At 40.9% G+C, this 259,649-nt stretch overlaps 4 protein-coding genes, 2 long non-coding RNA genes and 2 pseudogenes across 7 annotated transcripts; 3 read left to right on the top strand and 5 right to left on the bottom strand.

The window, feature by feature from the left end:
* Nucleotides 1-21,050: 21,050 nt before the first annotated feature.
* LOC147141681 (uncharacterized) lies at nucleotides 21,051-65,238 on the top strand. The gene is made up of 3 exons (XR_015088221.1): nucleotides 21,051-21,404; nucleotides 64,807-64,909; nucleotides 65,086-65,238. It is a non-coding gene; the product is annotated as an uncharacterized LOC147141681 (long non-coding RNA).
* klhdc8a (kelch domain containing 8A) lies at nucleotides 24,994-57,544 on the bottom strand. Its single transcript, XM_086041673.1, has 8 exons — nucleotides 56,936-57,544; nucleotides 44,113-44,505; nucleotides 43,718-43,928; nucleotides 37,444-37,608; nucleotides 37,106-37,324; nucleotides 32,182-32,283; nucleotides 29,452-29,600; nucleotides 24,994-26,479 (listed from the first exon to the last, which is right to left on the bottom strand). Exons 2-8 carry the CDS (start codon nucleotides 44,275-44,277, stop codon nucleotides 26,426-26,428), a joined length of 1,065 nt encoding a protein of 354 aa, XP_085897799.1. The 5' UTR covers nucleotides 44,278-44,505; nucleotides 56,936-57,544; the 3' UTR covers nucleotides 24,994-26,425.
* A 15,450-nt stretch (nucleotides 65,239-80,688) lies between the features above and the next one.
* Nucleotides 80,689-94,879, bottom strand: LOC147141680 (uncharacterized; annotated as a pseudogene).
* A 1,796-nt stretch (nucleotides 94,880-96,675) lies between these two features.
* On the bottom strand, nucleotides 96,676-115,337 carry LOC147141679 (uncharacterized). 2 transcript variants are annotated; one of them, XR_015088162.1, is made up of 4 exons: nucleotides 115,005-115,337; nucleotides 112,580-112,726; nucleotides 97,203-97,222; nucleotides 96,676-97,099 (listed from the first exon to the last, which is right to left on the bottom strand). It is a non-coding gene; the product is annotated as an uncharacterized LOC147141679 (long non-coding RNA). The 2 variants fall into 2 exon arrangements; XR_015088163.1 differs by lacking the exons at nucleotides 112,580-112,726; nucleotides 115,005-115,337 and having other exon boundaries at nucleotides 97,203-99,782.
* A 16,261-nt stretch (nucleotides 115,338-131,598) lies between these two features.
* On the top strand, nucleotides 131,599-219,129 carry LOC147141677 (uncharacterized). Its single transcript, XM_086039993.1, has 2 exons — nucleotides 131,599-132,957; nucleotides 219,071-219,129. The coding sequence occupies exons 1-2, from the start codon at nucleotides 131,964-131,966 to the stop codon at nucleotides 219,085-219,087; spliced, it is 1,011 nt and encodes a 336-aa protein (XP_085896119.1). The 5' UTR covers nucleotides 131,599-131,963; the 3' UTR covers nucleotides 219,088-219,129.
* On the bottom strand, nucleotides 143,635-219,124 carry LOC147141678 (dihydropyridine-sensitive L-type skeletal muscle calcium channel subunit alpha-1-like). The gene is made up of 42 exons (XM_086039992.1): nucleotides 218,937-219,124; nucleotides 218,606-218,711; nucleotides 211,953-212,092; nucleotides 211,548-211,690; nucleotides 208,118-208,270; nucleotides 207,551-207,756; nucleotides 207,385-207,488; nucleotides 207,112-207,257; nucleotides 205,163-205,244; nucleotides 203,313-203,473; nucleotides 202,438-202,663; nucleotides 201,690-201,897; nucleotides 194,091-194,211; nucleotides 193,890-194,004; nucleotides 192,128-192,230; nucleotides 191,976-192,045; nucleotides 191,755-191,887; nucleotides 187,449-187,578; nucleotides 187,283-187,342; nucleotides 187,084-187,190; nucleotides 185,356-185,443; nucleotides 183,922-184,029; nucleotides 183,752-183,804; nucleotides 179,596-179,742; nucleotides 179,056-179,257; nucleotides 178,504-178,662; nucleotides 176,681-176,791; nucleotides 175,853-175,936; nucleotides 174,330-174,377; nucleotides 174,062-174,088; nucleotides 173,848-173,973; nucleotides 171,780-171,845; nucleotides 171,560-171,651; nucleotides 164,731-164,890; nucleotides 164,372-164,499; nucleotides 161,453-161,549; nucleotides 154,916-155,018; nucleotides 152,152-152,253; nucleotides 147,853-147,983; nucleotides 147,154-147,276; nucleotides 146,696-146,818; nucleotides 143,635-144,239 (listed from the first exon to the last, which is right to left on the bottom strand). Exons 1-41 carry the CDS (start codon nucleotides 219,122-219,124, stop codon nucleotides 146,708-146,710), a joined length of 4,968 nt encoding a protein of 1,655 aa, XP_085896118.1. The 3' UTR covers nucleotides 143,635-144,239; nucleotides 146,696-146,707.
* A 216-nt stretch (nucleotides 219,130-219,345) lies between the features above and the next one.
* Nucleotides 219,346-236,304, bottom strand: optc (opticin). Its single transcript, XM_086041667.1, has 8 exons — nucleotides 236,180-236,304; nucleotides 230,576-230,745; nucleotides 230,264-230,491; nucleotides 228,954-229,083; nucleotides 227,898-228,056; nucleotides 227,601-227,803; nucleotides 226,230-226,325; nucleotides 219,346-224,693 (listed from the first exon to the last, which is right to left on the bottom strand). The coding sequence occupies exons 3-8, from the start codon at nucleotides 230,471-230,473 to the stop codon at nucleotides 224,526-224,528; spliced, it is 966 nt and encodes a 321-aa protein (XP_085897793.1). The 5' UTR covers nucleotides 230,474-230,491; nucleotides 230,576-230,745; nucleotides 236,180-236,304; the 3' UTR covers nucleotides 219,346-224,525.
* A 19,896-nt stretch (nucleotides 236,305-256,200) lies between these two features.
* On the top strand, nucleotides 256,201-258,001 carry LOC147141675 (uncharacterized; annotated as a pseudogene).
* Nucleotides 258,002-259,649: the final 1,648 nt, after the last annotated feature.

The following is a 259,649-nucleotide window of genomic DNA, read 5'->3' as shown; positions in this document are numbered from 1 at the left end:
TATCTCTCAATATTCACATAATCCTATTACTAGAAAAACTCTAGAACTCTGGAATGTAGAAAAGACAGAGGAAAAATGTGAGCTTCGGCACTCAGCAGAAATGTCATCATCACGCTGATCACTCTGACCGTGGGTAGACCTCCGTTAAAGGGGAAGTCAACCCCCTAAAAAACTCTATGCAATAATGTGTCAGTAGTCTAAAAATGGCATTCTGATTAATATTGCATTTATGGAATATGAATTAAGCAGCAAAACCTAACTGTATATAGCTATCGCAGGGGGCGGCCATTTTGTCACTTCTGTCAACTGAAAATGACATCACAGTTGCCCAGGGTTCAGGTAACCAATCACAGCTCACCTGTTTTCTGCAGCTCAACCATGATTGGTTATTACCTGAGTACTGAGCAACTGTTATGTCCTTTTCAGTTGACAGCAAATGGGAAAATGGCCTCCCTCTCAGATGGACAAAAACGGGTGGATTTTACTGCTTAACTCATATTCCACACACACACAATATAAATCAGAATGCCATGTTTCAACTACTGGTCCTGCATAGAACATATTCTTGTAAATAATTTTTTAGGGTTGACTTCCTGTCATAATTTCCTTTTTTCTTTTCAATATTTTCATCAGTGATATAGTGTATCTCTGAAATCAACTTTACTCTGTTCTGTTTTGTTTTGTTTTTCGGGCTGCAAATTTAATGGCAAATATGCCGTTCTGTATGTCTCACAAGTGTGTAAATTTGACACTAATATCAGTGCCTCACCAGGAATGAACATCTCCGCATATCAGTGTAAGGATACATGCTCAATCGGCGTCCTTGGCACCCTACTAAATTGTCTCGGCAGCAGAGATTGAAATTTTACTTCAACAATAGACCATCTTTTGTGGACTTATGGGTACACACATGCACTGAACTGAATGGCTCTTTGTCAATAATAAACCACGTCACAGACTAAATACAAACCCCTTACATAAGCATCTGTGGTACTGTGTAATGTTCTTCATGCTCTGGCCCTGAGTTCAAGTGGATTTTTTGTTTGTTGAGTGATCATATGCTGTGTAGAAATGGCACGGGAAAGTGGCAAAACACTGCAAAAAGTTGTGTTTGCCTATTAATGAATTTTCATTTCAGAACTCAAAGCATAATTGCTTTCGAGCAGGGGTGGGCAAAGTATGGCAGGACTAGCTTCGGCACACAATTTTTTTTATTCTGCCTCACCAATCATTTCCATGATCAAGAGTCCTATAATACAATATTTGTTCAGTTAATTTAGTCATGCTTCCCCCCCTAAAATTGGTTTGTTAAATGCATTTATTCATTTAAAATAATTGATCTCATCATATAATTATTTGATTTAATAAAACATATAAAAAATAAGGGCGGCACGGTAGTCGACTGGTTAGCACGTCCGCCTCACAGTTCAGAGGTCGTGGGTTCGATCCCGGCTCCGGCCTCCCTGTGTGGAGTTTGCATGTTCTCCCCGTGTCTGCGTGGGTTTTCTCCGGGTACTCCGGTTTCCTCCCACATTCCAAAAACATGCATGGTAAGTTGATTGGACACTCTAAATTGCCCCTAGGTGTGATTGTGAGTGCGGTTGTTTGTTTGTCTCTGTGTGCCCTGCGATTGGCTGGCAACCAATTCAGGGTGTCCCCCACCTACTGCCCGAAGACAGCTGGGATAGGCTCCAGCACGCCCAGCGACCATTGTGAGGATAAGCGGTATCGATAATGGAAGGATGGATATTGAAAATATTAGGAAACAGCACACATATATGTTAACATATATGAACTTTTTTAACCTTATCTACAAATCACTTGGCCTATCTATAAATTTGACAAAATGATGTGGCCAATGAGCTCAAACGGTTTGAGCTTTAAAACTATACTCTGGGTTAATTTAGAGTGAATTATAGTTCACGCAGCCTGAGAAACGAGGACTATTTTGCTTTCCGCTTCTATGACATCTATCCATCCATTTTTTTGTACCAATCCAATGTCAAGTTATGTAGGAGCAATATATGCAGGGAAACCCAGACTTCCCTCTCACTGGCTACTTCTTATTTTTATTTCCTCTTTTTTTTTTTTGTTAGACAGGGACATTGTGCATTTATGTTGAACATTTCAGTAATAACATGCACAGTAAATGCACCCAATTATAGCCATATGTCCCCCTGCCATAAGGAACTTATATCTCTTTCAGGGGGATCCTGAAGCCTTTCCACGACAACAGGGAGAGACAGACTATGTTCCCACTGCAGAGTACGATCTATCTATCCATCCATCCATCTATTAGGGCTCCACAATATATATGAAAGGACATTTAAGAATAAGAATAAGAATAAGAATAAGAATGCCTTTATTGATCCCACAGTGGGGAAATTTTCATTGTTACAGTAGCAAAGATATAGGTCACACAGGGGCGGCGGCATAATGTGGCCATTAATGTATAACATTGACGGCAAACATTTAGAATCAAACCTATGTAGATATACGCAGTAACATGTGTATATACACACGTGTATACACACCAACCTACATCTACATAAAAAATATGAGGAACCTATCGGCAAAAAAGTAGTAGTAGTAGTACAAGTAGTACTAGTAGTAGTATTAATAGTAGTAGTACTGTACATAGGTGTCAAACTCAGATCCTCGAGGGCTGCTTTCCTGCATGTTTTCCAACTTCTCCCTGCTGCAACACACCTGGTTCAAATGATTGGCTAATCAGCAAACTTTGAAGAATCCTGGTTAGGGTCCTGATTACTTGAATCAGATGTGTTGCAGCAGAGACAGATGGAAAACATGCAGGATAACAGCCCCCGAGGGCCGGAGTTTGACACCTGTGCTGTAGGTTGTACTAATGGCTAGTAATACGATTAGTACTAGTACTAGTACTAGTAGTGCTTACAGTACCATTAGTAGTCGTAGTATGAATAGTACTTTTGATAGTAGTAGTTGTAGTAGTATTTGTAGTAGTTTATAACAGTCCTGATCATTTCAATCAGGTGTGTTGTAGCTGGGAGCAATGGAAAACATGCAGGATAACAGCCCTGGAAGACCGGGATTTGACCCCTGTGTTGTCGTTAGCACAAGTGGCTAGAAATACTATAAGTACTAGTACTATATGTACAATTAGTACTTACAGTACTATTAGTTACAGTCGTAGTAGTAGTAGTAATAGAACTATTATTATTATTAGTAGTAGTAGTAGTAGTAGTAGTAGTAGTAGTTATAGTAGTATTAGTAGTAGTAGTAGGACTATAAGTAGTAGTGGTACTATTGCCACCAGTAGTAGTACTAGCAAACCAGTACTAATACAATTAGTAGTAATAGTACTACAATAGTAATAAGTACTGGTACTACTACTACTACTAGTAGTACAATTAGTATTAATACTCAGAGCTGGGCACTTGACCCTATTTTGCTGGTCCGTCCGCGACATGGGTACCCTTCCGGCCTGGTCGCTTCGTCCTTATTCATAAAAATTATTGTCCTCCGACCCGGTCCGTCCTCATACTTTTAAAGTGGTTCCATCCTTACGTCCACCCCCACCGACCAAAAAATAAAAGCGTCCGTGCATGCTAACGGCAGAGGTTTATTTAAAGCTGGCTAATTTACTAGTCAAATCCGCTTACCTTATGGGCACCCACTTCTGGGTTAATGGTTTGACGAACCGCTTGCCACAACACATGTATGTAAGGAGACGAAGTGAGTGAGTTGAGAGTTGTAAGCAAAGTTGTTGCTTTATTTAACAGTGGTCACATATGTCAATGCAGCGGACGTGAGAGCGGTCAGTCTCTGAACGGATGGGCAGACGCCCGTTTCAGGGAGCGCTTCCATTGGTCAGACCTTCGGGTTGCTGATTGGCTTGCTGGTTTCCCCTCTAGCAGTTTTGTTGATGCTGCATTTGTTCACAACTAATCCGTTGAGGGTGTTTCTAGTGGCACAATTCAATTAAAGTCAATTAGTCGTAGTTAGAGCGGGCGGGCGCGGCTCCTTGCGGGGCCGTGCGGATGATGCGTTTTGAGCTGTTGGACGCGGAGCAAAGCACTCAAAATCCGCCCATTCGTCCATTCGGACGAAAAATAAATTAACCATTTTCCCTCATCGCCTCGTGGCAGCCAATCGGCATCGGGTAGTACTTTGTCACACACAGGTCCTGTACACTCAGTGGATCTAGCTAATGTCTCTGTCCAAAATGGCGGCCGCACTGGGCAGCCATGGGGGAGAAAATCCTGGATCTATCTAATGTCCCTGTCCAAGATGGCCAAAGGGTGCCTTGGGCCTAGAATCCTCGGTGTAGGTCATTTTTTGGCATGCTGAAATACTTCCCAAAGTGAATTGAAAGAGATGAATGTTTTGAATTTGTAATTCGAACAATATAAATGTGAAATGTTGAATGTGCCATTGGGATTGAATAGTGAAATTTTGCAAAAAAAAAAAAAAACTCTTAAAAAATTATCAATTTGGAATGAAAAAAAAAAAAAAACTAACTGTGTGGGTAAAAATTTGAAACGGGTTGAATCCGACATAAAAAAAACTTAGAAATTAGGGGAGGAAAACAAAAAATATATATATTTGTTTAGTATTATGTGGGGAAAATGTGTCTCTCATTTTTTTTTTTTAAAATAGGTTTGAAACACTGATGGAAGCCCCAGGGGTGTGAGGGAAAGTTCAGTCGGACTGGCCGACGGTCGGCCATTTAAAAGTAGAGGCGGATCGGCCTATAGACGGGTACAATTGTTTTCCCCCCGAGAAAAATGACGGATGACGGACACCGGAAGAGTAACCTTGCTGCTGGCGGATGACAGATGACGGATGCTCTATTTTTAGTTCAAATGCCCAGCTCTGCACACAACAGTACATTACTCACCACCACTGTTTCTCCTGGGGCTTGGCTCTTAGAGGAAGCTGAGCTTCCCTTGCAGTCTCAGATCAATCACCACTGATACCTACCCAAAGAGATCCATACTGCCCATCTAGCATTCCTTCTCCCCAAACTCTGTGTGCAGCATTTTGCATTATTTAAAATGTATAATATTTTAAAGTCGTGTAGACTCCTGAAACGTTGATTCCCCTTTCAATTCCGCAACAACTTTTAAATGTTTTCTAGGAGTTTGTTTGTTTTCTGGCCATTAGGTGTGTTGTTTGATATGATACAATATCAATGGATTTGAATAAATTTGATTCTAAAAAGAGAGAATTAATGTGTTCCAGGTATTCTACAGAGTCCGCTGATAGTGTAGTGGTACACACGCCTGAGTTGTGTGCGGGCAGCGTGGGATCGATTCCCGCTCAGTGACCGTGTCTATGTGTGCCCTGCGACTGGCTGGCGACCAGTTCGGGGTGTAGTCTGCCTTCGCCCATTGACGGCTGGGATAGGCTCCAGCAACTCCCCGCGACCCTATATAGGATAAGCGGTTTGGAAGATGACATGACAGGTATTCTACCTTTGAATGGTCATTCTGACTTTTTTTCTGTAGGGTGATTAATGACTGTTTTGAGTTCTTGCAGTTGTTTCCCCAAACCTCAATACAATACAATATTGTACATATGAAAACTAGGGAACTGTAGAGAGTGTAGTAAGGCGTATGGTGTACTGTAGCCTGTTTGGCTTTGTTATTGATGGCAATGTTTTTTGTTACTGTGTGCATTGAATGTGTGTGAGCAAGTTATCTAACAAACAAACAAACTGCGTGCTGCCTCAACCTCAGCACATTGCTCTCAGGAGAACTCTAACAATGTCCTCAGAGGATGTGCAGCTTTTTTTTGGTGTTGCTATACAGCCAGTCAGTTCAGCATCAGTAGCTTCAGCTTGGCTCAGAGTATGGAGGTCACAGTTTTGCTCAGTAGCCGCTTCCCCAAATTCCACCTTTGTGGCGCACATAGCATAAACGTCCTATTTTGACAGGGTAATCGGAAGAGTCATTTTTATTTCCTTTTGAAAATGAACAGCAAACAAAGATATTTAGGTAACTTGTCCGACATTTGTTAACCTGTCCTGTTTGACTGCTCATTTGCATTATGATGGGTACCGTATTGACTGAAATTCAGTCAGACAGAAGAAAGTTCAAGAAGGGAGCAGCAGACAAGAAGAGAGGACAGAGAGAAAAACAGACAAGTCAAGAGGACAAACCCCGTAGGTAAAACGAATTTAAAAAAAGCATGATATGAATGCTATAATAGCTATGTTTACATGGACACATTTCTTCTGATTAAAAGCCTGATCGGAATAAAACTGCTTCATGTACACATCCCATTCGGAATATTCTGACCTGATCAAGCCCATTCTGATCAAGATTTTATTCCGAGTGAGAAGGGTGGTTTATGTCGATTGATAATCAGATGAAAACACTTATTCCGAAATTCCGTAACAAAGCGTCTGTACTGCGTATGTCTGTGACATCAGTAGCAGAACCATTAGGAAGTGTTAACTCGATTTAACAGCGCAAACGGGAAAAACAGGCGAAATGACGCTAACGTTTAAAGGACAAATGGACAGAGCGATGTTTGGTTGACATGGAAGTTGCTATGACTTCTCCTTCTTCTTACTTCCATTATATATGGTCAATCTGCGCATGTCAAAATATTTGTTCCGATTGAAAGTGTGATGTCTGAACACATCAATATTTTTAGTATCCATGAAAACAGTGCATCTGTTGATTTTACCTTCAACAAAACACTAACATAATCTCCTTTGGCTGATTGAGGCACCTCCCTAACCTTTCTATAACTGGATAGACTATAAATTGAGAGAGTTTCCACCCAGCAACAAATGCCTCTCGCAAGGTGTCTTAACAGTTACCCTTTTGCATTCCAAAAGAAAGATAGCATTCGTGGTTGGGGCCTGCCTCCCACTTGGACCTTAAAGAGACACTTACTTGGGCTGAACATTGACAGTTATACATTAGGTCTATATTGTCGCTGTCCTGTGAAAAACACTTATCTCCAATTTTGGAAACTTTTTAAATTCACACTTCAATGCGATGTCTGTAACGCAGAAACACCATTCATGTAAAAATAAGAAAATGAAAAAAAAATGAAGATACGTTTTTCACATGACAGCGACGATATGCAAAAATTATGTCTGCACTAAAAAACACCGCCCTAAAAAAATCTGGAGTGATTTAAGGTTGTTGTTTTTTTGTGATGACAGATTGGCATGCCCACATTTGGAACACAGATTGTTTTTTTGTTTGTTTTATTTTCCATCTCAGCCTGTCCAAATCATAGAAGGGAGGCAAGCATTGTACAAAGTAATAGATCACAGAAGGACATCGCCTATTTCCCATCTACATATTTAACCAATTATAGCCTAAAGCACCTGCCTCAATTTAAGGTCATCTTTGGAATTACCCTTGAAAACCTGAAGTTTTCCCAGAAATTCAGCACCTGCAAAATAATTAATATCTCAGCCCCTGTAGCAGATAGAAACAACATTCCAAAAGAAATTGAGACTTTAGAAGCGGGGCCTTCACAGGCCCGAGTTTATTAATCTTTACTGTTTCAATCGAAGATGTGTCAGTGCAAGAGAAGCACTATTTTTATTTTAAAAAATCGAGTGGTAATTATCATGTTCCATTCTGTTATAAATACGTTGATATTGTCATTGTCTCCAAACACCTGCGGCGCCCGCGCGTGACGTGAAGATTATGTTTTCGACGCCGATTGGCTGTCGCAGACTAGAGATGGAGCGGGACGACATGGTGGATTAAATATGCAGGACGGAACGCGGTGGCGGCTAGGCGATGCCCAGCTCTGTAATAGATATTGTTTCCTGGCTTTCTTTCTCATGTTGTGTTGTCATGTAGTTTCTGAAACAGTGACCAGCAAAATTCATACACACATTCCTACTCTTGTCCATTTCAACCTGTGGAATTATAAAAGCGATCTGCACAATATTATGAATTTTGGTGGCAATTGGTCGTAGTTTTTGGACATTTAGCGATGCTAAGTTTTTCTTATATCTCCATAGGCAAACGGGATGGCATGGATGTAAGATCCTGCTGGCTCCCATGGCTAATATCACTGCTAACTCCACTGCAGCGGTCAAGGCAGAATTAACTTTCGGCTGCTAAATAGACCAAGTTAGCAGAATGAAATCGGCTTCTTAACGTTCAGACATGCGGCTCCGCTTGCCACAGCTCATGCAGTCAAGTACCTCCGCTTCGCCACCGCTTAGGCACCGAAGAGCACACAACAGCACCTGGACCTCCGTGACGCAGGCTATGAGGAGCCGCAGCCCCTCCCGGATGGACACCAATTTTTGGGATGGAGGATGGGGATGACACAGTTTTAAAAATGGACAGACTAAAAAGGGGCGGAGGTGGATTTCAGTATTGTATATATAGTATATAACTGGCAAATTGTCCCGCATTGGGAACGCCCCGCATTGGGAACGCCCCGCCAGGAACGCTGTGCACTGCGCATGTTCAGCCTGCACAGAGGGAAGAAGGAGAAGAAGAACGAGATGAAGAAAAACAAGGAGAAGAAGAAGGAGCGCTGGCGTTTGATTGTGGGAAATTTGAAATCTGAATGCAGCAGTCGCTTCATTCGCGCACATCGGAGAGGGGAGGGGCTTTGCTTGGTAGTCGACGACGACTGGCAAAACAAAAAAAAAGGTTTCAATGTCGCAATCAAGTGGCCGACACTGTGGACAGGTTAATGCAAACAATATTGGAAGCACTTCCTGGACCGGGTGTCTGCGCCCCTCCGTTCAGAATGAATGACCTCTCTCATGTCTGCTACATTGACATATAAACAATGACTGCTGTTAAATAAAGCAGTTACATTACAACTCTTGACTCCTTACACACATACACGTGGTGGCAAGCAGTTCATCAAACCATTAACACAGAAGTGGGTGCCCATAAAGTAAGCAGATTTGAATAGTAAATTAGCCAGCTAATGAGCTTTAAATAAACCTCTGCTGTTAGCATCTCTCCCGCTGCATCATGCACATACTCTTTTTTAGGGGTCGGAGGGGTCGGACGTAAGGTTGGAACCGCTTAAAAAGGACGAGGACAGACAGGGTCGGAGGACGATAATTTTTATGAATAAGAACGGAGGGACGAGGTCGGAAGGGTACCCAGGTCGCGGACGGAGGACGGACCGGCAAAAAAGGGTCAAGTGCCCAGCTCTGCTAATTATGTGCAGCCAGAGATTCAGCTCGGCGTCGCAGAGGTTGCCTTGGTAAAATTTCCTGATTAAAAAAAAAAATACGTAAACTGAGCTTGTTAGTGAAAAATGAGATAAGGACTTGATAAAAATGTTCCACTCATATGTCTACATGGTCAAATGGCTGGCAAATGTTTGGTAGTAATTATGTTAGTTGCTTCTAGGAATATACTATCTTCAATGACATTTCATAATGAGTATCAAAACGTTAATGGACATGCTTCTTTTTAAAGTTGAAACCAAAAAACTTTAAAATTGGTACTTGTGAATTGAATAATCAGAAATATCAGCCATTTTGTAATATCGGGTATAAGTCTGATTTCTATGTGCCGATGTTTCCAGGCTTGAAGTCGCTAGGGCCCTGGAGCATTGCAAAGAAGGAGAATGGAAACTCACGGGTTGTTCTTAAGAGGATTCAGGAGCTAAGAGGATTTATTCTCACCCTCAGCAAATATGATGTGTACGTGATTGAATGACAAACCTTTTTTTTCTACCGCCAATTGACAAACTTAAATGCAGTGACGTACCGTACTACATCCCGCGTGACTTTAGTCATGTGATCGCGGTGACCGTGTACGTCCCCCCGCCTGCCAACAGTGATACAGCCTTTGATGTCTTGACTGCAGCTGTGAGCAGGCTACAAATTCCTTCCTCGTCTCTGCCTTCATTCACACAGTATGTCACCTGCCACACCAGAGACAATAAAATACTGGACCTCTTCTATGCCAACACCAAGGAGGCGTACACATCACTGCCCCTCCCCCCACTGGGTAAAGCTGATCACAACCTGGTGGCTCTCCAACTTGTGTACAAACCCCTGGTCCGCAGGCAGCCAGCTGTGACCCGCACAGTTCAGAGATGGTCTGGAGAGGCCGAGGAGAGCTTAAAAGACTGTTTCAGCACAACTGTGTGGGAAGTATTCAGTGATGCCCAAGGGGAAGATATTAATAGTCTAACGAACACTGTCACAGACTATATACATTTCTGCATGGAGAACACCATACACACTAGGACAGTAAGGTCTCCAACAACAAACCCTGGATCACACCAGACATTAAAGCCCTCCTGAAGGAGAAGAAGTGGGCTTTTACGTCAGGTAACAAGGAGGAGCAGAAGATTGTGCAGCGCCAACTGAGGAGGAGGTTCAGAGAGGGGAAAAGGTCCTACAGGAAGAGGATGGAGGAGCAGCTGCAGCAGAAGAATGCCAGGGGAGTCTGGAGGAGCCTGAAAAGCATCTCAGGCCACGGACAACCCAAGACCCGGACTGGGGGGGACCTGCAGTGGGCAAATGAGCTGAACCTCTTTTTCAATAGGTTCAATCAGATGCCCGCCCCCACTCAGTCTCTCCTGCTGCAGCCTCCACCTACTCCTGCTGGGTGAGTCACCCCCTCCCCTCGTTCCCCTCTTTTCCCCACAGTCTCCAGCTCCCAGCTACACCTCCCTTCTGCCCAGCCTTGGCCTTCACAACCTTTCAGGTGAAGAACCAGCTGAAGAAGATGAAGGCGAGGAAGGCAGCGGTTCCAGATGGCATCAGCCCCCAGCTCCTCAAATCCTACACAGACCCGCTGCGTGGAATTGTCCAGCACATGTTCAACCTGAGCCTGAAGCTGGGCAGAGTCTCCCAGCTGTGGAAAACATCCTGCCTGGTCCCGGTGCCAAAGACCCCCCCACCCGAAGTTGCTCAACAGTTTCAGACCAGTGGCGCTGACGTCTCACCTGATGAAGACCTTGGAGGGACTGATTCTCGTCCACCTGCGCCCCATGGTGAGCTCCTCAATGGACCCACTACAGTTCGCATACCAGCCTGGTGTCAGTGTGGATGATGCCATCTACCTCCTCCACACTTCACTCTCCCACCTGGAGAAGGCGGGGACCACTGTGTGGATCATGTTCTTTGATTTCTCCAGTGCTTTCAACACCATCCAGCCCACCCTATTGGGAGACAAGCTGGAGCCGGCGGGAGTGGCCCACCACTTCACCAAATGGATCCAGTACTACTTCACAAACCGGCCACGGTATGTGAGGACACAGGACTGTGTGTCTGACGTGCTCCTCTGCAGCACCGGGGCCCCGCAGGGAACTGTCTTGGCTCCCTTCCTGTTCACCCTCTACACCTCGGACTTCAACTACAGCACACCTACCTGTCACCTGCAGAAGTTCTCTGACGACTCTGCGATTGTCGGCTTCATCACAGACGGAGACAATCGGGAGTACAGAGAACTTACTCAGGGTTTTGTGGACTGGTGCCAGCAGAACCGCCTCCTGATCAATGCGCTAAAATCCAAAGAGATGGTGGTGGATTTCTCCAGGCGCCAACACTCTGCACCTGCACCAGTGAATATCTGGGGAACAGATGTTGAGAGAGTCTCAATTTACAAGTACCTGGGTGTTCATCTGAACAATAAACTGGACTGGAGCGACAACACAGATGCTCTCTATAGGAAGGGTCAGAGCAGACGCTTCCGACTCAGGAGACTGAGATCTTTTGGGGTTCAGAGGACACTCCTCAGGAACATTTATGACTCTGTGGTTGCATCGGTCATTTTCCAGGGAGTGGTCACCTGGGTGGGCGGCGTCTCGGCCCGGGATAAGAAGAGGCTGGACAAACCGGTCAAGAGGGCCGGCTATGTCCTGGGCTGCTCCCTGGACTCTGTGGACTCAGTGGGGACAGGAGGATGATGGCTAAACTGTCATTAATGCTGGACAACCCGGCCCACCCGCTCCAGGGCACTCTAACAGCACTCCACAGCTCCTTCAGTGACAGACTGTTATACCTTTGCTGTGCAAAGGAGAGATTCCGCCGCTCCTTCTTGCCTGTTGCTGTCAGACTGTTTAACAAGAACATTGGGTAGTCTCTACAAACTGCAGGACATTAGCGCAATCGTGCAGTCCTGCACCTGATCTTATATTGTGCAATACTCAACATTCCCTACTACTGTATTTTTATTTTTATGAAATGCTGTTCCTTATATTTCACTGCAGCACTGCCACTTAGAGTATTTTTTCCTCTGTACTATGTACAGGCTAAAATGAGTGTTTCCTCATACTTTATATGTAGATGTATGTTGGTGTGTATATACACATGTGTATATATGGTTACTATGTATATTTACATAGGTTTGATTCTGAATGTTTGCTGTTAATGTTATACAATAACGGCTACATTATGCCGCCGTGTCTGTGCGACCTATACCTTTGCTGCTGTAACGCTGAAAATTTCCTCACTGTGGGATGAATAAAGGCCTTCTTATCCTATCCTACACAGACTACACAGACTACACAGACAAAGCATATGGAATACCTTATAGAAGTGTAAATTAAAAAAAAAAATCATACACACACATGTTGAATACTCTTTTCTAGTTCGTTTTTCAGCCTCTCCTTTCTAGGCATTATGCTACAATTAGGAAACTAAATAGACCAATTAGTAACCAAACAGACCTAGGGTATGAGAATGAAAAAGGTTGTTGTCATTACAAGAAGGTAAAAGTCTATTTTCGTTTCTGTTATTCCTGGAAACTAAACAATCCTAATTCCATTGAAGTTGGGACGTTACGAAAATGTAAATAAAAACAGAATACAATGATTTGCAAATCATGTTCAACCCTTTTTCCTGTTAACATCCTTTAATTAACATTGCAACATGCACAAGACTACTTGTTCAAGTTGTCTTGCGAACTTGCATGTATGCGTGGATAGGTGTATACGTGTGTGTATCACATTGGCACACACAGACAATAAATGAGGAACAAAGGGTTTCTTGAATCCATTACTGTTGATATGAAACATTTAACTGGTTATGTGTGATGAGCATAACTGTGTAATGCCATTACATAAAAGTTTAATGCTATTACTGTTTGGTCAACAGATGGCTAACATTAGGGTTAACATATTGGCTAATATAAGACCATTCATGTAGAGTTACCGTAGTAATTACCGGCCTGACACACAAATATGGAACAGTTTTCAATTTAAAACAGTTCCCAGGTGTCTTAATCACATCTCTGAGATGCTTTAGCAAAAAAAATTTTTTTTAAATTACAGCATGCATTTCACCCTGTTTTTTTTTTCCGCTTCAATGAAATCATCTTGTCTTGAGGGGGCGATTCTGCGTCATACAAATAAACCACTGCTCCCCCTCCCAATTTCCCCATTGTGGGACAAATAAAGGTTACCTTATCTTAAATGTAGAGTTTACGATGATTGAAATTATAAATATAAATATAACATCCTGTATGTTAAAATTGTATGACCTGACAGTAGAATATTATTAACGTTGTTTTGGGGTTAAAATCATCTGGCCCCATCTTCTGCCTCACTGAATTTTTAAATATTTATTAACTTTTCACAGCATGAATAAAACTAGCCAGTCAGAGATCATAGAGATAGCAGGTGTGACCAAGAGCTGCGTCATTAATTTTCTCACGTGCACCGTCGCTCACAGAGGCTCTCGCAAAGGAGACTATTATAGTTTCTTGGACAGTAATTGAACTCCGATTAGCAATAAAAGTTCAAAAGAAATAAAGGGAAAGCTCTCTACTTTATGTCATGGGATATAAAGTGGTTGTTTGAGGTGCTGACGGCCGTATACAGTTGTAACCATCAGCGCCTACGTGGCTGTTTCCTCTCATGTTTTAATTGATTCCACATTTGAAAAATAATTACAACATCAAACCAGTAACATTTATTTTTTGGCAATACTCCACCATGAACATGTCATGTTTGTAGCTGTCTTGATGTGATAGTGAGTTGGGGGCTTTTTTTTGGGCAGAGAAGCATGGGTTGGGGGAGTAGGAGTGAAGTGAGACGAGACTACATTCAAATCTTGCTAGCGGTGCAAACTCTGACATTAAAGCCTGTTCAATGTTGAGCACAGCTTTTCTTACCATGATGACCAGGAGCTGATCTTGGGTCAGTGCTATACATTTGTAATACTGTATTTTCTGGACTATAAGTCGCTACTTTTTTCCTAGGTTTTGAACCATGCGGCTTATATAAAGGTACAGCTTATATTTGTTTTTTCCATTATTATTATCATTATTATAATTTTTTTTAATAGAGTGGGTGTGGCTTATATAAAATTTGTGTCAATTCAAAAAGGGAAAAAATAATTTAGTTTATGTCAGGACCGATAAAAGTGGTTAATTTTCACTTTTCTTATAGGACGACATATAGCACTTTGATTTGATACTCCAACGCACAAAAGGCTTTTTCTCTTCCAGTGAAGGGCATCTTTATATCTGTGAAGATAAAAACAGCAAACATCCAATCTTGACCTATTTAAAAATGTGCTCTCAAAATTAGAAGAAATTTGAACGGAAGTTCACTTACATATCAGCTTGCGAAATGATATCAAATTTTTTGAAACGCCTGTATTATTACTCATATCATGATAATGTACGGATAATTTTATGTATGAGCATGACTTGTAAACCCTTTGCAATATACACGCATATCGTCGCTGTTATGTGAAAAACACTTCTCTCCATTTTTTTCATTTTCTTACTTTTACATGAATCATGTTTCCGCATTACAGACATCGCATTAAAGTGAAAATTAAAAACGTTTCCAAAATTGGAGATAAGTGCTTTTCACAGGACAGCGACGATATACATGTTCATGCTTTATAAAGATAGATAAAAAACAATAGTAACATGACTGAAAGAACAAGATCACAGATACAAGCCACCAAAATGAGTTTTCTACGCAGGGGTTTCCTGGCTCTCCGGAACGGGCATAGAGTAGAGTCGCTGCGCCGCTCCAATGACAGGACCCAAATGAAGTGGCTTGGGGATCTGGTTAGGAAGCCTCCTGGTAAGGTATTCTGGGTATCTCCTACCGAGAGGAGGCCATAGGCCAGACCCAGAACATGCGGTAGAGACTATGTCTCCTGGCTGGCCTGGGAACAACACAGGATCACCCTATAAGACTCGGACAAAGTGGCTTGGGAGAGGAAGCCTGTGCTTCCCTGCTGAAACTGCTGCCCCCCCCAACTGGATCTCGGTTAAGCAGAAGTAAATGGGTGACTCGATTACCGTGACCAGTTTGTACAGGTTTATCCACCCAGGTGATCTAACTATTATAATGTCATGCATACTGACTTGTAGCCATTGCCCCTCTGGCAACTAGTGCGAAAAAACTAACTCAGATCAGATTTTTTCCTCAAAGTGAAAAAAGATGTACACTAACAGTAAATGAATGTTTGCCTTCAACAAAGCAAAAGTTAAGCTGTGCCACGGAGGTCATGTATGACATGGCAACAGGAAGCTGGTTATTACAAGGGGTGCTTCTGCTGGTTAATGATCACCCACAAACCAGGAAGTGAGGTGAGACTAAGGACAAAAAAGTGCTGGGCCTCACCATCTGAGAGGTGCTTGGTTCCTGGCAACACAGTGGAAGTCTGTGCCAGCTTTGGGCCACTTCTGTCCTGGGGATTCTTTGAGCCCAGAAGAATGTCGAGGGGGAGATTTGGAAACCTTCCCTCTGTTCAAGATAAATGGCTGCTACTAAAAAAAAAGAGAGAGAGAAAAAAAACCCTCCGATCCCCTCCAACCTTCCTCCTTCAGATCCTGAGAGTAAGTGTGAGCAATCTGTTCTCATCCTCCTCCTCCTCATTGCCCTGAATGTCATCATTTCATCATCCTAACCCAGTGCTTGGCAATTATTTTCTGTTACACCCCCACAGGAGGAGGAAAATATTTTGCCCCCCCCCCGCCCCAATTCTTAGTTGCTGTCATTTGTCTATTAAATGTCAAAAGTACACACCTGGATAACATTTTATCCTTATTAACATTAATGAAAGCAAAAAAGAAATATCAACTTGCAACAAATACTAAAAAAAAACAGTCTGTAACAGAAAAGATTTAAAGTGCATCAATTTGTCTGAAATTAAAAAAAAATTAAATCTATTTTTAAACTGTAAAAAATTTTTTACCGACTAATTGAACCATTTGATATTGATCATTTGTCTCATACCGAGATACCGTTTCTCGTTGCTCGTCTTTTCCCCCCTGTTAAACAACCACCAACTTCTGAAAAGCCCCAGACCTAGTGCGGCTAAACAATTACCGACTTCAGAAAAAGTTCATAAATTGAATAATAACTTCCCAAACTGAACTGTATTCACTTTAGACGAATGATGAATAACGCCGTTTAAACAACCGTCAGCCCAGAACCCTTGCATCTTACTTAGCGCTCTGTGTCCCCAGTTAGGGTGGCCAGAGCGCGCTTCCTTTACTATTTTGTGGCATTCTGAACAACCAAACGGCAATGCTCTGAGTTTCTAAACAGTGAGAGTAGCGCAGCATGGGTACCCTTCCATCGTCCGTCGTGGCCTTTCTTTCCAGGGATAAAAAAATTGCATATATATATATATATATATATATATATATATATATATATATATATATATATATATATATATATATATATATATATATATATATATATATATATATATATATACACACACACTCACACACCCCCATTCACACCCCCACATTTTTTAGCCGACAAGCACAAAAATCCCCCAAGTGCTGCTTGTCTGCCTTGCAAACACTTACATAACTATGGAAAGCTGTTTGAGTATTTAATCAATATCCTTGACATTTAACTTAAGGTCAGCGCACTAGTATGCTCTTTGTCCTCACATCACGTGTATGACAACTTTGTCATTCTAGTAGGACAACTACGTGTTACTAGTGAGGCAAAACAGTGTATTAGTTGACAACTGCATGCTCCTAGAACTACGAGTGGTATGATAACATCTAGCATGCTAGTACATGGAACTTAAGATAGGTGTAAAGCACAATGGATAAGTAGTTTCCATCAAGTCATTTCAGCATTTATTTAATTTATATTATTAAGGTTTATGAGCTAGTACGCTTTTTGTCCTCACTAGGACAACAATGTTCCGTACATATTTTAACTGCTCTGAATAAATGACTTGATTGGAGTCTCTTTCTGGCAGTCTCTCTCTCTCTCTCTCTCTCTCTCTCTCTCTCTCTCTCTACTTGCCACACTATAGCAAACTATTACAAATTATTGCATTTATCAATGAAAGCAAATGCAACTGTCTCAATTAAAACATTGCTTCCTGATACAGTTTTCATATTCATTTGTGTTCAAACTGTTTCACGAAAAAGTATTATGCCCCCCAAAACTCTTGCAATGAGTGATTTTCCACAGGCTGCTGGTCAAGACGCATCTCAGTGTGAATGGAAAAAAAAGATGTTAGTAAGTAACAAAGAGTTTTACAATTTAACTAGCTTGTCCATCGTTCATGTTTGTAATGCCGGGAGTGGATTGTTTTGCATTCGTGGGTGACTAAAGAGTAACAACTTGCAGCCTGCACATAGCTCATCCATTAAACAACAAAACACATCACGCCATGTTGTTTTCAACATGTGATGGTCATGAAATAGTTCTTGCATGTTTCATGCTGTCAACCCTTCGAGATCCTAACTTGATTTCTTTGACAGCATTTGAAAAACTGTTTGATGATCTGAAACAGATTTTGTAGAAGTTCGCTCAACTTCTCTGCCGGCAGCATGGGTTTGATTTCGACTTAGTGAGAGTGTGAATATTTGACTGTCCCCGTGACTCTCTGACTGCGTCGATTGGACACCAGTCCACAGTCTGCCTCTCGCTCGATGGCGGCTGGACGAGACTCCAGTTCCCTCGATGATCTAAAACATTTAAGTGGGACAAGTATGCATAAAATGTCTACTTTTGCATGGGGAATTAGACTGGAAAAATGAATAGGACAGGAGGAATCCAACTATTTAAAGTGTTTGAATGCTAGCAAACAAAATTATTTAACATAATGGGCTCTGTATTGTTGACGATGCAGCTGCGCTCAAGCAAAAAACTGCCGGTGCAGGCCTCGTTTTGCCTATATGGGAATTTGGCAGAAAAATCTGCGGCATGGTGGACATTTTAGAATACCGAGGCCTTTTCTTTGGACATGAGCCAGTTTCACCTGACAATTTGATGGCTGAAAGTCGACTAAACTTTGCGTCTGCTGCAACCACGTCTAACTGTTGCCGCAGGTGGTTTATTTTGGTGGATTCGATCGGGGCGCAGGCAGAAAGATGTGTGGCGGATGTCATCATTTTTCACTTATAAATATCGACCTCCTTCATGGACTCTAATCAATTTCTTACTGCGCCAAGTTAAGGACTGCACCTCTCGCGCACCAAATCTAAAGGGAATGAAAGGAGCCTCTTTAAGTGGCAGTGAATCAAGTCATCTGTGTTCACGCCCACAATAGCGCAAATGGCCCATTTTTAACTGATCCAAACTCCGTGCATTTGCCAAATGCCATAACCTAGCCTGCCCTTGCTCAGATTTAGACTGCAACCTTGGACGAGACTTGTATTGGACATGAAAATAGAGCCCAATGAGTCTTAGGATTTATGAAATGTTTGAAAAATGTGTGGACCTAGTAGTAATTTGTGAACCAGAAGTCATAGAATTTTGCCAATTATGTCAAGGAATGAACCGAGTGATGATTTGCTGCTCACTATTCCATAATGAATCATTGCAGTTGCTAAGTTCATTTGTGTTCTTTAAGAGCAGATGTTACTCACAGTCAGGTTGGTAGTTGCAAGTACAACGTGATACAAAGACAGATAAAGCACATCCTCATATTATTGAAACATATCGATAGTTTTAGACGTCAACTCCTTAGGCTGCAGGCTTTGTGGGAAGGTTGACAACAGTGATACGGTGCCTGTGGCTTGGCGGCTGCAAATGAAACAGTCAAGTTTCTAATTCTTTTTCCAATTAAAAAAGATGATCGAAAAAAAAAAAAAAAAACAATGCCCAAAAAACCCCAACAATGCCCAAGCCTGATCGATGTGCACTTGTGAAAAACTATGCATGTAACATTTGATGAGCCGAATACACGTGTTCCAGCAAGTTATGTAACAGGAGAATTGGAAACCTTTTGTCCAGATCAAATAAGACCTTTTGGCAAACATCCACAACATGTGGAAATTATTCACAGTGGAACAATGATGCAATACATTTTTTCAATCTCATTCTGTGAAAAAGACACTGAGGGGTGAACTGTACAAAAGTCTAAGCTCACCTAAACTTCCCAATGGATATTGGCATACCCAATTTGCATTTACACTCCTATTACCAACCCCTGTTGAAATGTCACTTTTTTGTGAAAAATAATTAGACAAAGTTAAACAATTATGTATATATAATTATATATATATATATATATATATATATATATATATATATATATAAATGCACCTAGATAAATATATTAAAAGAAAACCAACAGTTGAACATAAAATGCAAATGTTTGCATAAATCACTGACTTATATCCACTATACTAAGCTCTCCTCAGGCTACCAAGCAGAAACCCTCATCCAGCGTTTGCCCGTGTCGGTAAAATGTTTCACTTACAGTAACTTGTAGGACAATTCTGTTATTAATTTGCGCTTCAATGTCAATAGGAAAGCGCGTAGGGGATGGGACCTTGGATTCAATCACAGAAATGGAAATCGCAAGCCAGGAGTTCACTGTGGCAGAAAATGGCGTATGGCAAGCAAGACATTTTACCAAGATGCGAACGATGCCGAGTTGGTCCGGGTGCAAGACTAGAAAATTCAACCCGGCTTCTGGCTTTTTATTTGTCTTTTAATGAGCACAAATAAAAAGTCGCAATGTAATTTTTTTTCTCCAAAACTTACTTCACGCTGCTGTAATTAAAAACCCCATAAGAGCTGTTAATGAATCCATGTATTTATTTCATTTATTTAACTTTTACTTATCCAGGTAATGTATTTGCACTGCTGACCAGGCTGCAGACAGCAGATTAAAACGTGGCAAAATAAAAGCAAATATTCAACAATGTGATATACTCACAAGCTATGTTAATTTCAATGACAGGCTACAAATAGGTTCAGCTATTATGTGTATTAGGGGAAAACTTAAAAAAAAAAAATACATAAATCACTGCCTCAAACACTGTTTGCAGCCTGGATGACATTGCAAATGAGAATAGTTTTCAACTGCCTTATCAAGATAAAGGGGAAATAAAAAGTTACGTTTACCAAAGCATTAAGCAACAATACTTTCACTCTGATTTTCATGTTGGCACATTTGAATATTGATATCATATATTTTAAATGTATATTTTAATGTTAACCAATATGTATTAAACTTAGATTAAGATATTAGGTCACTTATTCTCTACCTGCAATGATGTTGATGTAGGGTGTCAGTAATGAGTGAGAAAAGAACACAATACCTCCCACTGATGCATGATCAGTCTCATTTGCATAATTTACCAACAACTATGTGGAAATGCAAACCACCTGAGCCACAGGAACTTGTGTTACCAGGAACTTATATTAACAGTAACTAAATGTTCCTGGTGTGGCTGTCAAGCGATTAAAAATTTTAATCAAGTTAATTACATCTTAAAAAATAATTGATCGTAATTACCGGTAATCACAATTTGAACTATCTCCAAAATATGCCATATTTTTCTGTAAATTGTTGTTGGAATCCAAAGATAAAAGACAAGACGGAAATATACATTCAACATACTGTTCGTATGTAATATATTTTTTTTATTTACAACAAATCCTCATGAGACGAAAATTAAATTTTTTAAATTAAAATTATTCTTTCTGTAATAGACAGTATTTTTATTCACTACAAAAACGCAAAACTGACTTTATTAACACAAAACAAGACAGCCCTCTTCTCTACTCAACCTCAGTCGCTGAGGCAAACCAATTTATTCACATTTCTGAGATTTAAAGATGCCCTCTTTGTACCCGCGGACGACACGCATCTGCTCTGCTGCTCACTGTGCACTTCTGAGTGGGATTATGCATCGGCGGTCATTCTGCGCATGCGTGAAATGCGTCAAACATTTTGATGCGATCAATTACAAAATGTAATTACTGTCCGTTAAAGCGGTAAATTTGACAGCACGAGTTCCTGGTCTTGTTGGTGGAATAGGGGCTCTTGTTGCAGCAGCTGCCGAATGAGGTGGGCAGCTCCCTTGGATAACCACCTGTTGCTACTTGTGATTAGCTCCCTTTAAACGGGCAGCTGAAGCCATGAAGTGTGTCGGTTTATTCACTTGCTCTCCTGTTTAGCCCAATGATAGTTTAGACTCCTTGAGCTCATTGCCACGTATGTCCATGCCCTGTCTTTTGACCTTGTCTTGCCGTCCCGACTTTGAGTAAGTGCATTCGATAGTTTTTTGTTAATCCCTGCTTCATTTTTGCTCGGACTTTTAGTCTTTAGTTTTCCACCTAGGGTTGTTCAATTTTGAATAAGAAAATCACGATTATTTTCTCTCAAACCTGATTTTACGATTACGATTTCTTTGTAAAATGAAAAATCAAGTCTTTTATTTAAACTTAATTTTTCTTTCTTTGAAATCAAAATGCCAGCCAATTTAACTTAATACACACAAAACAATCCATTGGGATTAACAGCATTTTACTTACACAGTAGAGTTCAGATCTCTTCTTAATGAAACCAATAATGAAAGAAGAAAGTGCATCTACCATCTGAAACGAAATCATCAACATGAGAGAAGGGAGACAGTCAAGTCTGTTAACACAAACAGTCTGTCAGCAAGTCATTTTGCTAGCCTTTCACCTTTCTCCCTGGTCTTAATTAAACATAAATCAATGATTAGTGCAAAACTGTCACTCAATAATACAATGCACTATCAATCTTAAGTACGGATAGATAGTCCGGCTGGACCAGAGGTCCGTTGTAGAAGAGAAAAAAGTTACTTTTGAGTTACTTGCTCACGGGTTGTATTGTACATGCGGGGCACAAACTACACTACAGATCTATTTTTGCCCGATTTATTAACTAAACGCTCACTTGCCTGAGCAAATAGCAGAATCGCCGGTAGCCATGGATGTTGTCGTTGTTTTGGACTGGGCGCTCATGGGAGGAAGCGGAAATGCAGGGGAAAATACGGTGGTTTAGATACACCAAAAATAACAAAATCGAACGTGCCGATTTGAACGTGCCGATTTGGTTTCAAAATCGCTTAATCGAGCAGTCCTACTTCGTTGTTTTTTCTTGTACTTTGTAGTGTGTGCAGTTTTTTGTATTAAACATTTTGTGTTAATCTATTATCTGTGTTTGCGGGATTACCCCCCTCCCCCACCCCAAACATAACACATTGTCTGTATGCATGTGACTGTATTAATGGTGGGTTTGCATTAATCTTTTTATTTTTTTTAATTACCCAGTCATTTACCAGCTTCAGGAACTGTTTTTCGCATTTATCAGCCAATTCCCTTGTTTCTGTTTTCACGACGATCAGTGCAAAATGAGTTGAAATTCCACCCGCCATCAATAAAGTCACCCCAAAATAACTGTGGTTGCGAGTTGACGTCCAGTGACCTGCGATAATAGCAAATTTGTCCGAATCCCCACCAAAAGATCAAGATTTCTTTTCTTTTCACCGTCATACATCTTGCACATTTTAGTCATCACTGCAGTCCTGCACGGTGGTTTGTGTGATGGCTCATTGGACGCTGTTTGAAACACCTCAATTAATCCCTTGTCTTCAACTATTTTGATCGACCTGCAGTTCATCGCTATTAACTTAGAATATTTTTCAGCGCGTCGGTCGCAGGCATGCTCATACGCGGTGTTGCTCTCGAGTTTAGTTTGGCAAAGAGCTTTGCAATGGCTCGCTACCTTAGCGTCATCGTTGCTATCATTAGCTGTGGCCTTAATCGCGGCTGGTTTCTTTGCATTCATGTGGTAGGTTTGAACTGCTTCTTTGGTAAGCAAAGTCCTTCTTACAAAGAAGGCATATCACTCAGTCTTTATCAATTGTGCCATCAGGGCATTTTTTTGAAATTTACCATTCATCGGATCAACAACTTTCACCTGCTCCTCCATTTTCATGTCTTATTTCTGCTCCTGAACTTGCCCTCCCACCTACAATAGGAGCCTATCAGGTTATGCCAAACACAATGACAGCCAATCAGTGTCCACTTCAGGGTATGACATTGACCGTTGTTTTTTACACCCCCAACAACTCAAGCACAAGCCCCAAGCCTCAAAATGGATCTCATCATACAGAAACAGTAAAGTTGGAGATAAAAAATTTGATTAGTGCAATTAAAAAAATGCTTTAACTCTGACTAATTGATCGCAATTAATGCACTAATTTGACACCCCTAATATCTCACATTAATGTGACGTCTGTAACACGGCAACACCATTCACGTAAAAATAAGAGAATTGACAAAATGGACAAGCTTCATATCTCCCGTTTTATTGCGAAAATTCTTAAATCATAGCACAACAGCTTCAAACCGACCACTCTACCGAGTCGGCCCTTGCTAAAGTGACAAATGATCTTCTCCTAGCTATGGACTCCGACACCTCACCAATACTACTTACTCCATCTTTGCGCTCATAGCATACTATTAGAACGCCTTGAAGCGTGTGTAGGTATCTCTGGCTCAGCATTTTGGTTTAATTCTTATCTCTCAGAAAGGACGCACCGTGTAATTCATGGTCATGCGACTTCTGAGTTTTAGAGTCCACAGCGATCCGTATTAGGACCCCTATTGTTTAGCATCTTCATGCTTCCGCTTGGTGATATACGTAAATATAACATTAGTTTTAACTGTTATGATGATGATATCCAATTATATATGCCGCTGGAGATAACAAACTGCGTAATCTAGAGGCATTCCCTGCTGAGATTAAACAATGGATGTCTTTCAATTGTTTCTTTTTAACTCAGATAAAACAGAAATGTTCGTTATTGGCATCGATTTAACCCTTGTATGGTGTTTGTATTTTTGTTGTGTGTCTGTGTTGATGGGTCTGGTGGACCCGCTCGAGCAGGGGTGATTAATCCCGGTCCTCAAAAGAGCCCCTATCCAGCCTGTTTTTCATCTCTCCCTACCTGAACACTCTTGGTACAAATGATCACAATCGTTATCAGGCTTGTGCAAAGCTTGGTGATGAGCCGATCATTTATATCAGAAGTGTTGCAGGCAGGGAGAGATGAAAAACAGGCTAGATAGGGGCTCTTGAGGACCGGGATTGAGCACCCCTGTGCTAGAGTTTGGGGTTTTCAAACCCACACAATCAAATTTTCTGTTAAAATACTCAACAGAGGTTTACTACATCCCAATTGCAAGTCATATGAACAAGAAACATTGTTAATATTTGCCCTTTACCTTTTGTTGGATCACATTTATGAATGAATGTGCTAGTCCTAAAAATAAAATATAATAAAAGAAAAAAGGAAATCCCATAACAGTGTTTTATCACCATGAGGAGAAGGTTTCTGATCCCTGCTGTGGTTTCTCATTTTTTCCCAGATGTTTTTTTTTTTAGTTTTTCCTTGCCCTCCTGGGGTTTAATGTCAGGGGATGTTGTTAATATGTGGTCAGCTATGGGCATGTGAAGCCCTTTGAGATTTTCTTGTGATTAATGGCTATATAAATAAATTTGACTTGGATAAAAAAGTTATTCAAAAATAATGCTTTTTTTGTCAAAATAATTGACATTGGATAATTTTTTGCGGCACAACTGATGGTCTCTCATGGCACACTGGTTGAGAATCGCTGGTCTGTAGTACATCTGATGAACACAGATACTACCATGCTAAGATAAGAGCATTTTTATGTCAAATACAATTTTTCTTACCAAATATACAGCTGAACATCAACATATATTCTCTACCTGAAACAAAAGTATGAACAAATTCATTAGTGTCTGAGAATCCATTTGCTGGGGAAATCAATAGCATGAAATAAGAGCGATTGAAAAGCTAAGCACAATTTATTTAAAACTTCCACCAAAGGTCAACAAGACACACTTGAAAATTATGAATTCTGTTCATTCTGTCAAAGAATTGCTAAAATAAAATAAGATTTAAAATAGATGACAATGGATGTGCTTTCTGTGAGAATAAGGTAGAGACAATAGACAACATATTTTTTTTAATGTAGTAAAACTCAAATGTGTCCAAAAAGAATGCATCCAATACTAAACTCATTTGCACCATTCATTCATCACTGTACCATTTGGAACCTTTCTTCAACACAATAAAGAGCTGAGTTATAATTCGATTCCATCCATTTTTTTTATTCACATAAAGACTTCTTGAATTACCTCCATTTAAAAAAAACAACTCTAATCGAATTTCTGATGCATTTAAAATCCCAAAAATGTATAAAAACTGAAAGATATGAAAGCATTTATGACCTACTGTCTGCTCTTATCAAAAGAAGTGGGTAACCCTTTGCAAAGTTGTATTTTTTTTTCTTGTGAAGCCATGCGGCTGAAAAAGCGGCCTTCAAAGGACCCGGCCTGCGAATTGTACTTTGGAGGATCCAGCCTATGAATTTAGACACAGCTGTTGAAACAGGTTTGAATGTGGACGGAGCAAGCGAATGACGGGATGAGAAACACCTGGAAAAGACAAGCAGCAAAAAGGAGCTGATTGGTCAACACAAGGGACAGGGTTGACGAGCACAGGTGGACACAATACCGTAACGAGACAGACACAGACAAAAATGGACGAAAGGAAAACTAAAATTTAACCAAAATCAGCAAGACAGATCATGAGCATAATCATTACCAATGCGTTGTAATTTACAGTGATGATATTTCAGAAACTCGAACTTAACTCAGAAATATGACTAAATATATCACTATATTACAAATTGTTATTTTGAAAACCTGATGTGCTAGAGAAAAAAAAAAAAGAAGACAGATTATTAATCAGTGCAAACAAATATAATCAAGAAGTTTACTTGCATCTCTTAAAAAAAAAAGTAAAAATATGTTCACCAGCGTAATTAATAGTAATTTAGCAATTCGTTTGAAGAGCTTCTAAATAGTGATGTATTAATCATTACATCAACCTAAAAAAAATACTGATACTTTTGGGCGGCTGGCATAAAGGGTGCCCTGGGTGGCGCTAAAATAAATGTGCCAAGCACTAGGGAATAGGCATAAGCAACAAAACGTGTGCACTACAACGTACAATGTAGAAACATTAGATACTAAGACTTCCTCAGAAAGCTCATTTTGCATATAAAAAGCATTTTTCACTACTGTCGATGGCGCCTGCCTCAACGTTGGTTGCAGTGTGATTAAAGGCCAAAAGGGGGCAATGTTGTCTGAGAGATGAGTTGACCATGTTGCACTGTGACGAAAGAGGGTGCTGATGTGCTTCAGTCCTTTTGGATCAGACTACAGATACTCCTCTTCTTTCACATACAGTATCTCATGGGCCGAGCTGGGCACCTTGGAGGAACAAATAAAGACACATGATAAGAAATAGCACATGTGGCAGTGCTGGCAAAATTATTGAGTACATATACTGTAATAAAGTAAAAGTAAAAAGAGTACAAACTCTGAAAAGTAAATGAAAGTGTTTTGAGCTCAACAAAATTTGCATGGTCAGGGGCAGCGAATACATCGGTATGCAGACAAAGAAGGCATGCTCACTTTCCGCTATTATATTGACTGTGTTTCTCATTTGAATGCTTTATTTTCATGGTCAACAAAGGCTTGTCACCAAAATATTTACGTACACTGGAGCCACTGTACACTGACTGAAATTGTGGCTTTTTGTGTAATTTCATGATAAACTACAGTTTGTTACGTTACTGCAATAGACTGACCGGACCTCAGTGGTAAACCGGCGGGAAGCCCTTGTATTTTGTTATTTCATTTTGGAGTCTTAAAGACTAAGATATTATAGTAAAATGTTTCAATTTGGAACAATTTAATTGGTTGTAATGAGGTGGGTTGGACACATTTTTACCTTAATGCCCAAAGTGTCCTTTTTTAAATAAATAAAACTTATTATTACCGTATTATTTTTTTTGCATTGTGCTTGTTTGTGAAAGTCTGTCTGTGGCCTGAAAATAGTAACATGTTAAGTAAACCCCCCAAAAAAGGTTAAGAGTACTTTAGGAATCAATGTTCTACGCACTTGACTCTGTGTGTGAATGCAGATCAAAAGTTAAGAACATAAGTCCCCTATGTGTCATGAAGTCAATTCAGGGCCCTCTCAAAACTTTCAGAATTTTCTACTCACAATTTGTGCTCACTGCTTTGCAAATACCGAATGTATGGATTTGAGGATTATTGATTGTGGTCCCATCTTCTGAGTTGTGATTTAAAGTTTTCAAACTGGGTCCCAGCAATCTTTTATACATGGGTCAAAATATTGATCATTTTTTTTAAGTTCAGTCTCTATTACTGCCTTAGTTTTGCGTTTTAAGCAAAACAATCATTTGTTTGCTTTCATGGAGGACTAAATCAGAAATATTCACATTTGAGTGAAAGTCCAATGTTCTTTAGCGTTATCCTCTACCTCCACCTTACCAATTCCATAAAAGGAGCTCTTGATTTGCTTACCCAACTGTTAAGTAGGGGGCTGCAAATTTGTGTTGAATGCACAAATTAGCATTTTGTGCACACTTTATATTTGTATGAGGGCTGTCAAATTAATCAAAATTCAATTACAATTTTGATTATCACACTCCACGATTACAAAATTGGCATAATCGTAAAAAAATCATTATTAATACTAATTTTGAGTTGCTTTGAGGCATGCACACACGAGTTACTCCGCCGCGCCGCCCTCTCCAAGCTAGCTAGCCAGCCACCCAGCCCCGCAAGTCACACTGCACACGCTCCTGCTCAACGTTTTAGCAGAGTAACAGATCTAAAAATGGCACAAGACCCGCCACAGGAACGACTTGTAAACAAGCAAGGCAAGCCGTATCCGATTATTTGGTTACATTTTGGGTTTGCTGTGGAAGACGGCGAGCAAAGACGTATAAAGTGCAAGTTGTCTCTGCATCCACCGGGCAACACAACGAATCTATTCAACCATCGTTTGGTTTACGATGATGTTGTGATACACCAAAGCAAGAAAACACGTATTGTATAGATTATGTATTAGTATGTAACAGTCAACATTTAAATTAGTTTGACCCAATCAGGATATTAAATTTATAATTTATCATGAGCAAATTACTTTAACTTTGTACACAATGTGTAAATATTACTTTAAAAACAAAACAAAAAAGGCAATGGCAAAGGTCTAAATGTATAGATGAATAGCATGTCTGTTATTTTGTCAAAATTGTCATTTTACTCCAAACAGTTTGCTACTTTGGCAATTTATAAGTGCATAGCAAGTTAATGCATTTGTTTATACAAGGAAACCATACTTTAATTTATACATTTGCAGTTTAATTTTTTAAAAATAATTAATTTAATAAATGTTGTTGGGTCCAAAACGAACTTAATTATAGCGTTTCAAAGACTTTTGTCTTAGTATTTTTTTACGTTTAAACCTGTTCTTGTTTTGTAGCAAAAAATAAACAATCGTTTGAATAATTGTGATATTTTTTTCATAATCAAGCAGCCCTAATTTGTATTGTTTCCACAAGAATAATAATAATAAAAAAAAGTCCATGTGCCCCCTTTTCAACTGAGCACCTGGCCCTCCAAAGGTCTCTGCGTGCCCTGGCACATATTAGCATACACTCTCTCTAACCACACCAGCTACGCAACCTAATGCAGGGCAGTTTTACACTACTGCAAACTATAATTAGAATATTGTTAAAAAAAAAATTAAGACATATAGTCAGTGTCAAATGAAAACAGAATAATGTATTATCAAAGCATTTTTTCTAATTCAGCGAGGCAATTGTACTTAGTGTTGTGTCAGTCATTTCTGTATGCGTGTAGCAGGGAAATGGAAATCCCAAGTACGTAGTTACCCAAAACGCAAACAAAACTATACCCACCAACAAGCCACACACCTTTGAATGATATCCACAGTGCGCCAAAATCCATTACATGCGCAAGTGTTTAGTATTAAGCGGTAAGAAGACAAAACTGTTGGTCACTTCAACAATTACGTTTACGACATTGCAAAATAATCTCAGTAGAAGATACAATTTCCAACGCTGTGCTCCCCACAGTGTTCTTATTCTTATCATTGTAAACATTGTTTTGTATGAATGAGTACCTTATCAGTTAATTCCTGCACTGAGTTGACACTTTATCAGGCAATAGGAAGAGCTGAGGATGTTTTATCTAAAATAAATGTACAACAGATTTTCTTTCATTTGAAACGCGTGCTGGCTTGCGCGTTTTGTGTTATCGAAATTCCCTATCAAGAATTTCTATCTCCATCTAAATTCTACTAGCTCCGTATTCATTTTTCATACAGCCCTGAATATTCAGCGTACCTGGTTGACTCCTCCAACTACGAGAAGTCGATCCCTGAGGACGATGGAGGAGGCCGAGCATCGGGGGAACGTCATGGAAGCCAATCGCTCCCATTTTTTCTTCAGAGGATGAAAAGCCTCCACTGTGTCCAGTGCAGAGGGCTCATGACCTGATCAGATAGCAACATAGTGAACACAAGTGACTAAACTAGAAATGGATGGCAGTAGATGATCATAATGTAAAGGCCAAGGGAGAACATAACATGTTGGGATTTGCAAACTCAGATGCACAGAGACTCGCCTGCTACAACCATAAAGGGACCGAGATGACTAGACTATGCATTTAATTTTATTGCGAAAACGATCTGCAAGGTGGCGGCTAAAGGGGAACGTGGGTGAGTAGCTTCTTTTTACACATACGCCGCTGCCAAACTAGTTTGCTTTGCAGCAGCAGCAACGAGCTGCGTGGTGCATCCTTCTCCGGTTGGTAAACTGTATGTCATCGCAACATGTGACATAATGGACCGATCAGAGCAGCAACAATTCCTGATGAGTGCGTGGCATGTCTTGCAGACCTGTCGCCAACAGCTCAATGCGTCGGTCACAGGAATCAATGCGGCAGTTGAAGCTCGCGCCGACGCGGGAGTAGAAAGAAGCCTAAAAAGAAGCCTTTCACTAAGTAGGCTGAGATTAAATTTGGCCGCCTCGCGACCATGTCAAACGCATGAGGGCCGATTAGTGGGCCGGACTAAAATCCACTTCCGGCCATGCTTAGTCCAGCCATTTAAAAAAAAAATTTGTCAGCTCCCGCCCTCGCCGCAAAAATGGGCATCCGACCGGTCCGGCCCAGGGACGGACTGCCCAGCTCTGGATATTGCTTTAAAGTTTATAAGAATGAATGGACTTGGCAACAGGTTTGTTTGACGTTTACAAAAATATTTGCAATAATAGCAATGCCTTATTTTGAAACGTGTTAGACCTGTTTCTATTTTCATTTATGTTTGAAGTGAAGACATATTTATTACTGAATAATAAATACATTCTGTTTAAAAAAGTGTTTATTTAACCTTTTGACAATTTTTTTCATTTGACTGTTTCATAGTTGTGTCGACCGCTGATTTTAAAATCATACTACCTAAATTCAGCCTTTTTTCATCAAGTCCTTATTCTGAATAGTGAAAAAGAAAAAACAAACACCCTCGATCTGTCCCAGTGTGCTGCGAACATATTTTACATACTATTTTACAGAACATATTCTCCTTTACTAACCGAAAAACTCGCAGTCACTGCTTTTGTGCTCTTTCTGAAATGTCGTAAAATGCCACAAGATGGGGCCAAAGCCCTGTCTAATAGAAAAGTGGTGCCATTTTTTCTTTTAGATAGGATTTTAGAATCATCTTGTCATCAAGGGATTTTGCACCACGTTGTAGCATCTTGGTGCCAAGGAAACAAGGCTTCTGTTAGAATAATTGTTACATAAGTTATCCCATATTTACTCTTATAAATATTAACTGAGATACAAAATTTGTATTTTGGGGAGGAGCTAAATTAAGGCTAGGAGGCAGAAAAAGTTAAAAGGAAGAGTCGCTGATGCATGCACATATGTATTGTTTCTTGAAATCAAATCATTTGTTAAAAAAATTGTTTTACGGGTAATATAAAGTGAATTTTAAATTATATTAAACTGTTTTGTAATTATAGTTTTTGGAATATGTACGATTTGGCTGGGACTGGAATATTTTTTTCTATTTATATAAAATAAATCTATACAAAATCTATTCATAACAGGCTTATTATTAGAGGCTTTGTAACTAATTAATCTCAATTAATTCGATCATCCAGCCATTTTAGGACAGTTTTAATGGTTTATTATGGCGCCCCTAAAGTGACATGGAAAAAAAAAAAAAGAAATATGTTTCTCCTCCTAACGAGAAAACGTTCTCATCCTAATGAAAAAAATTCTCATTAGGATGATAAAGTAGTATGCGTGCATGGGAGACACTATAACAACATTTCGGTTTGTGTTTCTGTGTGAAAACGACAGTGCAGGACCTATTTCGTATCGAAAGTTTTCTCGTTGGGATGAGAACGTTTCTTGTTAGGATGAGAAAGTTTCTTGTTAAGACGAGAAACATATATATATTTTTTCCCCATGTCACTTTAGGGGCTCTGTAGTTTCTGCATGACAGTTGAAAAATTGGATTAAATATAGCATTTTCTCACCCTTTATCTTTGACCACGACAGTCCGTAGCAAACCACTTTGCAAGTGAATTTGTAAGTTCGTATGATTTTGACTTTTTGAATTTTGGTCCCGAAGACAGACATTTGATCAAGTTTGGTTCGCCAACAATTCTTGTACAAACTTGTACGAGGACCGCTAGTGCTAACAGTTATGGCGGTTTCTGCGCTCGCTTGGTAGCAGCCACAGATCTGAAGAGAAGACTACATACATACACCAGCGGTAGCACCCCGGTGTCGGTACCAAATGTGATCGGACCGCAAAAATTGCATCGGGAGTCCTTTGGTGGTAATACTGTAATACTGTATATTTCTTTTCCTCTATGTTTGTGTTACTCAAAATATACAAATACAATAGCCAAAGGATGACGCATGTAAAGAGGACTTCCTGTGTTTTGAGTCTTGTCTAGTTTCACAGTACAATAGGACAGTAGGATTGTTCTGTTTGGCATTGTAGAAATGACTTTCAAATAAGTGTGATTTCATTTCCATTAGGCATTCTTTAGTCTTACCTAGTCCACCTGCTACCACCATGCGGCCACGCAGCAAAGCGGTGACAAAGTCAGCTCTCTTTGTCTTCAAGGACACTGTCTCATCTGACTTCAGCCACGTGCCTGAACCGGGGGAAGACAGGATAAACAAAGTGGGAATGCACTTAAAGTAATACAGACACTAGGACAATTATGGACAGATGGCTATCGATGAACATTTTAAAATGCAAAAATTCTAGAGGCATCGTAATATTTTGGTTTCACACGAGCAGCCAACTATGACGATGTTGGTCTTGTGGAAGAAGGTGAACCAGTAAGAAATTGTGCAATGAATCACCAATCTTCCTGTAGGAATTAGATGCTGCAATTGAAGCTGGACCTAGGTAAATCGAATCTCAAATACAGTATAGTACAGCAAACAGAAGCTTGTTGAGGGATCTGGTCAGCTATAAATTTCATTGTTATGCAATGCATTAGAAAATGCATGTTGATATTATTTTTAGTACATGAAGGTGAGAGCTATCTTCTATTGCGTAATGCTATTTCTCTCTCAAGTTAATGTGATAACATACATGCAAGCAGGGGCGAAACTAGCAACTTTCTGAGGGGTATGCAGATACATAACACATTCTTCAAAACATTAGTACATCACATTCAACATTAAGGCCCTGTCTACACGTAGCCGGGGTTTTTGAAAACGCCGGACATAAGCCTGCGGTTAGCCCTATCATCCACACGTCCCCGGAGAAAACGCAAAACTCCAGCCACAGTGGAGATTTGCGGATATCTCCGGATACGCGTTTGGCTGTGGACAGTAGGACCCGAAGATTTACGTCCTCACTATGCGACAAAAATTGTCGGTCCTCCCGAACGCGTTTGGCGCCATGTTTTTGGTTTCGTAGAAGTGACGTCAGAGGACGGAAGTTCCTTCTGAATGGACAGTATTTGGCTAACTACTGCCTTGAGGCTTGGCATGCGTTTGAAAACGCACTTCCTCGGTTTCGTGTGGATGAGTTTTATTTTGTGTATTCCAACGCAGGCGGGGGGAGGATATACGATTGTTAAAAAACTACGTGTAGACAAGGCCTCAGTCAGTGAACTTTATGTTGTGACCTGTGGCGCTGGACAGATCACCTGTCAATCACAGAGCTGTTACATTAGGCCTCTATATGAATAGATAGGTAACTTGAGCTAGGCCGTTATCTTGCTGTGACCTTTCTCTTGCTTTCACTGGGCTTCCCTTCTCTATGACAACCTTTACACACATATTAGTTGATTTCATTTGAGATCGGGAGGTCACATATTGTCACATGGGTTCGGCAGAGTCACCCGGGGGCCAAGACAGGATAAGAGAAGGAACAATTTGTTGGACAGGTTAGACCTTCTTCGCAATTCAGCAGAAAAGTCTCCACAGCTTTGTACCGGATCTTTCTGGCATACATGAAATAGTTCAACTGAGAATGTGCAGTCTTCTGGTAGCTACTATTAGCATTGCGAGCATTAAATATAAAAGAACCGGGTGAAGAGTTCTCCCCGAATTTGACAGAGCTAAAGCCCGGTGAACACAAAGCGCCATCGGCGTTGCGCCATCGGCTCGGGCAGCGGATGGCTCCCGAGAGCTGATGGCGCTGTTTTCTGCACACCAGAAGCCACTGGCATAACTGCGGAAAGTTGGGGTTTGTTTGGAATCATGTGACTGATGGCGACTGATTAACGTACCTTCTTGAGAGAGGCTAAAAGCGATCTTTTCCATCCCTTTGTCCCATTTGTTTTTGTCCTTATATTCTGGGGACCTGATATCGCAAAAGACAGGCAAAATCATGCCAAAGATCAACTTATTTATCCTCCAGGAGAGCCTCGAAAATGTACTGACAGGGTACAACCAGATTTGGTGCATGAAGAGCGCATGCGCCGTGGATAATAGCCAACTGCATATGGCTATTATCCGCGGCCTGTTGCTGTTCAAAGTTGGATACGCTCCACTTTAACGCGGTTCCAGCCAGACATCTGTGAAAAGTGTACTCGATCAACCAAGCTCATTCCAGTGTTTCACAATTGCACATCTTTTTTAGCTTAGCAATTAGTATGGCTTCTCCGTCTTATGCTTATTACTTCTTATTATCCCTTCATGAGAATACTTGTCAGAAGTGCAGCTTATTCAGAAAAATGTAAATATTTTTGATACTCAGTTTTACTTTTCAATGTGTTTATCTGCGATGCAAAACTGCTTATTTCGAGCCCAGTTTTATATTATTTATTTTTATATACCACAAGATAGATATTCTAACTAAATGTTTTTTAACCTACTTCATATTTATTCTCTTTTTCAATTCTTGTTTTGTGTTCTGTGTGTGTTATCTTGCCTAATGCACTTCAAGTAGGCCAGTAGAACACCAGTCACGTAAAACGGCCAGATGAAGGGGGTCTGATTAGTGATATGGAGGTAAAATTAAAAAAAAATTAATAAATACTGAGTGACAGCATACTGGATAACCAAATATGCTTGTATGTGGAAAGTCATTGCTGAAGATGGATAATACAGCCATCTGTTTTGTGACCTTACATTTCAGACAGCTCCTGGTTGCCCGTTTCCCATCTGCAGCTCATCTCCTATCTCATCTATTTCAAAATTGAAGAAACGGGGTATAGCACATTTCTGTGTGCAAGTAGAAATTTGATATCAACAGCACTTAACTTTGTGTGTGTCTGGCACAGGCATTTGCTTCTTTTTAATGGAAAAACAAAACAAAACATCCCATTATTATATAATATCCAGAATTACACTCCTGCTCTGCCTTTCATTCTACTAATTCCCTTGTCAAAATACATAGCACATGGTAAAAAAAAAAATAACGCAATGGTCTTTGAGCATCCATTTCCATTTTCAGGCCATATTTCATACACTTTTTTCTCTAAAGTGCATGGGCCTGACTTTCATGCAACATAATATTGATTTTGATACTGTATATTGAGGCAGACATTTCTTATACAATCTGCAAGTATAAATGAGAAGCAAAAATAGAAATGCAACTCTGTGTGCCACAAGGCATTCTCCTGTATGTTTACACAATGCTCATGATGTTAAGCATTGCACTGATATTTGACATTTTAGCTGACTCCTTTTGGCAGATTTCCCTACAGAAATGACATATTAATCAGACTCTGTTCAGCAATTACAATTTATTTTCAATGATCTGCTCAAACAAACTGAAGCTCATTCAAGGTTGTTGACAGCTGCTGTAGAAGCAATAAACACTACAATTGGTAATATCAGGTCTGCAAAAGTCCACCACTGTCCTTTTTTTGTTTGTTGTGGCTCAAGTAGCTGCACACTGTCGTGTCTGTGTGTGTGCTACGACTTCGGCGACACGTAAATCGAAGTCTTACAACGGCGGCGCACATCCGACAGGAAAGACAGACACTTTCTCTCAAACGCGCTCCGACATACGACGGCATCAGAAAATAGACCACACACATACACTGTGATTTTTTTTTTTTTTTCCCCACACGCGGACATTTTAACCATGCGAGGTGAAAAGGATCAAACAGGTTAAAAAGCTGAAAACCATTATGATTACCAAATCGCGCTCTCAAATCATGATTATATTGCAAATGCAATTCATCGTTCAACCCTATGCACGACTCAAACAACAACACTGCAACTATATTTACACATTGTACAAAAATAACTGGTTAATCACAGTCACAAGTGATACTTGTAATGGTGACAAAGCCTCCTACAACTCCCATTGCTACCTTCAAGTTAGCATCAGTCTGCTCAGTAGTGCACAGGAAGTGGTGTGTATAAGTCACAAAATAAGCAGAGCTGGGCAGTCCGTCACAGGGGCGGAACGGTCCAGCCCTCCGGCCCGGCCGGACGCTCATTGCGTGTTTGAAGAGTGTCCACAGCGGGTTCGAATATGAAATTAGCCTTAACTTTAAATAAACCTCTGCCTTTAGCATCTCTCCCGCGGCAGCTTAATGCACGGTCGCTTTTTTTTTGTGGGGAGTAGGGGCAACGGGGCCGGGGGGGTGATAAATTTTAAGAATAAGGGCGGCGGGTCGAGGCCGGAAGGGTACCCAGGTCAAGGGTGGAGAGTCGAGGGCGGACCAGCAAATAAGGGTCAAGTGCCCAACTCTGAAAATAAGAGAATTAAAAGGAAATGCAGTGTTAGCTTCCTTAATCTTGCTGGTTTAACAGCATTAAATGTGCCTTTTTAACTGTAAAATGTCTTATTCCATTCAATGTACTTGTCCCTTTTTGTTCTTTTACCCATTTTTTTTTTACTACGTTCTCTATGTTCTCATACTTGTTCAGATAAACACTGATCGTGATGTTGTGAGAGCATTCAATTGTAAATTCGATTTTTGAACAAATGCAATTGGAATATCGTTGGAGGAAATGCTAATCTATTTTACATTGATACACTAATGTAAAACTGTGTAACTTCATTAAAACGTGAACTTAAGTGGGCCGGCTTGCGCCCACTGATTGGTTTAGTCCACACTGGGATTGAATACAAACTATAATACCCAGCTCCTGATCCAAACCCCTCAGTGCTAAACAATATTCCACTGTGTTGTCCATTCGCATTGATATTTGTGTATTTAATGTGAAATTGTGCAACAAATTCACAGAGAGGTCATTGCAAGGCCATGTGGACATACAGGCACACAAGTTTGGAGCGGTTACACTACGTTTAACTGCCACATCATATAAAATAAAGTGCTTTGCAAAGAAACATGATTGTTTTCATCACTTCATACAACTGAAGAAGCTAAAGAGAACATAATGAGCTCTTTGTTTTCCCCCTCAACTTGGTGGTTCTGAAAAAGCCCCTCTGCTCTTGACTGACTGAAAGATTTGTGTTAAGATCAAAGGAATGATGTGATATATATTTGAAAAGAAATATGTATACAGTATTTTATTCTATGTCTTCCATACCTTGGTTACAGTCAAAAATGTTGACGTTCTTGGTAAACTTTGAGGTCTGATGTCCTCCTCCCTGGCGCAGACCTCCCAGCAAACACAGCCTCCCAGCACTGTCCCATAGCACACCTGCATATGAGCGCTTACATGACAGCATTGGAAGCGTTGTCCACGAGCGCAACTCCGTGTCATACATCTCAAAGGCCTTGACTGGCCGCTTACACTGGCGGCCACCTAAAACATTTTGAGAAAGAAGAAATGATATAGAAGAAATAATCTGTCATTAAAATACACATCAAAGTATTTTATGGAGCACTCTCTGCATAATCCTTATTATTAATATTAGAAAGTACCTGCTACATAGAGTTTGTTGTCCAATAAATGTGTGTTGGCATCATAGCGTGGGGTTGGCATGGGAGGAAGTAGAGCCCACACATCCTTACGAAAGTCATACTGTTGAAGGATGTTACGAGGGAGCAAGTCAGCACCCATTCCACCCACAGCAAGAGCGCGGCCATCTACATGCACACACAGACACATACAATTAAAGCTATGATTAAGGCTTAGAGTGCCATCGAAAGAGCACAAAAACAGGGAACCAGTGAGTGCCCATATTATTTTAATCAAATGGACTTGTTTTTACATTATTTCACAGTGCTCAGTATTCCCCTCTCACCTACAGCATTGAGAAACATCGAGTTGAGACTCCTGTTTATCAATACATTCATATTTTACTGTCTGTAAAGTTGAGATTTTTTTTTAGGCAAGATTTAGCCAACGTTAATTTTTTCTGGTTTGTTTAATTGCACAGTATATGCTTTCATCCAGGGGTCACCAAATCCGGTCCTCGAGGGCATCTGTCCTGCAGGTTTTCAATCCCTCCCAGCTGTAACACTCCTGATTCAAATGATCAGCTCATCAGCAAGCTCTTGAGAAGCCCGATAACGATCCTGGTCATTTTAACAGGTGTGTTACAGCAGGGAGGGATTGATAACCTCTCTCGGAGTTGGTTGTCTTTTTATCATACCATTTTAATTACTTATATAACAAAACATTTGATTTTAACCGTTTAAATTATTCATGCATTTTAATAGCTTATAGGATTTATCTTATGTTTCTTTATGTGGGTTACAATAACGTGAAATTATATATAGGTAATTGTCATGGCTTGTTAGTGCCCTCTGCAGGCGCTTTAGAGCTAAAGCGCTGTAGAACTAAAGCGCCTGCAGAGGGAGGCAAAACATCATAAATACAAGTCAGCACTAACAAGCCATGACAGTAATAATGTGTTAATAATTTCACACATAAGTCGCTCCAGAGTACAAGTCGCACCCCGGCCAAAATACGATTTACGACTTATAGTCCGAAAAATACGGTACCACTTGTTTTAACTGATGTCATTGGTGTGTATGTTGTCAATTACAGTGGCACATTTTAAATCACTGGTGGATTGGTGATTTTTGGAGAGTGACTGATTTGAAAAATGCAACTGTTATTTTGTTTTTATATGGGTTTAATATGCCAATGTTAAAATCTGAAAAAATAAGTGTGGCTTTTTTTTTTCTTAGAATCGGCTACATAAGGTTTTTAATATGCGACTGGTCGTATACCAAAGCAGATATAGGGCGCCCTATCTTCATAGACAACTACTACGGAAATGCTGACGTAGCCAGGTGCAAGGTTCACTCCACCTGTTTGCTATTTTGGCTGCGCTATGTTTTCAATTTTTTTTTCTATCGAGCGTTTTATCAAAGGCATTTTCTTTTGATATCGATCAATCGTGATACATATTGATATTGAATTATCGGTCCAGCCCTAATATTAGGTCAAGGTTTTGTAGTGGCCAAGTCAAAGTCTGGACTTGAATCAGATTGAAATGCTGTGGGATGACCTTAAGAAGGCCATTCATGCTCGAAAACCTTTAAGTGTTACCCGATTAAAGCAATTCTGCAAGGAGGAGTGGGCCAAAATATTTCCAGGGATGTGAAAGACTCATTGCCAGTTATATAAAATGCTTAATTTCAGGTTTTGCTGCGGAGCCTGGCCCAACCAGTTATTAGGTTTAGGCAGCAAGTACTTTTTACAAGCAACCAGATATAGTAGCTTTGAAATTGTTTTCTTTACTATATAAAATCACCATTTAAAAACTGCATTTTATGTTTATATTGGGTTATCTTTGTCTGATATTTTTTTTTTTCTATGATGCTGAACATTAAAATGGGGAGACTATACAAAAAGGCAACAATTTTAGAAGAGGGCGAATACAGTAAATTTTCACAGCATTATATGTGCGGGGTTTGACCAGGAGCCCGGTGAAATCATGTCTTTCATCCTGGTGTACTGATTCAAGTCTGTGACACTGCTGCCCAGGTAAGCAATCCGCTTGTCCTTTTTATCATTCTAGATGTGGGGTGTTTTCATAGCCTCGACCAACTCCAGGATCTTATTTTGCTGCAACCTAACGGCAGTGATTTCTCTGCTAAGAAATCGAATGACTTTAATGTGATCGACCGCGGTTGTCTGAGACCTTTTTGATCCCATACAGCCAACTTTTCATTGACTTGTTCTTCCGCAAAAAATTTTTCAGAAGTTCGCTGTACATGCATGTTGGACTGTGAGAGGAAGCTTTAGAAACTAAAGAATGTGCACACGCTGCACACACAGGCCAGAGACGGAATGGATGCTAACCCAGAACCCTTTTGGTTTGAGGCAAGATTTGTCAGATACCAGTTATCATGTAACCCACAAAGAAAACATTTTAAAAACAACTTGCATTCATTTTGTAGAGGCAAACCTCATTATCTGGGGATTCATTATCTGACCTCTGGAAAATAATGATTCAACAAATGTCACCATTTAGTCGATTAAGTGACTGACTACGTTGTTTTCATTTAGCACTATTGATATTTTTGTCATACCATATGTGTTTTTGCAAGAAATGGATTTAAGATTGTTAAGAAAAATGATAGTTCACACATACTTAATATAATTTACAGATTCTAAATGCATAATTATGCTGAAATTGCCAGGACTCAAGACTCAACTCCCTACAAACTTCAAATAAATTGAAATTTTAAGAAGGCTGTTGGGCTGATAATCAATAGTGAAACTATACTATGTTCTTCATCTTCCGAGGAAAACTCCTTGAGTTTCAAATATAAACTGAAAAAATAAGAATTAACGGTAATAAATCTCTTCAGTAAAACATTTCTGCAAAAAACACACAAAACAATTGCTTTATTTTCTAGAACAAGTAAAACTATCTATATGATAAGACCCACACATTATCACTATTAACATTGGTCAACCGCAAACTTTAATTAGATGTTGTTGGGTTTTTTTGGTCCCTAAGTGTATTTTAGACACTGGTTTCAAAACTGTCTTTACTTTTTTCTAGATCTAGATCAGATTTTTTGAATAATTTCCATTTTTCGTTTAAATTTGACCTATAAAAGCTTGCTCATAGGGATGTTACCATGGGTTGTAATTTATAGCAATAACATTTCAGGAAAAAAATCTGTCTGTTTACTGAACCATAAATATATTACATATCATATTATTGCTATTATTATTATTATAACATTATGTGCTAGAGAAAAAAAACAAGGGCAGAATCAGCGCAAAACATTCTTCAAGAAAAGTGTAGTTGAATCTCTGATTAAAAAATGCTGTGAAAATTTGGTGACCAGTATAATGAGCTAATTTGGTTGATACCCGCAAAAGTATTAGCACAATTAGTTGGAATCTGTTCTAAAAAATGTTTAATCCTACTGCCATCATCTTCTTTTAAATCTATTGATTAATCTTTCTTGAGAATATGTAAAAAAAAGAAAATGTTCAGGTCATCAATCAAATGCAGGTCAAACAAACACATTAGTGCATACAACAGCATAAAACAAAGTTCTGCAAATTGTTTTTTGTACATAATCTGTTCTAACAGTGCTTCCTGCCCATTCATTTCCCTTTTAATCGATACCCCATTTGTAAGGAACTTGCATTTGTGGAATGGGCACTATTGGTTTAAATAAAGGGGTTTAAGAAATTGCAAGTCAGTGTACTTTGAGTCCAATGTTGGACAAAGAGTGCCATCTAGAGGAGTCAAAAATACACAAAACTGGTTCATGAAGCAAATTTGAAGCTTCATTTCCCCATCACGATGGGCATCACACGCATGTCAGTGCATCCCTGTAAAATGCGTCTGCCTATGATAAACAGCTTTTTCGTTTTGTGTTTATTTGTTTTATTGTGACTCTTGCTTTAAGCTTCCATTGCTAAAAATGTGATCACGTTATATTCAGTGATACATCCAGATTCTAGATACAAATCACTGGGAGAATTGTGGTTGTTATCACTAAAGGAATTGTCATTGCTGAGAAATATAATTTATGAAACCAGAGGAAATCCCATCTCTACAGTCTAGGATGGTACTGAACGTTGACTTCATTCTCCGCCACAGATCAGTCTTTGTCAGATCCTACCTCCAGAATCTTCCAACACTCCTTACGGGATCAGCTCAGGAATGTTGTTCGTGCTAAAGTGAAAAACACAAGCATGTTGGTTGAATTGCAACAAATTTTGACTGAGGAGTGGAGTTCCACTTCACAGTAATGTATAAGTAAATTGGTAATGAGCACGAGGAGGAGATGCCAGGTTGGTGTTGCTGAAGTAGGGTTCTTTTACACCAATGTTTTGGCGGACATACACTTAGGAATGAAGCCTGTGTTGTGCGTCATCAAATCCTAATTATGTAAGCTGTACCCTTTAGGTTCAAGTGAGAGTGAGCAAGCACATTGTCCAAAAGTGATCATTTATTTGGTTACCTCATTCTGTACATTAAAGACTACTACAGTAATCCCTCACCACTTCGCGGTTCAAGTTTCGCAGCCTCAGTGCATCGCGGCTTTTCAAAAAGTAATCATCAAAAAATAAAAATAAAAAATACAGCCATATTGCAGAAGGACGCGTTGTTTAAAAGAGATGAGTTGACTCGGAGGCTTTGTACATACGGGCATTCCTAAAAGGTGCGTGACTGGTTCCCGGTGCGAGATCAATCAATGAGAGCACCAGTGGATTTATCCTATGAGCTGATTGGCTGCGCCTCATTGCAGCCTCTCGCTAGTCTCGTCCACACTAATAAATGAGCAGCACTTTTGAACAACATTCTGTTTGGAAACTCATAACGTTATTCAAATGTAACGTTCACTTAGCAGAGTCGAGCTGGATAAGCGGATAGTAAACAGCTGTGTTCATAAGTTGTGAGCGGAGCGCGCTCAGCCATCCAACAAGGACGACGAAACAGTGACAAAATGTTCAAGTGTTTGTAAGTTTTGTTTTAAGTTTGCCTTAAAACAGTTTACTTTAACGAGAATCCCACGCTGCATTTTCAATATATGTATATACATATATATATTAGGGATGGGAATTTCGACTAATTTGCCCGCCGACTAGTCTCAAATTTTATTTGCGACTAGTCTATAAGCAAGAAAACTTGAAATTTAATACATATTAAATTCAAAGTTTAAAATGCAAATGTTTTGTGTATTTACAGTAGGGGCTATTTCAGCCCAAACATTAAGGACAGTTTGTTAATTTAAATTCTATTGATGTAACAACAACTGACTGAATAAAAGCGAACAGTTGAAAGAGAAATACATTTCTGATACATTTGCCAATGCAATGCATGGCATTTATTATGAATAATGTAATGAGTAATGGTACCGACTCCCAGTCCAGCAGGGTCTCATTCGCCATATGTTAGGGGCATTATCGTGCACACAGGCGACCACTTCATTTTCTAGTGTCACGTACTCATCACACTCCGCAGGAGAGCAGCCAAGTTTTCAGCTGTGTGTCTTTCCTCCAAGGCGCATGACGCACACAGCTGCGGACATGTCCTTCGTCCGTATAACATACGTTATACACGTCATAGTCATGTAAGATTCGGTGGCTATGGACGAACATCCGTCTGTAGTTAAGGCATTGGCCACATAGCTGACCCGCTCAAACGCTTGTAGTATCTCCTCTTTCATTTGGTTATAGCTACTCTCGAATTGCGGCGTTATTGTTCTGCGACTTGGCACCACGTACTCAGACTCGATATACAGCATTCATTTTTCGAACCGTCTGCCCTCAACAAAAGAAAGCGGCAGCATATCGCGACATTTTACAAATTAGTTGGGTAATCTTTGCTGCGCAGTGAGCATCGCAGCGCCTGATTGGTCGTCTGACTGGCCCCGCCGCCATCGACCTGCAGATTCACATCGAGATTTACTGTGGATGTGGTTTCTCGTCGCTCCGGGAAAGTGGAGGTAAGCGAGTTTATGCTTACAAAGCCTACAGACGACCTTGTTGTCATCTGCTGCATCAAAATACTGTCGTGGTAGCTTCGACATCTTCAGAATATACTTTTCTTCCTCAAACTTAGTGTCCCCCGCCGTGTGTGTATATATATCTATATATATATATATATATATATATATATATATATATATAGATATATATACACACACACACACACATGTTCATTTCAAATGGAGCATCATTTAAAAGGGAAATAAATAGGCATTCCAAAAGTATTACATTTATTTGAAAGAAACGCTGATCCAAGACAATACCTTAAATGCATACCTTTTACAGTTATGGACATGCCCATCAGGGCCTCCCGTAGGGCGCTCCTCTTCCTCCATCTCCCTTCCTCTGTGTTATACATTTCCACCATCTTTAATGGTCTCTGGTCTTCTCCCACTCCTCCCACCACTAAAATCTGCTTCCCAAGGGCTGCCACAGCAGCTCCGGCACGTGGAGTGGGCATAGAGGGCAAGCATATCCATCGGTCCGTCTAGAAAGAGTAACAGGCATTCATTCAAGCAGTTACATAAATAATACAGTACAATTGCAAAAGTTTTAGTCTTTTGATCAGCTTTTATAAAAATAATTCAAGAAAAGATTATTGCTCTATTAATCATCAACAGCACTTATACTGTTGCTCTAACAAAGTAAACCAGGACTGTTGTGTTTTGTACCTCGGGGGAGTATAGTTCCAAGGTGGAGCATGGCCTCCCTGCAGCATCAGAGCCCCCCAGCATGTACATGTGCCCTCCCACCTCTGATAGAGTGTGGTAGACACGGCCACTGGGCAGTCGTGCAAGGCTCTGCCAGTGAAACTCATGAGCTGAAGGCACCGCCATGGCCTCAGAAGCGTACAATGGAGTTAGCAGGAAGATGGAAGTTGCTGAGTGATGGAGATTTGGAGAGGGGATTGATAAAGCCAGATGCTGATGGGAAAACAAGCAAAGGGACTGAGGGGAAGGCCCCAGTGGAGGAGCTTTATAGTAGTGATGACGGGAAGCGGTGGGAGCGTTGGATTAAGACACGACTCCCACCCCCAGGGTGATGTCACTGCTTTAGATTGGGCCCTGCAAAATATATACAGAAAAGAAAAAAACAATTTAAAATTTAAAGAGTAAAGCGTAAAAATGGAAGTGGAGTGATTTTGATCAATCTCTAGTGAATGAAGTAAAATTCACAAAGATAGATTTCAAAGTTTAGTCACATTAATGACAACAGCTGTATCTGCCTTAACATTAGAACTCACAGAGAACAGCCATTTGACAATATGTTAATGGTCACCTTTGTTCAGTCAATGTAGCAATTACTCACAAGAATATGATCTAGTCAAGGTCATAGCGGGGGAGGTGCATATATTGTGCTGCGTTGTCAGACTGAGGTTTATGACTATAAACTATAAAAAAAATAATGTTACTATACATAGCTTGCGTAAGTATTCGGTCCCCTTGAACATTTGAACCTTTTTACACATTTCAGGCTTCAAAACGTTTCACAAAGTTTTTTTTTCCTTAATGTTATATTTTTGGAAACAACTCAGGCGCTAGTACACCTGCTTTTAATTTTTTAATATTTTATAGTTTAGTTTAAAGGTGTTTATAACTCTGCTTCTGCTTCAGAGGTATTTTATTTTCTTCTATATTTTGAAATGACTCAAGGGTCTAGTGTAACTGCTCTTTTTATTTTTTTGTTTAAAATGTTTAATATTTTGCTGCTGTTTACATTAAATTGTGAAATACAATGTTAAATAATCTATTATGTTACAGAGACATGACCGCTGTGATCCCTTTTATATACAGCAATCATCATTCACAGATGAACCCCCTTAGTCTGGATTAAACACTATTATATGAATACAATGATATCATGGTGAGTTAACCAAATGATTCCCAAACAAATCTATTCAAGTCATTTGGTGAAAATTCTATTTTTAATATCGCAATATATATCGCAAACCCCCCAAAAATCGCAATGTCTTTTTTTTCCAACATCGTGCAGCCCTAGTATACACACACACACACACACACACACACGCACAGACCTTCGGTCACAGACGGAATGCCCACCTCTGCTTTTACGCCAAAAATAACATTTTGCGTTTAGCCCAAAAAGTTCCATTTTGGTCTCATCTGACGAGAGCACCTTCTCCCACATGGTTGTGTGTCTCCCAGGTGGGTTGGCAAACTTCAAACCAGACATTTTATAGTTGTCTTTGGTTTTCTTCATGCCACTCTTCCAAGGCCTGATTTTATTTTCACCGCGAAAATAGATGATTACATAGACGGGAAAAAAATGGGTTACCGTTTATGCTTATTCCAACTTTTGTTTAAAGTTTCACGTTTATCGTTTGCCTACAAAATGGGCGCGCATCATAGGCAGATAGACTGACCGGTCCCATATGCCCAGCTCTGCTGAAAACATATCCACAACTTTATCTCAGACCTACCTGGTGTGTTCCTTTGGCCTTCATGATGCTGTTTGCTCCCCAATATTCTTTTCACAGACCATCACATAGCAGGGGAATTTATACTGAGACTAGATTACAAACAGGTGGACTCTATTTATCATCAGCAATCAATTAGGTCAACACCGGTTCATTCCGAAATCATTGAGGAACTTCTGGAGTTGGCTGCAATGACAGTAAAGGGGCTGAATAATATCGCATGTTAGGGCTGGGCTATAATTCAATATGTATCGCAATAGGCAGTGGCACGTGATCAATATCAATAGAAAAGGCCTTTGATGAAAAAATTGATGGAAAAAAGTCAGAAACCAAACCCCGGCCCTGTATTATGCATTGTTGTAGGCATCGCGAAGCTGCTTCCAAACACAAAGAAAAAGCAGTTAAACCAACAAAGAAGCAGCTAAACCAACATAGGGCTGAAATGGGTCCTTCATTATTTTGGGTACATTTACGTTTTAAAAAGAAAAAAAAAAAACTTGTGGCATTTTTTTCTGCCTCCAGTACCCGCTTATTTACATTTGCATTGTCAGAAAGAAATCAAGCTAACCGACCGCAGCAACAATACTTCACGCTATGCATGACAGTAACACACTGCCAATGTGGTAAGAAGGCCAACTTCAAAATTAACCTTACCCAACCAAATAATACATGAACATCAATGCCTACACACGCTATTATTTTGGAGTTGCTCCTGACAGCGTGTCATGGCGTAACGGCTGACTTGATTCGTTTTGCCATCACAAATTATAGCAAACAACTCCAACAACACAACAGCGTCCTGGAATAATATTCAATAGCTAATTAAGGGCAGTAAAAAACAACTTCATTAAGCTGACACTGTATTGTATGGTGCCTGTTGCCAGCGTTTAGTGGCAGCTCCAATGCAAGTGGCTATAGCGCTCAAGTGCCCCATAAAGGCTGGCGAGTTATCAGATTACTTTTCAAGACAACTTAATAGACGTAAATGACTCGGCACACTTTGATGCTGACAGTCTGACACAGTTGCCGTTTCTACTGATCACTTTTTAACAGAACAGGCTTACTTGTGTGTTGTTTGGCCAGCAAAATCACTACTGTGTTTCTGACATCACTTCGTATTAACATTGAATGAAGGTTAAGGTAACTTTCAATGATACTGCTTTCGAGTAGTGTCTTCCGTAAATAAACTACTGATGGCCCAGGCGATGAGGAAGACAGAAATCTGGCTGGCTGGCAGTGGTCGGACACGATCGGGGAATTCCCATGAGTTGCTCCTCCATCCGCAAGGAGACGAGAATCGAGCCTTAAGATGTACCAACTCCTGATCACGTTTGGCTAGGCGTTTGTCCGTCCTGATGACCCAAGCAATGAGTGAGTCCAAATCGGAAGGGCGATCCCTAGAGATGAGCTGATCTTTCACTGCTCGGGAGAGTCCATCAAAAAACACATTGGCCAAAGCCGCAGGACTCCACTCACTCTCAGTAGCAAGGGAATGAAGTTCAATATCATAGTCCGAAACTGAATGCTTACCCTGCCTCAGTCTGAGCAAAGAACAAGTTTCTCTGCTGGTGGAGGTGTGCTGGAACACCTGTTTGAGGGCATGTGTGAATCCGGTGAAAGAGGAACAGACAGCGGACCGCCGACTCCACTCTGCCGTGGACCATGACTCTGCTCGCCCCCAGAGGTGGGAGATGATAAACGTCACTTTGGATCGGTCTGTGTGGGGAAAGCTGCAGATTGCAGCTCAAAATGCAGTTCGCACTCGGTCAAAAAAGGTCTCACGTCACCTGAATCACTGGAGAACTTCCCTGGGAGGGAGAATAGTGAGCATGCCGATGACACACCAATTGGAAGCTGTGAGTCTGTAGCTGAATCCTGTTGGACAGTTGGATCGGCAGATGCCACTGGATCTTGTGGGACATGAGTGAGTAGTTCATAGCCGTGAGCCCAAGGATGTCATCATTGAATCCTGGCGAGCAGCCACTTTAAATTCAGCACTCAGACTAGCAATCTGATCGTGTTGTTGAGCTAACCGCTGTCCCTGAGCACGGAGTGCTTGGCAAACTGCCCCCGAGTTGGCTGGGTCCGTCATGGCCAGTTCGGAGTGTCATGATGTTGTGAACGAAGGTTTCGGGATGGAACATACAGTACCACTGATCTTGTAGTTGCAATGGACTATTGGCAGTGAAGTGTCTGGTTGGACCACAGTATAGGCACAAGTTAGCTTTCATCTGCCACTGCCGTTCACTGGGGGTCAGATGAGTTCAGCTGAGCTGCAGAGGTTCCTCCTGGGGTAAAGGGGGTGCTGCAGGCTGGGCATGACAACTAGTTTGTAGGCGCTGAGGATGGAGGTAGTTTATGGTTCCTGGCTGCTCTCTCTCTTCTTTGTTCCATAAGGCGCTTATCAAGTTTTATTCATAACGAAATTAAATGCTCTTGAGATGACTTAGATTTAGATTAGTTTATTTGCAAACTGCAAACATATGTACAATAATGGCTGATATACTGTACCACTCTAAATGTGGGAATCATCTGGAACCTGCTCTTCTTTTGTTTTTTTCTGTTGGTTGTTTTTCTGCGGTTGGCCTTTTTGCTACTTCTATATTCAATTCCGGAATGACAAATGCTACCCCTATTTGACCTGTTGCACTCCTTGACGAATCAGTGTAAATCTGAATGTAATTATAGTAATCGTTTATATACTGCTGTACATTTCTTTTGTTATTTTGGTCTAATAATGTGAAATACACTTGTGTCATACCTACAAAGAAACTGCTGGTAAAAGGACTATTGCACTCACCTTTACTTGGTCTATTGTAAATTTTTATGCTTCCTTAGCTCTTATTTGCCAAAAATGTTTAACTTTTCTCTTCTTCTTTTCCCATCCAGATTGTAATAATTTGTGGGATCATCTAGGGGTGGGCGATACGGGCTAAAAAAAAAAAAAAATCTCTCTATATATTTTTTTTAAAAACTCAATAATGATAATTTGACGATATTCTACAAAAAATATTTTAAATCTGCACTTGCTTCACAGAACAATTATGGATAGGTAGCATTTGTGAACAACAGCTCTTGTTTGTATTTTAAATTGCTTATTACAGCTTCTGTAAAGCAACAATATTCTATGGCAATATTTAACAATGAAGAACTAAAAATTATGTCTAGACTTACATTGATTTTTGGGAATGTTTACGTCATTTAAATGTCTTCTATTATTCCATACTGATATGACATATTTGATGAGATTTTGAGCTGCAGTTGGTACTGGTGTACCACTACCAACTACTAGAGCAATCAGAATGAGAAAAAGGTGTTAACTACAGCAATCGGAATGGAAAAAAAAAAAGAAAACTTATTTGATATGTGATTCGTGTGAAGGTGTATAAGTGTCACCCAGTGAGAGAAAAAAAAAGACGTCGTCATGACAACACCCATTCTCATACATTGGCCACTGTATTCGGAATAAAGTTGGATAACAAAACTGCAATTTACCGAAAAGTGCATTTTCTCACTCATTCATCGCTGTGCTATGTAGACTTGTGACTTTATTCATGTTTGGGTGTATTCTGGTGTCACACTAATACGCCGTCGTAGTTTGTGCAACAACAGCATTCCTCGGGAATACAGGCTAGTTATGAATGATACGGACTACAAGCATGTAAACTGATCCAACCGATCATCCAGGATGTCACGTTTGACTTGCTCGCTAAAGTACTGAGTGTGTCTGAGTGCGTGCATGCGTGCGTTTATATTTGTTGGTTCAACTCTGCGACTGTTTTCTGAGTGTGTGTGTTTAAGCTTTTGTATAGCGTGCTTGCGCGGTCGCCAAGTTTTCCTCGTAATCCATATGACTCGTGGTGCAACAGAATTGCTCTTCACGGTGACCGTTTTGGCAAATCTAACAATGTTATTGCCATCAACCCCAAACATTTACAGACTACGGACGACGTGGACTCGTGCCTCGCTATGAATCCCCGCTAGACATGAAATGAGGAGGAAAGTAGCTAGGCTGCAGTGCGGACAGAGTCACGTGACCAGGCCCTACGAATCACTTCCTCCTCCTCTGCCGTCAATGCACACTGATTTGTCAGCATTTCCTCCAACTTTGCGGCCGTTGACTGACTCGCTTCGAAGCAGTATTAATACTCAATAATGTAAAATTACACATCGTGTAGGCAAGAATGACGATGATATCGATAACGATATATATCGCCCACCTCTAAGTGGCAGGCTAAAAGGACGCTTGTCTGCAAGTCCAGAGTGCACGCAAAGAAAAAACTTGTCTACAAACATCAGAGAGGCAGCCGGAAAGACGCTGATCAGAGACTCTTGCAATTCAGAGTAATAGTTTGTGCGGGCGCTACTGTAGCCGCGGACTGGTTGGCTAGCTGCGTGTGGTCTGTCAGTCATCTGACACCTGGTCTAATAGTTATCCATGAATTTGGAAATGTATGTGGTGAGATTAGATCTCAAATATATTTGTGAAAATGACTATAAGATTCTCCCCGTCAAGTGGAAATTATGTGAAAGAACTTTACAACAACTTGACAATAAGGGTTTAACAAAAAATGTTGTTTTATCAAACATATTTTGAATTAATTCTTTTGTCAGTTATAACATTGCTGCTTTTGGAGATTTTTTTATTTTTGTTGAGGTACCGTATCGGTATCGAGGTACTTTATGCAGATGTCGTATTGAAGTCAAAATTTTGGTATCGTGACAAAACTAACAATATCTCAACTTTTCCGGCCCATTCATCTAAATAAGATATACTGAGAAAGAGGGTGAGATGTGTTGTTCCTGAGGCGTAGCTCCCTCAGGAACTCTAGACTGTAATTTGGTCACTTTTATCTTTTGATGTTTTCAGCCTAAAACAAAACTAAGGAATTATCCTTATTAATTCAATACTTTTGGAAGGGAGTTCAGTTTACATTCCTCACCACAGCCCATATATTACCCAGGACCTTTCAAGGCCAGGCCAGCCAGATCTGAACAAACGCAAAAACAACAAATAAGACAACAAGCCACTCAGGGGTCAAAGACAAAGGACAATGTAGGAATTACCTTGGGATAGCACATCACAAGGTTTCTACACAGGCTAAGTCAGAATGCTGACCTTTTGAATAAAGACTAGAGTAAGAAATAGATCCATTGGTTTCGAGAGTGAAGGCCAGCAGTGACGTACACTCTGCTCAAATCTTTCACTGGTATGCACACTTAAAAATAATAATAAATAAGCCTCAACAAACAGTCTTCAGTGCAGTCAAAGTGCCGCATAATTCTGTTGCTACAACATAGAAGCATGGGAATTATCTGCTTCGCTCCCCTGCTGCTGGCTCCCTCGAAATTCTTGTTGTCATTTAAATATTTACAGGTGATTGAAATGGCAAAATGCTCCAGCACAGCTGTTCCTGTGTCTGTGCCGGGACTAATGAAGGGAATTAGCAAGATGAATCTGGCAGTGTAGGGTCTTGGTCCTATAATGAGTGATCTGAGACTAAATCAGTTGTGGCTGAGTATTGGCACAAGCTTTTTAGGAGTGTTTTTCAATTATCCTGGTCTCTGCATTTTAAACAGAAACAACTAGGACTTTTTACCATTCTTTCTAAGTGAGATGTTTTTCATGACTTCGAATTTTGTGTCAGTTTCAGAGAAAACTCTGGCAATTATTGATGAGCCTGAAAAATAATCTAATCTCATTTCATGTCATTTCCAAATTATTTGACCATTTATCAGGAGAGAAGGCAATTTGTAGATGATTGACCAAACAATTATGTAGCAGCCAATTTGTCCTGGATTAAGGTGGATAACATTAAACAAAACCAAGTTTTATTATTACCTCGTGGTGTCTGAATGCGCCGTCTGATTGGTGTAGCGGCCACCGTCGTAGTGTCGTAACTCGTCAGTAAGTGTTTACGCATGTTGAATCGGCGTCGCCAGTCGTGACATTTGGTCACTCTGATTGGCTGTTAGCTAGCAAATCAGCGCACGGAGCACCAACTGGAAGTGACAAATGCGGATAAACAGTGAGCACGCCTTAATCTTCTTACAGGTACAAGAGCGAGGGTTGACAATTAAAGTATTTCACAATACCGTGTCAAGAGGTTTACTTCGCGTGAGAGTTCATCGTGAGTGAAGAATATATCTGAATGCATTGTTTACGTTTTTATAATCCGCCCCCGGCCAACAGCTTTCCGGTTGGATTTTTCTAACAATGAGAAATAGTGACTACTGCCCTCCGATGGTATGGAAGCGTCTTACATCTTATGCATGCGCAGAAGGTACAGCGTCGCTGTCTGTTGTTGCGGTCTGTTTTTCCAGCGTGACGTGCCGACAGCCGGCCGGACGCCACAGGGGGTAAGCGTCTGTCACTGTTGGACAACGTCGTTTTGGTCTATCTAGGCCTTTACACAGGCTGAAGCGGACAAGAGCATGAATGCGCACACAAACCCCGACTGGTTATATTTCAGACATTTCGCTACGCTTAACTCGTGTCAACCCTTAGGAGGAAGACGGCGGCTGGCAGCGGGCAGCCATCAGGCGGGCATGGATCTTTATCCTAATCATACGATGCGGCTACATTCAACAGGTTTCTTATAGCATGAGTCATTGGTACAAAAGAAAATGGAAAGTAATCACATCTAGAAAACTGCTTTTTGAATGCATAGACTTGACATTCTATCCCCAAGCACCATGCTGGTTACATATTGGCAATGCATAGTCAAATGTTTCTTAGCCCTCTCCTTGACTCTAAAATGTGTATATTTATGGCATAGGGGTTCAGTCTTTCAGCAAATACTGGGTGGGTGTCAAATAAGAGTGAGTTGATCCATTGTGGCAGTGCTGTGAAGGCTTGAGAGGAGAAACGATCAGTGGAGAATGGCAGATAAGGCAAGAGGAGTGAGCTGAAAAGCAGGACAGTTGAAGACCAGGAAGACAGAAATTTGGAATGTTGAGGAAGGCGGATTAAGATAATGAATGGATGTTAATGAGAAAAAGGGAGCCACTCTATCACAAAAAAATGTGAATTATCAAAATGTCAAATGGAAATTAGACAAATTAACAAATATTGTTCGTGCGGTGTGCACTGACATCAGATTAATCTATTTGCTTTTTATTAGTGTCAACATCTTTATTCTCCACCATATACAGTACAATGAACTGCCAATGACAAAATGTATTTTGTATGTAGTAATTTATCAAGTCTCAAATGCATATCAGAAGGCCACAGGCCATACCACCAACTTTGTTTCAATACAAACCCTAATTTCTATTAAGATGGGACTAACCCTAACCCCAAAAAAACATAATCATGACCACTAGGGCTGCCACAAACGATTATATTGCTAGTCGACTAATCACTAACAGTAGTCGCGATTAGTCGACTAATCGTATAATATATAAATTGCAGCAAATTGCAGCAGGAAGTTGCTGCTCTCATAATAACCATCAATAGCTTACTGATTGAATTGAGTTATATTGTTTATATAGGCATTTTTTAACATTGAAGGATGACGTTATATTATGACGTCTTGAATAGGAATTAAATAAACACAAAGAAAAACGTATGTTATAATCAGAGCTGGGCACTTGGCCCTTTGTTGCCGGTCCAGCCGCGATCCTCCACCCTTGACCTGGGTACCCTTCCGGCCTCGACCCCCTGTCCTTATTCATAAAAATTATCACCCCCCCACCCCGTTCCGCCACCCCCCAAAAAAGAGTGCATGACGCCGCCACGGGAGGGATGCTAACAGGTTTATTTAAAGACCATTAGCTGGCTATTTACTATTCAAACCCGCTGTGGACACGCTTTAAACATGCTTCGAACGCACCACTAGTACTTTCCCTCCCCCGTGTGCTTACTTCCATTGTGAGCCCTGGGGTTTCAAGTTATTGATTAAACAAAATGTACCATCTTTCAAGCACATAGCACTATTGTACCTCTTCTTCAATGCGGATTCAGTTCATACGGATTTACCAACTCTGTGCAAGCAAAAATCACAGTCTTAAAAACCATTGAATTGTTTAGTGTTACGAAGCAAGGGACGTGCTACCAAATCACAACGACAGATCAACACAAACACTTTGGAAACATGCCTGTGTCCATGTCTGTCTCGCCAGTCAACACTGAGTCTCTAATAACAATGGTTCCTTCGGAAGAATTCAGAAGGTGGGGGGGTTGTAAATCTTGGCTGGAGGTCCTTCGGTGGTTTGGGCGCCTGCTGATGACATCAGGCTCTGATGTATTTCTTTGCCGCTATGTTTGTCACCCATTGGCTGTTGTATTTATTTATTCCGAGTTACTAAATGAAAAAAATAAAAGTACTTCATTGCTATGTTAGTGAGACATTATTTTGTTTTGGGGGGTTTCCACCCTCAGGCATCGCCTAAAGCGAAGACGTCACGCGAGAATGTATGTGGCTTTTGGAACCGGAATGTGGTTATTTATTCAGAGGGAGAACATGGACACGTTTTATTGATAAATATTTCACATTATACATACAACCATGTCACATGTGGTACCAAGACAACGGACAGGAAATATCGTCAAGACATAAGCGGAAGTGACTTTGGAGCTAATCCTTGCCAATGTGACAGGAATGCACTTTATTTTATTTACTTGTATTTAGTAACTCAGAACATACCAACGCAAGAACCAGGAGTTGACAAATATAGCATCAAAGAAATATATTACAGAAGTATAGAATAAAGCATGACATCATCAGGAGGCGCCCAAACTATCAAAGGACCCCAAGCCGATCTGACCCGACCCCTTCTACCAAGTAACCAATGCGAGGCCGATTTAAAACTTGGCGCCAAAGCTTACTCGAATTGAAAGAAAAACGGCCTAGTTTCCAACATACAAAAGAGTACCTTGCTTCCTGTCGTCTCAGGTTTTTCATAAGCATTAAAATAAGACCATGGCATTTGCGATTTAATATTTTAAAGATAGGGCTGTGGAGGTTGCGGAGTGCCTAACCTAAACAGCGAAGTTGGGTGCATTCAAAACTCAAAAGCTGCTGCTATACTTCGTGAGTGCATTGTATAAGTTGTAAATGACCCACAATGATTTCTGATACCATGTAGTGTACACTACCCCTTCAAGTGGCTCATTTTATCCAGTTCCTCTGTAGCATTTTTTTGTTTATTGCTCTTAAGTTAAATTCAGAAGTATATAGAAAACCCTTAGTTTTGTTAATTTTGAGTATTGTTTTGTTTCGTGTTTTTTTCTACCACAGCACATACTCAGGTGAAGTTCCCTGACACCACAATGCAAGATGTGAGGAGGATAATTAGAGAAAAAATGTAATAATATTAGTTTTGCAAAACAAATAAATGGGGCGGGGGGAAGGAAACAAATGAAATCCTAAACTAACCTTTCACAATAAAGAAATATTTGATATCATGAGGGTTTTTTTTTTTAAATCCACATCTTTACTTTTATTATATACAGACAGATTATTTGGAAATGCACAGTAAGCTATCTTAAAATGTACTGTACAAGTATAATGGTGTATAAATGAGTGTCCTTTTGGAAAACGTAAAGTATGAACCTGTAAACTAAAGTGTTGACTAGAAGTATACAACGTGTATGCTAGTAGCATATAAATGAGTGCACTTGCAGTACACTTCAAGTCCAAACCGGTAAACTAATCTGTGAACTAGAAGAATCTTTAACTCCTAAATTTCATTCATTCATTCATTATCTCTACCGCTTATCCTCACAAGGGTCGCGGGCGTGCTGGAGCCCAGCCCAGCTTTCTTTGGGCAGTAGGCGGGGGACACCCTGAATTGGTTGCCAGCCAATTGCAGGGCACACAGAGACAAACAAACAACCGCACTCACAATCACACCTAGGAGCAATTTGGAGTGTCCAATCAACTTACTATGCATGTTTTTGGAATGTGGGAGGAAACCGGAGTACCCGGAGGAAACCCACACAGGGTCGACCTCTGAACTGCTAACCAGTCGACCACCGCATGTCAAAACCATGTATATTAATTTAGAAAAATACTCTGTAGAGGGGGGAATGGAAAAAAATATGAATCGGCTAGTAGAATTTGTTTTATTCTTCTGTAATTGTGTGTTTCGGTAGTGACACATTTTAGGGACAGGCAAGATATTAGGGAAAAGCTAAAAAATACTATTTGAAAATTGACTGTACTTTTACTATATATGTGCCCCTTGCATATGGTGCAACATGAATCTTCTGAATTTCTGAAACAAAATACAAATTTCACACATTTTCCAACTCTGAATTTGAACCAGTTCAGTAGAATGGCCCATATAACTTGTATACTACTAGTAGTGTATATAATTGAGTGTACTTGTGATACACTTCAGTATAAACCTGTAAAATAAACGGTGGACTAGATGTATACTAGTAGTATATTGAATGAGTATACTTATAGTATACTTTTATAAACTTAATTACAATTTAGTATTTTAAAAAAGTATTAAATTAGCATAGTACACTACAAGTGCATAGTTCAGAGTACACGTATATACTTACACTCAAGTATACTTTATAAAGTATACTTATACTTAGAGAGGGGTACTACTTTTTCGTAAAGGATAAAATACAGTTACAGCGTACTTTACAGCCGTCATGTGTGCTTCCATTTCGTTGCTTTTGTGTTCAACAGTGCACTTCATATCTTTGATTGTATTACCATAACTGAACTCTAAAATAACCATCACCATGCACCAAGGCTCCACTAGACAACTACGGTAATATGAACGAAGCTCAGATCTAAACCACCTACTGTATACTGTATATCCATTACCGTGCGTAATTCACCACTGAAGAGCGCTTAGGCTAATTCTGTAATGACTTAGAAATGACATACAGTATAAGGAAATATATGGTCCCACCGTTGTATTCAAAATATGAGCATGATACTAAGTGACTGTCTTCACAGAACATGAAGTTCACACATTAACTTTCTGTATCGTGCTACTGCTGTAGCACCGGAACGACCTACTACATAACCCGAAAGTAAACATTTAAGACAAAACCATAACCGTGTTTACTACTGTCCGAAGCTACTCACAGTGGCCGTCTCTGTCGCCTCTCGCTCGCTCCTCTCCTCTCTTGATGGCGGTAGATGGAGCTGGACAAGGAGGCTGTTTCTTGCGAAGGAAGATGGAAAGCGACGAGGCTCGAACAGCTCCAATTGTGCCACTGCCAGGGAATGCTCAACAGGGAAGCGGGCTGTGACAAGACGGAGCTCCGCCTGAAATGTCGCTATTATGTGGGTCAGAGATGAAGTATTTATCTTGGGCTGTCTCGGCGCAAATTAAAATTCATCCCTTTTATGGATTGAACTGGGGCGACCGCTCTCTGTTGGGCATGTTTATTGTTAAGGTGTAATGCGAGTAATGCTCGATTTACTACATATTGTAATCTGCTACAGTACTGTTGTTTTAATCACTCAATCTCTCTCTCTCTCTCTCTATCACACCAACCCACTGTTGAAATATTCATCATAAACCATTTTACTAACCAACTGTATGTTAAAGTAGAAATCAACCCCCGAATTTTCTTTACAATAGTATGTTGTATGCGCCCCCACTAAAACACGGCTCTGATTAAAATTGCATGCGTTTGTGGAGTATGAGTTAAGCAGCAAAATCCACCTGTTTTTATCCATCTCAGGGGGTGGCCATTTTGTCACTCACTGTCGACTGAAAATGACATAACAGTTGCTCAGGTAACAACCAATCACAGCTCACCTGTTTTCATAAAATGAGTCATGATTGGCTGTTACCTGAGCCCTGAGCAACTGTGATGTCACTTTCAGTCTACAACAAATGACAAAATAGCTGACCCCTGAAATGGATGAAAATGGGTGGATTTTGCTGCTTAGTTCATACTACACAAACACAATATTAATCAGAATATCAAGTTTAGACTAGTGGTGCTGCATAGAACACGTTATTGTTAATAAATTTTGGGGGTTGACTTCCCTTATAAGAGTTGCTGTCTGTTTCTTACACTGTTTCAATTAGAGGGAAATATTTTGAAGAACTGTACCTTTCTAAGACTATTCATTAATCTTCTGAAATATAATATGTTGTGTCCTAAATCAAAATAATAGTTTCATTACTAAAACCAATATAAAATTACACTCGTCTTCAAGAACAATTCATCTGCTCTTCAATTTATGCTGGGGCTCACAGAGATCAAATGCAGTGTATATGGACTGTGGGAAGAAAACACTAAAGCACAGAATGAACATAAGGCTCATTCCAAAGTTGGAGGACATTTTACATCTCACCAATCAAATTTAAAATAATCCACATACAAAATACTAAAACGTAGTTTCTGAGTAAATTTACTTGTCCTGACTCCTGAGACCCAAAACAAAACAAAAAAAAAAAAACAAAGAGAAAAGATTGCTTGAAAATAGTTTTTAAAATACCAAATAAATAGTAGTCTACCCCCTAAAATGCCATTTTTCTCTTGTCCCACCCCCCTATTGACCAAATTGATTCTCAAATAAAACAGTTAAATGAAATTCAAATGTCATTTTGGGGGGGATTATTTGTTTCATTGCTGTCTCTTGTGACTGTGGGAACATTTGTTGTGATAATCATAGTATTTCAAATAATTATAATCAAATAATTATTATTCATGGAACATGTATCCCATTAACATGAACGCAACCCTGTTACCATAACCTTTTTAGCATAGCAGAGGAAGAAGAAAACAGTGACTCACATGAAAATCTTGAAATCATCAGTTTTTCAAAAGAATGGGTAGAGAAAAGCCTTGATTGAATGTCTGACTTTACCTCGTGCAACCTTGTTATGTATATGATCAGAATAACAAGACAATTGTTTTTTTTCTTTGCTTATTTGCATAAGTTTGTCCTCTTGTTCCCCAGTAACAGCTAGCTCAACAGCTACCTTCTACCTCTGAGAGAAAACCAACATTCGTAAGGATTTGCAACCCTGTTACGTGCAATCCTGTTGTTGTGTTCAGAGTTACAGAGTTGCACAACATTAAAAGGGTTGCATCTCCTCCTTTACTCACACTTTACAAACTGTTATTATTATTATTATTATTATTGATGAATGTGGAGAATACAATCTGAAAAGTAAAGGTTTATTTTAGGGCTGCTCGATTAAGCGATTTTGAACCGAAACCGACATTTCTGGATAAAATGATTTAAAAACGTTCACATCGGCACGTTAGATTTTTTTTTTTTTTTTTGGTGTATCTAAGCCACAGTAGTTTCCTCTGCATTTCCGCTTCCTCCCACGAGCGCGCAGTCCGATAACAACAACAACATCCATGGCTACCGGCAATTCTGCTATTTGCTCAGGCAAGTGAGCGTTTAATTAATAAATTGGGCAAAAATAGATCTGTAGTGTAGTGTGTGCCCCGCATGTACAATACAACCCGTGAGCAAGTAAGTCAACTTCCCTTTTTTTTCTCCTCTACAACGGACCTCTGGTCCAGTCGGACTATGCACCCGTACTTAAGCTTGACAGTGCATTGTATTATTGAGTGACAGTTTTGCACTAATCATTGATTTATGTTTAAGTAAGACCAGGGAGAAATGTGAAAGGCTAGTCACTGGCTGGTTGGCAAAATGACTTGCTGACAAACTGTTTGGTTTACAGACTTGACTGTCTACCTTCTCTAATGTTGATGATTTCAGATGGTATATGCACTTTCTTCTTTCATTATTGGTTTAATTAAGAACAGATCTGAAATCTATTGTGTAAGTAAAATGCTGTTAATCCCAATGGATTGTTCTGTGTGTATTAAGTTAAATTGACTGGCATTTAGAGTTCAAAGAAAGAAAAATTAAGTTTAAACAAAGGACATTCAAAATACTTTTTAAATTTTGTTACATTTTTCATTATTTTTTATTTCACAAAGAAATTCTAATTGTAAAATCGTGTTTGAGAGAAAATAATCGGGATTTTCTTGTTAGGCAAAATCGAACAGCCCTATTTTTATTTTTCAAGAATTTTTAAGCATAAATGTCCTCCAATTCTGGAATGACCCCTGAACCGAAATCCATACAAAACTAAGAAAGAAATAATATCTGAGGCAGTGTGCTAAAACGAAGACGAGGCCTGTATTGATGTTCTGAAATTCACTGGTTACAACAGCATATTTTCCAATAGGATCAAGGCAAACGAAACAACTAACAAAAAAATCTACATTGTGAAAGATGTGTAGTGTTGCACCTAGAGAATATTGCACATACTGTAAGTGACATTTGAAAGTGTTTTGTTTTTTCTGCATGTGTATGCTATATGGTTATATAGTGCAAATGGACGTCATTGCTGTGGGCAGCAAGGACCTGTGGGAGCATTCCTTCTTGCACCTTGGGTGTCTACTACACTGCAATGCAGGGGGTGGAAAGTGTTGTGCATGATGGATGTCAGCTTGGCTAGCATCATTCTGTCTGCCACCTTCTCTATGGAGTCAATTTGGCAGCCCAGGACTGAGCCAGCTTTCCAGCCCCTCAATTAAATCACTTTCTATCTTTGTCTGTGATGCGTCTTCCCCAGCACAGACAAAGCAATGCCGACGCCACCTACCGCAGTGTCATAAAAGGTCCTGAGCAAGGCTCTGCTTGTGTCAAAAGACCTCACCCTTATCAACAAGTAGAGGCTAGTCTGCAGAACATGTGTCCAGACCAGTTGATTGTTTAGGTGAACACTCAGATATCTAAATGAGACCACTAAATGAGTCATTGTCCCAGCCCCACTGGATTCTCAGGTCGCCGACGGAAATCGATCACCAACTCGTTGGTCTTTGTGGTATTTAGGAGCAGTATACATGGCTGAGCTGCCCCATATCTCATCCATCTTTTAGTTATTATCTTATTTCTCTGCAGACCAGGCAAAGCACAATAAACATCATAACAGCAAATACAGTATAGCTCTTTATCAAAACGGGGTCGGGGTCTCCAGGATGACCACTGACCAACTGCAATTAGGGTTGCCAACCGTCCCTTGGAAAACGGAATCGTCCCATATTTAGAAATATAAGTACGCGTCCCGCATTGAGTTGTAAAGGGACACACTTTGTCCCGTAATATCGTGAGAGTCAAAAATAGTCGGTAAAATGTCGATGGAATTAATGAACAACAGTTGTCTTTATATGACAACTTACGGTAATGGTCCTAGGACCTCTCTGCTCTATGACCAATCAGCTGACAGCATATTTTTACACAAGTATGACGATACCCAATCCGTTTATTTTACTGGTCGAGGTAATGCCGCTTGCCAAACACGATAGCAGAAGACAAACAGAGCAGCGTGAATGACACGGTGACACTCGTTCGAGCAGCAATGAGCACTAGTCCTCCGCAGAAATGATTGCAAAAATACAGAGAACTCGAAAGCAGAAAACACATGGGTTGAAAAAGTGAGAGAAAATATCAAGTGCACTGCACTGTTTGCCGGCGCACTTTTTCCATAGTCCCATGTGGACTGACTGACCTCAAACAAACATGCTTTCAGTGGTGGAGACATACGGAAGGCTCAACAAAACTAGGTGAACCCGAGACAAATTTGTTGTCCACCTGGTAACGCCAGAGCTAGATATGGTATGTACGGTATGTAAATAAAAAAATTTTTTAACCCTCTGAACAAGATTAATATGGGAATGGGCAATGAATGTCAGCATTGTGTAACATAGTAATAACATTCATAATAATTTGGAATGGAAAATGGAATAAACAAGTACATTGAACAGAGAGGTAATTAATTGATTAATTGATTGATTGACATTGTTGAATAGTAGCTAAAGAATACACACGCACACAGCCTTACATTAATTACATTAAGTTCAAACAGATATGCATAATTTTTACTGTACAGGTAGTCGATATACTACACTTTAATTCATTCATTCATTCATTATCCATACCGCTTATCCTCACAAGGGTCGCGGGCGTGCTGGAGCCTATCCCAGCTGTCTATGGGCAGTAGGCGGGGGACACCCTGAATTGGTTGCCAGCCAATCGCAGGGCACACAGAGACAAACATCCGCACTCACAATCACACCTAGGGGCAATTTAGACAGTCCAATCAACTTACCATGCATGTTTTTGGAATGTGGGAGGAAACCGGAGTACCCGGAGGAAACCCACGCAGGCACGGGGAGAACATGCAAACTCCACACAGGGAGGCCGGAGCCGGGATCGAACCCACGACCTCTGAACTGTGAGGCGGACGTGCTAACCAGTCGACCACCGTGCCGCCACTACACTTTAATTATAAATATAAATTTTATTTTTTATTTTTATCTTTTATGATCGTTTTTCATCCAATCAAATTGAAATTTGTTTACAAAGTTCTGGTGGGCGGGACCAGAGCCAGCAGTCTGGTTCTGCCAAGGCAGAAAGCAAAAATTCTGATTGGATGACAATACAACCTTCTAAATTATGGATTAATAAATATATTATACAGTATATATTAATTAATTGGAGATATCATTACTTTAGCTAGAGGATCCATAATTAAAATTGAGCACTCTGGATCAGAATATCGATATTTTGGTATCGATGTGCCCATCCCTAGTTGAAGGCAGTCAGGTTGGCCGTCCCTGCCAATGAGGTGTCCCTTATTTATCTTTCCGGGAGTTGGCAACCCTAACTACAATGGATGCAGTGTGAGCAACATTTAAAACATATTTTGGTGCTAATGTTAGCTAGAACAGTTAGAGAGTCCATTTAATAAGGTGAAGTGCTGCAGGAAAGACATCTCCGGAAAGTGGGTCCTCCTAAAAATTCAGCCCATCGGTGCAGAATTCCCCTTAGCAGCACCTCCGGGAAGGGGGCAGGAGAGAGAAGAAGCTAAACCTAAGTTAAGCAATTAATTAGAAGGGGGAACGTGCACTTAAAGCTGCATTATACATTTGTTTTGTCTTGAGATAACATACTGCTATGTTAGCTGATGATATTACAAACACGTGCAGCTCGAGAGACTATACGTAAATACATAAACATAAATCCTGATCTAATTTGCATTTTTATTGCAGGATGTGTAGACCAGATATATAAAGTATTAAAGCAAAGTAATGTCAGGAAAAAAAGGCTTTGAGAACAACTAAACTTTATTTTGGATCAATCAGACACATTTTAATGGTGGTAGTTGTGTGCTGGGTCTCATTTAACATGAGTTTGAATGTAATTGGTTAATTCTAAACACAGCCGCATTCGCAGTAAAAAGCAGGTGTGCCCATCTGTGTAACCACATTACCGCGGTTCTTTAGTTCTCCTTTCCATTTCTAAAAGTTTTTTTTGTTTTTTTTAAACTGAATTGTACAGGTAGTAGGATTAATGTAAAACGTTTTGAAATCATTTATTTTGGTCTCATTTTATATAGCATGAAAACTTGGCATTTGAATAGAGTTGTGTAGACTTTATACCTACTGTGCTCTGTCACTTGAAGTAGATATAATTAGAATGTGCCTAAAGACAATTTACGCACGCATACTGTATACAGTAATTATCTGAAACAACAGAAGCAGAGTTAATCAAAAACCACAGTAAAAGCTACTAGAGTGCGGTACATAGACAAATAGCAAAAACAATGGATGCATGCAAGCAGTGGAAAGTCTTTGTCTCATTTTTTACATCACCAAATATTGCATTTAAACAGCGGTGTGTAGACTTTTTGTATTCACTGTATATACAATCTGTCCATTTACACTTATTTTACGGTTAATAATACCATTTATCACCAATTGTCAAACAACACATACCTGTATTTTCCTCGGTGGAGGTAATTATTCCTCAAGGACACTGAAGGCAGAGACACTGCAGGACATTAAAAGTCCAATAATGTAAGATCGAACAGCATCCAAGTGAAATGTGCATTACAATATTGTGGAGAGTAGCATATCATGAATACACTTAACATGGAGAGTAGAGCCCAGGAAAGACATACTATAAGATAATGGCAGCTGTTATTTTTATTCTCTGCTGAATACCCCACAATGTTTCTAATTTACATTCAAAACTTAAGCGGTATACTGGGAGGACCTATGTACTGTTGTAATTGTGATCGTTATATGAATGTTTATATGATCGCTTATTTATTCAGTCAAAATCAATTTTCTTTGATATTTCAAATGGGCTTGACAGGCATACTTCTTTTTTGGCTGGGTTTTTCACACAATTCTGATAATACATGCTGCAATGTCATTAGCACATTAATTGGACACCATCGGCAACAACTCGGGCTTCTGCATTTTTGCTAGGGTAATGAGACACTTAAAGTAGAAGTCAACCAAAACATATTTTTTTCAAGAATATGTTCCCAGCAGGCCCACTAGTTGAAACACGGCATTCTGATTAATTTTGCATTTGTGGAATATAAGTTAAGCAGCAAAAATCACTCGTTTATAGCCATCTCTGGGGAGAAGGGTCTGGCTGCGGTCGGGGCGTTCCTGTAAGGATACAGGAACGCCCAGTGGGCGTTCCTGTACGCCTTTTGTCGACCAATGAGAAGGATCCAATTACAGCCGGGGTATTCCCAACACGACACAGGGTGAGGGACGCGCAGTGGGTCCTCGCGACTTCAATATCAAAAGTTACTAAAAATGTGGTGAATCGACAAAGCATCATATCAGTAAGTAAATAATTGTTTATTTCGACAACACTGACTGTAAAGCATTGTATTCACATAATATGCCTGTTCTTGTCATCTTAAATGTATTCGAATACGATGTAAATAAGCCAAAAGAAAGCCGCGCATTGGACTGTTTCTGGTAGTGACGCCAACGTTTTAGCTAGTATTGCAATATGCATGAAATGGCTAACAGGCTGCACAGTTTCCAATGTGGACAAAGTATAATTCGCTGTCGTATACATATTTTATACTGTACATATGGGTAACTTAGCAATAATAGGCTACCTCTTTTCGGCTCCTTGTCTCCATTCTGCAGCTTCATCTGTCAATTTTGCCAAGCGGCCACAAGCCAAAGGCCACATGATGTGCAGAAAAGGGATGCCAGTTTCTCCACTGCCCCATTTGTCCTACTTAGGAAGGTGATTATTCGAAAGTGGCGACACATTTACAGTCGCAAGGAACAGTGGTGGTATAGATTTAGAATATTTGTTATGAGGATATGAAGAAGACGAGGCCCATAGCATTTGTCAGTAAGGATATGTGTTTGGACCATTTGTTAAAGCCTGTATTTATTTATTTTATTTTCCACTTTCAGGATTTGTGATGTATGCTTACAAACATGGGTGCAGAAAGCACTGCCACTACCACTGCTGTGCATGAAGGAAAGCACAGCTGGTTTGGTTTCACACCTCAGCACCTGCTACGCTCAGCTACACTGCAAAAAATTAATTCATTCTAAAATTCTAAATTCAAGAAATAAGTACTTGCCCTTTTAAATAGTATGGCATAACTCTGTATACTTTGCATATGGTTTGTGTGTGAGTGGATTATTGATGTTTCTTTGTGTTGACTGCTGGCTGTGAAATAAATTGCCCCTTGGGGATAATAAAGTTCACCATGACCTTGTTTTGAGAGCTTTCATACTAAAAACAAGTGAAATTATCTGCCAGTACCTAGGTCTTTAAAGGGACGATGCGGCTGGATGGCCATGTTTTCACCAACAAGTTCATTTTATATATTGTCTGATCAGGAAAATGAAAAGAGTTGCCATTTTCTATTTTATCCATTCATTTTGGAGAAATTAGGAAATAAGTAACTCCATGAATAATGCCCTTTGATCATGAGCACAATGGCCGCGCCCCCTCCGTTCTATCCTTGTTCACCCGGAGTCACGCGAGGAACCGATTCCAAACTCTCCATTGGAAATCATTGTACTTTTATTGCTTATAACGTCCAAAAACGGCCATCAATTGGCACCAAAATTTATGTGGACATCTCTACTAATGCCCACTTCAACATATCAAAGGGATTAACCTCTCCGTGGCTGATTTATATGAGAATGAGGAAATGTGGAAGTCAGCAGAGCTACATAGATTTAGGCTAGGACGAGCACACACTGCTTCTTTGCTTAAAAAACAAAAAAACCAAAACTGCTTCTTTGCTGATCAGGGTTAGAACGGGCGAGGCATTAAACACCAGTCAGGATATTGAAGTGGGGATGAGTAGACGTGCACATTTATTTGGATGAGGAATGGACCCAGTTTTTCGACTTACAACGCGCCGTCCAATGCGGCCACACTCGGCTGTGCAGTCAGCCTCGCTAGAAATTTTTGTTCACTATTCGATGAGGGCTTTCGTCACTCTCACGCCGCTTCACTCAGGCAAGTTGTGGCTGCAAGCAAGCAAGCAGGGACACCTACACGCGACTGCTTGCGAGGCGACATGAAGACACAGGCTCATCTTCACCTCCACACGCTGGGCGGACAGTAAGGAGCTAATGTTGTTGTGCTAACGCCTTTTGTTTTAACGACCCGAAGCTAGTTGTTGCTATTAGCTGTCCCAATCCTACCTTTAGCCGGGGAGGGAAGCGGGGGGCTCCAATCTGCCTGCTCCCTGTCTCCCTCCTGAGACACGAGTTTAGCGTCGCTACGGTATTTTTGATTTTGTGGAGGTGATCATGATGAGATCACGTTTTATGTCAATAAATCCAAACTATTGTGTAGAACACTTGTATACTTTCACAGGTGGAAGTGGACAAGAGTAGTAATGTGCATTTGCATTTTGGTGGCGATCGGTCACCGTTTTAGACAACAGAACTGACAACGCGAGCAATATTACCAAGCATGCCTTCCTCGCGGGACGTAGACCGCTGAGACCATAACATAACATAAGCCACGCCCCTTTTTGGGGCAGGGAAATTTGTAGTAAACCTAATCACAAAAAAATACCATAAATCACTACAGAGTCTTTTGAGGTGGGTATTTTAGTACTAATGTCATTTTTACATGCAAACCTATTATATAAGTGCCAATGTTAAGCTCACCCAAGTGTCTCCTTAAGTCACTGTATCATTATGTAGCCTACAGCCTACTGACAAGGTGTCCCCTGCTTTTTCCATACTGGAAATGACAAAAGGAGTTAGAACTACCGAGGACAAGATTACTAGTCACTGACTCACTGGGGCTGTACTTGCTCCTAAAATCTTGATTCGCTAATCGCACCAACATCAGTGATCAACTTCGGATTGGATTTCTCACTTAATATGATGTATTTCAAGATGGGGGAATACATATTTCCCGGAAAATGAAATACAATTTGTCTAAACAGCAGAGCTGGGCAGTCCGTCCCTGGGCCGGACTGGCTGGACCCTGCGGCCCGCCAGATGCTCATTTTTGGGGTGGGGGCTGGGAGCTGACAAATTTTTAAAGATGGCTGGACTAAGCATGGCCGGAAGTGAATTTTAGTCCGGCCCACTAATCGGCCCTCATGCGTTTGACGTGGTCACGAGGCAGCCAAATTTCATCTCAGCCTACTCCGTGAAAGGCTTCTTTTTAGGCTTCTTTCTACTCCCGCGTCAGCGCGAGCGACAAATGCCGCACTGATTCACGTGACTGACTGCAACCTGCAACACATGCCAAGCACCCATCAGGAATTGTTGCTGTGCTGATCGGTCCATTATGTCACATGTTGCGATGACATACAGTTTCCCACACGGAGAGGAGGAGAGAGAGGATGTAGCACGCGGCTCGTTGCTGCTGCAAAAGCAAATTAGTTTGGCAATAAAATTAAATGCATATAATAATATAATAATAATGTCTAATCATGGTCCCTTTATGGTTGTAGCAGGTACGATATCCATTGTTGTCGCTGTCTTTTTGAAGCGACGCCCCCCGACTTGGAACTTAACTGTTTCAAAACAACTTGTGTCCGGGAGTATATTAAGCTGCGCGCAGCACTGAAGTACGACGCTGCCACATCAAGGTGGAGTTCATGCACTTCTTCTGGCGTCTTCCCTACTTCCGGAAATACACCGTAGCAAACCTGCTGTGTATAGCGGTTTGCTGGTATGCCTTTATTTTGAAGGCCGTGAACGAAGGGAAGTGTGGAGCATAAATAAGTAACTTGTTGACTGCGACTTCTGGCCGTCTGTTGGACTCAGATAATCATACAATACAACAAAACCAACCCCGGGGCTCGCAATCGATGTAAGCACACGCAGTTGGGTAAGTAGTAAAGTACTAGTGGCGCATTTTGAAGCGTGTCCACAGCGTGTTCGAATAGTAAATTAGCCAGCTAATGATCCTTAAAAATCTTCTGCCATTAGCATCTCTCCCGCAGCGGCGTCAATCACAGACACTTTTTTTTGGGGTGACAATTTTTATGAATAAGGGCGGGGGGTCACGGCCGGAAGGTCAAGGGTGGAGGGTTATGGCCGGACCGGCATAAAAGGGTCAAGTGCCCAGTTCTGTTGAACAGTAAATGAAGAAGCGTTTAGATGGCGCTTTATCTGCACGGAGACCGAAGCGCTTTACAAACCCCAACATTCAGTTATTTGAAAATGTATAAATACAAGCAGCAGATGCAGTGTTTTACTACGGAATAGTTCTTTTTAATTTGAAACTGGTTACCTTATATAGTATCTCAAGTTGCATTGTGGCCAAGGATAAAATCAAGGTCTGTTTTTATTGCACACTTTGGTGTTGTAAAATAGTAGTAAATAGCAAACATCATGAATGTGGATCAGTTAGCCTACATGCTACTTGGTAACTACTATCTAGCTGCAGAGACCACAGATATTAGCTAAAGCAAGCTTCAGTTGGTTGATGATGCGCATATAGCCGCCACCTTGGATGTGTTTGCTTCAACTTCATTATAACCCATTACATTTTTTAGCAATTTTGACGCGATTCAGTTGTTCCAAACATCAGACAAGCAGCTGTGATCCAAGCCACATGTGTCATTTTATAATCGGGGCTTTAACATCAGAGACCATTGCGGGACTCCCTGTTCAATACGGCAGCCACCAAGAGAGAAGGCTCTGAAAGATATCTATGCAGAAATGTACATGTTTTGCTTCCTTTTTCTAAATGATCGTCAGCGCCTATAGCATTTCAAAATGTCTTGCGCAGCTTGGCAACTTGTTGCACTGTTGGCGTTTGAACCAACAACCAAGTGTTTGTTTACCTCAAATCACCTGAGAAGATTTGCTGGGTGCCATGAAAAAATTTGTAGCATGGTCAAAATAATATCAAGTGCGTCAAAAGGCGTTCCCACATGGTATAAGTCTTTAACTGTCAGAAAAAGTGGACTCGTACTAACAGTTACCATGTAAACAAAACGCCAGTTCTGGTGACAGCACATCTGATCCGAGCCCACAAGTTATGCTTTGATTTTTAATTTGCCAAGCCCACTCTTATGTGTCAGAATTACCACCCTTTCATGCACAGCACCATAAACCATTTTCAGAGCAGTTCAGGAACTTCTCACAAAAGTCCAGCTCACAATGTAATTCAAAACAGACAGCTCTACTGTGCCCCAGAAATCCTTGCTTTAAAAAGTGAGTACGTACTCACTTGCTGTCAGCACTGCTTTCTTTCCTCGGGGGACCTAGCCTGATTATAGAACCATTATTCTCTTCTCTCTTATGCTGCTTGACACAAATACACACAGAAACACAGACGGTGTTGTCTTGATGCATATCAGCACCTTGCTGTTTTGTTCAAGAGTTATGTTTTTCTCAATACCATGAAGAGAGAAGTTATTTTAGAGCCTCAAATGTCCTGCAACTATAATAACTTTTTCTATAGACTCTTTCCCTGGGATGCCTGAAGATTGAGAAGCCTGGCTGGCAAGGTCAGCTTCAATTCAATTCAACAGCATTCAATTATAATCCATCCATCCATTATCGATACCGCTTATCCTCACAAGCGTAGCGGGGCGTGTTGGAGCCTATCCCAGCTGTCTTCGGGCAGTAGGCGGGGGACACCTTGAATTGGTTTCCAGCCAATCGTAGGGCACACAGAGACAAACAAACAACCGCACTCACAATCACACTATAATCTCACCACCTAGGGGCAATTTAGAGTGTCCAATCAACTTACCATGCATGTTTTTGGAATGTGGGAGGAAACTGGAGTACCCGGAGAAAACCCACGCAGGCACGGGGAGAACATGCAAACTCCACACAGGGATCGAACCCACGACCTCTGAACTGTGAGGTGGACATGCTAACCAGTCGACCACCGTGCCGCCCCTCAATTATAACATTAGTCATTATTATTTAATTTATTTTGATTATATTATTTATTTATTTTGATTGTATTATTAATTCAATTTAATCAATTACTATTATTAATATTATTATTTTTAATGTTATTTATTATTTAATTATTATTAGTTATTAGTTATTGCTGAAGTGTCCATTGGAGAAAAAAAAACAAGGCTGAAGGAAAGGGACCACTTGAAGATTATTTTCAAAAATAAAACAAAATACAGGATAATGTAATACACCCCTCCCTGAACCACCACCTTATCGTGGTAGAGGGGTTTGTGTCTCCCAGTGATCCTAGGAGCTAAGTTGTCTGAGGCTTTATGCCCCCAGCAGGGTCACACATGGCAAAAAAGATCCTTGGTGAGGGACCAGAGAAAGTTTGGCTCATAGCACCGATAAATGAAGTATTTGGTCAGCGGGGGCCCCCTCTGGCGCCAGGCTTGGAGGCGGGGCTTGTTGGTGAGCACCTGGTGGCCGGACCTGCACCTATGATGACCTGCACATCCCGACGAGGCAACATGGATCTCCCTTCCTATGGGATCACTACCTGTGGGAGGGGACAAGAAGGCCCCTGCTCTCCCAGCCACCACAGAGATCTGGGTGGCGGACAGAAGCAAGGACCTTGACGGTCCAATCCTCGGCTACAGAAGTTGGCTATGGCCACGAAACAGACCGAGCTGGTGCGCGAGTTTCAGAAGTTCCAACCAGATATAGTCGGGATCAACTCAATACATGGCTTTGGCTCTGGTGTAGTGATAGACTGATGTGCTTTTTTAGGGGCTGATACTGATACCGATTATTCGTAGTCAAGGAGGCTTATAACCGATATTTGAAGCCAATCTTCATCTTGATTTTTACATCCCCCAGCACCCCCCCCCCCCAAAAAAAATGAGGCACTTACTGTTAAATTGTGTCTATTACCTGTCCCATTTGGGCACTTTCAGATCTCTACCTGTCTATTTTGGGGTACTTGCAGATTTTGGGTGGCTTTCTGTTGATTTTGGGGCACTTGCGGGCCACTTTTTCATTTTTGGACACTGGCAAGCCACTTCCTGTTGATTCTGGGGTTTTTCCCATTGATTTGGGAGCACATCTGGATAATGTCCTGTCAATTTTAGGCACTTCTGGGTCACTTCCTATTGTTTTTCTGTAATTTATGGATCACTTCCTGTTTTTTGGGGGCACCTGTGGGTCACGTCCTGTTGATTTTTGCTGTACTTGCAAGCCACTTCCTGTTCAATTAGGGTCATTCCTGTTGATTTTGGGGCACTTACAGGTCACTTCATGTTGATTTTGTTTCACTTCCTATTGATATTGAGGCACTTCCTGTTGATTTAAGGGAACTTTCAGGTCACTTCTTGTTCATTTGGGGATGCTTCCTGTTGAGTTTGTGGCATTTCTGGGTAACTTCCTGTTGATTTTGGAGCATTTTTGCACTAATATAATGAAAGTAATAATATTGATGGTAATAATAATAATAATAATAATAATAATAATTATAACAATAATGCTGTCCTGATGAGAGCCAGGTTGCAATGTGCTCTGTGTTGGTCCGGAGGGAAATAATCTGATGTTCTGTGCATGCTCGCTTTCCAGTATAGCGTAAATGCATTTCAGGTTTGTGTATGAATGCATATCAGTATGGTGTGTGAAAGTATTTCTGTACTGTGTATGGGTGTGTTCCACGTGTGTGTATGAGAACATTTCAGTAGTGTTTAAAAGCATATTTCACAAGCGTATATTATTATTACCTCATTCAATGCCAGCCATTTGCAGCCCAGACTAGCCCCTGAGTGCCAGCCTTTTCCCCTGCATTACCTGCACAAAATAGAAATAAAATAAAATACCATGTAATATATTTTCCGGAGTGCACGTGGGATGGATTTGTTTTGTGTGCCGTACTTCCGATTTACTACTTCTTTGTTGAAATGAAGTGGAGTAAACTCTTTTGTGACACGTGTCTCATTTCCTTCGGCACCAAACTAATATATTTTACAATGGCTGACCCACACACAGTGCGAGAGCCGAACGGGACACTAGGTACTCCACCAACCATTTCTCATTCATTTATATGATATAATTTATATTAAAAGATACAACAGAATTAATGAACAAAATACCTTCATTAGACACGCGACCAGCAAGTAATCATTTTAGTTGATGACGTCATTGAAAGAGCACAGCATAGCGCAATCTGTCAAAAATGACGGCTCTGGGTGGTCTCAAGTTTTAAAATCTTGGTGGTCCAAGTGTTAACAATAAAGAAAAAAAAAATTTAAGAGTGTGACGTACATAACAAATTTTAGAGAAGTGAGCCCCAGGCACTGCCTCACTTCTCAGCTTCTTTGCCATCCGCATACCTTTTTATTCTTTGATCATATGGGCTGAGGAAACTCAGGCGAGCTGAACTTCAGTCATCCTGCAGCGTTTCTTCTATTAAGTAATTTGTAGTAGTGCAGTGTCTTGTTGCTTCAAGATTGTTTTATGGTAATTTGTTATGGAGTTGGAGGGAGGTGGGTGAAGGAGGCTTGATAGTCTAAGGAACATCCTTTGATGTTTGGAAGTACACGAATGATCGAGATTACCATATACACAATGTCTGGTTCTCAACCTTTTTTCAATTACGTACCCCTTGGGAAATATTTTTTGAGCCAGGTACACCCTAACCTGGGCAAAGCATTTCTTGATTAAAGGCAAAAACAACAACAAAAAACATTTTTTTTAAAAATAAAAAAAAGAACTGTTGTGCATCAGTGTCTGATTTCATAAACTTTGAACTTCCTTTTGTAGTGGTATCTCTGGAACAATTTAAAAATAAATAAAAACAGAACTAAAAATTGAAGAGAAATAATTATAAATAAATATTTGTGCATTGTGCACATAAAGATATTTCTCAACATAAAGTGTCCTCCTTTGGGATCATAGTACAGATCTGCTCTCAAAAAGAAATCATTGTTAACTTTAAATAAAGACAAAAACTGCTAAAACAACAACAACAACAACAACAACATCTTTAAGGGACAGTGTGTAGAATGTCTTGATTTTTCATTGTTCATTCATTTTAAAAAGCATTATTAATTATCAATTTCAATAGTATGCCAAAAAATATGTTCACTTACATCAATGTAATTTTAAAAAAAACTTATTTGTAGGTCTAGTAACCTCTAATTATATTACATAGGGCGTGCCTCCCCTACAGGAGCATTTAGTGAGACATTTCAGTGAGACACGGGCTTGTGCTTCACTGAGGACCTTTGTCATTCTTGGTGGCAGGTTTACTGTTGCAAACAAGCTCCGGCATGGATGCTACTTTTAAAATATATTTTAAAATCTACCCCATTTCAGAACCACTGGTCTACAATATACAGTAATTATCATGTCCCAGGAAGGCAATGGTGAATGCATTCATGTTATGACCTTCAAAGCAGTATTTTTTTTCTCCTTACCAAGGAAGTATTTCATTCGAAAGTAAAGGCTACAGTGATTTTTCAGAGAGCTCTAATGACCACACAGCTGCTCCAGTGAGTAAATGTCTCATGCACTCAAAAAGTAGTGTATAATACAATTGCGAATAATAAAAACAAAACAAGGCGGCACGGTGGTCGACTGGTTAGCACGTCCGCCTCACAGTTCAGAGGTCGTGGGTTCGATCCCGGCTCCGGCCTCCCTGTGTGGAGTTTGCATGTTCTTCCCGTGCCTGCGTGGGTTTTCTCCGGGCACTCCGGTTTCCTCCCACATTCCAAAAAAAACATGCATGGTAAGTTGATTGGATACTCTAAATTGCCCCTAGGTGTGATTGTGAGTGCGGATGTTTGTCTCTGTGTGCCCTGCGATTGGCTGGCAACCAGTTCAGGGTGTCCCCCGCCTACTGCCCAAAGACAGCTGGGATAGGCTCCAGCACGCCCCGCGACCCTTGTGAGGAGAAGCGGTACAGATAATGGATGGATGGAAAAACAAAACAAAACAAAACAAAACTCAAAGGACACCATGCGACTCTTGCAGTAAAACTTTTGACTCTGACAATAAAAATCCCCTAATCGCATGTCTCACTTTAAAGGAGATGTATCATGCAATTTTAAGATTCCCACATATGCATGATATTTTACCTTTAGCACAATGGCGATCAAATTTCTTATGAAAGATGAGTTATTTGGGTGGCTCTTATTCTAACCCGGAAGTAAGACGCCTGGTTCACCAAAACCCACCTCTCCCCGTGTGGGTGCCGCGCCTCTTTTATGACGTCGTCCCAAAGCAGGCAGCGCGCACTGCCAACCAAACAGAAAATGGTAAAGAGACGATAGAAGAACGTATTGCGGAGGCGTGCCTTCTCGATCCAGAGTCCGACCATGAATTTGAAGTGCACAAAGCAACACAGAGACCCCAACTCTGGTTCCAAAAATGTACACGTTTGGCTAACCACTGCTGGCTTCTGGAGAAAGTGCTGGTGCGGGGCATTGTTATCTAACAATGTCAGGACTGGGTCGTTTTCTTTGGTCAGGCAGGCTGGTTCTTAGAGAGAATGAAGGAGCAGGAATGCTTGAAGATGGATGAATAGAGGAAAACACCACTTTCGGGGTGTTTTTGGAGAGGAAAAGGCATTTTACACGGCTCAATGTTCAAAAAAGTTGATTCAGCATGATACATCTATAAAGTTCACAATACATTCACAAACTGCTGCACTTATATTACAGTAAAAAAGTCATAGGAGTCAAACATTATTGATCACTTTTATTACAAATAACAGTTTCTGTATAAAACTACCTGTATGTTTATCCCGTATCATATACGATGCAAAAACTAGTATGACTAACATTCTCATTTCAAACGCTAACGACCACCCCCCTCCCCCACCACCTCAACCCCCTTGCTCCATCCACACACATACATACCCCCACACACCCCTACACACACACGCGCGTGCACGGAAGCACGTAAAAAAGATCTTATCGAAAATTCACTGGTGTGTTCATTTGGAATACTTCCCTCCATTGCCCTGGTGGGTGTTGCGGTAATCCCCAGAATGCTGAGAGGACCCCATCACTGGATTTCACGCTCTCTTCCTTTCGCTCATTTCCTCACCACCTTGTTCACTCAACTCTCCTCTCACCAGACCTCCTCTGACCTTCCTATGTGACTACATCTCACATTTCTTCTTAGAAGTAGTCTGATGACCTTCAGTTTGTTGAGGGCGGGCTGATTACCAAACCAAGTAAACAAGTGGAAAGGTGAACAGAGTGCATTGCAATCAGTATTAATACTGATTCTGTGGACGTAGAGTACGTTTACACACATATATAAAGCACACACAGACACAAAAAAGGTTACAGAGGTTATTCTAAACAGACAATGAGAAGGTAACTAACTCTGATGAATTGTGGTTGCTTGGCTTTAATTAACAAGAATCTCTCTAAGAAGGACCACACTTTCACTGACCTAATTTCCTCTGCCTAAACACACACACATGGACTCTTCTTTACACAGAGATATGGGCTTTCAAGTGTGTCCTCTTGATTATGGAGTGCAGCTGCTGCCATTGTGCATGTTGGCCCCGTACTTGGCCAGTTAATAGTCCTAATTTCCTCAGACCATCCTTCCATGCTGGTGTGTCAGTCTCTGATTGCAATCAAGTAAATACTGATGTAGCTATTCATATGTAAATTAGGCTTGTTTGGGATGGCAGATAAATTTGGAATGGAGGTTGCATAAAAAAAAAAGAAAAACTGATGCACAATGGGGACCAGCGTGAATTGTGAGAGAAAAGCGGTACTTCCTGGTAACTTGGATGTAAAATGAGATCATGATATGTTTTAAGATGAGGTTTGTATTACCTTTTGAAGGAAGCATTGCAACAATTCAGAGAATCTTTATTACTTTTGTCGGCGCTCTAGTTCCCATAGCAACCTTTCTGAGCTGATAGATGAGAAGCTGGGGAGTCAGCCTCCCACATTGTTTGGAAAACGCGTACACATTAAAACAAGAGCACGAACAAAAGCACATCTACGTGTAATTGTGTCTGGGGAGGCATACGCTGCGTTGTTTAAAATAAACCAGGCATCATAGGTGAAGTGGTGGTGCGAGATTGCTGTACACAAATAGGCCATTATAGAAAAAGTGGAACACAAGGAGTCTCCAATGAAATCTGTGTTCTCTCTTGAGTCCCTCTTCTGCTGTCTGTCTCTCTGTCATTTGCTGTAGGCAGGTCAAGTATGCTTCTATATGCTCATTATCAGAGCAAATGGACAATGGTGGAAGAATGGGGTATACACATTTATCACAGAGGGGAGTCTGAAAGACAAAGAGAGAGAGAAAGTGAGAGAGACAGAGACAGAATCCTCCAAGGTGGAACCACCAGAGAATGTCCTCATGGACCCACCTGGTCCTCCTTGGGAAGATTTTTCATGTTAATACATCACAACGAATATGCTCCGCGGGCATCCATGTTGACTTTCTTGAAAACACAAGACGCGCAATTGACGTATTTTTGTCGCACAATGATGACGTAAATCTCCGGGTCTAACTGTCAACAGCCAAACGCGGATCCAGAGATATCCACAAAACTCCACTGTGGCCGGAGTTTTGCGTTTTCAATGAAAAAACTCTGGGGATGTGTGGATGGTAGGGCTAACCGCAGGCTAATATCCGTCGTTTGCAAAAACCCCGGCTACGCGTAGAAAAAGCCTTCGTCACCTGGGCCACTTCTCCAGACGATGGGTTGTGGATTTGAACTGCCTTGAAACAGACTTTTTGGAGCTTCCCCAGCGTGAAGTCAGAGGGATCCGCGTTCACTCAGCAGGGTGCCAGACCCCGACAAACATTGGCAGTGCCGGACAAAGACTTACCGCAACAGGTCGACATGGGAACTGCAGCATTAAACTTCATTTGGGATTATCTTTCCGTTAATCAAAATTTCCTTGGAATGAAACATATTCGAATTTATGTTTCTGTATTTTTTACTGTGATTATCCTGCTAACTTTGCATCGATGAATCTGCTTCTCTATGGTAATAATCATTTTCCTGGTCAGGTTTATGACATAACAGTGTAGAAATAGTTTTGAACGCATATCTTTGTCTCCTAACCTTCGGACAAGTTCAAAATGCAATGTTTCCAGCTGAAGCATGAAAATTGATGCACGATACTGTATAAATTTTGAAATGCACAAAAGGTTTAAACAAGTCGATTAAATAGACTCAAATCTAACTTTAATGTCACGAATTGCGTCACTCCTGAAACACGAGCTGGGGGACGGACGGACCCGGTTGAGAGAAGGCCTCGCCTTTTGTCCCCTCTGCCTCTCTTTTTGGCTCTCTCTCTCTCAGCCACGATCGCTCCCAACTCTTTTGCGCTCTCGATCACAACCCGCTCACTCCCTTCAACACCTCCATCTTTTGACTGGATTTTTGATTGCGCTCTCACGCACGCCAAGTCCGTCCGGCAACCTCCAGCAGGATCTCGCAAAAGCTGACGACTTGGGTTCTCCACCACGCATATTGCCGACGGGCCGAAATCCGTCTCTGGGGAGCAAAAGCTGAAGCAACGCGCCGGCTTTGCCCCTTGGCTTGAAGGCCAGCAAAGTCACCCCCGGGTGGTCGTGGTGAGTCTCTGGTCCGAGACCCACGAAAACCCAACCAAGCTTTTGGTCCTGCTTCTAGCTTCCTTCTGTTTCAATTTCCTTTTTTTTTTTCATTTGCAAACGAGTGAAGGTCCTTCCACCTGCTCCACACGTGAGACTCTGCTGATCTACCGTAAGTGACCACTTTGCAGCTCGCTAGGGCTTCAATTGGTGCATACAAAATTTGTAGTGAACGCTAGAAAATTTTGTGCATTTCATAGAGCCCACCACCTTCACTCTAGTTATCTTTACACCTTCTCATGCCCCTCTATCAGATGTCCCATTTTTCCCTTACCTCCAAATTATTTTTGAGATTTTTTTTCCTTCTTCTTTTATTTAGGCTTGCCATATCGTAGTATTTTCTTGTATATTTCACTAGCTGTAGTTAATAAACATTATCCATAAAGTATGACTAAATAAAGTCAAGCGTGAATTGTGTGTGTTTGGGTTAAGCTATAAGCTATATTTTGGTAAAAGAACTCACAACTTATTTTATTGTAGCACCTTCATATTTCAAGACTGATTTAACAAGGTTTTTCGTCAAATTACCCTCTAAATAACCAAAAATTTTGACGTGGTGCCCCTACAAGCAAGCAGGAGTAATGCAGACAATGTTCCTGGTCGCTACTAATTATCTACACTCTTACTAGTGACCCCCAGTTTTGCTACAATATCCACTACAATAAAATCAGATGATGTATTGCAAATGCCATCATCAACAGATACCTGTATTGGCAGTGGCAAGTGTAGACTTTTGCAGGGGATTTCTCAGACGGCTACATTCAACCTGATTCTAACTTAAGGACAAAAATCACATGCGCTGTCTACAAAAATAGAGCCCTAAGTTTTATTATCATCATGCAGGTAACAAAATATACAGCCGCGTGTTTGAGACCTATGGTGTAGAGGGGGAAGAGCAGCGGCGAGAGGACACCCTATACTGATGCTGTGTGAGACAGTGAAAACAAGCTGGATAGGGGCCTTCAAGGACTGGGATTGAACACCCCTGCTGTAGATCCACTGGCACAGGGTAGGACAGACACTGAGCTGGAGGAGCTTGGAGAAGAGGATTTGGATGATGGTGTTGAACACAGAGCTTAAGTCCTTAACCCTTTGCCATTCCACCTGGCAGTTTTACCTGAACGAAAGGTGCACCAAAGTAAATTTGATGCACTTGAACCATTTGGAGTATCGGCATAGTTTTGGTCTCTTTTTGAAGATAACACTTTGAATTTTCTCCTCAACTGTCAGAATCTTTTTTAAGTGCTATTGGCACTGAATTATGGAAGTTTGAATACATAAAAGAAGGCCGACCTGCACCTTTTGTTCTGGTAAAACTGCCAGGTCGAATGGCAAAGGGCTACACAGGATCTTGGCGTAGATTCCTGCGCCAGCGATGTGTTCCAAGGTAAGTAATAGAGTAATAGAGTAGAAAGCTATTATATAGCTCCTTAAATTTCATGTTATAAGATAAATGTTACATTAAACAAGATGTTAGCATGAAACATTGAAGTTGTTTCTGAAAATGATTGTTCATTATAATTACTGTATTCCATACAAATCTCAAATGTTTAGTGCTTGTGACACGCACAATACAATTTTTGTATTAACATATTAAGATATCTAACAAAATATATTTATATTTTATGTTTGCTTTCAGGGCTAGTGACGGGTTACAGAACATCTTTGCTCATGCTATGTACTTTTTTTTTTTTTGCTCCATGGTCAGCCTTACCAAGGGCCCCAGGGTCTTGAGAAATGCCCGTATTCTACCTTAATATCAAATATTTTTTCTTCACTTCAGCAACTGCAGAAAAGCGATTTGTAATGTGTTATACAGGCAGAGGTATCTTTCATGTTTGTATCAAGACTCCAGTTGAAACATTGCGAAAAATGACAATTAGATTGAATTCTGATTTACTAAAGTACACACGATGGTGAAAATAAAATGAAAAGAAAATTGGCCGCTTGCACGTCATGAATTTGACAGTGATTTTGCATATTATCTGAGCTTGTGCTCGGAGTATAAATAACATTTCTTAAATTTGCCTTTTTCATTGTACACAGAAACAAATAGACTGGGTGGGAGGTAGTCATGAGGTAAATTAATGAAGAAATATTTTAAATGTATAGATACATACAAATTCATGACAATATATTTAGGTTGCCTTAATTACCTGAATTGATTACTGAGTGTGGCACGTGTAGTACTGTCATTTACCTTTATGTGTCGCTGCTCCACCAGTAACTAAGAATGCATGGAACGAGTGATTCTCATCCCTGAGACCCAATAAAACAACAACCCTCTCTTGCAGTACTTTATAGATAAAATTATTGACTTTATAAAACAAAGTAGTTAATGTGAAAATTCAACCATGAATACATAATTGTCAATATTAGACTAACATTAAAAGGGAAAATGAAAAATCATACTAAGGGATCAATGGTATGTGTAAATACCACAGATCCTTAATCCTTAAAGAAGATTTATGTTATTATAAAATGCTAAAGTGGCCAAAGCTTGATTTAATTCAGTTGTGATCAACATTTAGTTGTTAAGAGAAATGAAAGAACAGCCTCCAACAGATTATATGTGTCCAGCTGTTAAAAATATTGTATTGATAAATTAATATATTCTCTTAGAGTTACAGAAAAGAAACACAGTCAAATTACGAATACATTTTAAAAAAATGTGGATTATTTTGCAGAATTACGTTTTAATGCACGGAGAACTCTCCACTCTCAAAAGTGTAGGCCAAACAAGCTTTCCCGGGGGAAAGTGTGTAACTTGTCACAATTTAGCTTAATGGACCATATTGCTGTCCCTTGTAAGTTTTTTGTGTTGGCCAACAATTAAATGAGACAGGTCACTAGCTGAATATGTGTTGGTGTAGGGTGGCCAGTTTCAAAAGTACCTCAAAGAGAATGGATGGTGACTGTTTTGTATTGCACTGGATGACTTCTTCATTTGAAGTACCAATTACAAAAATAGGTATCTAATAACTTCATCGCATCCATCCTACTAAAAAAAAAATGTTATTGTTGGTTTTGTTGTGTTTTCGTGCTGGTCCATTCCGGTGGTAGACACCAGCACAACCAGCATATCGTCTCTGTCTTCAGCACCTGGTCGTGTCACCAACGGTAGCGACCCTCCCCCAGAGCTTTAGAGCAGCCGCTCAGGATGTGCTCCAGCGAGCCTTTCTTGGAGCACAACACCCAGGCCGGAGAGTCATTCAGGCCCCAGAGATGGAGATTGGCTGGGCTGGGTAGAATGTCATAGACAGCCTGGACCATGAACTTAATACGCTGGGGTTCTGCCTGCCTGATCTCAGACCAGGTCACCTTCCTCTCCAGTGCACCCTCCCATCTTGTCCATGCTCCCTGCTGCTGCACGCCCACCATCTTCCTGGTTCGTTCCTCCTCAACCTCTGCACGCACCTCCTTCAGGACTAGCTGGCGTTTGTTCCTTACCATGTGCCTTATCATAGCGAGCTTGGGGAAGGGTTCCTAGCCCAGCACGGCCTGTTGCCACTGCACCCACCTATGTCTTAGTCGAGACTCGGCTACCTCCAGGCTGTCCCGAGCCCTCCACTTCCTTCAAGTTCGCACCACGATGACTGCTGATGGCACTTTGGAGTCCTTGGAGTCCTGGTAGAGCAAAGCCTCTCTGGTGCGAGAGACCCTGAATTCCTCGTCCAGGCTGCTGAAAGGGAGCTGGGGCTTGTTGGTCTTCCCATACAGTGCTGCGCTGCATAGGCTGCGTGGAAAGCCCATCCATTGGCAGAGGTAGCTGCTGATTTTCCTCTCCAGAGTCTCGACTGTTGACAGAGGAACCTCATACAGCAACAGAGGCCACAGTACTCGGGGTAAGATGCCACGCTGGTAAATCCATGCCTTAAACCGTCCAGGTAAGACTTGTCTACAGCCGATAACCACGTGTTCAGCTCCTTGATGGTTGTTTGGATAGCTGCAGTATCCCTGAGACTACAGTCGAAGACCTTGCCCAAGCTCTTGACTGATTTCTCGGTGATGGATGGGATTGCTGTGCCATCCACAAAGAAGCGGAACTCGTCTGTCAGTCTTCCCTTCTTCAGAACCATCGCTCTGGATTTAGTTGGTTTGAAGCTCATCTTTGCCCAGGTGATGAGCTTTTCCAGGCCTTGGAGTATCAATCTTGTGCCGGGCACTGATGTAGTTGTGACCGTAAGATCATCCATAAAGGCTCTGATGGGGGGCTGACGAGTACCAGCCGTTCAGTTTCGGCAGGCTTAACTACCATGTTCTAAGGCAAAGAGGCTAACTGACATTGTACACCCAGTTATAATTTCCTTTTCAAGCCTGTGCCAATCTGATGTTATGCTCCCAGAAGTGACCCTGAGCCTGAAGTTCCCATAGTAATTCAGGATGAGGTTCTTCAACATCTTGGGTACATGGTATAGGTCCAGAGTAGTCTCCACAAGCTTGTGGGGTATGGGGCCATAGGCTTTGGCCAGGTCAAGCCAAAGCTTTTATTTGTGCTAGAACCTAACTTTTACTCACCATTTCCAATACACGTTTATTAAAATTAACCAGAAAATGGACAAATGTTGTCAGAATGCTACGAGAATAGATAACAAAGGTAGCAGATTGAGCTACACAGCATATTTGATTTGTTTTTTTGCTATCTTTTAAACCAGGGCTATAATTCATGATGTACCAATGCCTATATAATAACTGGCCATTCCTAAATATCTCTATATATTTTTTTATGCTTTAAAAGCTGAGTGAAAATACAAACGACATGTAATCCACTTAACGTTGTAGAAAAGTTAAGTGGATTACATCGTATTATTTAACAGACTCATAAATTATAAATCAACATAAAACATCACTATTACATTATGATAAAATGCATTTTAATTACCTTTGAATTCTGTTTACCTTCAACAAAATGGTCAGTACAGACGTTAGTGTATCATCGGTTGGAAATCTTTTTCATTTATCCTTGCAATCCATGTGTTTCTTCTCCTCTCATTAAATTCTGTTGTTCGGTCACAAACATGGTGTCTAATGACAAGTATTCCGAAAAAGCTGCTTTTCACGCCTGTTTTGGCCCTGTTGTTGCAACCGTGAATGGTGCATGTGTTTACCATTATGAAGCAGTTCGGGAAATGAAGGAATAAATCAATAAATTATTTAAAATAACTTACTACAAACAGCGATTTCCTCAACGTTGTTTACTTACTGGTTTGTTTGCCCCAAAGTATGGCCGCCGTGATCAATTGGCGACGTTTTATGACGTCATGTGAATTCTATCTATAGGCAACAGGGATGTCACAATATCCGCAATATCGGAATATCGCGATATTAAAATCGCCACGATATATCGTCATGTCACGATATATCGTCATGTCACGATATCAATAGCAGCAAATCTGTTGAAAACCCCAAGTTGTTTTCGATTTGTGCAGTCCCAACACCCTCTGGTGGTTAGTTTATTAGTGCAGTTTAATGTCTAATCGCCAGTAGGAGCCCATGACTGGCCAAGTCTATTACTTTGTGAATGCTGTTATCATGTACAAACAGAATATTGTGATGTTTTTTTTTTTAATGTATATATATATATATATATATATATATATATATATATATATATATATATATATATATATATATATATATATATATATATATATATATATATAAGCTCTTTTTTTTTGGTTTTACAATAATGTGAGCTTTTATACATTGTGAGCTTTTTATATATCGCCAACCTCCCCACAATATTGTGCTAATTATCGTATTGTGAAGTTCATATCATGATATTCTCGTCTCGTGACGTTTGGATATCGTGACATCCCTAATAGGCATAAGTATATCCGGCTGGAACGTCAATTATACATGTACAGCATGCACACAAGAGCGCACAAGTGATTATTGCAATACATCAATGACATTTGTACAATCAGGTCAATTTAAAATTGCACTTCATGGTTATTGGACTTCAGAATTTTCAACATGATATTATTTTAATTCTGGCATTGTGTCACACAAGTTTAAAGATCAACATTTTTGTGGACTCATGGCACATACAGTTCCAATAAATCTGAAAAAAATCAGTCATTGTACCCATTTACAGGCCCATTCAAAGCAAGATGAAACATTTTTCACTCACAGCAGTATGTGTTGTGCAACTAGAAAGACTATCTCTGAATAGGTGAATTGAATTTTACAGCCACAAAACCTCCTCCCCAAGAGGCTTTTGGGGGGGAAGCCTGGCTTTGTGAGTGTGAAGCTTTTCTAAAGCTCCAGACTTTTCATTGCTACTTTTTTTCACCACACTCCCCATCGCCCGATGTGGGTAAATGAATGTACGAGAAACTCAGATCGATATGTTCATTTTAGAGTTGTGTCTTTGGGACCTACTGTATGTGTGTACAAAGAGAAAATACCTGCTGTTATTCTATAACATTAAACACACCCTAACTTTCGTAACCTTTTCTCACATTTTGCATCTACAATTACGCACAGATAAGAATCGTGTTTGTTCTCTTTGTGCAAAGGACTATTCAATATGTCTTCCCTAATAATAGAGGACATTTTTGTGTTGACACTACAGTCACTGCCCACTAAATACCCCACTGAACACAAACACACTCTAAAAGTGCTATTGTAATTGTTGTATTCAAATTTAGTAAAGTATTGCCTGCCTTTGCTGCGTAATCATGATTGTGTACATGTGTGTTTGTGGAACGTAAAACACGAACAGACAGACAGAATTAAATATCCAGAGTTATGTCGCCATCTGTGCAGGCTGTAACATACCCACACACCATTTAGTTTTCCTTCCAGAGTGATTGTTTCTGTCACTTCACTGTCTTCAGCAATGGTAGGAAATATAAACCTTAATGGAATACAAAGATTTTTTTTCACTGAGTCAAAGATACATTTATTTATTGAGGTTTGTCAGACCATGCGATAATAATGAAATAATCTAATTAAAATACCATTTTCAATCAAAATAACAAAAACTATGAACTAAATTATGTCATTTTCTAACATGCCCAACAAACTCCCATTTTGACTTATCATAATATCTCATTAGCTGAGCATTATCAATACATTAGTGCCGTAATTCTCAATACTCAAGGGCACATGATGAGTTATTGAGACGTTGACATTTTTTGTTGGGGTGTACCCACCATTGTTGTTAACTTTTGTTTCATTGAATTGTTGAGCTGATGAAATCACTAGTGCATCCTTCCAGTACTTAAATGTCCTACTTTCAAGATATGATATCACTGTAGTGTGTGACCTTTTTACATTTTTCATAAATTTCACCTGAAAGCCAAATGTCCCAAACTTTTTGTGAGTAGTACATATACATACTGTATATTATATGGTCACCATCCAAATTGGTTAAGTGGTCCATTGGTTGCACAAACCCAGCAAAACATCAGAAGTGTTGAATATGTAGCAGGATTCTGTTGACAATGTTTCGTGACTATCAAAAACCAGAGAAATCTCAGAGATTGGAATCTGGCATGCTGAATCCATAATAGACACTTGAAGCCATTACTTCAGTTTGTAGGTGTTTATTTGACCCTTTCAATCATTTGATTTATACTTTCAAATGTACAGTACAATAATGAATGTAGACTTGCAATGTTGGACAATATGATGATAAAAGCCTAGTGGTCAACAGAAATATCAGCACACTTCCTTCTCTCTCCCTGTACCAAGGAAACAAACATTTCCTGGTAGACACAGGGGGAGTTCATTAGACAATCACTCCATCCCAGTGACACAAAAACACTCAGCTCCGTCCACACACACACACATGCTAAACTGACAGCCTATATATATATATATATATGTATATATATATATATATATATATATATATATATATATATTAGGGCTGTCAATTTAGCGCGTTATTTTCTGCATTAATCCAACCCCCTTTCGACGCCGTCAATTTTTTTGATCGCGTGATTAAGGTTTCCATAGCAACCAGCGGCTGCATTGATAAAGGCTGCTGGTCACCATGATCTATACATGTATCTTGAAAAAGAAAAGCTTTAGAGTAGAGGAGGCGTTACATCTGCTTCAAAATATTGACGATGAGGATGAATTGCTCGGCAGACACATGCACGGCTGTCACTTGCTTAGGGTTGGGCACCGAAACCCCGGATTCGAGTGGAATCAGTTCCATCATTCCGGTTCACCAGGAACCGTTCATATTTTCGTATGTCGGTGCTAAGTTTCGATTCCTAGTTAGCCGTGCGGAAGAGCTACGAACAAAGTACCACCGATTAAAAAATAAATGTGTGTGCGCATCCGCGCAGCCTCGGGCTCCTGCCGCCGAAGCTGCGTAGCAATATCACGTTAGCTCGCCCCCACTGGCGCTCAGCTCCTCGGCTCGCTTCGTCCTGGCCAGCAAGCGTGGGCAGCGGCGGCGGCGACTCTGGGCGGGGCAATTCCCACAGATCTCCACAGCTGCGCGGCCGCTGGGACACCGCGGTGGCAGCAGTCACCCTTCACGGGGCCTGTCATCCTGCCCGGGCCGGCCCGGCCGGCTCATTCGGCCGACGCCTAGCCATAGAATGACGCGATGTGGCTCATGACCCAAAGTGAGAATCGTCTAAGTACGTCTAATTGCAACGTTGAACCAACAAATTCAACACACAAATGTACAGATCCAGCTAATATTTAGCTTAGATCATACGTAGCTGCAGCATATACATAAACACTGTACATAGAGATACATCCTATGTTGCATAGACTGCTTAGATTGTGTGTATGGGTCCAAATCCCGATCCTCACGTGACAACTGTCTACTACAGAAAGAATGTTCATTTTAATTTAAAAATTTTAATTTTCATCTCATGAGAATTTATTGTTATGATAAAAAAGATACATTATATATGAAGGGTATGTTGAATGTATATATCCATCTTGTGTCTTTTGTCTTTCCATTCCAAAAACAATTTACAGAAAAATATGGCATATTTTGGAGATAGTTCGAATTGCAATTAATTACGATTAATTATTTTTTAAGATGTGATATATAAGTTTGTATATGAATAAAATGCTTTTGACATTCACACAAGAAATCTTTGATTTCAAATGTGGGTGCAAATGTTTATGATGCACTTGGTCACTCTTGTGAGGGTTGGCAGATTAAAATGAAGTCTGGGACACTCAATTTGTGCCTCCGGTGCCCATAATTGAGCATCCAGCCATGGTTGCCTGGGTTACTGTATCCCATCGGATGGCCAGCTCTGTTTTGATATGCTAATGAGAAGATATCAAAGCCACATGATGGTGCAGCTCCTAATAAAGCATTTACAGTATGTGTGTGTATTTTGTTAACTGTCTGACACCATGGTTCGGTGTGAGGACAGCGCTTTAAAGGTCACAATAATAACGAATTTGTGAAGTGAAGCAAGTGATATTAAACATATTACCCATAATGTATGGAGATGCTGATGTTCTTCATCTATTTCTGTGCTGTGCTTTGGCCCCCGCCCCCGCTCCAGCTCTCCTCTCACCTCTCCCACAGACTTTCAGTTTAACACTCTCCTATTACATTATTTACATCTCCTTCTCCCCCTCATTTTGGTGCAGTTTATCAGTTTAATCAGCCTGTGTTGGGTGAGGAGTAGGAGGAAGGGAGGGGAGTCGTGATCTGCATCGCGCTTATAGCCTCCTAGTGATGCATCTTTTTTAGACTCCAAACATCAGCCCGTGAGATGAGATATGCATTCCGTGCCAATTAGTAGGAAAGCCACTTGGGGAAAATGGCATCCAATCGCTACATCACTGTCTTAAAACAACCACACGGCACACGAATGCATAGAAAGAGCCATTATCTTTATTAAAATATGCACAGCAGTGGAAAACGTACATAGAATATCATCAGGTAATATAAGGTGCAACAGCAGAGCTTGTGGTTTCATTTATCCTAGGACAATTTTCAAAGGGAAGAATGGAGTAGGCATCCTTTAATTCAAAACTGGGACAGATATTCTTTCATTATCATTTCATCATGGCTTTCTGGCAATATGGCTTTCTCACTCATTTGGTCCTGACATTATTTATTCATAGATGCATTTTAAGAGGCACACAAGATACAGCATAGAAAACCAATACCGAAAGGAAAAAAAAAAAATGTCAGCGATGCAGTGAGTGTGGTTGGGGGTTTGGGGATAGAATTTATTGTTGGGGAAAATGTGGTGAAAGAATGCAAAGAAACCAAATTGAGATTTCAGCGGAGGCACTTAGTCCTTCATTTCTTCTCTGAGCTCTCTAATGGATTTGTCTAATGTTGCCTCTACATGAGCATCCGTTTTTGCTTGCCTGGATGAATATCCACTTTTTGCATGCATGTGTGTGTGCGTGTGTGTGGTCTGGCAGCACATCCATGCTTTAAGGCAAGTGTCCCTTTAATGAGGCTTTGCAGTAAAAGGGGCTCCCTATGACTCTTGACGTGCATTGCATTTTAAACACACTCCTTGGCTTCACACACACACACACACACACATGCACACCCACACGCACTCCCACACACACGCACACTCACAATCTGACACACTGATTGGTGTTTTTGTTTTTTTTTTAAACAGAGTAAGAGCTTGACAATGACAGTCAACTGATTGGCGGATGTCACGAACAGAGTAAACACTTGAGAATGCCAGTCAATCTTTCTGATGTTTTTATTTGTATTTCTCACTGTGACATTCTCTGGCCTCATGTTTATGTATCACACTATGCCACTGTGTTTTTCAGAGTCTGTCAAACACCTCTTCGATGCATCTCAATTCACATTCATTGAGCTGCAAAGACTACAATATTGTGATAATATGGAAACTATGTCGAAAATGAGGTGAGTAATACATGGAATATTTTATTGAAATGTGGTTTCTTAATTTGTTCATTGTAGGCTGTCTATTGTAGACTGCTTTTGTTTTTTTGTTTTTGTTTGCATGTTTAGACAATCGCTTCCCGTAGGTCCTTTTCATGTTCAGAACCAGCGCTGACTGAATGCATTTCAGTGTTGCACTACATATCCAATACAAGTTGACACAAATTCAAAGTTTCTGGGACTAACTCAAGTATTGTTCTGCTTTTGTGTTCAAATGATGGGTTTGCTAGCTTGTTTTAGAAGAGAATGTAGCGCTCAGAAGACGTGGCCTCGATGAACCCGTCTTATTGAACGCTATCGGCTTTTTAATGCAAAGTATTGTTCTTGTGCCCAACAAAATCAAATGGTGTTTAAAGCATGTGCGCGCATGCTACATCAATGAACGATTGGAGAAGTGGTCTCTGAGGAATGAGGAGACATTCTGCTTTACAGGGGGCTAACCCCACCTGAGAAATCAAAGACTCATTTAGACCACAGCCACTGCTCAATACCTGCTCTGGTATCGACTGCATTCACTGGCTGTCTCTGTGTGAATGGGTGTGCGTGTGCGTGGGAGGCCCATGGGGTTGGGAGTTGGATTAGTTGCATTGTCTTGGGATAGGAAGGAGGGAGGTATGCAGGCGGTAAAAGGCAATATACATCATTGATGATGGTGGGCTGACATTAAATGCGTGAAACAAAGATCTGTTGAGATCACAGGTGTCAAACTCATAGCCAAGAGGTCGGACCTGGCCCGCCACATTATTTTATGTCCGCCAAAGAAAATTATGTGCATTGACTTCATGCGCCTTGCTAAAATACCACTAATTGCAGATTGTCTTCATTTTTAAAAACACTGAGAAAATGCAAGATTTTTTTGCTACCACTACCCCTGAAAAGAAATATTATAATATTCGAACTAAAAGTTTTTATTGCCATTTGATTTCAAAACTAGTTATTCATTGTTTTGTCGTTTAAATGTAATATGGGGTTTTATACATTCATTCAGTACTAACAGCCCTCAGAAGAAAACTATGACAAAAATGAGTTTGAAATCCCTTTCTTAGGCAATTACAAAAGTTTCTTTCCAGCTTTGTACGACTTAATATACAACAATTTTAATTTTGGGAGATTGCAGATAATAATAATAAGATTCAGCGCATGAGAACTTGAGCACATTGAATTTAATAGTTATACTGTAGAAGCTATTTCTCAGTACATTGAAAATTATGTCCCTCACTGCGCCTCTTGTTTCACCTTCAGTAATCGAGAAATTGAAGATTCCAACCAGAATGAATATACTGTAATTTAATCTAACATTTGATTGCAAAAGTGTCTGCTGCTTGCTCTGATTCTGGAGTTAAAATGAACAACTGGTGCCAAAATTTCCCTCCACAATCTCTGGGAACCTAAATCTCAACAGTTTCTCTGTGCCTTTCGAAGCAATCCTCATGGTAATATACCAGGTGTAACGTTTACAGCACTTTATAACTCCATTTCATTTCAAGGACGCTCAAGCATCCAACCCATCTCTTGAAAGTGGCAGGATTGCGTTTACATCACAAAGAGTTTTTGGAGGCTGGCAGGCAAACACAAATCACGGTAAGATTAGTTGCAAAAGAGTGAGTGCTGGTAATGAGCATGAAACACACCCAAGGTTGGCACATCTTGCAAGAATCTGCTGTAATCTGTAGGCTACCCCCACCTTGTTTTCATCCCGAGAAGGGAGACGTTATTTAACAGTGGCAGTTTTATTTTCCATGTCACACCGCTAAGGTCTGCACCGCAGCCCTTGATATAAGATGCCTGATGTGGCCAATCAGCATGTGCTCGTGTTTGTGGCTGGATCTCTGATCTCTCTTTAAAATGGTTAGCACTGTCCGATTAGTGGTGCTTGCTTGCTGGTGTTTGATGTCTGCTCACAGGCGCAAATTGGAGCTCAGATAAAGTTGACATGGACAGGCCTTTCCCCACTGGGATTGTGATCCCTCCTCACCGGACCGCTCATATTTCTGTTCCTCTATGATAAAGATTGCTTTTGCTTGACCATTTCAGAACTCTTATCATGAAAGGTTGGCGTGACTTTTTATAAAAATCAAGGCACTGTGCTTTGGTACAAACTGATGCTCTTTTGTATTACAGTGGAACTTCTAAAGTCAAATTCAGAGGCGGTAAAATGTAAAATTCTGACAAAGTTGTCACGGAAAATATGAGTTAATGTGCTTCAGAACATTCAAGAAAAATACACGCTGGATGTTGTATGTATGGCATTACAGTCAAAGCATTCAAATTTGGGATCCATTTTAATACTGTTTGTCAATTAATGAATTTGTTTAACAGTACCATTGAATCTTACCCTTGGATGACTGACAAATTTTGTTTGCTATTTAAAGAGGCAATAATCATGAATAATTAATAATGGTTTCACAGTGGCGAGAGTAAGAAACCTGAACAAATTATGTATGCAGAATTTTCAAAATCAGAGTAAAATGTAGTACAGTACTGTATAGTCTAATAAACGTACACACAGTAGAGCGTAGACCTTGAAGGTATTTTTTTATGCTGTATGTTTGTTGATCTACGTATGATTTATCTAGAGCAGGGGTCACCAACTCCGGTCCTCGAGGGCACCTCGGTTTTCCATCTCAGAATCATTATCAGGCTTCTCAAGAGCTTGCTGATGAGCTGATAATTTAACAGGTGCGCTACAGCAAGGAGATATGGAAAACCTGCAGGACAGGTGCCCTCGAGGACCGGAGTTGGTGACCCCTGATCTACAGTATAATATAGTGGTGCTAGCAAATTATTTTTAAGTTGAGGCATGATTCCCTATAAATAAAGGGAAAAAAATGCTCTTGTAGGTGTTCAGGGCAAAATCACAACATAATCCATATTAAATATAAAACTCTCTATTGTTCAATTCATTTTAATCTTTCCAGTGGTGGCTCTTCCCAGAGCTGGGCGTTCCGTCTATCTGACGGACCGGTCTGTTTATCCGTCACTGACGGACTCCAGTTTTGCTGACGGTTGACGAACGATAGATTTTTTTTTTTAAGTAGATGGATGAAGCATAGACGGAAACCCCTTTATTTAATCCGCCATCCGTCTGCAGTCCGTTCATTAGTCTTTTTTTCACGGCGAGGCTTCGATGACTGCATCGAGCGAGCAAGGGGAGGGGAGGGAAGGGGGATGCGAGTGAAAGTTTAGTCAGACTCGCCGACGGACGCTCGTTTAAAAATAGAGGCGGACTGGCCGATAGACGGGCACTATTTTTTCCGCCCGGAAAAAAGGCGAATGATGGACGACGGAAGGGGTAACCATGCTGCAGACGGATGACGAATAACGTACGCTCGATTTTTAGTAAAATGCCCAGCTCTGGCTCTTCCCTTGTGACGCTATCTGCAGTCGATCAGCGGCCAGAGAGACCATCACCTTCGTTAGAAAAACAGCACCGATATGAGTTAGTGCAGTGGAACAATCACATGCTGACACACATGAGGGCACATAGAAAACAATGCTCAGCTGTATCGTGTAGCATTAATTAGAGCTGGGCGATATGGCTATTTATAGTGTATATCGCAAGGACGATAGACAAAAGTCTATTGTGCCATTTATTTTTCTATTGTTCCCGATCGCCATTTATCAATTTTTCAAGCAAAGTTTTCCACAATGTATAGTGAATTGTGGAGATGGTGAGCCGCAAGAACAAGAGTTGCAGTTTGCTTCACGGGGGAAAAAAATGGCAAAAAATAGCAAATGGCAAATAGCATACTACGGCAATTAGCTTCTCTCATGAGAAACAATCCATAAACCACCACACAATACAAACCGAAATTGCATTTATGAAAAACAAACAGTTAATGAAAATTAATAATGAGGTGAGAGAGCACACATAATGACTACTACTACTACATTGTGAAAGAATTACCGACTAACATCAACAATAAACACATAATTAATAACCATTTGAAAAAAAGGCCACCTCAAGGCATGCTGGGAATTCCAGCGTCAACTCCCTCTGGCGTTACGGAAATATATTTTGGCATTATAAAAATAATTTTGGCAAAATATGTAACATCACATCAACATTTACTGCTTCTGGTTTCATTTGCAACATCATCTTTGTGATGTATATCTAACAGCAGCTCCCCTGACTTTGAGACATAATGCTGCTTTTTATTTAACGCACACGCAGGTTTGAAGATTGAGGAGAAAGAGGCGGAAATTGCATATTTGTCACAACCATCGTGCCTGCAGTCACAACAGACAGAGACAGTGTCCCATTCAACCCAAGAGGCCAAAAAGAGAGGGTACATCTTTGGTTTGGTTACATTGTTGGTTGAAGCGGTCCGACGGGGGACCGAAAACGGTCAAATGCTAGAAGGTTCCTTCACACTATGCCAGTGCAACAAACCTCTTCTATCATCAAGAGGAGAAGCACGAAAAACGAGTACACGGCGATCCTACGGATGCGAGTGAACAAAACTATCACTGACCCAGCCGGAGCAAAATGTAAAAAGAAAAACTAAAGCCGCCTATAGTCTGTGTTACCACGGATAATCTCGGCTTTGGAACTGAATGAGTGGCCACAGCTACAGTGCTGGAGACATTTTGTCACCCTCTCCAGCAAGCCATTGGTAAGCGGAGCAAAATAGTCCAGTATGACTTTGCAATGGGGAATATTATATTCAAAGCAACAACAACAACAACAATAACAGTAGTGAATTGGAAATTACTTTTGTTCTCCTGTGTTATGTTTGTTCAGGCTTAGGCTACATACACCGCATATTGGGCTCAAGTGGAGCTCCCATGATGCTTGTTTTTATTTTGATACCTCAGCAATGTTTGCACAGGAATGTTGTGTACTGTTGATCTACTGCTCTGGCTGCACTACAAGGCTACAGGTATCAGAAACTTGAAACTGTCCACTTTGAAAAATCATTTTTATTGTGTTTTGCTTGCATTTAATAAGTTTATATTGCAGCACTAATGGATGAATTTCTCTCTAAAGTTAGCAGTCATTGTATGTTTTATAACAGGGGTGCCGACACCTTTTCAGCCTGAGAGCTACTTATGACACGACCAAGTCAAAATGATCTACCACCGACTAAAAATGCAAAACACATTATTTATAAATATATTGAGAATTATTTTTATATGTACCGTATATGCTGGTGTACCTTGCATGTCTGCATCAACCTATATAGCACAATACAAGAAAAACAAAAAAAAAGTGTAATTACCTTTCTGATCTGCACTGAATGGAATCAGCCAGGGCCGCACAGTCCGGACAGTAGCTGCTGATAGCAGATTTGCAGCAACAACAATCCACCCATTCGCGCCATTCGGCCAATATAAAGCAAGTCAACTATTTTGCACACTATGCTAATGCTAACAATATTGTTGTTTTGGTAAAGTTCAAGAACTATAAAAAAAAAAAAAAAACAGCCACTGAGTGAACAAGACGCTGTGTGGCTGTGTGTGACGTAGTATGCCCGATACCGATTGGCTGCCGCGAGGCGAAATGCGCGTCCCACCGCTCCAAACGCACCATTCGCGCCGCCCCGCGCGCTACCGCGCCCGCCCGCGCGAACTACTTTGACTCCAATTGAAACGCGCCGCCAAAAACGCTCCCAATGCAGTTGGTGTGAACGTAGCAATACAGTAGTGAGGACGGATGATAGGCTGGCGATCTACCCACGATGCCTTTGCGATCGACCGTTCGATCGCGATCGACGTAATGGGCACCCCTGTTTTATTATTTTCATCAAATAACCCTAACCCTGAAAACCAACTATCATGGTATCTTGTTATCGTGACATAAAATGGCCCATATCATGATACATTTTTCCCCCCATATCGCTCATTATTAACGATGAGTTGAAGATTCCTCTCCCATAAAAATAGTGCTCACATTTTCACAGCCCCAAATTATTGCACACATTGATTTTAAAGTTACACACGCGCTATCATTAGAGCTCTCGTCGAAACTGGTATTAGCACTTCAAATCCACTCATTACAGCAAAAACCCAGGGACGGAATCGCATATATTCTAATAAGATGTAACTTAGCTGAGGTTCGGTCTCACTTTCTCTCCAATTATATATTCTCTCTTCTGCTCTTTTTCTTCCCTGCTGCTGGTCCTTTGTCTTTACATTCTTTTTTCCCCCCAATAATACCTCATCCTCTTCCTGCGGTGTACGTGTTTGTGTATGTGTGTGTGAAAGAAAAGAAAGTGATGAAGTTTCAAAGGAGAGGGGAGAGAGAATGAGGGTGAAGCGAGTGATGAATCTCCCCACCGTCTGCAACGCTCGCCTCTTCCTCTGGTTCGTCTCCTCCATTCTCGACCCAAATCTAATGCGACAGGACTCATTTTCACTGTAACCTCCCTCTCACACGTACACACCTCCTCCAACCAGCCCTCCTCCCATCCCACTACTGCAGAAGTCGTGCACCACCCTTCTATTTTTATCTTTTTGTCCTTGAATTATAATCCCTGAGCATTGCTGTGATCCATAAAGGAGGAGGAGAAAATATCCCCCGTGCGCACACATACGTGTGCGAGCGGCGCATCGTTCCCAATTTCAAGTCATTCGCCAGTACTGAAGCGAACGTTTCTCTCATTAATGAGGTGAAATGGAGTGAGCGTTAAATGAATGTACTGCTGACAGATCATTGCTACCCCACTCCCTAACCCTATCATCACCCCCACCGCACACAACCCCCAATGTTAGAAAGTTATCCGCTGTAGCCAATTAGCATGACTGCTCCCTCCGTCTAGAGTTCGGCCCCCTCTTCCGTATTCATTCCTCCCTCTCATCTTTTCTGTCTTCCTCTCTTTCGTTTTCCAACCGATACCCTCACTCGCTCTCTTCCTCATTAGAGCAGTTGGAACATTGTGAATCATAATAGGTGTTCTACGCTGTGAAATGGCTTCGGCATTGTTGAATTGCAAAGCTCGTAGAGAGAGTAATAGTAAACAATCTGCAATTTGATGCAAAATCGCACATTAGCACAACCACGGCTGTCCATATTTTAAGAGGCTGAAAGACAGTCTGAAAGAGCAGAGGCCGGGCGGAGACGGCAGCGCTGATCTGTTCTCTAAACCCTAAATGTAATATGCAAGGAGGGGGATTATCACGGAGTGCCAGGCACTGCTTTTGGGGACTTTGTTTCCGTGACACCGTGACGTTGGCTTTGTTTCCCTGACAGCGGGCGTGTGTGTCATTGTGTATGTCTATGTGTGTGCGACATCCAGGCATCTGTTTCCTGCTGGAAAAGGTTAATTACATCTCCACTGCCCGACTGGACGTGTGATGCATAATCACAAACGCTAATGAGACCTATGAATATGTGTGTGCGCGTGTGTGTGTGTGTGTGTAAGTGCAGCTTTGTCTTTGGGTCTTCATGTGAATTTTGAAAAGGCGGTACTGTTGTGCCTTGTTTCAGGCTCGAAAATCTATTGTTGCGGCCAAGATGCACACATAAACAGTCTAAACTCACACATTCCAACAGGTGATAACTGAATATGCGCTGCGCTGGTATTTATGGGCAGACACTCTCACTGGAGGACATTAATTGATGGGTCTGCAGCGCTTTTTGTGTGTTTGTAATTACTTGTCTGTCTATTAATGAGGCCGAGATGTTCTGGTGTCTGAGGAGGGAATTCTCACAAACCCTGTTGCTCATTCTGACCCCTGACTCCTAGCTTTACACTTGAGTGACGCTGCTGATTGGACAGCTGCTCAGTTTTCGATCGTGCCCAGCTCAGTGTGAAAATCAAGATGGGCTCCAGCGCACCGCGGGTGACTTTGGAAATGGCTGTCGAGTTTCTCACCAAGTTGGAATTCTCACTAAGTTGAACTGACATCAACGGGAGATGCAGGAGGTTCAGCGCTCGGCGCGGCTTTGGTTCCAATTCAGTGTGGAGTGGCGATTAAGGAGGAGAAAAGAGCAATGGGGTATCACCGAGAGGTGTGACGAGAGAAATAATGGATTTCTGGAGCCTACTGACTTCATGTCACCGTATAAAGTGCACTAGCAAATACAAGAAATGAATGGTATGAAATTGGAAAAGTATTCAACCCCCCCCCATCGCACCGGACCCCCTCTTCCCCGCACCCCCCCCCCCGGGTAATACAATACAATAATAACAAAAAGCAAAGAATGGGCAGTTCATTAAAAAACTTGCAACATCTTTGGGGTTGCTCATTTCAGACAGTTAAGAAGCAAATATTAAACCTGGCATCTCATCAGCATTTAAGATGAAATAAGAGAGGAAGTCACCCATGGTGTATAAAACATTTACAAGCCAAAAAGTCTGATTCCCATTGACCATTATATTGGAGTCTAGTTGTGTAACATTCTAAAATAAAGGTGAGATCAGCAATGCTTGTTACACATATGTCTCCTGATCCTTCCATTGCTCTACCTCCTCACTCCCTTCTTCCTTTAGCTGTTGCTTTTTCTTCACCTTCTGTCTGTTGCAGAAGCTGTTTAGGCCACAAAAGCAAAGACAGGTGAAGGGCATCTCCAAACTAATTTGCTGCTGTCACGTAGACCTGTTCGGAAGAGGGACGGGAGGTGGGAAGAAAGAAGAAAATATAACATTAAAAAAATGTTACTCTGTCATGGGGAAATACTGGGATATGCATCTCCATTTACCTGGTAATAAATGGCTGAATCTGAAATGTAAGGGAGAGAAGAGAGGTTGTCATTGAGATACTCATTCATTCTTTCATTACTTCCAGAATTGACTACTGCACTAGCCACCTCTTTGGACTTCTCAATCTCCAAAAACTGGAGTAAATCCAGAACGCCACTGTTTTTTTGTTGTCATTGTTTGTCTCTTACTCTCTCTAAATGTCTTTGCTTGTCCAAAAAGCACTACATAAATCCAATGTATTATTATCATTATTATTGTTATTATTATTATCCCCCCCAAAATAATAATAATGATATCTGGGATGCCCACCTCAGGGAAATGGAAAAAAGCCAGGGGTGGATGTCCTCAGGCTGTTTAGTGGTGATAAAAGTCGCATTTAATTTTCATTGAGAGAAAAAAAAGAAATTTAAAACGCAGTCCTTCATGTAAAAAAAGCCTCAATTAAATGATGATCAAATAATTTCCTGCATGTGCAAGGAAGGACCAATCTCAACAAATTACAGGTGAAGAACAAACAACACATTAGGATTTACACATCATATTGCGCCTCACATGTTTTCAAAGTGATGATAAGATCTGATAGTATAGTATATCGTGCTTCATTGTTTTTACATTACATTGAATATCAAGTGGTTCACTTGACTGGAAACTTGTGACTTCCTAAATTGTTACTTAAAATATTAAGCATAAATATTCAAGTTAATAAAGGTTTGATGATGGACATTGTTGGACCCTGAAACAGATTTCACAAACAAATGATATGTTCAACTCCAAGAACATTTTGGTATTTAACAAAATGATAACTTTGAGGAGACATACAAGCTGTAGTAATGGCCTCTCTGACAAAAGCCCAACTTATTTATTTATCCAATATTAATTTATTTGTATGGATAGCGTGATTTGGGTTTATTATTATTTATTTGGGTTTACATATTTATAATGTGATTATTACTGCAGTTTTTCTTTGGAATGGATTTGTGGCTAGTTGAGCTTGCTAGTTACCCATTTGGGAACAAACTATTGCGCCTCCCAAATTAGGAGTAATTTTCTTTGGGTTTGGAAAAGCCACCATATTCATGATATCCATTTTTAATGTGCTTATGAATGGTCAAATCTATCTTAACTGGAGTGTTTCCTCATATGAAAATCGGTGCACTCAAAATGGTGCAGACAGCTGTACGCTGTCTGCAGTACACAAAAACCGCAATGCAGAGCAAGTTAGTGGGTTTTAATAAATTGGACAGTTTCCATACTTTGACAGTCCACAAAAATTGTGGCATAGTGGATGTTTTTTTGCTGCAGTTTTGCAAAGAGGACATTCATTATTTTCCCCTCTTATATGTTATTTAACATTTGTGCATACACTCCATCCATTTATTGCATGTCTCTTTGTTTCTCTTGCTCTCTCACACATGCACACAAATAGCCCCGGGGGGTGGTAAGGCTCACCAAACTCCCAGCACTAACAGTTTTTATGAGTGTGCAACCAGCAAATCCCAAACGAGCACGGAGATTAGAAGACACAAGGTGAAACTGAGAGCTTCATTAAATACCAACCTGAGTCAGCAGTGCCAGCAAGGCTGGCTGGGGAATGTACCCAACATGTGTGGAGGAGAATGGATGACAAACACACTGGCATAAAACAAACACTAGATGTGTGCATTATGTGCATGCCTGAGACTTAAGAGACAGAAACACGCATCATTTAGATTGTATGTGGGCAATTAGCTGAGATCGGCTTTGGGCAGCCTATGAGCGCTGACAAAAATGTCCCAGGCCATGCATGTTCTACGACAGACCTGGCCATATCCCCACCCACAGTCTCTGACCGGCTGTCACAGTGACCATGAAGACAAATTAAAACGTTGACTATGCTGTGCTTTTATTTTGAAAGCTGTGTGGATGCTAGTACAAGTGAGGTAGCAATCAAGAGCTAAGATGTTGCTGACTTAATGACGTTTGTTCTCTACGTGTAATTAACAACTTTTCTGACCCCTCCAGTGAATATGTTTCCCCAAAACAGACAAGCAAAAATGACAACAGTGGTCCTAATGTTAGCAAAGTTCTTATGCCCTGCACGGTGTAGGGAAGAGGGACTAGAAGATTTGGCCTCATAATCCTGTATTGGCTGTATTATAAGTCATCACTTGTGTCATTGTACATCATTGTCAATAATATTACACTTCAAACGTATCTATACATAAACTTGGAACAGCTAATATGAGTTGAGGGATAAATGTTATAATTTTTAAAGTGTAAAGATGTAATTTTAATGACTACTTATATTTTTTATTAAATTGTATTTCCTAATTATAACAATACAAATCATACTCACGTAGCAATTTAATGAAACAAGACAACACGTTTTCTAAATACATGAAAAATTTTATAGACGAAGTTGAGGTTAGTATGTTGGTTTGGCCCTTGGGAAGCCTTCCATTTCCCTCATGTGCCTCTTTGCAGAGTTAATTGCCCAATCCTGTTCTAAAATAAAGTGTGAGTGCACTTACTGTATATACCGATATTAAACCTCTTCCTGATCTCGTTTTAAGCTGCACCTCATATATTCATCCAGTCATTTGTGTGAAGACTTCCCACTCTGTATCCAATGGCTTTAGACCCTATGTGACATGGCAGAGTAAATCACATAGGAATAGAAAGCCATAAAACACAGCAGCGAGACAGTAGTGGAATGGTAGCAGGAGTAAACTGTTCCTTGCACACAATGTTTCCTGCATACAGGTTCAGGAGAGTGGAGCACTCGGCTTTAACAGCACCAGCTTGTCTGACATCTTACAAGGCCCGACAGAGGATTTACAACAGTACTGAGACATCTAACTCTGCTGTCCCTCTTTTCTCCAGTGCATCCTCCAAACTTCAACTCCCCAAACACTCAGTACAAAGCCACATTTCAGTTGTGTTGTGGTCTGTTTATACTTGCGGCCTAAATCCTAGGCATGCAGAGATACAGCAAATGAAAACAACAGCCTGCAGACCTTTTTGTATTATTAACTGGCTGAAAATTGATGAGTCAACATTAACAAAGAGAGGCAACTAGAGAGGAAGGCAGGCAAAGAAGTCTACATGCAGCCACAAATCAGTGTAGGGCAAGCTACTTGGGAAATATAGGCCGCTTAGCTACAATTTATTCAACATTATATAAATCTTAACAACTGGGAAGCTTCCCACCAGAGAGATGGAACAAGCTAAAGCCTGGCTCACATGGCAAATTTTTAAATTGTTGACTTCCAAACTCTGAGGGCCCCCAAATATGACGGGAAAAAAAATCACGCGTATTACAGTTTTGAACGTATCGCGTGTGGTGTACAGGCACAAGGCAAGATCAACACGTCACACACGAACCGATTCATTACCGGATATTCTCACGTCAGACGGATAATCTCGCAAAACCCCTCAAGATTACACAAGAACTCGGAGTAAACAAACATGGCGGATGAAGAGTCAGCAGGAGTCTTAGATCATGTCTTGACGGTAGTTTGTGAATAATTTTTAGTGGAAAAAAGTGACACAAAAATAAAAGACGTTGGGCTCTGTTGCACCATCACCGTTTCAATTTGGGATCCCCACCGCGCTTCTTCTTTGCCCCGTCACCTCGCTTTTCTGATTGACTGCACGTCACTGTCAACCAGTTGCATGCTCGTTTGTCCTCGGGGCACAGAACACACGGTGGGAAGTCGGGCCAAAACAATCCAACATGTTGAATATCCCCAATTTGAGGTCGGACGTCCTCCCGGGCGGCCGAGATTAGGCTGAGCACACCACACACGGCATGATTATCTGCTAAGATTATTTTTGGATTCATTACGAGAGTCGGCTCCAAGCTACGATTGTTGGGAGGCAAAATTTGGGGCTAAAATCGGACTGATTATCCTGCCGTGTGAACAGGGCTTCATCTAAAAGTAAAATGATATAAGTAGCAGAAAAAACTACATCTACATTTGTTGTTGTTTTTAACATTGAACCAAATTTTGTAATTGTAACTTTGGGTAATAAATGAATGCACAATTCTAATTTTGGGGGATAATCATGCTTCTTACGACTACTGCAATGTCTTGGACTAATGCATTGACTATTATTGTAAATACACAACAAGTAATATATTGTGGCTGTAGATGTGATGGCATCTCAAAGATGATGTGCCTTTCAGTTTGGGCGCAGAGAACAACTCGTTAAAAGTCTGACATGCACTCCTTGTGCATTACAAACATATTGGACACCACGGGGTGCTAAATTTCACCGCCCACTGCCAATAAAGAAAGTTGAAACTGGATTAACATTAACCTTAACCCTAACGTGATTTCACTTCTAGTCCAGCTCCGACCAATCTGAGTGGTTCATGTCTGTGATGGGTGCTTGCCCCAATACGGCTGCCACATAGATGCCACTTAGCCAGGCTACTGTAGTAAATTTAGTCTTCTCTTCATATTCAACTCAGTGAAGGCACCTAAACGTATATCGAGAGGACAATGTGGAAGAACAGCTGTGGTGGATTTAAAGACTTAATCAGAGATGTCTCAATATTACAGACAAATCAGTCAGACATCAGTCATGATCAGTGTTGGGGGTAACGTGTCACAAAAGTAATGCTTTACAGCAGGGGGGCATAAATTAAATGCATATAATAATATAATAATAATGTCTAGTCATCTTGGTCCCTTTATGGTTGTAGCAGGCACGATATCCATTGTTGTCGCTGTCTTTTTGAAGCGACGCCCCCCGACTTGGAACGTAACTGACGCTGGCACATCAAGGTGGAGTTCATGCACTTCTTCTGGCGTCTTCTACTTCCGGAAATACGCCGTAGCAAACCTGCTGTGTATAGTGGTTTGCTGGGATGCTTTTATTTTGAAGGCCGTGAACAAAGGGAAGTGTGGAAAATAAATAACTTGTTGAATGCGACTCTTGGCCGTCTGTTGGACCCAAATAATTATACAATACGACAAAACCAACCCCGGGGCTCGCAATGGAAGTAAGCGCACGCAGTTGGTAAAGTAGTAAAGAACTACTGGCGCATTTGAAGCATGTCCACAGCGGGTTCGAATAGTAAATTAGCCAGCTAATGATCCTTAAAAAGCTTCTGCCGTTAGCATCCCTCCCGCGGCGGCGTCAATCACAGACATTTTTTTTTTGGTCGGGGTGGAGGGCGGAACGGGGCGGGGGGCGATAATTTCGGTGGAGGGTCACGGCCGGACCAGCGAAAAAGGCTCAAGTGCCCAGCTCTGCTTTACAATAATATATTACATTTAGGCAGTAACAACGTAATATGACAAGCTGTGTTGTACCTGAGCGAGTTCAATTAACGGAAGTTCATGAAGTCGTTCATATTTTTCTGCCTGTACCTGCTTATTTACAGAAAAGATAAAGAAATCAATCCAACCTCAGCAACAATTGTTCATTCTATACAGGACAGTAACACACCACCAATGCTGAAAGAAGGCCAACTTCAACATAAACCTTAGTTACCAAATATTATATGGAGATCAATGCCTTGGGCTGATTTTATTGTTCCCGGCAGCGTGTCACGGCGTAACGACTTGTCTCGTTTTCCAGACTGTGTTTGCGGGGTCATTTATTTCCATCACACACTGTTGCTTCCGACGACGACAATACAATGACCTGAAATAATGTTAAATCACCAATTAAGGTTGCCCAAAAAAAAAAAACAACTTAATTACAGTGACACTTTATTGTACAGCACAAGCAGCAAAAGAGGCGCTAGCCGTGCTAACAGGGTTGGCAGCGCTCAAGTTAATAGGCCTAAATGACTCTGCACACTTTGATGCTGACAGCCCGACACTGTCCCTACGGATCACTTTTTAAGAAACCAGGCTTACAGAAATGTCTTAATTTAGCCGGCAAAATCGCTACTGTATTTCTGACATTACGTTGTCTCATAGCCCAAAATGTATGGGGAGGGATTTATCTAAATTCTCACTAATGTTTGTAGAGGGGAAAATTGTGTACAGTACTGCTATGCACAGTTAAAATGTTGATCATCTAGGAATGAAAACCAGTCACTATTTAGTGAAAATTTGTTTTTTGGCCTTTCTATATCTTTTACCAAACAAAAATACATAATTTTTATATTTATCCAAATACCCAATTACCGTATTTGATTGAAATTTTCAGTAAGGATATTCAAATATCAAAATATTCGACAGCTGCAGCCCTAGTGTACAGTATATACTATATATACATATACAGACAGACAGCCATTCATATTCGCATTCACACTCTGACGGAGTGGAAACTAAACCCACGCTACCCGCACCTAAATCAGGCAAGTGAACCACTGCACGATGAGTGACTACTTTATGAGATCCAAACTGGATTGTTTTCAACAATATGACAACCTCTGCATCTGCACAAACCCTGCTGTACCTGTGGTATGCTCAACTCTCTCAGCCCATCTCAAATGTATTCATAAAGCACTTATACAACAGCCACACCTAAAACAAAGCACTGTACACAACACAACCTACAATCCAAAAAATCGGCTTCCCCATTCCTCTTGTCATTGCATAATACATCTTACAGAATTTCTTAAGCATTTTCAAATGGCATGAAAAATTGTCAGACCAAATTTATGTTACAAAGTTGATGCTTCTGCTGTAGTTTAGATTTACAGTGTTGTTTTTTAATGTCCATTGGTGTTGCTTGGCCAGATTCGGCTGTATACCAAATTGGTGTATTTTACATTTTATGTGACAAGAAGCACATTGCGTAGTGTAACTATATGAGCGCACAATTACTGAATTAAGATTGTGTTGCACTCCAGTCTTGAGTAATAATACTGCAAGTTGATAATCACCAACTGGCTAGAACTTTTTTTTTCTTTTTTATTGTCTTTATGTAAACTCCTGTTGTTGTTTTATGAATCTGAGTCTGATAATAAAATTTGAATTTAATTAAATTGAAAATGTATTGTTGCCTTAGTCTTTTGCGTATAAGCAGTCCATCCAGTATTTGTATTTGTTATGCAAGACAGAATAATCGACGTCTTTTGAGTCTCAGTGACAGAATCGTAAAGCTGATCTCAATGTCAACAGGGCAGCAATGTTCCAAACTTTATCTCTTTAACTTTATTTGATTTCGTATTATGCCTGCTATATAGGGCCACATGCAAACACACCCATACACCCGCACACACGCAGTCACACCAAACTATGTTATGGATCACGCTGACGTGAAACAGAGCTATTCCAAAACCACAAGCGCTCAACAATTCTAAATAATGGAAATGAAGTACTCTTGCTGGTCTGTTAACTAAGCCACCAGTGGGACTATTTATTCTGCTATCATCAATGACAATAATACTTGTACTTTGTCAAATAAAAAGAGTTTAAATCCACAAGCATTTTCCATATGCATAGCAATAATTCCAAAAGCATGAAGATTTACCTGCAGATTTTCTTCAATTTACAGGCGATGTTTGCTGTTTCAGCATGAATCTTTTCTCAGTCTCATTCTGAAACCAGATACTATTAAAGAAAATGTCTCTCCTTTTGTTCCTTTCTCCTTTTTTTTCTCATGTATTCAGACATCAGGTCCACAGTTTCTCCATAATGCTCTGCCAGTCTTCTGAATTGTTTTCAGGTATCTGAACAAAACCTGAAACTGTTACATTCTTATCCCGGCCCCCTATAAACCCTCCCCTCACGGTTCCCCTCTCCTTTGAGCGATCTTCTACTCTCCCTTGTTTAAAACAAAACATCCTCTGTCAACGTTCCAAATGAAACAAACCCTCCCATCCAGAGAGTCTCAGAAACTTGATAAGAGTTAAGGGAAAAGAGGGGTATACCGAAACATATACAGAGGTAAAGAATGAAATATGTGCACTGTAATGATGAGGTTCACAGTGATAAGTTGGTAACTGATGAGTGCTGGAACAGGGGACAAAGATGATCTTGGGGTTCAGGTATACTTTTGAGTCTGATGAAGTCTCAGTCTGTGGAGTGAACTGTCCTCCATACAGGGTGAACAAAGAACCTTTTGACTTAACAAACAGGAGCATTCTGTCTTCTCCACAGGCTTGGGCTTTGTGCTGCCCACTCACCCGACGATAGCGACCCCCCCCCCCCAGCACCCCCCAAGCACATCTCTCTTACACACACACACAACCACAAAAACGCATACACCTGTGCAGGCACAAAATCTATGCAATACTCACTTCAAAAGCCTATTATCCAAGAATTATTAGCATGTAATAAATTCACAAATGAATACAGCCCAGACTTCCCTCTCTCCAACCACATCATCCAGCTCCGACCACAATTTGTGACTATAGGTGAGGGTAGAAACGTAGATCGACCGGGAATTCGAGAGCTTTGTCTTCCGGCTCAGCTCCCTCTTCACCACGACGGACCGATAAACGGACTGATCTTTTTCAAAGAAGCAACGGGAGTCATGGACTCTAACTTTAGCTTTGCACAACAATATCAATGATTTAAAAAGGTGCATTGACCCACCGGGATTGTACCTTTTGGCTACAATGCGACGCAGGATTCTAGTTAAGGTCAGCCATTTTAGGATAAAATGAAAGATTTTAACGTAGTTATTAGCCAACATTTTGCCATCCTTTTCCACTGCAGAGCATACGAAAGGGGGGCTTGGAACATATCACCCGTCAAAGTGCGGTAATACTGTACACACACATACACAGCAGTGCTAAAGTGAGAGTACAGGCATGTCAAAAAGTAGTGTCACAATAGATATATGGTACAGGGCAAAAGTTTGGAAACACTTCTCATTCAATGTGTTTTCTTTATTTTCATGACTATTTACATTGTAGATTCTCACTGAGGCCATCAAAACTATGAATGAAAACATGGAGTTATACTTAACAAAAAAGAGAAATGAATGGAAACACGTTTTATATTCTAGTTTATTCAAATTAGCCACCCTTAGCTCTGATTACGGCTTTTTACACACTTGGCATTCTCTCGAGTCATTCAGCTTCAAGAGGCGGTCACCTAAAATGGTTTTCCAACACTCTTGAAGAAGTTCCCAGATGTGTTTAACACTTGTTGGTACCTTTGCCTTCACTCTGCGGTCCAGCTCACCCCAAACCATCTCGATTGGCTTCAAAACATGTTTTCAGTTATTTCACCTTTTTTTTTTTGTTAAGTACATACTTGTTCATTCATAGTTTTGATGCCTTCAGTAAGAATCTACAATGTAAACAGTCATGAAAATAAACAAACACATTGAATGAGAAGATGTGTCCTAAAGTTATTTCATATCCAAAACTACAAGTTTTTCCCTTCAAAATAAACTCCCTGGGGCCTATCGAACATTCCCAGTCTTCTCTGTCAAGCACTCCTGAAAGGATTCTTCCAGAATCCTTTGCAGGTCTGTCATCATGGCCAAGAAAAATCCCACACGGAATGAGGTCTTGTGAGTAGGGAGATTGTACAAACACAACGATGTTCTTCTACTCCAGGAATTGTCGCATTTTGAGCAGACTCCTTGTCATGGTGAAGCGGCCACATGTTCCGCCACAAGTCTGAAGCACACAGCAGAGCTGGGCATTCTGTCTATGTGACAGACCGGTCAGTCTGTCTGTCATTGACGGACACCAGTTTTGCCGACGGTTGACGAGCGACGCCAAAAAAATTTAAATGGACGGATTAAGCATAGACGGAAACCCCTTTATTTAGTCTGCTATCCTTCTGCAATCCGTCCTAGTCTACTTTTAGCTGCAAGGCTGCGATGGCCGCGGCGAGCGCAGGGAGGAAAATAGTGAGGCGTTGTTGCTTGGGGGACAGATTTGAGTGCGGTACCATGCTGTTAAGAGGCTTCCAAAGGGCAGTGAGTCACTTTTTCTCTTCAAACATCATCCAGTGGGGGGGTGGCTTCAATGGCCGCTGCGAGACTGTGTGTGTATAAAGCAACACGAAACTGTAGTGTGCGTTCAAGCGCGCCTGTCTTTCCTAATTCAGATTTCATGTACACCGCCCCTCCCTCCTGCTGCTGGGGCATACCGTTACAAGAGGGGGAGGGCAATACCACAATCCCTAAAACAGAGGCTTCCGTTTCTCATTGGCCGCGAAAATAGATGATTACGTAGATGAAAAAAGAAATGGGCTTCTGATTATGCTTAGTCCGACTATTGTTTAAAATGTCCTGTTTATCGCCTACGAAATGGCCATCCTTCATAGGTGGATAGGCGTACCAGTCCGTCACATAGGCCCAGCTTTCCTGTACTGTATGCAAGGGTTTAACCTCTCGTAGAACTCCTGAGGTTCATTCTTAAACGTGTTTGATTCCATCTAAAATTCTGTTTTCATCTCAAAGGCAGGTCATCAATAAAAATATACTCAAAATACTGGACATACTAATTAGACCATCAAACAACCACACCACGACATCTTCAGAAATTGTCTGCTTCCCAGAGGAGCACTCGCTGCAAAATATGGGACATGGGGGAAGGAAGAGATTGGTTATCTCGTGCAGTGATAATGATGATGAGGAGGAGGTGGAGGAGGAAAAAACTTTAAGGATTCTTGTCTAATCAGGGAACACTCTTCAGCATTCTCAGTGTGATACATATTAATTACATATACCAATACATTTGATCTCCAATAGCAGAGTCCACTCCTTTGTATACCGCCATGTCCAACTGAATGACGTGATTGGCGAATGATAGGTCATCTATCTCTATGTAGCACGTTTTCTCTCTCTCTCTCTCTTTCTCTTTCTCTCTCTCTCTCTTTCTCCAGCGCGTGTGTGTGCACACACACGCGCACACAAATTGTCTGTTAAAGCTTGCACATATAGTTTCACCTCTAGGGATTGATGTAATTGAGAGGCAGAAGAGGAGAGTGAAAGCATAAAGCATGGGAAGAACAAACAGTAACAAGAGGGGGGTGATGATAAAGGAGCAGAAAGAAAATTCTGGCCTGGGAAATAAAACCAGACACAAGAAAAAGGAAAAGATGACAAAACAAAAGTGCACACTAACAAACTAACTGACTAACTAACTAACTAACTAACTAACTAACTAACTAACTAACTAACTAACTAACTAACTAACTAACTAACTAACTAACTAAGTAAGAAGTAAGTACACGCAGCTGGGTAAGTACGTGAGTAAGTGGCGCGTTTGAAGCGTGTCCACAGCGGGTTTGAATAGTAAGTTAGCCAGCTAATTGTCTTTAAATAAACCTCTTCTGTTAGCATCTCTCCCACGGGGGAATCATGCACGTTTTTTTTAAAAACAGCCAACCCCACTACTTACAGTCACGACCCCCGCTAAGAGTCACTCAGGTCAATCTCCACTTTTCAATTCATATCAAATCATTTTATAAAATAACAAATATAAGAATATTATTCAACCAGCCACCCATTATCTACTGTTTGTCCTGTCTGGAGTCGCGGGGGCAGCAGCTTCTGTAGGGAAACCCAGACTTCACTCTCGACAGCTACGTCTTCCAACCCTTCCGGAGGGATCCCAAAGCGTTCAAAGGCCAGCCAGGATACATAGTCCCTCCATCGTGTCCAGGGTCGTCCCCGGGGCCTCCTGGCGGTGAGACATGCCCGGAACGTCTCACCAGTTATTAGGAGACATCCTAATTCAGATGCCAGAGCCACCTTATCTGGCTCCCCTCAACATGGAGGAGCAGCGGCTCAACTCTAAGTCCCTCCCGGATAACCCAGCTTCCCACCCTATTTCTAAGGGGGAACCTGGACACCCTGCAGAGGAAACTCATTTCAGCCGCTTGTATCCAGGATCTTGTTCGTTCGGTCACGACCCACAGCTCGTGACCATAGGTGAGGGTAGGGAAGTAGCTCGAAATTGAGAGCTTTGCCTTTCAGCGCCAGTTGCATCTTCACTACGTCAGTTTGATAAAGAGTCCGCACCACAGGAGACGCTGCACAAATCTGCCTGTCTACGTCGTGCTCCATCCTACTTTCACTCTTGAGCAAGACCCCAAGGTACTTGAACTCCTCCACTTGGGGCAGGATCTCATCCCGGACCTGGAGAGGGCACTCCACCCTTTTCCGACTGTGGACCATGGTCTCAGATTTGGAGGTGTGGATTTTTATCCCTACCGCTTCACACTCAACTGTGAACCGCTCCAGTGAGAATTGGAGATCACTGCTTGAAGAAGCCAACAGTACTAACTCTTCTGCAAAAAGCAGGGATGCAATACTGAGGCCACCAAACCGGAAACGCTCAACGCCTCAGCTGCGCCTAAAAATTCTGTACATAAAAGTTATGAACAGAATCGGTGACAAAGGTCAGCCTTGGCAGAGTCCAACCCTCACTGGAAAAGAATTAGACTTATTCCCAGCAATGCGGACCAAACTTTTTTTGTTTTGTATTACTGATTTGTTTTCAACACATCTGGTATTGGACCAAAGGTAATAAAATGTGTTAATGTTGCTGGCACTTGGATTACATTACCAAATACATTTTTTTCACAGGTAGCTTGAAACTGTATCCACTTACCTGTCAGCCGCACCCCCCCCCCCCACACACACACACACACACACTCGCCCCAAACATTTTGGGCCATGAAACATCCAAAACTGTTTTATTGGGTTGGGGGAGGGGGGGTGTTAGTGGCACCATCTGACTTTTCAGCTTAGGGCACCCAAAGGGGTAGCAGCGGCGCTGTATATACACCCACTTGTTCCTGATGCTGGTGATGGGCATAGCAGTTCTTTTAAGTGAACGGAATCATTAGAACCAGTTCATCAAAAAGAACCGTTCAAAAGATTCATTCGCCGAACGAAAGTGGACGGAAGTGGATTTTCGTCGATCAGTGTAATCATCACTACCCGGGTCAAGTCCTGGTGGCATCACAGTCCAACATTGACGGACGCCTGTTTTGCTGACGAGAGATGGAAATGCGACCCTCCTGTGTTGCGTGTGTATGTTATGACTTGCAGGCTTACTTGAGTCGACTGCATTGAGCGTATATGCACAGTAGGTGGCGGTATGCATCAAAGAGAGAATCGTGAGTTAGCCAGGCTGGGAAGGCAACAACTAATTAACAGAGCTGGGCTGCATGTAACGCGGTATCGGTAAAGCCTGTTCTTGACTGGCGGTTGGCTGACTCTGACCAACTGGGACCACGTGGGTCGATTGAATATGCAGGACGGAAAGCGGGGACGGAGGACCGATGCCCAGCTCTGATAATTAATGAGCGAAGAGGTAATAAAGTAGCTTTGAATACAAAAATAGTTTCACAGAGAGGTTCGTATGAGTTAAGTTTTCCCTTTCTATTTTTATTTTTGGAAAGAGTAGGTTTAGGAGGTTCTGAAACAGTATTTTGCAGCCCCACACTCCATTTCAGAAGGTGGCAGTAATGCACCAAAATTTGTTTGCCAACCACTAAAAGAATAATAATAAGACAAAGTAAAGGTCAAAGAAAAAACATTAATTTATTGTCATGGCAACTTTATTTTGGTTTCCTCAGGGTTTGTAAAAAGTTGCAATCATGTTCGCAAACAGTTTTACTTGATAAATTTTCTTTTTTCAAAATGTCCTTGTGAATCCACCGTATCGCGAACAGTGGCAATTGTAAACTACCGAACGATGTGTCGCCAAAGTTCTTTTTGATTTGATAATGCCAAAGATCACGTGACCATGGTTACCATAGTTCCAATATATGTCGAGCCATTTGTGCGTCGCATTCACAAGCATTCGCCAGCATCCAACTCCTCATTGATCATCATGCAAAGGATGAGGAAGGCGAATGAGAAACATCATATTTCACGCCTATTTGGATGAGTTTAAGGACACTAATAAAAAAAGAGAGTGAAGAAGCAGTTCGTGAAAGACAAATTTAAGACAAGTTCTGGACTGAACCAACCTGTAAGAAATATATTTTTTTCTAGGTGTTAAGTTTTATGAGTGACAAATATCTATCTTCGATGGCCGACAGCAGAAAACTGAATGCTAAGGGAAGTTTGTAATTCTTTTTATTGGGTTGGGCCCATAGATTCACCTGCTACTCCAGGAGTTGGCAAACGGGCCCAATGGTTTCCAAAGAGTAGCAAAGAAGTGCTTATCTTCTCAATACTGTTCAAAATGGACGCTAATAGTTGCTATCTGTCTGTGGTATTTCAGTAGTATGCGTGGATATCCTGTCCCTACATCGGAGCAGGGTACCACAATGGTAGCATAACATTCAGAGCCACAGTGAAACAATTTTCTGGAGCAACTTCTGTTTTGACATTAATTTTTAGAATAACAATTTTCCATCCTTCTCTATCACACCCTCCCCAATCCACACACTCACACACAGTATGAAAACACATAGCCGATTCCTCTCTCCTCAGTCTGTCTGCAAACCACTTTCGCATCTATTTCAGGGGCTGTTGGAAGCAGCTGGTGCGCCATAACGTGTTTTATCGCTAGATTCAATTTCTTCAGTACAAACATGCTTTATTGTACTTGAATGCTGAATAATATAAATTGGGAAAAAGTCACATCGGTATGTAACAACATGTAGCTGTGGTGACTAAAAATCACTTTCCATGTGCAGCACTGAGGCAAATGTGTAAACAGTGTTTCACAAATGTTATCTCACAGTATTTCCTTATTCCCCACAGTTGCTGTATAAATGAACACAAACCGAGTTTTATTATCATTTTTATGGATTGGAAGTGTTGAAGCGTTTGGCTGTAAAGGGAAGTTGGTGAGCCAGCTTGAGTTGAGCTTGGGGTCCTGATTTAGAATTAGATCTATTTCTGTTCACTCTTAAACCCCGCTGGGAAATATTTAAATCTGCTATGGAATGTGAATATGTGTGCGGGTGAGAGCGAGAGAACAAGAGAAACAGAAAAGGGTTCAAGCAGAAGAAAACATTTGACATAACATAAACAGTTGGTTGATTAATTCGAGTGCCTGTACCTGTGCATTTGTTATAGCTTTATGGTTTGTAGTGACATAAATAAGACCAATCTAAAAATATGATAAATGAGGAAACTAAACTTGAAGGGTAGAGTATATGTACAGCCATACTATAAACTAGCTTGAAATAAGCGCTAGAGTTATTAATTCTGAAGCAGAGCACGTACCGACCGCGCCAAGCGAACCCTCTGGCTACATGTACACGCACACACACACACACACACACACATGCACACTGGACAAGGCACAATTTCGTTGCATCTAATTTAACAGCCAGCAAATAGCCACTTCCAACCCCTTTGACCTCTGTTAATAAAATACAGTAGAAGTAATCAGCACACTCGGGGAAGGGAATAGTATTAAAGAAAAAACAACTGTTCACACTTTATCTATAATATAATAACATGCAACATGCACACTTGAAGTCAAACTTAAATACAGACAGAAACCAAAATGGTGAAAAGTTGAATAAAGAGGCAAAATACTCACCTCAGACGCGAGCATGACTCTCTGCTAGATGGATGTGTTCAAAATGACCGGCTGCACCCCCTGTCCTCACACAGGCACATGCACAAACGGGAGCGATGCGCATGTGTGTCTAAGGACAATGAGATTGGACTGGAAGGAGGTAAGCAGCTGGAGTAGGAGGAAAGGAGAGGAGGAGGACGGGAAGGAGGGGGGTGTGGTTGGGCGGGAAGGTGAAGAGGAGAATGAAAAAGAATAATGAGGTACAGGAGTCGCGCAACAAAAAGTAAGAGGACAAAAGACAGAGGGCATCCTTGATAGATATGTGTATGTGTGTGCGTGCGTGCGACAGCGTGTGTGTGTTTAGACCCTTCTATCTTATCACCTACTAGAAAGAGCATCTTAACAACTCTTGTTGGGTGTGAGTTCTCTATTCAATCACTTTTTCCGTGACTCTCCCGCATTACCACACATCGCATGCCCTCTGGTACTCCCCTGCCTCTCTCTCTCTCTTTCTTACTCACTCTCACTCAGCTTGTCTGGGAATCACCGCCGCCAACAATCTTTTCAAAGGTCCGTCAGTCACCAGTCCCGCAATATATTTTGAATTTGGAATGATGTAAAATGAACTAGTTTGCACAAATTTGTACGAATACGTTGACAAGTGTTAGTCACTCAAATTTTCGCTGTTACTGTGACTCAATTCAGATTAAACTCTTACTGAAAAGAAGACAAATACACACCCCAAAAAAACATTTTCGCTCAACTACTGTTTAATATCTATCATTGCAGTTTCTTGACTGTTCATTGTTCATGGTAACGGGTGAGCTAGAGTCTACATCTAGCTGACTTTGTGCTGTGACAAAGTCAGCTGTGCTAGGCAGCAGCTCACTCACCACAACCCTTGTGAGGAGAAGCGGAACAGAGAATGGATGGAGGGAAGACAACACCCTCAACTCGTCTGCTGATTGCAGGGCACATAACGTGTCAACCATGTACACAAACATTAACACTCATTTCAACATACATTATAGCTAATTCATTAGAAAAAATATATTTTGTTTCTGAGCATTTTTTAATAGATTTTCAAACAGATGTCGACCTTGTCTTAATCATCCGCTTTCACACAGAGATAAGTTAAGCTCATGTTGAACAGACAGCAGGCAACAACTGTGTTATTCGCAAATTCGCAAATGGACACGTCCAGATTTTTATTGGACTTTTTTTTTAATTGCAGGTGAGCATTTTTCAGCGCATAAAACGATCATGTCGCAATTTTACAAAACATCCACTGGTCAGTTTTCACTTTTTTTGTACAGGGTTCAGTGTAAAGGGCTTCTTAAAAAGTCTGGGCAAAAAAACTAAATAATCGGAACAATTCTGTGCGCAAAAGCTCTCCATCCATTTTCTATACCAGGGATGCCCAAGTCCGGTCTTTGAGGTCCATATCCAGCCTGTTTTAGATATCTCCTCCTCCACCGCACCTCATTCAAATGATCAGGAACGTTATCAGGCTTCTGCAAAGCATGCTGATGAGCTGATCATTTGAATCAGGTGTGTTTGTGTAGGGAAATCTAAAACAGATAGATAGAGACTTTCAATTACTGGATTTGGGCACTGCTGTTCTATACTGTTCGTCTTAATATGGATTGCCGGTGTGCTGGGGAGGCGGGGTACATCCGGAACTGGTTGCCGGGCACATAAACAAACACCCATTCACACACATTCACACCTATGGACAATTTAGAGTCATCAATGAACCTTCATGGAATGTGCGAGGAATAATAAGTGGGAACACGTACACAGATTTTTTTTTTTCTTTTAACCATGAGAACATTGTCCTCTGTCATCACTCCAATGCTAAAATTCAACTTCTTTTACAGTTCTTTGTTGAATATATTTATGTGTTGGTTCCTTAAAACATCGTACGGGAGAGTAAATTAGATTAGTCAACAGTTTTCAATTCAGTTACTTGTGCATACAAAAAGTATCGCACGCACGCTGGCCACGAGTTCCAGGTGTGTGTGTCCATGTGTGACAGGCAGCTCCAGTCCTCTTTGCTGAACCATAGAGAAGCCAATCTCCACATCCAATTATTTGCTTCTCAAAGGAAGACAGATGGGGAGAGTGGGAAACATGTATGGGACCCAGATAGACAGCGAGGGAAAGACAAGCTCTTTGAGAATCTGCACTGGGGGGAATTAATTAGAATGAAAAAGAAATATAGAGAAAAGAAACCCTCTTTTACAGTACTTGAGTCCAGAAAAGACTTTTAAAATGAGTCGCAACAAGAGCCTGTGGACACAACTAAGCAGCATGAGTGAATAAGAGGCAGTTCAATACCCAAAGGAAAAGTATGAGAAGCACATGCACGTTTTTGTATTTGTTTATGTTGTTTGTGAGTTCTTAATGTGTGTGTGCTGGGGTGTGTGCGCGCGTGTGTGCATACCCTCCTCAGGCCAGTCCTGCCCTCTGAATTTTATCAGTCTTCTGCTTTCGAATCCTTCTCCATCTTCTCTCTCTTGCTAACCTTCATCTTCTAGGATATTCCATGAAAGTAGAGTCAGACTCATGGGAGTGAAGTAAAACTCACTCCAGTTTTTGTCTCCTTTTGGAGTCGTTCATGCTGCTCCTTTCTTCTTATTAGCTCTATCTGCAGTAACATTTTTCTTTCTATCTTTTATCGGTGACACACAGCGTGCGAAGGGGGAGGAGAAGGAAGAGTGGAGAGAAAGAATGAACGAGTACAAAAAAAAAGAGATGGGGGAGGTAGGGAGGCAGAGCAAGTGTAGGTAGCAGGCGGGGAATGATGGAAAGAGGCAAGTGGAAGTACGCTGACACATCATGGAGGCGTACGTCTGCGTGTGTGTCAGATGATGGGGGCTGGCTTTACGACATACCACCGACGTACATGAGGATGAATAGATGAACCGATTGATAGAGAAAGGTGGATGGTTCGAGGGAGTGATTCAACAAGCATTCCGCCTCCTCTTGTGCTCCCATGCACACTCGTACACGCACAAACTTTTTGGGTTGCTTATCATTCATGATTTTTGCCTCCCCACGCATGGCTAACCTACTCATGCAAATGGGAAACTGCCCTGAACAGATTCCTAATAGAAGAGAGGCACGGGGGATAAAGAACGTGTGTGCGTGTGAGTGAGTGTATTGCCCCTCCCCAGAATTCGTGTATGCGTGTGTGTGCGCGTGCGTATTTCTTTATATTCTTTCGTTAGGGTGGGAAAATAAAGTTTCAGCGATATTCAGCTTCCCTGGGATCAGAGTAAAAGAAAAAGTCGATTGAATGCCAGCTTTTCTGTTACGGCTCTGTTGTGGTAAAGAGGCTTGAGGTTATTGCTGAAGAGGTATTGGCAACTGGTGATAAAGTGCAAGGATCCACAGATTGAACGATTGCAAGGACAGGCAGCATCCAGAGACTTCTGGAAGGCTGGCTGGAGGGCTGAGCAGAATGGATTCGGGCAAGCAAACAAAGAAAAATGAAAATATTCTGGCTGTGCGTCATGACACAAACCAAGTGTTTACTTTGAGAACACCAGCATGCAGTGGAACCTCCCAAGCTGAATGCTTCTGAAGTTGTACAATCTGGTTCTAAAAAAAAAAAAAAAAAAAAAAAGCTAAACAAAACTCAACAAAAACGTATCACGAACCATCATAATGTGTCAACTTCAGCTCAGTGAGCACCAAAAGCAGGCTTTGCCAACATGTCACCTGGTCAGCCATTGTGAGGAAGACCTGCTTGCATGTGCACAGGTCAAAACTAAAGATGAAGCAAAAATGAGGGCACAGCAATGGGGACAGACATCTGCAGTGCCACACACATTGGGTCTGTCTATTTGTACGGAATATATATGCAAATATGGGTCATTTTCATATGCTCAGCATATATGAGTACACCCCTCCCTTGAAAAATTTTAAGATTTATTCAATAACTCAATGAACATAAGAACAAGTTCCAAAATTTTGACAAAACATTTGTTGTATAATGTGTTTTAACTCATGACATGAAAGTAAGGTTGATATATAAATTACAAAATCTTAAGTTTAATCAATTTAATGAATGCAAAAAATTAATACAGCCCGCAACAAAAACAACTATATCTAGTATTTTGTATGACCTCCATGACATTTATGGACAGCAACATGTCTGCTAGGCCTGGAATGAACAAGTTGTTACTTTTTTTCGGGGTTTACTTATTTGTGCAACGTGGCCTTTTATTCATTTGTTAAGAAAATTACTGTTTGGTGTGTACAAATGAACAAATCGGAAGTCGAAACCCATGGCCTCTGAACTGTGAGGCAGACATGCTAACCAGTTGTCCACCATGCCGCCTATTATTATTATTATTATTATTATTATTATTATTATTATTATTATTATTATTATTATTATTATTATTATTATTATTATTATTATTATTATTATTATTATTTTTAGTTGCTGCTCGCTGTTGCTCAATTGCTCAAATACACTATAATGAATGAAAAAATGAAAGAATAGCTGGTGACCTGTCCCATTGTACAACTAGCCTCACCTGGGTGAGTCAGCTGGAATAGGCACCAGCACACCATGAACCTCAGGAGTACAAGCACTACAGAAAACGGATGGATGGTGTGACGCAATTCAGTGCATGTCTGCACGTGCGTGCGTTAAGTTACTATATGTACGGTTGGTATTGAACAGGCAGCCCCCCCCCCCTGTTTTTATGGTGCCACATCTTATTGCATTGACCTTATTCTGTTGTTTGTATGCATGTTGTGTGTGTGTGTTTGTTGGAGACCTCCCAAGATAAGAGTCACTTGCCACGTTTAATTGTGGGTTGCTTGTGTATACAGTAGGACACATGTTTGTTCCATGGTTGAAATCCTGATGGGTCCCCAGACAGATAAAATGAGGTAGCCTCTGGCCTGGTTTCCATGGCAGCTGCTGGCGTTATTAGTCTCACTTTTAGACCTCACAAACACGCTCACAAACACACACCCCTCATTGTATACTGTCAGGACTTCATTGCCACCCCACCCCGAGGTGTGTTTTGGAGCAGTTAAGAAACTTGTCAGGAATGAGAGATGGGTGATGTGTGGCTAAATGAAGCGCAATGGACAAACCATCACACAATTTCACACTTGAGTCGCCTCTGGCTCTTCTACTGCCTCACACACACATTTGCACATACACACGCAAACAAAGAACCATGGTGAAATGAGCTTGAAATGAGAACCCCAGTCAATGTCGAAACAGCCATCCGCCATCTATTTTCCAAAGGAACCATTCTTAGATCAATGTTATCCAGACCAAACCAAAGTCACATTCACACGTTTCTACTGACCCTACAGCATTTTAGTTTGTGCAGCTGACGTTGTCTGTCTTTGTTGGGTTGGTTACACTAGACGTCATTGACCATTACAACTCCAGCACGAACATGTGCACACACATACATTTTTTTAACTACTGGAAAAGTGTGTCATTGCTGAAGATTTGTAATTTTGTTTTAGGGGGGTGTTGAGTGGAGCTCACTTATCAGATTCAGAAATTATCCTCCACCTTGATATCTGTGACATAACAATCATCAGGTATTGTGATTTATAGGATATTTCATTGTCTGAAATTATTTGAGTAAGAAAAGCTATGTAAACTAAAAATATTCAGTGCAAAAATAGTTGCCTTCAATGGCTCTATGAGCTATGAATGTTTGTAGTCTGTGTTTGGTAGGGGTGAGCGGATCGATACCAAAATATCCATATTCCGATGCAGAGTGCTCAATTTTAAGTATCGATCCTCAAGATAAAGTATCGATATTTGCAATTGATCATATATATAATATATATATTAATCTATAATTTAGAAGGTTGTCTTGGCATCCAATCAGAATTTTTGATGTGTTGCCAAGGGCAAAGAGCTTTCTGCCTTGGCAGAAAAAGACTGCTGGCTCTGGTCTCACCCACCAGAACTTTGTAAACGCATTTGATTGGATGAAGAACATTCAGGGTGAAGGCCCACGTCTTGTAGACACTGCATGGAGTGCACGTCACTGTTGACAAGGTGGTCAACTGGTTAGCACGTCCGCCTCACAGTTCAGAGGTCGTGTGTTCGATCCCGGCTCCGGCCTCCCTGTGTGGAGTTTGCATGTTCTCCCCGTGCCTGCGTGGGTTTTCTCCGGGTACTCCGTTTTCCTCCCACATTCCAAAAACATGCATGGTAAGTTGATTGGACAATTTAAATTGCCCTAGGTGTGATTGTGAGTGCGGTTGTTTGTTTGTCTCTGTGTGCCCTGTGATTGGCTGGCAACCAATTCAGGGTGTCCCCCGCCTACTGCCCGAAGACAGCTGAGATAGGCCCCAGCACGCCCGCGACCCTTGTGAGGATAAGCGGTATAGATAATGGATGGATGGATGGATCAACTTATGATGTGTGCCCTCCAACGGGTCTGAACGTAGCCGCAACACACATGTGGGTTGGTTCACAGGTTTGAGTAAACAAAAACAACAACAACAACAACAACAAAAACACTTTCGGCATCAATATCGGATTGGTATCGCAATATTTGGTCAATGGGGTCTATGACATGGAAGGGGAGGGACTTCCGGGTTAAAATGTCAACCAGCCCAAGTACTTCCAGGTCACACAGTCACCATTGCGTTAGGTTTAGATTTTTGTGGACATTATCTGATAGTCAACGCTGTGGTAAGCTTCCGAAGAAAAACAAGAAACCTGGAGTTTCACCTAACAATGAGCACTACTGTTGAACATTGCTGTGTGCCTTAGTATCTGACCTCTGCTGAAGACAGCAGCTGTCTTAGTTTATTTCAATTTGCCACGGATGAGGAGATTCTATGATGGTGCATCGTTGCCATCCTCAGGGACAACAACACACCGCAGAGGAAAAAAAAATGTGAAAAGGGCATCTCAAACATGTCTCATTTGCTTCTCCAAGATAATAATGAGATTTGTATGATACAAAACTTAGAGGGAGGTGTATTGCTCCCATGTCTTGTCCTTTTCTCCTGATAAATGACACACCCTTAATCTCAGTCTCCCTTTGAATTTTAGAAAAGCTCTCATATAGTTCTGTTTCTCAACTATCTCAGGCAGAGAAATACCAATATGAATTCAATATACTTTTTAACCACTGATTAGAAGAGGCAAATGTGGAAAGTATTCAGCAACTAACATAACTTTTTTTTTTACACTGGAGATAAATACAGAATTATACCCGACATTGTTCGGGGGACCATTTAACAAAATATGTTCAACAAACTCTGAGTCTAATCCTGAAGTCTGAGTTGATCCGGGGCCCCTTCTGAATAAGGGGGACCACCAAACTGGTCTGCCAATCCAGAGGCACTGACCCCAATGTTATAGAAGTGTGTCAACCAGGACACTCCCACAACATCCAGAGTCTTTAGGAACTCCGGGAAGCATCTCATGCACCCCCGGGGCCCTGCCACGGAGGAGCTTTTTAACCACCTCTGTGATTTCAACCCCAGAGACAGGAGAACCCACCTCGGAGTCTCCAGGCTTTGCTTCCTCAATGGAAGGTCTGTCGGTGGAATTGAGGAGCTATTCCAAGTATTCTCCCCACCGACCCACAAACATCCCGAGTTCAGGTCAGCAGCACCTGTCATGTTTTGCTCTGTGCGCTCTGTTTCTCTCTCTCTCTCTCTCTCTCTCTCTCTCTCTCTCTCTCTCTCTCTCTCCCTTTCTCTCTGTTTGTTGCAGGGTTATGAAAGTTTTGGATGTTTCATTAGTTAGTTTTTATTTTGTTTTGACTTTTTATTTCTAATTCAGTTAGTTTTAATTAGTTTTTTGAATAGATTTGTTCGTTTTTATTAGTTTTAGTTTTGGGAAAAATGCTTAGTTTTAGTTTATTTTTTATTAGTTTTAGTTTTTTAGAATTTGATGAATTTGTCAGGTGCGGCTTTTTTTTTTTTTTACAGTAACAAGTGTTATTTATTCAAATAAGGGTAACATTTGAAAAATGTATTAACTTACTAACAATGTATGAATAACCATCAACAAATAAAACATAACAGTCCACTTAAACTTAAGTGCAATAAGGCCAAGAAAAGTGTAGTGCATTAATGCTGCTTCTAAAGTGAAAATGCAGATGAAACAAGCAACATAAAACATAACATAAAAACATGGCAATTGAACAGGAGGGTGCAGACTTGTAACATCAGAATATGTCAACAAATTTAAGTCCTTCCATCTTGAAAGTGTGTGCGCAGGTGTGTGTGTGTGTGTGTGGGTGTGGGGGGGGGGTGTCCGTGTGTGTGGGGGTGTGGGGGTGTGTGCGTGTGTGTATAAGAGAGAGAGAGAGAGAGAGAGAGAGAGAGAGAGAGAGAGAGAGATCGAGCAATATGCCGGAAGAGACCCGTCTTCGTGACAATGCATTTGCTTTTGTCCGAGACACACTGATAATCAAAATAATCCCAAATGGGGCTTTGGCGGCGGCACGGTGGTCGACTGGTTAGCACGTCCGCCTCACAGTTCAGAGGTCGTGGGTTCGATCCCGGCTCCAGCCTCCCTGTGTGGAGTTTGCATGTTCTCCCCGTGCCTGCATGGGTTTTCTCTGGGTACTCCGGTACTTCCTCCCACATTCCAAAAACATGCATGGTCAGTTGATTGGACTCTCTAAATTGCCCCTAGGTGTGATTGTGAGTGCGGATGTTTGTCTCTGTGTGCCCTGCGATTGGCTGGCAACCAATTCAGGGTGTCCCCCGCCTACTGCCCAAAAACAGCTGGGATAGGCTCCAGCACGCCCCGCAACCCTTGTGAGGATAAGCGGTATCGATAATGGATGGATGGATGATCACATAAGCTTTCAAAGACGAAAACGAATGGTGTTTTCGCTACGGTTATCGTTCGTTTTAGTTAGTCTTCTGAGCAGACAATGTCATTTTAGTTAGTTATCGTTTTTCCCAAAATATTTTCGTGTTTATTTCATTTCGTAAACGAAAATGTTTTTTAAATTTTAGTTTTCGTTATTTCCTTCATTTTTGTTTACGATAATAACCTTGGTTTGTTGCTGCCCAGCTGGAGTGGGGGGGCGTTCCCTTCAGCTGCATACCTGTAGCTGATCATAGTCAGCTAAATTTAAAAGGACACTGTTCACCACCACGTCTTGTCGGATTATTGACCTTGCTCGCTTCACAGCCCAAACTCTGTTTTCTAGACCTCTCGTTCTCGTATCTAGTTCTCGATTTTCCTGGTAAGGGTTTGTAGTATAACGATTTTATTCCTCGTCACTTTGACTGAGCGCTTTGTGTTTCGTGTTATTGGAGTTTTTTGCAATCTCGTTTTTGGTCTTTTGGTTAATCAATTCTTCCTTGCCTTGTGCAAGCGTTTTGTGTTTCCGATTTGATGCTCCCTGGCTTTGTTTTCACCAGCATCCTTTGATCATACTTTTTTCAAACATTTTTGAATTTTGTAAATAAAGATTTTTGTATTCTACGATTTTGTCCTATTCTGCGTTTTTGGGATCCTCATTTTCTCCTGTCCGTTTTTGTCTGACCTGACAGCACCCTCTCAAGAGACGCCGGATAGTGGACCAGAATTTCCTTGAAGCCATCTACTAGTATTTTCAATACTAATACAAAGAAAACCTAAAAATAAAAAAAAACAGCACAAAATAAGATAAACTGCTTTAAATTAATCAGATATACATACCTGGGCGGGCAACCATGCTATTCATGCATGCTATGATTTTTTTTTCCCCCCATACAGCTCATACTGCATACCAGTTCGGGTAACTCCCATGCCACGTCACATAGGGTGGCAGTGGTGGGATGGCTGGCCGAAGAAAACGACGTTCCCAACAGCGGAAAATTGAGGAGGACCTGGATTCCTGTCATGGAGTAGGGGAGGGGCCAAGGAATGAACTTCTGGGTCTGATGAGGGACTTTATGGCGGGCCAGCAAAAACGAGAAGGCCTGCTGGATGAGACACATAATCTCCGTGTTTCAATACAACCTCCTACCCCTATTCATCCAAGCGATCTGCCGAGGAGGTCCTCCACGTTCTCCCAGCTCAACGCCACGGCGGGCTCAGCAATCTGCACGAGTCCAGCCCAGCTACAACTTGCGAGGTAACCCCAGCTCCGCTACCAACCAACCAGCGACCGGTAAGCCTATTGTTGTTTATTATTGTCAGCAGCAAGGTCATACAGCTTCTGTGTGTCCAGTATGAAAAGACAAGCTTACTGGTGCCTGTTATGTGCTGAGTGTGAACTACCAAGGTGTGAAGGAGCGTACATTGAGAACTGTGACTCTGAATGGTCAACAGGTGACGGCACTGTTGGATAATGGTAGCCATACATCACTAGTGAAGAAGGACCTCGTTCCTGTGAGCTGTTTTGATTATGGAGTGAAAGCTGACATTGTATGTGCCCACGGAGATAGTCACGCATATCCAAAAGAAGAAGTGACTGTTGTAGTTGATGAACTAGCATGCCTGATGACTGTTGCTGTGGTAGAGAACCTACCTGCGGACATGGTACTTGGTACAGATTTACCTGTACTCCTGGACCTTTTACAGAAAGCCAAATATGATATGTTTGGTTGTGTGAATGTGCTTGATGTGACTGGCAATGTGTCGTGTTCGGTGTTCACTAGATCTCAAACCAAATTGGGTCTGGAACTTCTTCCAGACTTGGATGACAGCTTTTGTGTGGGCAGCGCCAAGGGACCTAGGAAATCCAGGCACCAAAGGCATTTTGAGAAACAGCTAATGCTAAATAAACAAGATCGTAAAATGCTGATTGTGGATGAAATGTGGGAGGTACCGGAAGATATAGTGGAGTTACAGCGGCAGAATGTGACTTTAAAATACATCCATCCATCCATCCATCCATCCATTATCTATAGCGCTTATCCTCACAAGGGTCGTGGCCGTGATGGAGCCTATCCCAGCTGTCTTCGGGCAGTAGGCGGGGGACACCCTGAATTGTTTGCCAGCCAATCGCAGGGCACACAGAGACATACAAACATCCACACTCACAATCACACCTAGGGGCAATTTAGAGTGTCCAATCAAACTACCATGCATGTTTTTGGAATGTGGGAGGAAACCGGAGTACCCGGCGAAAACCCAAGCAGGCACGGGGAGAACATGCAAACTCAACACAGGTAGGCCGGAGCCGGGATCAAACCCACGGAAATGTGTCATCTGCCACACTGCTTATCCTTTCCAGGGTCGCGGGGATGTGCTGGAGTACAGCCCAGCTGACTATGGGCGAAAGGCGAACTACACCCTGAACTGGTGGCCAGCCGGTCGCAGGGTATACACACAGACACAGTCACTGAGTGGGAGCTGATCCCACGCTGCCCGCACACAACTCAGGCGAGTGTACCACTATACCATCAGCGACCCATGACTTTAAAATCCTGTTACAAAAAAGTTGATACTCAAGCCAATGCTAATGTTACAGGTAAAGAACAGTTTGTTGTTGTTGATGGTGTGTTATATATAAATAGCAATGCTCAAAAATGCCTGGTTGATCCTGCGCCCTGTAGACAGCTGGTAATGCACGTTGCGCATACGCTCCCTTGGCTAGGGCATTTTGGCTGTCACCACACATATTTGCGTATCAGTACTCGATTTTCTGGCCGGATATGTATAAAGACATCTACACGTACTGCACCACATGTCCTGCATGCCAAATGACAGCTTCGACTCACAAATCCGATAGGGATCTACTAAAAGTACTCTACCCCTACTAGTGAGTTACTGGATTACATGATATATATATATCCATCCATCCATCCATTATCTGTACCGCTTCTCCTCACAAGGGTCGCGGGGCGTGCTGGAGCCTATCCCAGCTGTCTTTGGGCAGTAGGCGGGGGACACCCTGAACTGGTTGCCAGCCAATCGCAGGGCACACAGAGACAAACATCCGCACTCACAATCACACCTAGGGGCAATTTAGACAGTCCAATCAACTTACCATGCATGTTTTTGGAATGTGGGAGGAAACCGGAGTGCCCGGAGAAAACCCACGCAGGCACGGGGAGAACATGCAAACTCCACACAGGGAGGCCGGAGCCGGGATCGAACCCACGACCTCTGAACTGTGAGGCGGACGTGCTAACCAGTCGACCACCGTGCCGCCCATATATATATATATATATATATATATATATATATATATATATATATATATATATATATATATATATATATATATATATATATATATATGTGTATGTGTATGTGTATGTGTATATGTATATTTGTATATGTATGTTTTTTTAATTTATATAAAGGCCTAATGTACTGCAATACAACGTGGGGAGTGAATAAATCCTTTATGCTATATAAATGCAATATTGAATTGGATGGTACCATCTTTTTACTTGTCTTTTACGTGTATTTTATATTGAACAGCAATGCTGTGGAATAGCCCAACTGGGGACTTGAGTTGAGAATTAGTACTAGCTCTATAAAAGCCTATATGATTCACATCAGCTGCACGCTATTATCTATGTTTGACTGCATTGCCCCTGTAAAAAAGCAAGTCAATTCTAAATTAAATTTGACTTCAAGGGTTCTCATTGGAAGAGTCTGCTTTTTGGAAACCTTGAGACATTCATCCATCCATCCATGCATTATCCAAACTGCGCAAGGGAGCCTATCCTTGCTGCAGCCTATCATAGCTGTCCCCGGGCAGTAGGCGGGGTACACCCTGAATCGGTTGCCAGCCAATCGCAGGGCACACAGAGACAAACAAACATTCACACTCACAATCATACCTTGGAACAATTTAGAGTCTTCAATCAACCTACCCTGCATGTTTTTGGAAAGTGGGAGGAAACCGGAGTTCCCCCCGCAAGCAAGGAGAGAACATGCAAGCTCTACTCAGGAAGGCCGGGGCCGGATTCGAACCCATTACCTCTGCACTGTGAGGCAGACATGCTTCCCAGTCGACCACTGTGCCGCCATCCTTGCTCCAATATTTACCATAACACATACTGTAGAACTAATGTAATATTTCCTTTACCTCAAAGCAGCACCTTTCTGTGAGTTGTTAATGCAATGTAGACAACAAGAATCACGTGTATGGCAAAGCAGTTTTGGGCATTAGCATACTAAATACAAGTTAATGTCAATGCATCAGTAATCCATTTCTGATTTAACCCCCTTGCTTGCCCTCTCTCTCCATTAAACATTTGTATTCTCATCTGAAAGAGGAGAATAGAGGAGGAAAGAACAGAGGATGAAAGAATCAGGGATGCAAGGACGCATGGCGGAGAGAATACTAAATACCAATGGGTGTTAAAAACAATAAAGACACTATAAAGCCACGCTCGCACAGGCACAAATGCACACACAAGCACACTCTCACGCACTAACACTGTGTTGTGGTTTAGTGGCCCCTTTGGAGCAGTTTGAATAGAATATATTTGTACCCCAGGCCTAAACAGTGAACATTATGGGGCTACGAGGGGAATGTTAAAGCCTGGAGGGAGGACATTAACCTTGGAGGAAGACTTTAAGAGTTGGCACATCATTCAAAAGTTTTGCTTTAACCTGAGAATGCAGCAGTTGATGCTTTTAGCCTTTGGTATACAGTATGTGTTCAGAAGTAGTTTATAGACATTAACGTATCACCTTAAAATGTTGTATTAAATGGAGACCGTTGTCCATTTGGAATAATGTTTTGTTTTCATAATTTATGCCTATTTTAATGGGTGCTCTGCATATATAGTGCAAACTGACCGGTCCTTTTTTAAATCACTTTTTTGCGTGCTTGTGTGTGTACAATTGTGGGTGTGTATGCGTGTGAGAGACAGGGAGAGAGAGAGAAAATGTTGGCACATCTAGGCAATAACCTGGATTTAGAAGTGTCAGGTCATTTCTACAAGTGTTAAGGAAACCTGCTAGAAAAGGGTGAGACAATTTGATGAGAATGGCTGTGTCCCTGGAGAAAAACTGGGGATAGTGAGGTAGGACATAGAGATTGTGCATGGACACAGATAATTATAGAAACAATAATAATAAATCATATAAAACTTAATTGTCAAATATAGATTAATAAAAATCCTCAAACAACAAAAAGAAGAAAAAAAGATTACATTTTGAGATTTTTTTTTTTAAATACAATGGTCGTTTTATAAACATTTTCCTATAAAACGTGTTCATTGGAGGTTTGGCTTCACACTTGTTCCACTTGTTCCATGTACAGTGTTCTCTCACATTTCGTGGGTAATTCGTGCCAAGCCACCCCCTTGCATTTAAAAAAAAAGTATTTTAAAACTTTCTCAATTTAGAATTATTAGTTTGCTGGGGATTTCCCTTTATTACACCGTTATGAACTCCGCATATGAGTACAACCCTTCTAAATACTTGTTACACTTTGTAAATTTAACTTTTAAAATGCAAAATGAAGAATAAATACTGAGCTGCAGGCTGTGAGAGAAGTGTGTTCTGCAACCACTTCAGTACGATGAAACATCGGCAACGTTTTCATCTCTATCCTAAAATTGGCTTACCTGAATTAGAATCCTGCATCGCATTTGAGCCATTTTAGGTGGATTAATGCAATCTTTAAGTCTTTGTTGATGTAAATATGTAGAGCGAAAGTAAGTTGCCATGACTACTTCTGGCGGCAGTGCTTCTTCATGGTATTTTTCTTCTCTCTTCTTTTAAGACCACAATGAAGAAGCCATGGCAACTTACTTTCGTTTTGCACTTTAACAATAAAGAGACAGCTGCAGGCAACCACGAGTGTGGTCCCGCTGTACTTTACAGTTCAATAGATTGGCAAATAAGTGTTAGTGAAATGTATGTGAGTGTATGTGTGTGTCAAGCTCTATGGGCAGCACTGTAAGATGTAGAGACATTGATATGTAGTGCACTCCATTTACCATTTTGATCAAATGGGATTTTTCATATGCTGGACTATGACGTTTTTTGTTGTTGTTTTTTTGTTTTGTTTTTGGGGCAGATTTACAAATTGATTATAGACAGACTGGTGACCAATGAAAACATGATGGACTGACCGACTGACAATTACTGTTCAGTTCATCTTGAAATAATGATGGATTGACGATGACAGAGGGGTGCACAGGCTGCTGACGAATGACGGGCCGACACAATTTTGTAAATTGGCCACACTTTTTTTTTTGTCAAGTACAAAAGAACCTGTGAAATTCAAGCGTCTTGCCTTTTCATTGTGCTACAGTCACACCTTTGATGCCTTGCATCTGTGCATACATTGAAGCCTTGAATAAGCATTACCCTTATCTCTTTATCAAATTAATTTTATCTTACGTATGTTATTTCAACTCCGGTTTCCTCCCACATTCCAAAAACATGCATGGTAAGTTGATTGGACTTGGACACTCTAAATTGCCCCTCAGTGTGATTGTGAGTGTGGTTGTTTGTTTGTCTCTGTGTGCCCTGCAATTGGCTGGCAACCAATTCAGGGTGTCCCCCGCCTACTGCCCAGCTGGGATAGGCTCCAGCACGCCCGCGACTCTTGTGAGGATAAGCGGTAGAGATAATGAATGAATGAATGAATGAATGAATGTTAATTTCAAAAGTCTTGGGACTTACTCGGCTAACCTGGGATCTCAGGAATTGTATTTCGTGCCATGTCATGAGGAAATGTGTGTTGGTGAAAGTGAAAGGCTTCTTTTTAGGCTTCTTTCTACTCCTGCGTCGGCGCGAGTGACAACTGCCGAATTGATTCACGTGACCGGCGCATTGTGCTGTTGGCAATTAACGAAAATTTCCCGCTCTGTTTATCGCCTTCTGCCTACAGCCAGGGTACCATTCCACCGTCCGTTTAGCTGCCATTTTGTCCGGCCGGACCAAATGATAATCGCTTATAGGCCGGTCAGACTATCATTTTAAACAGGCTTCCGTTAGAGTTTCCGACTACAAACTTGGACAAACTAAAAAAACAAACAAAAAAAACACAAACTATCACGACTACTACTACACCATAACCCCGCCCTTGCGAGATCGACAAATGAGATTTATCACCATCGCAGCCTCACCTGGCATCTCCCTTGTTGTACCTTGTGAGTCTTGTCTATGCTAATAAATGAACGGCATTTTTGAACAATGTTCTGTGCAGAAACTCATAACGTTATTCAAATGTACCGCACAGTTAATCAGAGTCGAGCCTTGTGAGCGCGCTCAGCCATCCAAGCACAACGCATTCAGCACAAGGACGACGACATATTGGCAAATAAAACGTTAAAGTGTGTGTTAAATAGACGATTACATAGACAGTGAAAAATGGGTTTCTGACTATGCTTAGTCCGACTATTTTTTCAAGTTTACCGTCTGTAGTTGATCGCTTACAAAATGGGCGTCATAGGCGAATAGGCAGACCGGTCCGTCACATAGGCGTTATGCCCAGCTCTGCCTTTGATTAGAGTTGTCTTACCTGTGTGTATGTGTTTCCATAGTGTTTGTGTGTAAATATTCGTTATTTGAAGAAATATCACTCCGATGATAACAGTTATCTGCGATTGGCTGGCAGTCAATTCAGGGTGACCCCCGCCTACTGCCCGAAGACAGCTGGGATAGGCTCCAGCATGCCTACGACCCTTGTGAGGACAAGCAGTATAGATAATGGATGGATGGATGGCTAACAGTTAGCATTTGAATGGGCTCCTCTATTGACTTTAGCATTCGCATTAGCCATGTTTTAAAAACAAAGCATGTTTTGCAATTAAATATACAATGTGTGTAATTATTTTCGCTGTGTGTTTAGTTCTACAGTAAACCCAACTGAGGTGTCATTTAATAGCGTAAAGATTGCTTAGGGACGCCAGAATCACATATGCTACATGCTTGCTACACAAGCAACATGGCGCATTCAGGGTACTTTCACAACGACGGGAACTTGTAAATACAATGCGTCGTTCATCACATTAATAGTTTTTCTTCGATTATAGTCTTTTAAAGATCGAGAGCAGCCAAAATTGAAATTACAAATTACATTTTGATTAATCGTGCGCCCTACGTGTAGCCGTAACGTAGTGATTAGAGGCTGCCACAAGGTGTCGCACTTTTGTAATACAGGGAGTCCTCATTTTATATCGAGTTCCGCTCCTACACTGGTGATGAAACACGAATTTCCATGTATGTCGGATTTCACCTTTAAAGTCGAAATTTACGTCAAAATACTTTGTATAAAAAACTAAAATACATTAAAATAAAAAGCATAAGATGCTGTACTTAACATTACTGCTGGGAAGTGGATGGAGAAAGAGGACTGCCAGCACGCAAACAGACACGATCGAGACACTCTGCGCATGCTCAACCGCAAGGGATGCCGGTCTTTGTAGTACAGGAAGTGCATGTATGCGGAAGTGCGTTGTTTGGCACGAAACCCATCGCAACTACACAAGCAGACGTAAACAAGCTCAGAGACGCAGCACAGAAGCACACTTTTGGAGCGAGGGAACTGGCTGCTTCATTCATGTGGTGAGTGACATGAATATCGAGTGTTTTATTGACAGTTGAAAGTAACAAGCGGAAATGACGTCCATTTGAGTCATGATGCCGCGTGTCACCATACCCAGTGGCTTATTCAAATGCCGGAGCATCTTTGTCCGCTCAATCATGTAAATGGGATATTCAGAATATTTCCGAAATTGAATTGTCGTAATATGAGGACTGCCTGTTTTTGTTGCTGAAGGGGTCCCGTGGTTTTGCCTGTATCTGCATGGGGGCAGCCACAATGTTGCCATCTTTGATTTTGAAAATCATGCCTGCCATCATCATCCATTCTCTATTATTAGTTTGATAGTCCATCCATAGTTCTTGTTCAGTTAATCTTGTTAATGCATGTTGACATTCTTATTTAGTTTGTGGAAATGAGATTGGAAATATTAGTTACCATATTTGCTGTGATTTGAGTTCTTGAGTAATCCAATGTCTTATGTTGTGGTTTGTATTTGATGTTGTCTGGATTTCACTGGACAATTGTGATGGCATTCTGCCTTTGATTTTGAAATGGGGATTAAAGCGCAACCGTCTCAGCCACAATACAAATCCAGTGCTGTTTTTCTTTGCACCACAGCACTTCTACTTTGTACTACAACACAATGCAGACTTATCAGTGTGCAGAGGCCTTTTGCAGCACATCTGGGTTACACATACATATGTATCCCAGTAAATATTTTGTTTTATATTTTACCAAATTAATTTTGTGAACATTCTCAAAACGCTACATATTCTGTTTGAACAATTTAGTGGTTGTTTCTGTGCATTGTTGGTTCTGCATTGTCTGTTGTAGCAAGGGGGGCATTTGTTGATGAGACACATATGGGCACGTAGCTACGCTTTCCCGGCAAAGCAGAGACAGCTTCTGTACGGGTAAAACAAGAGAAGCTAGCGAGTGTAAAAGTTGTTTCTCCTGTTTCAAACTGCATAGAAACGTGGCTTGAACATTCAAGGATATGACTTTTATAGTTGGTTTTGTTAAGCAAAAGTGACGCTAAACTATGTAAGACCTGTTGATGATTCTGCCTCATTTGTGTACTTTATCACTCGCTGCAGGGGAGAGATTGCTCCGTAACCCGTGTTAATATGAGATGCTTTCTCTTGCTGCACCACAGGTGCGTTATGACTTGTTGTGAATCCAATGTTCTCTGTTGCATATAACATTTTGTAAATATGGTAGTAGTAAAGCAAAATCTACGTTTTTGTTATTCTCACAAACCTTGGTTGAGAGGTTTATATATATTTTTTTAGGGTGGGGGTTCCAAATGTGAAACAAACTGTGAAACAGTGTCTGGTTTTATTTGAAATTCTTTATATTTCCCCAGTGTTATTTCTTTTATTACAACAGCACTGTGTATTTAATACTATTGGTCTTTTTATATGTTTTGTTTTACTGTCCTTGGTATATAATTTTCTTTGTATATGTTGAGTATATTCATTAAATATTATTTGCAAAGTCATGTTAGTGTTTACATTTGACAATAGCAGACGTGCAGGCCTGCGTGCACAAAACAAGCTGTTCTGAGCATGCGCAAAATAAAGCAGTGTTGTTGAGGTCACTCACCATGGTGGATGTTTTGTCACTTTTCTCCCGTAGCTGACCACTTTGTGACTGCGACAACGCGAGACTGCTGCGGGAATGTCTAGCGCTACAGGTTATGGGCCCAGTCAAGCTGGTCAAAAGTGGTTGAGACTTTTATTCGCCTGTGACGAGAAAAGTTACGAGCTGTGAAAGACGAGATTCCTCGCGCACATTGAGCTGCCCTGCCTCGGACAAGTGCTCCTGGAGGCGCCGGAGATTGACGCGGAGGACGAAGAAGCTCTCGCTGAGGACGAACGAAAGAATGGAGAGGCATCTACGGAGCTTGTGCATTGTTTGGACAATAAACAAAAGTTTATCGCTGGTCATGAGAGACGTGAAGCGTGATGGGCGGAAGGCACTGGAGATTCTTCGAGAACACTACGCTGGAAAAGATAAACAAAAAAGTTTTGAGTTTATATTGTGAGCCGTCCTCCCTCCACAAAGCCAGCAACGAAACGGTAACTGATTACATTATTCGGGCAGAGACTATATTTACGTCACTGAGGAGAGCAGACGAACACATTAGTGATGGGCTGCAAATAGCCATGGTAGTAAAGGGGCTACCTGAATCATTCAAGCCATTCGTCGTGCACATCACTCAAACCAATGATGTTGTGACATTCAGTGAGTTTAAAATGAAACTCAGAAGTTATGAAAGCACTGAGAAATACAGTCATAGTGACGCTAATGTGGAAGAAGACAATGTGATGAGGACGAGCGGGACGACGAGGCCACGTGGCAGAGGACGAGGAAAGAATATGGACTTAGCCTTCATCGAGTGTTATACTTGTGGCAAAAAGGGACACATGGCCAGAACTTGTCCTGACGAGACCCAGGCTCGACGAGACAATCGGAGATGGCAAGGAAGAGGGCGCAGTCGAGGACGAGGCCGTGACCATGTGAGGAAAGTCGATGAGGAAACGGAGGATGAGGATGCATCATTTTGTTTCTTCAAAATGAGTGAGTACTCTACTCAGCAAGGCAACAAGAAGGGACTCATGGTGGATTGCGGCGCTACAACACACATGATTAATGATGCCACAAAGTTCAAGACAGTTGATAAAAGTTTCAGACCCGAGGATCATGTGATTGAGCTGACCAACGGCACGAAGGTGAGCAGGATGGCGAAGATGAGAGGAGATGCTGAAGTCTACTTGCTGGACAGCGAGGGGCGTAAAGTGAAAACGAGACTCAAGTCAGCACTCTACATACAATCATTTCCACAGAACATATTCCCGGTTAAAGCAGCAACTGCCGGCAGAGCAGAGATCCACTTCAAAGATGGGGACGACTGGTTGATCCATAAGACTGGTACCAAGTTCAAGATGGACGTATATGGTAGGCTGTACTATCTTAGAACAATAGAGGATGGAGATGTTGACAAAGTGTGTGCTAGTTATGACATTCAAACGTGGCAAAAGGTACTTGGTCATTGCAATTTTGATGATGTTCTCAAACTCGAAAAGGTGGTAAAGGGGATGTCAACAACAGGAAAGAATAACAGGTCTAATCAAAATTGTGAAATATGTGTACAAGGAAAATTTGCGCAAGGCAGAATCAGATGCAAAAGCTACAGCTATACTAGAGCTAGTCCACAGACCTGCGTGGCCCTATAAAGCCAGCTGATAATGCATACAGATATGCGATAACATTTACTGATGATCACAGTGGAATGATTTTTCCGTTCTTTATCAAGGCAAAGAGTGACACTACAAAGGCTACAGAAAAGTTTGTAGCAGATGTGGCACCTTATGGAAAAATAAAATGCATTCGATCAGATAATGGTACGGAGTTTACCGGTCAAGGTTTCCAGTCTTTACTGAGGAGTTAAGGGATAAGGCACGAAACCAGTGCACCCTACTCTCCTCACCAAAACGGAACTGCTCAAAGGGGCTGGAGAACCCTATTTGAGATGGCACGATGCATGCTTTTGGGTAGTCATCTTCCAAAGCATTTATGGACTCAAATTCTAAATAGGTGCTACAGTAGACGTCTCAAGCAGACGCCTTACTGTGTTCTTACAGGAAAGGTCCCTGACCTCTTACACATGAAGATTTTTGGCTCTGAATGCTATGTGTACAAGCAAGATAAAAGAAAGCTGGATTTGAGATGCGAAAAGGGCATTTTCATTGGTTATGATAAATATAGCCCAGCATATAACATGTATTACCCTGAGACAGGAAAAGTCCTAAAACATAGACTGATAAAGTCTATCACCAAAAACAACACAAATAGTCAGACTCAGACAGATGACATACATTGTGAAATTTACAGATATGAAGACACAACACAGAGGATAGTCAAGCTGAGTCAGACACCACCTAAGGAAAATAAAGAGGAAAGTATAGAATCAGGTGTGACCCAGACAGATACAGCTACAAGACTATCCTACAAGACAAAGAAAGACTCCCAAATATTTAAAAGAGTACCAATGTAAAGCTGATGGTAACAAAGATTAAAGTGAAAATGTGGATTATTTCTACAGAGTGATTTATGATGTGGGCGGCACGGTGGTCGACTGGTTAGTACGTCCGCCTCACAGTTCAGAGGTCGTGGGTTCGATCCTGGCCCCGGCCTCCCTGTGTGGAGTTTGCATGTTCTCCCCGTGCCTGCGTGGGTTTCCTCCGGGTACTCCGGTTTCCTCCCACATTCCAAAAACATGCATGGCAAGTTGATTGGACACTCTAAATTGCCCCGAGGTGTGATTGTGAGTGTGGTTGTTTGTCTCTGTGTGCCCTGCAATTGGCTGGCAACCAATTCAGGGTGTCCCCCGCCTAGTGCCCGAAGACCGCTGGGATGGGCTCCAGCACGCCCGCGACCCTTGTGAGGATGAGCGGTATGGATAATGAATGAATGAATGAATAAGACTTTCAGTCTGACCCCACTACCAGAAGGCAAGCATGCAGTGGCAGGTCGCTGGGTCTACACGGTAAAGGAAAGCCCAGATGGATCTGAGACTTGTAAAGCCAGATATGTTGCAAAGGGCTATGGTCAGAAGGAAGGCAATGCCTATAAAGAGACCTGTTCACCGAGAACTAACATGACCTCTGTATGAGCAGTGGTACAGGTAGCGGTCCAGGAGGCTCTCACCATACACCAGATGGATGTAAAGTCTGCTTACCTCCATGCACCAATGGACTGTGAGGTTTATATGGAACAACCTGAGGGTTTTGAAATCGAGTCGGACACAGGAGAACGATGTGTGTGCAAACTCAACAAGTCATTATATGGCTTAAAACAGTCCGGACGCAATTAGAATATGTTACTGCATGAACACCTTACAGACAATGGTTTTGTGCAAAATTATGCTGATCAGTGTGTCTCCAGCAAAGAATCCAAAAATGAGAAAGTGATTCTACTAGTGTGGGTAGATGACTTGATCATAGCAGCCAGTAACAACAACTTACTTAGTGATGTCAAGAAAATGTTGAAGAAAATATTTAAGATGAAAGATATGGGCCCACTTAAATACTTCCTTGGGATTGATTTCAGACAGAGTGAAGGGTAAATTAAAATGACACAAGAGAGGCACATCAGAAAGATGCTGACCAAATTTGGTGTGTCTGAATGCAAATCGAGATCCACCCCATGTGAACAAAAATTACACTTCGACACTGAGGGTGAAGTCATTGACTCAACAGGATATAGAGAGATGATTGGTAGTTTAATATACATTGCAACTAGGGTTGCCAACTGTCCCGTATTAGCCGGGACGTCCCGTATTTTGGGCTGATTTGGTTTGTCCCATATGGGACCTTAAATGTCCCGTTTATTCACTATCAACTCTTGCAAATACAGAAAACTGCAATCTACCGATCCTGTAATATAAGATGCTTTTAGTAAAGCTTTGGATGGCGATCGATTGTCAATAACGATGGACACAGACGGGTTGGCAGCTCAATGTCTTTTACTTGTATACTTGCTCGAATGTACATTACTGGTTCTTAAACAGTGATAGCACATTACAGCGCTCCTAATGGAGACTCGGTACTACACATGACAGATCCTAGATCAGATAAAGCGTCAGTCTCAGAACAAGCGGCAATCACTCCACCTGTCATGTAAGGACTTCTCTCTGGCTGAGCAAAATGACAGAAGACTGTTGAGTCAGTCAAAAGCAGCCAGAAATATCCATAGAAAAAATAAATTTGGTGAGTCACACTGCTCTTTTACATTTCAGATTTCTTACACCCATTTTTTGATGAAAAGAGCCAAATTGTGGTTTCATATGAGGTTTCATATTAGGTGACATATCGCCGCTGTCCTGTGAAAAACACTGTCCATTTTTTTCATTTTTTCTTATTTTTACATGAATGCGCTTTCAGCATTAACGTGAAAATTCGAAAAAAAATCCCAAATTCATACATCATCTTCACACCAACGTGGCACCGTGCACCTGTCCCTTATTTAGAAGTGAGAAAGTTGGCAACCCTAATTACAAAACCTACTAGACCTGATCTGAGCTGGGTTGTGAGCAAGTTATCACAACACCTAGCAGAACCGAAAGAACAGCATTGGACTGCAGCCAAACACCCATTGAGGTACTTAAAGGGTACTATCAGTCAGGAGCTACTTTTCCGAAAATGTGAAAAAGGCCTACAGCTTGAAGCATATAGTGATGCTGATTGGGCAACAGACAAATATGATAGAAAAAGCACAACTGGATACTGTTTCATTTTAAATGAGAATGTTCCAGTAATATCATGGAAGAGTAGAAAGCAGCCAAGAGTGGCACTATCAACCTGCGAAGCTGAATATATGGCACCAGCAGCCACTGTTCAGGAAAGTATGTACCTTGTACAACTACTGAAAGGGTTGAATAACAGTGATCAGCATGAACCAGTCAAGATCTATGTGGATAATCAAGGAGCAATAGCTGTCGAAAAACCCAGTATGCAGACAAAGGAGCAAACGTGGATGTAAAATACCATTTTGTACGGTCCGCACACATAGATGGGAAAATATCCACAGAGTACTGCCCTACTCTAAATATGGTAGCTGATGTCCTTACTCAACCCGTGACAAAAGTAAAGTTGGAAAAGTTCAAAGGATATTTGTTTGGAGAATAAAAATAAACAAAAAGGAATGCCAATTTGAGTTTATTGTATTTTGGAGTTAAGTATGTATATTTTTGTTTTTGTTCACCACTGCAGAAAGCTATACACATGTCTTTGAGTGGGAGAGTTGAGTATATTCATTAATATTACCTGCAAAGCCATGTTCGTGTTTACATTTGACAATAGCAGACGCGCGTGCCTGCGTGCACAAAACAAGTTGTTCTGAGCATGCGCAAAATGAAGCAGTGTTGTTGAGCTCACTGATGGATGGATGTTTTGTCACTTTTCTCCCGTGAATAATAACAAGTAGGTGAAAACTTTGTGACTGCGACATCGCGAGACTGCTGCGGGAATGTCTAGCGCTCCAGTATAAGATGCACATCGGGTACAAAAGAAAAGCAGAGACAGCTTCTGTACGGGGGAGAGATTCCTCCGTAACCCGCGTTAATGCGAGATGCTTCCTCTTGCTACACCACAGAATAAAAAGGTGATTGTCCTGACCCCTGCTTGAGTGTTCGCCTTCATGAGTACCAGCGTCCATCTTAAGTCTGCTATACATGCATCCACAAAATTGGCCATTACTCAGGTGACCAACCAGAGTTTACAATCACAAACCACACACACTTAATAAATGCATTCATGCATGCATGTATCAATATGTGTTCTCATTTGGCTGCAGTGACAGTCTTGTCTCCCTTCACCATTAGGAACATGTTGCTGCTTAGCTCCTTAATTAAGATGTATGAGTCGCAGTGGCTGTGGATGTGTGACTTGTCATCCCCGTCTACCACACATGAACTCTGTTGTCTGCATAGTGTTTGGCTGGGCAGAATGGTTTCAAAGCCAGGAATGCTGCTTAGTTTAAGATATCACACATGCTTGGCAGCGAATGTGCAGAAGCTTCTCACACACTCACTCATACGGAGGAGCAGTCAGCAAATTAAAGTCCAGGGAGCATGCATGCACGCACACACACACACACACACACACACACACACACACACACACACGCCCCTCTGAGTGGCTTCAGCAATAAAACATCTTGATGGATAGCCACTAAGGTGGAGGTGTTCATTTGAGGCACACACAAATGTCAACCAACCAACTATCAAAAGAGCAGACCATTTTCAATCATCACATTAATCATTAATCATCACACTACAGACATAATGATTGAGTTTGGCAGCATGTTATACTTGTTACTCTTCCCGATGTTCGTGATTTGAAGTCTGCGTTCGATAAAACATATTTCAGAGCTAAAAAAAAAAAAAGGAAAAATGACATACCGTAATTAATTTCCCCTAATTAAATTGCAAGGACCCGAAGTGGTCCCTTCGTGAAAGGCCAAATGTATCACTCACCTAGAAAATGTCACTGCCAACAGAGAATTACAAGAGGAAGCAGATAATGATTTTCACAGCTACATTTCATCACATTAGTAAGTAACTTCCCCACATAAAGTACAGAGCAAAAGTTTTCAGCCACCGATAGTTTTGTATATTTTCATCAAACAAATACAGTAATCCCCCTGTAATTTATCGTGAGTGTTATGTTCCAGACCACCCCCACAGAAGCAGTGCCCTGATAGGTAGGTAAGGGATTCATTCAGGTGCTGCAACCAGCATCATATGACACATCATACAAACCACCGGAGGGTATGACCGGTCCGGCCCAAGGACGGACTGCCCAGCTCTGATATACATATATATCTATATACATATAATTTCCAAAATTATTAACTCCTTAAAACAATGCTAAAACTATGCTGCCAAAATGTAAAATTCTTATTAACCGTGGCAAAACTGGCACTTGAGATACTTATTTTTCAATCTTTTCTGATACTGACTAAGGAATTCTTCTTTCAATTGATTTTTGTGGTCTGCAAAAGGAGCCTTAATATATATATATATATATATATATATATATATATATATATATATATATATATATATATATATATATATATGTATATATTTATACATATGTATATATATATATATATATATATATATATATATATATATATATATATATATATATATATATATATAGATATTTATACATATGTATATATATATATATATGTATATATTTATACATATGTACATATGTATATGTATACATTTATACATATGTATATGTATGCATATGACATATATGCTAATGACATTTCCGTAGATGACAAGGTTGTAAGAACAGACAAACATGCTCATGGAGAAATGGCTCTTGTTTCCCTTATGAGGCGTAATGAGCTGGATGGAGTGAACCCTGTATCTTATAATGTGATACAAAGATTTTTTTTTTGTCTGTTGTGAATGACAGGAATGACTAGGAATAACAAAAATATGCATGACCAAATAATTTCTCAACAAAGTGTACAGGCCTGGTACAACGTCTTTATTCTGTGTTCGGGATGTTTTTACCGAATGTTTTTTTTGTTTTTTTGGTTTTAACATTATGACTGCTATTTTTTCAACCTACCTAGAACTCCCAGAGTTTTATTACGTGAAAAGTATATTAGCAGAAATATATTAGAACCACTGCCACCCCCAGTGACTTGTTTTGCAAGATTTATTGACCAGAGTTTAACCTAACTTGTAACTAGTGAAATGACCAGGCCATGGGAGTTCTAATTGGGTAGAGGACACTGAAAGTGCTTGTGGAACCGGCAACAGGGCAGTGAATATGCTTGTGTAACTTGGACCATAATAACACTTGGACAGTACAACAAAACAATGAGGAGTGTTTATTAATTTAGATTCAGAAATAAGGGTTTCTTAACTGTTTTTGATTTTATAGTGATTCATCTTTGTTTTTTGCACAACCTCTCTTCAGCCTTTGATAGAGCTGTCAACAACACTTAAGCGTTGAGCGTGAGTCTCACTCATTTCTGGTCCAATCCCACCTTTTACTTTAATTTCTCACGCTAAGAAAAAGTACCACTGAAAAAATAAGTGCAACTGGGAGTGACATTCCGGTTCTACCGGAATTGTTCATGTTTCTAATCATCGGTGCTTCATTTCGATTGCCAAATTCGCTGCGGGGAAGAAGGACCATTAGGAATTGTGTGTGTAGAGCGTGCAGCGCTATTCTTGTCAGGGGCACGGCGGGCCGCAAAGTTTTGTCAGCGGCTTTGCCTGTCTGCGGGGTCGATCCCGCTCCCCAATGAAAATGAACAAAGGATGACCAATAACAAATGTGTCCACGTGGCACACCTCAAATTACTAAGCAGGAAGTGTGAGAATCGGGTAGGTAAACAAGTAAAATATCCAAGCCAACATTGAGCCAATAAGTTAAAATGGAACTAAAACCAGCTCAACACAAATGCGAATGGCAAGCTAACATTTAGCTCAGCATGCGCTGCATCTACTCTACATGCAGAGCCGGGCATTTTACTAAAGATTTGTGTTCTGGTTATCGCCTTCCGCCTACAGCCAGGCTAACCTTCCACCATCCGTTTATCCGCCATTTTTTCCGGCCAGACAATATAGTAGTCGCCTATTGGCCGGTCCGGCTATCATTTTAAACGGGCTTCCGTTAGCGTTTCCAATTACCAACTTCAACAAACTACCACTAGCACAAGGAGGTAATGTCATAGCTCGAGGTTTGTATCTTCCCCTGCGATGGGCCCATTAATCATCATTGATGATAAGCAAAATACAAGATGACAGCAACAAAAGAGAAAAAATAAAAAACACCACCCACAACCTTTCTCTTGAAACCTCATTGGCTCTGTCAGCCTTGACTGACCACCGCTATTTTTTTTTCTCTGCCATTAAAACAATTTTGCAAGCAAACTGATTGAGAGGTCCTTCATCATACAGCAAGACAATGACTCAAACAACAAAGGATTCATCAGAGGAGTGTCGTTGCAAGGTTTTAATTGGTGAAGTCAATCTCCAGACTTAAACTCTAAATAGCATGCATTTTTGCAGCCAAAGAGGATACTGAACGGTGTAACCATGCAAACAAAACCACACAGCAGCAGAAAGGTGCCGCAGTGAAAGCCTAAAAAAGTATCCCAAAAGAATGCAAACATATTGTGTCTTTGATGGGTCACAAGCTTGCTGCAATTATTGCAAGCAAATTATTTCCATCTGAATATTTCGTAGTCAATTTCAATTAGCAGTTCAAATACTTCTGCTCGCCTAAATTGCTCTTTCATTACTTGTAATGTTGTCTTTTAATTGATGTAAACACCTACCTTTAAAAGCTGAACTTTTGGTCTAATACATCTTTTTTGTCCAACCCAAATGCAAAAGTAAAACAATTGGCCTCACTGTTTCAATAATTTGGAGGGTAGTGTAGTATATCGACATATTTTGTTAACTCACCCGCCTCAGACAACCTAGGTTATTTTCTATGCTTTCATTTGACCTTGAAATTATGACAATTTATGTAATTTTGATGACAGACAGCAAGTAAAATATTAAGAGATTCCATAGAACATTGGTGTGGGAATCCATAACATCAAAATTGTACAGCCCGGAATTAAAGTACGATTATGATTTCAAACAAGCAGGTGTTTATTGAAGGATCAAGGGAATAATCATTGTCATTGGAATCATTTTTGAAAAATGCAGTAATAAACCTGTGTGTAATCTATTCTTAGAATTTGCATTCCATGTGAAAAAGTACAGCTTAAATTCACTTTCTTTTTAACCTATCCTCATTCAATCTCGTTCAAGTATTCACTTAAATTTGCTTCTCTGATACAGAAGTAATGCATTACTTCATACAAGTGAGCTTGAGTTGCATGCATTTTCTCATTCTTATCCTGAGACTGCCTGGCAGTTGATACCCAAAGGCCAGACATGCTCCAATTACTGACAATGAATTTCACTTCCAATATATATTAAATTAAATTGTTGATTATTATAAGTCATTAATGTACTATAAATATATACACTTGTGACGATTTACTGAGGTAGCCTTAGATAAATCTTCAACAGCTCCCCTTGGCTTTGCTTTGGGTATACCATGACTGCCCTCTAGTGGAATTAAAGCAGTATCACATATGCCTCAGCCACTTACCATAAAACCATAATAAATGTAAATACTTGCAGCATGATAGGCCTGTGTGTTGGAGTAGTTTATTGTCACTGACACTGTTATATTTCTAGAAGCACTTTTATTGTGTAGAGACTTGTTTTGCATTTTCTCAAGCAGGCCAATGAATAAGAAAAGATAGATTTTATTTTGTTGTGAATGTGTTTGTCAACAAGGGACACCCATTAGGGAGATTCATGAATCCTGACGTGTCTTTCAAGTTGTGCTGTAGAAATTTCTAGAACAGTGGCATTGTAGTGTTTTGTCATTGAAGTGGATATACATCTCTCTCTCTATATATATATGCATACATATATATGTATACACACACACATATATATATATATATATATATATATATATATATATATATATATATATATATATATATATATATATATATATATATAAATAAAATAATTAATAAAATACTTCTGTTTGCTACTCGAGCATACAGGCCTGATTGGTTTGCTGCTACAATGAAAGATTTTGCTTTTTACACTGAAGAACGCCGGAGACCTGACAGCACGACTACTGATCACTTGACATCGGTCACTTTCCAGACTAAAGCCCTTCTCCCTCGAGCGCTCAGTTTAGATGGGAAGCCAGCTCTTGGAAGCGTCTTGGTTTTTAGAACTTTTTCCATTTACGGAGGATGGAGGCCACTGTGACCATCAAAGTAGCAGATGTTTTTTTGGGACCCTTCCCCAGATCTGTGCCTCAAGGCAATCCTCAGATCTCTGAGTTGACAATTCCTTTGATGACATGCTTGCTTTGTGCTCTGGCATGCAGTGTTAACAGTGGGACCTTAAAACAGTGTTTTTCAAACGTTTTTGGGTCAAGGTACATTTATTTCATTGAGAAAATCCCATGGCACACCACCAGCTGAAAAAAATCTTATTTTAACAATATAAGTGTTATATTGTTTATATAAGCATAATAATAACATTGAAGAATGACGTTATATTATAACGTCTTGAATAGGAATCAAATAAACACAAAGAAAAAGTATTTTATAATGTTTGATATTGATACTTACTCAGTGTGAAACATGGGCTGTTTGGATAAACATGCATCACTAATTCGTTTGTCTCTACACAAAGACAACTAGCTACCTGCTGCTGCTAGCTGCTGGTATGGAAGAGTACTACAATGTAGCAAAGACATGATTACGCTGCCAGGCGCTAGACTGCGCAGGCACACAAATTAAATAATTTCCCACGGCACACCTGACAATATCTCGCAGCACACTGGCCTTAAAAGACAGATGTGTGCATTGCAAAAACAAATCCAATCAAGTGAATTTTCCACGCGTATGCCAATTAGGCTATAGTAACATCTCAAGAAGATCACTGGAAAAAGAAGGCACTTGAGCTCAATTTTGAGCTTCATGACAAAGGCTGTGAATAAGTACTGCGCATACATGTTTCTAAATTATTTTTTTCAGTCATTTTGAGGGATTTTAAGGAACATTTCATTTTTCAAGAAGGCCATGATATAAATGAGGAAAAAAGATTAGCACTGTGAATACTTTCCAAATGCACTGAATGCTGTCGTTATCTGTGTTTTTGTTTAGATGCCTTGTTTCATGCCTTGTGGATCAAGTCTTGTCCTGTTCGTTAGGTCTTTTTGTTTCCACCTGTGGGTGTCAACCCGGTCCCTCGTGTCTTCCAATCAGCACCCTCAGTCACTTGTGTCTTGTCAATTTCCTTGTACTGTATTTAGTTCCCTGCCTCCTTTCTGTCTGCATTTGCTTTTGTTCCGGTTTCTAGTCCCTGTCAGTTCTCATGTCCTGGTGAGTTCTTTGTTTGTTACTTTGACTCAAGATCGTTTGTACTTTTTTTTAATTTAATATGTGATCATCTCATACTAGTGACTTTTCTTCTTTGTTTTGCATGACTGAAATTGAGTACATTTCAAGAGCTCTCCTGCCTTGCTTTGCTGCTTCCCTGCACATCACCACACCAGCCTTCCACAGAATTCTGTATGTGGTAGCTAGATGGGAAAGTTGCATTTCGTTTGATTTACAGCTGAGAGGCTCTGTTCATGCCTGAACCTAAAAGAATATGTATAAAACATGGATGGATGCACAGTATACTGTATGCGTGTTCACGTTGAGCTCAAGGGCTCGATTCTGCCTAGGCAATTTTTTTTTATTGGTGGAAAAAAAAATTGGACCAATCGTTTGTTGTTAATTGTATCTTTAGTCATATGTTGGAGTTATATAAACCTACAAACCAGAAATATGGACCACTGGAATTTTAAATACATTTTTGTTTTGAAAAACTGACAAAGGATACTTAGAGTAAGTCACAGTGATCATTTCTCTAGGATTCAAATTGCCTGAGGAAATGCATTTTTCAATATCTCAAATCTTTGTACTTATAGGTCAGAAATAAAGCAGTTCACTGTAGTATCCACACAAAGGCTGCCATTGCAACAAGTTGCTCTGTATTCTTCTTGAAAGAAATGCTTTTTGATTTGCTGAATGTGGGTCATTTCTCCCAGCTGTTTCTGTAAAAGGAAATGCATACGAGAGGTTAGAAAAAATAACATTTGAGGCCTAAAACATTTATAATGAGTTCAGGGAACAGTGGGTAAGGACAGCTGCTATATGCGGCCAAAGACAATGAATGGATATTTGAATCCAAACTTGATTTCTTGGGGAATGAAAACCCAAGTGGCATCATTCTGCATGCTCCCCAAGACCCCAAGAAGTATTTTGAGAGCAATCTTGGGAGACCTGTGATCTCTGGAAAATGACTTTCTTGCCGAACAATTTTTATTTATTTATTTATTTATTTTACCTTCACTTTCAGCATTTATCCAAGACGCCACAAATATTTTCTAAATGACTCACACAACTAAAACATATTGGCTTTCACACATTTCTGATGTCGCTGATGGTGTAGTGGTACACACGCCTGAGTTGTGTGCAGGCAGTGTGGGATCAGTTCCCGCCCAGTGACAGTGTCTGTGTGTGCCCTGCGACTGGCTGGCGACCACAGTTCAGAGTGTAGTCTGCCTTTAGCCCATTGACAGCTGGGATAGGCTCCAGCACCTTCCCGCGAACCTGTGCAGGATAAGCGGTGTGTAAGATGAAATGACACACATTTCTGACTACACTGCGGATGTAGAATCTTTCATTGAACACACAAAAGCTTCCTACTGGTTTGGACGTAATGTAGGCATTATGGATTTGTCACTGCTACAATGGGGAAAGCTCTGGCTTTGCTTAAAATAAGGAGGAGGAAGCGATGAGCAGCAGCTGGAAAAGGGAATGTGTTCATCTCAACTGAACTTATAGAGCACTTTTAAAAACAACCGTCGCTGAATACAAAGTGCTGTACACGGAGTAAAAGTAAAACATACAATATCGAAGACGGTTGAAACAATAAAAGAAAAGCATAAAAACAGTAAACACCATACACACGAAAACAATGCAGAGTGGCCCATAATTTTATTACATCCTCCACGTCTTTGTTGCTTGCTAGCTCCAGTAGCCTGTATTTCGGTGACCTGCGGCACTGGGCAGGTGCATAGGGGTAGAGGAGCTCAGAGAGGTAAGGTGGGGTGAGATATCAAATATGTATAAACAAAAGAATCTTAAAATGAACTCTAAAATGTTCAGGGAGCCATTAAAGGGGGGGCAGAATTGGAGTTAGATACTCCCTCCTCCTAGCTCTAATTATTAGTTGAGCTAGCAGCATTTTGGACCAACTGGAGACGCTTGAGGAAGGATTGGCTGACTCCAAAATAAAGTGAATTACAGTAATCCATCTGACATGTAACAAAGACACGTATTACTGTTTCTAAGGCTGGGTCTTGCCATAGGACACATCGGGATATTACTTGGGATTTTAACCCAAGTCCCTTGTATCCAAAGTCAGGGGTCGTCTTAACCACTGGACTATCCAGCTCATAGATGTCAGCATTCCCGAATGATATAAACATCCGTAAAAAAGAAAATGAAAAGGGAGAGGAATACAAAGGGCTGAAGGAAGAACTATAGAAAATGTGGAGTTTAGTCAACAGTGGTGCCACTAGCGAGTGAGGTTCTGGGGGCAGTTAACCCCAAGATGGATGGATGGCTCCAGCAGATACCACAAACACCTGTCATCTCTGTGCAGAAGAGTGCAATACTGTGAACAGCTAAGATCCTGTGCAGAACCACAGGTAGCCACAGGCGCTTCTACTCAACTGCCGGTTGAGTTGAAACACCTGCGTCAAAGCCAAACCTGCAGGGTTTTCACTTTCAAGACCTGGATTTGACCACTCTGGTAACAATGGTGTCAGAATGAGGCCTCTTGCTCACTTTTGTTGGAATTCAAATGGTTCTCATAAATTGTACAATTTATAACACGGTCAAGTTGGGGGTTACCAAGAGCAGAGGGGGAGAACATTGGGTAGCTCAGACCAGGGGCGGGGCCATGGGTGGCCCTGGGTGTGCACAGGCCCACCTAGATTGACAGACTGCCCACCCAGTGACATTCATGAAAAAATAAAACCTTTTTGTAAATTATTATTACATTATTTTTGAATTTGTGTTTCATTGTTTTTTTAAATTGTATTTAATATTAAGAATGGCATAGTTGTAGTTGTCTAAGGAAGATATGAACTTCATATTACTCAGTTTGTAATTTTATTTGAATATATGATGTGTCGGGACAGGAGGATTGTGCTCAGTGAGAGAAATATTCAAGCCCACCCTGCCCACCCTGCACTACATTTATTCCCTTATTGATCATACGCTGGTCTTTTTGATTTATTTCTCAACTTCAGAAAGATGAAAAAATATTCAAAAAATCTAATTTTATCTACCCATCACTTTTAATCGACCATAAGTAATACATTTCAATTGTGTTGATGTCCCAATATTTAGGGTCCTGAGTCAACAAAGCAAATAGGACATTTTTTGTTTGTTTGCTTGTTTGTTTTTAAGAATGAAAAGAGCAAGCAGGAATACACACCTTTAGCGTTGTTTATGATTCTGCCATTTGTAGTGGACGTTGACTTGTAGCCTGGTTGCCACTGGTCATATCACTCTCCATGGCAAAGGGTTCATTATGGTTTCCAAAAAGACTGGCTTGCCTCTATTTTGGAAACATTTGCCAACATGTTTTCAGATTATTTAAAAAGAAAAATTGTAAATCACACCTGGCTGCCACTAACAGATAATTTGAGAAAATAGCTAATTATATTACAATGAAATAAAAATGCTTATAAACTATAACAATTTTAATGATTTAATCAGATTCTCATTTCTAAATGATGTGTGTGTAAAATTTACACATACATACATAACCAGTATCTGAGAACTAGCGGGCATATACTGTCAATTATTTAGGCCCACAAATTCTCAGACACAGATTATTTTGACATGCATTCCTACTATTCACTTATCCATAATCCCATTTTGTACTCTTACCCTGAAGATTTCTTCTACAGCTTCATCAGTAACTCTATCCATGTCATCTTCATTTAGTAGATCACCAGAGATGGTCCGATGGAGCTCTGGAGCGGCCTCCTCTTCAATGTTTCTAAGTCCTGCCTGATAGATATAGCTCTAGTTATAGCATCAATGTCCATTTTTTTGCATCTAATTGGCATTGAAATGGATTTTAATGGCTACAATTGAAGGGGATGCTACGTTAGTCAAAGTATAAGAAAGCATATAACGCAGTGACCCACAATATTCCAAAAAAAGCACCTTTCCTCCTGAAATATTGTTTCAGGGTCTTTTCTCTAAGTGCTTGCATTTGCATTTGATTTACTACGAGAAGTTTACCGATTTATAATGCAGGGTGAGGATGGGTGATTTTGTTCATTTTAGACAGTTATTTGACACATCATGCAAACTCCTGCAAATAAAAACAGTTTGCGGTAGTGTGAATACACGACAAAGACGTGCTCTTTGCAGACTTGAGTCCTTCCTCAAGATGGAACTCGTGTGTTTCTGTTTTATGTAGCGTTGCGAGGTAGACACATTTTTCAGCGATTGAAAAAAAAAATGTAATAGTGATATAAAATAAGAAAGCGGAATGCTCACCACTGTTCTTATTTTTTACAGTTTAAAATGAAATACATTAACTGAAAAGAAATTTATACAATTAAATTCACAGCTTGCCTGTATCTCATTTGTTGCGTTTTTCTTTGTAGGGCGGCAACCATAGTATTCCTCCTGTCTTTTTTTCATTTTCCTGAAATAATCCTGGATTAAGAATGTCGCATAGAATTTTCCCACAGTCACTTCATCATCTGATAGAAAAGATAAGCATAAGAAAGAAATGAGTCATTATTAATTCTTGGTACCATAGTCAACTCAAAGATGATCTACCAGTAAACACCAAAAACCAAAATCACTTTTTTTTTTAATGCTTGAAAGTGACCATCGCTATATCTGAATATTAGACCCCTGAGAAAAGTTCCACTGTGGTTAAATATTTTTAAGAATTTCATTCCAGCGTCTAAAATCAGCTGTCTAAAAACAGTACAAAGTTGTTGTTGTTGGGTTTTTTTTTAGCAGTTTTACTGCCAAACAAAATTCAATCAATACTCTGAAAGTCCCATAAAGCAAATTGAAAAGACAATGAAAAACAGGAAGTAAAAAGTCATATTTTGAAAACAACCACCACTTCTGCTGCTTCTGTCATCACCAAGGCTATCTACATTTATCTAGGATTGGCATAGCACTGAAATATCTGACAACACTGGCCAAAAAAGAGTCAACTGATACTGCAATAATATGGTGATATTGTTTTTTTTTCTCTCTCTTATTACCGGCATTTCTTTCAGAAAAAGTGTTACAAAAAACAAGGAAAACAGCTACAGCAAATCGACTAGAGTTGACCATTTGATGCTGGCTGAAATGAAGTCTAGTAAGGTAGGCTAATGCTACGTTCACACCGGACGCAAAATGAACCGTGGCGTGGCTGGCATGCCTTGCGCAAGTTTGATCACAGGTGTTCATTTGTGCATTTTTGTGCTCCTTGCTCCACATGTATCGGAGGAGAGGTGGGTCATTATTTGTTTAAATAAGTGGAAAAGGACCATTTTCCTCATTTCAACAACAATGGATCAAAAAGCAACCGCGGCTGCTTTATTGTTATTGTCTCACAAGTCCCACCAACTACCGGCCCATCGACAAGCACACAGCTGCTCTTGAATTTAGTTTTTTTTGGTTTGATGAAAGAAAAAGTAATAAAGTGCATTTATTGAATGATTTAACTTTTTTTTTTTTTTAAATGGGATGAGTTTTAAATATCATTAATTACAGAAATCCTTTTTTTTCCCCTGCAAAGACTTTCTCCCAGACATGTCTGTTATTGGTCCTGGCTTCATGTACCTGTATACAGTATATCAATTTGTAAAAATTTAATTTCACTTCTTCTTTCTCTGTGTTGGCATAGATTTATATAGGGAAGGAAACTATCGGCTTTTGAGGAAAATGTCATCCTTGGCAGTACGTGGCTGCCAATGTAGCGCATGGATGGTTTCTGCCTTCTTTTAGCTGCAAATGTAAACATGTTTTCTACATGAAAATATTTTTATTTATGAAATAAAATTAAAAATATAAAAATAATGCATGATCACAGAACAAATTACTCAATGAGCACCGTACATCAGTTATCAGGATGCATCATCCGAGCCTGTACAGGCTGCGTCCAAACAAACAAGGTGCGCGGCAAATAATGACATTATTAATAATAATAATAGTAATAAGTAAAACTTTAAAGTCTGTATTGTATTTTATTCCCGTGTTGATAGACTGGATCGGTTCTCTACAATTGGTTAATAAATAAATACAATTAAATGTTCCTGTTTGATCAAGGTTTCCTCTTAGCCTATTGTTAAAGTGTATCTACCTCAAGATATGATGAGACTGACTAATTTCAGCCTTTATTCCGAGCTCCTATTGCAAGGGCGGATTATGGGTGGGCCTGGGTGTGCACAGGCCCGCCCAGATTGACAGACTGCCCATCCAGTGAGATTCATGAAAAAAAATAAAATACTTTTAAATGTTTTTGTAAATTATGAAATTATTTGTGAATTTGTGTTTTGTTGTGTTTTTTTATTGTATTGAATATTAAGAATGGCATAATTGTGGTTGTCTAAGTAGGATCTGTATTTCATGTTATTCATTTTATTTGAATATACGATGTGTCGGGATAGGAGGATTGTGCTCAGTGAGAGAAATATTCAGGCCCACCCATTAGCCACGTTCTGGGTCCACCCCTGTTCTATTGATATTAATGTCTCAGAGATGTATCTTTTTACTAGCAGTTTGTGTTGTATTTTTGTAACTGGAGATAATTTCAACTGCAAATCTGTGTTATGGGTTTTTATTTGTAGGTCTATAATTGTTATTTTGTTACAGTTTATTATATGTAACTGAACAGTTGGCAAGCTGTGTCATATGCATTTTGGGTGACTACGACAGCATTTTTCAACATCATAATCAAATGGCCGACACACTATGCTAATGCTAACAATATTGCTGTCTTGGTAAAGTTCAAGAACTGTAAAAAAAAAAAAAAAAGCCGCCGAGTGAACAGGACGTCATTTGGCTGTGTGTGACGCAGTATGCCCGATGCTGATTGGCTGGTGTGAACATAGCATTAGGCAGCATGATTATTTAGGCAAAAATGGATGGTAGAGGGGGAGAGAAACTCGGCATACTTTTTTTAGATTAGAAAAATCGAACTCTAAAATTATCTGTGATGATCCCAGACAAATTGCTATATACTGCTCAAATTTGTAAGCAAATTATACACTTCCCAGTATTGTAATAGGACTGCGTCGCTTTTCTAGATTCAATTAAAGTGAACAGTGTTGACGACATAAATAGAGAGATCTGTGACGCCCCTTTGACTCTCCTAGAAATTACAGACTCAATTAATAGGCTTAAATCTAATAAATCTCCCGGGGTAGATGGAATTATTTCAGAGTTTTATAAAGCGTTCGCAGAATGGTTAGCTCCCTTCTTGTTAAAAGTATTTACAGAAAGAATTGATAATGATTCGCTCCCTCCTACATTAACACAAGGTCTGATTATGCTCATTCCTAAATCCAGACGTGTTGCTGCTTGGTAACTGGCGCCCTATTTGTCTTTTAAATAACGATTACAAGATATTAGCAATTGCACTTGCCAAACGACTCAAACTAGTATTGGATGCGATCATAGACGAATCTCAGTCCGGCTTTATGAATAACAGGCACATATCTAATAATATTAGATTGGTGCTAAATATTCTAGATTACTCTGAACTAATCAATGACAACAGTCATATTCTATTTCTGGATTTCCATAAAGCTTTTGACTCAGTAGAACGCAACTTTATTTTAGTTCTTTAGAAAAATGTGGTTTTGGGCAATTTTTCCGCAAAGCCATTCGAAGCCTATATGCTAAAAATAACTGCTCCATTAAATTGAGTACTGGTACCACACCTTGTTTTGACGTTAATCTGGGAATCCGGCAAGGATGTCCGATTTCTCCTTACCTCTTCCTCCTTGTCACGCAACATTTGGCTAATTATATTAAATCAAGTGTACTGAAAGGTATTATGGTGGCGGAAAAGGAAATAATTATTAGTCAGTTAGCAGATGATACCACTCTTTCTCAAAGACTCTCTCCAGATACCCCGTGCTCTGGAGATAATAAACATGTTTTCCAAGGCTTCTGGTTTATACCTGAATGTGAATAAATGTGAGCTCATGGTAGTAAAAGACTCAGTTAGAGACTCAATATCAAACATTTCCGTCAAAGACACTGTAATATATTTGGGAATATCCATTGTTAAGGACATCAAAAACAGAAGTACTACAAAATTGCGTTAATTGTGTCCTTAAATCCTAAACGTCCATATTAGATATTAGGAGGGTTTTTTTATGCGTTAAATTGTGTTCTTAAATCGTAAACGTCCATATTAGATATTAGGAGTTTTTTTGTTTTTTTTTATGAGCAAAAGCGTTTTATAAAATAAATGAATACAAAGCTCTATTTAGCTTTTTTTTTTGCTCATATAAAAAAACGATCCGATCGGTGACTCAAAATCCATGACCAATCCGAACCGTGACTTTTGTGATCCGTTGGACCACAATGTGTATGTATGTATATGACTCTGTATGGGATCACTTCGCGCTAATGGTTTAAAACGCGTCCGGTGTAAACGTAGCATAACAACTTTTGTCATATATTATTTGAAAGGAAGTAGTTATAATCTAGAAAAATTTTGAGTCTTTAAAGGCATATTTCCCCAAATTTCATTGAACTACAAATGCCTCGATGTTAAAGACATTTGGAAATTGAGGTTCCGCTGTAGCACATAGTGTGAAAGGTTTTGTAATAAATCACAGATATCGCTTAAATCTGACTTTTGTATAAAACTTGACGTTTTTTGGGGGGGACTTTGTTTTTCATGCTAACCTCCTATCGGTGGAATGACTTGGTCCAGCAGTTTCATGCTAGTACGCTTCCAGATCTTCTTAATAATTGCTCTCAACTCTTCATTGGCTTGTTCAAAATCACCTAGACAGCAAGAGTGACAGTCATATCAATACGACAAGACAAACATAAATTAATAAATGACATGACACAAACTTGCACAAAATAGAAATAAGACAATTCTGTTGATTCAGGACAGCGATTTCTGATGCAAGCAATAATCTGACATGTGCACTGAAGAAGAATAACTACCTATAGGTTTAACAATTTCACTCAGGCACAGCCCACTTTTACTTACAAGACTAGAGGTAATGTGATGATTCCATATGAATTTAAATTATTATTAAAATATTATTCAAACAAACTATACATTTTAGGGATGTAAGAAAAGCAAAATCTTACAGTGGGATGTCTGTATTTGGGGACTTGAAGGGGAAATCAACCCAAACATTTTTTTTCAAGAATATGTTGTATGCAGTCCCACAAGTTGAAACACAGCATTCTGATTAATATTGCTCCTGTGGAATATGAGTTAAGCATCAAAATCCACCCCTTTTCAGCCATCTAAGGGGGCGGCCATTTTTTCACTTCTGTCGACTGAAAATGACATCACAACTGCTCAGGGCTCAGATAACGACCAATTGTGGCTCAGCTTCAGAAAATAGGTCAGCCGTGATTGGTCGTTACCTGAGCCCGGAGACACTGTGATTTTCAGTCAACAGAAGTGGCAAAATGGCCGCCCCCGGAGATGTCTAAAAACGGGTGGATTTTGCTGCTTAACTCATATTCTACAAAAGCAATATTAATCAGAATGCTGTGTTTCAACTAGTGGGCCTGCATAGAACATATTCTTGAAAAAAATATGTTTGGAATTAAGTGCCAGAAATAGTAACCTTTAAAAAGAGTCCAAAACACACTGGTCAATATAGAGATTAAAAAATGTGTAAAGTATTTTGTCAACAATTGCAATAAATATCTCTTCACATCAAGTTTGCAAATCAATATACAAATATTATCACAAATAATTTCAAAATATGTGCATAGTGCAAAGTAAAGTGAAAACAGAATGAACTTGCAGTTGTCAGAAATCTCTAACTATTTCCAAGTCCAGTCATTGTTACAGTACTGTATACACCGAAATATCAAACCAGCAGAGCTGCGAATTCCGCCTAGCCGATGGACCTGCCTATGACAGACGCCCATTTTGCCGACGATAAACAGGAAATAAAAAAAAAAAGACTGATTAAGCATAAGCGGAAGTGGATTTTCGCCCGTCTATGTAATCGTCTATAACCTGACATTGATGATTACTGCTTCGTTTGATGCAGGTAGGTTTGCTGCTTGATTCGTGTATTTTACATCAGGCATGTTTCTGGTCAGCTAATTGGTCCTAATAGCGTGCCATGTGACCTCACACTTTGCGGGTCACAACATAGACTCCAGACAAATGTAGATGCACGTTCACAGACGACTCCTGTTAGTGCTGCTTGTATTCTCCTGTTTATCTCAGAAAGAAATGTGACAGAAACATGCCGAGTAGAAACTGCTGCTATGGAACTTGCGGAAATGACTCCCTCCACATATGAAGGATGTATTCTTTATTCGTTTCCCAAAGCCAAAACCTCAAAGGGATAAATGTGAATGACGGGTCAACTTGTGTGCGGACATCCAAGTTTAATGCCAGCAAGGTGAATGTTGTGAATGAATGGCATGTAAAATAATCGACGGACCGACCGATAGGCGATTACTGTTTGGTTCGGCCGCTCATAAACGGATGGCGGATGGGTACCCCGGCTGTAGGGGGAAGGCGATAAACGGAACCTGAATTTTGAATAAAATGCCCAGCTCTGCAAACCCCAAAAAAATCCATCCATCCATTATTGATACCGCTTATCCTCACAAGGGTCGCGGGGCGTGCTGGAGCCTATCCCAGCTGTCTTCGGGCAGTAGCCGGGGGACACCCTGAATTGGTTGCCAACCAATCGTAGGGCACACAGAGACAAACATCCGCACTCACAATCACACCTAGGGGCAATTTAGAGAGTCCAATCAACTAACCATGCATGTTTTTGGAATGTGGGAGGAAACCGGAGTACCCGGAGAAAACCCACGCAGGCACGGGGAGAGCATGCAAACTCCACACAGGGAGTCGAATCCACGACCTCTGAACGGTGAGGCGGACGTGCTAACCAGTCGATCACCGTGCCGCCCGCATTTCAACTACTTAAATATGAAAAATATTGCCAAACTAGAGTTGTGACCCTCCCTCTCATCAACAATTTCCCCTTGCATGTTCTGAGACATGGCGATGGTGAAACCCTCAAATGCTATTGAACTGTGCATGTTACTCAGCAGGTTGTTTGTAGGTTACAAAAGAGAGTAGGGTTGATGACGTTCCAAATTTACTGGGCTGCAAAAGGTCGATCCTGAGGGTGAATCTCAATTTTCTTCCCAGCTTCTCTCTCCTTTATATATTGTAAAATGAGAGCAGTTCAGCAAAATAGAAATGAGATGAGCCATTAAGCCTCTGTTACCTTCATCACTTTGCCTTGCGGAGTGGTTTTCAAGTTGACAGCATAGGGCAGTGTTTTACTTCTCAGATGTTGGTGTTCAATACTGTCAAATTCTATGGCATTGCGACAATTTTGAAATCGAGATACCACAATATTTACAATAAAGTTACATCTCTAATACCTATGGTAAATAAATGAATAAATAATAATTAAAAAAAAGGAAAATCACAAACCTTCTGTCTTTATTTTCAGTGCAGTTCTAACCAGGGCAAAGAGCGTCGCGTTGAAGGTAACTGTTCCATCACTGTTGAGAGGCATATTCATGGAGACGAGCCTCTGCAACAAAAGGAAAAAGCAAAAAACATACATATGACCAGTTTTATTTCTTGTTTTTCGGTGGCTCTATTAAGATGCAAATGTGTTTTTTGTGTGTTTTTTATGTTGACCTTTAAATTCAAGAAGGCGATGTATGTTTTTCTGACGTCAGTTTTTCTTATTGTACGAGTTTTATAAGTAATAAGTTTGAAATTATGGCAACTGAGGGTGTGTGAGACGTATGGCGGAAAAAGCGTTTGACCACACACACACACCCACGCACATGTCACAAGCTGACCGAACCATAGTAAATCGTGACGACAGATTCGAAGTTTCAGATTTATATCTTTATTGTTTGGTTCGGAGGACGATGGGGAATGTTTTGAATTAATTGCGTGTGAAAAGTAAATGCGGGTTTTTGTTAACATAAATTAACATTCTGGATCGCCATTTGTTCCACTGTGATCAGTGCGTCAACAACCCCGCTCAAGTGGCTTATTTTTTGATTGGATAGAATGCCATTACACCAACATTATGTTGAGTCATTATAAATTAAATGAACATATTGGCTTGACAGTAACGGTGCAAATACATTTTCAATATTAACAATCAATGACATGAAATGCAGTCAAATAAAAAAAAAAAATAAAAAAAAATATGGCATGTCATGTAAAAGTTTATAGTGAATGTATGTACGTGTGTATATATATATATATATATATATATATATATATATATATATAGGTATATGTATATATATATATATATATATATGTGTTAGCTCAGACATAATTTTTCTGCTCAATAGTTTTTGACAATGTTTGTTATGCTTGCAGATCTAAGCTTTTAAAATGTTAAAAATGTTATTTTCTTATCAAGCATATCCTGATATTTTGAATTAATAAAAAAATAATAATAATAATTTGAAGTTATTTTGTCAGTTTTAATTTTGTTGCTTTTTCTAGATTTTTGTAGAAGTACATGCCTGAAGACCTCCATCGTAATCCCCCTACCCAAGAAAACACCTGCAACCAGCCTCAATGACTATCGGCCAGTAGCAGTTAAAGATCCATGCTTGCCTGATTGCTTGCCCACTGCCAGTCGCAGTCTGCCTCCCGAGAGTTGACACGAGTTTAGCGTCGCGAAACGTTTTATGTCAATATATCCAAAGTATTGTGCAGAACACTTTTTTACTTTCCCAAGTTGAAGTGGACAAGGGTAGTAATGTGCATTTGCATTTTGGTGGCGATCGGTCGTCGTTTTAGACAACAGAACTGACAAAGCGAGCAATATTATCACACTTGGCTCCCTCCCGTGACGTAGACCGCTGAGACCGAAAAAATAACAAGCCCATCCCCAATAAGGGGCGGGGAAATTTGTCTTAAATCTAATCACAAAAAAGGCCCTTAAATCACTACAGAGTCTTTTGAGGGGGCATTTTAGTATTGATGTCATTTTTACATGCAAACCTATTATATAAGTGCCAATGTTAAGCTCATCCAAGTGTCCCTTTAATGCCTCGGGATAGCCAGTGGCATCTTGAGGCCATCCTGGCCACTCCCTGTTTGTGCTACTCACGTCGGGCAAACGGTACAGGTCGATAAAAAACAGGACAAAAAGACTGAAAAACAGCTTTTTTTTCCAACTGCTGTAAGAGCCCTCAACAATCTCTCCCTGTAATACATGAAAAAATACGGTACTAATGCAACAAACTCCAGTATTCAATATACCGGTACATATTTATCCTGCGGTAATATATGCACTATGCACCTTATGTAAATATCTGCTCAATCAGTTTTCTGTAATGTGCCTTTTTATTTCAATTTTGAGCTTGATCCTTTTATTTATTCTTTAAATATATTTGTATCTTTGTCTTTGCACTGAATGGCCTGCACCTTACTTTTCGCTGCACTTATTGTAATAACAATAAATCGCAATCTGAATCAAGCATCGACTTGGTTTCAGTGTTGCCAACTTAAATATATCGTCACCGTAATCAGTGACTTCTCTGTCCATTCTAGCAACTATTTTTCCAAATATGACTAGCACCAAAAGCAACTGTGGTCTTGTTAGCTATATCTTATTTCCTGCACAGTGGAGAGAAGAGAGGAATTTCTCCTCGTAATCATTTGATAGTCATATGAACAACCAATACTGTGGTTTGTGCTCATAATGTCAGCACATTTTAAAAATATAGAACAAATATGGACACTGTAGACATGTTTGTCATATTTTCCTGCTTTTCTGAGACTTAAAAAAAAAAAATTAAATGGAGGCAGAGTAATTCATTTGTTTGCTGGCATGTTTTCAAACACAAAGTTTCCTTCTTGCAACTATGCACCATAGTTGAAAGAATACAAGAGTTTGTTGTCACATGTACAACACAAGCATTATTTTCAAGAAATTCCTTTAACTGTAGTTGCTGTAGGCCTCTTGGGTTATCTTATCCTTATCCTTATCCTTACTCTTATCCATTTTAATATTCCCCCTTCATCATTCAATGGTCAGTATACCCTCCAGAAATGTGTTTGTTTTTTGTTTACAATCAACGTATACATTTAAACTAAACCAAACAGTCCAAAGCCTCTTTCAGTGAATATTTCTTTCAGTGAGTTTTTCCTCCCCCATCTATTTATCTGGCTTGCCCAGTATGTAAGGAACCAGTGCAGCATCAGAGGTTCAAGTTAACCCGAGAGTTTGACGACTTCTGGTCTACTGAGATGAAGTCTGAAATCCTGGCTTCTCCTCTTTGTGTTTAACGTTGTAAGTAATTGTAGCTGTTGCACCGATGTCACAGCACTCTGATGATCTTAATGGGTAAGCAACATTGTGTGCACGTACACATGCATGGCCCAACAATATCATGTTTCTTGTGAGTTTGGACCAAAGAAAATTTAAAAAACAAACACACACAAAAAAATCTTTCTACTATTGGGCTTCTGATGCGCCAATTTAACAGGGATACATTGTAAAAGCAACATATTAAAGAAAAAACATGAGTTTGATTAAAACATTGGGGCTAGTGAAAGTTTAGTCAGAATTGCCGACGGAAGCCTTTTTAAAATTAGAGGCGGAGTCATGCAAGCTCATGATGTAGTGGGTAGAGCGCTGCTGCTTTTTTCCTCTGTATGTCACTGGTTCAAATACCGCTCTCTACCTTTATATTTGTATTTACTGTATTACTATATTTACACTTTCTTGAAGCCAGTCGGGATTTGTAAACGAGACGATTGGTTTGAAGTGTTTATTGTAGAATTGAACAGGTACAGTATGCAATTGAACAGTTTCGATGTGGCTTGTGACAAAATTACTGGACTGGCATTGCCCGAACGCCCACAGCTGGAATCGGGAGCCAGTTAATGTGGAAGCCAATTGAACTGTAAAGCGTGAAATTCATTCACTTTGCGGAATGAAACTGGTCCATTATTCTTATCTTTTGGCAACTCTTCAAATGCCGTCCCTCGCCAAAGATTACCGGAGATTGCCAAACATTTGCAACATTTGTTGTTAAGTGCATTGCTATAGGTCTTATTTTGAATCTCGGTGGGTTGCGTCATAAAAACGAACGAAAGTTATGCTTAAAATAGTTTTAGCCGTTAGTATTACTCAAAAGATGGTTGGCCAAGTTTACTTCACACTTGGTCTTTAAGTACAGACACTCACATGAAGACTAGCCGAACATGTTGCTGATGTCACTTACTAGGTCATGTCCCTTAAATGTGCACATACAACACTTCCATTTTGGTTACTTCCAAAATGTAATATGTTACGTATTACTAGATACTTGCATTTGAAAGTAATAAATTCCTTTACAATATTTCAGTCTATACTCATAAATTCTTTTAAGTTGCTTTTTAGCTCTGTTAATTGTAATTTCTCATATAGTGAAGAGAGGGGTGAGCGCACAAAACTAAAGTCTAATAAGGTCTGTGACCATAAATAGCTGAATTACAATAATCAAATGATATAGAATAATTTACCCAAACCTTTTCACGACATGATAGAACGTTTTTTATATGCCTCATTTATTTAACTTCTGGGCTACAAAGTGCGGCCACACAAAGACTGAACAAAAAAAGTCTGTCAAATTAATTATGTTAATAGCTTCTACTATTTCAATAATAAAAAATAAAAGTGCACTTCAAGAATGAGGTCTGACAGCAACCAGACAGGGCATATTTTGTGATTAAGTATTTTGGAGGATAAGCGGTTTGGCTAGTGGATGGATGGATGGATGGATGGATGGATGGATGGATGGATGGATGGAACCTGAGCCATACTATATATCCTACCCTATAATACCAGTAATAAAAGAGCAGGAGAACATCATACCAACATTGTATCTTAATATTTTCTCTAGCTGACACAAACTCAAAATAATGACAGTAATTCCAGCATCAAAATTCAAATCTCTCTGCTTATTCCATTGTTACTTTTTCGGTCAAAACGTGACATCGCGCATATGTGACACCATTTAATTTCCCAGGATGGAACGCTAAATTGTGAAATCCCAGAATGCTTCACTTCAAGCTGTAAACACTGTCGTTTCCCCTTTGTTATGCATGCTATAATGCACAGTTGTTTGGTTTGTGCCTTTATCTAGGAATGAGTCTCCTCCTGTATTTTATTAACTGTTTATTAGTTTTGTATCACGTACATGCATGACGGTTAAAACAGTGAGAAATACAGTACGTCAGTCTTATTCAAGTCCGCTGATAGTGTAGTGGTACACACGCCTGAGTTGTTTGCGGGCAGCGTGGGATCGATTCCCGCTCAGTGACAGTGTCTATGTGTGCCCTGCGACTGGCTGGCGACCAGTTCGGGGTGTAGTCTGCCTTCGCCCATTGACGGCTGGGATAGGCTCCAGCAACTCCCAGCAATGGTTTGTGGGGGCGGCACGGTGGTCGACTGGTTCGCACGTCCGCCACACAGTTCAGAGGTTGTGGTCTCGATCCCGCCCCCGGCCTCCCTGTGTGGAGTTTGCATGTTCTCCCCGCGCCTGCGTGGGTTTTCTCCGGGTACTCCGGTTTCCTCCCACATTCCAAAAACATGCATGGCAAGTTAATTGATCACTCTAAATTGCCCCTAGGTATGATTATGAGAGCGGTTGTTTGTTTGTCTCTCTGTGCCCTGCGATTGGCTGGCAACCAGTTCAGGGTGTAACCCGCCTACTGCCCCATGACAGCTGGGATAGGCTCCAGCACTTGTGAGGAAAAGTGGTACAGATAATGGATGGATGGATGGTTTGTGGTTTCCTCAAAGTTGCCTAGTGCCAGTAAAAGCGATACAGAACCCCTCAGGTCATGACAAAGGTACCGTTCACGCAGTTGTAAGTTGATATTTCATCAAAAGAAAAATGAAATTTTTTTATTACGGTCCAGTACTTATGTGATGTTGCTTCAAAAATAATAATAATAATAATAATAATAATAATGGCGGCATGGTGGTCGACTGGTTAGCACGTCCGCCTCACAGTTCAGAGGTCGTGGGTTCGATCCCGGCCTCGGCCTCCCTGTGTGGAGTTTGCATGTTCTCCCCGTGCCTGCGTGGGTTTTCTCCGGGTACTCCGGTTTCCTCCCACATTCCAAAAACATGCATGGTAAGTTGATTGGATACTCTAAATTGCCCCTAGGTGTGATTGCGAGTGCGGATGTTTGTCTCTGTGTGCCCTGCGATTGGCTGGCAACCAGTTCAGGGTGTCCCCCGCCTACTGCCCAAAGACAGCTGGGATAGGCTCCAGCACGCCCCGCGACCCTTGTGAGGAGAAGCGGTACAGATAATGGATGGATGGATGGCTGGACTAAGCACGGCTGGAAGTGGATTTTAGTCCGGCCCACTAATCGGCCCTCATGCGTTTGACATGGTAGCGAGGCGGCCACATTTCATCTCAGCCTACTCAATGAAAGGCTTCTTTTTAGGCTTCTTTCTACTCCCGCGTCGACTCCCAGAATGCCCATCTCTGGTAATTAGTGTGTTTGATTTATTATTATTAACAAAAACATATCCACATAAGTAAATTGAGTTTTGAGCTTGATCATGGAAAGAATCTTGCTCATAAATCAAGGAACCAGTCTAGATGTACAGTCGATTTGTAAATATTAAAAAACAAGTACATTTAACTCCTTCCATTTTCTGTAACTCGTATCCTAATTAGGGTGGTGGGTTACCTGGAGTCCCTCATGGCTAACTTTAGGCGGGAGGCTGGACCCTGGACTGGTTGCCAATCAATCACAGGGTACTACAGCGGACTCGTGAGGAAAATCATAATAAAACAACAAATGTATGTGTGTGTTCACACTGTACCCAGAGCACAGCAAGCAAGTGTAACTGAAGCACAGTGACGTACAGTAAGTAAGACTTGCTATTCTGAAGAATAAAAGACTTGATTGAGGTGGGTATTTCGATGTGACACAACATTCGGGGGGATTTTCTGTGTCTGCTCTCAATGTCTGTACCTTGCAGGCAATACGATGGGGACAAAACTTGCCAAAACCTAAAGGCGGGGGTATTCGTCGTAGAAGTGTCACTACATCCAGATGCTTTATACGGCCCCTAGAGGGAAAACAAAAAGACAAAATAAGTTAAACATGAGTCAATCATCCATCCATCTTTGATGTCACTTATTCTCTACACCGTGCATTGGTCCCAACCCATCGCAGGGCATATGTAGACAAACAAGCATTCACACTCATGTTCATACAATTTAGTGTCTTCAACTTAACTAACATACATGTTTTTGTAATGTGGGACGCCACCTCCATGAATCATCAATCAATCCGTCAAATGAAATACAACATATTTCCTTTCTAAAACTGCAAATATTCGATAATGCCAGAGCCGGGCATCGTGTAACTGTCACAAAGTTCCCGTCTTCATATTTAACCAACCCATGTGGTCCCAGTTCATCCCTCGCTAACAACACCTAATCAGCGTTGAGAACTTAACGTACATGTCACACGCAGGTGGCAAGCAGACACGCCGCCCCCAAAAATATCAAATAAAAACAACATACACGTGCAGCGTGGTGATCAGGGAAATAAAAACAACATGGGGTCCGTCATCGCGTCGGTGGGACCGAAGGCTTATACGCCACTGTTTTCTTTTCTTTATTTGGTTGCATGTCAGATGTGGAGCACCTGCGTGTGACGTGGTACCAGTTAAGTCCGTTCTCCACGCTGTTTGGCTAAATCGGACCAACTGGGACCACGTTGGTCGGCTAACTATGCAGACAGGAACTTTGTGATGGTTAGGCAACGTCCAGCTCTGGATAATACCAAGATTTATACATTGTTTTTCTTCAGATTCTGTCCTGAAAACATTTTGTTGCTTTTTTCTGTGGGTGTGGAGTGACCAGTTTCATAAAACACTAATCCCAAATCGTGCCGGCATAGAACACAAGGGAATGGTGAACAGTATGTTCACTATATGATCTGCAAGCAAAGCGTTAAAAAAAAAAAAAATGCAGCGTGCCAGTTTTAGACTAGCTTACAGTCCACAATCCTGAAAAGCAACCTGAGTTGACTAGTGATCTCTCCACTTCTCAATATAGAGAAATAAGAGATGCACCGTATATTTATCTGTACATTGTTTTTAAAATCAGCACTTATTGTCTTCCATGGAGCTAATGAGACAGAGCTCGGCATTCCGCCTAGCCGACGGATCGGTCCGTCTATCTGCCTATGACGGATTGTTTCGTTTGTTGCAGGTAAGTTTGCTGCTTGATCCGTATACGTATTTTACATCAGGCATGTTTTGCAGGAAAAGTGTTGGTCGACGGAAGCGCTAACGGAAGTGCGTTTAAAATGATAGACGGACCGAATTATAGGCAATTACTATTTGGTCCGGGCGGACAAAATGACAGATGAATGGACGTCGGAAGGGTACCCAGGCTGTAGGCGGAAGGCGATAAACGGACTGTGAATTTTTAGTAAAATGCCCAGCTCTGCAATAAGACAGCATTAATTAATGGACTTTGCACTATTATGTTATAAGATGCCCTCGTGTCTGACATTAACAGGATGATGTCAAGACTTCACCTAGGCCAAAGCTCTGTTTTTAAATACAAAAAATATGTGTTCGTGTGGACATGACCTTCTGCCAACATGACTGCAGTGTGGGCAAAGAGAACAGATATGTTGTACATGTCACGGCCAACAATGCATCATTGAAACCATCTAATGTTGTATACAGCTACTGTATATATTACTAGATACAGTGTCTATGGTGCCTCAAAATTTTGCAAATGTGTATTGCCCATTTAATAGTTAAATTGTGGAGTATTGCTGGGTTTACATGTCTTTTGAACCATGTGGATTTAAGTCATACCAAGTCAAACTTCACTGCCTGTAATGTATAGCATATTCTTTGAATACTTTTGTGTAGTTGCTATTACCAATGTTTCTGTACCAACAGGTGGTTGTTTACTTTCATTTGGGGCACATGCAGGTTGTTCTAGTGTTTAGTAAATTTAAGTACAGTTTTATTAAATGTGAGATACTTGAAAAAATCTGATACAGGCATTAAACTTTAAGCAGGCTGTAAGACCTGCACTTTATATCCATATTTAAAGGGGGAAGTCAACCCAAACATATTTTTTTCAAGAATATGTTTTATGCAGGCCCACTAGTTGAAACACGGCATTCTGATGAATGTTACGTTGGTGGAATATGAGAAATCCACCCGTTTTTAGCTAGTTCAGGGGGCGTCCATTTTGTCACATCTGTCGACTGAAAATGACATCACAGATGCTCAGGGCTCAGATAACGACCAATCATGGCTCAGCTTCAGAAAACAGGTGAGCTGTGATTGGTCGTTACCTGAGCCCTGAGCATCTGTGATGTCATTTTCAGTCAACAGATGTGACCAAATGGCCTCCCCCTGAGATGGCTAGATTTTGCTGTTCAACCTCATATTCCACAAACGCATTAATCTGAATGCCTTGTTTCAACTAGTGGGCCTGCATAAAGCATATTCTTGAAAAAAATATGTTTGGGTTGACTTCCCCTTTAAAGATATTTTGAAAGTGATCTTTAACTGAGTTAAATTAATTATTAACTGAGTTGTTTGATTATCAGCTGTACCACAGACACAATATGGAATGAATGCACCAAAGACTTGTGCATAAGCGGGTTTGCATCGTCACAGTTTGCAAGTGAACAATTGCATTTTGCACCTCAAAACACAGCAATACTGTGAACTGCCATTTATGTGGCAGGCACTGTGTGAGCCATGCTTGTGGTGTATAAAGGTATAATTTAACTGAACAGGGATTTGGGTTTCAGTGCCAAGAAAAAAATAAGAATAAACCGATTATTAGAAGGTAAAAACAAAAAAAAAATCTATTTATCACTTTGTAAGGACATGCATATACTTACGTGGCCTCTGGATCATATTCTGCCCATATTTTCTTGAACTCATCCAAGTGCTGAGGGCCCAGAATGGACCAATCGCGGGTCAGATAGTCGAAGTTATCCATAATGACAGCCACAAACAAGTTTATAATCTGTTAATGACATGACCAATGATGCCATGAGATGTGGCTAAGGTCAAGCAAGTCAGGATAAATTGACATACTTTAATTTAAAACAAAAGTTGAGGGAAAAAACACCTCATTTGGCATCTGTGTGAGTGAGCATTTAACTATGTCGTAACTTGTACACAGAATTAATGTTGACCCATTTTTTCATGGCTGAATAATGTGTGATTAGGTGATTGTTTTTCAACCCCATCTCACCAGAAAAGCACAGAGCATGTAGAAACTCATAAAGTAAATGATGGCAAAGTTGGATCCACAAGTGAACTCCTCTCCAGGTAGGTAATCTGATTTGGCATCACATTTCTTTCCATACATACTTGCGAGCATCACTTCATGCCATGCTTCACCTGTTGCACATCTGCAAAGCAAAAAAATGTTAACAGTATACCCTGAGACTGAGAATAACAGATTTCAAGAGACGTGGTAGGATTTTTTTTTAATTCACATTGCAATGTCTTGGACCACTTTATTTCATCATGTCAAATGGTAATACCAAATCACCAAGTGCTTGTGTGAAAAAAATAAAGTTAAAAGTGAAAGTCAACCCAAAGATTTTCTTTACAATAATATGTTCTATGCGCCTCTACTAGCCTAAACACGACATTCTGATTAATATTGCATTTGCGGAATATGAGTTAAACAGCAAAATCCACCCGTTCTGAGGGGGCGGCCCTTTTGCCCCTTGCTGTCGGCTGAAAATGACATCACTGTTGCTCAGGGCTCAGGTAGCGACCAATCACAGCTCACCTGTTTTCTGAAGCTGAGCCATGATTGGGGAGTCGTTCAAAGGTGGTAGACGGAAATGCTAACAGAAGCCCATTTAAAATGCTAGGCGGACCGGCCTATAGGCGATTACTATTTGGACATTTTTTTTTTGTGTTTTGTGTTGTGTTGTGTTGTGTTTACTGCATTTAAAAATTGAACCAAAAACTATACACTATGCTGAGTTGCACTAATACTATAAAACCGGAGGCAACTGACAGGTACCGGCTGGCCAAGCGGAATGCAGCTTCGGCGGAATGCAGCTTCGGCGGTTGCTGAGGCAAAAACTCGGGTGTGGGAGGAGTTCGGTGAGGAGATGGAAAATTACTTCCGGACGGCTTTGAGGAAATTTTGATCCACCATCTGCCGTCTCAGGAGGGGACCAAGCAGTGCACCATTAACACTGTGTATAGTGGAGATGGGGTACAACATCACATGGACATTGGGGACAGTGCCTCTGGATTGGTAGACTGGGGTGGTGGTCCCCATTTTAAAGAAAGGGGACTAACCCTAATTACAGAAGAATCACACTCCTCAGTCTCCCTGTTAAGGTCTATTCAGGGGTGCTGGAGAGAAGGGTCTGTCGGGAGGTCGAATCTTTGATTCAGGAGGAGCGATGTGGACCAACTCTACACCCTCAGCAGGGTCCTCGAGGGTGCATGGGAGTTTGCCCAACCAGTCTACATGTGTTTTGTGGACTTGGAGAAGGCGTTCGACAGTGTCCCTCGGGGAGTTCTGTGGGGGGTGCTTCGGGAGTACGGGGTACCAAGCCCCTTGATAAGGGCTGTCCGGTCCCTGTACCACCGATGTCAGAGTTAACTCCGCATTTCCGTCAGTAAGTCGGATTCGTTTCCGGTGAGGTTTGGACTCCGCCAAGGCTCCCCTTTGACATCAATGCTGTTCATAATTTTTATGGACAGAATTTCTATGCGCAGCCGAGGTGTTGAGGGGGTCCGATTTGATGGCCTCAGTATTGCATCTCTGCTTTTTGCAGATGATGTGGTGCTGTTGGCTTCTTCAAGCCGCAACCTCCAACTCTCACTGGAGCAGTTCACAGCCGAGTGTGAAGCGGTTGGGATGAAAATCAACACCTCCAAATCTGAGACCATGGTCCTCAGTCGGAAAAGGGTGGAGTGCCCTCCAGGTCGGGGATGAGGTTCTGCCCCAAGTGGAGGAGTTCAAGTATCTTGGGGTCTGCGAGTGAGGATAGGATGGAACGGTAGATCGACAGGTGGATCGGTGCAGCGTCTGCTGTGATGCGGACTCTGTATCGTTCTGTCGTGGTGAAGGAGCTGAGCCAAAAGGCGAAGCTCTCGATTTACCGGTCGATCTATGTTCCTACCCTCACCTTTGGTCAAGAGCTGTGGGTCAAGCCCGAAATAACAAGACCTCGGATATAAGCGGTCGAAATGGGTTTCCTCCGCAAGGTGTCTGGGCTCTGCCTTAGAGAAAGGGTGAGAAGTTCGGCCATCCGGGAGGGACTCTGAGTCGAGCCGCTGCTCCTCCGCATTGAGGGGAGCCAGCTGAGGTGGCTTGGGCATCTGATTAGGATGCCTCCTGGACGCTTGCCTGGTGAGGTTTTCCAGGCATGTCCCACCGACAGGAGGCCCAGAGGATGGCCCAGGACACGCTGTCTCCCGGCTTGCCTGGGAACGTCTTGGGATCCCTCCGGAAGAGCTGGAAGACGTGGCTGTGGAGAGAGAAGTCTGGGCTTCCCTGCTGAAGCTGCTGCCTCCGCGAACCCGACCTCAGATAAGCGACAGATAATGGATGGATGGATGGATAATATGTGCTGAATAAATAAAGCTTCCTTGCCTTGCCTAAGGAGTTTGATAGGGATGTTCAATGATCTGATTGTGGCCAAAAAGGTAGGATTAAAACAACATCGATGGGATGTGGGGGATTCCTATGCGGATGAGCCTCTTGAGGAGGATGGTGTGGGATAAGATGTAAAACTCAGCAGTTGGCAAAAGGAGAATAAGGATGGTGAGTAAACCAAATGTGGTAAATTATAGTGAGGGTTTGGGAAACGTCATTGAGGCTGTTGCCATGTTTCGGTATGACACAAAGGGCACTAATATCTGTGCCCAGTCGAAAGCTAGCTCAAAGTGCACTCAAACTGATAACTTGGGTGGCGTTTTCTTTTGTCTGGCATTTTTGTAAACAAACACAGTGAAAAAGGGATGTTTGCGCTGTTGTGAGAGTGAACACAGCTGGCTTGCTTCCCAGCCAAAGAAGGCGGCTTCCAGAGCTGGCAGTCCATCCCTGGGCCGGACCGGTCGGACCCTCCGGCCCGGCCGGATGACCATTTTTGGGGCGGAGGGGTGGGAGGTGACAAATTTTTAAAAAATGGCTGGACTAAGAATTGCCGGAAGTTGGCCCACTAATCGGCCCTCATGCGTGTGACGTGTTCGCGAGGCGGCCAAAAATCATCTCAGCCTACTCTTTGAAAGGCTTCTTTTTACGCTTCTTTCTACTCCCGTGTCTGCGCGAGCGACAACTGCTGTTATATGGATTATGGTATTGCCCCCCCGTTGCCCCCTCTTGTAATGGTATGCCCCAGTTGCAGGTGGGAGGCGCGGGTTACATGATGTGACGATAAGGAAATACAAACAGCACGTTTGTGCTTGAGCGCACGTTGCTGTCTCACATGTTGCGATGACATCCAGTTTCCCACACGGAGACGGATGCACTACGCAGCTCCTTGCTGCTGCTGCAAAGTAAACATTACTAAACAAGCTACTCACCCACGTTCCCCCTTAGCTGCCACCTTCAAGATCGTTTTCGCAATTAAATAAAATGCATCGTCTAGTCATCTCGGTTCCTTTATGGTTATAGCAGGCACGATACCCATTGTTGTCGCTGTCTTTTTGAAGCGACGCCCCCCGACTTGTTTCAAAACAATTTGTGTCCACGAGTGTATTGAGACGCTAGCACATCAAGGTGGAGTTCATGCACTTTTTCTGGCGTTCCCTACTTCCGGAATTGCGCCATAGCAAACCTGCATTGTATAGTGGTTTGCTGGTATGCTTTTATTTTGAAGGCCAGGAAGGAGGGGAAGTGTGCAAAATAAATAAGTAACTTGACTGCGACTTCTGGCCATCTGTTGGACCCAAATAATTATACAATATGACAAATCCAACCCCGGGGCTCGCAATGCAAGTAAGTACGCAGTTGGGTAAGTACTACTGGCGCATTTGAAGCGTGTCCACAGCGGGTTCGAATAGTAAATTAGCCAGCTAATTTTAAGCTGGGGCGGGGGCGTTTATGAATATGGCCGGAGGGTCGCGGCCAGAAGGGTACCCAGGTCAAGGGGGGAGGGTCGCGGCCGGACCGGCAAAAAATGGTCAAGTGCTCAGCTCTGGTGGCTTCCCTCACTCCCTTTTAATTCAGTGCAGTCGAGGCACTGACAATGCTAAAGCAGAAATTGACTCGCTCTAGTCCACGCAGAAGATCAAAGTGCGAAAACTATGAAAAGTATGTTTTGTAGGAACTTCAAGCAGACCTCCACAGGTGGATGATCACAGATCACCGATGTGAAGTGGGCACTTGGAGACCACCTTGCACCACGATTGTTTGTTCCGTCTGTAACACCCGCTAAACCTGCCCCACAGAGCTGTGCATGATGGTGATAATAATATGTTAAGTTAATTGATTTCAACAAGGATTCAGAGGTTTTGATGCACGCTTTTATCATCTTTATGAATTAAACGTGATAACGTATATGTAACAGCAGAGTGCAGAATCAGCAGTCTTTACTTCCAATTGCACGTGTGCCTGTGAATGTAAATATAGCCCAAAATTCTAATTTAAAGTCTGTCATGGGATCTCATGTCATCATCATGTCATCTTCCAAACCGCTTATCCTATATAGGGTCGCGGGGAGTTGCTGGAGCCTATCCCAGCCGTCAATGGGCGAAGGCAGACTACACCCCGAACTGGTCGCCAGCCAGTCGCAGGTCATGGGATCTTGAAACAGATATCCCTTGCACATGAGTGAGCAGATGTTTCTAAGTTGGCAGTGGGGTCTTTGTTGTTGATGATGTTGCATCGTAGACCAGGGAATGGGTCAGATGGTGAGCGGTGAAAAGCCGGTTAGTCCACTCTTCTCACACATGCTGGTGTGTCAAAGCATTTCAGATTCTTCAAGAGACGAGTGGGTAATCTTTATCACGTGTAGGATTTCACACGCCACTTATGTTCAAAGCAAAAAAACAGCTTGAAAATTTGAAGTTGCAGACGTGCAACAGCAGTTAAGTCAAGCCAGAGTTTACTCAGACCAGAAGTTGATTTCCAGATGTTGGCTGCGCATTTGAACAGGGAACATTCCGTGTTTCTTGTGATGCTTTTTGGGGGTCTATGCATAAGTGCCGCTTATTGTGGTCATGAACTTCATTTAAATTTTAAAGTCATAGAGTGTGCGGAATGAGTCGACATCTGAACTAGTGCAAAAAATGTATTGGATAGCATGCTAAAAAGTCGGGCTGTCAAGGGATTAAAATAAGAGATTAATTATGATCTGTAATTAATTGGGCTGTCACTTATATAGCGCTTTTCTACCTTGGGTACTCAAAGCACTTTACACTGTACCTCATCTACCTACTGATGACGCAGCATCAGGAGCAACTGGGGGTTTAGTATCTTGCTCAAGGATTTTTGGACATGGTCACCATGGCCGGGGATCGAACCCACAACCTCCGGCTTGGGAAACGACCACTCTATCACTGAGCAGTGCCGCCCCCTGGCGATTATTTAATTGATCTAATTAATATATTTTTTTATCTCACTTAAAAAATGAGAAAAAAAAGCCCCAAAGCCCCACATTCTCTGTATGTAGGTATCTGTATATACGGTGGATATCTTTTTTTTTCAATTACTCAGTCATTTGCCACCTTGAGGAACTGTTTGGCGCATTCATCAGCCACGTCCCTGCTTTCTGTTTTCACGATGATCAGTGCCAAATGAGTTGAAGTTCCACTCACCATCAATAAAGTGTCCAGTCTCCCCAAAATAACCATGGTTGCGAGTTAAGGTCAAGTGACCTGCGGTTATCGCAATATATTTGTCCGATTCCCCGACCAAAACGTCAAATTTTCTTTTCTTTCCACAGTCACACATCTTGCTGATTTTAGGGCTCACTGCAGTCATGCACGGTGATTTGTGTGATGCGTCATTGGACACTATTTGCAACACCCCAATGAATCCTTTGTCTTCAACTATGTTGATCGGCCTGCAGTTCATCACTATTTGCTTTGCAAGAACATTTGTCAGCCTGTCGGTCGCAGACTTGCTCATACGTGGGCTGTTCTCAAGTTTAGTTTTGTGAAGAGCTTTTCAATGGCTCGCTACTTTAGCGTCTTCGTTGTTATCATTAGCTGTAGCTTTAGTCGCGGCTGGTTGCTTTGCATTCATGTGGTAGACTTGAACTGCTTCTTTGGTCAGCAAAGTCCTTCTTACAAAGAAGGCATATCACTCTGCCTTCATCAATAGTGCCGTCAATGAGGTTTTTTTTTACATTTACCAATCATCGGACCACCAACTCTCACATGCTCCTCCATTTTCACATCTTCTCTCTGCTCCTGAACTTGCCCTCCCACCTACAATAGGAGCCTATCAGGTTATGTCAAACACAATGACAGCCAATCAGTGTCCACTTCAGGGTGTGACATTGACCATTGTTTCCTACACCACCAACAACTCAAGCGCACAAGCCCCACGCATCAAAATGGATCTCATAATCATACAGAAACAGTAAAGCTAGTGATTAAAACCCTTTAACTGTGACTGTAATTAAGTAATCAGACACGAACATGAACGTTCAGGTTGGAAGATGGTCTCCAAGTGTCCACTTTACAGCGATGATCTGTGATCGGACTTGCCAACTTGACATCATCCACCCACGTCTATCTCCGACAGATACAGTAGCCATGTAGAGTGTGTGCCTCTCCTGCGCTGAATTTAAAGGGAATGAGTGGAGCCGCTTCCACTGGCTGGGAAGCAAGTCAGCTGTGTTCATGCCTACAATGTCCGGGAAAATACCAAAAGAAATAAAAATCCACCCAAGTGCAGAGTTAGGCCACCCTTTGCGTGAGACTTGTGCTGGGCATGAAAATAGGTCCCTATGTTTGCATTTCACATTCTATGTATTTGTCTGAAATTGAGTTATTGCTTATTCCTAATAATAATTCGTAAGAATACTTCATTTGGGGATGTTGTTCAACATTCCGATTTAAATTGTTTTCCCACTTTGAATTTTACCACTAACCTGAATAACAGCAGCACAGCCTGTGGAAATGTCTGGAAGTTGTTGTTCCTGTTGATGAATGTACCATCAACCAAAGCAATTTTCCCGAATATCTGGACAGAAAATGCCATCAAAGTGAGGACAGTGTTTCCTTTCTGAATGAGTGTGCTTTTTTGTGGCACATGGCAGTAAATATATTATAATACAAAACGACACATGTGCAAGGTGCATCTGTGCATACCTGCATTCCAACAACAGCATATATAAAGAACAGCATTAGAATGAGCAGGGCCACATAGGGAAGAGCCTGTAACAAAAGGACAAGTTAAACAAAAAAAGCAAAGACGGTATTCATTAAATTCAACATACTGTAATATATGGCATTAACACATTTGCCTTACAGTTGAGAGGTTCTGGGTTAGACTCTGCAATGTCTGGATGTTACTGTGAGGAGATAGCATATCTGTAGTAATGTGGTTTTTACCAGGGGCCTCATTGATCAACCATGCGTATGCACAAATGTGTGCGAACGAACATTCCCACGCAAAGTATGGGATTTATCTACTTGTTGTTGTGCCTAGGAATGTGCGTAAATATAGGCACAACTCTGACCATGCATACGTACAAAATCTAGTGGTAGAACAGTGGAACTACAAATAGAACCCAATCAGATCGAAAGGGAAAAAATTACAATTGTATTTATTCAACATTTGAGATGCACATGCAGCAATCTGTTGCAATGACTCATTTTTTTGCTGTAAACAATTTGCAGTTGATCCTTGATTTGGTTTATGTATGTGGCGATGCCTTGTTGGTTTTGTGGCACTGCATCTCAGCACCATTGGCCCTCCAGGACGCATGGAATGGGTTTCAGAAGGTCCCGGCTGCTCCTGTTCCTCCGACTCATCCACTATCTCCGGCTCCTGAGCGCAGGCGGGACTAGCTTATGTTTCTGAGGAACAGAAGACATATGACATTATTGTCACATCTATCATAATTCAAATTAATCTGTCTAAATATTTTTTTATGAAACACTTCGGCCCATCTTTTTTATTTTACCTGCAGTGTGACTGGTACACGGTACAGCTGGTATGAGAGTGTCAGTGTCTCCACCGGGAAGAATGCCACTGAGTGCCGTTTCCCCGATGATGCTGACAATTTGTGTGTCCAAGGGTGATATTTGCATTGACGTGGTTCTTCCTCCAGTTACAGGTAATGCTTGTCTGTGGGCTGTGACACGTTTCTTGGCTTGGATTTTGATGTCAAATCATTTCTTCTTTATTTCGGAGAGTGCTCTTTCCTCCGACCCTACAGCATTAACAGCAGTTGCTACCTTCTCTCATGCAGTATTTTGTCTTTTATGGTCACATCTGTATTAAGTGTTCCAAACAATAGGGTCTGGTTTGTTTCCAATTCTCCTCTGAGAACTTCGATCTTGGTGTCGGAGAAGTTCCTCTTTCCTCTTTGCCATTTCAGTGACGGGAGGAAAACCCCGTTCACACTTCACGCAATAGTAAAGGTCTGAATGCTACCATATATGGTCAATTGGAGGCGTTTCTGTATGCAAATGACCCTAACCATGCATGAGCATGGTCGTTGAGGACAGGTGGGATTTATCATCAGGGATTGCTTACTAGTGTGTGTACGACCAGTGTCCGCACATTTGATAAATCTGCTTTTTTTTTTTTCTACTTACACACATTCTAAATTTCATGTGTACGACAAAATTTACTGTTGATAAATGAGGCTCCAGGTACTCAGTTTTCCTCCCACATTCCAAAAACATGTATTAGGTTAACTGAAGACTGCCCCTAGGTGGGAATCAGAGTCTACATGGGTGTTAGTTGGGTCTGGGGATTAGTCAGGTTTGTTGCATAAGGCTAAATCCAAATAGAGAAAGCCCTCTGTAGTTCTACAGGTATTTAATCCTCAATATTCGTTAGTCCATTACATCTCTTGCTTATAAATGTTAACATTGAAGTCGAATGCTAACATAATTTCCTGGATCACTTTGTGCATTATGTAGATATTGTGTTTTCCTTCCTCTAAATCTTTTTTATGGCCTGGTTTATGCATGGAGGAATCCTACACCACCACTGTATTTTCTCACTATCCAGATGAGGTTTTTAATTAGCCTTTTTTCACAAGAGCTTGAGTGGCTCTCAAGATGTCATCCAGATGTCATTTTGAACTTCTCAGTTTCTGTGAATAGTTTTATTTCAAAAACCTAAAAACTAATACAAAAATATGTTGTTGTTTTTGGTTTGTTTGTTTTTCGGCATTAACATTAGCAGCAAGATGTAACTGACCTGAAGCGATTTTATGAAGGTCCATAGCAGATTTCTTATTCCTTCAGAGCGATTTAAAAGTTTCACCAGACGCATAACACGAAACAGTCTGAAGAATGTGACTGACACACTCATATTCTCCTCAGACTATAAAGAAAGAAAGAGTAAGGACACAACAGTAAGATCAACATCAACAACACTCTTCGGGCCCCCACTAAATTGGATTTAAACTCACCGCAATTGCTTGCATAGGGTCCACTTCCTGCAAAAAAAAAAAAAAAAAAAGTTTTTTTTCTTGTTATTATTTAGTGTAGACTTCAGAATCATACTCGATAATCTAGTATTTCGTATATTAGACATCCCGCTGGAATTTATGTTTCATTATAGTAAGAAGTTACATAATTTTGGTGCTGTAAAATAGACAGATTTTTCAACGTAATTGCCTAGAATGGATGCATTTCACAGCCTACATACAATCACAATGCATTCAATAATATAGTTACATCGCAGCCATGGAGACAGTAAAGCCCTCCAGAGGACACCAGTGCAGCCTGTGCAAGAGGGAACAAAAATCCATTAGAATGAAAAGAGGTTGGAGTTGCTCAGTCATACAATCCCATTTTGTGCAAAAACACAAAAGCACAATTCATTGATGAATAACAAAACAGAGCATAGGCAAACATTTTTTCAAGTATGTAGTTAACTATAACCTTAAAGAGGAAGACAACCCAGACATATTTTTTTCCAGAATATGTTCTATGCAGGCCCGCTAGTCTAAACAGTTGTGCATTTGTGGAATATGCACAATCCACCCGTTTTAGTAGGTAGCTCAGGGGCGGCTACTTTGTCACTTCCGTCGACTGAAGATGATATCGAAGTTGTTCAGGGCTCAGATAACGACCAATCATGGCTCAGCTTCAGAAAACAGGTGAGCCGTGATTGGTCGTTATCTGAGCCCTGAACAACTTCGATGTCATCTTCAGTCGACAGAAGTGACAAAATGGCTGCTCCCTGCGATGGTTAAAAGTGGGTGTATTTTGCTGCTTAACTTATATTCCACAAACGCAATATTAATCAGAATGCCATATTTCAACTATTACGCCTGCATAGAACATATTCTGGAAAAAAATATGTTTGGGTTGATTTTGACTTTAATATCTTAATTTTCATAGTGTTGAATATCAGATGCATAAGTGATGCATGTAATTTTTTGTCAAAATTGTCAAAGCCATTTGAGTGAAAAATTCTGGCCTAAAGTGATCAGCAACTGGGTTTTAGCTCAGGTTTGTCTTTGCCTAAAGCACAGATGTCGAACTCTGGTCCTCGAGGGACGTTGTTCTGAGTGCTGCAACACACCTGTTTCAAATGATCAGCTCATCAGCAAGTTCTGCAGGGACCTGAATCTGATCATTCGAATCAGATAGGTTGCAGGAGGAAACCTCTCAGACATGCTGGAGGGCGGCCCCCGAGTCCCGGAGTTTGACACCCCTGGCCTAAAGGGTAAAGGTACAGGCTTGGCTGAGGTGTTAAAGAAGTTATTTTCAACCAGTAGGTTGTGTTTTTTCCCCCTTGTGTCAAAGTACCTTTGAGCAAAATACTGAACCTCCAGTTGCTTCTGGTGCTGCATTAGGGTGTGAATGTTGTTAAATGGATTGCAATTATTATTTTTATTTTTACATTGCTACTGTTACTATTTATTCCATGAATCATAGTGAGACTGAGCAAATTAAAAGCACTTTAAGTACCCTGAGAAAAGCGCTTTACAAATGAAGCCCATTTACCATTAGGTTGGACTTACTAAGGCTTATACAGGGGGGTGCAAAAGTAGGTATACAGTTATAAAAAAAAGAGAAAACACGTACAATGCTTATTGTGTTTATTATACAAAATAATACAATGTCATTCATCCTATAGTATGTCACTAATCTCACTGATGTGAACTGTATGCCTACTTTTGCACCCATGTATAATACTGTTGAAGTAAGTAACAAATTATGACATTCAGAAAAAAATGGGTAATACTCACATCAATCTCACTCAGAATCACATCTACAACACTTCCAATGACGATGACAAAGTCAAAAACATTCCAGGGGTCTCCAAAGTATCCCTGTGAGAAAACCAGAATGTGGGTTTATCTGTGAATGGAAGCTGCCATTCATTTGTACAGTATAGCTCAAAAGGCAAATTGAGTAGTGCCTTAAGATACAAGTTTAATTTAATGCAGGTTCCCACAGTAATGTGGGCAAGGTGGGCATGGGAGAGAATAAAGGTGAAAAAAGGTGGTGCTCGGTGCCATTAATTTAAAGCACTGCAACATAGATGCTATTTAATGTTAGCATTAAGCTAAGCTATGTGATTTTTTTTTTAATACAGTTGGTGTAATTCTCTTTGTTTTATGTTTAGTTCAACAGTTCAAAGGTCAACTGTGAGAGACATTAAAAAGCTTTCTGCCCATTTTTTTATTTAAATAATTGTATATTTTTGACTGCTGCTTATTGTGAATTGTGTTGAGTCACTGCCATCATACAATGCTCATATCTGAAATCTGTTCTCGCAAGTCAAAACAAAAACATCGGTCGAGCAATGGCTTGTTATCTCGAAAAATTCACAAGTTGAATCAGTCTCCCAAGGCACCATTGAATCAACCATATGTGTCAAATAGTATCGCCGATTAATCATAACATAAAAACCTGGCATCTGAAGTGTGTGGACTATTTAATACATTTCTTTTATTTCTAAATTATTATGAAGTGATGTGTTATGGTTAAATAAAAAGTATTTTTCCAAAATAATAATGCCAGCACATCATTGATATCCCTTGTGGTTTGCAATGTCACTGATTATTACCAACCTTAGCTTTGAAGGCCATCAGTTTCAGGATCATCTCAACAGTGAACAGCACAGTAAAAATGACATTTAGCATGTCAGATAGGTGTGTAACATGGGCTGACTGGTTACAGTGCTGTGGGTCAAAGTACAAACAGATCTGTCATGTGGAGCTAAGCTGCAGGGAAAATGAAAATGATTGGCTTTCATACAATGCCAATCCCAGCTGTTCGTGAGGGAAATGGACAAATATAAGGCAAAAGTAATTATTGAGCCGTCTCATAAGGTTTGTATTTCCCATTAGATCCCAAAAGATGGCAGCACAGCACAACTTATATGTAAAGGAAACTCCTCAACTCACTTCAATGTACTTCGCTTTCACCAAGATGCCACAACATGCTGCCAAAGCAATACTGTTATTGTTTTGTTGTGAGAACAAAAATAGCAAATACTGTAGGTGACTCTTTCAACGAATAACGAAGGCCAGGTTTCTCCTAAAAAAATCTGCTAATAGGAGAATTCACGAATGCTGAACCGCGATTATGCAATGGGCTCAATGTAGAATGTGTCGTCATTGTCCTGTGAAAACATGTATGTCCATTTTTTAGCATTTTAATTTGTTTATGGTAATGGGGTTTCTGCGTTACGGACATCCCATTGACGTGAACATTTTAAAAATGACTAAAATGAACATGTGTTTTTTTCACAGGACAGATATACAACATGACGAAATCAGAATTTTACACTAGGTCTTTCCATTTTCTACAGTAGCTTATTAAAAAAGGCACAGTGCTCCTTGACTTTCACTGTAGCATATATACAAAGTACAACACAATGGCATGGGAATTTTACACCAGGTCATTCCTTCATCCATTTTCTACAGCGCTTATCTTGTTCAAGGTCGCGGGGAGCTGAAACTTATTAGAGAAAGGCAGAGTTCACCTTGACTGGTCACCATAGTGACAGGGCACAGAGACAGACAGACTACAATAAATGCACATTCACAACATTGCAGAGTGGGAGCTGAACCTGCAATGCACACATTCACGTAAGAGAAAAACTACAGTGTTGGTTCTTATAGTCTCCAAGTCATAATTGTCAAATATTCTTCATCCAAGCTATATTTCCGTGCCCTTGATCTTGATTCTGTGACCTGGCCTCGTGGTTAGCACTTTAGCTCCACAGTTATGAGGTCTGGTGTTTAAACCTTGGCCTTTCCTTTTGGAATTTGTATGTCCCCTTTTGGAATTTGTATGTTCTTGTAAATTGAGTTTGAGGAGTTGTTTGACTGTGTGCAGCAGTCACTTGGGATAGGCTCCAGCTCACCCGCAACAACAAGGCATATAAAAAACAGATGGATGGACTTGATTGAGTCTGAATTATAGTTGTACTCTGATGTCTGGAATGGAATTAGGCAAAATAAATATCAGTAGAACTTGCACTCTAAAACCAGTTGGGTTAAAAATAACACAATGTTGGGTCAAAAATGGACCGATCCACAAATTTCTGGGGGGGGGTTTTTGCAGAAGATGGGTAGTTTTGCATAAAACAACCTCAAAAATTGGACTGTTTTGTACAAAGCAATGCAAGAAGGTGGCTCAAATTGACCCAATTAGTGGATTGGTCCATTTTTGACCCAACATTGTGTTATGTTTAACCCAAATGTTGTTAGAGGTTGTGTTTACGAATGTATGATGTGTACTGTCAAGTCAAATTTATTCATATAGCCCTTGATCACAAGAAAGTTTCAAAGGGCTTCGTGCCCATAGCTGACAACATATTAACAACATTCCCTGATCTTAACCCCAAGGAGGTCAAGAAAAAACTCCAAAAATGTTGTCTACATACCTGCATTCCCAGACACATGGTGTTGAGCATTATAAGAAGGAACATAAGGTATTCAAAGTAGCAGGAGGTGACAATGTACCACACTTGGTATTGGTAAGGGTTCTTGGGAATATAACACCGAAGTGGTCGGGCCTTGAGAGCGTACTGCACACATTGGCGCTGGAGAATTTCAAGAAGATGAGGGCAAATTCAGGGTTTGCATAATCTACACAAACATAGTAGAATTAACATGTTCACTCATTGGCTTTATGTTTAAGCCTTGGCAGAGGTCTGAATGGAGTGCAATTCTAGTGCTGTGTACAGTATGTATTATAATGTGTGATGTTGAAAATAAAGGCTAAGCTAGTTAACACACGGCAATTGGGCATTACCTAAAAGAGGCTAGTGTATAAAAAGATAATGCATGTTAAAAAAACATCACATGTTATTTTATTATTTATCTTTAGTTACTTGTCATTTAACTAAATTTCTGTGCACGTTTTTAAGATCAAACATCAATTTGGAAGTACAAATTTAGTTCACTGACACCTTAGTTTGCTCAACATTCTGTACCTGGTTTTTGTCCAGCTCACAGTTTTTGTACTCTTGCTCTCCTTGTTCCTGGAAGGTGACGATGACGAAACCCACAAATATATTCATCATGAAAAAGGCAATAAGGATGAGGTAGATGATAAAGAAAATTGAGATGGCAACTCTGTTGTTGTACACTGGCCCTTTATCCTCTATATTTGAATCAATGGCTTTGTGAAGGATCCTGAATGAAAACAAACAAAAAGTGCATCGAGCATTACTTCAAGGCATGTCCAAGATGTATAATTTTAACCACAATTTCTGGAAAATAAATTCACAATCAATTTCAATTCTGCCGTCATAGTTCCTAGCAGTATTTCTCTACATTTTGTGTATCAGTAAATACTTTTGTAATACTGTTATATTTTATTTACAATAATTAAAATAATCATTTAACTATATAAATGAATAAAAACTACATCAAAAATAAACACATGAATTTAAAGTAAAATGCTTTGTTTTCCACTAAAATAATTCATTCTCAAAAAGCCGTAGTCTTGTCAGATTATGATTATGACTCACTTGGGCCATCCTTCAAATGTAGAAATGGTGAAGAGCGCCAGCATGCCACTGAAGATATTATCAAAGTTTAGTTCTGAGTTGGTCCATTCCCTCTTACGGACCTCCATCTCATGAAGTGCTCCTTCTTGATACTTTATGTACCAACCTCTGAGTCACAAAGTAAAAGGAAAATAGACAATTAAATCAAATCATCAACCATGTATTATTGGAAGCAGTTCTTGAGTTCTGCTTGTGTTTCATTTTCAGTGCTATTACGGGGCTCCAGACTAACATTTTTTATTAGAAGCACAATAACCCCTAACTTATTATTATTATTATTATTATTATTATTATTATTATTATTATTATTATTATTTTTAAAGCAACACCGCATAAGTATTGGACCGTAATAAAACAATTTCATTATTCTTTTGATGAAACATCGACTTACAACTGCTTGAATGGTACCTTTGTCATGACCTGTGGGGTTCTGTATCGCTTTTACTGGCACTAGGCAACTTTGAGGAAACCACAAACCATCCATCCATCCATTATCTGTACCGCTTTTCCTCACAAGTGCTGGAGCCTATCCCAGCTGTCATGGGGCAGTAGGCGGGTTACACCCTGAACTGGTTGCCAGCCAATCGCAGGGCACAGAGAGACAAACAAACAACCGCTCTCATAATCATACCTAAGGGCAATTTAGAGTGATCAATTAACTTGCCATGCATGTTTTTGGAATGTGGGAGGAAACCGGAGTACCCGGAGAAAACCCACTCAGGCGCGGGGAGAAAATGCAAACTCCACACAGGGAGGCCGGGGGCGGGATCGAAACCACAACCTCTGAACTGTGTGGCGGACGTGCGAACCAGTCGACCACCGTGCCGCCCCCACAAACCATGCCACACAAAAAAAACCTACAAATTTGCTGACTGCTTTACGGTATATGTCTCTTCCCCCATTTCCCTATTCGTTACAAAGACAAAACATCGTTATATTGTTTAGCGACAATTACATGCACTACATTATCGCCATTCATCCTAAACACAGCCACTGGGAACAGAAATGCAGAGAGCTCAGGATTTCGCCTGACTTTGCTGCAGGCAGTGTCTGTTCAGTTCCCACTTAAAGACCGTGTAAATGTAAGCGTGACCGGTTGTCTGTCAATATATGTGCTCTGCGACTGACTGGCAACCAATCCAGGATTTGCCCATTCTGGCACACATTGTTTATTAGGGAGAAAAGAGTGATACAGGGTCCGACTCCGACATTTAAAACTTTTTAGGTGGTGGCCCTGTCAGAAGCAATACTGGCCCCTTACGTTCCAAATATAATACTTTAAGTTTTAGTGATTATTCCATATTTAGCATCTCACAATTGCATTCATGGCTATGACCAGAGCTGGGCATTTTACTACAAATTGAGCGTCCGTCATTTGTCATCCGTCAGCAGCGTGGGTATCCTTCCCTCGTCTGTCATTTGCCTTTTTTTTCCGGGGGGAAATAATTGGAATAACTATAGGCCGGTCCACCTCTTATTTTAATCGGGCGTCCGTCTATGATTCCGACTAAACTCTCACTAGCACCCCCACCCCGCACTCCCCCCAACACTCCTGCGTTATGTCTGATTAACGTGTTTAAAGCGATATACTCAATACATCTGAAAAGAAAGATACACATACTATAATTGCTGTCTATCCATCTTAATTTCATAATTCAGCCGTTTTGCAAAGTTAAGAACTGCGATTGTACTATATATGTCTCGTTTGGGGGCAAGTTCAGCTCAAGTGTCCAAGTTGACAATAAAAATGTGAAACACAATGGCTTGTTTGGCACTCTCGATTGACTGCAAGTAATTGTGAATATAAAAAAAAAACAGCTAATGGCGGTATTTGTACCCGTGACGCTTAAACGCCATGTCATCAGTACTGCCGATCTTCTCACTAGCGCCCATACTGCTTGGGGTCCAACTGATCTGAAAAAGTTCCCCGGCAGTAGGGGGGTGCAAGTTAATCTGATGGTACATGGTACATGCGTGTCAAATGACTTCTGGGAAACCATTTGACATGCTCACGATCACAGTTGGTAAAAAAAAAAAAATCTAATTTATAGGCTACACAACATCCTCACAATAGCATTAGAATCAATCATGACACGTTAAAGTATATTGACTTTTTTGCATGGGGACCTACTAAAGTGGGACGACACCCCCCTGACTTTAGCTCTTAACAGTGTGATGACTTTGGATTTGACAAGTGTTTGCCTCCAGTTAATCGTTCACCTTCACAAGGCATTTTATGCTCATTTTATTTCAATGTTCTGCAGAGTGCTGCTTTATCGAACCTAACCTGACAGAAAATGAAACAAGCCTGGGACCGTATGTGTGACAATAGCTGGGTGTGCATGTGTGTGTTTGCGTGTACATATTGTGTATATTCTATGCAACAGGGGTGAATTGTGTACCCCACCCGTCCCGCTTTAGGAGGTCACCATGCAACCCGACAGACAACCATTTTACACCTATTACTAATACACAGCGCCGGTAACAATCACACTGTAAACACATTTGTCCTTGAGTTTCCATGCTTTCCTTCTAAATAAAAAGTAAACACACTTTAATGTGTCATTATTGACTGTGGCGCTAATGTGAGGGTGTCATGTAGCCAAAAACTTTTTTCCAACTGTGATCATTACCAAGTCAAGTTGCTTCCCATAAGCCATTTGACATGCATGTACCATCAGATTAACTTGCGCCACCCCTACTGCCTGGGCACATTTTCGGATCATTTGGACACCAAGTACTCCACCATACCCGTTTGGGCTAGTTAGAAGATAGGCGGTACTGATGGCGTGGCGTCTAGGCATCATAGTTACGAGAACCACTGTTAACTCATTTTCTTTTTTAATTAACCTTTTTATTTTTCCTTTTTTTTACATTTCCAATTTCTTGCAGTCGATCGAGAGTGCCAAATGAGCTGTTTTGTTTCACATTTTTACTGTCAACCTGGACATATAGGCTGATCTCCCCATTCTCGCTGGTTAACAGGCTACCTGCCAGAATTTGTACCACTGCCACCCAGCCCCCCAAACCCCCAACCAAGGGTTCCTAACCTTTGTTGGCAGGTATTTAAACTTCAAACATCAGGAATAAACCTCTGAAAAAGAATAATAAATTATTGTATGTTTCCAGGCGGCACGGTGGTCGACTGGTTAGCACGTCCGCCTCACAGTTCAGAGGTCGTGGGTTCGATCCCGGCTCCGGCCTCCCTGTGTGGAGTTTGCATGTTCTCCCCGTGCCTGCGTGGGTTTTCTCCGGGCACTCCGGTTTCCTCCCACATTCCAAAAACATGCATGGTAAGTTGATTGGACTCTCTAAATTGCCCCTAGGTGTGATTGTGAGTGCGGATGTTTGTCTCTGTGTGCCCTGCGATTGGCTGGCTACCAGTTCAGGGTGTCCCCCGCCTACTGCCCAAAGACAGCTGGGATAGGCTCCAGCACGCCCCGCGACCCTTGTGAGGAGAAGCGGTACAGATAATGGATGGATGTATGTTTCCACAAACTCCCTGCATTTGCTCAACATTAGTCATTGAGTTTTGGTGTATTCGATGACTTTTTCTATGTATTATTGACATTTCCTTCTGAGTGAGTGGTTGTTGAACGCAAGTCTACTGCCGAACGCGAGTGATTACTTGCTTACTTGCTTTGCTTCTCCACAATTTTTTTTTTATTAATTTTTAATTTTTGCAAAACCTTGTTCATAAAACTGAAAATCAAAAAACACAATCATGAGTTCTTCATGTCTTTAATAAAAACAAGCATTGTACTGTCACACGGCTTCCACTCCAGTGCGTGCGTGCTCCCGTGGCAGGGGATACACATTTTTACGGTGGTATGTACTTTGGCACTACTTTGGTGATGAAAGTCTTTTGATTCCAACGTGGTGTAGATGAAGTGTGCCAGCAACAAAAAATAAATCAATAGATTTACCCGTGCGATTGCATGAGAGTGGATAAAAAAAATGTATTTAGGCTCTCTCATTTTTGGGGCAAAATTGTCCATTTAGGGGTTGTCTGGAACCCTGCATTTAGTGCATTATCAAATATCCTTCAAAAACACAAGCAAATCTCATTTCATCATTGTTTATCAAGCTCATTTATTTCAAACATCAATGTGCTTACTTGCATTCTTCCTCAGTCATTTTGTCTGGGTCTGTGCAGGAGTAGAACTTTCCCTGGTAAAGTATTGTACAAGGGATTTTCAACTGACAATCACTGTCTGGGGTTTTGGCATACAGCACATCAAGTTAAACTACAGTAAAATTTGGTATCATTCAATGTAATATTCTTACCTTGAAAAGCTGAACTCCAATGCAGGCAAACATGAAGTCAAGTAGCATGGTAACCAGCACAATGTTTCCAATGGTCTTGACAGCAACAAACACACACTGGACCACATGCTAGAAATCAAATGACAAATACCTCAATACCTCAAACCCCTCAATACCCCGGATGAACCCAGAACCCTAACCTTGCCATGCAGTCATATACAATAGGGGAGACTGGGACTTGATGTCACATGGGTAAGTTGTTACATTGAAATTTTCTTCTCCAGTAGAGGGCACAACTAAAAAGTGGAATATTTGTTTTCTTCTTTTATGTGGTTAGGAGTTGTATAATGTCTGAGAAAACAATAGCACATCGTACTGTGAAAAGAGATGAGCGGCAATTAACAATTTTGCACGACCCAAAGTGAAAAAAAAAAAAAAAAAAGATCCAAGCGGAAGGTTGGTCAAAGTTTGTAGACGGAAACGCAAACGGAAGAATGTTTAAAATGATTGGCAGACTGGAGTATAGGCAGTTACTATTTGTTCCGGCCAGACAAAAAGGCGGATAAACGGACGACGGAAGGGTACCTCAGCTGCAGGCGGAATACGATAAACAGACCGGGAAATTTTAGTAAAATGCCCAGCTCTGAAGACAAAAGCATTTGTTTTCATTCCTCAGTCAATGTTCTGTTTTAACTAACTTTACACTAACGCTTGTATTAGCATACATCGTAGTTTGGGGCAACATGTATCAGTCATTTTGAAGTTAGTTGTCACATGACAAATGCAAAGAATGAACCAATGAAAAATGCACTCCTTGCAAATCGGTTTACGTGTGCCACAATTGCTACTCAGATGATGAGTCAGACTAGTGAGGAAGTTTGTTTGTCAGATTTTAGTTGAATGTTTACAAGTGGATCTTCCAGTTGTTGTCCACTAGGTCCACATTTCGGGACTGGTTTAAGTTTCATGATGAACCAAGGCTTTGTTTTGTATTTTGTATGTATTTGTATTTCAATTTAATCTTGAATTTTCTGTTTAAGAAAGGTAAAATATTCATTTGGCTATGTTCAATGAAATTTTCAAGAGCTCAATAAACATCTTCTTTGGCTGACTTCAATGCTCACTTTCAAGTCCCCCCCCCCAAAAAAAAAGGAACAGCAATAATTTTATCCTTTTTATTTAGTTGCAAAATCCAGCATGATATATTACCCCATGCAGTGAGACAACTTACAAGTTCACAATGTCACAAGTTCACATTCTCTATTTGATTACTTACTGCATTGGCACACAGTATGAGAATGACATGAATACTAAGTATAATATACCATACCAGAGACTTTGGTTTTTCAGGTCTTTCTGGTACACATTTTGTTTATATATGATTTATTGATTCCAAGATATATCTCAAAGTGTAAAAAGTGTGACATCAAGCTCCCCTCTCCCTTCATGTCGTACCTTGAGACCCTTTGCTCGATTGATAGCCCTCAGCGGTCGAAGTACCCTCAGCACCCTGAGAATCTTAACCACTGAGATGGCACTGGATCTAGGTTGAAAAATGAAACAGCCTTTACTTATGAATAATGGTAATTACTAAATGACCTTTGTTTCTGTAATTGTTAATACACTACCATGTAGGACCTATTTAAAAAAAAAGAAATATATATATATATATATATATATATATATATATATATATATATATATATACACATACATTTCGGTTCGGTTTCTTGGAAAATTCGGTTCGGTACATTTTTGGTACAAAAAAACAGATTCTCAAAAAAATATATGTTTATTTTGAAAAGATGACAAGTAAATGGTACATCTTTTTAGAAAAAAAAAATAAAAGCGAACCATTCGGGTGACATTCTAAGAAATTACACCGGAATAAAAAATACACTAACAATAAAGATCTCTTAATTTTGTAAATTATTAAGACACTGAAATCTTTAAACACTCAGCAGCCAAAGCCTATGACCCATCTAAGTATTCAAGTTAAAGACAAGTTGCCTTTACAGTACCTATACACTTTTTGTGAAAAAATACAAACAATAATAGTTACAATTATTGCTAACTGTATTAAAACTCTTTTTATAATGAAATACAGTAACTTTAAAGTCTTTATGAAATTATTTACACTTTTTAAGCATTGAAATCTTTGAATCTTTGATATCTCAAGAAAAGCCCAGTGAGACACCTCAAATTTGGGTATTTAAAAAAAGTGAAATCAACGTGAAAATCCTCATTTCTGAATTCCTCATGTCAAAGTAGCGGTGGTCTGTATTTACGTACTTCATGATACTAAACGGTCTATCTATTTCATTATTATTATGTTTTTGATGAACGGTGTTCAAATAATTGTGTCTATTACTGTATCGCTGTTTCTATTTATTTTTCTTAAATTTAAAATTAAAATTTTGACATGGTATCTCAATATACTGTGTTGGGTAGGACAAAATGGAAGCGAAAGAAAATGGCTCAGGTCCTACTTGGAAGAAAGAAGTTAGTTGCAGCTCATGTTTTGACCAGAACAAAGAGATCGGAGCAATATACTACGGCTCTAAAGTCTTTACACTCACTCCTAGTCAGATATTAAACTTTAAATTATTGCTAGTGGTCTATAGATCAATGAATGGTTTAGGTTCTGAATACATTAAAGAAATGCTAACGGGATATAAACCCAGTCGGGCTATGGCCGAGGTATGCAGACCTAGATCAAATAGCAGAGCCCAGAGTTTTAAGCAAACATGGGCTCAAACATTTACTGAAGCTGTTATGCTATACACAAATGGAATGAGCTGCCAACAGAAGTTGAAGTCAGCCTCAAGTTTGAATGTTAAATCAAGGTGTAAAACTAAAGGTAAAAAAAAACTTTCATGCTTATGATTGAGCTGTTAAAGAAAGTTTAAAATGTATTTCATAAAGACTTTTCTTACACTATACATTCTTTGAGTAATTTTGGTAAGCTGTCTTTTATTTCTGTACTTTGTTTTTAAATATATTTAGTTCTTTGTTTTCAAATGCCTTTGAATGTTGTATTTTAATCAAGTGAAGCACACTGAGTTACCTTGTGTACGAAATGTGCTATATCAATCGATTGAAATACTTTATATCATCAAACCTGGCAACTCTATACAGTCTACACTCTAACTCTATACTCTTTGAATTAGTCATTCCACTTACTCCATTCCCATTGAGAGCAAGGATACACTGACAACCAGTAGATCCAAAATGTTAAATGAGTTCCGGCAGAAAGACCCTTTGTGAAGAAAGGCACCATACGTTGTCATCTGAAAGCAATGGACACAACAAAGCATTTAACATTTTTGAAACAAACATTATTTTTCTCACTATGAAGAATATTGAATTTTAATGCTTTTACCTTGAGTACGATCTCTGCTGTAAACACTGAAGTGAAGACTATGTCAGCATACGCCAACACCTAAATTAAACATTCATTGAAACTTTGATATTCAGTACTGTAAGTGTGAATAAAACTTTCTGAATTGTGTTATTTTCATTGACTAAACATGCATTCTCATTATCACCTGGTTCCTGAAGGACATTGGGTCTATAGGATCCTCAGCTGCTAAAGAAACGGATGACAGTAGGATGAAAAGCAGGATGATATTGGTGAATGTGGTTGCATTTATGATGCGATGACACAGTTTCCGGAACCTAAAAAGGGTTTTTGAAACAAAAAAAAGTTTGATAAATGCTCAGTTTCATACAAAAGCCACATATTTGCCACAATTATATTCAATGTAGATGCTTTAAGATGAGCCCAGCAAGCGTTTTATTTATTTTTTTGTTGATATTATGAATTGTTGTTGGTTCCAGGTGTTTAGTACACCAAACAACTTTCTACATCTCAATGAATCCACTCAGTTTTTTTTCTCCTGTCCTGTCTGCAAAATATGCTGCAGTAAAGGGATCCGATAAGTCGATGAAGTTCTTGACAAAAGTTTAAAAGTGGTGCCCCCATGGATGATGAGCCCAACGCATAGTGCGTCATTTACATTATGGGAGCGACGACCCTGATCTTGTGATTCTGCCAGATTTTTATATTTATTATTTTATTTATTTTTTAATCAGTAGGAAGTTCGTGGATCAGATCCACAAATATATTTGCGATTTTCTCATGTTTGCTCAGTTTCATATAAAAGCCACATATTTGCCACAATTATATTCAATGTAGATGCTTTAAGATGAGCCCAGCAAGCGTTTTATTTATTTTTTTGTTGATATTATGGATTGTTGTTGGTTCCAGGTGTTTACTACACCAAATAACTTTCTACATCTCAATGAATCCACTCAGTTTTTTTTCTCATGTCCTGTCTGCAAAATATGTTGCAGTAAAGGGATCCGATAAGTCGATGAAGTTCTTGACAAAAGTTTAAAAGTGGTGCCCCCATGGATGATGAGCCCAACGCGTAGTGCGTCATTTACATTATGGGAGCGACGACCCTGATCTTGTGATTCTGCCAGATTTTTATGTTCATTATTATTATTTTTTTTAATCAGTTGGAAGTTCGTGGATCAGATCCACAAATGTATTTGCGATTTTCTCATGTTTTTCCCGAACCACAAATATATTTGCGATTTTCAGGTATTTTCAGATTCACAAATATATAAACAATTTCCACGTGTTTTTAAATGTTGTGTGTGCATTTATCATGGCACACATTGTTATTTGTAAGTATTCAATTCTGCGTGTTAATTGTTAAATGTGCAATTGTGTATGAGCGGACACGCCCATGTATTTTTGACAGAAATGTCACAATGTTTCAAGATATTAACAAACACAGGTCTTCGATGCTCAATAGGAAAGGCAATCCTTGCCATCCGCTAGAAGGCAGTGTTGCTGTTTCCAGTGAATGGGAATGAGAAAGCTTACGTTTCTCTTTCAATTCAAGATCTCAGCCTGTCAGGGTAGTGTTTAGCTGCTGCCAAGCAGCTACAGTACTTGATGTCTGTTGTGGAAGTCTGTTTTTGCGAGTCAGTTGTGGGGGGGATAGCATTCTGTACTTGTATTTGATTTACTCCTCTCTTTGCTTTAGTGGGTTAGGTGGGGGGGAAGGTTCACTTGTTGTGAACCTAATTTTTTCCACAAGTAAGGGATGCAGAATGTTATTATTTTGAGCTTTCAGCCTGTAAGGCCAGGATAGCATTCTGTATTTGTTGTACAGTATTTGATTTTCTCCTCTATTTTTCCACAGGCAAGGGATACAGACTTTTAGCATTTTCAGCTGTCAGCCTGTCAGGATAGCATGTAGTTAGCTTCGACCAAGGAGCTACAGTAATGACGTCTGTTGTAAAATTTGTTTTGTGACTGAGGTAGAGGGAAAAAGATGTTTGTATTTGTTGTATTTGATTTTAACTACAATTTTTCCACAAGTAAGAGACGCAGAATGTTATTATTTTGAGCTCTCAGCCTGTAAGGCCTGCATGTGGTTAGCTGCTAGCAAGCAGCTACAGAACTTGAAGTCTTTTGTGAAAGATAGATTAAGCGATTGAGGTGCAAAAGCTTACAGCACCTGGTATTCCCAGGCGGTCTCCTATCCAAGTACTAACCAGGCCCGACCCTGCTTCGCTTCCAAGATCAGGCGTTCTCAGGTTAGTATGGTTGTAAGCTTGTAAGGCCCGCATGTGGTTAGCTGCTAGCAAGCAGCTACAGAACTTGAAGTCTTTTGTGAAAGATAGATTAAGCGATTGAGGTGCAAAAGCTTACAGCACCTGGTATTCCCAGGCGGTCTCCTATCCAAGTGCTAACCAGGCCCGACCCTGCTTCGCTTCCAAGATCAGGCGTTCTCAGGGTAGTATGGTCGTAAGCTATAAACAGGCCTAATACTTAATTCTTTATAGGCTAACACCATAATTCAGAGGAGGGTGGGAAAAAGCATTTTGTATTTGTCCTGTTTGATTTTGCCCTCCCATTTTCCACAGGCAAGATCTCAGCCTGTTAGGGTAGCATGTGGTTAGCTGCTACAGTACTTGATGTCTGTTTTGAAAGCTTGCGAGTGAGTTGTGGGGTGGATAGCATTCTCTATTTGTTGTATTTGATTTTCTGCTCGTTTTCACAGGCAACGGATGCATCCATCCATCCATTATCTGTACCGCTTCTCCTCACAAGGGTCGCGGGGCGTGCTGGAGCCTATCCCAGCTGTCTTTGGGCAGTAGGCGGGGGACACCCTGAACTGGTTGCCAGCCAATCGCAGGGCACACAGAGACAAACATCCGCACTCACAATCACACCTAGGGGCAATTTAGAGTATCCAATCAACTTACCATGCATGTTTTTGGAATGTGGGAGGAAACCGGAGTGCCCGGAGAAAACCCACGCAGGCACGGGGAGAACATGCAAACTCCACACAGGGAGGCCAGAGCCGGGATCGAACCCACGACCTCTGAAATGTGAGGCGGACGTGCTAACCAGTCGACCACCGTGCCGCGCAACGGATGCAGACTCTTAGTATTTTGAGCTGTCAGCAAGTCAGGATAGCATGTGGTTAGCTTTTACCAAGCAGCTACAGTTATGACATCTGTTGTAAAAGTTTGCTTTTGTGAAAGGGATGCAGAATGCTATTATTTTGAACTCTCAGCCTCTAAGGCCAGCATGTGGTTAGCTGCTACAGTACTTGATGTCTGTCGTGAAAGCTTGCTTTTGCGAGTGAGTTGTGGGGTGGGTAGCATTCTCTATTTGTCATGTCATGTCATCTTCCAAACCGCTTATCCTATATAGGGTCGCGGGGAGTTGCTGGAGCCTATCCCAGCCGTCAATGGGCGAAGGCAGACTACACCCCGAACTGGTCGCCAGCCAGTCACAGGGCACACATAGACACTGTCACTGAGCGGGAATCGATCCCACGCTGCCCGCACTCAACTCAGGCGTGTGTACCACTACACTATCAGCGGACCTCTCTATTTGTTCTATTTGATTTTCTCCTCTCTTTTTCCACAGGCAACGGATGCAGACTGTTAGCATTTGCAGCTGTCAGCCTGTCAGGATAACATGTGGATAGCTTCTACCAAGCAGCTACAGTAATGACATCTGTTGTAACAGTTTGCTTTTGTGAGTGAGCTGGTAAAAGATGTTTGTAGTTGTTGTATTTGATTTTAACCTCAATATTTCCACAAGTAAGGGATGCAGACTGCTATTATTTTGAGCTCTCAGCCTCTAAGGCCAGCATGTGGTTAGCTGCTACAGTACTTGATGTCTGTCGTGAAAGCTTGCTTTTGCGAGTGAGTTGTGGGGTGGGTAGCATTCTCTATTTGTTCTATTTGAATTTCTCCTCTCTTTTTCCACAGGCAACGGATGCAGACTGTTAGCATTTGCAGCTGTCAGCCTGTCAGGATAACATGTGGTTAGCTACTACCAAGCAGCTACAGAACTTGAAATCTTTTGTTAAAGCTAGATTTTGCAATTGAGGTGCAAAAGCTTACAGCACCTGGTATTCCCAGGAAGTCTCCCATCCAAGTCACAATCAGGCTCAACCCTGCTTTGCTTCCAAGATCAGGCAATCTCAGGGTAATGTGGCCTCAAACTGTAAGGAGGCCTAAAACTTAAAGTTGAAAATTGAAAAAGAAAAAACGAGCTTTTTTTTTTTAATCTATTTTGTATTTATTTAACACGTCTGGAAACAAAATACGCCTGTAATTTGTTTCCTTTGAGCTTGTTTTGACTTCACTCGGAACAAGTTCTATTACTCTTTGTCCACTGCTGCACTAACGTACAAAGTACGAAGAGGTAGCAGCAGAAAAAGAACATCTTCCAAAAGTCAAAGTACCACTATAATTATCTTTTTTTGTCAGTTCTGAAAAAATACAAAAAAAAAACATTCAACACCATCATACTTGTTTTGTGGTCCAAAGATGAAAAAGGAACTGGCTTCTGGCATTGGAACTGCTTCTTCCTTTAACTGAAGATCAGCCATTGGACGAGGTCTTGGGCTTTCTGGGATCTCAGGGTCCTCTTCTTCATCATCACCTAAGTAAAATCAAGACAGGGATTGGCATGTATTGTTCAGATTTTTTTTGATACAATGACAAATGTAATATTGAAGCATTGTGTTTACCAGGAAAGTCAGCTGGAGGGAATGGGTCTTTAATTTCATTCACGTTTGACTCAAACTCATCAATTTTGAGCTGAAAGTTAAACATTTTATTGAATGCACAAAGCAGTGAAATACATTTATTTTATTTTAAAGTTTGATGAAAAGTCTCTTACTCTAGCAGTAGTGGGGATTCCTTCAACACCCTTGGCTCTCTGTTCAGCTAATTTCTTTGCAAGATTAGCTTTTTCCTCAGAAGTCTTGTTGGGCAAGTTGGCCCTAGAAATCAGGATATTAATATGATTTATTAGTTGTTTATATCACATATTGCATCTTTTGTATTCAGTGTAATGCTTAGACAGATGTCCTAAATTATAACCATGAGTGCACAGGATTTCCCCCAGTACAATATAAGCCTGGTGAGCCACCAGGCTTTTCTTGTATGCGTGTACGTAAGTGAAGTTTCATCGCTAGATTATGATGTCCAGTAATGCGCAGACTACAACTAACGACAACTTTATTGCACGCTTGGTGAGGATAAGTGGTTCAGAAAATGGATGGATATATACTGTAGCAAACGCTATACTTGTTGGAATACAAACTGCCACGGCTCATTGTAGTGCACATAAGTGAAAGTTAATCACCTGATTTATTTGGTCATTGAAAATTGTTTCACATAAAAATGACCATTAGCACTAAAATGATTGGGGGTCTACATTTATTTAAAAATATATGTGTGTGCATGTATGTGTGCAATATGCATTGTTGAACAGTCATTGCTAAGTAAATAATTCTATGAGTGATTTATTGTTTGAAGCATTCAACGTTAAATATATGTGCAGTAAAACACGCTTCGGTGGTCACAGAGGCAAAAATTCGGGCGCGGGAGGAGTTCAGCGAGGCCATGGAAAACGACTTCTGGACGGCTTGGAAGAAATTCTGGTCCACCATGCAGCGTCTCAGAAGAGTGAGCAGTGCACCATTAACACTGACTATAGTGGAGATGGGGTGTTGCTGACCTCAACGGACGTTGTGAGTCGGTGGGGACAATAGTTCAAAGACCTCAATTCCACCGACATGCCTTCCACTGAGGAAGGAGAGCCTGGAGACTCAGAGGTGGGCTCTCCTATCTCGGTGGTTGCAGTAACCGAGGTGGTTAAAAAGCTCCTCGGTGACAAAGCCCTGGGTTGTATGAGGGGGGTTGTGGGCCTGTCCTGGTTCACACGCCTCTACAACATTACATGGACATCGGGGACACTCCCTCTGGATTGGCAGTCCGGGATGGAGGTCCCCCCTTTTAGAAAGGCAGACCGGAGGGTGTTCCCCAATTACAGAGGAATTACATTCCTCAGCCTCCTTGGAAAGGTCTATTCAGGGGTGCTAGACAGGAGGGTGCATCAGGAGGTCTAATCTCGGATGCAGGAGGAGCAATGTGGTATTCATCCCAGCCGTGGAACAGCGGGCCAGTTCTACACACTCGGCAGGGTCAGGGTGCACCCATGGCAAGGTTATGAACATAGTAGGTGAAAAACGGCAACCTTGGTGGAGTTCAAACCTCACTGGAAATGAATCAACCTTGCTGCCAGCAATGCGGACTAAACTCTGAAATTGGTTGTACAGAGATTGAATAGAATTTATCAGGGGGTTCGGTACTCCATATTTCTGAAGGACCTCACACATAAATCCCCAAGGGACATGATCGAACGCCTTCTCAAAGTCAACAAAACACATGTAGACTGGTTTATTATTTTTATGACATATTTTGTCCATGTTCAAAAATGCATTTTTGTGATACATCTGTTTAGCAAGTGTGTGATCCTATCTGCCCCCCTGTAGCACTGATAAAAAATGGTGTCCCCCTCCAGCATTTAAGTTGCCCATCCCTGTCATAGAACAGTTCCCTTTTGTAGTTATTGTGCATGCATTATGATAGATAACCTGAGTGCTTTCTTTCGCATCTTATCCTCTGCTTTCTCCTTCTGTGCCAAAGTTAAAGACTCAGCCTCAGCCAAATTATCGACTGCAATGGCCAGGAAGACATTTAAAAGAATGACTGAATCATTTTCAGGTCAAAGAATATAACTAATAATGTTAATTTGATTATTGGGAAAGATGCATGCAGGCAAATTTAAAGGATACAATTTCCACAAACAAACAGGATGATGAAGTAGATGCTGACGAGGATTCCAGGCATACTGGGTCCCCCATGTGCCATTATACCATCATACATAACAGCATTCCAATCCTCTCCTGTAAGAATCTGAAAAAGTGTGGAGGGGTGGGAGTTAGAGGTAGAGGGTGACACGCAAATGGATTTTCCCTCCCGTCCCATCCCACTCCCACAGAAAAAAAATCCTGTCCCACTCCCGGGCCATAGTAAAAAAAAAAGTGTCCCATCCCACTCCCAGTGAAAACAACTCCCACTCTCGTCTTGCTTTCGTTCAGAATGACAGCCACTCACATACCACTCCCATTTTGGAGGTCAGCTACATTAAAAATGGCTGCGTATCTGGCCATGTTTTTTTTTTTTTTTTTTCCGACTGGAAAAGTGAACTTTTTATCCTGTACTATCCAAATCCCATAACTAAAGGTTAAGTTGACTCCCTTCCCATGGGAATCTCGCCAGATTCCCCCCAAAAATCTCAACATTTTGTGATAATCACAGACTAATCAATTATACGGTATGTAGCATGAGGCCATGACGTTATCAGCACGACAGGACTGTTCTCTATGACAGCACCGGCCAAAGGCCAGCAACAGGCCTGTTACATATCCACTCATTTAATTAAATGGCATTAACCATCTTCCGTCACTTATTACTTTCATTAACAAAAGACCTCAAATGCACTTCTAGCCCATGTACAGGTGAACGCAGTCTGTTTATCTTAAACCTCACCCCTATTTTTCACCCAAATCCAATTTTATAACCGGATTTAGGGCCACAAATTGTGTGGGCTTAGTTTCAACATCTGAGACACACCAGCATAACTGATTCGCTGGAGTTCGTTAAGGAGGTCGGCACACGCAAAGTATGTTTATAATAAGGAACTGCAAGATCTCCACTTATGGATGATGTAAAGTTGCTCGCTGCCAAGTGGGCACTTGGAGACCACCTTCAACCCATGATCTTGCGTCTGTGTGTGATATACCCAAAACACACACACACACACCCGTTGCGTCGCAACTGGGGTGCTTTTGAAAAGGTATTAAAGATGATAATGATGGTGATAATAATAATAATAAAAATAATGAGTTCAATGGATTTATTTTTACAATAATTCAAAGGGTTCTTTTCATGCTGTTGTCATATTGATGAATGAAATATGCTGACATCCGCCACACATATCAACGAAACGCAGAATCTGTCCAGAATCAAATCCACCAAAATTGCATTACACCACCTCCACCACAATTTAGACCTGTTTTCACCTAGTCTAAAGTGTAGTCTACATTCTGTTGCCAAATTGTCAGGTAGCGTGTAATAGAAAATGCCCTTGGTTCACTGGAAGACCCAGTGAGGCGTAGCCAAACTCTGTAAAGCAGACTTACTCGGTTCACTGCTTGTGTGGTGATCGGTGGCGTAACTAGCAGCTATTTCACCTGTTGTATGTGTATTTTATGTCGTTTTAATGTCTTTTCATGCGTACTGCCAATGATCTTTAGTATATTGGACTACTTGCGCCTGTGCAAGGTCACTGTGTGGAGTTTGTCAGATGCTGTTTGAGACTGTTTATAGCACAGAAGCTAATGGCTCGTGCTAGTTAGCAATAGCTCCAACACCACAGTATGATGGATTATACAAGGATCCTGTGCGTTACGGTGTTCCTACTGTACACTTGTGGTCCACTTTTTCTGCCTATCAAGTGGATACAGTCTCCCAGACATTCAGGGTATTACATATCCCAGGGACCTGCTACTGCAGCTGCGATTGCTGTCCAACCAAAGTGTTTTCACCGAGGAGTTACCGGAGGTGATACAACGTAACCACACACCTGTTCTTCAGGACACGCTTCACCATAACAAGAAGGTAACACAGAGGGGGAAGAAAAAGGCTGGGATTGGAGCTAGACTAAAGCGTGGAAAAGTGAAGCATTGGACACTTCCTTCAGTCATCTTGGCTAATGTACGCTCACTCCTCAATAAAGTGGATTAACTGCAAGCTAATATCAATCACATGTATGAATATCGGACCGCATCAGTTCTAGAATTCACTGAGACATGGCGAAACGAAAACGACAGTAAGGATGCCCTGCATATAGACGATTTTGGCTCTCCCTTGAGGCTTGACAGAGACTCGGCACTCACTAGGATGTATCATGGTGGAAGGGTCTGCATCTATGTCAACCCACTCTGGTGTTCATCTGTGGTGGTCAGGGAAGAGTTGTGTAACGCCGATATTGAACTGTTGGCTGTTTCCTTGCACCCATTTCACCTTCCACGGGAATTCTCAAATGTTTTTATTATTTTGATTTATATCCACCCCAAAGCAAAAGCTTCTGCTGCTACTGAACATGTCAAGAACACTCTGTACAGGCTAGAATCAATTTCTCCAGATGCTCCCAAATTTCCTATGGGCGACCTTAACCACTGTTCACTTGACAAATCTCTGAAAGGATTTCATCAGTACTTTGACTGTTCCACACAGCTTGAAAAGACATTTGAGAAATGCTATGGTTCTATTCATCGGGAATAAAACCATAGCATTTAGAGAGCTGTTCCCCTTCCCCTTTTAGGCTCTGCAGACCATAACAGCATTTTGCTTGCTCCAGCTTATCAACCTGTTGTCAAAAGGATAGACAAAATAACCCAGAACATCAAACAATGGTCTCCAGACAGTGTTGACTGCTTGTTACTTGCTACAGAGCTGTTTTGACACGACTCACTGGAATTGTTTACCGTCCTCTAGTAATATTGATGAGCAGGTGCACGCAGTGACTGCATACATCTCCTTTTGTGTGGACAGTATAATTCCTACCAGAACCATCACAATATTCCCCCAAAATAAACCCTGGGCCACTAAAGAACTAAAACAAGTACTCAATAAGACAAAAAAGATTATTTTCACCGGATCAGAGGAGGAAAAGAAGGCGGTCTGCAGAGAGGTCAAACGTGCCATAAAAAGGCCAAGCTGGACTACAAGAACAAGGTGGAGGTCCTTCTTTACCCAGGGGAAAGGAGACCCCTCTGTTCTGCCTGGCAGGGCCTGAGAAATATGGCAGCTGTGAAACGCAAAACATCAAGTCGGAAACATATCCAGGTTGATGGCTGCAATACAACTACTCTACCAAATGACTTCAACTCATTCTTTTCAAGATTTGAAAGGCACAACAGTACAGGGTTAAAGACATTCATCTCATTCCATCCTGGCGACTCATCTATCACCTTCAGCAGGGAAGAGGTGGTGAGAGGACTAAACTCAGTTCTGCTGCTGGTCCTGACAACATCTGTGGGAGGACCCTAAAGCACTGTGCTGAGCAGCTCGGGGAGGTGTTCCAGCAGCTTCCAGACCTCCATGAACTGCTGCATAGTGCCTCAGAAGTGGAAATATTCCACAATTATTCCCATTCCCAAGAAGGGTCCCACCAAAGCATTAAGCGACCTGAGGCCGGTGACCTCTCTGATAATGAAGGCGATGGAGAGGATTGTCAAAAACTCCATCACCCAGTCTGTTGAACCCTTGATGGAGCCGCTGCAGTTCGCATACAGGGTTGGCAGGGGAGTGGATGATGCCAAGATATTCATCATGGAGACTATCTACACACATCAGGAGACCCCCAGCACCATCGCCAGGCTCCTATTTTTGCGGACTTCTCTTCTGCTTTCAACACCATGTAACCACACATCCTTGCAGATAAGTTAATAACCCACTTCAATCTGGATCACCAACTCACCATGTGGACTTTTTAACCAACTGGTCACAGAGGGTGCTTGTTGACGGCTCTTTTTCCAACATCCTCTACACCTCCACCGGCTCCCCCATAGGGCTGTGGAGTGTAGTCTACACCAATGACTGCAGTTACACTCAGCCAAATTGTCATTTGGTAAAATTAGCTGACGACATAGCCTTGCTCTCTCTGCCGCCAACTTTCATAATAGCTCTGCTCTGCAGGACTTCATTGCTTGGTGTGAGGGCGCTTGTCTCCAGCTGAATCCTACCAAGACCAAAGAGGTGATATTGTGTCATTCTCCAGCAAGCAGAGACAACTGGCAGAGGCTGTTACTACCAATATGCGGGGGGAGCCTGTGTAGGTGGTGGATGAGTACAGATACCTGGGTATGATCTTTGATGGCCTCCTGAGGTTTTCCTTTTGTAATTGATGTTTGTTTTTTATTATGTGTTTGTGTTGTCCTACAATGATGCTCGTTACGCCCTTTAAATTGCCCCTTGCGGACAAATAAAGTTTTTGATTGATTGATTGATTGTCCCAGCACGAAAATCAACATGCACCATTTTTTACGCTGAGTGCACGTGTTGCTGTCTACAAAAATAGGGCCCACAGTCTTTTAAAACCGTATTACGGAACAATATTTATAATTCCACATGCACCACTGGATGAAATAGACAAGCGCGTAGTCTCCGTTGCCGAAATGTAGAGCGGGTCGTATTGTGCCTTTATAAAGCAAATAGTGAATCCTTAAATTGGGTGGCCGTTAAAACGTGGGAAAATAAACATCCAGACTTGGACATTTATTTTGGGGATTTTAACAGGAAGGATATAACCTGACACATGTAGGGAATGGGATTCCATTTTCTGTGTGCAGTCTGGCAGATGGAAACAGAGCTGGCATGCCTTTGCATCACTGTTGCTGTCGCCTTACTACTTAGTAAATCGCAAGCTGACCTGGTGCTGAGAAGTGTAATGGGGACAGCTATCCGCGTCACACGAAGGGCAGAGTGCTGGTTTCAGCTTCGTTGTGGCATAATGAAAACTGGTCAGAAATCGTATACAGGTAAAGCTGCAAGATTTCCCCTTGCAGATGATGTAGTTGGCCGTGCATGTGACATGGGCAATTGGAGACCGCCTTGAGATCGATTTATTCTTAAAACCTTTATATAAATTAAAATACCGTGTATAGTGGTGTGCGATACTGGGAATTTTGGGATCGATCCGATACCAAGTAAATACAGGGTAGTATTGGCCGATACCAATACGATACCGATACATTTTGCTTGGAAATGTCATGATCCCCCTTGAGTTCCTTTATTATAATTATAATAAACACAGTGCTATTTTGTTTTTGATGGTTTGAGCTGAAGGTTGTTGTTCTGGCACCAAGTGACTGCTTGTTCCACCTGCTCCCAGTAATGTTTTTCGTTATTGTTGGTGATGAGTCCAATTATTGTGGTGTCATCTGCATATTTGAGGATTGAGACTGAACTGTGTGATGATGTGAATGTGTCTGTGTATAGTGAGAACAACCAGGGTGACAGGACACACCCCTGAGTGGCGCCGGTGCTGAGGGTCAGAGGTCGGGATGAGAGGCCATTCATCCTAACTCGCTGTGTCCTTTCTCAGAGGAACCTCCTGATCCAGTGGCACAAGGAAATGTTGATGTCCATGTCCATGAGTTTATTGAAGGGGTTCAGAGGGTCGATGGTGTTGAAGGCGGAGCTAAAGTCCATGAAGAGCACCCAGGTATAGGTCCAAGGGGTCTCCAGGTGTTGCAGGATCCTGTGAAGAGCCATGTTGACTGCATCCTCCAAGGACCTGTTTGCCCTGTTTTCATTGTTCAATTGTTCTAAGGTGTTTCAAAATTTTCGAAATGCGGTAGCACGGTGGTCGACTGGTTAGCACGTCTCCCTCACAGTGCTGAGGTCGTGGGTCCGTATCTGGGCTACGGCAGTGTTGAGTTAGGAGAACATCCTAACTCGGCACTGCATGCGTTTTCTACGGGTCCTCTGGTTTCCTCCTATACATTCCCAAAACATACATGGTAGGTTGATTGAACACTCTGAATTTTCCCTAGATGTGATTGTGTGTGTAAATTGTTGTTTGTCTATGTGTGCCCTGTGATTGACTGCCAACCATTTCAGGGTGTATCCCGCCTACTCCCTGACGTCAGCTGGGATAGGCTCAGCATGCCCGCGAACCTCGTGAGGATAAAACGGTTCAGATAATGGATGAATGTTATAAAAAGCATTCTAATTAGTATCCCTGTGGTATTTTGTAGAACTAACAAACATAAAACAAATTTGAAGTTGTTTAGATGTCAGCTATTAATTCACTGCTTTTTACAGAGTTTTTGTCTTGGAATGGGTTTCTTTTTTTATGTTTTCTTTTCAAGTTATATAGGAAAATGACGTATTTTGTCAACCACTGCTTGATGCAAACTGTTCTTGTTAGAGCAAAATATTTTGCAAATATACCCTGAGTCATGGTCAATCTTTACATCATCCGAATACCGCATGCCAACTGAGACAACTATACATCAGCTAATATGGTTATAGCCTACTGTATCGTCCCCAAAAGAGCGCAACCAAATCCACTGCTGGTGCGACCAACTGAAAAGGTTGGGAGCATCAGTGCTACCATTGCAAAATTTAGTGCAGAGCCCTGTTAATGACTAATTAAGCCAAATGATATGTGCATCAAGCACAATCAGTCAAAAATAGGCCTTGCATTTTCTGCTTAAAACATTTGGTTAATGATCCTCAATTTTCAGCATTTGTTAAAGCAATGTAACAAGTCTTTAACTTGTTAGTCTGTTTGCTCTGTTTGGCATTGTGGTCTGAAGTATCAGAGCTGGGCACTTCACCCTTTTTTGCCCGTCCGTCTGCGACCCTCAACCCCTGACCTGGGTACCCCCCCCCCCCGACCCCCCGGCCATATTCATAAACATTGACGCCCCCCGCCCCGTTCCCCCCCTAACCCCGCGCCCCCCCAAGATAAAATAAAAAAACGCGCATGATGCCCCCGCGGGAGAGATGCTAACGGAAGAGGGTTTTTTTTAAGAAATTAGTTGGCTAACTTACAATTCAAACCCGCTGTGGACACGCTTCAAACGCGCCACTTACTCACGTAATTACCCAGCTGCATGTACTTAGTTCCATTGCGAGCCCTGGGGTAGGTTTTGTCGTATTGTATGATTATTTGAGTCCAACAGACGACAAGTCTGCAAGCATTCAACAAGTTACTTATTTTCCACACTTCCCCTCCTTCACACTTCCCGCCCTTCAACATAAAAGCATGCCAGCAAACCACTACACAGCAGTTTTGCTATGGCGTATTTCCAGAAGTAGGAAAGTGTATGATGTGCCAGTGTCATACTTGAGTGCTGCGCACTGCTTGAATATATTCCAGGACACAAGTTGTTTTGAAAGAAGCCTAAAAAGAAGCCTTTCATCGAGTAGGCTGAGATGAAATTTGGCCGCCTCGCAAGTACATCACACGCATGAGGGCCGATTAGTGGGCTGGACTGAAATCCACTTCCGGCCCTGCTTAGTTCAGCCATTTTTAAAAATCTGTCACCCCCCACCCCTCCGCCCCAAAAATGGGTATCCGGCCGGGTCGGAGGGTCCGACCGGTCCGGCCCAGGGACGGACTGCCCAGCTCTGTGAAATATATTGTCACTGCACGTGTGACAGCCAGGTGCTATTTTTCACTGACAGTGCTCAATACATTTCATATGACAGGCAAGAAGTGTATTTGCTTACTTATGTTGCCTATAAATGCTCCAGAACCACTTGTAAAGCCCACAAAAAAATTCAGTGCTTAACTTAATTTATTCTTCCTGTACCTGGAAAACGGTTATCAGGGCTTGAGGGAAGCTATCAAAAGTGCTGCGTGGTTTTGGTTGGTCCGAAAAGTTGAACTTTCCTCCAAACACCTGCATACCCAGCAGTGAGAAGATGACAATAAAGAGGAAGAGCAGTAGCAGCAAGCAGGCAATGGAACGGACTGAGTTCAAGAGGGAAGCCACCAGATTACTGAGAGAGGTCCAGTATCTAAAGTAAACAAGAACAGAGCAACAATACAATTATTCAGGTAGAAGCAGTCACTTACTAGAACCTTCATTGTTCCACTCAACACATTTTTACCTCCAGCAAACCTTCTTCATAATTCCCTTAATCAATTTAACAAAACATTCCCACATTCCAAAAACATGCATGGTAAGTTGATTGGACACTCTAAATTGCCCCTAGGTGTGATTGTGAGTGTGTGTGTTTGTTTGTCTCTCTGTGCCCTGCGATTGGCTGGCATCCAGTTCGAGGTCTGAACTGTCCGCTGCCTACTGCCCGATGACAGCTGGGATAGGCTCTAGCACGCCCGCGACCCTTGTGAGGACAAGCGGTATAGATAATAGATGGATGGATGTTTAGGTTGATCATGCTTAAATATTTTGAAATATTTTAATTGACCTGAAACAAATTAAGTTGACTAAAAGTTATCTACATCCATTGATTTTCCTATCTTTTCCTCCATCTATCTATCAACTGAACATGAAGAGCTTAAAATGTGTAATAGTCGTGACTGCACAAATTTACCTGGTGACTTTGAGCAAGCGTAGCAGGCGTATGCAGCGCAGAACTGAGATGCCCATAACTGACATAATGTTCATTTGAACCAGGATGAGCTCCATAATGCCAGTGGACACCACAAAGCAGTCAAAACGATTGAAGAGTGACATGAAGTATGAAGAAAAGCCGAGAGCGTACATCTTCATAAACATCTCCAGGAAAAACATGGACAGCAGCAGATTGTTGGTGTTGTCTGTTCATTGTGGATGTCGTTTCAGCCCACGATATCCAGTGTTGCCCAAAGAAAAAAATACAAGACAAGAATTACAAGAGTTATTCAAGTAGATTTCAAATAATGCACTTTTTAAATAAATGATTTATATTAATCTATTCTAAGCAATGAAAATATCGGATTTGGAAATGGATCATATTGTCATCTCATTATTTTACACTTACTGAGGGATCAACACATGATACCATAATATTGTCATATAGAATATATTTGATGGATCTCCACAGGCAAATGTTGATTGGTTAAGGCTCTGTTGCAAAAATGCAACAGTAAAAATAACTGAGCTTTTTTTCTTTTTTTCATCCTTTAGCTGATATAGCTGATAACACACCACAAAAGGGGTAGAATAACATTAAATATAGATTGAATAGAGTTTAGTTTTGGTGGTTGAATGACCAAATTATTTTCTGACTGAAGCGTAGAGTTAAATTGAAAGATATAGAAAGACAAAAACAAAGTATGTACAGTATGTGTGTACTTTTCCTATATAACCCTCACTGCATCTGCAAGCAATCATTGTGGTTTTGGTTAAAAAAAATTAGTAATCATAGTATGTGTTTCATTGGCCAACTCAATGCATGCAGAAATTTTAGGGAAGCAGTGGTCTGACCTTGCCAGTTTGAGAGCCTTTCAGACTGCTTGTGGTGTTCTGTTGCAATAGCTAGCGTATTGAAGAAGACTAGCATAATCACCCACCAGTAGAAAAGTTTGGACTTAACGTATGCCCGGCATTTCCGGCGTAACCAGCGATTCCATTTGCGAGCCAGTTTACTGTGCAAACGGGAAGGAGAAAGAAGCTGCATTTAGAGAAATTGTTACACAATCACAATGTAAAGTAAGGAGTAAAAAAAAAAAAACAGGTATGGGATCAGTGATGGCTGGTCAATAAAGAGCGCAAGGGCGACAACACCCTACCACTCAGCTGAGTCAATAAGACAAAATGAAATAATGAAAATTAAATTACTCAAAAATATATGTATGCTGTATCTATTTTTAGACAAGCAGGATACATATGATTCTGCTAACGATGTTAAATGCTAATTCATTTATCGTTTGTATAGCACTTCCGATTTTGGGCTCTAAGACGTTTTCCTAGGGACTCTTGTAAAAAGTTTGACGTGCGAACTAGGTTCAGTATAATGTGAAAGACTTGTAAAAGTTAGGGCGTTGATTTTGAGCGCCTGTCCTCCCCTGCCACCCCACATCCATGATCAATTTGAGTCAGTTGACAATATTTACAATTGCAGAGCTGCAGATGCTGAAAACGGCGGGAGAGACTTGAAGTAACTCAGTGAAGTCACTTAAACATCTTTCGAGAGCAGAATGTACCAGCACAAGCTCAACATTAACAAACGCGGATCGAAATAATAATGTCAGCTCATTTCATATGTCAGCTCATTTCATTCATTTCATTTTCAAACTGCATATGTAGGTGGAAGTTTCACCTCTGCATTCACGATCATCCAATCACAAATCGCTGTTGCATTTGTGACATACAGGAATCATTTCATTTTCGCGTAAAAAAAGTTATATATCAAAATGTAGCCACATTTTTATTTAAGAGAACAGTGTAATCATTTCATATAGCCATCCCCGCATGTTGTCACGAGGTGGAAGTGCGACCTACCGACAATCCTTTCACCCTCAAAGCACTTCACACTGACATCACATCTACCTACTGATGGCGCAGCATCAGGATCAGTATCTTGCTCAAGGACACATTGACATGCTCGCAAGAGCCAGGGGTATTTAATCCACAATTTGAGGGTTGGGAGATGACCACTCTACCACTGAGCCATATGCCAAGTGTGAATTTAGCTTTTAGATAACAATGTGACATCACAATGAATTATTTTTTTTCTTTAAGACAAGTTTCTCTGAATTGGTATAGTAAAATAAATTAATGAATTAGAAAAGTAACAGACATAATACATCAGATTTTCTCCATGATATTATGAAAAAATACTTTTTCAATTAGGAGCTGTAGCACTTACACTTTTTCCAATCCTCTCATAAAGTTACCGAGCAATAAATAGTAATATTTTTAAGTGTTTTATTTCTTTATAGTAGGGTGTGTTATCACTTTCTATATTGCATTATATTTATTTTCAACCACACACTGATTAAAAAAGTGGGTAAATATAATTTAATTTGGGGCTGGAACGGATTAATTGAATTTCCATTCACTTCAATGGGAAATATTACCTAAATTTATGAACGTTTCAAGTTACTAACGGGCTCACGGAGCCAATTAAGTTCGTAATTACAGGTTCCTCTGTATGTACTGTATAATATATATATATATATATATATATATATATATATATATATATATATATATATATATATATATATATATACACACACACACACACATATATATGTGTGTGTGTGTATAGCGCCTGCCCTGGAGAAAACAGCACCAGCCGCCACTGATGGGAATAAAAAACCAACACCTACTAGTAATACATTATTAACTGCATCGTGTCCATTTTACCGACAATTCCTGCCTCGGATCCTCCATTTTCGTTGGGGAGCAAACCTGAAAAGAATAATACATTTCCATACTGGTTAGTGCAGTTACTGTGACCGCCTGTGCTCTCCAAAAGTTCTATTACTTCCTTTATGAGTGACAAAGATAATTGAGAACATACTTCGTCGAGCGGTAGGATTTCAGAGAAGCTGCATTGCATTATCTTGTACCAGTATCTGTTTGTGTAGTACAGCAGGGTGTGATCGTAAAACCACTGATACAGTTGTGAGCACAACAAGTCTGCCTGCCAGCTAGTGGTGAACGGCGATATATTAAGTTTGTGCTTAGCCCTAGGGTATGTAAACTTATGAGCACAACTGTAATGTATATTCCAATTCGTCAAAGCTGCAATAATAGTCCAAAGTGATTTAGAGATGTTTTTTTTTTGCTTTACTTACTTAATTTAATCACTTTTGTTTGGTTTTTAAATGTCAATTTCACGTGGATAGCTTGTGGAGATGTTAACATGATAAGTACATAAAGATTCATCACAACTGAAATGACCATTTATTATCTGTTAGGTATGATAACTATAGAAGTAATGATAAAACTTGAAAAGCTTGTTCTTTAACAGAACTCCAGTGCAGTTACCTTCGGAATTTATTTCATCCTTATTCAGATGAGCACTCCTTTGTACAAACCCCAAATATATAATATATAAAATGTAAATAACAACAGAATACAATCATTTTCAAATTATTTTCATCCCATTTTTAAATGAGTACACTTCAAAGACAAAATATTTATTGTTCACACTGATGAACGTTACTGTTTTTATGAAAATATTGTTGCACAATATTATTTTTAATTGTGTTTGTATCGTAACTAGACGCCTTATAGACAATGCTCCCTATGGGGGCTGTCATGGGTCCGCTGGCATATATTCGCAAACTTTCACCACAATTTCTTGCACTATGTACATGATTTAAGACGAGGTGTCACTGTTCCAATGCTCTGCTAAACATTCAACGAGCTTTTGACGCTTGCCGCTGCCATGAGCCCAATACAAAGATCTTTCAAAGGAGGCAAAAATGTTGGTGTGGATGTAAAGCAAGGGTGAAAGTGCAGGCAAGGAAGTGGAGACCTTGTTCCAGTTATCATGATGGAGAACGTTAAATCATTGGCAAATGATATGCCTGATGGAGACCTACCTACACGTGCATTTTACCAATGACAGTGTGCTGCTACCTGGCTTCAGGACAGTGAGAGCAAACAGGAGGAATTTTAATTTTTATGAACAAAAACATGGCACAATGCAGGATATATTACAGTGAAAGAGTGTCTCATGGTACAGGCAGATTGTTTCTTCATAGTAATCAAATATGAAAAGAAAAAGGAAACATGCCATTTTTATATTGTTTGACAGGTTGGCCTCAAAGTGGCACATGTACCTCACAGTTCAGAGCTCGGTAGTTCAAATCTGGGCTCTGACCTTCCTGTGTAAATTTTGCTTGTGTGCCTGACTGGGTTCTCGCAGAGTATTCTCGATTCCTCCTACATTCTGGTACATGTTGCCTATCTCCCAAAATAAGATGGGATAGGCTCCGGCATAGCCACAACCCTAGTGAGGATAAGCGATACATGGAATAGATGGATGGGTCGGCTACGCAAATCAAAATATTTGGAGGTCTGTACCTTTTCCCTAAGAATTCCCTTGCAGCCAGCACCTCCAAATTTAAATGGAAGATCCTCGGACTATCAAAGCAATGGCTCTGACAGAAGATATGTACTGCAGCTTTAATGTAGAACAAATTTTAGCTTAGCTCACAACATTTTCAAAGTAGCTTCCCCAAAACTGGTCGTTTACTTTATTTAAGTATGTGTACATGATTTGTTTACAGTATTCAATTCCTCAGCCTTGTTGTGTGGGCCTTACTCTGTCCTTCATGGTCATTATCCATGACTTCAGCTTGGGTGATCCACTCCATATAACCCTTCAGGTCTTCATCCAGCTGCTGGGTCTCCCTTAGCTTCTGAAACTCACCTCGGGACTTGGCCTTCTCTCGTTCTTTGGTGAACTCGCTAGTGATAAAGAAGACCAGACAAAGATCAATCAATATAAATGTCAGAGTCAAAATAGTGAGGTATGATGAAATAAAAAACTAAAATGAAATAGTTTAAAAAGTTAAAGGGCTAAAAGTGTTCCTACCCACTAAGTACACCAAGAACCAGGTTGAGCACGAAGTAGGAACCGACCAGAATGAGTGTGGTGAAGAAGATCCAGGGCCATTCCATTCCAATCGCATCATTTACCTGTTTATTATTGTTTATGTTACACGAGACTGGTCTAATTTTAGACCATAATAATATATTACCCAGTATAAGACGTCAGTCCACCCTTGTGTAGTAATACATTGATACACAGTCAGCATGGAAAATCCCAAGTTGTCAAAGTGAGTGATGCCATGGTTTGGGCCAGGCCAGCCAGCTCGACACTCTGTGCCATTGATGGAGCAACGACGTCCATTCCCTGCCTGGGCACATGGGGCAGGCTTTTCATTTTCCACTGTAGCAATGATGTCTGAGAATGGACAAAATGGCAAGATTTTCATGTACGTCATTGCATTCATTACAAATAAAGCTTTGTCAATGTAGGAAGGCATCTTAATTTATATTGCACATTTTATACACAAGGCAACTCAATGCCCTTCACATAAACAAAGACACAACACCTAAAAGCATCCAAACAGAACACTTAACACAATTTTGTAGCAAACCAGAGAAAACAAAATTAGCTTACAAAAATTTCTAAAGGGAACATACAATACATACAGACAGCAGGCATCCTATAAATTATCATTTTAAAAGCAATAGTCTGAGCTGACAACAATGTATGTTTTTATGTAAAAAAACAAAAACAAAAAAACAATAGCACAACGTACCGGTGCCTGTGTAGTAGCAGGTTTTATGCATTTTACATTTGAATAGCTCAAGAGCCATTATAGAGTAGATGGTAACCATGAAAAAGACCAGTAGAGTTATGTGAAATAATGGCAGCATGGACTTCAGGATGGAGTTCATGACCACTTGCAGGCCTAAGGAGGAAAAGAATGCATTTTAGAATCAAATAATATTTTGATATACATGAAAAGGTCATCAATCCATTTTCAATAAGACTTATGTTTGGGGTTGTGCAATCGGTGGTGTTAGTGGGTCCATTTGGACTATAGGTTATTTGTAAAGGATTATGTGCAGAAAACTCAGAGTAGTCCCCGTGGCAGGTGAATAAGGAAACTAAGAAAAGAAAAAAACAAACACTTAGATACGCTTAGAAGTTACATTATTCATACCTATTTAATATAACTGCATTACTCACATGTAGTGCTCTGAAAATATAGTTAAAAGAAGTCACTGCTGACAGGCTAGGGTTCTTATTAGGCCCCATGCAGTGACTGCTGCGAGGTCCCAATTGTTTTTGTAGAAATTACAATAATTACTATGATTACGATTTTTATTATTATGCCAACGAATCAAATTTTTCGGGGCCTAAACATGCACGAAAACTAACCAAACTTTGCACACTCATCAGGCCTGGTGAAAGTTATGCTATTTTAAAGTTGTCATGCACAATTAAAAAAAAAATGTCTCTGTAACCTATTTTTCCGTTTTTACACTTTTGCACTGTTGTCCTAGACCTAGAGGTTTCATTTGATTGACCTCAGATTTGGGCTGTAGAATCTCAAGACCTGTGACAACAGCCAGGAAAAAAAAATCTTGAGTTTTTACAATACTGTATGACTGGAGCAGGTCATCAAATTTTGCGTTTCATATATCCTTTGCCACAAAAGATGAAATGATTCATCACTTCCTTACACATACTCCCCAAAAATCCCAAACTTCACATGAATATAAATACTCGTGGCCTGAATACATCTATATGACAGTATTTTGTTTGACTTATTGCACTTATTTGTTTGTCTCTGTGTGCCCTGCGATTGGCTGGCAACCGGTTCAGGGTGTACCCCGCCTACTGTCCAAAGACAGCTGGGATAGGCTCCAGTGCCCCCGCGACCCTTGTGAGGATAAATCGGTATGAATAATGGATGGATGGATGGATATTTCACCACACAAGCTAAATTCATGAACAGATAATTGAAGCATATGCGCAGTAGCAGATATTATATCTGAGGGATTATTTCCGATGGGTTTGTGTCTGTTGCCAATCAAAACTAAAGAGGAGTTAAAATCTACGCCAAATGCAAGACTAAAGTTAAGTGTTTTTTGAATTTCACAACCCTTACTCACAAATGTGTCTCAAAGGCCTTCACAGGTCACAAGCTGACAACGATTGGCGACAACCCATGATTAAAACCCCCAACGCAAGGAAAAACTTAAAATCCCACTTCTAAGGAAAAAAGAAACCTTGAGAAGAGACCACAGATGAGGGTCTAAACATGCATGAATACTCATGAAACTTTGCACACGTATCAGCCCTGGTGGGAAAAAAAATCCACAGGTTTATTGTGCCATTTTCATTCATTTAAAATTTGAATGTGCCAGTATCCCAAGGTGCCAGAATTCCTACATGCCGTACCCCAAAGTGGCTTGGGCTGCGATGGCCCTTCATAGCTGCTCTAGTGATTATTATTTTTTGTTTGGGGAAGGTTCTATCATTTGTGATGGTTTTCAGTGGGTAGATTATTCTGTTCTTTTATGAATTCTTGTAAGAATACTGAGTGGCTGAGTGTAGTTTTGATGGGACACTTAACAGGTATTCAGTGACAATAGTTGTTGTTCTGATCATATTTTTTATGTCTTTGTGGTGGAGGTACAGTATCATGAGTATCTCAGGGCACTACTGTGTATACTTGTGTGTGCGCATGTAGTTGAGTGTGTCTGTGTACACTGTATATTACCTCTCTATTCTCCATCAAGCCAAAAAATACTCGGCGGGTATGATTTTCTACCTATATTGCCTAGCCTTACATTAACACCTTGTTATCTGGCACTGCTGATATTTAATGTAAAGTTAATGAGAAACAAAACTCAGTGCCTATTGGCCTGCCCTAGAATTGTAAGGCCTATATGTATCTTAACCTTATATCGCGTTCGACTGGTTCTACTGGTTAAGAGTCCACTAGCGCGTCGTCTATATCACTGCCGTTACTCATTTCAGAGCTCCCGCGAACGACGGCGTCCGCCATTGACTCGAAAGAATTCCGGAACATCCTCCGTGGGCTCACGACATTGTAACGTGTATATTCTGATTCATTCCATTGGTTAAGAGACCGAGAATTGGATGAAAAAAAGAAAATGACGTATATGCTCTCCCGGCTTTAAGGGTAGAAAGACGCAACATCGCTCCCGGCCCTAGTGGTAGAAACGCAGTTATGCGCTCCTGGCCTTAATGGGTTAACAGGAACCGGGTCTGAAATGTTTTCTCTTATAAGCAGAGGCTGCAAATCCAGGTACAGAAAGTGAAATTCCTGCCACTGTTTCTACTCAAGAGTCCGTTTACCTTCCGGTTGAATAGAAGCACCTGTGGCTAAAGCTAAACTATGGCAGAGTATTGACTTTCTGGACCTGGATTTGTCACCTCTGCTTATAAGCTGCAACAAATGGCGTTTCTGCATTGTTTAAGTTTGTAACTGTCATAGAAAGTGGACTCAAAGTGGCATAGTTCAATCGTGCCCATAATTCACAGAAAGGCTTATGGGGCATATGAACAAGGTAGGATAAGGGGGTGTTAGCTACCAGCTGCTAATGCTGGCAACAGACGCTGTATAATATGTCAGCGTAATTAATTAAAGGTGTTTTAGAGTCCTTAATTAGTGCTTGAACGTGACAGGATGATGTTGTTGATGCTGGTGGCAACAGTTTGTGATGGCAGTTTTAAACTTAAACTAGGCTCCAACTATCCAACTTCCTGGTGAGAAGACGTGTTAAGTCAACTGCCATGCCATCACACGTTGCCAGGAACAACTTCAAAATAAAAACGTATCAAGGCACTGATGTCCGTGTGTTAATGTATTTGGAAATGTTTCATTTTGAAGTTGGCCCTCTCACAATGTTGGCAGCGTTTTACCAACATGCATAGCATGAACAGTTGTTGCTGCAGATTGACTAGTCTTCTCGACGGTTCACACCAATTAAACGGGTACCTGAGGCAGAAAAATATCCCCAAGCGTTTTTTTTAATCGAGGCACTTGAATAACTTGAGGATTGTATTATTAGAGTTTGACCTGATAAGTACTTCAGGAATTCCATGAGTTTCAGCTCAGTGTTGGTTAAAAATCTCTGCTCTGAAAACTGTGGAAAAATGCTGTCTGGTGTTGTCATTGTGACATCAGTTTTGAAAAAAATGTTGCTTACTTGGAACTCCAGACACAAGCCTCAGAGGTCGAAGGACTCTGAAAGCCCTCAGGGCTTTCATATCAAAACCACCACCCTTTTCTCCAACTACAGGCTCCACTCCACTGATATGATTAATAGCATCCACAGCCACTGTAAAGAGTCTGAAATAGCAACAAGTGTTAGATTGAGTGCCATCTTAACAATTGGAACATCAAGGGATAGTTTTGATACACAAAAACCTATGTATGCAGTGAAATCTACCAAATAGAAGCATGCTTCATACTCCTAATTAAGTTATAAAAAACACGTATGCTACAATTTTCAAAGAAATTAAACAATTAACATAGATTTTTTTTTAACTGAGGAATCCAAAAGATATTATTCATATTGCTATAAATGGAACCAGCAAAAACAAAAACTTACCCAACTGATACACAAACAAAGTCTAAAATGTTCCAGCAGTTTCGTAAGTAAGCATCGGCATGAAAAAGAAATCCATAGGCAATTATCTTCAGGAAACATTCTATAGAGAAGATGATGAGGAAAAGGTATTCCAGGCTTTCCTACAAGACAACAACCATGACATCATTAAGTGACACACAACTCTAAAGATCCACACCCTCAACTCATTGACAAAGCATTATTTGATGTCTCTTCAAGACCACAGCACCATCACAAAAAGGAAGTAACACAGCACAAAATCAACAGCGTTCTGTTAGTCATCCACAAATAACGTCTTCATCTCTGCATGCACTGTGAGATTTGTTGTGCAATCAGTTCAACTGTATTGGATTGATAAATTCAAATCTTAAGCATTTAATAACATCGGTAGCACCATCTTGTGTAGGTGAGAAGTGAGAAAATATATTGCTTTGTACATGAAAATTGGATGAGGATCAACCTGGTTGCCTCGGAGCCAGTCTGGGCTGACTGGTGAGCGGGCGGCTGTGGCGGCAGGTGGCCCGGCTGGTGCTGGCCGGCCTGAGAACTGAGGGTGTGAGAAACACGGCCCTCACAGGAAGACACGCGAAATTTGCACATTTCCGAGACACATAAACCCAGTAAAAGGCAAATATTTAGATTTAATGCAGGCAAAAAACATTATTACCGTTGAAATACAGAAAAAAGGGGAATAATTCCAGGATTCTGCTAAGGATCTCAAGTTAACTTTAAAAGATCTACACATGTCACAATACTCACTATTGTATTGCACCATGCACCACATACTCCACATTCTGTACGCACACTTGGTTTAAGAGAGAAAACATGTTTTAAAGGTAGGGTTTCAAAGTACTGTAGGCTTAGTGTTTCAAAGTACGTTTCCTTAGTAGGGTCGCAATTTATAACAGTATGCAGGGTGAGTAAGGGCTTGGATAAAAATTGCCTGATATTTTTTTCCACAAACTTTTGTGTATCAGTCCATTTTTGTCCCCAAATTTTGTTATTTTTGACCAACTGTTTTTAAAGTGTAAAGATAATGATATTTAATTTCAAACATACCCCCACCCCAAAAAAATGGCCACGTTTTTTCCCCCCAATTTTTCTCTGTTAACAAATCGTCAAGGATGAAGTATTGTAAAACAGTAAAATTTTCTGCCTATAATTCATACCTTTATTATTATTGGCATCAGTTATTTAATTCGTTATATGTTTTTGTTTTTAATTAATTGGTGGATTAATTGGTTATCAGGATGCCAATAACCGCCTCAAAAATCCATATCTGTCGGGGCCTAATACCTATTACTGTTTACAATTTTAAAAAAAGAACCAAAGGAAAAAAACAACAACATTACAGTCCCCATAATTATATTATTGATGTTGTTCTTACTGTCTACTCTAAATTCAGATTTTCTTTGCACATACAGTACCTTTTATCTCTATTAGACAGAAGGCCGTTGTGAGAGATCAGGACAGGGAATAAGCAACACAATATGTGCCCCTCAACTGCTATGACTCTGACGAGACTGTTACATTGTGAGTAAATGCTACACAGCCAAAAGGCTGCTCTCTAGGGGTTATTGTGTCTATGTGTTATATGTGTTTAGCCAAAATATTCATCCATCCATCCATTATCTATACCGCTTATCCTCACAAGGGTCGTGGGGCGTGCTGGAGCCTATCCCAGTTGTCTTCGGGCAGTAGGCGGGGGACTCCCTGAATTGGTTGCCAGCCAATCGCAGGGCACACAAAGACAAACATCCGTACTCACAATCACACCTAGGTGCAATTTAGAGAGTCAAATCAACTTACCATGCATGTTTTTGGAATTTGGGAGGAAACCGGAGTACCCGGAGAAAACCCACGCAGGCACGGGGAGAACATGCAAACTCCACACAGGGAGGCCGGAGCCGGGATCGAACCCACGACCTCTGAACTGTGAGGCGGACGTGCTAACCAGTCGAACACCGTGCCGCCCCCAAAATATTCAGTGGAATTCAATTAGGAAAGACCAAAATGATGAGATATAACCATATATGATAATATGTGATGTGATGTGATGTGATAAACAGGGTGTCTCATCTTAAAACATTGCAGGTATTATAATCAACTGTACACTATTATTTGCTTTGGAATCCATCCTGCACTAACTATCGTTCCCATAATATTACATTGAGGATCGCACTGCTCTTGAGTTCCATATTGCTGTGCCCTTTTTTATATTTTGTTTAATTTTGCCAATGTCACTTGTATTCGATCTTGTGTGTTCATGTTATTTACAAACCCACACTATATTGGCATGTTTTTATGGCCTCTCCCATTTCACTGAGGGCATTCACTCTCTGCTTTTACATTGCTAGCATGATACCAGTCTATTTCAGATACATAACACTGACTGACTTATCCCACTGCCCTTCATGGGGATAAAACAGTCAGTTACATGAGCCCATCGGTGTCCTTGTATGCTTGTCCTTGCATTCCAATGAATCAAAGTAACTGTAATCACACATTATTAATATTTTAAAATGAATAGTTTTGATTGAACATTTGTCATGAATAGCCTTTTTACCAAATGAAACATGTATGATGTATGACTATTTAATCGTTTAACCTATTTATCAGGCTCCTGCAGAGCTTGCTGATGAGCTGATCATTTGAATCACGCAGGATAGTTGCCCTTGAGGACCGGAGTTTGACAAATGTGCTTTCGAGGAAGCCTCAGCTGTTGGTGGACGTGCATATTTAGTCACCATCGTGAACCGGGAGTCCACGGCGGTCCATTCACTTGTATTGAGGTAACCGTGTTTGGCTCCAATTAATTCATCATAACTCGTCCAATTCTTCACCAATTTTGACAGGGTTTGGTTTGTTAGAAACATCTGACATGCAGTTTTGATACCAGACACCGAGGTAATTTATAATCGGTCCTTTCATGACATATTAAATGTAAAGACAGAGGCATGCAGAGGGCGGGGCCAATGGGGTGCCTTCCCCGGAATCCAAATTAGAGGGGCATTTAATCAGTGTGTAAACCAAGATAGAGAGTGAAATTTCAGTGCTTATAAATATTTTTTGATAGATTTGAAACACTACATAGGTAGTGCTCCCCCTGCGTACGCCTCCCGAAAGTGGATGCCGCTGCATCATCACTGACTATATTTACATGCTGTCAATATTTAGGTTAAATTGAAAAAAATTCTGAAACTTTTGTGATAACCTGTTTACGTCTGTGAGCAGACAGTTACTCCCATTTAAATGGCAAGTGGAATATTGGACAACACAGTGGCACAAATAGATGTCATTTCCGCTTCTTATTTACCGCCAATAAAACACATTGCACACCATACACCACACCAATACAGCATTCGCTTTTTTCTTAATAAAATAAAAGTGTGGCTTTTATTTCACCATGTTAGTGTATCTCTGCTTGTGTATTTCCGGTGGGTTGTACAAGTACTCCCTGTATTCAAAAGACCTAGATTCATGCGGATAGAACATGTGCAGAACACAAAACGATGTTCCTTCCAAAGGAAGTATTCCGATCACGTTTAGACGGCCAAATATTCGCATTAGAAAAGGTGTAACTCAGGGGTCTTAACTGTAATTTTGCACGTGTTTACATGGCCTCTAAAAAGGTTATTGACAGCATGCAAATGTAGTCATTCAAAAGCAAGCAGGTCACGCAGTGCCAGGTGCTTCCATATTAGAGGGTGAGAGGATGGGGCATTCAATTGATGTCTCAACTAAGATTGATCTCATAATGATTTGAAAGTTTCAGTGGTGGTTATTAATAAGTTTTTGGAGGCTCGCGCAGTCGCCGCACAACAGAGGTGAACATCTGGACAAAAACGACCCAACTAAAGGCTGACATTTTTTTGTGAATCCCACAGGAGCGGGAGAGTGCATGAGGAAGAGGGGGCGACAAATTATTTTTGTTGTTGTTGTGTTTTTTTAATGTGGCTGACTTCCAAAATAGGAATGGACGGGAGTGGGAGTTATTCTGAACGGGAGCAGGATGGGATGGGAATCGCTTTCACCGGGACGGGATAGAATTTTTATTTTTTAAACTATGGTCGGTATAGTGGATATGGTCGGACAGTACTGGATTTTTCTGTGGTAGTGGGATGGAATGGGAGTGAAAATCCACCCTCTAGTCTTGACTCCCCCTCCTCCACCTTCCTCCATCGCTGCATCAATTAAAGCAAGCAGTCATGGTGTCACCTTAACTAACCTTTTGTTCAACTTTTGGTGTGTCCAGAACAGGTTAGTAGGCTACTTTTATCTCATTAATAATTTCAGTGGATCAGTAGCTGGAGAAGGGCTTCGGCTACATTGGATTAGTTTTTCTTAAATTAACAAATGTATGTGGACCCTGGCTTGTGGGAAATTCCTAAGGCAGCCGAATGTAGTATGGTTAACCGTGAATGTTGTTGATTGACGTATCGTGGACGACTATTTGACAATATTACTACTGCTAGTCTGCTGTAATTAGGGCTGTGTGTGCATAATATTAGCATGTTACTGCAGTACATTTAGTGCACAGTATTTACTGTATATTGTGCACACTAGGCATCACATTACACACACAGATTTAGTATATATAACAGTTTGTGTATAGTTAATACAGTAACAGTGTAATAATATAAACTATTACATACATTGAAATGTCATGGTATTATTAAAGGACACAACATCGCCTAAATTACAGCATCAGATGTACTACAGAATGTGAAATTATAATTGAATTATAGTCCTACTTTATCAAGTTGATGGACTTGAAATTTGTTTTGTCCCCCCATTTTATCACAATTTCTCACTGATTCCCAACCAAGCACTTTAACACTAGACGATATTTACAACCAATTTAATGTAATAACTCATCACATTGTAATGACGTAGCTTTCTTGTCAACTATTCCTATCTTTGTAATGAATTGCAGTAACAGTATACACACATTCATGTATAGCTTCAAGGTAACTACAAAGATAGATATATAAATTAAACTAGTAAATGTCCCAAGAATAGTACTAGTTGTAGTGCAAGATTTTCAAGGCACGTTGGTAAATATGCAAAATAACAAACATAACAAAATAAGGTGATCTCTTATGTATCTATAAATACAACACTTTATACTTGTTCAAGAGAAATAAGCTTGTCTCAGATGTGGATAATTTGTAATCAACTAAGCACCAATTAAGTAATTAACTGTGCATCAATTTAAGCATTTGGCACCAGGCAACAAATAACCTTTGCATGCCCCTGTATAAAGCAAAGACCTAATGTTTTTTTTTTTAAAGAGAGATCATGAAAAAACAACAACTACGACCTTGCCCTTATATTAAATATTCTTATGTTTATTTTCTATTTAAAGAAAGATCAGGAAAAACCAACAACCCAACAACAATGAACTAGCTCTTATATATGAAATATTCTTGTTTATTTTCTACAATACTATGGAATTGATTGTGTTTACATGAAGGTCAAATTTTAAATATAGGCTAATCTTCTATTTTGGGTTCATATATTTATACCCGACTCCAGAGGAGTGGTGCCTCACCACTCGTGAACCTCACAGTACGTTCCTGTCATCGAGTGAGTTTTTGTTCTGTAAAACTGGAGTCCAAAAGGAAAAATTGTTACGCTATTGTGGTTGCCACAATTGTAATTTCATAAAAATAAATCTATGTAATAAAGACAGGGCTTGAATGAAAACAATGTTGTCCGTGTGGACAAAGTAAATACAATAGAAATATGAAAATGATTTCCAGGTGACTAGTCAATCCAATATTTATTATCTTGTGTAAGTATAAAATGAAGGGACAATTTGAAACTACAGTATGTCAGTACTTACTATTATGTTCTGTATTCAGTGTAGTGTAATGTTATCCACTGAGTCATACATTTTCGGGCAAGCCGAGGCCTATCCCAGCTTACGTAGAGCAAGAGGCAGAGTAGACATTGGAATGATCAACAGCCACAGGGCACATTCCACCAACAACCATTCTGACAGGCAACCATGCATATCTTTGGGCAAATATGAGAGTACCCACAAAAGCACCGGGTGAACATGTACAGTAAGGACTAAGCATAAGAGCCCCAGGTCCAAGCATAGATTAGCCCCCATAACTTTCTGCAGTGAGGCGGCCCTCCTGTGGCTTTTTATTCCATGGTTCAAAATAATTCGGTTGTCACAATGACAATGGCATGACACAGATGGAACAAAATAAATCCCTCCAAAACCATTTTCTGTTTCGCTTTTCCTGTTCAGAGCAGCATAGGAAATAGGAAGCTAGATCCGTTGTCTGTTACGAGGCACATATAAAGCTAACTAATCATTCACTCATTCAAACTTTCACTGCGTGGGAAGTGAAATCAGCCTACCTGCACAGCGGCCATTAAAATGAACCACTACACTATCAGTCACACTGACTGTGGAATGGAATACTACACTCAAATTGTTCATTTTTAGGTTAAGTGAGAGATGAAGCCTGTCCCAAATGACTGAGCAAAAAGATAGTCACAGTGATCCCACATTGGGTGTGCAAAGGAAAGCCACATACAAGATTGTAGTTGTTTGAAAAAAACAGTAAACCCACAATGAAGCAAACACAAAAATACATGCAATCATGCTGACGCACCAGATTGCTGTTGGTGATGTTGCTGTCTTCCTCGGGCATGGGTAAGTACACAGCCAGGGCCACGCAGTTGGCAAAAATGGCCAGTAGGATAATGATTTCAAAAGGTCTGAAAGTCATGTTTAGGAAAATGGCAACTGTGGTTGAGCCTTTCCTCTTCATTATCATATTCTAAACTTTGTTTTGGTGTCTCTTCTCCAAATTTCTGCTCACAAACTCTTAATTCACACACAAAAATCAATGATTAGCATGTAAAGCTAACATTCAACAACTGTACTTCTGCAATCAGATGTCATCATATCTATTCGAACCATTTGCGTTTCAATGAGGATACTTCCACTCCACAATACTGATGCAAGCCCGACGGAAGGGATTCCTGAGTGTCAAAAAGAGGAGAGAGCGAGCAGGCCTTGGATTGCCGCCAGTGGCCATCAATTTCTTTAACTTCTCCTTCTGTTTTCTCTTCAGAGTTTCTTCATCCATGATGAAGGACGATAAAGGGGGACTGCTACTGTCTGCCATTGCAACAATTTAGCGGTTACTTTAACCCAAAAGTGATATTCCACAAGTTCACGCAGCGCTCCCACTCATCTTTATGTGTCTGGGGAATAGCTGTCCCCTCTACTTGTAGAGGACTGCTTGACTGAACAGCTGCTTGGTCAAGAGAATAAATATAGACAATGAACTTGGCAGTGGTAGCATGAGGTGACATGACATATGTACAGATATAGTCTGGAGGGAGCTTATTGTTTGGATGCGTTTATTTGTGACAGAGGAGGAAGTACAAGTGTAAACAATATAACACAGTGCAACGATGAAAAAAAAACAACAGTCACACAAGAGTGAATGTTGTAAAAGTAAGTGAACCTTTCTTTGATTTCCACACTCATACACAACGCACGACACACAGAGTCGGGAGCAGCCAGGGGCGGAGCTACATGGTGGCCTTGGCCACCCCTTGCAACTCTCTGGCCACCCCCACATCTCGGAGAACGTTTGGATATCTGTGATTTTTCTGCAACCCTTGATACTCTGCTTACATGTTTTTTAGATTAACTGCACATTTTAAAGAATAAAGAATGCAAACTCAAAAAGAATTATTCTGAAGTTAAGAACATTAAATTCAACGTCCATCAAAATCATTAGTTTCGCAAAGCAAGCAAACATGGCAGAGAATTGTTTATCATCCCATCCACAGTCACGGTTTCCTGAAATAAAATGGCCATATATATCAATTTTGCAAACACACTCATGATACAAGCAGAAACAAACCCAAGTAAGAAGCGACATTAAGAATTGTGAAGCCTCCCTGTTTTCTGAAGCTGAGCCATGATTGGTCGTTACTTGAGCCTTGAGCAACTGTGATGTCATTTTCAGTCAACAGCAAGTGGCAGAATGGCTTGGATGGGCCATGACTGGTGGATTTTACTGCTTCACTCATATTCCACAAATGCAATATTAATCAAAATGCAGTGTTTCGCTTCGTGGGGCTGTATGGAACATATACTTGTTAAGAAATTTTGGGGGTTGACTTCCCTTTTAAGGATTTAGAGTTTGAGTGTACACATTCTCAGTGCACGTTTTAATAAAATAGAAAACACTTTACTCCTTCAGGCCCCTATGTATACATTTTAAATAAACCAAATAGTTTCATCAAATATCCTAAACAAGTTTCGGATTATCAAGCTTGAAGACAAGGCTATGTCCTCCCTCTGGTGAAGCCTGCAGCAGAGGATCGGTCAGTCTTGCAGGGCTTCTGCTGAAAACATCTGAATTTGCTTGACATCTATTGATTGTGACATGCATTTCATTTTTTTGGCTTTTGGGTAACTTGTCATTATACTATTCCTCCTCCCATAGGGCAATTAAATGTTCGGTGTGCTGGTGATAGTTATATGTATTACACCATACGCTGAAGCAGAACACACATACAAATATAAGGGAAAGATGTGCTCATACAGTGGAGCCTTTGAGGCTGGTTGACCATAATCCTTTTCGGGATGCTCCTTCCTACTTCCCAGAACTGTCTGAAAACATGGGTAGGTTGGGTAGGTAGGTCAGTCTGGTAGATAAGGAGGTAACACATCAGTAGATCAACAGTGTGCTAATTAGGCAAAATAGACTACAGATGAGGCAAGCCATGTAACTGAACCATCGACACCCTCTGGCCTGTCTCAGGCTCTGAGGGGCGGCCTTGGATGGTTGCACCAGAGGCGTTAGTCTTCAGACAGCTGCAGCTCAGTAACGTGACACTCAAATTGCTGCAGCTCAGGAGCTGGAAACATGTAGTTTAAATAGATTCCGAATACAACTGCATTCTTAAGAAACTTGATACACGTTTCTTTGCGTCATCACGTGTTGTCACAAGTGAAATGCTGAAGTTGACAAATGGAATGTTATGACGTCTTTATTTATTTCAAACAATCAACTAATCAAATGGCATTAGAGATATGGTGCTGCGCTGCCACTTATCATAGCTAATCTTAAAGAGGCTACTTTGTAGTCTATACTTTGAAACAAATACATTTATGAACTCACAGATTCAGATTAAAAAATACACACCAAAGTCTTGTGAAACACTCAATGTGACATACTCTAATATGTTCTAATATGTATGCCATCAATTAAAGACTGAATTGTGAAAGGGGTTGCTTATGCCAACGGATAATAAACAGTAGTGTTTTAAATGCCTCGTCACTAGTGCCTGGGGACTTCATTCACATGGCACATTGTCAGCTGCAATAGGCAGAGGTTTACAGCAAAAGTGTATTCCGTCAATATCAATAAACAACTACAGTGATCCCTCGCTACTTCGCGCTTCAATTTTCGCGCCCTCAGTGCATTGCGGATATTTCAGAAGCATTCATAAATTAAAAATGAAACAACACAGCCATATCGGGAGCTATATTGCAGAAAGACGCATTGTTTCAAAGATATGAGTTGACTCTGAGACTTTGTACATTCCCGCAGGCACTCATAAAAGGCGGTGACTGGTTGCCAGCGCGAGATCGACCAACGAGAGCACGAATGGGTTTAATTTTTCCACACACTGTACTGTACGTGAGCTGACCCGGGCGCGGCATCGCAGCCTCTCGCTTAGTCTCGTCCACTATTCAAATGTGCCGTTGATTTAGTCAGAGTCAAGCCGGATACTTTGTCCTCCATATTTGTAATGACGTGTTTGCTCTAATAAAGTTTTGTAAAAATCAGATAGTACACTACAACTGCTGTGTTTATAATTCGTGAGCGCAGTGCAGCGCGCTCCCGGCCAACTAGCGGCATGGACAACTTAAGACATCGCCAAATAAAGTGTGAAAGTGTTTGTTATTTTTGTCTTAGGTTGTCTTAAAACCGCTTAACTTAACTACAATCCCGCGTTGCATTTTATCCAAAGGACTTTATTGATGTTGTTGTGCAAAGATAAAGTTAATGCATGATCCCCGGCCGCCATGTTCCTTCTTCGTTTTTGAAATGAAGTAGGAGGAGAGGAAGAAGAAAAAGCAGGCGAAGAAGAATGAGGGAAGAAGAAAAAGAAGCGGCCGCTTTTACTTTCACTTTTCACGATGGCGACAAGCGTTTTAAAGTGCAGCATTGGATAAATTACACTATGGCATTCTAGTTAAGGTAAGTCAATTTTATGATAAAAATTAAAACTTTAACGTAGTTTTTAGCGAACGTTCCATCGTGCTCATCAGCTTCCGCGGTCGGTCGAAGCTAAATTCTGATCACAGCCTGCAACTTGGTATTTATATTCTTCATTTAGCATTTTTATAGTTAAATTGATTGTTTAACAAGTATTTAGAAGTGTGGGAACCATGTTGGGGTTCGCAACAGTGTAACATGCGCGAATACCCCAAAATAAAACCGTACAGTAAATATCATATAAAATAATAATCATAATCATAAGTCCGACTCTACTTTGCGCGGCGGGTTCTGTCCCCCCATTAACCACGATGAATGAGGGATCACTGTATACCCAAAGACAAGTGTATTATCAGTGTATTTGAGGGTTGGTTATTAGGGGTGGGCGATACTGGTAATTTTGATGTCGATCCGATACCAAGTAAATGCAGGGTAGTATCGGCCGATAATATACCGATACTTTTTGCTTGGAAATATATATATATATATATATATATATGGTTTTATGTTTTATTAAATAACTTCAATGCAAATTTTAACAGTATAAAAAACTAAATACTTCTACTACTGTTTCAGAACAAAAGTCGAGAGTCAAACCAAAAAAAGCAGCAATGTAACGAAAATACAAATAACAATGTCAACATGACAACTAAAATACATCTAACTGCAAAATGTTTTGAAAATAAAGTCAGTCGTTCAAATAGTGTAAACAACACAATGTAAAACATTTAACACTATAAAAAAATAAAATACTTCTACTACAACAACTATTGTTGATTTTTTTGGCTGAAAAGCCTCTGCCAGAGTACGTTGTCTCTGTGTCCGCGGAGGTGTTCTGGCTTGGGGCTCTCCCCCCTCCTCCCCCTCCCTCGTTGCTCGTTGCTCTCTGTAGGGTGAGCTTTTTTCATATGTTTGTGTAAATTTGTGGTGTTACCACAGCAGCGGAGCACTTTATTACACAAATCACACTTGCACTGTCCTTTTCTGTTGTTGTAAAAAAAAAGTACACACCGCGCTCCACTTCTCTTTTGGCTCTATATAGCTTTAGGTTCCGGCCGCTCTCTCACTCTCCCGTCGCCCTCTCTGCTAGGGAGGGGCTAAAAGTGTGCCTGAGTCACTCACTCAGGCAGAGAGTAGCAGGAGGCGCTGGGCGAGAGAGAGCAGGGGAGAGAAGCGGCGCTTTGAGCGAAGTATCGATTTCAGGACAATAGTATCGATCCGATCCAAGCACTTGCTCAGTATCGATAATATCGATGTTTGAATCGATCGAACTTTTGTGTAAAGTTGGAAGAGAGTTTGAAAATATTAAGTCATGGTTTGATGTAAATAAATTATCTCTGAAAACTAAATTTATGTTTTTTGGGAAATCAGAAGAAAATAAAAGGGAATATTATGTTAAAAATGTGTAATGTTAATATTGAATGAGTTTTCGAAAACAAAATTCCTTGGAATTATGACAGATGATAAATTAACATGGAAACAACATATCGACTATATAAAAGTAAACATTGCTAAAACAATAGCAATATTATATAAGTCAAGACATCTTCTAAATCATAAAGCCTTACATATATAATGTATTATTCCTTGATATTTCTCTATTCGTCTTATAGCGTAGAATTGTGGGGATCTACCCACAAAACTACAAGAAATGTAATTGTGTTTTTGCAAAAGAGAGCAATTTGAATTGTTAATAAGGCTTACTATTATGCATATACAGATTGACTCTTTTTCAAATAAAATATTATGAAGTTAGAAGACTTACATTATTAGAAAGTCATGCAAATAATGTTTAGAGCAAAAACACAATCTCTTCCTCACTCCATACAAAAGCTCTTTGAAATCCGGGAGTCTTAATATGGTTTAAAGAGGAAGTCAACCAAAACATACTTTTTTCAAGAATATGTTCCCAGCAGGCCCACTGGTTGAAACACGGCATTCTGATTAATTTTGCCTTTGTGGAGTATAAGTTAAGCAGCAAAATGCACTTGTTTTTAGCCCTCTCTGGGGCTAAAAACAACTGCTCACAACGACCAATCACGACTGACCTGTTCTCTGAATCTGAACCTTCTGCCTGTGCCATTCTGTCATGGGACATTTGACTGTAATTTGTTGTATTGTGTGTATATTATGGATTGTACTGGATGATTGATGACAGAATAAACAATATACTACTACTATAATATTTAGGACTCACAAACAAAGCAGCATTCACATACTGTACAAATTAAAAAGATGTTTATCTATATCTATGTCTATATTTTCTTTTTAACAGTAAATACTAATGGCTTCCTACAGGCAGACGGGGCAGACAGACATAGGCCTGAGGAAACAGATTCATGTTCAAAGGATTGCCGTCCAGACGGATGTCCTCCAGATTGCGCCGAATGAAGTGGCGGTCGTGGCTGTCACAGAAGGTGTCTTCATGCAGGGACTGGATGTTGTTGCCCTAATTACAAGTTACAAAGAGAAGTTGTTATTGTTTTTACACATTTAAAAGTGGAGTTCTTCTAATTCTTCAAAGAAGAGTCGTGGTGTCTAAAAGTTTTTCTTGCGAGGGCAAGTTTTTCTGACAGCAATACTTCCTATTCTGGCCACTCCCACTTTAAAAAAAATCATTGCGGGCCATGCCAAAAGCTATTTGTAGTATATGCCGCGGGTTAGCGCTTATATAAGAGCAACTGATTATTGGTGCGATATGCCGTGATTTACATACAGTTCGTCGACTAATTACGACTACTGTTGGTGATTCGTCGACTAGTGTTAGAATAAATGTACATAAGTTATACCATATCTAACTCTTATAAGTACTGCTTATAAGTAAAGCATTTATTTAGCACTATAGCAAAGCACTTATTTAGCACTATAGCAAAGCACTTAATTAGCAATATGGCAAAGCATTTATTTAGCAATATAACCTTGTTTGTATCATCCATCCATCCATCCATTATGTATACCGCTTATCCTCACAAGTGTCGCGGGGCGTGCTGGAGCCTATCCCAGCTGTCTTTGGGCAGTAGGCGGGGGACACCTTCAATTGGTTGCCAGCCAATCGCAGGGCACAGAAAGACAAACATCCGCACTCACAATCACACCTAGGGGCAATTTAGAGAGTCCAATCAACTTACCATGCATGTTTTTGGAATGTGGGAGGAAACCGGAGTACCCGGAGAAAACCCACGCAGGCACGGGGAGAACATGCAAACTCCACACAGGGAGGCCGGGACCGGGATCGAACCCACGACCTCTGAACTGTGAGGCGGACGTGCTGACCAGTCGAACACCGTGCCGCCTTGTTTGTATCATGTTATTGAAATTATTTGTGAAGAGAGCAGAGAGTGAGATCTGAGAAGGACGTAAGTGCAGACTAAGGACGGTGCTCATATCAAAGAGCAGGTCTGGAGCATCCCGGGGTTTGTTGCTGACAGAAGATAGCGGCATCTACATGATCGCTGATGAATGCAAATCCCAAACTTTTGCACATACCACACATACACTGTCTCAAACTGTTTGCCATAAGGCTACATGTTTTCCAACCACCCTTTAGAAAAGCACCTTTTGTATAGTAAAGGACACCTAATGAAATAAAAAGAGTGGGTGCGGGACAGTGTGTCTGAACGGTAGGAGATTGTGCCACATCTCTGTCCGTCCTCCTCGCGAGCAAAAATAATCGAATCCTCTTGTCTTCCTTCCTTGTCTGTTGTTTAAGTGTTTTAGACATAAACCTGACAACTAGTAAAATAATCATTTGTAGCAGCACTAAATGAGAGACAGCGGCTAGAGTAATCTGAGGTTAATTGCAATAATATAGTTCTTGGGACCACAATTGGAAGACCCCCCACACAATGTTTTGTGGGAATCAACCGTTAAAGTTTGAGGTGTTCAAATAACATAACATCATACACACAAGGTAAACGTATATGATGACATATAAACTCAAATTTACCACTACAAAATAGACCATCAATTCCTTCTGTGCACTTACCTGTAGATGTAACACTCTGAGACTCAATGGCAGCGGTGTTGGAATATAATCCAGGTTATTATAAGAAAGGTAGAGGAATTCCAGATGATTCATATCCTGTGTAAATGAGAAGTTTACTTTCATAACAATACAACAGTAGTCTACGATGTAAGTCTTTTGGGTAAAATGTCTCAATTTTGTTCAGTGACCTACATGATAGGAACTACTACTTTTAATCAACATAATTCTGTTTCATATATGTGGTTTAGATATGTGCAGGCAGACCCTCACTTGCATCATCAACTGGACAAAGGGCAGCCTTGGCGGAGTCACTGGAAACCATAGGTGTTTTTACAGGGTGGTATGGCCTGATAACATGCCACCCCAATTAATCTATAAATACTAAATTCAATATTTTCTTACAAGTGTTCCTTACATTATCTCCATTCTGTGCATAAATGTTTTAATAACCATTTTAGAATTTACTCAAACACTCTGACCCTCATTCTTTCAAGAAAATGGATGCATCCAACCACAGGCGGCGCACCAATTAAGGAAAGCCCGAACGTCATTGCAGTTGTCTAGTGCTGGGCATACACCTAACGATTTTCACAGTCTCGGACTAAAAACTGACACTATATGAATCTGATGCATTATTGTTTTTATTATTATTATTATTATTATTATTATTATTGTTGTTATGAAGTGATAAGGAAGTTTCAGAGTTTTATCGCAGTCTCAGCGTGCTCCCCTCATCTTGGTCGTTGAATGTAAGGTGGCAATCTCCGACATTTTAGATCAGTCTTTTCATAGTCTTGACCTTATAACGGATATAAAAATGTTCTTGATTTTAAATCTTTACGGTGACGTGACACAAGCAACAACCAATAGATGAGCTCCAACAAAACCATAAATAAGAATCTTTGCGATCACGAGAGCGGCATGATTGAGGGGGAAACACCGGCAAAAATGTGACTGCTCCACAAAAATGGACCATCCCGAAAGACAGTATATGGTAGAGCTGTCGTTACAACAGCACAGCCTCTCTTGACTTGTCACGACAGTGATTCACCACTTAAAATGACAATATATGACTGAATGTAATAGCTGGAGCTAAGCGGTGTATTGACACTTCCTATCCCTTACCGTAGTGTAAGCTGCACAAACGGCCTGACCTTTCAGCTAAGTGGTTAGCACTGTGCGCTCCCAAGCCCATGGTGGATGTTGAACCGAGTTCGATCCCCGGATGGGCTGAACACCACCAGTAACAATAAGCCACAGGCGCCAGTCTACCAAAACTGGGGCCAATGTGTCACTATGTCAGAATGTTTAATCTTGTAATGAACATCTGCAGTTGATATCAGTGTGTCCAGTTTTTAGCCAAGTATCTACCTTGAAGGACTCTGAATGGATCCCTTGGCTGATCAGTCTGTTGTTTCTTAGATCAATGCGCTTCAAGGTAACTGGTAGTTCTGGCAAGGCCTGCAGGTTGTTCTCAGCTAACAATAAGTCATGGAGCTGCTGTAGCGGGCTAAAAACATCTTCATCCATTTCAGAAATCTGGTTTCCAGTGAGGTCAATAGATTGAAGATTACCTGTAAATCAATACAACAAGAACATTTTTTTATATATATGTGTAATTGTAGTCTCATTACAATATATTTGGTTGTTGTTAAACTCTTTTCCCACTGAGGTTTATGAAGTCAGTGTTCTTGATGTGTCGAATGCTGTTGAAGCGTCCGTAAAAATGGTTGGTGTCCTGGGGCAGGCGTGGTATTTGTTTCAACCCTGTGTCATCGCAGTACACACTCCCTCCAATACATACACACAGAAGGCAGGTGGGCATTCCTGCACATATTTAGACTGTTTTAGAACAGATGGCAGGTGAAATATGGGTGAGTGAAATTTAACGTGAAATCAACCCAAACATATTTTTCAAGAATATGGTCTATGTAGGCCCACTAGTTGAAACACAGCATTCTGATTAATATTGCGTTTGTAGAATATGAGTTAAGCAGCAAAATCCACCCTTTTTTAGCCATGCCAGGGGACGGCCATTTTGTCACTTCCTTCAACTGAAAATGACATCACAACTGCTCAGGTCTCAGGTAACAACCACGGCTCAGCTTCAGAAAATAGGTCAGCCGTTATCGTTCGTTACTTGAGCACTGAGCAGATTGCGATGTCATTTTCAGTCGACAGAAGTGACAAAATGGCCGCCCACAGATATGGCTAAAAACGGATGGATTAACTCTTGTTCCACAAACGCAATATTTATGAGAATGCCTTGTTTCAACTAGTGGGCTTGCATCAAACATCCATCCAATATCTGCACCGCTTATCCTCACGAGGGTCGGGGGAGTGCTGGAGCCTATCCCAGCTGTCTTCGGACAGTAGGCGGGGGACACCCCGAATTGGTTGCCAGCCAATCGCAGGGCACACAGAAACAAACACACTCACTCACAATCACACCTAGGGCAATTTAGAACATCTAATCAATTTACAATTCCTGTTTTTGGAATGTGCGAGGAAACCGGAGTACCCGGAGAAAACCCACGCAGGCACGGGGAGAACATGCAAACTCCACACAGGGAGGCCGGAGCTGGGATCTAACCCACGACCTCTGAACTGTGAGGTGGACGTGCTAACCAGTCGTCCACCGTGCCGACCTGCAGCAAACATATTCTCGAAAAAAATATATGTTTGGGTTGACTTCCTCTTTAAATAAGAACAGTAATTACAAACCCAGTCCAGTCTCAGGTCCAAATAGACCGGATCCTTTGAAGTCCAGTGTCACGGGAGAAGGAGACAAAGTAGGCACAGTCACTTTTTCCTCATGATGGTTAACTTTCCCTGCTATGGTCTCTACTTCAACCTGTCAATCAAGAGGTGTTTTTTGCAAAGTATTAAAAATAGTACCAGGAAAAACAAATTATTTTAAATTATATTTGTTAATAGATTGCTGACTATACACCGTATACAGTAGCTGCCTACATGTGAGGTGTGTCAGCAAAAGATGTATTTCCAATTCCAAACTAGTTTTCCCCTTCGAAAAAACCAACGTGGAGTGTAATGCACTTTCCCAACCTACTCTGCTTTGTCTGATCCCTATCCTAGGACCTGTTTTCCCTGGATGAGACTAGCAAAGTCATGAAGCCCTGGAAAGTGTGGGAGCATATACCGTATTTTACCGGACTATAAGCCTCACTTTTATATAAACTGCACCCACTCTATTTTTAAAAAAATAATAAAAAATACATATATAAGCCGCACCTATCTATGTTAAAAAACTATGAAAAAATATTTACTGCATTTACAGAACAATTTTGAACTGTAAATGTACATGTATGTACCTAAACAGATTATTTCCTAACAGTGCCTTTTAACACAGCAGCAACTTTGCTGATTAAAACGGAACAGAACCAAGAGAAAACAAAGTATTTATCTTCATTTCACTGCCCGCTCCCACTCCAGTTTGTCAGCTCTACTTCCGCATACCACGTAATTCATAACCTAGTGCATAGCGCCCTCGCCTGTTGAACTCCTCCACCTGCAGTCACATGCTGTTAATGGGAATTGTATTGTATTGTCTTGTAATTCCGGTTAAACTGTCCCTAGCGGTGGAAGAAAAATGCACAGAATAGCTGCACCGACAAGACGCATGGTTCAAAACCTAGGAAAAAAGTAGTGGCTTATAGTCCAGAAAATACGGTAATCAATTGTCACACAGACTTTGCTCGAAGACACCACTTGATTAATTTTACCTAGTCTCAGGTCCTATACGAAGCTTCTTTATAGTGATCTTAATGTTTATATTCCTGTTACATTAGGCCTCTTTGCCGCATAGGATTAGATAGGTCACTTGAGCTCGGTCGTAGTGTCGCCGTGACCTTTTCTCCTGGCTCGACATCTTAACTATGACACCCTTGGCACACATCTAGTTGGAATCAGTTAAAACCGTGGACTCACACATAGTCACATGGGCTAGGGACAGTTGTCCTCCCTTTGGGTGGGGTCCAAGGGAGTGTAAAGAATAAGAACCATTTTGGACTTACTTCTTGGTCCAAGTCCTCATAATCATAATTGTCACCATAAATGTTGGGTTCCAGTTTGTCCCAGTCTGTTACACTGTTCAGGTCGTAGTTCTCCATGTCAAAATGATCATCATCTGATTCATCGAGCGGGGCAGTCAAGCCAGGGCAGGGGACCAGGAAGACCAAAGCCAAGGCAATAAATGCCATCAAAGATGCCAAATACAGCCTCATCTTGAACTTGGAAAGCACCTGCATACATATTAAAGGGGTTAATATCCTAATTGGACTGTGTTTGTTTCTATAATGTCGCTGATGGTGTAGTGGTACACTCGCCTGACTTGTGTGCGGGCAGCGTGGAATTGGTTCCTGTTGATTGCCAGTGTCTGTGTGTGCTCTGTGATTGGCTGGCGACCACTTCAAGGTGTAGTCTGCCTTTCGCCCAAAGTCAGCTGGGATCGGGTCCAGCACCCCACTTTAACCCTGGACAGCAGGGGTGTCCAAACCTTTTGCAAAGAGGGCCAGATTTGTGAGGCTAAAATGTGGGGGGCCGACCATTTAACCTAACATTCTTTTTTACATGGAACACCAATAAATCCAAGCAAATTTTAGCAAACCAGTCTGCCTTTTGTTTTTGACTTTTTTTTATTTCAATTTCAAGATTCTTAAACATGTCTTTTGGTCCATTTGAAACATGCCATATCACTGGCAAATAAATGTTTACTGAACTTTTAGATTTAAAACAGGGAAATAAGTACGTAGTAAGTATTCACCAATGCAAAGTCATCATTACAGTTCTCCCGGAACCGTTCGGATTTTTTGGAATGTTGGTGCTAAGTTTCGATTCCTAGTTAGCCGCATGGAAGAAGCACGAACGAAGTAGGACCGATAAAAAATGTGCTCGCCCGCACTCGAGCTGCCGTGCTCCTCTCGGTCAGCCCCTCCACCCACTTCGTGCCGGCCGGCAAGCATGGGCCGCGGCGGCGGTGACAGTGGGCAAGCGTTGGGCCGTGGAGCTCCACAGCTGCGGTGGCCGCAGTCGCCCCTCACGGGGTTGGTGATCCTGCCCGAGTCAGCCCAGCTGGTTCTTTCGGCCTAGCCTTATAGAACTGATGTGATGCGGCTCATTACCCAAAGTCAGAATTGTACATCTAATACCAATATTGAGCCAACAAGTTGAACACATAAATACACATATCCATCTGATATTAACACAGCTGAGCATATACATACATACTGTACACAGACTCATACAACATATGGTTCGCGCACATATCTCAACTCATTGGAAAAGCCACGGTGGAATCTAAGTTCTAAATCGTAATTTCTTTAAAAAAAGCTGTGCATTACTATCACAACTTCAAAACCATAGCCCTCACCTTAGCTAATAGACGTCAGAAAAAGATGGCCGTCCATTTAGCCGCTTCATCTTTTTTCAAGCCTACTATTCAAATTCAAAAATTGAAGTCTGTGATGGTTTCATCATTTCCAGAAAATGTGCAGAACTGGCTCAATCAAAGGGCCAACCAACTGAACCTGTAGCAGCCTCTGTCAACATTGATGGCATTAGATACAGTGCTGATATGGTATTTCAGTTGGATCCTGCTCAGGGTTCCCAGAATTCAGACAAATCACAAATATTGTTAAGAACACTGACATAGCATTTGTCTGCAGACTGATGACATCATGGTATGATGAGCATGAGTGGAATCAACACCGAAATATTGCCTGTCTGAGAAGAATTTCTCTCTATTTTTTAAACAGGAAGTGATATCTAAATGGAGCAAGGACTGATGCTGCGAGTTGTCATAGATGATGACGATATGCGGAAGCTAGTCTTGAAAAACAGACCAGATTCCATTGGGGAACTGAAAAAACAGTTGAGGGATAAACTCTCATTGCAGTACGACTTCCGATTACAATTTGAAGATCCAGACTTCAGCAATGCGCTCTGCAATTTGACTCAAATGACGGATTTCCCTGAAAGAGCTCCTCTCGAAGTGATCCCGCTTGTGACTCTCGTGTTGACATCCTTGTTTTCACCCACCTAAGAGTCAGACTGCAGCACAGTGGACACTGAGACCTTATCACTTGTTGCGTCAACATCTTCAGTAAGAAAACAGTGGCCTGAGTTTTTCGTCATACTTAATTTCTCAGTGGATGTAGCGTACAGACTGAGACAGGCAGAGTTTACATTCAAGACATATGGTATCAATTTCACTCCTCCACGAGACATGAAACATGACATACTCGTGAAGCTTGCCGAAGCAATGTACAGTTTCAAGGCTTACCATGATGATAATGACTTTGGCAGAGTTGCAAAATCTCTGATTAACCAACACCCCAGCCTCACTGAATCTGGTCCCCAGCCAGGATAGTATGGCTGGAAGCCAAAAACCAAAACGAGGTGAAGCTAATTGCCAAATTTACCCGAAAGACGTAATGAAGGCAACCTTGAAAATGCCACAAGGCAATCATAGGAGAAATGAAGAAAAGACACCCTGATGCCACCCTACTCTCACAAATGATGGATGAAACATTCCCGCTGCGCAGAAGGGAGATTGTGAAACAGGAGCCAGCTGTGCAGAGCATGATCAAACGATGGCCAGCACTGTTCACAGAAAGACAGGTAAGCTACTTGTTTATTTTGGCTACCAAAACCATTACAACTGCACAGGTGTAAATCATTAGTTCATTAACCAAGTTAAAATAAAACCCAACACTAAACCATAATCCGAAACTAAAGAAATACTAATAAACTAAAGCCTGTATCCCAAACCAAAACCATCTAAACAATAAACCAAATACTAAAATGTAATTACGTCCCAGTGACCATGCCCACATGTACCTCCACATGGACCAGTCCCAGAGTCTGGTCCCGCGGGGTATCTTCTGGCCAGAAACTGCCACAGGTGTGCTCATGACAAATACCAATACTGGTATTTGGGCATTCCGCCTTGCCAACGGACTGTCCCGTCTATTTGCCTACGTCAGACGCCCATTTTGCAGGAGAAAAACGCTAAACGGGAAACTTAAAAAAAAAAGATGGATTAAGCATAATCTGAAGTGGATTTTCAACCGTCAATGTAATTGTCACTAACCTGACATGGATGATTATTGTTTCGTTTGATGCAGGTAAATTTCCTGATTGATTCGTGTATTTTACATCAGGCATATTTTTGATCAGCTAATTGGTCGGAATACCGTGCTGCACGAGTGCTATTTTTAGACCGTGTGACATCGTGCACCGGAAGAGGGTAAACCTCGAAGCGCGCACACAGACGACTCCTGTTAGAACTGCTTGTTTTCTCTCTGTTTATCACAGAAGAAACATGCTGAGTAAACACTGCTGCTATGGAACCTGCAGAAATGACTCCAGACACTACGACCGTCCACATATGAAGGATGTATTGATTAATCGTTTCCCGAAGCAAAAAACTCGGAATGGTAAATGTGAATGATGGGTCAATTTATGCGGAAGACCAGTTTAACGGCAGCAAGGTGAAGCCTTTTACAAATATTCGCCATATGGTGTTACAGATGACAATCCCGATCCCTTGCCGGCCACTGCCTTCATCGAAAAGGTAAGCCATTTAGGCCAGGTTCACACCGCAGGTCTTGATGCTGAATTTGGATTTTTTTTTTTTTAAATCCCATTTTTTGTGTAAGCGTTCATATTACATTATAAATGCGACCTCGGTCTTGTCTGCTGTATGAACACATTCGTTGCCAAAGTGACCAGCAAGCGCAGAAGAAGCAATGACGTCACTCCTGACGTTGTGCTTGTGGAAGTAAATATGGTCCAGCATGTCAGGGCATTTATACAGTGAAGTGATTAGGCTGGAGGTAGAAAAATAAATACAGTATTTGGGGGAAATTATGAGGAGAGGCTTTAATATCGGAGATGTTTTAATATCTAATTTCATGGGGACTTAACTAACGATGACGTCATGTCATAACCGTGCTTAAAAAAGGAATCGATCTGAACCGTGGCTGAATTACTACTATCACCATAAATGTCCACTTAATGCTTCATGTTTCAAGTGGGATTAAATTAAAGTCAAATATAAAGTCAATGGTGTTTCTCAAAACAACTTGTGGCATGAGCAGATTCGCTCCCCCTGCTGCCAGCACTTTCCATCTGCCTGCGGGGAGCGCATTTTGGGTTCCGGATGACGTCAATGTTGGATGTATGCGACTTGGCCGTTCAGACCGCGGTCGCATTGTAAAAAATCCGATACGTATCCAATTTAGGACCACATATGAAAGTAGCCCAGGTCGGATTTGAAATAAATCGGAATTGAGCCGTTCATAAAAAAAAAAAAAATCAGATACAGGTCCATATGGCCAAAAAAATCTGATCTGGGTCGCATTTGTCTGCGGTGTGATCATTTTCTTTCTTTTTTGCTTGGCGTTTGGCCTTACTCCTGCTGCTTGATGACAATGAATGATGAGAAAAAATGTAAAGCCAGACTGTTTTCGCCAACTGTGTCAGGCCACACGCTTTGACTTTGAGTGCCTGTGTGAGGTGTTCCAGCAAACTCTCCATAATTCTTATACGGTCCTAGCGCTCCGCAACAGTATACAATCTGTTTAATTTATCTCGTATGTCGTGTTTTTAATTTTTTTTAAAATTTTTTTTGGGGGGTTGGACTGAGTCGAAGGAAGCTCTAACGGAAGTGCGTTTAAAATGATGACCGACCGATAGGCGATTACTATTTGATCTGGCTTGACAAAAAGATGGATAGACGGACGGGCGGAAGCGTTCCCAGGCTGCAGATGGATGGCAGTAACCGGACCGGCAAATTTTAGTAAAATTCCGACCTCTACCAATACCCATCGTTAATCAGTGGGCTATTTATAGTGTTTACTTGTAAAACTGTTCAAAGCAGTTATTATTTAGTTGTAATTGGTGAGTCAAAGGGACATTTTTAACTGTTTGGTCAGAATGCCAGAGGAATGTTTACTTTAAAGTGACATCAACCTGTGACTGCTGTCTGACTGCAGGAGTAAAACAAGCCAAGCTTCTACTGTCACTAACTATGACTAATAGAACGACTGGACATAGACTATTCTGATCAGCAGAACAGTAATGGCCCTTTGCAAACAAACTATCCAATCTATTTAGGTCAATACAAAAGCTGAATAAAACAATATGTTCCTGCATACACTGTCAGGGAGGAATTACAAACCCCAATTCCAATGAGCTTGGGACATTGTGTAAAACATAAATAAAAGCAGAATACTATGTCTTGCAAATCCTTTTAATGCTATAATTAATAAACTTCACAACAAAGTTAAGATGTTTCATGTCCAAACTGATGGACTTAATAATGCTAATATTACTAATAATAGTAATAAATAATAATTAGTATTCTATTGCAAATATTCACTCATTTGATTTTTTTTTTTGTTAGTTTGATGCCTGCAACACATTCCAAAAAAAGCTACGACAGGGGCCGGTTTACTATTGTGTTACATTGCATAATATCTGGCAGTGTTCATCAAAACAGAGCAAATATTATTTGATCAAGGCTAAATTTGTTGTTCCTGGATTGGATGTCATGAGATTGTCTAAATTGTGTTTGGATGGGTTGTGTATGGCCCAGTACTTTGCAATCCGATCAACGGTTCCAAAATAAATGACAGCCATGGAAGATAATTACAACCAGAAGACTTAAAGTAGCCTAATCTTAATAGTTTTTACATGCCAACTCTACGACACTAGCTGGCAAGGAATTTCCAGCAATGTATAATCTGTTGTCAAAGTAATTTTTGTGCGGAATCCTGTAAAGTCTGCTCACTGTAAAAGGATAAGCATTCCAATACAGATTATGAAACAGGAGAAAAATAAATAAATAACAGATATTACATAATCATTATTAAATTACACAAGTTTCCCATTGGGTATAATTAACTATTGTGAAGTAGTGAACTTACCTGTATTTTTTTTTTCGGTTGTGTTATCTTGAACAGTTTGTGACCTTCCGTTCTTCAACTTGCATTGCTATACTTTCCTCTTCACCCCTTGAGGATTCCCAGACTGGTCCCAGAATTCGGACGTGCCTCATTCTCCCCTTGGCCTCAGTTCTGTTTCTGAACAATGCTTCATTATGAAGGCAAAGGGGCGGAGGGGATGTGGGTGTGTGGGGGGCTTGATGACTTAGCAAAATGAAAAGAGGGCTGTCCAGGTCATTTCAGTCAATGTGTACTCGGCTGTCAACATGTTCTTGACAACAGACACACAGATGTAGGGAACTCAAGGGAAAAGCTATTGGCCCAAGAAACAAACGAACAAAACAAAGAAAAATCCTTAAATGTTTAGCACATGATGCACTCTCCAGTATCAGCTTAAACTGAAAGAGTGAAAAATGTTGGAGCATTGTTGTCTATGTGAGGGTTTCAAATGAGACTTATGTCGGGTTGGTTTCTTGACCCAAAAGCAACACTAATTTCTGGTTTGCTGGTAGGTTGATTAATTGTGTTGGAAGGTTGATTTATTGTTGAAGGTTAGTAAACATAAAGATCAGTGAGTGAGGAGAAAACTTTGATGGTCTCACTGCATGACACCAATCCGGTTGCTACTTGGTATCGTTTTCCATGATGTGGTTTCTTTGAGCCACAAAATACAACATTGTGTTTTTGAACACAGAGATGAGTCTTGACTGTACAGTGTACAGTACACCAACATTTGGTAAGATTTGACAAAATATAATTAAGGTTAGCATTTTCATTGTCATTTCCCCATACTTGATTTATTGTTACACTGGTTTGTTTGTGTGTCTGCAACAATTGATTTGTGGTTATTATTTATTGGTCACGAAACTCAAAAACCTACAGTGCAATCAGCATTTTTCTTACTGGACTATCTCCAAGCTTTGTCGACCTACAAGGATGATAGCTGCTTCCTATTTGTGGCGATTGCTCTGACATGTGTTATCATTTTTCCATGACTGTGTGTGGGTGCAAATGCATGTGTTTGTGTGTGTCTGTCCAAACTGTGGGCAGGTGAGACCTGCTGATTGGCTGGCCCAGCATGATTGTTGCAGTGGGATTTGCCAGTGGAAGGCCAGGAGATATTTAAACCACCAGGTGTTTGCAGGTTGCCTCTGATATCCCAATTTTATGTGATCCTGTTGTGAGTATTTTCTGTAAACTTAGAGAATAATAAATAGCAAGCGGACCATTGCGAATAACATCCACTTATAGTCTGGCAGGAGGGAGAAGCCATTTTCTTTCACATTTTTTTTTGTTTCTGTTTTTGGTTTAGGAGTCCGGTTAGGTGTTTGTCTTTCATTTATATCTTTGTTCGCAGTCCGAAAGTAGAGTTGATCTGTTTTGTTTTGTTGAGTTTGCCTATTTCTTCCTATGAACCCCAAATAAACATTGTAAAACTTTGTTTTGTTGATATTGGTTTTACCTGAGGGCAGGGATACTTGAATATAACTAATGTTTTTTGGTTCCCTTAGACCAGGAACATAACACGTGCAAGATGTAATATGTTGAAGGTCAAAGTTGCCTTATAATAACCTTGAATGTGTAAGAAACCCATCCATCCATTTTCTATACCCTATGTCCTCATTGGGGTCACTAGTGAGCATGCACTGCTTGCAGTCAGGGCCACACCAGCCACCGCAACATGTCCCTAACCCTATTCAATGAAACAGGGGACGTTTCAGAAGCAACTAGGCAGCAGCCCTTCAGGAGGCTTCCCAAAATAACAACCTGCGGCAGCTCTTCAGTACTCTCTGGTAAATAAAAGCAAGGCCCCACCAGCGTTGTTTCCTTGTCAAGGACAGCGCTTGGAACGTGCTCTCTAATGACATCCTAATCTGGCTCACCCAAATAAAAAACTGTGCATGGTTGTCTGAGATGCTGCCAGATGACTGGAGACATGGCATCCTCCGCCCTTTGTGGAAGCAGATGGGTTACCAGCTCATCTGCAGTAACCACAGAGGCATCACACTCCTCGCCACACATGGAAAACTCTTCATACACATCCTGCTCACCTGAGTGCCTCGGCTCCACAGAGTCCAACATTGAAGACTTCAAACCAGAGGTTAACTGATGCATGTGTAGACTGCTGTGGCGCCATGGACATCAATCCAGGAGAACCAAGCAGGATATACAATGACTCTGTCCACTCTGCCCTGCTGTAGATCTGGCTGCCGAACAAAACCTGGCAGCCAGGCTCGACAGTTTTGATTCCAGCGCTCTCATCATGGCTGGAGAAACGTGTGTAAATATATATATATATATATATATATATATATATATATATATATATACACGGGGTGTAGTCTGCCTTTCGCCAATTGTTAGCTGGGATAGGCTCCCCGCGACCCTGTACAGGATAAGCGGTTTGGAAGATGACATATATATATATATATATATATATGTATATATATATATATACATATATATATATGTATATATATATATATATACATATATCCATCCATCATCTATACCGCTTCTCCTCACAAGGGTCGCGGGCGTGCTGGAGCCTATTCCAGCTGTCTTCGGGCAGTGGGCGGGGGACACCCTGAATTGGTTGCCAGCCAATCGCAGGGCACACAAAGACAAACATCTGCACTCACAATCACACCTAGGGACAATTTAGAGAGTCCAATCAACTTACCGTGCATGTTTTGGAATGTGGGAGGAAACCGGAGAACCCGGAGAAAACCCACGCAGGCACGGGGAGAACATGCAAACTCCACACAGGGAGGCCTGGGCCGGGATCGAACCCACGACTTCTGAACTGAGAGGAGGACGTGCTAACCAGTCGACCACCGTGCCGCTATATATATATATATATATATATATATATATATATATATATATATATATATATATATATATATATATATATATATATATATATATATATATATTTTTTTTTTTACATGCTCTTTTTGGTATTTTTAATATTTGCTATAGGGAGTTGGAAATTTCAGCACTTGGGATGAAAGCTCAATTATTAGTTCACAAAAACCAACTACTTTCCAATGCGTGTTCGTTTAATTTTTCAAGAAGGCATCCAATGTAAATCAATACTCACACAAGTTGATTGAATTTGCTCGTCTATTTCTTTCAATCTCTGAAATGCAGGAATCAGATAAGGTCAGAACCGGGCTTCCTTCCTTACCTCGCGAACACTCACACGCATAGAGGCGAACTGAGAAAAGGGAGCTGTTGAAGGTGCAACCCTCACATACATAGTGTTGTCCTGTCAGATGAGTCTAATCAAAAATGTTGGTTTTGATCTTCTCCATCTATGGTTTATCACTTCAAGGACGAGGTCGTCTGGCCTGGAGACATCCTTGGTCACAAGGACTTCAAGCCCTGTCAGACATCCCTTAAAGCCACATTCCATTCCACAAGACAAAGTTGTATGCGTGCACTTATGTGAAGGACTTTTGGTGTGTGTGTTACACAAGACACAAATCGTTGTCTTTATTCCCTTGTTATTGATTGTTATATGACTGCCTATGTCTAAGGACATTTAGCTGTTTGTGTGATGACCATAAATGTATACGGTAATACAATTACCATCTGATCAACATATGGCTAACATATTGGCTAATATAAAGCCATCCATCTTGAGTCAGTAATTATCAGCCTGATTCTAATATTGGATAAATCCTTCAAGGGCTAATTTATTGTGTTTATCATTGTAAGTATTTATGTAGAGATGCTGCTGCATCAAAATGGATTGTCTAAGATCCTCTCTGAAATTAGAAGGGTTACAATATGTTTTTTTTATTAAATCCAATCCATTCCTTTTTTGGCTCTGGCTCAATATTTAAAGGGAAAATCAACCCAAACATATTTTTTTCAAGAATATGTTCTATGCAAGCCCACCAGCTGAAACAAGGCATTCCGAGAAATATTGCGTTTGTGGAACGAGATTTAATCCACCTGTTTTTAGCCATCTCCGGGGGCGGCCATTTTGTCACTTCTGTCGACTGAAAATTACATCACAACTGCTCAGGGCTCAGGTAACGACCAATCACGGCTGACCCGTTTTCTGAAGCTGAGTGGGTCCACTTTAAATCATCTTTATCAGATTTGACTATTTAGTCACATCCATCCAGCCATTGTCCGAGCTGCTTATCCTCATGAGGGTCATGGGCATGCTGGAGTCAATCCCAGCCGTAAGGCTCCACCTTGAACTGGTTTCCAGCCAATCGCAGGGCACACAGACGAACAACAATTCACACTCACAGTCACACCTGCGGAGCATAGAGTGTCTAATTAACTGACCATGCATATTTTTGGAATGTGGGAGGAAACCGGAGTGCCCGGAGAAAACCCACAAAGGCACAGAGAGAATACGCAAACTCCACACAGGAAGGCCCGGAGCCAAGGGCGGAGCCAGAACGTGGCTAATGGGTGGGCTTGGAAAAATCATAGTGGGCCTGTATATTTCTCTGACTGAGCACAATCCTCCTGTCCCGACACTTTGTGTGTACAAATAAAATGAAAAACTGAATAATATGAAGTTCAGGTCTTGCTTATACAACCAAAATCATGCCATTCTTAATATTCAATAAAATTAAAATAAAAAACACACACACAAAGAAAGTACAAATTCAAAAATAATTTTACCTCCTAAGGCTTAGTGGCCACATACGTGGACAGCACTTTCTTGCTCTTGTGTGCACAAGCGTGTGCGCTGTGGAACTGTGGGCATTTTGGACACATATGTGGGCACTTACACTGCCATGTTGTGGTCTCAGAAGAGTATTACACACTACAGTCAAAATAAAATATACAAAATACAGAACAATACAATACAAAAAAAGAAAAAAAATGATGCTTAGTTTTTCTTCTAATTAGGTTCCAATAAGACCAAATAGCAAAAAGAAATGTAAAAAATGCATGTAAATAAAACAGCTTGGGCCTTAGGAGGTTAATAATAATTAACAAAACATTAAAAAAAAGTATATATTTCATGAATCTCACTGGGTGGGCAGTATGTCTATCTGGGTGGGCCCAGGCCCACCCATGGCTCCGCCCCTGGTCAGAGCCCAGATTTTAACCCACAGCCTCAGAACTGTGAGGCAGACGTGCTAACCAGCATGGCGCCACCCTGTTTAGTCACAGACTGAGCTAAAAAGTGTTTTGCTTCACTTTCATAGAAATTCCATTAAAATGTACATAACAGGTAAAGTGATCTCTGTTGTCTGGAAGCTCAGCACCCCTAAACCTTTGATCCTAGAATTGCCCGTGGCAATATCAAAATATATTTCTACATATTATGGCATGGATTATAATACCCGAGGTACCAGGTATTTTAATTCAAAATGTGATATTTCAACTTTAATAAGAGTTCAACAGCTCACATTCACACGTATAGACACTCTTCAATATAGCATGCATGTTTTTGGAATTGTGGGATGTGGGAAGATGGAGTGCACAGAGCAAACCCACTTGCAAACTTGCAACTCCACAGGCTGGAGGAGAGATACAAACCCACTATCCCACACTGCAAAAAATATATTGGAAGCTCAGCTGTTATTGGTATAAAGGGAGAAAATCTCATGGCGTGGCCCCCATAATCCCCTGACCTCAAAGGCAGATCTGAGCAGTACCACCAAAAAGAAACTCTGGAAGGCCATTATTGCTCACTAAAATGAGAAGTTACACATGTAAACTATATAGGGGCTTGCAATTTCAATGCATGAGAGGGTTTTTAATACATTGAAGAGAGGCTCGGTGTTAACGAAAACTGATTGGCCGATAGGTTCTTTGGTCATAACAGCATTTACAGGTTTATAAAAAAATAGGATGTGGATTGGAATTATTTCAAATGAAGTGAAAACAAAACAAGTAAAGAACAAAGTGAGAAGAATGAACACTGAAATGGATGAACTCAGCCCCTTACCAGACTCTTGCTCCACCCCTCACTAAAATTTGAAAACGGCAGAGCTGGGCAGTTCTGGAAGCTCAAAGGGGATGTTGCCTGGAGGACCATTGGGCTTGCGAGGGGGGAGAGAGTTAGGCGTGGTCTGGCTGGGATTGACAGCAGCAGAGACAAACTACGACCTAAAGAATTTCTATACCATGACACGGTATGCTAAATAAGATAACCAATTGCTACACTAATAAATCACTAATGGGAAAATCGATACAAAGGTGTTTGCAAACGCTACTATTCCAACTCGCTACGGAGGTGTGGTCAACACTGAGGTGCTTGTACACCCCACGGTGGCAGAGTGACTTCGTCGAGATTCCGGAAGTCACAACAGGATTCCCTGCTAATGAAATCAGAGGACAGAAAGCTAAACTCACACGCAGTGCAGTGTTTAACCTTAAGATAACTGCACACAGATGAAATTCAAGATTTCGAAAAACATGTACTAAAATGTAAAAATAAAATGACCAGGACATGTAGACAGCATTAGTGGTCATACATTTCATGAGAAAAAAGTTGATTAGGGGCGAGTGCCGCTTTAAACCTCACGTTAAAGCTAATTTCAGATAAGGTAGGATAGTACTTTATATAGATAGCATGTTGTTTTGACATTTTTTCAAGTGGCTAACTTATTTGTACAGTTGTGACGTTTTAAAATTCTAAAATGTTAATTGAAATATTGTAAGGGTAGTTTCCATCCATCTATAATCCAAACCGCTTATCCTCATGAGGGTCGCGGTCGTGCTGGAGCCTATCCCAGCGGTTTTTGAGCAGTAGAGGATAGTTTGCAAATTAAAAATAAATAAATCACTTATCAAATGTTATCATCTTTGTTAAAACTGTCAGTATAAATCTGACAGTAGTATGACAGTAAAATTATCTGTGAAATAAATCAGTCCTCTCTGGGCCCATCATGTACCACCAATTTGATGTTTAAGAAACCACAACGACTGAGAAATCTCAGCCAATCAGAGGCAGGAGGTGTTACAAAGTACGTGCCATTCGTTTGCCGTACACTCGCCATCACACTGACCTGTGACCTTAACCTTCAGGAGCTTTGTTCAAACTATGTTCAGAATAGGCAGAATAGAAGAAAAAAAAGACCTTCCCTTGTTTGCTAACAACTGAGCATAAGACTAGCAAACAGAAGCAGAGCAAGGGAATGCAGGCATGTAGAATTCAGAAGGGATGTGGAATTTGTGACGTTTCTGCTTGACAGTTAGTTTATTACCTATTTTGGATTTTTAATTGATTGCACATTCCCCAAAATAAAACTTCAAACCGATAACACGCCATTGGAATAAGTCATGCTACCATTGTAGTAGCTGCGGCTAAAGGTTTGTTAGCAGTGCACACCGTGTAGAGCACACAACCCGTGCACATAAATGCAGGGTGTGGCTGTGGTCAGAGACTCAAAGGATGGGAGGAAGTGGTGAAGTGAGGGTACAGTCGACTTTTTCTGGCAGTCTTTAAAATGCAAATCCCCCTTAAAGGTTTTATAATGGTCATAGTTGGACCCTCGGACAGACAAATCAAATGCCCGACTCCCAGAAAATAGACGATTACATAGACAGGAAAAAATGGGCTTCGGGCTATGCTTAGTCTGAGGCGTCCATCATAGGCGGATAGGCAGACCGGTCTGTCACATAGGTGGTATGCCCAGCTCTGCTAAGTAGATCAAGGAAGACATCAAAGCGTCAAGACTAAGTCTTGAAAACAGGAAATGTAAGAAACCGCCTAAAGAGAATGGAATTTACTTACAGGAAAATTAAACATCATCATCCGTAACACCTAAACAGAGAATATCAAGGTTACAATGGGCTAAGGAAAAGCAATCGTGGACTATGGATGATGAAAGTCATCTTCAGTGATGAATGGCAAATCTACGTTGGAAAGGTGATGATGCTGGAACTGTTTGGTGCCATTCCAGTGAGATTCATGAAGATGACTGCCTGAAGAAAACATGGGGACATTTACACATTCACTGATGATATGGGGCTGCATGTCATGTAAAGGCTCTGGGGAGGTGGCTGTCATTACATCCTCAATAAATGCACAAGTTTATGTGGACATTTTTAACATTTTTCTTATCCCATCAATTGAAATTGAAGATAATAATGCATCCTGACATTGAGCATAAACTGGGAAAACATTTCTTGAAGAAAGGCACATTAGGTCAATATAATGGCCTGCAAATAGTCCAGATCTCAATTCAATAGAAAATGGACGACGGCACAGCCGAAGCTCCTTATGTAGCCGATGATCGGCTAGCAAGCAGGAGTCAACGGGGTCCAGAGCACACCACAGCAGAGTACATCCGTGCGTCCTGGGAGTAGGCGGGGGACCAAAAAAGAAACAAAACAACAGAATCAAAGTAGCAGTATAGATAAAATAATGAGTAATAACAGAAATTGATTCAATCTATCCATCCATTATCTGATGGGCGCGCTGGAGCCTATTCCAGATGTCTTCGAGCAATAGTCGGGGTACACAAAAGCAAAAGTAGCAACAATAAAACAAGCAAACTATGGCAGATGATACTTCAGAAAATAAATTGTAATCTTAATGGGATCTTGTTTTGGAGTTGAGGCCAAATCACCATTGTTGAGATGTCAAACATCCTCAGATTTTGTTGAGTGATCTGCTCTCAGTATGTGTTTATATTTGCTTTTCCCCCATGCTTTGTTTGTTGTTATGGCAACCTGGTGACGTGACCTCTTCCTGACCCATCTCTCTCTCTCTCTCTCTCTCTCTCTCTCTCTCTCTCTCTCTCTCTCTCTCTCTCTCTCTCTCTCTCTCTCTCTCTCCTCTCTCTCTCTCTCTCTCTCTCTCTCTCTCTCTCTCTCTCTCTCTCTCTCTCTCTCTCTCTCTCTCTCTCTCTCTCTCTCTCTCTCTCTCTCTCTATATATATATATATATATATATATACATATACACACACACACACACACACACACACACACACAATGCAATGTAAATACAGTACAGCACAATTTGGAGGCTGGATTTATTCATTTCAATGAAAAGTTGCCTCGATTTACGAACGTTTTGTGATTTACGAAGTTACCAACTGGGCCACGGAACGAATGAAGTTTGCGACTTGAGGTGCCACTGTCGTGTTTATTTCTCACACTTTCAATCAAATCAGTTGTAACCCAACTGCAAGGACATTTTAGCATCTCATGGATGTAGTCTCAATACAATAATGAATAATAAAAAGTGATGCCATGTGAGATGAATTAGCGAATCTATGGCTCAGATTTTTCTGATATTGCTTGGTTAGGTGAATCTTATCGGTTTATGTTCATAATACAAATATACTTCTGTCTAGCTATTTAATCAATAACCTAGTCAGGATTACATGACTTAGTAGGCATATCCCTTTTTACAACCAGAAAATGTATTTACAGAAAAAAAAACAGGACGCGACATGAAGAAAAGCGGTCAGACACTGAACTCATGAGATATGAAAACACAGAGTTAACAATGTGTCACATCTAGCAGGGGTAATACTGTATAATCAGTAAAATATGATAGCCTGGGATTGTCAGTAGTCACAACTAAATCAAGCACTGGGTATGAACAATGGAGCATATGACTTCAAAGCTCTTATTCTTCTTTTAGTGCCTCTAAGTCATATTATTGAGTGTGTCAAATTGCATATGTAGTTTGTGTTTGAAACCGGAACGTTACTTTCAATGTTTATCAGAGAGTGTTTTTGCCTCTGAGCTCAAGTTTCTTCTTTGTTAGCAAGCCTCTGAGCATCACTTTGGAGGCATAAATACTGTAATTGACTAGTCGGTTCGGTCAATATCCACACAAGTGTGTCATTGAATTATTTATGAACTTAACTTTAGTTTCTTTATGTACAGTACTTTGTTGCAGTTGTCGACCTGCATCATCACTGAGTGAGTGAGAGGATTTCCTGAAAAGGCAGAGGCGGTGAAAATTTATGACCCACCCTCCCAACCATGTGGGTTCCATGGATGGATGGATGTGGCAATAAGTAGCGGAGCTCAGTATCACTTTAGGTCTCTGCAAGACACTGTCACAGTGTTCAACACTCAAGCATCTAGACTGAGAATCTACAGGACTGTACAACATCCAGGGCCCCGCCATTGGGCAAATGACGCTGAAACTTGTTTGCCTTTTCACCTCAGCCAGATGAGCACACACGCGCTAGACTTTATAAGCAAGGTAAGCATCTTTTTGAACATTTCCTTGAACATAGTGGGTAAAACATTTTGCATCTTGTCCACAGATACTTTTGAGATTGTAAGTACAAACATGTTGCTAGAAAGATAATGTCATTTTCAGTAGCCAACATCTCAGGTCACCAAACACAGAAATAGATGTGAACAAAAAACAGAATGTCTAGGAAAGAAACGAGTAAAACTAGACTGCATAACTGCATCCCTATTTAATGTCAACTTTATGGTTTTTACTTCATGTTCAAGACGACAACCTCCAAAGTAATGCTTGTTAAATTCCAAATATTATGTCTACAGTCTACCCAGGTGACTATGAGTTCCTAATCTGTTTTATTACATTTCTCTCATCTGTGACTTGCTTTGGTGAGTCCTTGAGCCTCACATGTTCATTGTGCGCCTCTTAAGAGGGGTGAAAGGAAAATAGAGCCTGGTGCTTGGTGGGTGTTCCATGACATTTCCCCCCTCAAAACATAATATGTGTAATATCGTTATGGTTGACAGATAGTGCTGACAAATGTCCACGTTCTAAGTGTTAGTTTCATGTTGTATAAGATTGATTAAACATTTTACCGTTTTATGGTCACGTAACAGTAGATCTGTGTTTTCCATTGATGGATGGACTCAGCAAGACCTTTGAAGGTGCATGAACCGCACTTACTAATCAGATTCAAACGTAGCTTACATCAGTAAACTTTAATTTAGTGCTGCTTTCCTCAAAAATCAGGCATGAGGACAAAATGTTGGGATAGGTCCTCCTGCTTTGAATTACATTTAGATCCTGTAAAGTACCCTTGATACAATATATATTATTAGAGATTTGAGTTTTTTTTTTTTAATGATTGTGTTAGTATTTTTATTGGATAACCTTGTGCTTCTCTTACCATATTACTGCAATTACCTGACAACAGCAGATGCAACAGCATGACAATATGGCCATAAATACTAATAATCTGCATGTAGCTTTTCCTCAGTGATCACATAAGGTCATGCTTGGGATGAAATACTCTATTCAGCCATCCATCCGCTATCCAAACCGCTTATCCTCACGACTGCCGAGGGTCACAGGCGTGCTGGAGCCTACCCCAGCTGTCTTCCGGCAAGGCAGGGTATACCTTGAACTGGTTGCCAGCCAATCACAGGGCACACATAGACAAACAACAACCATTCACACTAATCAAATAAAAATGTTTGACAATTTGTGTGTTATCTTGAGGGATAGTGTTGTACTTGTTATGCAGAGTCCCGTGGACTGAATCTGAAATCCGCTGCAGACACTACTTGCCTCAAATTTGCCCTACATTTAATTTTATGGCCGCGTTTCATAGCGCAATCCTTCAGAATCTGACTAGGACCCGACCATCACAAAAAATGACAGCACAATGGGCAATTTAATGTATGGACTTCCCATCAATGTGAACTGTTCGAGCCTGTATCATGTTCAAAGACTATGCATACAATACCTCATTTTCCGAACGAGTTTTCCATTCCTACACTGGCGATGTAACACAAATTTCCGCGTATGTCGGATTTCACCATTAAAGTCCAAATGTACGTCAAAATACATAGTATGAAAAATGAAAATAGTAAATTCATTTAAATAAAAAGCATAAGATGCTGTACTTAGCATTACTGCTGAGAAGTGGATATAGGAAGAGGAGAGAAGGGCGAAAAAGGCAAAGATACTGCCGGCGCGTAAACAGACACGATCTAGACATTCTGCGCACACTCAACTGCAAGTAATGCTGGTCTTTGTAGTACAGGAAGTGCTTGTATGCGGAAGTGCGTTGTTTGTAGCGAAAGCCATCTAAAATCCACAAGCAGAGGTAAACAAGCTCAGACACAGCACAAAAGCACACTTTTAGAGCGAGGAGGAAAACGGCTGCTTCATTCATGTGGTGAGTGACATGAATATCAAGTGTTTTATTTACATATTCACATATTTATTTACATTACAGTTGAAAGTAACAAGCGGAAATGACGTCCATCTGAGTCATGACGCCGTGTGTCGCCGTACACAGTGGGTTATTCAAATGCCGGAGTAACTCTGTCTGCTTAATCATGTAAACGGGATATTCACAATGTTTCAGTATTGACTGCATGTAAACGTAGTCACTATGGCGCTTGGGACAAAATGGAGGAGGAGGCACGGGCGTCGTAAAGTCCAAACGTCGTAGGTTGCGTACATCGTAATACGAGGACTGCCTGTATGTTGTACTGTCTTTTTTAATCCATAAAATGATAGAGTGTAAGTTAAGGAAGATGCAGGTTCCCACAGAAAAAGTGGGTGATAATAAAAACTAAAGTGTGGGTATATTGAAAGTCAGGTCACACTCCCATTTACTTGAATGGACCTGTCGAAGTGCGTACCTCTCATGTACATTTTTACCACAAGTTTTGCTATTTCATCCACATGGTACATATGAAATTGTAAATATGGTTAAGTACTGTAAAACACAATATTGTGGACTGTATATACCGGTACTGCATTTTTATAAAGTGGCGGCAGCCGGCTATGTCTCACTCGCTTGAATTGGAAGTCAACCCAAACAATTTTTTTTTCCCAAGAATATGTTCTATGCAGGCTCACTAGTTGAAACAAGACATTGTGAGGAATATATGATATAAATATAACTGGACATGTTTTTGTCCGCCGGTGTGAAAGCCTCTGTGCATTTTGATTGGCTAAAATTTGTGATGTCGCCACATCGTGTACCCGTGCTTGAAATTGTTTTGATTTGGCCACTCATAAAATTTTACGGCAGATTCCCGCACATTGCACAAGTGTTCAGTGGCGTTTCGCCACTCAGAGTGCGGCAGCCCTTACCTATCTGGTGTGATTGTTCTGCTCTCAGTATTTCTGTTTTCTCTTTCATTTCCGTTCTGACGTTGCGCTTGGACAGACACATTACCACCACTATGTGCACTTAATTAGCCAGCAGCTGTTTGGAATTGTAACTGAAATTAAAACAGAACTGCGGCTTTGTTGTTGCTGTCTGTTTTTTTCTGTGCTTTCTGGTTTCCATCAGGTTCTCATGCATGCTTGACACTGAAGTTGCTGGACACTTTTTCGGTTTATGCCTCAGATTAAGTCTGCATATCTTAAACCCTGCTACTATGTGCAGGATCATCTCAGGTACCTCTTTGTAGAGCATCCCTCGCCTGCTTGTGTTTAGGACCTGCTCCTATGCATGATCATGACCTGCTGTTCCAGACCTTGACTTTGCCAAACTGAACACGTTTGGAGCCTGTGCAAAGCGAGTGTTGTTTGCAACCATGCTGCGCCACACGCTATCAAATACACACGTTTAAATAATAACAGACCACACGCATCAAATAATAATAAATGATGAAAAATGTGTCATTTACGGTGCTTGCATGCAGACATGCTCCTTGCAGGTGAAAAAAAGGTTGGCTGGTGCTAATAATTTTTTACCAATTAACATGATATAATATTGACTTCCGGCTGTCTGCGCAATGTCGCACGGTCACATTACGGCTCTTGGGCAGTTGCCCTCCACACATCAGCATGAGTCAGCCGGTGATGAATCGTCACCGGCTGTCGGAGCAGCTGAAATGACTCAAAACATGCAGTATGATTTTTCATCCTCACAGGGCGCTGGACTCACTACATCCTCTGGAGTGCTTAAGAGAAATGTCACAAAAGGGTTAGGAAAAAGGCACGCTAGGCAAGATGTGAGAGGGAACCTCCATATTTAGGAGTTGTCCCACCCTGAGTGTGTACATTCGTTGAAGGTGCATAAGTGACACACTTAATTAACCCTTGTATGGTTCTTGTATTTTTGTTACTCAGCCAGTGTTGATGGGTCGGCTAGAGTTTCGGGTTTTCAAAACAACATAATCAAATAATTTTCTTCTGAAATACTCAACAGAGGTTTACTACATTCCAATTGCAAGTCATATCAAGTCAAGTCAAGTCAAATTTATTTATATAGCCCTTAATCACAGGAAAGTCTCAAAGGGCTTCAAGGGCACCAGATCATATACACGACATCCCCTGATCTTAACCCCCAGGAGGGCAAGGAAAAACAAACAAAAAAAAAACCATCTGGGGAAATATGAACCTTAAACATTGTTAATATTTGCCCTTTACCTTTGTTAGGTCATGTTTATGAATTAATGTGCTCTTCCTTTTTTAAAAATAAAATGTAAAAAAAAAAAAAAAAAAAAAAGAAAAAAGAAACTCCCATAACAGTGTTATCACCATGAGGAGAAGGTTCCTGATACGCCTTGTCATGTTTTTATGTATTTTTTAATCAAAACTGAACACCATACAAGGGTGAAGTTGATGGAAGCATCTGCCCAACCAAAAGAGCGCAGCTGCATGCCTTTTCTAACTTCCACACACGGGAGAATATGCCCTGTAATAATATTTGCCAACTTTGCAGTTGACAGCAGGGGCTGTTATTTTTTTTTACAAGCTACGTCATTCCAGTAATTTGTATCCTTCTTTCATCAAGGATCCATGAGGTCACATATTTATTTTCATAAACCAAGATTATGTCACTTCCATCTTATTTTTCTCACTAACTTATTTTGACAAATGTGTCAGCCCTAGACTGAGCTGAGACTAATAAAAAGAGGCCACAGTTATTGTTTTATAGATTAAAGATACCACAGACAATGGATTTCAAAAGTAATAATGTCAAAATTTTAAAATTCAAAATTAATTGAGACCCATGGTGCTGCAACTGTAGTGAGGGTAGGCATGGGTGTGCACTCATAGGGACACAAATCACTGAGAATACGAATGTTACTAATTTGTGCACATTAAATGCATGATTCAAATGCAATAAACTGACATATTATTTTATAATTTTTGAGAAGAGGAGAAAATTACCGTATTTTCCGGACTATAAGTCGCGTTTTTTTGTTTTTTGTTTTTTTCCATAGTTTGGCCGGGGGTGCGACGTATACTCCGGAGCGACTTATGTGTGAAATTATTCACATATTATTATATTGTATCCCTTTACTTTTCAAGGTCAGCAAACAATACACCAAACAACCACAGGAGGGCGTTCTAAGGCTGTATATAAACCTGCATTACATATTGACTTTACAACGGGCAGAATAACCTGTAGTGCAGAGCTGGGCAGACCTGTAATATTTCACATAAAGAAACAAAGATAAATCCTTAACGCTATTAAAATGCATGGATAATTTAAAAACAGTTAAATCATAATATTTTGTTAAATAAGAAATTACAATATCCATCCATCATTCCATTATGTATACCACTTATCCTCACAAGGGTCGCGGGGAGTGCTGGAGCCTAGTATGATAAAAAGGCAATTTGACTATCAATACATCTACTTGCTTTGCCCGTGGTCTTACACACACGTACGGTGCGGACCACAATAAAGAGATAATTACGACCGAATACATAAATACTTTTGGAGACTTGGAAACATTCGACATGGTCGACGATAAATAAAAGACTTATTTAATCGATATACGACCGTTTTGGTGAGTTTAAAGTCATCTTACCTTATAGTGTTGTCCACATTAATTTAGAGAATTTACACTGGCTAAAGCGGATAGTAGACCATTTGATTCCGCACCAAGTCAGAATTAAACTTTGGTTCCCCCCAGTCTTTCTGATATACCTATTGTAAATTCCTCATTAGTGATTCGTTTATACAGGCAGTGGTTTACTGTTTAACTTGTGTGTTTTACACCAGACAATTTTTCGGGCAGCCAATGGGTCCTTTCTTTATGTTGATTTATGTCGGGCATATTGTTGGACAGCTAAGGGGTCCTAACGAGAGATGTTTGGAGTCCGTTAGCGGCACCACTTTGTCGTCGTGTACGGGCGGCGTTTGAGCGAGTTGTTGAGTCTGTGGAATGGATTGGAGTGCTAACTGTAGCCACATTGCTCCCTATCACTGTGTCTGGTCACGCTCTTTGATTCGACTGACTGTTTGGATGAGGCGCTCTGGTGAATCCCCCCAAATTCACATATAGTGAATGTAAGCTAAATGTCACCATCGTAGCTCAGTGGAAATGTACTTAGCGCACAATTTTATTATTTGGATTTATATGGACACATTTATCAGCGTTACGCGACGGAGGCAACTTGGCTTCCGGGTGGTGGAGTGGGGGGCATTGTGTAATGTAACGTAAGCATACCGTTCAGCCTGTTGTCTCGATTCTATTTTTATTTTAAATTGTTCGTCATTTAAATGTTAAATGTCATGTCTGCTCTTGATGTTGGATTTTATCAAATACATTTTCTTAAATAATGCGACTTATACTACAGTGTGACTTATTGAAGTTTTTTTTCTACTTTATTATGCATTTTATGGCTGGTGCAACTTGTACTCCGGAGCGATTTATAGTCCGGAAAAGACGGTACATAATTTTCCCATATTTTAATCATGTGTAACCAATATACATGATGTTGTACATCGAGTGAGAGAGAGAGAGAGAGAGAGAGAGGGAGAGAGAGAGAGAGAGAGGATGTTCACAAGCCACAATTTTGTTGTTGAATAATTATACTGTATTTAATATGTTTACAGCTGGCGACATGGTGCATAACTGGTTAGCACATCCGCCTCACAGTTCTGAGGGCTGTGGGTTTAAATCTGGGCTCCAGCCTTCATGTGTGGAGCTTGCATGTTCTCTCCATGCCTGCATAGGTTTTCTTCCGGTACTCCGGTTTCCTCCAACATTCCAAAACCCAAAAATTTCAACATGGATGTTTTAGCCAGAGATGGGCATTCCGTCCAGGGATGGAACGGTCCGGCCGGATGCTCATTTTGAGGACGGAGGATGAGATTTTTTTTTAAAAAAGACGGACTAAGCAAGGGGCGGCTGCTCGACTGTTTAGCATTTCTGCCTCACAGTTCAGAGGTCGTGGGTTCGATTCCGGCCTTGGTCTTCCTGTGTGGAGCTTGCATGTTCTCCCTGTGCCTGTGTGGGTTTTCTCCAGGTATTCCTGCCACATTCCAAAAAAACATGCATGGTAGGTTAATTGATCAATCTAAATTGCCCCTAGGTATGATTATGAGTGTAAATGGTAAACGGACTGTCACTTGTATAGCGCTTTTCTACCTTTGGTACTCAAAGCGCTCCACGCTGTACCTCATCTACCTTCTGATGACGGAGCATCAGGAGCAACTGGGTGTTCAGTATCTTGCTCAAGGACACTTCGACATGGTCACAATGGCCAGGGATCGGACCCACAACCTCCAGGTTGGGAAACGAGCACTCTACCACTAAGCCATGCCGGTTTTAACGCATGCACTGTTTGAATATGGCTTTGATGCTGATTTCCACATTTACCATTTCCACTGGTAGACAGACCGTTAATAATGACGGAAAGTCCTTAAGTCTGTCACTGACAGACTACCTTTTCGCTGGGGGACTGACGGAAAGTTTGAAACACTGACGGAATAATCGCAGACGGAAGAATTTTTGGGTCGTCACCGGAACTGTCCTTAACCTGAAAAGCAAATACGACCATCAGCAAATAATGTTTTTGGTGACACACGTATGCATTGGCGTGTTAGGCCCGTCCACACTACAGAAATGTGTGCGTGCCTGCGCTGCGTTATATCAGTAGCCTTCAGGCTTTCGTAATGAAAGGTTTTCTGCCACAAACTCTCTGCTTCTGCAGTGCTGAGGGCCAGGATCTAGGACTGAAAGCCCTCTCTTGGGCCCTCTTTCCCAAGGAGCATAGGGAGGCATGGGTAGGCTTGTTCATCAAGTACTCCTTCCCCCTACCTAGTTCCGCTACCATGGAGTTCTCTACAGCCGACAACATCCTCTTTAGAATCAGGGGGAACTTTATTCCCTTGTGCCTGAAGGAGCGTCAAAACAAATCAACAATTTCATCACATAACTTAATGGCTGCTACATCATCATCATAATTTTGCAAATTTCGGAACAAACTGTCTTTACCGCACCCATCTATAACGTCAATATATAGCTTTCTGCTATTCACGCAAAATAGGAGAAGCAGAGCGAGTGAAAGACATGGTGTGCGCAATACTGAACTGGATACATTGCAGCTCCATTATGAAGTGTTAACTCGACGTAACAGCAGAAACTGAAAAAATACACAATATAATGCTAACATGTAAAGTAGAAATGGACAGAGTGATGTTTTTTTGACAAGGAAGTCACTATGGCTTCTTTGGTCAATTTGCGCATGTCTAAATAATTTGTCTGACTCAAAAGTGTAATGCATGAACACGCAAGTCCTAATCGGATCAATATTTTTAGTGTCCATGAAAACAGTGCATCTGATCATAATTTAAATCAAACTCTGATCGGATTAAAGAAATTTTGTCCATGCAAACGTAGCCACTGAGTTCTTTTAGGCGGACACTGCAGTCTTGAGATTCTGTTTTTAATCTGTTCACATGTTCTACCATCACTCTATTCTTTTGTTGTTGTCCATTATCACTTACAGACTCTCCAGGCATTCTTCTCATTTTCCATGTTTTTGCAATTGGTATTCCCCAATTTTCACAATATTCATTAGAGGAATGTATTGTTGATCATTTCATCCTTCTTCAAATTCAACATATTTTCAGATCCTCCAAACATTGTGAGACATTTACACTGAAGACAACAATGTGTTCCTTTCCAAAGTTTGACGCAGAAAACAACTGCTTCTTCGACAATAAAACACAAACTAACAGGAGAATGTTTCCTGATAATGTGTGTGCAACAACCATTTTCTCTCCACATTTTCTCAGTTTGAGGAAACTTTACAAAACCACTGTTTGCAGAAGGATCCCCTTCCCTTCCCAGCAAATGGAATCCTTCCCTGCACCCACATCTTCTTGTACTTCTCCAGTTTGTCCTACTTCTTCTTTACTTGTTTTTATGTGTGCATTCTCTTTGACAGGACTTTTTCAGATCGAACACCTTTTTTTGTCCTGTTCTGCACTCCACTCGGTTGCAGTTTCTTCAGTGTAGCTAGAAAATACACAAAAAGTAGATGTTCAATAGAATTTAGACCAAGGCTCATTGTAGCTAGAAAATACACAAAAAGTAGATGTTCAATAGAATTTAGACCAAGGCTCATAGAAGGCCTCTTAAGAATAGTCCAATGTCCTGCTCTTAGCCATTCTTGAATGTTTTTAGCTCTGCGTTTTGGGTCATTCTCCTGTTGCAAGATCCATGACCTGCGACTGAGACAAGCTTCTGACACTGGGCAGCACATTTCTCTCTAGATCAGGGGTGTCAAACTTATTTTTGTCGCGGGCCACACCTCACAGTTTTGGTGTCCCTGGGAGGGCCGTTACAACTGTGAACCCATATAAATGAATGGTTGCCTTATATTAACACGTATACACAACAAATTGATGGATAACATGTTTTGAAATCATCAGCCAGTAAATAGTTTGTTCACCTATTTCTCAATTTATTCTAAAGGGTCATCACTAACAAATGCTTGCAATATCTCATATGTAGTGTAAAAAGTGAAGACAATTTGAAAGAAACACGTCAGGTCAACAGACATGATTTGCCTTCACGGGCCACATAAAATGATGTGACGGGCCAGATCTGGCCCCCAGGCCTTGAGTTTGACACCTGTGCTCAAGATAGTCCACATTGATAGTCTTGAGATTTCATTGTACACTGCAAAGATTCAAGACACCCGGTGCCAGATTAAGCAAAACAGCCCCAGAACATAACACAGCCTGCATCTATGAGCATAAAGCTGATCTCCCTTGCCAGAAATGTAGATTTCTGTCTCGTATGTCCAGACCTCAGACCTGTCAGGTCTGTAAGACCCTGAGAGGACCAGTCAGGTCTGTAAGACCCTGAGAGGTCTGAGGAGCCACCAAACCAGGATGGGTTGCACTAGGAAGAGTCAAGTTGAGCAACGCACAGAGCCAGTGCCAAAATCTGTCCCTGGTGAAACAGAGAAGGAGCACGAACGGGAGTCAATCCACAGAGTCCAGACCCTCCAAGCTCCACATGCCTTACCCAGCATTCCACCAGAACATTGCGGGGTCTTCTGGCCTGCTGTACACCGAGTATCTGAGTCATGCCAGTTTGAAGAAGATGTGGACTCTATTCTAGAGACATCAAGGGGGTCGACTAGCGCCTCCGGCTAATGTGTGCTTTGATCATCAGCATTGGGGTGGAGAGGTTTGGCATTAAGCAGCCAAAAGCCAGAGAAGGAGCAGCCAAGCCCAACCAAACTCAAAATCTCTCATCTTAGGAAGGAACTGAGATCTCTAAAACGACAGGACCACACAGCAAAAGATTAGGAAAAAACAGCCCTCAGAGAGTTACGAGACATGATGCGACAAAATCCCATCTCTCTCCATAGAGCTGAGTACCACAGGAGAAGGGGTATCAGAGCGAGCTCACAAGTGGTCTGCCCTTATTGCAAACCTGTTTCAATTCACCAAGTGGTCACTTGGTCAGAATGGAGTGGGTTCTTCATTTGCACTGAAGAAGAGAGCAACAGACACCTACAGCAACAACAAGAGGTATGCAAAGAGCTAATTTCTCCACCAGAGCCGTCTACACCATTTAACATCAATGAGCCCACTTTGGCGGAAATCAGAGAGGTCATCAGAGCGGCTCGGGCCAGTGCAGCGCCAGGTCCAAGTGGAGTGCCGTACAAAGTGTATAAGAGCTGCATGAGACTGCTGCAAAGACTTTGGAGGCTTATTAGAATGGTTTGGCGTTGGGGTAAAGTGGTGGAGCAGTGGCGCAATGCAGAGAGGGTCTGGATACCAAAGGAGGAGAATGTGAGTGCCGTCACGCAGTTCCGTACTATCTCCCTTCTCAGTGTGGATGGCAGTCTTTTCCAAGGTCCTGGCCAACCGGCTCACACAGTTCCTCCTGAAGAATTCGTACATTGACACTGCTGTACAGAACGGTGGGGTTCCAGGCATTCCAGGCTGTACTGAACACACCTGAGTGGTTATCCAGCTGATACGTGATGCAAAGGAGAACCGAGGAGACCTTTCAATTTTGTGGTTGGACCTCACCAATGCCTACGGATCTATTCCACATAAGCTGGTGACAAAAACCTTGACAGCATGTCCCTAAGAAGATCCATCGTCTTATTGAGGACTTTTATGGCAACTTCAGGTTAAGATTTACATCTGAGAGCATTACATCCATGTGGCATCACCTGGAAAAAGGCATCACTGGTTGTGCCATATCAGTGGTGCTGTTTGCTCTGACAATGAACATGCTTGTTAAGGCAACAGAGAATGCATACCTGACAAGTTGTACACTTTCTGCATAATTTGACAGGTATGGGAATGTTGAGCCCCTCTGTCTACCCCCGATTAGTGCCTTCATGGATGGTCTGACTGTTACATCTTCAACAGTGACAGGATGTTCTGGAAAAGCTCATTGCATGGACGAGAATGTCCTTCAAGCTGGCCAAATCTAGATCTTTCATGGAAGGTGGAGGACAAGTACCGCTTTCATGTTGACAGAGTTCTTATTCTATCAATTTCCAAGATGCCAGTGAATAGCCTGGGGAAAACCTTTGATGGCACGTTGAAAGACAAAGAAGCCTCAGCAGCATTACCTTGTATGGTCATGCCAACAAGCTTCCATCAATGGCCTGATAGAGGAGTTCAAAGTCGCCAGGTAAGCACTGCTCCAAAGGGATTCAGCTGACAAGACAGTATCTTCGGCAGGTATTACAGTGACAGGTCGGACGTGGTGAGCCGTGGAGCAAGCGGAAGCGAGGCTGAGGCATAATGTCTTGGTGGGCTCAGATACAGTCGGTCAATTGGTACTAGGGAGTCAGACAATAGCCTAGTATGACAGAGCTCAAGAAAGAGAGAGGCGACGGCTGATCAGGAAGAGATCCGGGAAGAGGTTGAGGAGGAGCGGCAGAACATGTCAGTGGCAATGTGCCAGCAAGGAGCATGGACCAACTGGGACCTTGTAGCTACGAGAAAATCACGTGGTCGGAAATCTGTAAATAGGAACCATCAAGACTCAAGTTTTTGATTCAGGCAGTGTACGATGTTCTTTCTTTTTTGGACGTGGATGGTATCGATTGCACTTGTGCACTTTCGCCTTCGAATCTACCTCACCTGCGCGTTGCGTCACCTGCGCGTTGCGTTTTTACTCTTTTTAATTTTTGGAGACTATTTTTATCTTATTTTTTATTATTATTTATTTATTTGAATTTTTGTTAATCTCTGGGTCGCTTGATCTCACGGACTAGCATACAGCTAGCTTGAGACGGAAACGGGCTAGCTTGGGGCTAGCTTGGAGCTAGTGTATTAAAATGCCTTCAGACGACAGCGACGAACACAATGGCCTGCTGGAGAAGGCAAATAAGACAATCTCTGACCTAAGAAGGGATATTCGTCGTCTCTCAGAGGAGCTCCATGAGAAGGAATCGGTCATCTCTTGCTTCGCGACCCGTTTCCCCGAACTCTCCGCGGTGGTCATGAGGAGGCGCGCTCGTGAAATCCTGTCGGCGACAATGACGGCTGAGGCGGCTGGCCTCTCGGACACGGCGAAGTGGGATCCAATTGCCTGCCCGGGGCCATCCTGCTCGACACCGCTGCAGAGTGACACCTGGGTCAAGGTGGTGTCCCGCGGCCGGAGGGCCGGGGAGCCACCCCACCGCCCCCAACTGGTCCTGGGGAATCGGTTCGCCGCCCTGGCGAGTGAGTCTCCTGTTCCCATCACTGCACTACAGCAGTCGGAGACACCGACTGCTGCGTCCGACGCTGGGGCTGTGCTCCCAGGGGCTCCCTCGGATTCCCCGCCACCCACGGCGACGACCTCGGCCGGGAACCCCATGTTGGACGGGTCCGCCGGTGACACGGCCGTCCACTCACGCGTCGGGCTGCTCCGGGACGCGGTGTCCCGGTACAAGGGTGGTCGTCATCACCAGCATCATCGGCGACACTCATCGGTGTCATCCACCGTCTTCACTCGGCCTCGGCGGAGCCATCCTGGACAGTGGGGTCGTGAATCTTCCGCCGGTGGTGAGTCCCTTGGCGTTCCCCCCTCACGTCACCCACCGACCACCGTTATAATTGGCGACAGCACCATTAGACGTACTCACTATCCCGGCTGCGTCACCCGCTGTTTTCCCGGAGCGAAAGTCATGGACATAGTTAACATCCTGCCGGGTGTTCTTGACTCTCTGCCATCATCCATTACCCGGCTCATCGTTCACGTTGGGACAAACGAAACAATACGCCGACAGTCTGAGCAGACGAAGAGAGACTTTCACGCCCTCTTTGCCTTGTTAAGAACCTGCGGTCTGTCGGTCTGGGTGAGTGGCATTTTGCCGGCA

The sequence above is a fragment of the Filicampus tigris genome, chromosome 9 (assembly GCF_054856515.1).
Source record: "Filicampus tigris isolate MCC_2025a chromosome 9, RoL_Ftig_1.0, whole genome shotgun sequence".
NCBI classification, from domain to species: domain Eukaryota; kingdom Metazoa; phylum Chordata; class Actinopteri; order Syngnathiformes; family Syngnathidae; genus Filicampus; species Filicampus tigris.
This window is presented reverse-complemented; position numbering and strand designations above follow the sequence as displayed.

Bases quoted from the DNA above. Each gene is read 5' to 3' on its own strand.
- klhdc8a (XM_086041673.1), bottom strand. From the start codon at position 44,277: ATGGCGGTGCCTTCAGCTCATGAGTTTCACTGGCAGAGCCTTGCACGA. The intron at 37,325-37,443 runs GTACTTTCTAAT...AAAATGTTTTAG, and splicing joins CAACAAACTCTATGTAGCAG to GTGGCCGCCAGTGTAAGCGG. The intron at 29,601-32,181 runs GTAAGACTAAAG...CTATCTGATCAG, and splicing joins GGTGGTAGCAGGTGGACTAG to GTCATGAGCCCTCTGCACTG.
- LOC147141677 (XM_086039993.1), top strand. From the start codon at position 131,964: ATGGGCGGAAGGCACTGGAGATTCTTCGAGAACACTACGCTGGAAAAG.
- LOC147141678 (XM_086039992.1), bottom strand. From the start codon at position 219,124: ATGGCAGACAGTAGCAGTCCCCCTTTATCGTCCTTCATCATGGATGAA. The intron at 212,093-218,605 runs GTGCGTCAGCAT...GTTGTCTTGTAG, and splicing joins ACATCACCAACAGCAATCTG to GAAAGCCTGGAATACCTTTT. The intron at 146,819-147,153 runs GTAAGAGTACAA...TTTCCAAAATAG, and splicing joins CTGTAGAAGAAATCTTCAGG to AGGCAAGCCAGTCTTTTTGG.
- optc (XM_086041667.1), bottom strand. From the start codon at position 230,473: ATGAGGCTGTATTTGGCATCTTTGATGGCATTTATTGCCTTGGCTTTG. The intron at 227,804-227,897 runs GTGGGAAAAGAG...ATTGATTTACAG, and splicing joins CACTGACTTCATAAACCTCA to GTAATCTTCAATCTATTGAC. The intron at 226,326-227,600 runs GTAGATACTTGG...TCATTTACACAG, and splicing joins TCCATTCAGAGTCCTTCAAG to GATATGAATCATCTGGAATT.